Here is a 253853-nt window from a genome sequence, read left to right on the forward strand (position 1 = left end):
TTTTTGAATTGATTTAGTCCTATTCTTTAACTATGATTATTGGTTGAGATGGAGACGTAAATGCAACATAACATATTATTAATTTGTAGACCAACTGCTAATTAAGCCTTGTTCACACTGCAGGCCTTAACGCTCAAATCAGTTTTGTTTTTCAAATCCATGTAGGAATGGTTGTGGATCCACGCAGTGGTTGTGCTTTTATATGGTTGAAAGCGCAGCGATAACACATTGAAAATTCAACGAACTTCTGGCTGTCTTTGAGTGGGAGAAAAAATGGTTACAATCTCCAAGTTCAACGTCTCAACTAAATATGACCCACATTTCCACGTTGAAATGACCTGGTGTGCCCAGTGGGAAGTAGCTCTTGCAGGACGAAGCCCAAGCACAGTTTGGGTTGTCATTATTGCTGGTTTGTCAGGTACGATCCCATTCAGACGTATAATTGGATGGTTGGGGAGCAGGTGTTACAGCAACAGCCCCCAAAAGGATAGGTCATCATCAGAACCATTGAGAGTAAGCAGGAGAAAGAAAATGGGCAAAATGGGAAATCGGGCTCCAAGGTCATATGGTGGAGGGAAAATAGAAAGCAATACAACCCCCCCCCCCCCCCCCCCCCCCCCCCCCCCCCGTAACTGGCATTGTGGTTGAAAACCTTACAGGCATCTGCGGCTGTATTTCAAGTGCTCATTCACTAGAGCTTCGACCTTTATTTTTCGGCAGCAAGACTGCAATTTGGGTGTGTCGTAGAGCCGCAGATAAGTATAGGCTGGCGAATATGTAGCCTACTTACGACGTGGAGAGAAATACTTACGGCTAAATGTTTAATGTCTGTTTGTACAGCATGTCCAATTTAGGTGTCTTTTGAAGGAGCCTGACAAATAATTGTGACTTTCTGACTTTGACATCCTAGAATAAAGCTGTTTGTTAATTTCCAATTTCAAGGTGACTGGCATACTTTATCTAAAAACAACATACAGAAAAAATGTCCTTGATTTAGCTCATAGAAATAGAATACATACATCGTGTTTCAAAGCAGCATGAGATTCATCTAATTAGGACAAGCCAAACAAAATGACAACAAAAGAACAGGGTCCGAATAATGAGGAAAAACAAGCAACATTAATAAATATGAATTCTTTAACAAATGTATATTAGTCATTATGAAAACTATTACGTGTCTCAGCGAAACATACCTGGTGTCCATTGCTATGTTATTACCATTGTAATAACCATCAAATCCTGCAGGCAAGCTGCTATTGAGAGCAGCCAATTGTGACAATCTAAGTCCATAACTTACATTCTCTCTCACACAGCTGTTAAACACCCTCACCTGTAAATCGCCTGCAACTGTTTGCCCCTTTTCGTGTTGCTAAGAGAACGTCACCCTAGATGAAAGAGAAAGCCAAAAGGTCCTTTCACTACATCTACTCTTTCACTCTGCTGTAAATGGAAACTCTTTTGACGTCAGCGTTTATTTTCATTTTGTATTTAATTTTATTTTTTATTTAACCTTTATTTAACTAGGCGAGACAGTTAAGAATACATTGGTATTTACAATGACGGCCTTATCGGAGATTTCTGAAAATAACTCTTCATCCTTATTCATTTACAAGTCACAGCAAATGTTTCAATGATTTTGAAGTGCTGATATAATCTGAGGGAAACAAGCTCAAAAACACAGTGTCTTGAAGGCCATCTGCAGTGAACTTAGAGAAAAAGATCAGAACCGTAGTTGTATGGCCTATTGTATGTTCTACACAATCACAATGCAAATTGCATCTTTCAGTTAGATTGGGGAAAACATTTTCTAAAACCACATTATTAAATAGAAGACTTATATAGGATCTCTGACTAAAACAACATGATCCTATCATTTTTATATAATAGGAAAAATAAAATGGAAGTCAGAATCATAAGTAAAAATGACAGCTATTGGGTACAATATAGCTTAAGGACAACATCTCTCTGGAATGTTCATGTGACAAGGGTCTATGGGAGAAGATCCTCTGGTGTTTCTCAAAATTGGTAAGGACCTGAACTCATGTTTAGCCTAATGCGTATTGAACTACTTTATATGTAATGCTAATATTTTATAAATGCTCAGTATCGACACAGTAGGCCTATCTTCAAATGAACTTCAAGATTGAAAGCATCAAAACATCCCCAGTGAGCAGACAGCACTGCACAGCTAGCGGTACATTTGATTCTGTTCACCAGCATAAAAACTCTGCACAACTCGAAAAGTATTAGTTTAACCAAAGATATCCAGAAATGGCTTTTGATATACATTTATCCACAACAAAAAAACACAATCGCTAATCATAGCCTAAATATGAGACAATGAGTCACAGTTCTCAATGCAAGATGTATTACTTTACTTTAAAGTATGTATCATTTTAGGCCTATGTGTTTTTTAAATATAGGCATAAATAGTTGGACATGATAGCCAAACCTATAAGCACTTGTATGATGGGACCAATTCAATAAAATACATGAATTCTTAGGTTTATAGGTTACTGTAAAAGTTCAGTGCGAAAGGATAACGAATGCTTCATTTGTGTCAAATTATATCAGAATTGACTGCTGAATGAACGACAAATGAACGGTCAACTCAAATGGTCGATATAATGCAACAGTAGGTTGGCTAAATCCAGGCGAGTTGCAAGTGCGCAGTGACTCTAAGGTTTCCCAGACAGTGGATAGCACAGCCCTTGTATAAATGCCGTCCCGGGACAATGTGCTGAATTGGCAGCCTATTTATAAATCTGCCATTTGGACGTGTACGGCACTCTAATGCCACTTTACCTTATGAGGGAACTTCAACCCAGAGCACCTGCTCAAAACAAAATGCCATACGAGATCAACTTCAGCCCCGCGGTCCGTGGACGGTCCCGTCGTCAGATTGTTTTTCAAACAGACACTATTTTACAACGGGAATGTGCTTCTCAATTGGTCAACCATGCATAGAGTACAGACAATTAACCTTCGCTGAAGAGTATTGGCACCGTTAAAATCAGGATAAACAATCGAAATGTGTCCAAATGGCAACAAGGCTACTGCATTTCAATTGTAGATTATTTAGAATACAACTTGAGTGGAAGGTTGTGCCCTTTATAGCCTAACTGGTTGTCACTCCCAATGTCAACAAGTTTAAGGGACGAAAAAAATAAATCTTTCAAGCAATTATCCGGATATTGCCACAATCAACTACATGTCCTTTTTAGTGGTTTTAAACATCACTTTGCACGCGTCGTGCATTCATTTGGCGTCAGTGCATACGAGGGCTCTCTATAAAAACGTTATCACTGCGTGTGCAGCACTCTAGACGCGTTATCTGAGAACTTGAGTGCGTCTAAATTTGTGGAACACCCTAAAGTGATGACCTATCTCCCTTTTCCAGAGAGGCTACGGTGGTTATGTGCGCCTTGTCCTCCTATACCCTGACATGTAAACGTATCATTTAGTTCACCCCATGAATCCTCACCGTGACTTTCACTCTCACCAATTAGGCTGTTGTCAAGTGCAAGGCAAGATGTAGACTTATGACTTTTTGGGAAATGATGTATGGAGCGTGACTAAATTAACGCTGCTCTTTATAACATGCATAAGATATGACATTAATGAATTACATTACATTTCGTTATTTGCTACCATGTGCTTAATAGATGTTGTATTGCTAGTAGGCTAGCCTAAGTCAAAAGCAAATTTAGAGAGAAAATGAATCCAGTTTATAGGCTCCAGGCTGTTTTCAACTAAAACACGAAAAATACATTTACATGTAGGATATATAGCCTAGAGGCAATCTATTCCAATTGAAAACAACTTACTTAAATAAGTTCTCCTTTCGTCGCACCGTGTTCTCCGCTGGGACCAATGTCTTGTTTCTTCAGTATTGTCTCCCAATGGATCCGTTTTAGAAGGAAGGGTTACGTCTATTTTAATTTATGACTCACAACGCATTATTTTAGGGTCTGTTTCTGTGACCCGAGAGAGTAAACTTGTGAGAGAGTAATGGTTTACTCCGCAGACAGCATTAACAATATTTCCATTTTCCAGTTGATTAGAACTGTATCAAATTCATTCTGATTTGGACATGCCGCTGAAGCAAACCGGACTCGCGAGCGCACTGCGAATCAACTCTGAAAGGCATTTACACTTAAGGTGGTGGCAAGAAATGCGCACGTCGTTTCCAATGAATAGTACCACTATGTGGCCGAACAGGAAACTACCTCCTACTAAAGTAGACTGCAATAACTTACCAGCCATCTGCACGCCGCAGGGCACGCTCGCAAAGCTTATAGTTTAGCCAAGTAGTTCAGACTAAAACACTCAACTAACGTAGCTATATTCACAACATTGACAAAATATCGCTATATTTTGTCAATTCAATACCCAATGAAAACATTTATTTCAATGATAAAACCTGAACCTCTTAATAACCTATGATGCAGGGGGTTTCGACTGGGGAAAACAGACAGCCAATCAAAGCATCATATTAATGTAAATGTTGAGATATAACATCAACATAGCCTATGGCTATTGTTACCTTGGCTTGATGTAGGGCCCCATCCAGTCTGTGGGTATCCCGTTGTGTTATCAAAGGACAATCATATCACTGTTGTCTGTATCGGTGGAAAATGCAACAAGGTTAACTTGTGTGGCCATGGGCCACTGAATTAAATCTCCGGTGCGCAAAGTGAGTTTCGTTTGTCAGAATTGAGGCGCGTTGATAACTTAATTTATCCGTCTTCAGCTAGTCAATCTTGGCTATCAACTTGAGCGGTCATGTCATATACAGTTTAAGCATTTCCCGTCGTGCAACAATCTCTCAAAGTGAGGCGAAGTGAGTGAGTGTTCAGTGTTGTCGGAACGGACAGGACTCCCTCTCCCCGGTGGATGCAAAGAAAGGAGAAAGTAAGAATGAAGAATCAGAAGGAGAGAGACAGAGGGAGAGGGAGCTGTGTTAGAGTGCTGTGTGTGAGAGAGAATGTGTGTGTGCAACGTTTTATAAATAGGTCCATTAATGATTCATTTGTGCTTCAAAATACTATAACCACGGTGCATAACTTCATTGGCTCTTTCGCTTTATCAGTAAAACAAGTTCTCCTTTTGGTTATTTATAATAGGTGAATTATAAAATCTGGCTCTTATAATAAACGATTTGATAAGGAAATCAAACCACCGCTACTTTAGAAATGCCAATGCAACCAGACTTGCGTTGGTTGTTAAATGTCACTGTCATTCATGGTACACATTTGACAAAGTAACCATCTAAAACAAAAAAATGTTTGGCGGGTGACTTGTTTAATTCATTCGTTTGTATAAATACTTTTGGATACATTTCACTAAGAAGAGAATCATGATATGTTGAAATTTTTGCATAAAATATTTGTCGAATAATTATATTTTAATATAATGACAGCGCTAATACGTTGTGAAATGATGTTTGGCCTCTTTCTTAAATGTTGGCTAGATAAATAGCCTACTCCAATATAATAGGCACGTTTCACAAACTTTTTTAAGTCAACTCATAGCCTATGAGCAATTCAAGAATTTGAATACATGTGTTATTCATCTACATTTTTTAAATTAATTGTCAACCCGTTGAAATCAGCTGTTAAAATACGAGACGCTTCTGAAAAAGGTAAATCACGCCTATTTGGGGTCTTACACCCCACTGGTTGAAACAGCGTTGTTTCAATATATTTTCAATAAAATTACATTGAACCAACGTGGAATAGACGTTGAATTGATGTCTGTGCCCAGTGGGACTGTTCTGCAATTTCGACCCAATCACGGACGTTTTCGTTGCTAGGCCTACTACTAAACTTTTATACAGGTTACTGTTATCAGATGTTGTAAACATCACCTTCTCTAACTGATAGTCTATAGGTGGATCCATATGCAATGATAAAAATGTATTGAAAGAATAAAAATACAAAATTGGTTAGTCAAGACATGCCATTGTTTTCTAATGAGTTAAAATTATGGTTATGGCTAGTAAGGGTTCTTTTTTTCCTTCAAAGATGATGGATTACTAGACTATTATAGCGCATATGGAGTTCAAACTTGAAATATGAGTTCCGTTTGAAGATGTGCCTGGTAAAATTGTGGAACAATTCAGTTACTCTTACGCCACCCTGTGGTAAAACTGGACAGCACAGCTCAAATTTACCAGAGTGTCTATGAAATTAGGGCCCTGCGTTGTGGTTAATCATGTCACATGACCTGGATTTGAACCTTTATTTAAAGCTTTTTCATCAGCCTGTCTGCTTTTCTTTTTATGTCAGATGGTCCAGCAACATCCTCAGGCAATTGCTTGAATTTTTGGCCTAAAATAATGGTTAATGGTTAAAATCCAGGTCATGTGACACAGTTAGCCAAAACACAGGGCCCCATGACCACTGCCCAGTAGCAAGCAAACTTTTGGCCGATGTTTCAAAATGAGAATATGTAGTATGGAGAGCATTTTCGTTGGGCTGTAGGGTGGTAGGCCTGTAAGCATAGCCTCAATGGGTCAAATTGAAAGAGTCCCATTACAAGTCAGCATGTTGAATAAACTTCATTCAAACTTACTCCACCTGGGCTGTAATCATTAGTCCAAACAGCACACACGAGTTTCTATTGGACACATTCAGGTAGGGCCCTCCGTTTCACTTAAGAAAATATTTTGCCACCGTGTGAAAAATATGACCCTATTGTCCACTGATTGTCCTTATGTCATTGGACATTTTCGAAGAAAAAACAACAACATATCCACAAGAAAGTATTATTAAACCAACTTTAAATCGCAGGTCTGTGTGTGGCTCTCAAAATTTGTTTCTTCATCACCTGAGGCACACGCACAAGACGTAACTACATGATGCATGCATACTAACCGAAGTCTTGAAGGTGTTTACATGATTTTTGATACACCTCCAATTGATTCAGTGATGTCAATTATCCTATCTGAAGCTTCTGAAGCCATGACATCATTTTCTGGAATTTTCCAAGCTGTTTAAAGGCACAGTCAACTTAGTGTATGTAAACTTCTGACCCACTGGAATTGTGATACAGTGAATTATAATCTGTGAAATAATCTGTCTGTAAACAATTGTTGGAAATATTACTTGTGCACAAAGTAGATGTCCTAACCAACTTGCCAAAACTATTAGTTTGTTAACAAGAAATTTGTGGAGTGGTTGAAAAATGAGTTTTCCAACCTAAGTGTATGTAAACTTCCGAATTCAACAGTACATATTACCTCAATTACCTCGATGAACCAGTGCACCCGCACATTGACTCTGTACCGGTACCCCCCTGTATATGGTCTCGCTATTGTTATTTTACTGCTGCTCTTCAATTACTTGTTACTTTTATTTCGTATTCATTTTTTTAACTGCATTGTTGGTTAGGGGCTCGTAGGTAAGCATTTCACTGAAAGGTCTACAGCTGTTGTATTCAGCGCATGTGACTAATACAACTTGATTTGATTTGTTTTTTATTTATTTAGTAGTGTCGAGGTTAGACAGTATATGAATGGCAGCAGCTGTGGTGGAAACATGCAGAGGTTTAAGGCTACAGTGCTACTGGCACACTGGCAGATGTTACCTTGGCTTACCACAGCAGCTCTGTGTGCTTTCTTGTACGCGCGTCCATAACAGGAGCGGATGCTGATGACTGAAAGAGTCAAGATGAGGCTGGGTGGGCCGAAGAACAGTACATTTTGCTCTGGAATAAAACAAATAGACCCTTCCACAATTCGAGGTTCAAGAATAGTCCTGCAGTGGCTTTGTTAACAGAACCTTGTCCCAGGTTGATCACTACCAACACTGACACTCAAAACCCAGCTTAGCCCCAAGGCAAGCTGCAGATGCCTGGAAATTATTATGCTCAGGTAGTAGATGCTGTGGCACATAAACACATATATTTCTATTGCCATGAGGTCCAGAGTCATCTGAGAGCTCAGGAAGACAGCTGTCACACCACTGAAATGTGTTGTTCACCAACCCCCCCCCCCCCCCCCCCCCCCTCCCCCCCCCCCAAAACTCACTGTGGGGGGAACAGAAAATAGTATGACACAGGGAATAAAGCTCTAATAAAGCTTTACAAAATATTACAGATCAATAAATGACTTAACAAGGCATAGGACAGCTGTCAGAAGCGTTCTCTAAGTCTCAACAGTCCAATGGGTAGTGTGAAAGGGCTAAGTGAACTTAACAGGTAGTCTAATGCAACCTTTGTTCCTGGGGGTAGGAATTGCAGTTTCATGATGACACTACAAAGAGCTGTTCATTGCCAGAGAAAATAGAAAAAGAATGACAAGGGTCCAAAAAATTTAGGTTTCCCCGGCAACGATGTGCCAGACAAAAACAGGCAGACGGATCAAACATGCCTTGCTCCTCTTCTACCATTTTCATGTTGAGAAGGAGTGAGACGGAGAGAGAACATGCGGTTCTGTTGAGTTTTGTGGAAACCATGCTGTAGACTGACTGAACCGTAATAGTATTAGCAGTATTAGCATTAGTCGGTCCTAGGATCTTAGAGGGATAGTTCAGAGTGTCTGCTCTTTTCCACGGACTCATCAGCTCTGATACATTGCTTCTGTCTTCTACTCAATCTTCTGTCTTCTACTCAATTCTACTCAATCCCCTCCTCAGAGGAGTGTTGGATACCCCAGTGAATGGGAATTCTGAAAAGGGGTAGAGGGCTGCGCTCTCAGGAAGACATTTGAAAATGCTCACGCTCTTACTGGAATTAGCATGTTGGTTGGTCTGTTGAAAATGCATGAACTAACTGTATACTGAATGCACTTTCAAACTATCTGAAGAAGTCCTTCAGAAGCTTTAAAGCAAGTGGTTCTTTTCCTGTAAGGATACCTTATCTTGGAGAGGAAAACAGCAACTATCAGCAATTAATAACACACAGGGAGGAGCCATTTTTCCCAAAAATGTATAGGTAAGATAATGACTTATACCCACAGGGAAATGTTGTTTGCAAACACATAATCAAGCATTAGCAATGACATTTACAGAAAATAATACAGCTATAACGTTCAGGTCATGAGAGATTAAATTGTACACTATATACTATTCATATCAGTCAGGGCCACAACCAGTGTCTGTTCCGGACCTCAATAAAACTCACAGTCCTTCCTCCTGCATGCATTGAAGCCTGCCTCAGTCTCACCACTAAGCGCCACATCACTGTCTTTCTCAGTAGCCTACTCTCTGTAAAGCAAAGCTATTATAGTAGTGTATTTTTTGATCCTGTTGAGGTAGGCACCTTTTAACATTAGGTTCATCCTTCTAGCTGGTTAAGTAATACTAGCCAGAGCCCTTTGACATTACTGCAATAGAAGCTATAACCACCTGACTGACATCTGTAGCCTATAAGTGACTATTTACCAGTTGTGCACTCATTATCCGAGAGTCAGTTTTTGTTTGTTTGGGGGAAGTCTATAGACAAGGCAGTGGTCGCGAGATGGTTTAAAAATGGCCTTTTGCATCGGGCAAACACATTCATCAGAGCCGACCATGCGCTGGGGGTAGTTCATTGCATGTCTCAGGCCCTTGGCCTGTGCTGCGAGAGGGAGGAGAGGGTGGAGTTAGCCGCTTGACAGAGTGGTGAATGTGCTGCTAAAAATATCAGGAGGCAAATCCCAAACAAACCATTGCCAGCTAGGGTCAGCTAGGCTGTACCGATAGGCTAGTCTACATGATGAGATTATTATAGATTTTTATTTGTCAAACAGCAGTCAAGCATCGATCATCATGGCACCAGAATAAGACCCTCAATATTTATTGGAAAGGAGTAGGCTATCAAGATCAAAGTACACTCACTACCCTGTGAAGGTCATCATAACTTATTTTATCTGTAGCCTAATCAACTGCATGGTTTCCCAAATTGTAGTGGGAGGACCACACACCATATCATTTTGGAATATTCGCATGAACATCTGGATGGAAATTCAGCTACTGCCATTCACACTATAAAACATTATTTTGTTACTCTATTCCAGTTTAGAACTCTATCAAGTTTGCGGCGCTGTTGTCCGTTTCGGGAATTGACACCCGCTGACATACATAAAAGAAGAAGATAACACGGAAGTAAAATTGGAGGAAGGTTTGTTTTGAATTTGCAAAATGCTCGCTCCTTACGTGGATTTTAGACGCAGTTAACGGAATACCTAAGTCTCAGTCCACTGAAAATGTCTAAATTACAGTCTTTGAGTGTGTTTGTTAATACGCGTTTAACAGTGGCTACCGTAGAGATTATGGGGGCAGTAGAGAAAGTGGTAGCGGAGTACCAGGAGGAGATTTTCCGATCTAAAGTGGAGAATGACCGGCTGCGCAGACTGCTGCGGATCAGACCGGAGATGAAACGATGTAGATTAGACTCCCTCCAGTTCTCGCTTACCGTCTCTGAGGAGGAGGTTAACCCTGTGCAGCAGCAATGTGACCAGGAGGAATGGAACTCCAGTCTGGGGACGGATGACCCCGAGCCCATGCAGATTAAAGAGGAAAATGCGGAAGTCGGGACCACTCAGGTGGCAGGGCAGCTTCAAGGGCTGGAGCCTGACATTGTAGAGTTCATGTTCACTCCTTCCTGTGTGAAAAGTGATTGTGATCAGGATGACCTACTTCAGTCCTTGACTCTTTCCCAAACCACGACTGTGGAGAACAGAGAGAGTGACTCTAAAAAATTGGATCTCAAACCTTTTGGCACAGTGACCCACCTCGACAATCCTTATGACCCTCGAGATAATCAAGACAATGTCTCCAGCCACAGCTCAGCTGCAAGCAGTGATCTAGTAGGATTTGACATAAGCCCACCATTGGATCCCAACCCACCATTGAGGAAACCCAGCACCACATCTAAAACACATGACTGCGGGAAAATATTAAATTGCAAGGGGACCCTGAACAGGCATATGCAGACCTCCACAGGAGAAAAATCATTTAGCTGTAATAACTGCAGGAAAAGCTTCAGTCGCAAGGATACCCTTAACATGCATATACGGACTCACACAGGAGAGAAACCATTTGTCTGTGGTGATTGCGGGAAAAGCTTCAGACAGAAGGCTACCCTTAACAGGCATATACGGACTCACACAGGAGAAAAACCATTTAGCTGTGGTGCCTGCGGGAAAAGCTTCAACCATAAGGGAAACCTAACTGTTCATTTACTGACTCACACAGGAGAGACACCTTTTACCTGTGGGGACTGCGGGAAAAGCTTCAGACAGAAATATAGCCTTAAAAAGCATACATCGACTCACATAAGAGAGACATTTAACTGTGCTCACTGCGGGATAAGCTTCAGACACAAAGTGAACCTGGATAGTCATATACTTGCTGTCCACAAATAAACAAAACAGAATGAAAACAAAAATAAGAAAATGTAACAAAGATCTGGCAGGAGTTGGTAATACAAATGCAGGATATAGACATCACTGTTAGGAAAGCAAATAAATTCTAGATCACTCATGTTGTAGGTTTAAGGTATTTACTTTTGTAAAATGTTATATGTAAATAAAAAAACGATATTATGATCAAACAGTTAAAAGGGGCAATGGAAACACTTTAGGAAGTAAATCTAAGCAAAGATATGTAATCAATCAACTAATATCTTGCAATACTTTAACATAAAAACATCTCTGTATTTAGTATTTTGATCTTCGAGGTTAATTTGAGCTATGGTCCGGGCCATTTTTAATTGCCATAGTAACGATTGACGCCAGTGCGTCACTGGCAGGAATCAGTACATTTTCTGGTATTGAATTTTCGTGCGGAGAGTGAATCAAAGAGTACAAGGACATGATGACAACAACAATTAGTAATTCAGACATGAACTGTATAGCGCCAGGCTGTACGAATTGGCTCCAATGAAAAAATATATATATCGGGTAGGTACCATCGGCTGTCCAAGGACCTTTTGAACACGTGGCTCCATATCCTAAAGAAAGGAAGGACGTGCCAGCTCGAGCTAGCAAGGTCTGCAGGCAGCACTTCGCCGAGAAGGACTTTTCTACGAAGGGCACGTTCGATGCGGCAACCGGGAGTTTCACAATGTAAAGGAGTCCTAAACCTACGTTGATGCCCTCTACTTGCCCCTCCAGCTTCAATTTCGAGGGTTATGGTGTACAGTAGGGGTTACCGACCGACCATCGTCAACATCGCTGACTTCGGAGTCAAGCCAAACGTCGGACGTGAGTCAATGGAGCCTGGTAACGTTAACCGACCACTAGTCATGATTGTTGTTGACTAGGCTACGGTTAGACCCTGGATAACTTTGTTGTTACTCTGAGTGGCGCAACTGAAGTTGACGTAGCTAATGTTCGCTGAAAAATACATTTTCCTGTATTTGCTTTGCTGTGTGTGTGTTGACAGCATACATGACTGGTAGCTTGTTAACGCCAACTGATATATTTGGGTTCAGTTGTCTTAATCTTAAAACATTTGTTTCAGGATGATATTGTCATCCATGAAAAGGTTTTCATCCTGGAGATTGTGCAAGAGGAGGTACATGCAAATCCAAGTTATTTCTAAGGCTATTGTTTGTTTATTTCTAGACACAATCTGTCATCTCTGATGCCATTTTCAATATATAACATTGACAATATACAGTATATGCAGTGACTCTTGAAAATAACTAAAGCTTAAGATGCCTTAATATTTTTACACCAACAGAAAAGAACAGTTAGTACAGCATGCCAAACAAACCCCTGGTTGCCAGATTGTTCCTGTGCTGCGGTGGAAAAGAGCTCCACCGGGACCATAACTTAAGAACTCGAGGCCCAGCTAGACTGCTCTCACCACCATCTGTATACAACCGAGTCCTGCCCCTGTTGGCCACAGAGCTGACAGAGAGTGAGATGAGTGAAGACCAGGAGTTGATGTATGAACCTGAGAGCTCAGACACACAATCATCACAGTGCGAACCAAGAGATACAATCGAAGAGTGTGTGCAAGATCAGAAATACATAGTCTTTGATAGCAAGCTGAAGGAGTTGTTCAATGTCTGCCGTGAGCCAGGATGTCGAGCTGGTGTCATCAGTTCATCCCTGAAAATAAATGGTTTTGCCATCACCATGGAGACAGTGTTGTGGGCCACAGGAGGAAGTGGGAGTCCCAGACCAGAGTGGGGAAAGTTGTTTGCAGGTAGTGCCATCGGCAGTCTGTCTTCCTTACTGGTGGCTCTCACTCCACATTTGTGGAAACATGTCACCTCCTCAGCCTAGTGCCCATGTCGCTGCGTCAGTTTGCAAACCAACAGCGCATCTACATTGTGCGAGAGGTTAACCACATGTGGACCCACCACACGTAGGCCATTCTGGCTACAATTGGTGACAGTCCACTGATCGTATCTGGAGACACATGGTGTGATTTCTCCAGGCCACTCTGCTTCCCACCTGATCCTCCCCCATGAGGCTGTGCATGTTACCAAGGTGAAGAATATTTACTGTTTGGAGACGGAGGGATTAGAGAGATGCCTGCAACACATTGAGGTAAGCTATAGCCTAACCTATATTTTTTTTAGCTAGCCTGAGGGTTGGAAGTGTGTATTTGGTGGATGTATGAAGAGAACGTAGGTACCTTTTTTAGGATAATAATAATAAAATCATTACTAACAGGCCCATGGATGCAGTATTGAAACCTTGGCCACTGACAGGCATCCAAGTGTGAGGGTGCACTTGAGGGGCTCATATCTGGCATGAGTATGACCTCTGGCACATTGCCAAAGGTATAAGGACACAGCTGGTGGCCATCCGGAAGCCAGAGGTACTTTCATATATTTTATAGTAAAATCAGAGCTATATGATTATGATGATTCAAGTCAGTGACTCCGGGGTCTCGTTTACTCCCTGTGTCTCAGGTACTGCCATGGGTGAGGGCATTAACTCACCACTTGTGGTCACCACTTGTGGTACTGTGTCACCACTGCTGGTTGAAGTGTCCAGGTGCTAAAAAAGTGGATCACCTCATCACCAATGAACACCAGTGGGTCACTGGAGGCACACTCTCCCCCCCCTCCCCACCTGAAGAAGGAACAGGATGAACACATTGTCAGCAGCTTTTGAGGCAGTGAGGAAAAAAGTCCTCAAATCAAATGTTATTGGTCACATACACATATTTAACAGATGTTATTGGTCATATACACATATTTAACAGATGTTATTGGTCATATACACATATTTAACAGATGTTATTGGTCACATACACATATTTAACAGATGTTATTGGTCATATACACATATTTAACAGATGTTATTGGTCATATACACATATTTAACAGATGTTATTGGTCACATACACATATTTAACAGATGTTATTGGTCACATACACATATTTAACAGATGTTATTGGTCACATACACATATTTAACAGATGTTATTGGTCATATACACATATTTAACAGATGTTATTGGTCATATACACATATTTAACAGATGTTATTGGTCACATACACATATTTAACAGATGTTATTGGTCACATACACATATTTAACAGATGTTATTGGTCACATACACATATTTAACAGATGTTATTGGTCACATACACATATTTAACAGATGTTATTGGTCACATACACATATTTAACAGATGTTATTGGTCACATACACATATTTAACAGATGTTATTGGTCACATACACATATTTAACAGATGTTATTGGTCACATACACATATTTAACAGATGTTATTGGTCACATACACATATTTAACAGATGTTATTGGTCATATACACATATTTAACAGATGTTATTGGTCACATACACATATTTAACAGATGTTATTGCGGGTGTGGAGAAATGCTTGTGTTCCTAGCTCCAACAGTGCTGTAATATCTAACAATTCACAACAATACACACATCTAAAAGTAAAATAATATATATATAAAAATATATAAATATTAGGACAAGCAATGTAGGCGTGGCATTGACTAGAATACAGTAGAATACTATATTTATATATCACAGCTCTGGAAAAAATGAAGAGACCACTGCAAAATGATCAGTTTCTCTGGTTTTACTATTTACAGTGCCTTGCGAAAGTATTCGGCCCCCTTGAACTTTGCGACCTTTTGCCACATTTCAGGCTTCAAACAAAGATATAAAACTGTATTTTTTTGTGAAGAATCAACCACAAGTGGGACACAATCATGAAGTGGAACGACATTTATTGGATATTTCAAACTTTTTTAACAAATCAAAAACTGAAAAATTGGGCGTGCAAAATTATTCAGCCCCCTTAAGTTAATACTTTGTAGCGCCACCTTTTGCTGCGATTACAGCTGTAAGTCGCTTGGGGTATGTCTATCAGTTTTGCACATCTAGAGACTGAATTTTTTTCCCATTCCTCCTTGCAAAACAGCTCGAGCTCAGTGAGGTTGGATGGAGAGCATTTGTGAACAGCAGTTTTCAGTTCTTTCCACAGATTCTCGATTGGATTCAGGTCTGGACTTTGACTTGGCCATTCTAACACCTGGATATGTTTATTTTTGAACCATTCCATTGTAGATTTTGCTTTATGTTTTGGATCATTGTCTTGTTGGAAGACAAATCTCCGTCCCAGTCTCAGGTCTTTTGCAGACTCCATCAGGTTTTCTTCCAGAATGGTCCTGTATTTGGCTCCATCCATCTTCCCATCAATTTTAACCATCTTCCCTGTCCCTGCTGAAGAAAAGCAGGCCCAAACCATGATGCTGCCACAACCATGTTTGACAGTGGGGATGGTGTGTTCAGCTGTGTTGCTTTTACGCCAAACATAACGTTTTGCATTGTTGCCAAAAAGTTCAATTTTGGTTTCATCTGACCAGAGCACCTTCTTCCACATGTTTGGTGTGTCTCCCAGGTGGCTTGTGGCAAACTTTAAACAACACTTTTTATGGATATCTTTAAGAAATGGCTTTCTTCTTGCCACTCTTCCATAAAGGCCAGATTTGTGCAATATACGACTGATTGTTGTCCTATGGACAGAGTCTCCCACCTCAGCTGTAGATCTCTGCAGTTCATCCAGAGTGATCATGGGCCTCTTGGCTGCATCTCTGATCAGTCTTCTCCTTATATGAGCTGAAAGTTTAGGGGGACGGCCAGGTCTTGGTAGATTTGCAGTGGTCTGATACTCCTTCCATTTCAATATTATCGCTTGCACAGTGCTCCTTGGGATGTTTAAAGCTTGGGAAATCTTTTTGTATCCAAATCCGGCGTTAAACTTCTTCACAACAGTATCTCGGACCTGCATGGTGTGTTCCTTGTTCTTCATGATGCTCTCTGCGCTTTTAACGGACCTCTGAGACAATCACAGTGCAGGTGCATTTATACGGAGACTTGATTACACACAGGTGGATTGTATTTATCATCATTAGTCATTTAGGTCAACATTGGATCATTCAGAGATCCTCACTGAACTTCTGGAGAGAGTTTGCTGCACTGAAAGTAAAGGGGCTGAATAATTTTGCACGCCCAATTTTTCAGTTTTTGATTTGTTAAAAAAGTTTGAAATATCCAATAAATGTCGTTCCACTTCATGATTGTGTCCCACTTGTTGTTGATTCTTCACAAAAAAATACAGTTTTATATCTTTATGTTTGAAGCCTGAAATGTGGCAAAAGGTCGCAAAGTTCAAGGGGGCCGAATACTTTCGCAAGGCACTGTATAGATGTGTTTGGGTAAAATGAACATTTCTGTTTTATTCTATATACTACTGACAACATTTCTCCCAAATTCCAAATAGAAATATTGTCATTTAGAGCATTTATTTGCAGAAAATGACAACTGGCCTAAATAAGTAAAAGGATGCAGTGTTGTCAGACCTCGAATAATGCAAAGAAAGTTCATATGAATTTTTAAACAACACAATACTAATGTTTTAACTTAGGATGAGATCAGAAATCAGTATTTGGTGGAATAACCCTGATTTTCAATCACAGCTTTTATGTGCCTTGGCATGCTCTCCATCAGTCTTTCACATTGATGTTGGATGGCTTTATACCACTCCTGGCGCAAGAATTCAAGCAGCTCGGCTTGGTTTGATGGCTTGTGACCATCCATCTTCCTCTTGATCACATTCCAGAGGTTTCAATGGGGTTCTGGTCTGGAGATTGGGCTGGCCATGACAGGGTCTTGATCTATTGGTCCTCCATCCACACCTTGATTGACCTGGCTGTGTGGCATGGAGCATTGTCCGGCTGGAGAAACCAATCCTCAGAGTTGGAGAACATTGTCAGAGCAGAAGGAAGCAAGTTTTCTTCCAGGACAACCTTGTATATGGCTTGATTCATGTGTCCTTCAAAGACAAATCTACCCGATTCCAGCCTTGCTGAAGCACCCCCAGATCATCACCGATCCTCCACCAAATTTTACAAGCCACAGTGTCTCGCTGAAATTTGGTGGCGGATCAGTGATGATATGAGAGTGCTTCAGCAAGGCTGGAATCGGGCAGATTTGTCTTTGTGAAGGCCACATAAATCAAGCTACATACAATGTTGTCTATGTACATAGAGGCTGATGCACTAAGGTGCAGGATAGAGTAACCGGGTGGTAGCCAGCTAGTGACAGTGACTAAGGGCAGGGTACTGGGTGGAGGCTGGCTAGTGATGGCTATTTAACAGTCTGATGGCCTTGAGATAGAAGCTGTTTTTCAGTCTCTCAGTCCCAGCTTTGATGCACCTGTACTGACCTCGTCTTCTGGTTGATAGCAGGGTTAACAGGCTGTGGTTCAGGTGGTTGATGTCCTTGATATTTTTGGCCTTCCTGTGACAATGGGTGCTGTAGGTGTCCTGGAGGTTGTTGAAGGATCTCGAAGGTTTTTAAAAAAACGTATCAACCGTTTCTGTACATATCCTGCAACATTTTGATCAAATTAATGAGCACATTTTAACCCCTTCTTTTTTGCCTTCCTATGTGAATAACTACAACCAATTGATTTAATAAAATCAGTAATATAATAATTCTAGTAGCCTATTTATTAATCTCTAGTTAAATGAATTAGATCTTTTATTTTCTAGGTGATGAAGTGTGACTGGTGAACTCAAGTGTACATGCCCTGTGCATTAAAATACATGCCCAAGAGGAACATGTTCGGCCAGCAGGGAATGGTCGCTAAATTCCAAGTGCCTGCCTTGGACCGCAATTATTCAGTGGACAGACAGCAGGTTACAACAGAGGGAGTGCTCCCTTTAAAGCAAGAGTTCTCCAAGGCTGCCAGGGCGTTAGTGGTGAAACCCATCAAGGAGGAGAAGACATGGTGTTTCCGGTCTGAGCTCCTACACGGCATCGTTGACTGCTGTGCCAATATTATGTCAGATGTAGACAGAGAGAGGAATTACCTGTGTAACTTATATCTGTCTCTAGGACCATCCCAGCGGACTCTCCTGAGTGCCCAAAGAGAGAGTGGCGGTCACTTTGGGGGAGCGGACTAGTGTTCCGAAAATGGAGAAGGAGCTGACCATTCGACAGCAAATTCAAAGATACACCCATCCTTGGAGGGAATTGAAGTGGAATTGTTTTTTTTTACCAGTTTCAACAGACATGCAACCTTGTCCCGGACCTGCGGTTTCAACTCTCTCGGTCCCAGCTTTGATGCAACTGTACTGACCTCGCCTTCTGGATGGTAGTGGGGTGAACAGGCCGTGGCTGTGTCAAGTATATGTAGAGGGGAGGAGTATTATGTGCCAGCTGAGCCTAAATGCTGCTATTGTGGTGGTGAACATACACCTGAATTTCTGAAGTGTCCTGTTAGGGTGATGGAGGTGGTAAGAATAAGGGCTGTCCAGAATGTCACCTATCCGAAGTTGTTGAGCAGTGAAAGAAAAGCGTGAAGTTGAAGAAATAATGGTAGTAGGAGTAGGACACAAGATGATGTTCCTTGTCAACAGAGGGATCCTGACATGTATGTTAAGAACGTTGACGTTGTAGCGTTTATTGGTTTGGTTATCAACTGCACAGCACAAACAGAGAGGAAATCTAAGAAAATAGGCATTGTGAGTGTTACTGTCGCTTAATGTTCCATCCTCACAGGCACCTGTAGGAATGCAATTTGAATGTAACTGAAGGAGTGGGATGGTTGTTCGATTCATTTTTTTAATTATCCCCCTTCCTGCATTTGAATATATTATTTTTGTTTTGTTTCAAGACCCCGTACAGTAGGTGGCGGCAATATACCAATAGGTGTAGTCTGCCATAACATTTTAAAGAAAACAACGCAACCGGAAGTTGGAATCGCTAGTATCCGTTTGGGTTCACAACTGCAACTGTTTGTTGATGGTGGCATAGCTAGCCAGCTACTGCTATGTCAATATTTTTGATTTAGCTAGCTAAAACAAACGTTTTTACGAAGAAAATGAGTTCTGAAGGGAATCGACACGGGACGAAAAGACCTGGTTCTCCGAATGAAGTATGTTACCTATAGTTGCATGCATTGAACGGGACAGGCCTTGCAGTTCAGCTAACCGGTTAGCAAGGCCCGTATCTGGTTTGCTTTAGCAAAGAAGTATGCAGCCTGTAACATAATGCGTCCTAGATCAACAAAGCCATAGAGTAAAGCAGTTAACTATTTAACGCTGGTCAACAAATCACAAGTGTTATTTTTTAGCTAACTTATTCACCTTAAGGTGGCCAGTTTGACATCATGATGAAGCTTGCCAGAAAGATAGTCAGCAAGTCAATTTAATAAACATTTATTTTGATATAAATGAACTCGAGGCTGTTACTACTAGGCATGACGTGGCTAGTTAGCGTTATATTAAGATGTGACTTTAGCTAATCCAATTGGGGGGGGGGGGGGGAGTGTGTGATCTTCGAGCCGAAGGTGCAATAAAAGGCCTAGGCTACGTTCTGGTGGGATCCCATTCCTTGTGTACTGTAGGCAATTCTGTGTTGTTCTTGCAGGATGGACCTACTCCATGGGCAGCTGCAGATCTGGGGGACAACGAGAGGAAGCAGAAGTTTTTGAGGTTGATGGGCGCAGGGAAGGTTTGTTTGGTCATATTCTATGTAGACTATTTTTCCCAACCCTCTCATCAGGGACCACTAGACGTTTCACATATTTGTGGCCCTTACTGGAACACCTGATTTCAAATGTAGCTAAGTCAACAAATCACCAAGCCCCTGATTAGTTGAATCAAGTGTGCCAGTCTGGTATTGGACTATTATTACTGTAACGCAGTAACTGTTAATTCAACTTGACGGTTACCTCTATTCCAGTATTAGATTGAGCCAACATTTTATCTTAGGCTACAATTTATAATCCATATAGCATCGTCAAAGGAGGAACAGAACTTGTATTACAGAATTATGTCTACTGTATTTGGTCCTGCAGAAAGAACACACTGGACGTCTAGTCATTGGAGATCACAAATCAACATCCCATGTCCGCAGCGGTGAGTAACCCTCTTGAATTATAGAAAAAGGCTTGTCAAGGTACTGGTATCTTGGCAACCCTATTCTACACCCCTTTCAAATGCTTTACTCATAGATCTATCTCATCTAATCTAACCTTTTCCCATATCAATGCAGTACTATCTGGGACCAGATAGCACTGTATTTGGTATGATTGGTGTTTCACTAGTTTGTCCTCTGCAGGGGCGGAGGACCGGAGGATGAACTCTGAGCTGGAGTTGCAGTACCAGCAGGGGCTGGACGGGAAGCTGTCAGGCAGGAATAGGAGACACGTCGGACTGGGCTTTAGCGAGGTGAGAGATCACGGACGGACAGAATTTTTTAAATTTATTTCACCTTTATTTAACCAGGTAAGCTAGTTGAGAGCAAGTTCTCATTTACAACTGTGACCTGGCCAAGATAAAGCAAAGCTGTGTGACAAACAACACAGAGTTACACATGGAATAAACAACACAATAGAAAAAAGTCTATATACAGTGTGTGCAAATGGCTTGAGGAGGTAAGGCAATAAATAGGCCATAGTAGCGAAGTAATTACAATTTAGCCGATGATGATGTGCAAGTAGAGATACTGGTGTGCAAAAGAGCAGAAAAGTAAATACAAACAATGTGGGGATGAGGTAGGTAGATTGGGTGGGCTAAGTTGAACATCAATCCTAGCAAAGATGTCTGACAAATTGTTCCATTCTGATGAATAGGGCTTCTATGACATCAGCCAATCAATCTGCTGTTCTATTATCCATTGAATGGCTGAAGCAAGTTTGGGTACGCTTTCATTCTATTTAGCTGGGTTGTGTTCGTTAGTACCTTCCAGGCTTTGGAGATTTTTCTTGTTTAGTTCCTATCTGAATTTGTCTAATAAAAACATGTTTTCTGTTGCAATGAACACAACCCTGGCCTGTTACATGACATGATTAGACTGATGTAATACTGATTGATTGATACATTTTAAGATTTGAGTTACTGATGGTGCTTCTCATTAGACCTGTATGTTTGCATGGCTATGTAAGATTAATGACAGCACAGCACATTTAAGCGCCACAACGTGCGATTGGCTCAAATTAGAGGCATAATTTATACAGCCAAAATGTCACGTACATACCCACATGTTGCCCCAGTCTCCAGATCTTCATTTTGTGACACTTCTGTTCGCTCCACAGCCGGACCCAGCCCCACCTCCACCACCCGTAGAGGGCCAAAGCAAGGCAGAGCAACCAGCCAGTCCCAATGCCCCAGACAGCCCCTCAGAACCCCAGGGCTCACCAGACAAACCCCCCTCACCAAACCCAGAGGACAGCACGAAAGACAAGAAACACACCTTCAAAATGGCCTTTGTGAAGTCATCCTAAGACTGGGAGAAAAACAGTCACTTTTTTTCTAAAGTCAAACCACAGATTTGTACATAAGTCGTTCTTTTGTGTCTCTGCAGTACTCCCAAGCTGATACATGGTAACTTCGTGGTTTCAGATGTCTTTTATGTTTCAATGCTGAGCAGCAAACCAGTAGTGCACTACTGAAGGAGGTAACAATCATTCAGACAGATTTCCTGTGTTGTTTCCTAGTCAATTTTTGTTAGGAATTCCTGACTGAAAGAGGGCCTACGGCGTGTTATAAATGGTTCTGAGACGAAGCTCATGAGTTATAAAATGTACTTAAACATCAATAAACTGAAGTACCACACAGTAGGGATGAATATTTTCTCAAATCTACCAAGGTGGCTATTTCAAAGCATTTAAAAAATATAATCACTATACCCTGCGCTACATTGCCGGCTTGTCTGGGCCACTATGTGAAACTGATATTTAGTAATGATAGAGTAACGTTGATCAGCAATTACATTTTTGTGAATTGCGAAACAGGCCGTTCAGTGCATTACAGCAGTAGGATATCTCAACACAGTGTGAACCCCGAGTAGGCTGTAGCATCATAACTGCAACGGCAGTCAAATGACCAAAGATATACTAAGCTTGCTAGAAAACCTCCAACGAATGACATAATATCGAGTTGATAATTAGCCTATGCAGATCAGTGCATGAATAACAGATGAGGATATTGTTAAAATAAAAAATCCATATCTACTCATACAATTTGATCACACATTATCTACTGAAGGTCTCAGATGGGCAGCAATACGAGACAGCGCAGAAGCGTTATAGTGATATGCATAATGTAGAAGAGCTTTTAAAGACAGGACTGTCCAGCCAGCAATCCCAGTTATAGTTTATTCTGATGATAGACAAGGAAGCACATTAGATGGGCAGGACAACAGTATGTTGATGGCTGTAGATTTGTGATTCGTCTGTTAGCCCCTGCTAACTTATGTCCATGCTAATGCGACCATTACAATTAAATGGGGAGTCAGGATGTGGGATTGTGATAGGAAAATTTCCTAGGCTCTATATAAGGCTACTGCGTGAGTCAATAGATAACTAATACACTTGGTTTAGGCTACATTGCATGCTACATGTTTCTGATCAGTGATAGATGAGCAAACTAATAAATGAGCTACCACTTCCACCTGTCCGGCCAGAGATCAATTAACCAAATATACAGATGGAGATTCAGTGACAAGGAGTAGGACAGAATACTCACGCGAGTGAAGATCAAAATCCACTTATATACATGCTAGACACATTTTCTGATCAGCTAATATATAAGCAAACTAGAATAAAGATCAATTTACCTAACATTTCCCTCAGCCTAGTTACCAAATATCCAAACTGATTCTGTGAAAACAAAAATCTGACTGTTTGATATATCTAGACGAGTCCCCCACGCTTGTCTCAAAGCAGCGCAATGGCTCTGTCCCAATCAAAAAGGTGCTGAAATGATAATGTAGGTGACCACACAGGACTATTGCTTTACATTTGTATAACGGTTGCATATGATTTAGGGATATACAGTATAAGCAAGAATTTGATACATGCCTTCAATTGCATTAGCCTATATTTTAATCATTCAGTTGATCATAACTAAGGTGAGTTTTTCTCTCTGCGCCTTTTCTATTTCCAATGGCTATTTCCTCATCTCCTCACTGTGCTGCCACCCGCCTTGTTCTCAAAACCAATTTAAATCATTATACTTATTTTTCTAGAAATCTGGCTTTTTTTTCCAGGTTGGGGCTAATTTAATTTCTGTGATGTCAGGCCTGGGCTCGGGCTTCAAGCTTTACGGACTTGGGTCGGACCGGGATCTAATTTTCAGTTCTAATGAGAACTCAAAACTGCAAACTCAACTGCATTCGGATCTGGTGTGCAGTCGAGCAATGTCAGTTATGTGTGTTTTTAATTGATGGCCACTTTGTGTGAAGTAAATATGCCAGGCTAAAAGGATTCCATGCAACAACCTGTATGGATAATGTGCTTTTTTGTTGTTGCCAAATCTGCTGCGCATGTGTATTTTGTGGAAATGCATTAGTGAGACAATGTTGTAATTTTCCATGTCTTGTCATTACATTTTTTGGGGGAAATGTTAAGAGTGATCCCTTTAATTGTCAATTGCGCTATAAAGCCGATCTTAAGCACTATGGCTGGAATTGAGCCCAAAATAAACATGCTCGTGTTTGAATCGTCTTGCATTTACTGTTTGAAGTGAGTTGATTTATGACACATTGACCGTATACGTGTGTTCATGATTAAATATTGAGAGAGAACTGGACAGGAGGCAACATGTTTTGTTAAAACCTTTATTTCCAGAAAACATCATTATGGTTTTATTTCCCTTTTAAATTACACATAATACAATACAGTTGATTGGCAAAAGCGTTTACATGGCAGTGCTGAGCTACAAAGTTGCAATTTGGTCCAAGATTGTCTTTCATTAGTCAAAATAAAATAAATATATGATTCATGTCATAATTACATTTCCATCTCAACGACCTATAAAACATTGTTTAGAACTTTTTGTTTAGAAATATAGACCACACTTCAAAAACTATTAGTGTTGACAATTACACACAACATTAAAGTGCAAAACACAACTCCAATTCAAACTTAACATTAGGTACACGCACAGTTTCAATGCTCTCGTTGAGTTTCGAGTAACTCCAATTAAAAGTATTATAAAACATCACTCTGGCTTTAATTGCTGAAAATGATTAGTATTAGATCCTTTGCCCATCGATTATTTTCATTCACGGATGTCCTGTCGGTGTCTTGGCGTCTGTGTCAATGGTCAGTCAGTGCTCAGCTGAGCTTTGGCTGAAAGGGGGGAAAAACAGGCTCATGACATTGAAAATACAGACGGTAATGTCTTCAATCGAAAGTTCCACCAGTCTTTCCAAAGAGACTAAGTAAGCAGTGCTTGTTTGTGTGGAAACAATAAGACACAACCTTTTTACATTCTAATCATGACCCAACAATATTACCATCACCTAACCCAACAACATCACCATCACCTAACCCAACAACATTACCATCACCTAACCCAACATCACCACCATCACCTAACCCAACAACATCACCATCACCTAACCCAACAACATTACCATCACCTAACCCAACATCACCACCATCACCTAACCCAACAACATCACCATCACCTAACCCAACAACATCACCATCACCTAACCCAACAACATCACCATCACCTAACCCAACAACATCACCATCACCTAACCCAACAACATCACCATCACCGAACCCAACAACATCACCATCACCTAACCCAACAACATCACCATCACCGAACCCAACAACATCACCATCACCTAACCCAACAAAATCACCATCACCTAACCCAACAACATCACCTAACCCAACAACATCACATGACCCAACAACATCACCATCACCTAACCCAACAACATCACATGACCCAACAATATTACCATCACCTAACCCAACAACATCACCATCACCTAACCCAACAACATCACATGACCCAACAACATCACCATCACCTAAACCAACATCACATGACCCAACAATATTACCATCACCTAACCCAACAACATCACCATACCTAACATCACCATCACCTAACCCAACATCACCACCATCACCTAACCCAACAACATCACATGACCCAACAATATTACCATCACCTAACCCAACAACATCACCATACCTAACCCAACATCACCACCATCACCTAACCCAACATCACCACCATCACCTAACCCAACAACATCACCATCACCTAACCCAACAACATCACCATCACCGAACCCAACAACATCACCATCACCTAACCCAACAAAATCACCATCACCTAACCCAACAACATCACCTAACCCAACAACATCACATGACCCAACAACATCACCATCACCTAACCCAACAACATCACATGACCCAACAATATTACCATCACCTAACCCAACAACATCACCATCACCTAACCCAACAACATCACATGACCCAACAACATCACCATCACCTAAACCAACATCACATGACCCAACAATATTACCATCACCTAACCCAACAACATCACCATCACCTAACCCAACATCACCACCATCACCTAACCCAACATCACCACCATCACCTAACCCAACAACATCACCATCACCTAACCCAACAACATCACCATCACCTAACCTAACGTCACATGACCCAACAGCCTCACCATCACCTAACCCAACAACATCACCATCACCCAACAACATCACCTGACCCAACAACATCACCTGACCCAACAACATCACCTGACCCAACAACATCACCTAACCTAACAACGTCACATGACCCAACAGCCTCACCATCACCTGACCCAACAACATCACCTGACCCAACAACATCACCTGACCCAACAACATCACCATCACCTAACCCAACAACATCACCTAACCCAACAACATCACCTGACCCAACAACATCACCTGACCCAACAACATCACCTGACCCAACAACATCACCATCACCTAACCCAACAACATCACCTAACCCAACAACATCACCTGACCCAACAACATCACCTGACCCAACAACATTTAGACACCAAAAACAACCATGCTTCAGAAAAGAAGCCACCAAAGCACTCCAAGTTGTGAGAGCCGAAATGACACCTAAAGACAACAACTATCCCACTGGGCACAGACGTCAGTTCAACGTCTAGTTTAGAAGTTGTTAAAAGTTGGTTGATAAATAAATAAATCTTCTTAAGTTGTTTCAATGTCATCACATCGATTTTTGGGGGGTTGAAATGACGTGAAAACAAGGCTGATTCAACCTTGTGCCCCAGTGGGATACCAACACAAACATCACAGAGGCACCTTAAGGCCACGACACTCAAGAGAATATGCAGTGTACCATCACTAGATCTGTTATTCAGAATCTCGCTGTCTGCACAACCAGGGGCAATGAGAGAGGGTCACATTACTGTGTTGTACAGTGAAGATGCCCCTACACGCTGATCTTGGATCAGTTTTGGGCCAATTCTCTACACTAATGGTTAAGGTTATGATGAGGGAGAGGGAAAACTGATCCAAGATCTGTAGCTTCACCCCGGAGTGTGCTGCATTTGTCTCCCTTTCTCTGTTCTGATTCTCTTCTTCCAGGAGTGTGCACTGGCATACTCCCCATCATAGATTTGATTCAAGCGTTGGCTGGAGGAAGTTTCCACCATTGATAAATCCATACTTCTCACTTTGGGAGAAGAGTTGAGAATCAGGATACTAACTGGGTTGGCTTCTCTGAAGGGAGCACAATGTCCTACTAGATACTCCATCTATAGCTATATTAAAGGAGTGTTTTATGAAGGCGGGATCAAAGATACTGTAGGCAGTTCAGTGGGGAAAAGTTTGTTTGTGTGTTTGTGTGTGTACAGCATGCATAGAGTAGCCTGTGTGTATAGACTGTGTGTGTACACTGTGTAGTATATACACTGAGTGTATTAGGTACAGTGGGGCAAAAAATATTTAGTCAGCCACCAATTGTGCAAGTTCTCCCACTTAAAAAGATGAGAGAGGCCTGTAATTTTCATCAGAGGTACACTTCAACTATACCAGACAAAATGAGAAAAAAAAAACCAGAAAATCACATTGTTGGATTTTTTATGAATTTATTTGCAAATTATGGTGGAAAATAAGTATTTGGTCACCTACAAACAAGCAAGATTTCTGGCTCTCACAGACCTGTAACTTCTTCTTTAAGAGGCTCCTCTGTCCTCCACTCGTTACCTGTATTAATGGCACCTGTTTGAACTTGTTATCAGTATAAAAGAAACCTGTCCACAACCTCAAACAGTCACACTCCAAACACCACTATGGCCAAGACCAAAGAGCTGTCAAAGGACACCAGAAACAAAATTGTAGACCTGCACCAGGCTGGGAAGACTGAATCTGCAATAGGTAAGCAGCTTGGTTTGAAGAAATCAACTGTGGGAGCAATTATTAGGAAATGGAAGACGTACAAGACCACTGATAATCTCCTTCGATCTGGGGCTCCGCAAGATCTCACCCCATGGGGTCAAAATGATCACAAGAACGGTGAGCAAAAATCCCAGAACCACACGGGGGGACCTAGTGAATGACCTGCAGAGAGCTGGGACCAAAGTAACAAAGCCTACCATCAGTAACACACTACTCCGCCAGGGACTCAAATCCTGCAGTGCCAGACGTGTCCCCCTGCTTAAGCCAGTACATGTCCAGGCCCGTCTGAAGTTTGCTAGAGAGCATTTGGATGATCCAGAAGAAGATTGGGAGAATGTCATATGGTCTTTTTGGTAAAAACTCAACTCGTTGTGTTTGGAGGACAAAGAATGCTGAGTTGCATCCAAAGAACACCATACCTACTGTGAAGCATGGGGATGGAAACATCATGATTTGGGGCTGTTTTTCTGCAAACGGACCAGGACGACTGATCCATGTAAAGGAAAGAATGAATGGGGCCATGTATCGTGAGATTTTGAGTGAAAACCTCCTTCCATCAGCAAGAGCATTGAAGATGAAACGTGGCTGGGTCTTTCAGCATGACAATGATACCAAACACACCGCCCGGGCAACGAAGGAGTGGCTTCGTAAGAAGCATATCAAGGTCCTGGAGTGTCCTAGCCAGTCTCCAGATCTTAACCCCATAGAAAATCTTTGGAGGGAGTTGAAAGTCCGTGTTGCCCAGCAACAGCCCCAAAGCATCACTGCTCTAGAGGAGATCTGCATGGAGGAATGGGCCAACATACTTGCAACAGTGTGTGAAAACCTTGTGAAGACTTACAGAAAACGTTTGACCTCTGTCATTGCCAACAAAGGGTATATAACAAAGTATTGAGAAACTTTTGTTATTGACCAAATACTTATTTTCCACCATCATTTGCAAATAAATTCATAAAAAATCCTACAATGTGATTTTCTGGATTTTTTTCTCATTTTGTCTGTCATAGTTGAAGTGTACCTATGATGAAAATTACAGACCTCTCTCATCTTTTTAAGTGGGAGAACCTGCACAATTGGTGGCTGACTAAATACTTTTTGCCCCACTGTACACCCAACTAGTACTGGGTCGGACAACCCTTTGCTTCTAGAGTATGTAAACGTTGCTCAATTGGTATCAAGGGACATAACGTGTGCCAGGAAATCATTCCCCACACCATTACACCACTGCCACCAGCCTGTACAGTTGACACCAGGCAGGATGGGGCCATGGACTCATGCTGCTTATGCCAAATCCTGACTCTGCCATCAGCATGATGCAACAGAAACCGGGATTTGTCGGACCATGCAATGTTTTACCACTCCTCATTTGTCCAGTGTTGGTGATGGCGCGCCCACTAGAGCCGTTTCTGCTTGCTTTTAGCTGAAAGCAGTGGAACCCGGCCGGTATGGTCGCCTGCTGCAATAGCCCATCCGTGACAAGGATCGATGAGTTGTGCGTTCCAAGATGCCATTCTGCACACCAATGTTGTACTGTGACGTTATTTGCCTCAAAAGTCGCTTAGGTCACTCGTTTTGCCCATTCTAACGTTCCATCGAACAGTAACTGAATGCCTTGATGCCTGTCTGCCTGGCCACTGAGTGTATATGTAGTGTGTATGAGCTGACCTGTGAACTGCTTGCTCTTGATGGAGGCTTCAGAGGCCAAGGCGTGAGACACATTCATAATCCTCTTCTGCTGCTGCATGGCTAGGTCCAGATCAGTAAAGTCCAGTGGGACAGCCACACCAGACGACAGATGTGTGTTCTGAACACTGACACACAGGTGGGAAGGGAATACAAACGTGAGGAAAAAGAGGCCGAAACCCAAAGGAAGTACAGTGCTGTGTCCCAAATGGCACCTTTTTCCCTACCAATTCGTCCCTGGTCAAAAGTAACGCACTACGTAGGGAATAGGCTCTGGTCAAAAGTAATGCACTACGTAGGGAATAGGCTCTGGTCAAGAATAGTGCACTATGTAGGGAATAGGCTCTGGTCAAAAGTAGTGCACTATGTAGGGAATAGGCTCTGGTCAAAAGTAATGCACTATGTAGGGAATAGGCTCTGGTCAAGAATAGTGCACTATGTAGGGAATAGGCTCTGGTCAAGAATAGTGCACTATGTAGGGAATAGGCTCTGGTCAAGAATAGTGCACTATGTAGGGAATAGGCTCTGGTCAAGAATAGTGCACTATGTAGGGAATAGGCTCTGGTCAAGAATAGTGCACTATGTAGGGAATAGGCTCTGGTCAAAAGTAATGCACTATGTAGGGAATAGGCTCTGGTCAAGAATAGTGCACTATGTAGGGAATAGGCTCTGGTCAAGAATAGTGCACTATGTAGGGAATAGGCTCTGGTCAAGAATAGTGCACTATGTAGGGAATAGGCTCTGGTCAAGAATAGTGCACTATGTAGGGAATAGGCTCTGGTCAAGAATAGTGCACTATGTAGGGAATAGGCTCTGGTCAAGAATAGTGCACTATGTAGGGAATAGGCTCTGGTCAAGAATAGTGCACTATGTAGGGAATAGGCTCTGGTCAAAAGTAATGCACTATGTAGGGAATAGGCTCTGGTCAAGAATAGTGCACTATGTAGGGAATAGGCTCTGGTCAAAAGTAGTGCACTATGTAGGGAATAGGGTGCCATTTGGGACGTACAAAATGTTTGCGATCACTTTTTTGTGTTATGATCTAAAGTTGTTGTAGTTAGCTTAAGTTTGAAGTCACAACTGGGATTGAATCAGCCACAACCCAACAGTGGATCCAGTGGACCCAGAGACCCAGGATTAGGGACATTACGATGCTTGTGATATGTTTTCTTCTCCCAATAAGAAGTACCCAGATTTCTCACAAACAACAACTACTATTTCTTATCAAGAATCTGCCAGATCACTCTAAATTTGCCTTAGGTTTTTTTTAAACGACTGAATTTCTTTTTGTAATAAAAAGTTCTAAAATAAATAGATTTTTATGAAACTAAGTCAAGAGTACTTGGATTTGGCCAGGATGTTTATGATGCGTTCTGCTCTGCGTTGACGCTCCTCCATCTGCTCCTGGCTCAGAGGCTCCCCGGGGTCTGACTCCACATAGCGCTCTGAGATAGGCACCTTCTGGGGCTTGGACAGCTACACACACCAATCATAGACATCCAGTCAACCAACATATCCATATTAAAGTGCAATTCCAACACTTTTCAAACTCATTTTCATAATCTCCAGCACAATACCAGTGTCTACATATGTGAAAACGGCGCAATTCTACGTTTTTAGAAGAAAACATTTGAGTAAAAGAATTCTACCCGATGACATCATCAAAAGTTTCAACATTTTAAGAAACGTGATTTTCAAAAACACAGATTCGTGGTGAAGTGGGGAGCAAGATAATACCCTGCCCTGTGATGTCACAGAGAAACATTTTTTAGGGTTTTTCTTCTTCTCTTTTTAACCTCAGATCATAGAAACGTACTTCTTTCAGTTAAGTAGACACTGGTTTGGTGCTGTAGATAATGAACATGAGGTTGAAAAGTGGCGGAATTGCAATTTAAGGCTTAGAACAATATTCAGAAATCATCTGTTTACAGTGCCTTCAGAAAGTATTCATACCCCTTGACCTATTCCACATTTTGTTATTACACCCTGAATTCAAAATGGATTACATGTACTTTTCCCTCACCCATGTACACATAATACCCCATAATGACAAAGTGAAAACATATTTTTTTAAATGCTGGCAAATGGAAAGAAAATTAAATACAGAAATATCTCATTTACATAAGTATTCACACCCATGAGTCAATATATGTTAGAATCACCTTTAGCTGCGATTACAGCTGTGAGTCTTTCTGGGTAAGTCTCTCTGTACCTGTTGGAAAGCAGACTGAACCAGGATTTCCTTTAGGATATTGCCTGTGCTTAGCCCTATTCCATTTAATTTTATCCTAAAAAAACTCCTTAGTCCTTGCCGATGACAAGCATACCCATAATATGATGCAGCCACCATCATGCTTGGAAATATGAAGAGTGGTACACAGTGATGTGTTGTATTGTATTTGCCTCAAACATAATGCTTTGTATTCAGGACATAAAGCTCATTTCTTTGTCACATATTTCTTCCTTATTTTCACTCTGTCAGTTAGGTTAGTTTTGTGGAGTAACTACAATGTTATTGATCCATCCTCAACTCTCTCCTACAACAGCCATTAAACTATGTAACTGTTTTAAAGTCACCATTGGCCTCATGGTGAAATCCCTGAGCAGTTTCCTTCCTCTCCAGCAACTGAGTTAGGAAGGACGCCTTTATCTTTGCAGTGACTGGGTGTATTGACACACCATCCAAAGTGTAATTAATAACTTCACCGTGCTCAAAGGGATATTCAATGTCTGTTTTTTTCTTCTTCTACCAATAGGTGCCCTTCTTTGTGAGGCATTGGAAAACCTCCCTGGTCTTTGTGGTTGAATCTGTGCTTGAAAATCATTGCTCGACTGAGGGACCTTACATATGTGTGAGTTAGTCATTCAACAATCATGTTAAAGACTATTATTGCACACAGAGTGAGTCCATGCAACTTATTAACTCAAGACATTTCAGCTTTTCATTTTTAAATCAATTTGTAAAGATTTCCACTTTTTCCACATAATTCCACTTTGACATTATGGGGTATTGAATGTAGGCCAGTGACAACATCTACATTTGATCATTTTTTAAATTCAGACTGTAACACAACAAAATGTGGAAAAAGTCAAGGGGTGTGAATACTTTCAGTAGGCACTGTAAATGGTCATACTGTTGGGGTCAGATAAATTCAAACTTTGCGGTTCAGCATAGCGATAAGGTTCTACAAAAACAAGGTTATGTGATCGTAGTTGAAAGCATTAGTTCACTTTGCATTTTGTATCTTAATTGTGTATGTGGTGAATGGTAAGTAGTATGAGCTACAGGCTAGCCTCTAAATCAAAACCATCCACAACAGCATAGTCGTAAAGGGGATGTTCAGTATTATACAGTTTGTAGTGGCTGTTTAAAGAAGGATGGATTACAGTTTCTCCAGGCCCATAGACTACTTTTAAGGTGAGGTAAAATACTGAACTTCCCCTTTTTAACCACTTATGTGTACAGGCATAATGTTCATCAATAAGAGTGTTGATAGGAGAAAACTGATTAGCCATTCATGAACGTACCTCACGACTGAGGTTCAGGTCGTAGTCGAGGGGCTCCATGTCAGTCCCCCTCATGGGCGTGGCCATCACCGTGAGCCACTCATCTGATTGGATCCTCTCCCTTTCCCTCAGCTCTCTATGCCCCTCGTCGCTCTGGCCCTCGGCACCCAGTCGCTCCACCACCTGAGCTTTCTGCTCCTGCTGCAAATCAAAGTCCTGCTGCTCTCGCCTCCACTAGGGGGGGACAAACAACAGTTACTTTATCTGACCACTAGAGGGGGGGGGGGGTTCTGAAACGGTTTGGGGCCTGGGACCCCTTTTGTGATAGCAAATTCATCAGGGACCCCCTGCATAACACACAACTCGAGTGAGATAAAATGAAAAATAAAAAACATACAAGGAGTTTTACTATGACTTCCGCAGTGCATGGCCAGAAAAATTACGTTTCGGGGCCCTAGGAAGGAACATTTTAAAGGCCCATTGTATCTGACCACTAAACCAGGGCAAAAAAATACCATGAATAACATTATTTAAATAATTTTCACAAACTTTAATCCTTAGAATGGTCCTTTGGAGGAAGGACTGTTGACATATATACTACCTTTCAAAAGTTTGGGGTCACTTAGAAATGTCCTTGTTTTTGAAAAAAAAAGCAATTTCTTTGTCCATTTAAAATGACATCAAATTGATCAGAAATACTGAGTAGACATTGTTAATGTTGTAAACGACTATTGTAGATGGAAAAAGCTGATCTTTAATGGAATATCTACATAGGCGTACAGAGGCCCATTATCAGCAACCATCACTCCTGTGTTCCAATGGCACGTTGTGTTAGCTAATCCAAGTTTAGCATTTTAAAAGGCTAACTGATCATTAGAAAACCCTTTTGCAATTATGTTAGCACAGCTGAAAAACAGTTGTGCTGATTAAAGAAGCAATAAAACTGATCTTATTTGGACTTGTTGAGTATCAGGAGCATCAGCATTTGTGGGTTCGATTACAGGCTCAAAATGGCCAGAAACAAAGACCTTCTTCTTTTGAACGGTAGTGTATATCCAAAAGAAAAAATGGCTTTCCTGAAAATAAAAACTATCATTGTATTCTTTTGTTTTCCTGGTTTCATGAGGAAATTAGATGAATTACATCATCATCAGAAACAACCACCAAACGATATTGATTAACCTGTGACCACAAACCGACACACTCTCCTTTGCTTTTCCAAACCCATAAACACATTTGTGTTTTGAGTAAATAACTGTTTGTATGACAGTGTGTGTACTGTATGAGTGTATTTGTTTGTGCCCAAGCTCTTTAAACCCACGCATGCATAATTCCCACTGCAGTGTGTGTAGGCCTCATCAGCATGTATTCCCATGCTGTGAGGAGAAAGTGCATCACATGCGTCCTTGTGCTCGGTGGACGGAGGAAAATCACATCACAGGGAAAATGCATGCATATACATCCTCATCAAACCCCTGCCAAATGGAAAAACACAGCCAGAAGAGACTTTTCAGAAGCAACGTTACTTTATTCTTGAGTGCAGATCTCTACATTAGAATATAACAGGAGTGAAGGAGTTGGGATTTTTCGTTTTACAGATTCACTTAACATGAGCTGTCCATTATTTCCCTTCCTGTGTGCTATTTTCACATCCTTGCTGATTTAAAACACATTGGGATGGGTGAAAGAAATATGGTGGAATTTACACCTGCCTTGATGGTAGGCTTTCGGCAGCCATTTTTCTTATCCCTTCCCTGTCCTTTCATCTGCAGTGAATAAGATAAAACAGGCCAATTAAAGGTACTCAGACTGGAGTACTCGCTCACTATGACCTTGACCGTGGAAGTGGACCGTTGTAGCAGTCAACCACAGCCAAGTAGAAACGTCTTAGTTGTGGTCTTAAAAGGGCTGTGCTAATGTTGATGTAGCACCAACTAAATGGTGTGAATAAGCGGCTGTTTAATGTGGCATGGTGTGGTATAAGATGAGCAGATTCAAATGACCTAAAAGAGAGTCTAAAATGAGAAGTAGTGTAAACTCTGGCTATTATGGTGAAGAACTACAAAATAACTCCGTAACCAGCAAAAGCTGATGAAGTAAGTGTTACCAACTGTAAGTAGGAGCTGGGAACACAAAGGCTGATCAGTAATGCAGTTAGGAGTTTGAAGCTATTATTGATGAGCTCACAGCAATCTGGTTAAGATTGTGTGTTAGATAATATATTAGACTTTGTAATGTGATGTCCCTCGTCTTTTGACGATCATAGGCTCAATTAATCTGATTCTGTGGTAGCCATAGCACACCATAAGACAACCAGGGTGGAAAAAGTGAGGTTGATGGGCAATTTTGTGAGAAGAAAATGATTCATCAGCAAAAAAAGGCACTTTCATTAGATTAATTTGTGTAATGCTAAAGATTGAGGGAGCAGGTATGTTTGGTAATGATTGAGGGAGCAGGTATGTTTGGTAATGATTGAGGGAGCAGGTATGTTTGGTAATGATTGAGGGAGCAGGTATGTTTGGTAATGATTGAGGGAGCAGGTATGTTTGGTAATGATTGAGGGAGCAGGTATGTTTGGTAATGATTGAGGGAGCAGGGACGTTTGGTAATGATTTGTACCACTTCCTCATTGATTTGTTCAAACATGGTACACATTTCCCCATCCCCATTTCATCAAATCTCTATAAAATATAACTTTACAAATGTATAGGCTACTGAAAATATCCTTCAGTAAATTAATAAAAATGTATATGTACAGAAATGTAAATGTACATAGAATGGCCTTTTCTTCTCTTGTGACAGAGAGGTAGGGAAGGCAGAGATGCCCACCTCTTCTCCTTGATATACATTCAGTGTGTCAGTGAGGTAACACACAGGGGCACAAGTGATGGGGTAAACTCAACCCCTACACCTTAATATGGGGAACAGCGCTGTCTTACAGTCCATCTCTGATATCCCCTCCCCTACTCCCCAAAGCAGCCTCCACCACGCACAGTCTGACTGCTCTGCAGCCCAGCCTAGCTGGCCCCGGCTTAGCACCAGCCCCACCGACCCTTAGCATGATGCTAACTTTACTAATTTTACTGCCATTGATTACACATGGGGGAGAGCGTGGGATAATGGTGTCAGCATAAGCCGTTTAGCATGTTAGTGCTTGTGGCGGTGGCTCCTATGTGAGGGGTTCGGCAGGGGCGTGACAGTGGCAGTGGTCCCTGCTTCTGCTGCAGGGTTGGGGAGGGGGGGAACGTACTGAGCCCAGGTCAGTGGAGGAGAGAGGCCTGTTAGTGGATGAGGAACGATGGGTGGTGGAGTGACGTTCTCCCTGGCTGAGGTTCCTCTTGCGCTCGCGGACCAGGGCCCTCTGGTGTCTCTTCATACGCTCCAGCTGCTCCTCAGCACTCATGCGGCTCCGGGGGGCCTGGGCCAGAGACTGGGGCTGCTGGTCGGAAGAGTACAGCTGCTCCAAGGCACTCTTAGGTCTCTCCTGGGACAGATCGTGAGAGAGGGAGATAGTGAGATGGTGAGTGAGAGAGAGAAACATAGTGAAAGAGATATGAGATGGGTAGTGCCATAGACATGTGATATGAAGAAGGAGAAAGGAAAGGAGAGGAGGAAGACCGGTGAGGAGGAATACAGGAAAAACAAAGGAAAAAACGGACGCATCTTCAACACAAATTCAGTATTTAGTCTTAGGACAAGATAGCAGAGTTTCTCAACTCCACAATGTACAAGTACAATGAAGTTGACTGGCGACGAGTGTGTGCGGACTGCACCTTTAACTATATTGAGTCGCTGTCAATCGATACTTGTAAAAATGTCCTTGTACTTACACTAAATATAGAAAAGTCTGGACACCACTTCAAATTAGAGGATTCTGCTATTTTTGCCACGCCCGTTGCTGACAGGTGTATAAAGTCGAGCACACAGCCATGCAATCTCCATAGACAAACATTGCCAGTAGAATGGCCTTACAGAAGAGCTCAGTGACTTTCAACGTGGCACCGTCACAGGATGGCACCTTTCCAACAAGTCAGTTCATCAAATTTCTGCCCTGCCAGAGCTGCCCCTGTCCAACTGTAAGTGCTATTATTGTGAAGTGGGAACGTCTATGAGCAACAACGGCTCAGTTGCAAAGTGGTGGGACCGCCGAGTGCTGAAGCATGTAGAAATTGTCTGTCCTCGGATGCAACACTCACTCCCGAGTTCCAATTATTTTAATGATTACTTCATTGGCAAAGTAGACAAACTTAAGCAGGAAATGCCAACAACGAACAGTGAGCAATCTTATTCATGCATAAAAATAATTTTGTAAAGTTAGTGTGGGAGAGGTGGAAAAATTATTATTATCAATCAATAATGACAAGCCTCCTGGCATTGACAACTTAGATAGAAAGCTACTGAGGATGGTAGCTGACTCTATAGCCACTCCTATCTGTCATATCTTTAATTTGAGCCTAGAGGAAAGTTTGCAACAGCTAATGGAGATCCTAATAAAACACCAAAAACCAAACTGCCTCTGGAAGCAACGTCAGCATAAGAACGGTTCGTCGGGAGCTTCATCAAATGGGTTTCCATGGCCGAGCAGTCCACGTGCACAAAGCGAGGTCAATACATAAATGGTTTGTCGAGATCAGTGTGGAAGAAATTGACTGGCCTGCACAGAGCCCTGACCTCAACCCCATCAGACACCTTCTACATCGGCATTGCTTTCTGTTTGGGGATTTGGGCTGGGTTTCTGTATAGCACTTTGTGACATCAGCTGATGTAAAAAGGCCTTTATAAATACATTTGATTGTTTGGAACATAGAGCGAGCCAGGCCTAATCGCCCAACATTAGTGCCCGACTTCACTAATGCTCTTGTGGCTGAATGGAAGAAACTGCCCGCAGCAATGTTCCAACATCTAGTGGAAAGCCTCCCAGAAGAGTGGAGGCTGTTATAGCAGCAAAGGGGGGACCAACTCCATATTAATGCCCATGATTTTTGAATGAGATGTTCGACGAACAGGTGTCCACATACTTTTGGTCATGTAGTGTATGTTTGTCCTGTGTAAATGTGAGCTTTTTTTTGGTGCTGAAATCTGTAGTTTTTGATAAAATAAGAATTTAACTGTCTGTCTAACTGTGCCCTGTAATCCACTGTTTTCCAACGGAGTAGGAAGTTACGACTTCTAGCGTGCAATACCACTCACTACTTTTATAAATATCCATTCTTAAATGCTTACTGTGTACTTGTGCTTGTCCTGATTGTTAGAGATGTCAGTTGGATTTGGAATACATAGCCGTGCAATAACGGGCTCCTCCTTCCACATTAATAAACATTTATCAAAAACTACAGATTTCAGCACCAAAAGAAAAGCTTGTATTTACACAGGAAAAATATGGTTACAAGGAAACATTGAAGCAGGGGTGTCAAACTCATTCATTTTTTTCCTTTCAATTAAGACCTAGAGAACCAGGTGAGGTTAGTTCCTTACTAATTAGCGACCTTAATTCATCAATCAAGTACAAGGGTGGAGTGAAAAACTGCTGACACTCGGCCCTCTGTGGAATGAGTTTGAAACATGCATTAAAGAGGAATGAGTTTGAAACATGCATTAAAGAGGAATGAGTTTGAAACATGCATTAAAGAGGAATGAGTTTGAAACATGCATTAAAGAGGAATGAGTTTGAAACATGCATTAAAGAGGAATGAGTTTGAAACATGCATTAAAGAGGAATGAGTTTGAAACATGCATTAAAGAGGAATGAGTTTGAAACATGCATTAAAGAGGAATGAGTTTGAAACATGCATTAAAGAGGAATGAGTTTGAAACATGCATTAAAGAGGAATGAGTTTGAAACATGCATTAAAGAGGAATGAGTTTGAAACATGCATTAAAGAGGAATGAGTTTGAAACATGCATTAAAGAGGAATGAGTTTGAAACATGCATTAAAGAGGAATGAGTTTGAAACATGCATTAAAGAGGAATGAGTTTGAAACATGCATTAAAGAGGAATGAGTTTGAAACATGCATTAAAGAGGAATGAGTTTGAAACATGCATTAAAGAGGAATGAGTTTGAAACATGCATTAAAGAGGAATGAGTTTGAAACATGCATTAAAGAGGAATGAGTTTGAAACATGCATTAAAGAGGAATGAGTTTGAAACATGCATTAAAGAGGAATGAGTTTGAAACATGCATTAAAGAGGAATGAGTTTGAAACATGCATTAAAGAGGAATGAGTTTGAAACATGCATTAAAGAGGAATGAGTTTGAAACATGCATTAAAGAGGAATGAGTTTGAAACATGCATTAAAGAGGAATGAGTTTGAAACATGCATTAAAGAGGAATGAGTTTGAAACATGCATTAAAGAGGAATGAGTTTGAAACATGCATTAAAGAGGAATGAGTTTGAAACATGCATTAAAGAGGAATGAGTTTGAAACATGCATTAAAGAGGAATGAGTTTGAAACATGCATTAAAGAGGAATGAGTTTGAAACATGCATTAAAGAGGAATGAGTTTGAAACATGCATTAAAGAATGGACATTTGGACCACAGAGAGTTGTGTCAACAGTTGTGCACTATATATATATATATATATTTAAACCTTTATTTAACTAAGTCAGTTAAGAACAAAGCCTAGGAACAGTGGGTTAACTGGTCTAGGAACAGTGGGTTAACTGCCTAGGAACAGTGGGTTAACTGGTCTAGGAACAGTGGGTTAACTGCCTAGAAACAGTGGGTTAACTGCCTTGGAACAGTGGGTTAACTGCCTAGGAACAGTGGGTTAACTGCCTAGGAACAGTGGGTTAACTGCCTGTTCAGGGACAGAACGACAGATTTGTACCTTGTCAGCTCGGGGATTTGAACTTGCAACCTTCCGGTTACTAGTCCAATATAGAGAATATGTTGCCATTTGGGATGTAACTCATATCTCGTTCCATCCCCTGTGTGGTGCACTACTTTTGACCAGAGCCTATTCCCTACATAGTGCACTACTTTTGACCAGAGCCTATTCCCTACATAGTGCACTACTTTTGACCAGAGCCTATTCCCTACACAGTGCATTACTTTTGACCAGAGCCTATTCCCTAAATAGTGCACTACTTTTAGAACGCAGCCTTTGTGTGGTGACTCACCCTCCCTGCTGAGCCAGCCACTCCTCTCCTTAGGGTCACGTAGGAGGAGATATTACTGGATTGGTTCAGCTGCGACGATGAGCCTGACAGACCTGGTACGGACAGGAAACAGGAAACACTGTCACAGTATGCTTGGGAGGAAACCCACCCTGACACAGCACCGCTGCCCTGAAAATACACAAAGTGGCAAGGAGTGGAATGCAAGCCTCAACCAGGTCTGGATTCCAGGCTAGCTGATGATACCTTTGTTTGGGAGGGTCTGGTAGCCCCCCTCAGACCCTATGCTGCTCCGGCCCATCCCCGGCAGCTCTGGTTCACTGAGGTACGACCGCAGCTCCACCTGAAACGACCGCAACAGAGGTTAACGCAACAATCACACTGCAGACGTCACACTAGATCAGTGAGGTTTGAGTCAACTTAAAATGCCAGGTAGGCTCCACTGGTTGTAAAGCGGATTAATGTGCTTACTGTTAAGAATAAATATAGCAGCATGAGAAAGCTGGGATCCTCTTTTAAATTGTGGCCAGTCAAAACTCTGTTTTCACAGGCGATTGAGCAATGACAGGGTTTATAAGAACATATGTTTCACTAGGTTCTATAGGCTATGGGCTCTCCTACCCTGTTCCAGGGGTCTTGTTACACTAGGCTATGGGCTCTCCTACCCTGTTCCAGGGGTCTTGTTTCACTAGGCTCAGAGCTCTCCAACCCTGTTCCAGGGGTCTTGTTACACTAGGCTCTGTAGGCTATGGGCTCTCCTACCCTGTTCCAGGGGTCTTGTTTCACTAGGCTCTGTAAGCTATGGGCTCTCCAACCCTGTTCCAGGGGTCTTGTTACACTAGGCTCTGTAAGCTATGGGCTCTCCAACCCTGTTCCAGGGGTCTTGTTACACTAGGCTCTGGGCTCTCCAACCCTGTTCCAGGGGTCTTGTTACACTAGGCTCTGTAGGCTATGGCCTCTCCTACCCTGTTCCAGGGGTCTTGTTTCACTAGGCTCAGAGCTCTCCAACCCTGTTCCAGGGGTCTTGTTACACTAGGCTCTGGGCTCTCCAACCCTGTTCCAGGGGTCTTGTTACACTAGGCTCAGAGCTCTCCAACCCTGTTCCAGGGGTCTTGTTACACTAGGCTCTGTAGGCTATGGGCTCTCCTACCCTGTTCCAGGGGTCTTGACTCACTAGGCTCTGTAAGCTATGGGCTCTCCAACCCTGTTCCAGGGGTCTTGTTTCACTAGGCTCTGTAAGCTATGGGCTCTCCAACCCTGTTCCAGGGGTCTTGTTACACTAGGCTCAGAGCTCTCCAACCCTGTTCCAGGGGTCTTGTTATACTAGGCTCTGTAGGCTATGGGCTCTCCTACCCTGTTCCAGGGGTCTTGACTCACTAGGCTCTGTAAGCTATGGGCTCTCCAACCCTGTTCCAGGGGGCTTGTTTCACTAGGCTCTGTAAGCTATGGGCTCTCCAACCCTGTTCCAGGGGTCTTGTTACACTAGGCTCTGGGCTCTCCAACCCTGTTCCAGGGGTCTTGTTACACTAGGCTCTGTAGGCTATGGGCTCTTCTACCCTGTTCCAGGGGTCTTGTTTCACTAGGCTCAGAGCTCTCCAACCCTGTTCCAGGGGTCTTGTTACACTAGGCTCTGGGCTCTCCAACCCTGTTCCAGGGGTCTTGTTACACTAGGCTATGGGCTCTCCAACCCTGTTCCAGGGGTCTTGTTACACTAGGCTCTGTAGGCTTTGGGCTCTCCTACCCTGTTCCAGGGGTCTTGACGCACTAGGCTCTGTAAGCTATGGGCTCTCCAACCCTGTTCCAGGGGTCTTGTTTCACTAGGCTCTGTAAGCTATGGGCTCTCCAACCCTGTTCCAGGGGTCTTGTTACACTAGGCTCTGTAAGCTATGGGCCCTCCTACCCTGTTCCAGGGATCTTGTTACACTAGGCTCAGAGCTCTCCAACCCTGTTCCAGGGGTCTTGTTATACTAGGCTCTGTAGGCTGTGGGCTCTCCTACCCTGTTCCAGGGGTCTTGTTTCACTAGGCTCTGTAAGATATGGGCCCTCCTACCCTGTTCCAGGGGTCTTGTTTCACTAGGCTCTGGGCTCTCCAACCCTGTTCCAGGGGTCTTGTTACACTAGGCTCTGTAGGCTATGGCCTCTCCTACCCTGTTCCAGGGGTCTTGTTTCACTAGGCTCAGAGCTCTCCAACCCTGTTCCAGGGGTCTTGTTACACTAGGCTCTGGGCTCTCCAACCCTGTTCCAGGGGTCTTGTTACACTAGGCTCAGAGCTCTCCAACCCTGTTCCAGGGGTCTTGTTACACTAGGCTCTGTAGGCTATGGGCTCTCCTACCCTGTTCCAGGGGTCTTGACTCACTAGGCTCTGTAAGCTATGGGCTCTCCAACCCTGTTCCAGGGGTCTTGTTTCACTAGGCTCTGTAAGCTATGGGCTCTCCAACCCTGTTCCAGGGGTCTTGTTACACTAGGCTCAGAGCTCTCCAACCCTGTTCCAGGGGTCTTGTTATACTAGGCTCTGTAGGCTATGGGCTCTCCTACCCTGTTCCAGGGGTCTTGACTCACTAGGCTCTGTAAGCTATGGGCTCTCCAACCCTGTTCCAGGGGTCTTGTTACACTAGGCTCTGGGCTCTCCAACCCTGTTCCAGGGGTCTTGTTACACTAGGCTCTGTAGGCTATGGGCTCTTCTACCCTGTTCCAGGGGTCTTGTTTCACTAGGCTCAGAGCTCTCCAACCCTGTTCCAGGGGTCTTGTTTCACTAGGCTCTGTAAGCTATGGGCTCTCCAACCCTGTTCCAGGGGTCTTGTTACACTAGGCTCTGGGCTCTCCAACCCTGTTCCAGGGGTCTTGTTACACTAGGCTATGGGCTCTCCAACCCTGTTCCAGGGGTCTTGTTACACTAGGCTCTGTAGGCTTTGGGCTCTCCTACCCTGTTCCAGGGGTCTTGACGCACTAGGCTCTGTAAGCTATGGGCTCTCCAACCCTGTTCCAGGGGTCTTGTTTCACTAGGCTCTGTAAGCTATGGGCTCTCCAACCCTGTTCCAGGGGTCTTGTTACACTAGGCTCTGTAAGCTATGGGCCCTCCTACCCTGTTCCAGGGATCTTGTTACACTAGGCTCAGAGCTCTCCAACCCTGTTCCAGGGGTCTTGTTATACTAGGCTCTGTAGGCTGTGGGCTCTCCTACCCTGTTCCAGGGGTCTTGTTTCACTAGGCTCTGTAAGATATGGGCCCTCCTACCCTGTTCCAGGGGTCTTGTTTCACTAGGCTCAGAGCTCTCCAACCCTGTTCCAGGGGTCTTGTTTCACTAGGCTCTGTAGGCTATGGGCCCTCCTACCCTGTTCCAGGGGTCTTGTTTCACTAGGCTCAGAGCTCTCCAACCCTGTTCCAGGGGTCTTGTTTCACTAGGCTCTGTAAGCTATGGGCTCTCCTACCCTGTTCCAGGGGTCTTGTTTCACTAGGCTCTGTAAGCTATGGGCTCTCCAACTCTGTTCCAGGGGTCTTGGGCCTATAGAGTAGGCTTAGAGTTATTTGGCCACTTTAGTTGTGATACAAACCTTATCAAAACATATAGGCCCATGGGGTAGGCTTCATGATGCTGGCAATTATGATATGAAAAAGTCACAAAAATGCATGCACTGTATCTTGCCTTACGCCTTGATCACACAGATAGTGTGTTGTGCAAAAGTAGCATGCATTATCATTTGGATGTGTGCAACAAAAGTTCAACATTCACCTTCTGCTACCGTTTCTGTCTAGCCGTCTACACATACAGTTTGATGCATACGTTCGATAATTCCAACATATACACCACACAGAACGCTCTGCAACGCAACGCTGCAAGGCAAACGCAGCGTTCCATTGGAAACTAATGTACTTCTGGTGTCCACAACACAATGACACCATTGGTGTGATCGAGGAATTAGACTGCACACGCTGGCATCATTCACAAGTCATAATACTCTCACTCATCAGACTATTATCAATTTAATGTTGTCTTTACATATACTAAATAATATATGTGTGACATTAGTTTCGATTTAGAATGGGACATCATGCAGCTGTTGGAACAGGGGCAGGGAAAAAGACGGCATCCATATGCACTTGCATAGCGACTGGAGGACGTTTTTCCTGCGGTTCATTTTCATGCCAGCCAGGTAGGCTACTCCGGTTGCGAAGCAATGTGCTTAATATTAGGAAAGTTGAGAAATAATTATAGTAGGCCCAGCCTATAGAAAGCTAATGGGATCCTCCTCTTTTTAATAGAGGCCATCAAAACTCTGTTTTCGCACACAATTGCATAGCATATAGAAATGTTGTGCATAATGGGCATATAAGAACACTTATTTCATTCCATGCATCAACCAGCTACGAGGAGCTGGCTCTCGGTTGGCAACAGGTCAACCGCTCAAACTTCCGCTCAAACTCAATGCCAGGGCTCTCATGAAGTGTTTGATTTGATTTTTCAAATGCATTTTTTGGAGAAGCCTAGTTACCATGACTCAACGTTCACGTGGTTTTTAACTGTGGTCATGACTTGTGACTGCTGGTGTAGCAGTATTATGGTCACCATAACAGACATACTCTCAGTTTTACATTTTAGTCATTTAGCAGATGCTCTTATCCGGAGTGACATCCAGGAGCAATTGTGATTAAGTGCCTTGGTCAAGGGCACATCAACAGATTTTTCACCTAGTCTGCTCAGGGATTTGAACCGGAAAACTTTCTGTTACTGGCCCAACCCTCTTAAATTAACCGCTACCTCACAGTGAGGTAAAGGATGCATTTCATTTCAAAACATTGTCACCTTTTCCTCAACCCTCATTCCCTCTCCTTCAGGAAAGGTGTGTTGGCAACTAATTTCCACCATATTGGCTATTCAGTTCTTTCAGATGCATAGTGATTAGTGCATGATAGAAGAGGAAAGAGGACAGCTGTTTGGAATAGAATGACTGTGTGACAGTATGATAGTCACTTAGCCATGACAATATTATTGTCCTGTGAAACTGGCTTCGATGGTGACAGCTGAAAACAGCGGTGATTTGATACAGTGCCGCAATTGACTGTTCCACTTCAGAAACGGCACCCGCTGAATAACTGTTTTTATCTGCAGCATACACCTTAGAAGTACAAAAAAAGTCTAGTCTTAAAAATGAATGACCTAAAAATAAACGACTTAATTAAATACATTTAAATAATGGCTTGTCCTGACCTTACAGTCTCCGTTGACACACCCTCCGACCTCACGGTCTCTCTTCCGCTCGTCTGACTGGCGTTTGAGCCCTCGAACCGACGTGTGTCTTACGACCGCTGCTGCCTCTTTGGGGAGGGGTGGGATGGTGGGGGGCGGGTCTTCATAGTCGTAAAGGCGGGGCAGGGGTGGCCTGGGAGGAGCCTCATCTTCTGCCTGTACCAGAGCCACACCCATACAGGAAGTCAGTCACAATTAGTACTTAGCAAGAATTTCAATTGCATTTCCTTGATTCCTCGCATCCTTTCTCCTCATCTCCTCAAAACCGTTAGATGAGAGGGGAGGAACCTCTGACTTTCTCATCCAATGGGTTTTGAGGAGAGAGGATGCGAGAAATCAAGGAAATACAATTGAGATTCTACCTTATTGGAAAGTACCACAAAGTTCATTGAAGGTAGAGGCCTGCGGGCAGGAACCTTGGAGCCTCTGCTCCAATGAGCATTGAGAGGGAGGGGAGAAACTGAAGAATCAAGGAAGGGAGGAATCAAAGATTTGTCAGCTAGTAGCTTTCAGACACCACCACTGATTAGGAGGGAGTCATTCTACTAACTCAGTGCTATCTAGTTTCATAGTGAAATACATGAAACAGTGAATATGAATAACTCAGGTCTATCTAGTTTCATATTCAGATGACTGTTTCATCTACAGTGCCTTCAGAAAGTATTCACACTCCTTGACTTTTTCCACAATTTGTTGTGTTACAGCCTGAATAGAAAATGGGTTAAATTGAGATGTTTTTGTCACTGGCCTACACACAATACCCCATAACGGGGAGCTATGTTTTACAAACTAATACAAAATGAAAAGCTGAAATGTCTTGAGTCAATATCTATTCAACACCTTCGTTATGGCGAGCCTAAATAAGTTCAGGAGTAAACATTTGCTTAACAAGTAATATAATAAGTTGCATGGACTCACTGCGTGCAATAATAGTTTAACATTATTTTTTAATGACTAACTTATCTCTGTACCCCACACATACAATTATCTGTAATGTCCCTCAGTCGAGCTGTGAATTTCAAACACAGATTCAACCAATAAGGCAAGGGAGGTTTTCCAATGCCTTGCAAAGGGCACCTAAAAAAAAACAGACATTGAATATCCCTTTGAGCAGGGTGAAGTTATTAATTACACTTTGGATGGTGTATCAATACACCCAGTCACTACAATGTTACAGGCGTCCATCTTAACTCAGTTGCCGGAGAGCAAAGAAACCCATGGTGACTTTAAAACTACAGAGTTTAATGGCTGTGATAGGAGAAAGCATACCCATAACATGATGCAGCCACCACTATGCTTGAAAATATGGAGTGTGGTACTTAGTAATGTGTTGTATCGGATTTACGCCAAACATAACACTTTAAAGTAACACAAAAAGTGAATTGCTTTGACACATTTTTTGCAGTATTACTTTAGTGTCTTGTTGCATGTTTAGGAATAATTTTATTCTTTACAGGCTTCCTTCTTTCTACTCTATTAATGAGGTTAGTATTGTGGAGTAGCTACAATGCTGTTGATCAACAACTCTAACATAATGTACAAGTATACTCCCTGGACAGGACGCTAGTCCGTAGCAGGGTCTTACCCCCAATCTATCTCCTTAATACTGAAGGCCAAGCGGAGACGCATCAGGTCCCATTGTTACAGTCTCGGCCAGGGATTGAACTCAAAACCTTCCAATCTCAGGGCGGACACTCTAAGCACAAGGCCACTGAGTTGGTCATTGTACAGGTTCTAATCCCCCAGTAAACCCAGATTTACAAACGGAACTTCCACTCACCCACTTTGGCACAGGGTTGTGAGGCAGTATGTATGAGCTGAGAGGAGGGGGCCTAACCTCCCCTAGTGGGGGTGTAGGGCACTGGGAAGGCACTGCAGGGTCCAACACCGAAGGCACTAGTTTCCTCTCTGGAAAAAAAAATGCACAAGCAAATGAATAAGAGTGCATCCGTATTCACATTCATATCCACACACAGGCCAAGAATTAACTTATGACTGACCTCTGTGCTTTTCTGTCTGTCATGGTAAGTGTTAGAATATGAAGGTATCGCTGTTTTTGTAACAGAAGCACATGGTATATGGAGACTAGATTTGGCTATTTGGTATGGAAAACTACTATGGTTGTTTGTCTCCCATATAGTGTATTGTAGTTAGGAATTCCCCCAAGGGGACGAATAAAGTCGTTATATTTGAATTCAATTGAGTAAAACATAGTTGGCAGAAGTCTCTGGGCAGTTGATAATTCTCCCACCTGGGTTCTGCACTGAGTTGATGGTGATCTTGTAGTTGGCTTTGCTGGCGCTCAGCCCTGCCATCACGTCTTCCATTCTCCACAGCTCCCGCTTTATCTCAGATTTCTCCCGCTAGAATTTCAAACACACGCTTTAGCTGGTTGCTACTATGCTCTAAAACGCAACAGTATTTTCACAGTAGATACAACCATCTACGGAACACTCTTCAAGACAGTGAATAACAACACTGTGTGCGCACTGAGCTGTGATGTTGAGGTGCAGTACCCATTCTGACCTGAGAGGTGGTGCTGTAGTTCATGGTGGTCTGTAGCGCGGTCCTCAGCTGTTCCACTGAGCTCTCTAGCCTGCTGTACTCCTCCCAGGCCCGGGACATCTCCTACACAAAACACAAGGCAGCGAGGTAAGAGTTTTCATGAACACATAACGCGGAATGTGTCAGTTTGAACGACACAGAAGACCATACACTAGGATCTGCATGTACCTAACACACACACACACACACACACACACACACACGAACATGCCCGATTCACCATGTTGGGCTGATCCGAACCGTACGGTGCTGGCTCAGATAGTTTCTTTTCATATTGTCGTTTCCAGCACGGTGCCAGTAACTAAGGTGGATATGTAACCAGGCCAGTACTTATAGTGTGAATCAGGGTACACACCCATGCACACAAGAGGAGGCTGGTGGGAGGAGCTATAGGAGGACGGCTCATTGTAATGGCTGAAAGGGAATATATGGAATAGTATCAAACACATGAAACTCCGTTTGACTCTGTTCTATTAACTCCATTCCAGCCATTACAATGAGCCACCCTCCTATAGCTCCTCCCACCAGCCTCCTCTGAGTGTCCCACACACACTCACAGGTGTTTAATAATCTTACCGTGGACACTCTGGAGATCTGGGCCCTGATGTGCACCACGTCCTCCTGTAGGAGTCTCTGCTGGTAGGCTATCTTTTCCAGGTGGGCCGGCCGGTCTCTGTACTGCTCCATCTGTTGGCGGGACAGGTCCAGAACCGACTCCAGCTTGTCCTGATGGGTCAGGGGTTAGAGGTCAATATCAGAGACAGCAGGATCGAGGTAAATTCCATTTCAACTCAGTACGGGAAACTCACACAATGCGAGTATTTCTGTCAAAGTGGAAGAAAAACCATACAAAAGAATATCCTTTAACCTCAAATCCCATCCACGAGGAGATGTTTTAACAACTCATACATTGAATGGACATTGACTTCCTATAATGGCTGATTACAAATGAAAATGGACCCCAACGCTGTGAGACTTACTGTATGAGAGTATAGAGATGAAGTGTCAGTACCTTATTGTTCTTCAGAGAGCTGATCTGGACCTCCAGTTCCTTCAGGTTCTTGTCCTGCTCACATAACCCACTGAGTTTCACCTGTAGGCCAGGGAGAAAGGGCCGTTACTGTCCACAGTGGCTCTCAATCTTTCCCATAACCCCTATCACATCACCCAGGTGAAGAGTGTGTGTCATTATCCTCTGTGTATTCATCTCACCCCGACTCTCACATTTAACCTGCTTGCACATGAATGTGTGTGTGTGTGTGTGTGTGTGCGCGTGTACGTACATCCTTCTCTCCTGTCTCATTAGCTGATAATTATGCAGAGTGAATCCATTACGTAAATACGCCACATCCCACATGGCCCTTCTGTCAACATTTCCAAGAACCTCTGGGCCCTCTTAATTAATCCCCGATTAAGAGTGTGGCCCCAAATCACACCCTAATACTTATATAGTGCGCTACCATAGGGCCATGGTCAAAGTAGTGCACTATATAGGGCATAGAGTACCATGTGGGATTCACACTAAGAAACCCAAGCGTCATGACGAAGGTTCAACTCATCTTCCCCTCTCAATGTAACGACTGTCTCTCATGAGGGCAGTAAGATCAAACACAGCGCTCCGTCTGAACTACTCGTATTCAATCTTATTAAAGTCCTTGCATGAAGATGTAGCATCATAATTATTTGTAGTTTGGAAACGAGAGAAAATTGCTATATTAGGATGCATGGTTTCTGTCGCAGACCCAAACATATGTTATAGTGTTTAATCTCAATTTGCAATTCTGTTGAATACATCATTTTTTTGTTTGCAGTAAGATTGCTGTATTGATGCCATGGAATATTCATTGTGGACAGAAGAATAACAGCATCCTTATAAATGGTTAAAGTGCAACCATGACAAGCTACAAAACCACACCTCTAACTCCTTTGGTGGTAGTTACACTCTGATAGGAGAAAAACATATACATTTAACTCATACATCTTCCTCCTGAAGTTGAGGTATATATCCCCCCCCTCCAAAAAAAAGGACACATCATAGTCAACTCTTATTTTCTTATTAGACAGCTCTCTCTAAGGGTCTATGGTAGTCCCTCCTCATCTTATCTAGACTGCTCTCTAAGGGCCTATGGTAGTCCCTCCTCATCTCATCTAGACTGCTCTCTCTCAGGGTTTATGGTAGTCCCTCCTCATCTTATCTAGACTGCTCTCTCTCAGGGTCTATGGTAGTCCCTCCTCATCTTATCTAGACTGCTCTCTAAGGGCCTATGGTAGTCCCTCCTCATCTCATCTAGACTGCTCTCTCTCAGGGTTTATGGTAGTCCCTCCTCATCTCATCTAGACTGCTCTCTAAGGGTTTATGGTAGTCCCTCCTCATCTTATCTAGACTGCTCTCTAAGGGCCTATGGTAGTCCCTCCTCATCTCATCTAGACTGCTCTCTCTCAGGGTTTATGGTAGTCCCTCCTCATCTTATCTAGACTGCTCTCTCTCAGGGTCTATGGTAGTCCCTCCTCATCTTATCTAGACTGCTCTCTCTAAGGATCTATGGTAGTCCCTCCTCATCTTATCTAGACTGCTCTCTCTAAGGGTCTATGGTAGTCCCTCCTCATCTTATCTAGACTGCTCTCTCAGGGTTTATGGTAGTCCCTCCTCATCTCATCTAGACTGCTCTCTAAGGGTTTATGGTAGTCCCTCCTCATCTCATCTAGACTGCTCTCTCAGGGTCTATTGGTAGTCCCTCCTCATCTTATCTAGACTGCTCTCTCTAAGGGTTTATGGTAGTCCCTCCTCATCTTATCTAGACTGCTCTCTAAGGGCCTATGGTAGTCCCTCCTCATCTCATCTAGACTGCTCTCTAAGGGTCTATTGGTAGTCCCTCCTCATCTCATCTAGACTGCTCTCTCTAAGGGTTTATGGTAGTCCCTCCTCATCTTATCTAGACTGCTCTCTCTCAGGGTTTATGGTAGTCCCTCCTCATCTTATCTAGACTGCTCTCTAAGGGCCTATGGTAGTCCCTCCTCATCTCATCTAGACTGCTCTCTCAGGGTCTATTGGTAGTCCCTCCTCATCTCATTTAGACTGCTCTCTCTCAGGGTCTATGGTAGTCCCTCCTCATCTTATCTAGACTGCTCTCTCTCAGGGTCTATGGCAGTCCCTCATCTTATCTAGACTGCTCTCTCTCTCTAAGGGTCTATTGGTAGTCCCTCCTCATCTCATCTAGACTGCTCTCTCTAAGGGTTTATGGTAGTCCCTCCTCATCTCATCTAGACTGCTCTCTCAGGGTCTATGGTAGTCCCTCCTCATCTCATCTAGACTGCTCTCTCAGGGTCTATGGTAGTCCCTCCTCATCTTATCTAGACTGCTCTCTCTAAGGGTTTATGGTAGTCCCTCCTCATCTTATCTAGACTGCTCTCTAAGGGCCTATGGTAGTCCCTCCTCATCTCATCTAGACTGCTCTCTAAGGGTCTATTGGTAGTCCCTCCTCATCTCATCTAGACTGCTCTCTCTAAGGGTTTATGGTAGTCCCTCCTCATCTTATCTAGACTGCTCTCTCTCAGGGTTTATGGTAGTCCCTCCTCATCTTATGTAGACTGCTCTCTCAGGGTCTATGGTAGTCCCTCCTCATCTTATCTAGACTGCTCTCTCAGGGTCTATGGTAGTCCCTCCTCATCTTATCTAGACTGCTCTCTCTCTCTCTCTCAGGGTCTATGGTAGTCCCTCATCTTATCTAGACTGCTCTCTCTCAGGATCTATGGTAGTCAGTGTCTCCTCATCTCAGCTAAAGCAAAAACTCAATGTCCTTAAAGCCAAAACTCAATGTCCTTTTGCGAGAACAGTGGAAAATGTTATTGAGTGTTGCTGGTGGGAGAGAGAGAGAGAGAGAGAGAGAAAGAGAGTATGTGTGTGTGTGTGTGTGTGTGTGTGTAATGTGGAAAACTGCTCATACTTACATCAACGTCACTCTCAGCTATTTTGACAGGTTTCGTCTCTTCTTTCAACGACTGACTTCCAACCACCTTGGAACCAGAAAACAAAGACATTTTCAAATAGTGTTGCTCTGTGTTTATCGGCTGTACGGTTCCCCTGAAAGCACAACGAGGAGACCGTCAGAGTGAATGTACCACGATGACAGAGTAGGAAAAGAGCCACTGACAGGTGTACAATGTGACACAGACAGATAAAGAAGCTCTTTCCATGAACACATCATGATGACCATGACCATGGGTTTTCTTTCAGTTAACAAAATATATCTTCATATCTTTTCATGGCAATAAGATGGACAACAAACCAAACCAAAAAAAAAGACAGCTTATTCCTTAGAAAACTCTGAGCACTGGAAATACATGGATTTGTACAACCATTTAATTGAATTCCTAGAGTATATTCTGACCCAACTGGGATGTTGGTAACCATGCTGTGTTTTGCTGTAGTGGGAATACATGAAGGAGACCAACACGATGGTGCAAGCTGCTAGCTTTTCAACCACCGAACCAACCACAGCAACCACAGCACATGCACTGCAGAGCCATCCCAGAACCACCAATCACATTGCTGAGGAGTCACGGGTCAGGGGTTACAGAGGGGTCAATGCCAAGCCAGTGCCCATACACAGCCATGGACATAGACACGCAGTGTTAAGCGAAGGGATGGTCTCTCTCTTAAAAATGTATACACACACGCTCATACACTCAATCACACAATCTTGCGCTCGAGCGCACACACACACACATTTACACATTGCTATATACACACAGACACCACAACAAACACAGACGCACGCACACACACAGAGACACACACAAAACATACAGATGCACATACAGTGTGTCCACAGTGCTTACGTTCCATAGTGGCCCGAGAGGCCTGGCAGTGCAGTGCAGTAGCACACTGTGAGCCATGAGGATCAACGGCTCTAAACTTTTGATCTGTGTCAAATAGGAGATAGAGAGCCACTGTTACAAAATGGCTGCCGTTCGCTATGAGCAAGATATCAATTTGACCAATTGAATACATCAGTTTATATACCAACTGTTACGTCATATTTACAACAGTATGGAGTCAGCATTATGGTCGTCTAGTGGTTGTGAAACCCACCCGTAGCATGTTGGCTGGACTACATCAGTGACCTTCACCTTCTCTGTGATTTAAAGCCAACTGTAGTTCACAGACTATTGGTTAAGGTGGTTGTATTTGAATGGTGTGTTGTTGTGCAGAAATGTGTGCTCTGGGCAGGGAAGAATATAATGTACTCTCTGGTACAATGGTGCTGTGACCCGGGTCACATAGTAAGGCTTGGTTGGTAACACCACCAGCGTTTGTCATACATCCAGCAACTCAACCATTTGTCCTTTGGTTTGATAGAAAGGTTGTATTATCGACACCCAAGACACCAGGGCTGTGTTCATTAGGCTCTAAACTGAAGAAAACTTACTGAAAGAGGGACATTTTTGTTTTGCGTTGCAATTATTAAAAAGGAGTAGAAGGAGAAGTAGTATTAGTAGTAGCAGTAACAATATTAGAGGTAGTAGTAGTAACAGTAGTAGTAGCAGTAGCAGTAACAGTCTTAATACAAGCAGCAGTATTATTATAATAATTATAATAGCAGTAATAACATTAGTAACAGTAGTAGTAGTAGCAGTAGTAGTAGTAACAGTAGTATTAGTAGCAGTAGTAGTAGTAACAGTAGTGAAAGTAGTAACAGTAGTAGTAGTAACAGTAGTAGTAGTAACAGTAGTAGTAGTAGTAGTAGTAGTAGTAACAGTAGTAGTAGTAGTAACAGTAGTAGTAGTAACAGTAGTAACAGTAGTAGTAGTAGCAGTAGTAGTACTAACAGTAGTAACAGTAGTAACAGTAGTAGTAGTAACAGTAGTAGTAGTAGTAGTAGTAACAGTAGTAGTAGTACCAGTAGTAGTAGTAGTAGTAGTAACAGTAGCAACAGTAGTAACAGTAGGAGTAGTAACAGTAGTAGTAGTAACAGTAGTAACAGTAACAGTAGTAACAGTAGTAGTAGTAACAGTAGTAACAGTAGTAGTAGCAACAGTAGTAGCAGTAGTAGTAACAGTAGTAACAGTAGTAGTAGTAACAATAGTAACAGTAGTAGTAGTAACAGTAGTAACAGTAGTAGCAGTAACAGTAGTAACAGTAGTAGTAGTAGTAGTAACAGTAGTAACAGTAGTAGTAGTAGTAGTAACAGTAGTAGTAGTAACAGTAGTAGTAGTAACAGTAGTAGTAGTAACAGTAGTAGTAGTAGTAGTAGTAACAGTAGTAGTAACAGTAGTAACAGTAGTAGTAACAGTAGTAACAGTAGTAGTAGTAACAGTAGTAACAGTAGTAGTAGTAACAGTAGTAGTAGTAGTAGTAACAGTAGTCGTAGTAGTAGTAACAGTAGTAGTAGTAACAGTAGTAGTAGCAGTAACAGTAGTAACAGTAGTAGTAACAGTAGTAACAGTAGTAGTAGTAGTAGTAGTAACAGTAGTAGTAGTAACAGTAGTAACAGTAGTAGTAGTAACAGTAACAGTAGTAGTAGTAACAGTAGTAGTAGTAACAGTAGTGGTAGTAACAGTAGTAACAGTAGTAGTAGTAACAGTGGTAGTAGTAACAGTAACAGTAGTAACAGTAGTAGTAACAGTAGTAACTGTAGTAGTAGTAACAGTAGTAACAGTAGTAGTAGTAACAGTAGTAGTAGTAGTAACAGTAGTAGTAGTAGTAACAGTAGTAACAGTAGTAGTAGTAACAGTAGTAGTAGTAGTAACAGTAGTAACAGTAGTAGTAACAGTAGTAGTAGTAGTAACAGTAGTAACAGTAGTAGTAGTAGTAACAGTAGTAGTAGTAACAGTAGTAACAGTAGTAGTAGTAGTAACAGTAGTAACAGTAGTAGTAACAGTAGTAGTAGTAGTAGTAACAGTAGTAACAGTAGTAGTAGTAGTAACAGTAGTAGTAGTAGTAACAGTAGTAGTAGTAGTAACAGTAGTAGTAGTAGTAACAGTAGTAACAGTAGTAGTAGTAGTAACAGTAGTAGTAGTAGTAACAGTAGTAGTAGTAGTAACAGTAGTAACAGTAGTAGTAGTAGTAACAGTAGTAACAGTAGTAGTAGTAACAGTAACAGTAGTAGTAGTAACAGTAGTAACAGTAGTAGTAGTAGTAGTAGTAGTAGTAGTAACAGTAGTAGTAGTACCAGTAGTAGTAGTAGTAGTAGTAACAGTAGTAGTAGTACCAGTAGTAGTAGTAGTAGTAGTAACAGTAGCAACAGTAGTAACAGTAGGAGTAGTAACAGTAGTAGTAGTAACAGTAGTAACAGTAACAGTAGTAACAGTAGTAGTAGTAACAGTAGTAACAGTAGTAGTAGCAACAGTAGTAGCAGTAGTAGTAACAGTAGTAACAGTAGTAGTAGTAACAATAGTAACAGTAGTAGTAGTAACAGTAGTAACAGTAGTAGCAGTAACAGTAGTAACAGTAGTAGTAGTAGTAGTAACAGTAGTAACAGTAGTAGTAGTAGTAGTAACAGTAGTAGTAGTAACAGTAGTAGTAGTAACAGTAGTAGTAGTAGTAGTAGTAACAGTAGTAGTAACAGTAGTAACAGTAGTAGTAACAGTAGTAACAGTAGTAGTAGTAACAGTAGTAACAGTAGTAGTAGTAACAGTAGTAGTAGTAGTAGCAACAGTAGTCGTAGTAGTAGTAACAGTAGTAGTAGTAACAGTAGTAGTAGCAGTAACAGTAGTAACAGTAGTAGTAACAGTAGTAACAGTAGTAGTAGTAGTAGTAGTAACAGTAGTAGTAGTAACAGTAGTAACAGTAGTAGTAGTAACAGTAACAGTAGTAGTAGTAACAGTAGTAGTAGTAACAGTAGTGGTAGTAACAGTAGTAACAGTAGTAGTAGTAACAGTGGTAGTAGTAACAGTAACAGTAGTAACAGTAGTAGTAACAGTAGTAACTGTAGTAGTAGTAACAGTAGTAACAGTAGTAGTAGTAACAGTAGTAGTAGTAGTAACAGTAGTAGTAGTAGTAACAGTAGTAACAGTAGTAGTAGTAACAGTAGTAGTAGTAGTAACAGTAGTAACAGTAGTAGTAACAGTAGTAGTAGTAGTAACAGTAGTAACAGTAGTAGTAGTAGTAACAGTAGTAGTAGTAACAGTAGTAACAGTAGTAGTAACAGTAGTAACAGTAGTAGTAGTAGTAACAGTAGTAGTAGTAGTAGTAACAGTAGTAACAGTAGTAGTAGTAGTAACAGTAGTAGTAGTAGTAACAGTAGTAGTAGTAGTAACAGTAGTAACAGTAGTAGTAGTAGTAACAGTAGTAGTAGTAGTAGTAACAGTAGTAGTAGTAGTAACAGTAGTAACAGTAGTAGTAGTAGTAACCGTAGTAACAGTAGTAGTAGTAACAGTAGTAGTAGTAGTAGTAACAGTAGTAGTAGTAACAGTAGTAACATTAGTAGTAGTAACAGTAACAGTAGTAGTAGTAACAGTAGTAACAGTAGTAGTAGTAGTAGTAGTAGTAGTAGTAACAGTAGTAGTAGTAACAGTAGTAACAGTGGTAGTAGTAGTAGTAACAGTGGTAGTAGTAACAGTAACAGTAGTAACAGTAGTAGTAACAGTAGTAACTGTAGTAGTAGTAACAGTAGTAACAGTAGTAACAGTAGTAGTAGTAGTAACAGTAGTAGTAGTAGTAACAGTAGTAGAAGTAGGCCTAATAGTAGTGCCAGTTACTGTTGGTGGGTTCTACAACCCTGCCGCATTTCATTAAATTTGACAAATCGGAAATGGACATTATGGACCTCGGTGGAGCGGTCATCTTGGAACGCAATGACTATTCCTTCAGAAACTGTCTGTAGAGGTTGTTTTCTGAAATCTGTCTTCACCTACTGATTACTAAAACAACATACTGCGTACTAATCATACTACATACGATTTTCAACATACTGTTTAGTATAGATGTGCTAGGACCGGTGCTAGGACCCATAATTGAAGCTGCATCGGATTTTCGAGGTCCTAGCACAAGACCAGAGCCCACAATGTTCTGTTTAGTCTTCAAATACTTTAATGTTCTGAGAGATATGAGGAAACAAAGGTTTTATAACAAGGGAGATGTAGATTCCCACAACAGTATCTGCTAGGCTGTATTCCATGTGGTTGAAACTGGCGAGCCAGAGCAGTTTGTCGAGCTTGTGACGAAGTCACACTCCTTAATTTGTGAAGACTCGGCCACCGACAACAATGTTAACAATGCATCCCATTGTTCCTACGCAGCTAAAACTTGATTTACATGATACATCTGTAGTTTATAAGTAATGACTTAGTGGCGGCCAGCATGCAGGCTTTCAACATGATGGCAAATTCAGCACTCTGATTGGTGCGTGCCCACACCCATACAATATGCTTCTTTCCATCAGAGGCATGTGCGCAGAGAAAAAAACGTTTATATTCTGAGAGATGAGCAAACAAAGGTTTATATTTTGAGAGATGAGGAAACAAAGGTTTATATTCTGAGAGATGAGGAAACAAAGGTTTATATTCTGAGAGATGAGCAAACAAAGGTTTATATTCTGAGAGATGAGCAAACAAAGGTTTATATTCTGAGAGATGAGGAAACAAAGGTTTATATTCTGAGAGATGAGGAAACAAAAGTTTATATTCTGAGAGATGAGGAAACAAAGGTTTATATTCTGAGAGATGAGCAAACAAAGGTTTATATTCTGAGAGATGAGGAAACAAAAGTTTATATTCTGAGAGATGAGGAAACAAAGGTTTATATTCTGAGAGATGAGGAAACAAAGGTTTATATTCTGAGAGATGAGGAAACAAAGGTTTATATTCTGAGAGATGAGGAAACAAAGGTTTATATTCTGAGAGATGAGGAAACAAAGGTTTATATTCTGAGAGATGAGGAAACAAAGGTTTATATTCTGAGAGATGAGGAAACAAAGGTTTATATTCTGAGAGATGAGGAAACAAAGGTTTATATTCTGAGAGATGAGGAAACAAAGGTTTATATTCTGAGAGATGAGGAAACAAAGGTTTATATTCTGAGAGATGAGGAAACAAAGGTTTATATTCTGAGAGATGAGGAAACAAAGGTTAAATAAAAAGACAGCGCTAGATTACTAAAATATAAAGCAGCTGTATCTTCTGATTGCTGATTTGTAAAACAGAGACGTCTACGACTTCATACACTCTAAGATTGTCTAATTTAAGTGGTCAAACTTCCAGAGTTGAGAGAAAATGTTGGAAGTCTGGGAGTTTTAATAAATGGCACATTTGTTGAAGATATCCCATTAAAGTGGAAAAGGTTTTTCAAGAGGACAAAAAGCTTAATAGTTAAAATAGTTATCAAAAAGTTGTAAATAAGCACACTGGTCATGATTAGTCGACACGTTGTAAAGTTTGAATGACGTTTCTAGCTTAATTGGTGTATGAAAAATAGCCTTCCAAAGAATAAGAAAAAGTCTGAAATAATTGATACAATATTTAAGATCCACTCCGGGATGACGTTTCCCCTAGGTAAAGGTCTAGGATCAGCATCCCCTACCCCAATCCTAAAATTTGCCATTTAATGGGGAAAATGCTAAACTGACCCAAGATTAGCGTCTCGGGGCAACTTCCTCCTACACCGTGAGAAAGCAAGGTGAGTGTGATACAGAACTTTGGCCAGGTGTTAGGCCTACAGGTAAGGGGGAACGCACAGAAGAGGAGAAAGAGAGGGAAGAGGAAGAGAAAAAAAGAGGGAAGAGGAGGAGAAAGAGGGAAAAGGAGGAGAAGAAGAGGAGAGGGAGAAGGTTGAGAAAAAGAAGGAAAAGGTTGAGAAAGAGATGGAAAAGGAGGAGAAGAGGAGAGGGAGAAGGTTGAGAAAAAGAAGGAAAAGGTTGAGAAAGAGATGGAAAAGGGGGAGAAAGAGATGGAAAAGGGGGAGAAAGAGATGGAAAAGGAGGAGAAAGGAGGAGAGAGGGAAGAGGAGGAGAAAGAGGTGGAAAAGGAGGAGAAAGAGATGGAAAAGGAGGAGAAAGATGGAAAAGGAGGAGAAAGAAGAGAAGAGAGAAGGAAGAGGAGGAGAAAGAGATGGAAGAGGAGGAGAAAGAGATGGAAAAGGAGGAGAAAGGAGGAGAGAGGGAAGAGGAGGAGAAAGAGATGGAAGAGGAGGAGAAAGAGATGGAAAAGGAGGAGAAAGGAGGAGAGAGGGAAGAGGAGGAGAAAGAGGTGGAAAAGGAGGAGAAAGAGATGGAAAAGGAGGTGAAAGAGATGGAAAAGGGGGAGAAAGAGATGGAAAAGGAGGAGAAAGAGGGAAGAGGAGGAGAAAGAGATGGAAAAGGAGAAGGAAGAGGAGGAGAAAGAGATGGAAGAGGAGGAGAAAGAGATGGAAAAGGAAGAGAAAGATGGAAAAGGAGGTGAAAGAGGAAGAAAAGGGGGAGAAAGAGATGGAAGAGGAGGAGAAAGAGATGGAAAAGGAAGAGAAAGACGGAAAAGGAGGTGAAAGATGGAAAAGGAGGAGAAAGAGGGAAGAGGAGGAGAAAGAGATGGAAAAGGAGAAGGAAGAGGAGGAGAAAGAGATGGAAGAGGAGGAGAAAGAGATGGAAGAGGAGGAGAAAGAGATGGAAAAGGAGGAGAAAGAGATGGAAAAGGAGGAGAAAGAGGAGAAGAGAGAAGGAAGAGGAGGAGAAAGAGATGGAAGAGGAGGAGAAAGAGATGGAAAAGGAGGAGAAAGATGGAAAAGGAGGAGAAAGAGGAGAAGAGAGAAGGAAGAGGAGGAGAAAGAGATGGAAGAGGAGGAGAAAGAGATGGAAAAGGAGGAGAAAGATGGAAAAGGAGGAGAAAGAGGAGAAGAGAGAAGGAGAAAGAGATGGAAGAGGAGGAGAAAGAGATGGAAAAGGAGGAGAAAGGAGGAGAGAGGGAAGAGGAGGAGAAAGAGATGGAAAAGTTTGAGAAAGATGGAAAAGGAGGAGAAAGAGATGGAAAATGAGGAGAAAGAGATGGAAAAGGAGGAGAAAGGGAAGAGGAGGAGTAAAAAAGGGAACAACAGGAGGAGAGCGACTCTCCATCACCAGTTCCCACCTTCAAGTCTAGATACTCCAGGTCCTTCTTCAGTTGCATGTAAGTATCGTCAACCTTCAGGGTGGAGTGGAGAGAAAGAAGTGTCAAGCAAAGCTTTATGGCATTCCAGTATGGAAGTGTACAGAATGATGACAGCTATACGCTTCCATAATAGAGATCTAACTGTATAGTCCATAATATTTGCTCTAATGAATCATTGATAATAATACATTGGATTTACACTGAGTGTACAAAACATTAGGAACACTTGCTCTTTCCATGACAGACTGACCAGGTGAATCGAGGTGAACACTATGATCCCTTATTGAAGTCACTTGTTAAATCCACTTCAATCAGTGTAGATGAAGACATGGATAATGTGTGTGTGCCATTCAGTGGGTGAGTGGGCAAGACAAAATATTTAAGCGCCTTTGAACAGTGTATGGTAGTAGGTGTCTAAAGAACTGGAACACTGCTGGGTTTTTCCACGCTCAACAGTTTCCCGTATGTAACAAGAATGGTCCACCCAAAGTGACACAACTGTAGGAAGCATTGGAGTCAACATGGACCAGCATCCCTGTGGAATGCTTGAGACACCTTGTCGAGTCCATGCCCCAATGAATTGAGTCTGTTCTGGGGGCAAAAGGGGAAGATGTTCCTAATGTTTTGTACAGTGTATATAGCGCTACTCAATAACATCAAATCTACCATAATGGGTTATAGAATGCATAAAATGATTTGTACGTTTTTCTATAATCATTCATAGTGGGTTATAGAATGCATAATAATGATTTGTACGTTCTTCTATAATCATTCATAGTGGATTATGAATTACGGGTGAGATGATCGTAAGCCTATTTTCAAGAATAGGCTATTGGATAATCGTCAACTGTGAGGCGTGTTATAAGTAAAACATTCAATTGCGAAAAAGTCAAACAAAACCCTAATGTCATCCAACGCGCGCGCACACACACACACACACACACACTCACACTTCATCCATTAGCTTCTCTATGTTATGCCACCTGAGACGCAAGACGTGCAAATAAGAAATGGAAGCTACAAGCAGCAGCTCCAACATCACAAGCCCAAATACGTCTCCTAGCAACATCTCAGCCACACACTTCTAAAACACAAAAACATTTGCGAGAGACATCAAAGCCCAGGCAGATAAAAAAATGTTTTAACTGCACCTAAAGCCAACCAGACCAGGATGACAGTATGGAAGCTAACTAGCACAACATGCTAACACACAGTACACAGCTACATGAGAGCCTAGCTGGGAGTACAAAAACCATATGTTGCCATGGCCTTATAGAAAGACACTATGGGTGGCAGCCAACCAGGTCACACAAATAGCCATGCGCCCAAGTTGAGCTCACATCAGTGGGGTAAAGAAGGCCAGGTGTACTGGGGGCCCCCACCTGGCTGCTGCTGCCGCGGCCCATGGGGCCTGGGGGCCCTAGTAAGGACCCCAGAGAAGAAGGGCCGGAGGAGAAGAGGGGGTTGTTGTTGGTGGGGCGGAGGTGGGGGCCAGAGGGGCTGTAGTTGAAGTGCTGCATCTGGGTTACCGTGTGGTGGCGCGCGGAGGCCATCTTTGCCTGATGCCTCCGGAGCTGAATGAGCAGGAGGGTGAGTTCCTCCGGCTGCGTGTGTAATAGCAGTGTGTCCCACGGGGGTCAGAGGGAGGGAGTGGCGGAGTTAATATCCCAATGCAGATAGACTGCCCAACGCAGATTGACTGCCCAACAGTTAGCCAAGATACTCAGAGCTGTATAGACTACAGTTAGGTTCAACTGCTCGGTCCTGTTAGCACCAAACGTTCCATGATAATTACATTTAGGGTTGGCACAATTTCAGAATAATAGTGTAATCGACAATTATCGACAGTAACCGTGAACCCCCCCCCAAAAAAAGTATAGCTTTCATACATTCAGTGTAGAAAGGGTGGGAATTCAACTTCCTTTTCAAGTAGATCTAGTTTACCCAATAGCAGTTTCAAATTTTTACATGAAGAGGGTAAAGCTGTGTTGCATTCATTAGGTATTTTGTATGCATTATAATAAATTATAAGCTCAAAATATTTGTTGGCAAAAATGACAATAACTGTGGTCATTTGCATGGCAATTAATTACTACCCCAAATTCCATAATCGCCACAGCCCTAATTACATTCCAACTTTGCAATCTTACTGGAGACCTCACAGAAGTCAAACAAATTGTAGTGGAGACATCTTACCAGTTTTGCAGGCAGTGTTATGTTAGCTAGAAAAGTGATATAGCTAACTAACTAGCTAAGTTGTTTCACCCCACAGTTAGCCAAGTTTGCTAGCTAAAGTTATTAACAGTAAGTTAGCCACCGCTCCTACACTCTTCTGCTAGCTACAGTAACAATTTTGTGTCACTAACACGTCTTAAAAAAATAATAAAGTGTCTCCGGCTGTGTTTAAATTTGACCAATAAGGACGCAGTCCACTTTCCAAGTGTATTGCCTTGGAACTATTGATGCCGACACGGAGGCCATTCAAATATCTCTATCTACATCTGAAAACTGTTTGAACCAGAATGTTGCTGGTTCACGTCCCATAGCTGTCCTAGTAAAGAAGTACTGTAAGTAAGTTAACCCGATGGCAAGGTGTCCACGTTATTCAAGAAACACTCGATCCCCGACTTCATGTTATTATCTAACACAACATGTTTGGGTTGTGACTGGGTGTGTGAGGCCGTACCGTCTTCCCGTGAAGGCTGGGCGCGCTGACCGTGTGTGTGATGTAGCAGGAGGGAGGGATGGACCGTCTGTCGATGGTGGCAGCCTGGTGAACACACACACACACACACACACACACACACACTGCAGTTAAACAGTCCATTAAGCTGCCGTTATTACACCTGCATAATACTGTCAGAAAAATGACAAACCTGTCATTATACAAATTCTTACGTTGAGCAGCTGAGACTTGGCTCTCCGGGGGGACCCAGCCACAGGCACATCCAGCGCGGGCCTCTCTCCCAGGGGCATTACTACCACCCGGTCAGCAGGCGTATGGGGCCTCCGCGGGGGGGACAGGGCCCTGGAGCCCCGTGGGGGTCCCAGTGGGGGGATGTCAGAGGGATCAGGGGGTACCGACACACAGCGGGGCACCTCGGAGCTGGGCCGTGGGGCTGGGACCGTGGAGGGGGGCCGGTGCCCGAAGGGGTAGTCCGGGGAAGGTGTGTAGAGGGGGGCGGTGGGGCTGCCGTGGCGGAACTGGTGGCGCTGCTGCCACTCATACAGCTGCCATACGGTGCCAGGCCCACCGATGCCACCCCCGTCCCTGGCACCGGTACCCTGGGAGTTCGGGGGTCCGAGGCGGAAGTGGCTAAGGCGGTCCTGGGCGTATTTGTACTCCCCGTGGCGTGCAGCCGTCGGGGGACTGTGGCGTGGGGTCTTTGGTAGTGTCTGGTAGGCTTCCAGGCCGATGAACGTGGGCTGGGTCGGAGGGGTGTGGCGGGGCAGGGTGCTCCCTCTAGAGGGGGTACTAAAGGATGGAGAACAGGTCAGAGGTCAGACGGGCAAGATGGTGAACTTTGTGTCATCGTGTTGCTGATCTACATTTTTCTGGCTTAGCAGAGTCTGAGTACAGTAGTGAAACTAAGTGTTATGAAGCTTTGACTGACACGTTTGCATTATTCCCAGAGCACCACTAGAGGGAGATGTTGGCCCTGGCTGTATACACCCCATAACCTTTATGTCCATGACGCACATAAATCAACCAAACCTAAACACCCAACATTATCTAGTAAAATGATTTTGCGTGCGTGCGTGCGTGTGCCTGCATGTGTGTATGAAAGTATTTGCTTGAATGCACCACAACATTTGTGAGTGTGCTGTGTAGGGTAGGCCAATGATAAACACTCATGAGTGGTGGTGTGACGTGAACCGTGACCTTTACCCTTTGTGCTCGACCCTCTGCACCTTGACCCAGTGTTCCACCTGCTCCAGGGCACTCCGCCTCTGCACCTGCCTGTGAGTATCCATCACCTGGGGGGGCAGGGTGGCCCTCTGGTACGTCCCCGTCCCCATCCCGTTGGGCTCCAGGGTGGGTGTCCCGTTCCTCAGACAGGCCCCGGGGGGTAGGGTTGAGGCGGTGTACGAAGGGGCGCGCATTTGCGCCCTGGAGGAGGGCGCAGATGTAGTTGAGGAGGCTGAGTATGGTGGAAGGGGAGAGAGACTGCTAGGAGGGATGGCGTCCATTTCGATTTCCATGTTCCCACCACCAAGGACAATTTCTGAAGCAATGGGATTGGGAGTGTCGTTCCAGAAGCTACAGTGCTGCTCGGTTTCTCGGTGGATGTCAGCCGGTTGGAGGACCACCCCATCGCTATGGAGGTGGAGGTCGACTGGGGGATGGGGGGCGTTCTCAGTGTAGTTGTTGACGTGGTTGGTTTGTGGTACTGCCTGGCGCTCTGACACGCTGGGCATTTCCGATACCTCCGATGTTTCCGAAGGTCTAGGAAGAGAACGAGAGAGCGAAGTTTTAGTTTGGCTCTCGACTCATAGCAACAACACAATTATTGCCATTGTATCAGGACAGTGTAACTAGGGTTTGCACAACTCCAGTAACTTTCCCAAAACTCCTGGTTTGGAGGATAACTGTACAACCCTAGTAAGAACATTGATTCTATCTCCACATGTTTCATATGTTTCAACCTCTCTTTCGTGTCGTCTGAGATTCCCAAAGATTGGAAAGCAGCTGCGGTCATCCCCCTCTTCAAAGGGGGGGACACTCTTGACCCAAACTGCTACAGACCTATATCTATCCTACCATGCCTTTCTAAGGTCTTCGAAAGCCAAGTCAACAAACAGATTACCGACCATTTTGAATCTCACCATACCTTCTCTGCTATGCAATCTGGTTTCAGAGCTGGTCATGGGTGCACCTCAGCCACGCTCAAGGTCCTAAACGATATCTTAACCGCCATCGATAAGAAACATTACTGTGCAGCCGTATTCATTGATCTGGCCAAGGCTTTCGACTCTGTCAATCACCACATCCTCATCGGCAGACTCAACAGCCTTGGTTTCTCAAATGATTGCCTCGCCTGGTTCACCAACTACTTCTCTGATAGAGTTCAGTGTGTCAAATCTGAGGGTCTGTTGTCCGGACCTCTGGCAGTCTCTATGGGGGTGCCACAGGGTTCAATTCTTGGACCGACTCTCTTCTCTGTATACATCAATGAGGTCGCTCTTGCTGCTGGTGAGTCTCTGATCCACCTCTACGCAGACGACACCATTCTGTATACTTCCGGCCCTTCTTTGGACACTGTGTTAACAACCCTCCAGGCAAGCTTCAATGCCATACAACTCTCCTTCCGTGGCCTCCAACTGCTCTTAAATACAAGTAAAACTAAATGCATGCTCTTCAACCGATCACTACCTGCACCTACCCGCCTGTCCAACATCACTACTCTGGACGGCTCTGACTTAGAATACGTGGACAACTACAAATACTTAGGTGTCTGGTTAGACTGTAAACTCTCCTTCCAGACCCATATCAAACATCTCCAATCCAAAGTTACATCTAGAATTGGCTTCCTATTTCGCAACAAAGCATCCTTCACTCATGCTGCCAAACATACCCTTGTAAAACTGACCATCCTACCAATCCTCGACTTTGGCGATGTAATTTACAAAATAGCCTCCAATACCCTACTCAACAAACTGGATGCAGTCTATCACAGTGCAATCCGTTTTGTCACCAAAGCCCCATACACTACCCACCATTGCGACCTGTACGCTCTCGTTGGCTGGCCCTCGCTTCATACTCGTCGCCAAACCCACTGGCTCCATGTCATCTACAAGACCCTGCTAGGTAAAGTCCCCCCTTATCTCAGCTCGCTGGTCACCATAGCATCTCCCACCTGTAGCACACGCTCCAGCAGGTATATCTCTCTAGTCACCCCCAAAACCAATTCTTTCTTTGGCCGCCTCTCTTTCCAGTTCTCTGCTGCCAATGACTGGAACGAACTACAAAAATCTCTGAAACTGGAAACACTTATCTCCCTCACTAGCTTTAAGCACCAACTGTCAGAGCAGCTCACAGATTACTGCACCTGTACTTAGCCCACATATAATTTAGCCCTATCAACTACCTCTTTCCCAACTGTATTTAATTTATTTATTTATTTTGCTCCTTTGCACCCCATTATTTTTATTTCTACTTTGCACATTCTTCCATTGCAAAACTACCATTCCAGTGTTTTACTTGCTATATTGTATTTACCTTGCCACCAAGGCCTTTTTTTTGCCTTTACCTCCCTTCTCACCTCATTTGCTCACATTGTATATAGACTTGTTTATACTTTATTATTGACTGTATGTTTGTTTTACTCCATGTGTAACTCTGTGTTGTTGTATCTGTCGAACTGCTTTGCTTTATCTTGGCCAGGTCGCAATTGTAAATGAGAACTTGTTCTCAACTTGCCTACCTGGTTAAATAAAGGTAAAATAAAAATAAATAAATAAATAAATACCTCTCACAGGAGTTCTGTTTAGAGCCCAACTGATATATCGGTTCACCAATATTGGCCTCAATAAATAACATGAAAAAAGGCAATCTCATGCTGATCTGAATACTTGCTGTCATTATAGTCACAATGTATGAAATCAACAATTGAAGCATAGTTATTGGACAATTGCTCTTTTGGATGGCAAATCATGATTACACTTTTTCATTTCCCTGCTGTAAAACAGTATATCGGCAGATATATCAGTATTGGTAAGTTTTGTCTCCCAAAAAACGAAATTGGTATCGGACCCAAAAAAAACTATACGGTCAGGCTCAAGTTATGTTAGATCTAACTTTCAGTAGTTCACTAGAGAGTCATTATTTGATCACTTCATATCTCCAATGACAACCAAGTGCAGTGTTAACATTAGCGTAGCATTTCAAATCAAATCACATTTATTTATATAGCCCTTCGTACATCAGCTGATATCTCAAAGTGCTGTACAGAAACCCAGCCTAAAACCCCAAACAGCAAGCAATGCAGGTGTAGAAGCACGGTGGCTAGGAAAAACTCCCTAGAAAGGCCAAAACCTAGGAAGAAACCTAGAGAGGAACCAGGCTATGTGGGGTGGCCAGTCCTCTTCTGGCTGTGCCGGGTGGAGATTATAACAGAACATGGCCAAGATGTTCAAATGTTCATAGGATGGCATTTAGCCCTGATTGACACTAACATGAATGAAGGGCCCATCAAAGTAGGATACAGGGCCCTAGCCTCCCGGCTACAGGGAAAACCAGGCAAATCCCCCCATCTAGAGGAGAAAAAAAACGGGGCTACTTAGCATTAGCATATTAGTGTGGCCTAGCCTGGGTCTCTCACGCTCGCTAAACTGACAGCCACTTGTGCTAAGGCAAACAGCTCAGCGTGGCTAAAGGACTGGCGGGGAATGAGCAGTCATATTTGCGCTGATAGACACAATAATTTCCCTCCACTGACACATGAATAATAGATATGAGCCTCTCATTAATCAAATACAGCGTTCCAGGATGGCTCATCAAATACAGTGCTCCAGGATGGCTCATCAAATACAGAGCTCCAGGATGGCTCATCAAATACAGTGCTCCAGGATGGCTCATCAAATTCAGTGCTCCAGGATGGCTCATCAAATTCAGTGCTCCAGGATGGCTCATCAAATACATCGCTAGACTAGACTAGACAGAGATACCCTACCCTAGACAGAGATACTGTACCCTACCCTAGACATAGATACTCTAGCCTAGACTAGACAGTGATACCTAGCCTAGACTAGACAGAGATACTCTAGCCTAGACAGAGATACCCTACCCTAGACTAGACAGAGATACCTAGACTAGACAGAAATAGAGTGCCTTGCGAAAGTATTCGGCCCCCTTGAACTTTGCGACCTTTTGCCACATTTCAGGCTTCAAACATAAAGATATAAAACTGTATTTTTTTGTGAAGAATCAACAACAAGTGGGAAACAATCATGAAGTGGAACGACATTTATTGGATATTTCAAACTTTTTTAACAAATCAAAAACTGAAAAATTGGGCGTGCAAAATTATTCAGCCCCCTTAAATTAATACTTTGTAGCGCCACCTTTTGCTGCGATTACAGCTGTAAGTCGCTTGGGGTATGTCTCTATCAGTTTTGCACATCGAGAGACTGACATTTTTTCCCATTCCTGCTTGTAAAACAGCTCGAGCTCAGTGAGGTTGGATGGAGAGCATTTGTGAACAGCAGTTTTCAGTTCTTTCCACAGATTCTCGATTGGATTCAGGTCTGGACTTTGACTTGGCCATTCTAACACCTGGATATGTTTATTTTTGAACCATTCCATTGTAGATTTTGCTTTATGTTTTGGATCATTGTCTTTTTGGAAGACAAATATCCGTCCCAGTCTCAGGTCTTTTGCAGACTCCATCAGGTTTTCTTCCAGAATGGTCCTGTATTTGGCTCCATCCATCTTCCCATCAATTTTAACCATCTTCCCTGTCCCTGCTGAAGAAAAGCAGGCCCAAACCATGATGCTGCCACCACCATGTTTGACAGTGGGGATGGTGTGTTCAGTGTGATGGGCTGTGTTGCTTTTACGCCAAACATAACGTTTTGCATTGTTGCCAAAAAGTTCAATTTTGGTTTCATCTGATCAGAGCACCTTCTTCCACATGTTTGGTTTGTCTCCCAGGTGGCTTGTGGCAAACTTTAAACAACACTTTTTATGGATATCTTTAAGAAATGGCTTTCTTCTTGCCACTCTTCCATAAAGGCCAGATTTGTGCAATATACGACTGATTGTTGTCCTATGGACAGAGTCTCCCACCTCAGCTGTAGATCTCTGCAGTTCATCCAGAGTGATCATGGGCCTCTTGGCTGCATCTCTGATCAGTCTTCTCCTTGTATGAGCTGAAAGTTTAGAGGGACGGCCAGGTCTTGGTAGATTTGCAGTGGTCTGATACTCCTTCCATTTCAATATTATCGCTTGCACAGTGCTCCTTGGGATGTTTAAAGCTTGGGAAATCTTTTTGTATCCAAATCCGGCTTTAAACTTCTTCACAACAGTATCTCGGACCTGCCTGGTGTGTTCCTTGTTCTTCATGATGCTCTCTGCGCTTTTAACGGACCTCTGAGACTATCACAGTGCAGGTGCATTTATACTGAGACTTGATTACACACAGGTGGATTGTATTTATCATCATTAGTCATTTAGGTCAACATTGGATCATTCAGAGATCCTCACTGAACTTCTGGAGAGTTTGCTGCACTGAAAGTAAAGGGGCTGAATAATTTTGCACGCCCAATTTTTCAGTTTTTGATTTGTTAAAAAAGTTTGAAATGTCGTTCCACTTCATGATTGTGTCCCACTTGTTGTTGATTCTTCACAAAAAAATAGTTTTATATCTTTATGTTTGAAGCCTGAAATGTGGCAAAAGGTCGCAAAGTTCAAGGGGGCCGAATACTTTCGCAAGGTACTGTACCTAGACTAGACAGAGATACCATAGCCTAGACTAGACAGAGATACCCTAGCCTAGACAGAGATACCTAGCCTAGACTAGACAGAGAAACTCTAGCCTAGACTAGACAGAGATACCTAGACTAGACAGAGATACTCTAGCCTAGACTAGACAGAGATACTCTAGCCTAGACTAGACAGAGATACCTAGACTAGACAGAGATACCTAGACTAGACAGAGATACCTAGACTAGACAGAGATACCTAGACTAGACAGAGATACCTAGACTAGACAGAGATACTCTAGCCTAGACTAGACAGAGATACTCTAGCCTAGACTAGACAGAGATACTCTAGCCTAGACTAGACAGAGATACTCTAGCCTAGACTAGACAGAGGTACCCTAGCCTAGACAGAGATACCCTAGCCTAGACAGAGATACTCTAGCCTAGACTAGACAGAGAAACTCTAGCCTAGAGTAGACAGAGATACTCTAGCCTAGACTAGACAGAGATACTCTAGCCTAGACTAGACAGAGATACTCTAGCCTAGACTAGACAGAGATACTCTAGCCTAGCCTAGACAGAGATACTCTAGCCTAGCCTAGACAGAGATACTCTAGCCTAGACTAGACAGAGATACTCTAGCCTAGACTAGACAGAAATACTCTAGCCTAGACTAGACAGAGATACTCTAGCCTAGACTAGAGAGAGATACTCTAGCCTAGACTAGAGAGAGATACTCTAGCCTAGACTAGACAGAGATACTCTAGCCTAGACTAGACAGAGATACTCTAGCCTAGACTAGACAGAGATACTCTAGCCTAGACTAGACAGTGATACTCTAGCCTAGACTAGACAGTGATACCTAGACTAGACTAGACAGAGATACCTAGCCTAGACTAGACAGAGATACCTAGACTAGACTAGACAGAGACACCTAGACTAGACTAGACAGAGACACCTAGACTAGACAGAGATACCTAGACTAGACTAGACAGAGATACCTAGACTAGACAGAGACACCTAGACTAGACAGAGATACCGTACCCTAGACTAGACAGAGATACCTAGACTAGACAAGACATAAATACCTAGACTAGACAAGACAGAAATACCTAGACTAGACAAGACACAAATACCTAGACTAGACAAGACACAAATACCTAGACTAGACAGAAATACCTAGACTAGACAGAGATACCATAGCCTAGACAGAGATACTCTAGCCTAGACTAGACAGATATACTCTAGCCTAGACTAGACAGAGATACCTAGACTAGACTAGACAGAGACACTCTAGCCTAGACTAGACAGAGATACCTAGACTAGACAGAGACACCTAGACTAGACAGAGATACCGTACCCTAGACTAGACAGAGATACCTAGACTAGACAAGACAGAAATACCTAGACTAGACAAGACAGAAATACCTAGACTAGACAAGACACAAATACCTAGACTAGACAAGACACAAATACCTAGACTAGACAGAAATACCTAGACTAGACAGAGATACTCTAGCCTAGACTAGACAGAGATACCTAGACTAGACAGAGATACCTAGACTAGACAGAGATACCTAGACTAGACAGAGATACCTAGACTAGACAGAGATACCTAGACTAGACAGAGATACCTAGACTAGACAGGGATACCTAGACTAGACTAGAAAGAGATACCTAGACTAGACTAGAAAGAGATACCTAGACTAGACTAGAAAGAGATACCTAGACTAGAAAGAGATACCTAGACTAGACTAGAAAGAGATACCTATACTAGACAAGACAGAGATACCTAGACTAGACAAGACAGAGATACCTAGACTAGACAAGACAGAGATACCTAGACTAGACAGTGATACCTAGACTAGACTAGACAGAGATACCTAGACTAGACAAGACAGAGATACCTAGACTAGACAGAGATACCTAGACTAGACTAGAGATACCTAGGCTAGACGTGACACCGTAGCCTAGACGAGACAGAGATACCTAGACTAGACAGTGATACCTAGACTAGACAGAGATACCTACACTAGACGAGACAGAGATACCATAGACTAGACGAGACAAAGATACCATAGACTAGACGAGACAAAGATACCCTAGACTAGATGGAGATACCCTAGCCTAGCCTAGACAGAGATACCCTAGACTAGACAGAGATACCTAGACTAGACTAGATAGAGATACCCTAGACTAGAATTCTTTCCAATGTGTCAAGTATTTATATTTTTGTTTTCTCATTATTTGGTTGGGTCCAATTGCTGTCCTGGGGCTCTGTTTGTGGACCAGATTGCTTAGGGGACTCTTCTCAAGGTGCATCTCTTCGTGATGGCTTTGTTACGGAAAGTTTGGAAATGGCTTCTTTTTAGGCGGTTGTAGAATTTAACGTCTCTTTTCTGGATTTTGAAAATTAGCGGGTCTAGGCCTAATGCTCTGAATGCATTATATGGTGTTTTACGTTGTACACAGAGGATATTTCTGCAGAATTCAACATGCGGGGTCTCAATTTGCAGGCTGTCTGTCTGTCTGGCTCTCTCTCTCCAGCAGAGAGACAGAGCTGCAATCTCTTGGGCTCTGTGTGGGTGTTTGTTTGTGTACCAATGCAATTTGTGAGCATGGTGAATGCACTCTCTGCTGCAAAGGCATACACACGCATCGACACTCACAATCAATGAGACTGACAGACTGGCAAACAAATGTGTCTCTCTTTCCCCAGACAGACATATTCAGAGAGACACGGAGTTAAGAATTGCCACGCACGCACCAGTCTCTCACTCACTCACTCACTCATAAAAGTGCAAATTCCCAGGCAGCGTACCTCTTGGCTCCATGGTGAACTTTCCCCTAGGTACAGATCTAGAGATCAGCTTCCCTTCCCCAGATATTAACCTTAACCATTGGTGGGCATTATGCTAAACTGACCCAGGATCTAGGCCAGGGCCACTTTAACGACAACTACCTCTTGAGGCTGGCGGTGTGGTTCTGCATCAGCGCCGCCTGGTTCATGGCCTTCACCCAGCCGTTCATGTCTTCTTGTGTGTCGGCGCTGAAGAAGTAGGTCCGCATGCCGCTGTGCTCCGCCTGCGAGCCAATCACAGAGCTCCGGTTGTAAATATATGAGCGCATGCCTGTGTGGCTGGCCTGTGGGAGAGGAGAGAGGGAGGGTCAGAGTAAGGAAGAGTGATGGATGTGTGATCAGGCCAAATGGGTAGATAGCAGGGTTGGGGTCAGTTGAGTTTTGCCTACTATTTTTTCAATTCATGAACTGAATTGAGAACTGAATTGACCCCAACCCTGGTAGAGATGGATAAAAAAGTGTTGAACAATTAAAAGAGACAGGGACATTAACCAATGTCTGCCCATGGAGACACAAACACGTTCAAGTCAGCCAATAGAGAGAAAGAGAGACGTCAGCATCAGCCAATACAAACACAAACATATCCGTGTTGGCCAATATAGAAACTGAGATACTATAAGGACCAGCCAATAGACATAGAGACAAGAGGCCAGCCAATTGAGAATGGAGAAAGAGAGAGACATCCAGACTGACCAATGGACAAAGAGCAGCATGAGTGACATAACAAAATAATATCAAGGTCCAATCCAACCCACAACAGAGGACACTGTAAGCCAATCAACAAGAAGTAAGCCTAGAAAGAGCCATTGTGACATGGCCATACCAACATGCTGCTGAATTGTTTGTACTTCTGTTTATACATGCTGGTCTTTATGGCTTGTTCTGATTCTCCACACGTTTCCTAAAGTGTGCACTTGAAGACTTCCCATCATGGATTTAACAATGGTGGGGAAACCACATACAGTCAACGTTTCCACCAATCCAATGTGTTTAAAATCCATGACAGGGAGTATGCAAGTGCACACTTTAGGAGAAGGATGGCAAATCAGGACTCCAATCAGTCCACATCCCTATGGCTGAGTTCCAATTCTCTAAGCCTTCATCCAGAAGTGTGCACTTGTTCACTCCCCCTCATGTATTTACAAGCATTGGATTGGTGCAAGCATAGTTGGGAGGGAGTTTCTACCATATTCTACCAGTCTGTTCCTTTTAAATACATGAGGGGGGAGTAGACCAGTCTAGTGAGGGGAGAGTAGACCAGTCTAGTGAGGGGAGAGTAGACCAGTCTAGTGAGGGGAGAGTAGACCAGTCTAGTGAGGGGGGAGTAGACCAGTCTAGTGAGGGGGGAGTAGACCAGTCTAGTGAGGGGGGAGTAGACCAGTCTAGTGAGGGGGGAGTAGACCAGTCTAGTGAGGGGAGAGTAGACCAGTCTAGTGAGGGGAGAGTAGACCAGTCTAGTGAGGGGAGAGTAGACCAGTCTAGTGAGGGGAGAGTAGACCAGTCTAGTGAGGGGAGAGTAGACCAGTCTAGTGAGGGGAGAGTAGACCAGTCTAGTGAGGGGAGAGTAGACCAGTCTAGTGAGGGGGGAGTAGACCAGTCTAGTGAGGGGGGAGTAGACCAGTCTAGTGAGGGGGGAGTAGACTAGTCTAGTGAGGGGGGAGTAGACCAGTCTAGTGAGGGGGGAGTAGACCAGTCTAGTGAGGGGGGAGTAGACCAGTCTAGTGAGGGGGGAGTAGACCAGTCTAGTGAGGGGGGAGTAGACCAGTCTAGTGAGGGGGGAGTAGACCAGTCTAGTGAGGGGGGAGTAGACCAGTCTAGTGAGGGGGGAGTAGACCAGTCTAGTGAGGGGGGAGTAGACCAGTCTAGTGAGGGGGGAATAGACCAGTCTAGTGAGGGGAGAGTAGACCAGTCTAGTGAGGGGGGAGTAGACCAGTCTAGTGAGGGGGGAGTAGACCAGTCTAGTGAGGGGAGAGTAGACCAGCCTAGTGAGGGGAGAGTAGACCAGTCTAGTGAGGGGGGAGTAGACCAGTCTAGTGAGAGGGGAGTAGACCAGTCTAGTGAGGGGGGAGTAGACCAGTCTAGTGAGGGGGGAGTAGACCAGTCTAGTGAGGGGGGAGTAGACCAGTCTAGTGAGGGGGGAGTAGACCAGTCTAGTGAGGGGGGAGTAGACCAGTCTAGTGAGGGGGGAGTAGACCAGTCTAGTGAGGGGGGAGTAGACCAGTCTAGTGAGGGGGGAGTAGACCAGTCTAGTGAGGGGGGAGTAGACCAGTCTAGTGAGGGGAGAGTAGACCAGTCTAGTGAGGGGGGAGTAGACCAGTCTAGTGAGGGGGGAGTAGACCAGTCTAGTGAGGGGGGAGTAGACCAGTCTAGTGAGGGGGGAGTAGACCAGTCTAGTGAGGGGGGAGTAGACCAGTCTAGTGAGGGGGGAGTAGACCAGTCTAGTGAGGGGGGAGTAGACCAGTCTAGTGAGGGGGGAGTAGACCAGTCTAGTGAGGCGGGAGTAGACCAGTCTAGTGAGGGGGGAGTAGACCAGTCTAGTGAGGGGAGAGTAGACCAGTCTAGTGAGAGGGGAGTAGACCAGTCTAGTGAGGGGGGAGTAGACCAGTCTAGTGAGGGGGGAGTAGACCAGTCTAGTGAGGGGAGAGTAGACCAGTCTAGTGAGGGGAGAGTAGACCAGTCTAGTGAGGGGAGAGTAGACCAGTCTAGTGAGGGGGGAGTAGACCAGTCTAGTGAGGGGGGAGTAGACCAGTCTAGTGAGGGGGGAGTAGACCAGTCTAGTGAGGGGGGAGTAGACCAGTCTAGTGAGGGGAGAGTAGCCGAGTGCACACTTTGGAAGATAAAGCCCTTTGGGGGTCAACTCTGTCTTGTTGTCTATGGAGAAGCAAATCTTCTGAGCTGAGAGGGTTTTAGTTAGAAGATGGCCATCACTGCAAAAGGCAATTAGTGAGGCAATCACTCATGTACTCACCATTATGTAGCAAATACGAGCCAATCTATCTGGGGTGTATTCACAAGGATTCAATTGGAGGCTAATGGGCTGAAATGGGGAGGGACCAACCTACATTTGTCCAATAAGTAACACTTGTTTTTTAGTTAATCAGTTGCAAAACATTTTGCCTCGGATCCAACATTCGTCCTTTAGTCCAGGGCTCTTCAACTCTGACCCTATGAGGGCCGGAGCCTGTTGGGTTTCTGTTCTACCTGATAATTAACCCTATGAGTGCCGGAGCCTGCTGGGTTTCTGTTCTACCTGATAATTAACCCTATGAGTGCCGGAGCCTGTTGGGTTTCTGTTCTACCTGATAATTAACCCTATGAGTGCCGGAGCCTGTTGGGTTTCTGTTCTACCTGATAATTAACCCTATGAGTGCCGGAGCCTGTTGGGTTTCTGTTCTACCTGATAATTAACCCTGTGAGTGCCGGAGCCTGTTGGGTTTCTGTTCTACCTGATAATTAACCCTATGAGGGCCGGAGCCTGCTGGGTTTCTGTTCTACCTGATAATTAACCCTATGAGGGCCGGAGCCTGTTGGGTTTCTGTTCTACCTGATAATTAACCCTATGAGGGCCGGAGCCTGTTGGGTTTCTGTTCTACCTGATAATTAACCCTATGAGGGCCGGAGCCTGCAGGGTTTCTGTTCTACCTGATAATTAACCCTATGAGGGCCGGAGCCTGCTGGGTTTCTGTTCTACCTGATAATTAACCCTATGAGGGCCGGAGCCTGTTGGGTTTCTGTTCTACCTGATAATTAACCCTATGAGGGCCGGAGCCTGTTGGGTTTCTGTTCTACCTGATAATTAACCCTATGAGTGCCGGAGCCTGTTGGGTTTCTGTTCTACCTGATAATTAACCCTATGAGTGCCGGAGCCTGTTGAGTTTCTGTTCTACCTGATAATTAACCCTATGAGTGCCGGAGCCTGTTGAGTTTCTGTTCTACCTGATAATTAACCCTATGAGGGCCGGAGCCTGCTGGGTTTCTGTTCTACCTGATAATTAACCCTATGAGGGCCGGAGCCTGTTGGGTTTCTGTTCTACCTGATAATTAACCCTATGAGGGCCGGAGCCTGCTTGGTTTCTGTTCTACCTGATAATTCATTGAACACACCTGGTGTCCCAGGTCTAAGTCAGCCTCTGATTAGAGGGGAACAATGAAACTCTCTTGGAGGTCCAGAGTTGAGTTTGAGGGTCTATGCAAGGGCCGCGTTTTAAATGGCCCCCTATCCCCAATTACTGCTCTTCTTTTGATAAGGGCCCTGGTGTGATTTGGAACCAGACGGCAGCCCATGCAAATGCTTTGTAATGAACAGTAACTGAACACAAATTTCTTTCCCTCTTTGATTCATTCATTAAAAATGTATGCAGTTTAATTAACTTTGTGGAGAGGAAGTGGGAAGTGTCTCCGTAAAAGGAAGCAGAGGTGTAATGTAATTTGGGTGCCATTTCTTCATTTGAGTGTTAGTATCTTATTAATGTGTATTTTGCCTGACTCGATGATGGATAGAAACAGGGCTATTCGAGTTGAGGGTGTTGTTAGTGACACGACAATACTTACAACAGCATACACACATATATTCACACTCACACACACTCCTGCAGGTTGACAGTGTAATACTAAGGCTCTTAGCCCCAGGCAGTGGTTCTGGAAGGTCAGGCCAGAAGGCTGCCTCTCCCCCCTGGGGAGGTCTTAAATCTGCTCCCTGGCTTGGCCCGGCCTAGTCTGGGTTAAGCCTATAGTGTACACTTCCCCTCTCCTAACCATTTGTGGGGGAAATGCAAAACTGACCTGAGATTGGCGTCTAGAGGCAAAGTGCCCCTACTCCATACAGTATAGCAGCAGAAGAGATAACGTAGCTACTGGCCAGGCCACAGTGTAAACCAGCTGTCTAATCCCCTCACTCACCATCAGCATAATGCTAGCTTATGGTAGCCTCTTCAGTTCTCTGGACAAGCTTCTAGCTGTTAATTAACTAGTTCAATAGCTGGACAAGCTTCTAGCTGTTACTTAACTAGTTCAATAGCTGGACAAGCTTCTAGCTGTTACTTAACTAGTTCAATAGCTGCCCTGTTGTTCATAGGTGGATGTACAGCACATGCTCGCCTACACCCTCACTGTCTTGTACAGCTAACCTTCTGGGGACACACAATTCAGTCCCATTCAAAATCGTATTTTCCCTAAACCTAACCCATACTCTTACTTTAACCCTAAAACTAACACTAGCTCCTAACCCTTAACGTAATTCTAAACCTAACACTAATTCTAACCTTAACCATAAACCCCTTAGAAATAGCATTTGACCTCATGGAGACCAATAAAACGTCCCCAGTTGATCAAATCTTTGTTTGTTTACTATTCTTGTGTGGACTTCTGGTCCCCACAATAATATTTAAAAACACTGACACACACACAATCTTTCTATACCATCTGCTACCCTGTAACTTTCCAATAACTGCTGTGTCTTTTCAGACCAATATAACTATGTGCAGACACGGAACTACACAGGGCCTGGTTTCCAATAACAGCCCTAACCACAGCCTCTTCACTGTAGCAAGAATGCCGAGTGGGACATTCAGTGCACCGTGTGACCGTCACACCTCCGCTCACCCTGGGCAAGTCTCTCTCCCGCTCTCCCTCCTCCTCAAAAATAGCCTGTAGTCCCAGACAGGAAGGCTAAAAATATCAGCAGTCCTCTTCTTCCTCTCCCCAGCCCCTCTCAGACAAGCAGGCCTTTTTTTTGTCCCTTCTTTCTAAATCCATTATATTCCAGATCAGCATAGGGCCTGGGTCACGTCCCAAATGGGACCCTAATCCCTACATAGTGCACTACTTTTGACCAGAGCCAAATCAAAAGTAGTGGGCTATGTAGGGGCTAAGGTGCCATTGGTACGTAGCCCTGGTCTCTAAACTGAAAACAAAAACTCAGACTCTCACATAGAAATACGTTTACCTCCAATGAATACATGACTTGTTCAAATCTGTTCCGGAATCCACCATGTTGAACGGTTTCTACTCGTCTGCATAATGGAAATGAAGATTGGAACTGTATAGGATGTGAATATTGTGTTTAATAAATGTCCAAATTCGGTTTGTGTTGCCTTGACAACTACCATTGCTTGACTAGGGCCATAGGAGTCAGCTAGACAACACAAACATGTGATTCCAGAACAGCAGGCATTTGAGGAGAACAACAATCTTATTCCACTGAAATAAAAATCTATCAAATAGTCAGTCAATCCTCCTCCATGAGTGGCATGTTGGATATGAGAGCAAACAGAGGAAATATGAAGGTTTAGCCAACACACATAACGAGGTATGAGCAATGAGATCATACAAGAAGGAGAGAACAGACTAAATGGAGTAACCAAGACACATCAGTCTCCAAACAAGCATGCTCCAAACAATAAGAACCATATACACACTGTCGTGGTATATATTTCCTATTGTCTGGCAAATGACATGGCAAAAGCAGTAACTGTAGTACAAGTGGTTGAGAGGCCAGTACCTATTTATGAGTGGACAGTGAACTTGTGTTTCATTGGACGACCTCGCACACTCACAGGGGTCCCAGTGAGGCAGCCCACCAACAGGAACAAGAGAGGGAACAGAGTTCAGCGAATAGGGGACAGGGGGTCACCAGCCTCCTAGCTAGGTTGGTTGCCTCAACAGTGGAGGGGAGGGGTGGGAAAGGGAGGTTCTAACCATGGGGAAATATTTTTGGGATGAAATAGTAGTACTAACTCACGGTAGTGTTGAATGGTTGCAGCACAAACAAACTGACAGGAGAACAGAAAACAGACATCTACAACAGTTCCAGTCCAACCTCTTTCCCCCCTCCTAATCATTTCACATTGAGATATGGACCAGCTTGTATGTATTGGTAGCCTGAGAGTGACTAGCTTCATTGGTTAGTAAAGAATGATGGCCTTCATGTACAGCGCGGCTAGCCTGTTCTGCCTATAGGGTGGTCTCTAGCTGGGTAACTAGGGTTACAGGTATTAACGGGGGAGGGGGCACTACTCCTGACATTCTCCCAGCTCTTCTATGGCACCAACAGAATCTTAGAACAGAAAGTAGAAAACACATGCAAGCCATTTTCTATGGGACTCTGGCTACCTTCCTCACACACACACACACACACACACACACACACACACAGCAGTGTGACAGAATACATGAGTTCAGCAGCTCAATAAAACCTGTCTTTGATAAGGGCTTGGAGCAGATTACCGAGCCATTCCAGGGTCAATTCCAACCTGACCAGCCCAGATCTCCACTCCGCCTTCAACTGCATTTAGCCTGTTAGAGTGCAACTGCAAACTGGGTCATAAGGGTCTTTCTCACTGCAGCAGCTTGAGTCAACAGTGGCATTAGCAGTAAACAACAACCCTCAACAGTAAACAACAACCCTCAACAGTAAACAACAACCCTCAACAGTAAACAACAACAGTAAACAACCATCAACAGTAAACAACCATCAACAGTAAACAACCATCAACAGTAAACAACCATAGACAGTAAACAACAACCATAGACAGTAAACAACAACCATAGACAGTAAACAACAACCATAGACAGTAAACAACCATAAACAGTAAACAACCATCAACAGTAAACAACAACCATCAACAGTAAACAACCATCAACAGTAAACAACAATCAACAGTAAACAACAATCAACAACAATCAACAACAACAACCGTAAACAACAACCGTAAACAACAACAGTAAACAACAACAGTAAACAACAACAGTAGAAAACAACCATCGACAGTAGACAACAACCATCGACAGTAGACAACAACCATCGACAGTAAACAACAACCACAAACAGTAAACAACAACACCGCCAGATGATGAACCAACTATAACAGGACAACCGGATAACAGTGCTCCTAAGGTCCCAAAATTCCCAGATTTCTCAAAATCCTGGTGGGAAGATTCCCAGAATCAGGAGGGAATAAGCAGTAAAACTGGGAAAGTTAACAGAATTTCCCAACCCTACTGACAGCAATGTTCCTCAACTCTGGACTGTCCTTGGGTAACACCAAGACTACACAATTTTGTTCCAACCCAGCACAAGCACACCTTGTTCAAATAATGAGGGGTTAGATGATTAGGAATAAAATAGAATCAGGTGTTCCTGTGATGGGCTAGAGTTGAGGAACACTGCCTTGGGGACTCAACAGGTTTGACCTGCGAGGGTCTGGGTAGGGAGGAAACATTGACTTAACATTGAATCAATGCCAACAGCCAGAGGGGCAGGAGAGACTGGGGGACATTACTAGGAGACACTGGCCTATATTATACCTGCCGTCTGGCATACAGTCAAGAGACTGAAACTTAAACCCCCATCGACTCAGCATGACAAAAGAGGCAAGGCTGTATGTAGTGTGGAAAGAAATGTCACAGAACCACACTGGCTTCCTGTGGGAATGAAACCACTAGCAGAGCATATTAGAGAAAGATGTGCTTAATCTAGAACCAGATATACAGCTAGAAGCTCAGCCTCTGTCACTGATATAACTCTGTCATAGCGGGTAGGATGTCCTAAAATGTACACCGTGTTCTAGGTCTGTAGAGAAAACCTATGGTTAGAAACAAGGCATTTTTTTTATAAATGTAGTGTCTTCATTTAATAGACAAGCATATTACAAAGTGATCAATACAGAAAATCATCAATAGCCAATGGGTTGGGAGGATGGATGCAGTTAAATATCTGATTGGATATTATCAATCCTTGATTGAGAGAATTCTTCTTGTGAGCATAGTGACCTCACGGTGATGCACTGCCTCTAAGCCAGGGGTTGGTCAAATAGCAGTCAATATGAAGCAGAGTCCATTTGTGTCAGTCCACAAAATGCTAGTGTTAAGTAAATGCAAAAAAGTTGGCTGTATTTTTAACAGTAGGCATAAATATTAACCTGTGAAACATACAACATAAAGCAATAGAACATTTAAGTAGATATAAAATAAAGAAAAACATCATATAAAGATAAACTCTTGGCCGTACCTTGAAGGCGTACTTGCGGATGATGTGGTCTTCAGGTTCCACGGCTGAGATGACATAGCTGGGCAGAGGAATACTACCCAGGACTGACTCTTCCCTACTGTCTGTTAGCAGAGAGAGAGGGAGAGATAGAAAGAGGTGGGAAATAGAGAGATGAAGGGCAGAGGAATGTCACTTACAGCCCACTAGTAACATTTCGCTCCTCCACCACTATAGTCCCCCCCCCCCCCCCCGCACATGGCAGGAAAACCAGTCAATCACCCCTGTCCCTTTCATAGCCCTCCTCCACCACTATAGTCCCCCCCCCCCCCCCCCCCCCCGCACATGGCAGGAAAACCAGTCAATCACCCCTGTCCCTTTCATAGCCCTCCTCCACCACTAGTCGTCCCCCCCCACCCACGGCAGAAAAAACAGTCAATCACCCCTGTCCCTTTCATAGCCCTCCTCCACCACTATAGTCCCCCCCCCCACCCACCCACCCATGGCAGAAAAACTAGTCAATCACCCCTGTCCCTTTCATAGCCCTCCTCCATTCCACCAAACCTCTGAATCTCTCTGTCCATCCAGTTGGCATGGCCCGTTCATACCACTAAATATCTCTCTGCCCAGCCAGTTGGCATGGCCCGTTCATACCACTAAATATCTCTCTGCACAGCCAGTTGGCATGGCCCGTTCATACCACTAAATATCTTTCTGCCCATCCAGTTGGCATGGCCCGTTCATACCACTAAATATCTCTCTGCCCATCCAGTTGGCATGGCCCGTTCATACCACTAAATATCTCTCTGCCCAGCCAGTTGGCATGGCCCGTTCATACCACTAAATATCTCTCTGCCCAGCCAGTTGGCATGGCCCGTTCATACCACTAAATATCTCTCTGCCCAGCCATTTGGCATGGCCGGTTCTCATACCACTAAATGTCTCTCTGCCCAGCCAGTTGGCATGGCCCGTTCATACCACTAAATATCTCTCTGCCCAGCCAGTTGGCATGGCCCGTTCATACCACTAAATATCTCTCTGCCCAGCCAGTTGGCATGGCCGGTTCATACCACTAAAATATCTCTCTGCCCAGCCAGTTGTCATGGCTGGTTCCCGTCCGGCATCAGTTATTGTCATGCCACTATGTGACCATTCTGAATACAGAGCCTGGTTATATCTTAATTAACTCACACAACTCTCACGGGGGAGTGTTTCCACCGCTGTACACTAGAATTTGTGTGTGGGGGGTGTGTGTGTGTGTATGGTGGGGGGCTGTGTGTGTGCGCGCGCTGGATTAAAGAGTAATTGGTTAAAAATACATTCAAGGAGCTTTGAAGGAGACATTCCCCACATGGGGCCTCCGGACAGCACTTTTATCTGCCCCTTACACAAACACACTGCAGAGGCTTTGCAGACCAGACCTGTCTGGGACAATGAGCATAGATTACATCCTAGCAGGACACCGGGGGAGTGACACAACATCTTCATGTTTAACCCACCACACACACGCGTGTGTGTGTGTGTGTGTGTGTGTGTGTGTGTGTGTGTGTGTGTGTGTGTGTGTGTGTGTGTGTGAGAGAGAATGGAAGAAGTATGAAGAGCAAGATTAATGAAGAAGGAGACTGTAAAGAACAGAAATGGAGCTGATGGTGACTGAAAGAGATGAGATTGAGTGGGATGAAGATGGAGGGAGAGAGAGGGAATGAGAGGGAATGAGAGGGAGAGTCAAAGTGAGAGAAAGATTGAGACAGATTCCACAGAGCCCCAGGACAGCAACACAATTAGACCCAACCAAATCATGAGAAAACAGAAATAATTACTTGACACATTGGATAGAATTAACAAAAACAGAGCAAACTAGAATGCTATTTGGCCCTAAACAGTGAGTACACAGTGGCAGAATACCTGACCACATTCACAAGGCTCAGCTTATTTCCAGGCGCGTTAGGCAAATACTGTCATTCACAAGGCTCAGCTTATTTCCAGGTGCGTTAGGCAAATATTGTCATTCACAAGGCTCAGCTTATTTCCAGGCTCGTTAGGCAAATACTGTCATTCACAAAGCTCAGCCAAGATCGGCGTCTAGTCTTGAGAAAGGCATTTGCTGAAACATCGACTATAAATAGCTTATTTTATGGTAAAATTCTTGCCTTTCTATCAGAGCCAATATAACTTTAATAGGATAGTTTGATATGATGAACATTTGATGCAAAACAGATCATCGTTTTTTTGTTTATTAGGATGTCCATTAGTTTCGCAGAATCAGCAACTACTCTTCCCGGGGTCCAGAAAAAAAAGACTCTGTATAACACTGTGTTGCCGTGAACTCATTTTGGACTTGGGGACTGTGAAGAGACCCCTGGTGGCATGCCTTGTGGGGTATGTATGGGTGTCTGAAGAGACCCCTGGTGGCATGCCTTGTGGGGTATGTATGGGTGTATGAAAAGACCCCTGGTGGCATGCCTTGTGGGGTATGTATGGGTGTCTGAAGAGACCCCTGGTGGCATGCCTTGTGGGGTATATATGGGTGTCTGAAGAGACCCCTGGTGGCATGTCTTGTGGGGTATGTATGGGTGTCTGAAGAGACCCCTGGTGGCATGTATTGTGGGGTATGTATGGGTGTCTGAAGAGACCCCTGGTGACATGTCTTGTGGGGTATGTATGGGTGTCTGAAGAGACCCCTGGTGGCATGTCTTGTGGGGTATGTATGGGTGTCTGAAGAGACCCCTGGTGACATGTCTTGTGGGGTATGTATGGGTGTCTGAGCTGAATGTTATTTGATTATTCAGACATTCTGGAATTTCCATCAAATTTACATTTCTCATAAAAACTAGGAGAAGTAGTTCATCTCTCTTCAACCCTCAACCAGGAAAGACATGGCATGCATGTTGTTGATATTACTTCTGTTTGTGCACTTCAGGGCAAAACAGAGCAGCACGCCTGCTCTGTTTTGAGCCAGCTGCAGCTTTGCTAGGTCTTTCTTTGCTGCACTTGACAGTAATCAAGAACCTCCTCCGAGATCTTGAAGGTATTGTGTTTGGGAGAAAACGTGGAGTTCATGTTTGAGAACTCTGTAGGTGCTTGGTTTGTAGCTTTTGTTACAGCATTTGAGTTGTAATGTTTGGTAGGCCCAGTGTTGGTTGCCTTTGTTTGGTAAACTTGCCACTGTGGTGGATAGTTGGTTGTGTGCGGAGTTGGAGAAAGTATATTGTTTAGTTTCCAGGACCCTGCCGAGGCTGGAGACTCTTGCTCTACTAGCTGTTGGGACATCGGTCTGAGGTGAGTACAATCGGTTGTGTACCTCAGTGTGAGATTTGGGTAGGGTAGTGAAACTCGCTACTCGGCACTATAGGTTTTCTTATTCCCTTGTTAGGCTTTGCGACGTGTCACACTTTGGAATATGTTGGGCATAGTTATTTGGTTTGTTATTTTTGTGTGGTGTCTGTGGACTGAGCAGTTGTCTAGGGGGCACATCCGTGGCTTGGGGGAATCTGCCAGCGTGCTGGGTGGTTTATTTCCTTGCCAGTGGGCCCAACGTATTCTCGCGGGGCAGAAACCTCAGAGATCGACTGGTATGATTAAAAATCCTACAATGTGATTTTCTGGATTTTTTTTCTCATTTTGTCTGTCATAGTTGAAGTGTACCTATGATGACAATTACAGGCCTCTCATCTTTTTTAAGTGGGAGAACTTGCACAATTGGTGGCTGACTAAATACTTTTTTTGCCCGACTGTATGTAGCCAAATTTGATCTATGATCGTACGCTATCCATTTATGTTTTTTGTATGCTATTTTAACATGAGAATTAACCAATGATATCAGGCCACACTTGGCCATGATAAGACACCTGTGTGTCTTTTGACACTATATAAATGAGTCATCCCACACTGTTTTCATCAAGGTATAATGACAGACAGCTTGTCTGTCGAAACGTTGGACACAACATTTTTTACATCTGAGCTTCTAGAGAGTGTGCTGCTCTCCTTTTTTTAAGTAATCAAGAAGGGACATGATTAGAGCCTGAACAACTAGTACAGGTGATGTTTGTGTCAAAAACACAGAACATCTTTTTAGAACAGACATACTGTATTTCTCCCCATCTTCACAACAACTTTGTCAATATGACTTGAACATGATAATTGACGGTCCGATGTGTTACCTTGGAGTATAGCTTCCTCAACTTTCTCAATGGTCACACCCTTTATGTTCAACTTCAGTAAAGCTCCGCCTTCAGTAAAGCTCCGCCTTATCTCAGCTCACTGGTCACGATGGCAACACCCATCCGTAGCACGCGCTCCAGCAGGTGTATCTCACTGATCATCCCTAAAGCCAACACCTCATTTGGCCGCCTTTCGTTCCAGTACTCTGCTGCCTGTGACTGGAACAAATTGCAAAAATCGCTGAAGTTGGAGACTTTTATCTCCCTCACCAACTTCAAACATCAGCTATCTGAGCAGCTAACCGATTGCTGCAGCTGTACATAGTCTATTGGTATATAGCCCACCCATTTTCACCTACCTCATCCCCATACTGTTTTTATTTATTTACTTTTCTGCTCTTTTGCACACCAATATCTCTACCTGTACATGACCATCTGATCATTTATCACTCCAGTGTTAATCTGCAAAATTGTAATTATTCGCCTACCTCATGCCTTTTGCACACATTGTATATAGACTCCCCCTTTGTTTTCTACTGTGTTATTGACTTGTTAATTGTTTACTCCATGTGTAACTCTGTGTTGTCTGCTCATACTGCTATGCTTTATCTTGGCCAGGTCGCAGTTGCAAATGAGAACTTGTTCTCAACTAGCCTACCTGGTTAAATAAAGGTGAAATAAATAAATAAAAGTTGAGGTTTAGGTCTTACATAATGTTTTGAACCAAATACAATGCTTTTAGATAGAGATATATTTAAGACCTGTTTGTTATTGATCAGACATTCTGATACTGTCTGTAACTCCTTATTTAGAATTGCAGTGAGCTCACTGGCTTTGGGTGCTGACATGTACAGTGTGCAATGATCTGAATACATAGTCATTCTAGCTTTGTGTAAGACCAACGGCAAATCATTTGTAAAAAATAGAGAAGAGTAAAGGCGCAAGGCAACTGCCCTGAGGGACACAGTAGTGAACATATGTTTCTTCCTTAATGCGTTTGAGCCAACCAGTTGTGTTGTGACAAGGTAGAGGTGGTATACAGAAGATAGCCCTATTTGGTTAAAAACCAAGTCCATATTATGGCAGCTCAAATAAGCAAATAGAAACGACAGTTCATTATTTTAAACAATGAATGTCTTTCAATACGGAACATTTCCAGAACTTTGAAAGTTTCTTCAAGTGCAGGCGCAAAAACCATCAAGCGCTATGATGAAACTGGCTCTCATGAGGACCGCCACAGGACTGGAAGACCCAGAGTTACATATTTGGCAGAGGATAACTTCATTAGAGTTACCAGCCTCAGAATTTGCAGCCCAAATAAATGCTTCACAGAGTTCAAGTAACAGACACATCTCAACCTCAACTGGATCAGGCCTTCATGGTCGAATTGCTACAAAGAAACCACTACTAAAGGACACCAATAAGAAGAAGAGACTTGCTTGGGCCAAGAAACCCGAGCAATGGACATTAGACCGGTAGAAATGTGTCCTTTGGTCTGGAGTCCAAATTTTTGGTCCCAAACACTGTGTCTTTGTGAGACGCGGTGTGGGTTAAAGGATGATCTCCGAATGTGTATTTCCCACCGTGAAGCATGGAGGAAGAGGTGTGATGGTGCTTTGCTTTGCTGGTGACACTGTCTGTGATTTATTTAGAATTCAAGGCACACTTAACCAGCATGGCTTCTACAGAATTCTGCAGCAATACACCATCCCATCTGGTTTGCGCTTAGTGGGACTATCATTTATTTTTCAACAGGACAATGACGCAACACACCTCCAGGCTGTGTAAGGGCTAGTTTACCAAGAATTAGAGTGATGGACTGCTGCATCAGATGACCTGGCCTCCACGATCCCCCGACCTCAACCAAATTGAGATGGTTTGGGATGAGTTGGACTGCAGAGTGAAAGAAAAGCAGCCAACAAGTGCTCGGCATATGTGGGAACTCCTTCAAGACTGTTGGAAAAACATCCCAGGTGAAGCTGGTTGAGAGAATGCCAAAAATGTGCAATGCTGTCATCAAGGCAAAGGGTGGCTATTTGAAGAATCTCAAATATATTTTGATTTGTGTAACACAGTTTTTATGTGTTCACTATTATTCTACAATGTAGAAAATAGTAAAAATAATGAAAAACCTTTGAATGAGTAGATGTTCTAAACCTTTTGACCAGTAGTGTAAGTATTCAGACCTTTTATTCAGTACTTTGATGAACCACCTTTGGCAGCGATTACAGCTTTGAGTCTGCTTGGATATGACGCTACAAGCTTGGCACAATTGTATTTGGGGAGTTTCTCCCATTCTTCTCTGAATATTCTCTCAAGTTTTGTCAGGTTGGATGAGGAGCGTCGCGACACAGCTTTTTTCAGGTCTCTCCAGAGATGTTCGATCAGGTTCAAGTCCGGGCTCTGGCTCGGCCACTCAAGGACATTCAGAGACTTGTCCCGAAGCCACTCCTGCATTGTCTTCGCTGTGTGCTTAGGGTCGTTGTCCTGTTGGAAGGTGAATCTTCGCCCCAGTCTGAGGTACGGAGCGCTCTGGAGCAGGTTTTCATCAAGGATCTCTTGATGGACTTTGCTCCGTTAATATTTCCCTCGATCCTGACTGGTCTCCCAGTCCCTGCCGCTGAAAATCATCCCAACAGCATGATGCTGCCACCACCATGCTTCACCAAAGGGATGGTGCCAGGTTTCCTCCAGACTGAACTCTTTGGCCTTAATGCCAAGTGTCACATCTTGGTTTCATCAGACCATCAGTTCATCAGTCTGGGAGTCCTTTAGGTACCTTTTGGCAAACTCTGAGTGGGCTATCATGTGCCTTTTACTGAGGAGTGGCTTCTGTCTGGCCACTACCATAAAGGCCTGATTGGTGGAGTGCTGCAGAGATGGATGTCCTTCTGGAAGGTTCTCCCATCTTCACAGAGGAAATCTGACAACGAGTTGGCGATAGATCACTAGCAGACTGGCACACAGGCTAGTAAGTACCTGGTTAATTCAGGAACGTACAACCCATTCTGTGCTCACACCTTGGTGCCAAGTCAGTGCTACAGAAACAGAGCTATAAAGTCATCAAGTCTACACTTACATACCAGGTCAAATCCCCCCTAGAGCACGCACACAATCGTCTCACCTTTGTAGTAGAACAGGCAGTAGTCAGCCAACACAAACCACTTCCTCTTCCAAAGCCTCATCCCAGAGCTGTCCTGAAAAAGAAAGGGAAAGAGAGTTTATTGGCCTGCTACGTCTGCCATTGCTTTTTTTTAAAACACTTTTTCAAACTCTCACAGGCAGGGGAATGAGGGAAGCAGATGGAAGAGAAAACCCGCTTCAAAACAGCTCTGGTCAAAAGTAGTGCACAACATAGGGAATAGGGTGCTGTTTGGGAGGAAGACAGTGAGAACAGTCAACAAATAGACTTGAACAATACGATCCATACACCCAGCTAAGGCTGCACCATATGGGCAAAAAAAAAATAATCTAATTGCAATTTTATGACCAAATATTGAGATATTAATGAAAACACTTGGGTGACTGGAATCATAAAAATAGTTATTGTTTGTAGCAATCTGTTGACTGCATTTTACCTAACAGAACAGCATGCAAACATACAACCTTAGTGGCAAACAGAGAAGGAGGAGGAACTGTACTGCTTGAGTGACAGGGGCAGTGCTTGGTGTGTGTGGGAAGAAGCCATAAGAGAAGAGAGGGAGAATCTCTTGCGATATGGATATTGTCAATATTGCAATTTCAATGTGAATTCAATTAATTGTGCAGCCCTATACAAAGATATCGGTTTATCCAATCTCTGTTGTCTTACAAACACCCATCAGCTAATGAGCTCTATCTTATATTTCCCACTATCAGCCAATCAGTGTTGTCCTACAAACCAATATCAAACAAAGAGCTCTATCCTACATGTCCCAGTACCAACTAATCAGTGTTGCCCTACAAACATCAACCAATGAGCTCTATCCTATATCTTCCACTATCAGCCAATCAGTGCTGTCCTACGAACACCTATCAACCAATGAGCTCTATCCTGTGTGTCGATGTTTCTCAACAAATGTTTTGTACCACTTTGTGTAAACCAATGAGCTTTGTTACCTGTCTATCACCTTCACTGGCTTGATTACCTTGTATATATGTCCCACTATCAGCCAATCAGAATTGTCCTTCAGACACCTATCAACCAATGAGTTCTATTCTGCTTGTGTCAAGCAACCCAACGCATGCCCATGTGATGTGTCCATGACCCCTGTTGCCATGGCAGCCTATGATAGACAGCAACAAGTAAGTGTGTGTGTATGTACAAGAGTATATGTGTACATGTGTGTGTTTCTTACCTGTTTGTAGAGCCATCCTCTCACCACCACTGGGACGTTGGGGTTCCTCTTGATGGACTGCTCACGCTTCCCAAAATGTAGCACCCTCCCACTGGACCTGGAGCCCTATAGGACACACACATCCATAGTGGTTGGTTATCTCACCCTCCCACTGGACCTGGAGCCCTATAGGACACACACATCCATAGTGGTTGGTTATCTCACCCTCCCACTGGACCTGGAGCCCTACAGGACACAGTCTATAGGGGTAGTGATAATTAGCTGTATAACAGTCTATAGGGGTAGTGATAATTAGCTGTATAACAGTCTATAGGGGTAGTGATAATTAGCTGTGTAACAGTCTATAGGGGTAGTAATAATTAGCTGTATAACAGTCTATAGGGGTAGTGATAATTAGCTCTATAACAGTCTATAGGGGTAGTAATAATTAGCTGTATAACAGTCTATAGGGGTAGTGATAATTAGCTCTATAACAGTCTATAGGGGTAGTGATAATTAGCTGTATAACAGTCTATAGGGGTAGTGATAATTAGCTGTATAACAGTCTATAGGGGTAGTGATAATTAGCTGTATAACAGTCTATAGGGGTAGTGATAATTAGCTGTATAACAGTCTATAGGGGTCGTGATAATTAGCTGTATAACAGTCTATAGGGGTCGTGATAATTAGCTGTATAACAGTGTATAGGGGTCGTGATAATTAGCTGTATAACAGTCTATAGGGGTCGTGATAATTAGCTGTATAACAGTCTATAGGGGTAGTGATAATTAGCTGTATAACAGTGTATAGGGGTCGTGATAATTAGCTGTATAACAGTCTATAGGGGTCGTGATAATTAGCTGTATAACAGTGTATAGGGGTCGTGATAATTAGCTGTGTAATTTGGGTGATTTTATTTGGCCCCCAAGTGTTCTTTCCTCTTCTTTTTTGTCATTGTTGGACACAAAAGAACATAAAAACACCAGCAAATCAGCTGCAAGTGATTTTAATTTAAGGAAATCTGTTCCCAAGTATTCCCACGAATAATAGAGACATGATTGTATACAAATGTAAGCAAGTTTTGAAATTATGTTTTAGTCAAAACATTAGATATGTTTGGGCTTCTTGCGGTCAATTTGAAGTCTACAATTTATTTGCAATTATGTTCCTGCATTCCGACCATCCGCTAAAGAGAATAAATTGTCCAGTGGCTGAATCTAGATGATCCCTGGTCTACAGCAATAATGAACATAGTTACAGCTGAACATGTTAGATGTAGCTGTCAATAGGACAGCTGTTGATGGCTGATTGGAGCCCCTCTCGGTATGTGTGTGCGTGTGTGATCCTGTCCACAGGTGAGGATCGATCTAACAGCCATTAGTGAGACACAGCTGCGGGGTAAGGGCCATGAACCAATCACATGCACGCACAGACACACACACCGCATCGCCTGGACATGGTAGACACGACCAACCAACAGACCCAACGTATTCATGGAGACAATACCTGCAGGCAGGCCTGTACACACTCACATTCTCCTACACACAAGCTCACACACGCACCAGCCGTCATTCATACATACATACAGTACATACCAACACAGACAGACAGCAAGTCACAATTAAAGTTCCTACAATTAAGTCCGATACAGTCCAAAGTATTAATATGATGCGCTATTATCTCTCTCGGTCCACCTGTATCATCTCTATCTGGGTCCACCTGTATCATCTCTTTCTGGATCCACCTGTATCATCTCTCTCGGTCCACCTGTATCATCTCTTTCTGGGTCCACCTGTATCATCTCTTTCTGGGTCCACCTGTATCATCTCTTTCTGGGTCCACCTGTATCATCTCTTTCTGGGTCCAACTGTATCATCTCTTTCTGGGTCCAACTGTATCACCTCTCTGGGTCCAACTGTATCTTCTATCTGGGTCCAACTGTATCATCTCTCTGGGTCCAACTGTATCATCTCTCTGGGTCCAACTGTATCATCTCTCTGGGTCCACCTATATCATCTCTTTCTGGGTCCAACTGTATCTTCTATCTGGGTCCAACTGTGTCATCTCTTTCTGGGTCCACCTGTGTCATCTCTTTCTGGGTCCACCTGTGTCATCTCTTTCTGGGTCCAACTGTATCATCTCTTTCTGGGTCCACCTATATCATCTCTTTCTGGGTCCAACTGTATCATCTCTCTGGGTCCAACTGTATCATCTCTCTGGGTCCAACTGTATCATCTCTCTGGGTCCAACTGTATCATCTCTCTGGGTCCACCTGTTTATGGGGTGGACATGATTTACTTCTGTGGAGCCTACTGCCCAGTGCTGTAATGAAAGGCAACTAAAGGACTCTCAGACCATGAGAAACAAGATTCTCTGGTCTGATGAAACCAAGATTGAACTCTTTGGCATGTATGCCAGGGCGTCACATCTGGAGGAAACCTGGCACCATCACTACGGTGAAGCATGGTGGTGGCAGCACCATGCTGTGTGGATGTTTTTCAGTGGCAGGGACTGGGAGACTAGTCAGGATCGAGGGAAAGATGAATGGAGCAAAGTACAGAAAGATCCTTGATGAAAACCTGCTCCAGAGCGCTCGGGACCTCAGACTTGGGTCAAGGTTCACCTTCCAACAGGACAACGACCCTAAGCACACAGCCAAGACAGTGCAGGAGTGGCTTCAAGACAAGTCTCTGAATGTCCGTCCGCGATGCAGTGCCTTAGACCGCTTCGCCACTCGGGAGGCCGTAAGCAATTAAATGTAACAAAGTCAGATGTAATGATTGGCTATGAGGTCCCTGATGATCTTCTTGGCCTTCCTGTGACACCGGGTGCTGTAGATGTCCTGGAGGGCAGGCAGTGTGCCCCCGGTGATGTGTTGGGAAGACCGCACCAACCTCTGGAAAGCCCTGCGGTTGCAGTTGCCGTACCAGTCGGCTATAGAGCGCTGTTGCGCCTTCTTCACCACACTGTCTGTGTGGATGGATCATCTCAGATTGTCAGTGATGTGTACGCTGAGGAACTTGAAGATTTTCACCGTCACCGCAGCCTCGTCGATGTGGATGGGGGCGTGCTCCCTCGGTCTCCTGAAGTCCATGTTGAGGGAGAGGTTATTTTCCTGGCATCACTCCACCAGGGCCCTCAACTTCTCCCTTGATGGTAATCAGGCCTACCACGGTTGTCTCGTCTGCAAACTTGATGATGGTGTTGGGAGGCGTGCGTGGGCACGCAGTCATGGGTGAACAGGGAGTATAGGAGGGGGCTGAGTACGTACCCTTGTTGGGGCCGTGTTGAGGATCAGCATAGTGGAGGTGTTGTTGCCTTCCTAACTAATCCCAACACTGCCACACACACACACACAAACACACACACACCATCACTCCCATCATCTCTGTTCCAAATCGGAGTGGGGCGTTACAGCAAAGGAGCTTGGATTAACTGGCGGGGCGTGGCGGCTGCGTGTGCTTTAGCTCCGTTGTCGGTAGCTCAGGGACACCGGCACTACAGCTCTACAGCTGGCGGAAATGGAAAACAGTGGCTAATTATAAATGTAAATAACCGTGGCTGACCAAGCATGTTAGGTAGACACTACATGGCAGAAGCGCTGTCACAACAGAATCCCTTGTCTACGTGGTTTGTTGTAGTTTATTTTCAGGACGAGTAAAATATGGATTACTATTAGTGTCATCAAAAATGTTATTTAAAATTTGATGGCACTAACATCACTCCATACAGCAGGGTCTCTGATGTAAGATTCTGCTTTTGTCAGTGAAAGGCTATATAGTACACAAGATACATGCTCTACAGTGCCCAGGCTACATGCTATACAGTACACAAGATACATGCTCTACAGTGCCCAGGCTACATGCTCTACAGTACACAAGCTACATTGCTCTACAGTACACAAGCTACGTGCTATACAGTACACAAGCTACGTACTATACAGTACATAAGCTACGTGCTATACAGTACACAAGCTACGTACTATACAGTACACAAGATACATGCTCTACAGTGCCCAGGCTACATGCTATACAGTACACAAGCTACATGCTCTACAGTACACAAGCTACATTGCTCTACAGTACACAAGCTACATTGCTCTACAGTACACAAGCTACGTGCTATACAGTACACAAGCTACGTGCTATACAGTACACAAGCTACGTGCTATACAGTGCACAAGCTACGTGCTATACAGTACACAAGCTACGTGCTATACAGTACACAAGCTTCGTGCTATACAGTACACAAGCTTCGTGCTATACAGTACACAAGCTACGTGCTATACAATACACAAGCTACGTGCTATACAGTACACAAGCTTCGTGCTATACAGTACACAAGCTACGTGCTATACAGTACACAAGCTACGTGCTATACAGTACACAAGCTACGTGCTATACAATACACAAGCTTCGTGCTATACAGTACACAAGCTTTGTGCTATACAGTACACAAGCTACGTGCTATACAGTACACAAGCTACATGCTATACAGTACACAAGCTACATGCTATACAGTACACAAGCTACATGCTATACAGTACACAAGCTACATGCTATACAGTACACAAGCTACATGCTATACAGTACACAAGCTACATTGCTCTACAGTACACAAGCTACATTGCTCTACAGTACACAAGCTACGTGCTATACAGTACACAAGCTACGTGCTATACAGTACACAAGCTACGTGCTATACAGTGCACAAGCTACGTGCTATACAGTACACAAGCTACGTGCTATACAGTACACAAGCTTCGTGCTATACAGTACACAAGCTACGTGCTATACAGTACACAAGCTACGTGCTATACAATACACAAGCTACGTGCTATACAGTACACAAGCTTCGTGCTATACAGTACACAAGCTACGTGCTATACAGTACACAAGCTACGTGCTATACAGTACACAAGCTACGTGCTATACAATACACAAGCTTCGTGCTATACAGTACACAAGCTTTGTGCTATACAGTACACAAGCTACGTGCTATACAGTACACAAGCTACATGCTATACAGTACACAAGCTACATGCTATACAGTACACAAGCTACATGCTATACAGTACACAAGCTACATGCTATACAGTACACAAGCTACATGCTATACAGTACACAAGCTTCGTGCTATACAGTACACAAGCTACGTGCTATACAGTACACACGCTTCGTGCTATACAGTACACAAGCTTCGTGCTATACAGTACACAAGCTACGTGCTATACAGTACACAAGCTACGTGCTATACAGTACACAAGCTACGTGCTATACAATACACAAGCTTCGTGCTATACAGTACACAAGCTTTGTGCTATACAGTACACAAGCTACGTGCTATACAGTACACAAGCTACATGCTATACAGTACACAAGCTACATGCTATACAGTACACAAGCTTCATGCTATACAGTACACAAGCTACATGCTATACAGTACACAAGCTTCATGCTATACAGTATACAAGCTTCATGCTATACAGTACACAAGCTTCATGCTATACAGTACACAAGCTTCATGCTATACAGTACACAAGCTACATGCTATACAGTACACAAGCTTCATGCTATACAGTACACAAGCTACATGCTATACAGTACACATGCTCTTGATTCTATCATCCAGTTTCAGTATGTATTTGTCTGCTATTTACTGTGGTGACAATACTTTGAAGAGTTTGACATGCTATTGACTCATGCGTCAGTAAACTGACACAGATGTTTAGTGCTGATGTTCGTCAGTAAAGCAAAGGATACGATTTGATCTCTTATGGGCGCAGGGGAGGGAAGGAGGGAATGGGTAGGATCACCTGCCATGCGTCCCCAAATGGCACCCTATTCCCTACACAATGGGCTCTGGTCAAAAGTAGTGCCCTATAAAGGGAATAGGGTGCTATTTAGGACACCCCCCTGTGGTGTCCCATGGTTACTGATCAGTTACAGTGAGATGGATATTCCCTATCGTCCGACAGTGTGTCATCTTCAATCATTGTCGGGCCACCTGTTGATGGGGCAGACATGATTTACCTCTTTGGAGCTGTGCATGTCTCTGTGTGTGTGTGTGTGTGTGTGTGTGTGTGTGTGTGTGTGAGTGAGTGAGAAAGGAGCACTGTGTGTGAGTGTGTGTGCTCTCCTGTTCTCTGCTAAAGAGGGAGATATGGAGAGAAGGAAAGAGAGAGTGAGGAATGGAAGAGAGCTCATATCATGCTGATGATACTGCCGTTTCAATAGCACCTAATAGCCTGTTCACTAGCACCTGGTTTTAAACAATATCCTGTTCACTAGCACCTGGCTTTAAACAATAGCCTGTTCACTAGCACCTGACTTTAAACAATAGCCTGTTCACTAGCACCTGGTTTTAAACAATAGCCTGTTCACTAGCACCTGACTTTAAACAATAGCCTGTTCACTAGCACCTGGTTTTAAACAATAGCCTGTTCACTAGCACCTGGTTTTAAACAATAGCCTGTTCACTAGCACCTGGTTTTAAACAATAGCCTGTTCACTAGCACCTGGTTTTAAACAATAGCCTGTTCACTAGCACCTGGTTTTAAACAATAGCCTGTTCACTAGCACCTGGTTTTAAACAATAGCCTGTTCACTAGCACCTGGTTTTAAACAATAGCCTGTTCACTATCACCTGGCTTTGAGCAGTAGCCTTAAAGGGATATGGAGAAGTCAGAGCAGCCACTTAGAGTAGGGGGAGGGGGTGTTCTGTCGTTGTCACAGTAGAGCCTGGAGCGAAGACCCTGAGCTTGTTATGTTGAGATACGGACGCAAGCACACGCACACACCATGCACTTGACACACATACACACACACCTTGCCTGTCACACTCAGCCCCACCTGCACCATTCCATTAGACATGTGCAGTCCAAGTGTAACTATGTTAGATCCACACATCTGACTTTCCCCCTCAAGAGTCTGCAGCTTTAATTAAATAAGCCCCCTACAGGCAGACAGAAGCGCGCCCCCCCCCCCCCCCCCCCCCCCACCTCCTGTCCTCACCACTGTCTGGTAGCTTTTAATGGGGGCTTGCTGGGTGTGAGAGATCAGCCCCCCCCCCCCTTAGCCATTCATCATCACCTAATGTCAGTCAGTGAAAATTACTTTTCCCTCTCTTTTGACCAGAGCTGCTCAAAAGTAGTGCCACATGCGGGAATCATCAGTTCACCTACTCTGCACCTCACAAAGACATGGAGGTTGAAACCAAAAAATCTCAAATTTGGACCAAAAGGACAGATTTCCACCGGTGTAATATCCATTGCTTGTGTTTCTTGACCCAAGCAAGTCTCTTCTTCTTATTGGTGTCCTTTAGTAGTGGTTTCTTTGCAGCAATTCGACCATGAAGACCTGATTCACGCAGTCTCCTCTGAACAGTTGATGTTGAGATGTGTCTGTTACTTGAACTCTGTGAAGCATTTATTTGGGCAGAAGTAACTCTGGGTATTCCCTTCCTGTGGCGGTCCTCATGAGAGCCAGTTTCATCATAGTGCTTGATGGTTGTTGCGACTGCACTTGAAGAAACTTTCAAAGTTCTTTTTACATTTTCTGTATTGACTGACATTCATGTCTTAAAGTAATTATGGACTGTCGCTTCTCTTTATTATCTATGCATAGTCACTTTAACTCTACCTAAATGTACATATGACCTCAATTACCTCGACTAACCGGTTCCCCCGCACATTGATTCTGTACCGGTACCCCCTGTAATAAAGCCTCACTTGTTATTTTACTGCTGCCGTTTAATTATTTGTTACTTTTATTTAACATTTTTTACTCATATATTTTTTACTTAACACTTTTTCTTAAAACTTCTTAAAGCAATGTTGGTTAAGGGCTTGTAAGTAACCATTTCACTGTAAGGTCTACACCAGTTGAGCTGTTCTTTCCATAATATGGACTTGGTCTTTTACCAAATAGGGTTATCTTCTGTATACTACCCCTACCTTGTCACAACACAACTGATTGGCTCAAACTTTTAACAAGGCACACTTGTTAATTAAAACACATTCCAGGTGACTACCTCATAAAGCTGGTTGAGAGAATGACAAGAGTGTGCAAAGCTGTCTTTAAGGCAAAGGGTGGCTACTTTGAAGAATCTCAAATATAAAATATATTTTGATTTCTTTAACACTTTCTTTAACACTTGGTTATTAAATGATTCCATATGTGTTATTTCATAGTTTTGATGTCTTCACTATTACTCTACAATGTAGAAAATTGTGAAAATAAAGAAACCCATGAATGAGTAGGTGTGCCCAAACAAAAAAAATATACATATCCTGATTTTTTTTAAATTTATGATTTTACTGAGTTACAGTTCCTTATAAGGACATCAGGCAATTTAAATACATTCTTTAGGCCCAAATCTATGGATTTCACAACCGGGAATACAGATATGCATGTTTTGGTCACAGATACAAAAATAAAGGGCCGTGGATCAGAAAACTAGTCCGTATCTGGTTTCACCACCATTTGCCTCGTGCAGGGCGACACATCTCCTTCACATAGAGTTGATAGGGATGTTGATTGTGGCCTGTGGAATGTTGTCCAACTCCATTGCTGTGCAAAGTTGATGGATATTGGTGGGAACTGGAACACACTGTCGTACACGTTGATCCTGGAGAGGACCGGAGAACTAGAAGAACTGGAAGAACTGGGACATATTCAGCTTCCAGGAAATATGTACAGATCCTTGCGACACGGGGCTGTGCATTATCATGCTGAAACATGAGGTGATGGCAGTGGATGAGTGGCCCGACAATGGTCCTCAGCATCTCGTCAAGGTATCTCTGTGCATTCAAATTGCCATCGATAAAATGTAATTGTGTTCGTTGTCCGTAGCTTATGCTTGCCCATACCATAACACCACCGCCACCATGGGGCACTCTGTTCACAATGTTGACATCAGACGGCCACGTCTGTCATCTGCCCGGTACAGTTGAAACTGGGATTCATCTGTGAAGAGCACACTTCTTCAGCATGCCAATGGCCATCGAAGGTGAGCATTTGCCCACTGAAGTCGGTTACGACACCGAACTGCAGTCAGGTCAAGACCCTGGTGATGATGACGAGCACACACATGAGTATCCCCGAGACGGTTTCTGACAGTTTGTGCAGAAATTAGGTTGTGCAAACCCACAGTTTCATCAGCTGGGTGGCTGATCTCAGATGATCCTGCAGGTTAAGAAGCCGGATGTGTAGTCCTGGGCTGGCCGGTTGGACGAACTGCCAAATTCTATAAAACGACGTTGGAGTGTGTGTGTCTTCTCTTACAGAAGAGAAATTAAAATTACATTCTCTTGCAACAGCTCTGGTGGACATTCCTGCAGTCAGCATGCCAATTGCACACTCTCTCAAAACTTGAGACATCAGTGGCATTGTGTTGTGTGACAAAACTGCACATTTTAGAGCATTTTATTGTCAACAGCACAAGGTGCACCTGTGTAATGATCATGCTGCTTAATCAGCTTCTTGATATGCCACACCTGTCAGGTGGCTGGATTATCTTGGCAAAGGAGAATTCCTCACTGACAGGGATGTAAACACATTTGTGCACATAATTTCAGAGAAATTAGCTTTTTGTGCATATGGAACATTTCTGGGATCTTTTATTTTAGCTGAAACATGGGAACAACACTTTACATGTTGCGTTTATATTTTTGTTCAATGTCGTTTTCACCCAGCACAGAAAGTGAAACAGATATGAGGGCAGGTAGCCTTGTGGTTAATAATGTTGGGCCAGTAACTGAAAGGTCGCTGGTTCGAATCCCCAAGCCGACTAGGAAAAACCTATCGATGTGTCCCTGAGCAAGGCACAACCTAAATAGCTCTGGATAAGATGTCAAATGTTCTTCAAAAAGATAATGCAATTCACAATGTGTCAAATTGCAGAGGGCCGGGAGAAAATAAATGGATAAAGTTTTGGGACTGACCTTTGACCCCGAAGCGGTGTCCACAGTGGAAGCCTCGCTGATGGTGCTGGAAAGCCGCAAGTCGGCCTGCTGGGGGTTGGACATACGGCCACCTGGCCTGGTGAGAAAAGAGACAGCAGAGGGTCACACAGAGCAGACATGGCCGTATGTGTACGCAGAGCGTCACTGAGAGGATGCAACTATACACACGGCTCCGTAGACCACACCCTGGAGGGCAAGGACAGACTGCTGTTGTTTGGAGATCAGCCCCTTTGTCTGGAATTCCAAAGGAACTTCTCTCTTTCAAGCCTCAGGGACATATTAATCCTCTGGGATCATCACACATACTCTGAGACCCTTTGTGAATACAGGCACAGGTTAGCAGTGGAAAATATGACCCATAACAAGCATGTGTATGGCACAATCCTTGCATTCAATATCATAACACATACAGGCAAGCCTTGTATCATTATTGCTATGGTGTTATAGGTTTCAAAATACTTGAGTGCAAGGATTGGGGCACACACACACACACACACACACACACACACACACACACACACACACACACACACACACACACACCTCAAAAAAATAAAGGGAACACTTAAACAACACAATGTAACTCCAAGTCAATCACACTTCTGTGAAATCAAACTGTCCACTTAGGAAGCAACACTGATTGACAATAAATTTCACATGCTGTTGTGCAAATGGAATAGACAACAGGTGGAAATTATAGGCAATTAGCAAGACACCCCCAATAAAGGAGTGGTTCTGCAGGTGGTGACCACAGACCACTTCTCAGTTCCTATGCTTCCTGGCTGATGTTTTGGTCACTTTTGAATGCTGGTGGTGCTTTCACTCTAGTGGTAGCATGAGACGGAGTCTACAACCCACACAAGTGGCTCAGGTAGTGCAGCTCATCTAGGATGGCACATCAATGCGAGCTGTGGCAAGAAGGTTTGCTGTGTCTGTCAGCGTAGCGTCCAGAGCATGGAGGCGCTACCAGGAGACAGGCCAGTACATCAGGAGACGTGGAGGAGGCCGTAGGAGGGCAACAACCCAGCAGCAGGACCGCTACCTCCGCCTTTGTGCAAGGAGGAGCACTCCCAGAGCCCTGCAAAATGACCTCCAGCAGGCCACAAATGTGCATGTGCCTGCTCAAACGGTCAGAAACAGACTCCATGAGGGTGGTATGAGGGCCCGATGTACACAGATGGGGGTTGTGGCGCCCTGTGCTCTTCACAGATGAAAGCAGGTTCACACTGAGCACATGACAGACGTGACAGAGTCTGGAGACGCCGTGGAGAACGTTCTGCTGCCTGCAACATCCTCCAGCATGACCGGTTTGGAGGTGGGTCAGTCATGGTGTGGGGTGGCATCTCTTTGGGGGGGCCGCACAGCCCTCCATGTGCTCGCCAGAGGTAGCCTGACTGCCATTAGGTACCGAGATGAGATCCTCAGACCCCTTGTGAGTCCATATGCTAGTGCGGTTGGCCCTGGGTTCCTCCTAATGCAAGACAATGCTAGACCTCATGTGGCTGGAGTGTGTCAGCAGTTCCTGCAAGAGGAAGGCATTGATGCTATGGACTGGCCCGCCCGTTCCCCAGACCTGAATCCAATTGAGCACATCTGGGACATCATGTCTCGCTCCATCCACCAACGCCACGTTGCACCACAGACTGTCCAGGAGTTGGCGGAAGCTTTAGTCCAGGTCTGGGAGGAAATCCCTCAGGAGACCATCCGCCACCTCATCAGGAGAATGCCCAGGCGTTGTAGGGAGGTAATTCAGGCACGTGGAGGCCACACACACTACTGAGCCTCATTTTGACTTGTTTTAAGGACATTACATCAAAGTTGGATCCGCCTGTAGTGTGGTTTTCCACTTTAATTTTGAGTGTGACTCCAAATCCAGACCTCCATGGGTTGATACATTTGATTTCCATTGATCATTTTTGTGTGATTTTGTTGTCAGCACATTCAACTATGTAAAGAAAAAAGTATTTAATAAGAATATTTCATTCATTCAGATCTAGGATGTGTTGTTCCCTTTATTTTTTGTATGCACATGTCATTTTTCTTTCACCTTGTCTTTAGAGTATTTTGTGTAGATCGTTGACAAAAAAATGACAATTAAATCAATTTTAATCCCACTTTCTAACACAACAGAAAGTCAAGGGGTGTGAATACTTTCAGAAGGCAGTGTGTGTGTGTGTGTATGTGTATATATATATATATATATATATATATATATATATATATATATATATATATATATATATATATATATACACATACACATACATACATACATACATACACACACACACTTTTTTTTTTTTTACCCATCATTGGAAAACCTCCCTGGTCTTTGTGGTTGAATCTGTGTTTGAAATTCACTGCTCGACTAAGGGACCATACAGATAATTGTATGTGTGGGGTACAGGGATAAGGTCATTAAAAAAATCATGATACATATTGACTTGTTAAGCAAATCTTTACTACTGAACTTATTAGGCTTGCCATAACAACAGGGGTGAAACTTATTGACTTAAGACAATTCAGCTTTTTATTTGCAATTAATTTGTAAAAAATTCTAAAAACATGATTTGACTTTGACATTGTAGGTTATTGTGTGTAGGCCAGTGATGCAACATCTCAATTTAATCTATTTTAAATTTAGGCTGTAATACAACAAAATGTGGAAAAAAGTCAAGGGGTGTGAATACTTTCTGAAGGCATTGTATCATATAAAAATAAACAATTAAGTGTTTTTCCCCTCATCAATCTACACACAATAACCCAAAATGACAACGTGAAAACAGCTTTTTCGATTTTTTTGCAAATTTATCAAAAATAAAAAACAAAAATACATTAATTACATAAGTATTCAGACCCTTCGCTATGAGACTCGAAATTGAGTTCAGGTGCATCCTGTTTCCATTGATCATCCTTGAGATGTTTCTACAACTTGGAGTCCACCTGTGGTAAATTCAATTGATTGGACATGATTTGGAAAGGCACTCACCTGTCTATATAAAGGTCCGACAGTTGACAGTGCATGTCAGAGCAAAAACCAAGCCATGAGGTTGAAGGAATTGTCCATAGAGTTCAGAGACAGGATTGTTTCGAGGCCCAGATCTGGGGAATGGTACCAGAAAATGTCTGCAGCATTGAAGGTTCCCAAGAACACAGTGGCCTTCATCATCCTTTATTGGAAGAAGTTTGGAACCACAAAGACTCCACCTAGAGCTGGCCGCCCGGCCAAACTGAGCAATCGGGGGAGAAGGGTCTTGGTCAGGGAGGTGACCAAGAACCCGATGGTCACTCTGACAAAGCTCCAGAGTTCCTCTGTGGAGATGGGAGAACCTTTCAGAAGGACAACCATCTCTGCAGCACTCCACCAATCAGGCTTTTATGGTTAAGTGGCAAGACGGAAGCCACTCCTCAGTAACAGGCATACGACAGGCAACTTGGATTTTGCCAAAAGGCACCTAAAGGACTCTCAGACCATGAGAAACAAGATTCTCTGGTCTGATGAAACCAAGATTGAACTCTTTGGCCTTAATGCCAAGTGTCACGTCTGGAGGAAACCTAAGGGGCGGCAGGTATCCTAGTGGTTAGAGCGTTGGACTAAATAAGAATTAGTTCTTAACGGACTTGCCTAGTTAAATAAAGGTCAAATAAAGAAGCATGGTTGTGGCAGAATCATGCTGTGGGGATGTTTTCAGGGACTGGGAGACTAGTCAGGATTGAGGGAAAGATTAACTGAGCAAAGTACAGAGAGATCCTTGATGAAAACCTGCTCCAGATACAGGTGTGTCAAGCGTGTAGCATCATACCCAAGAAGACTTGAGGCTGTAATCGCTGCTAATGTGCTTCAACAAAGTAATGAGTAAAGGGTCTGAAAACTTATGTAAATGTGATATTTCAGTTTTTTTTTTCTAAGTTTGCAAAAATGTCCAAAAACCTGTTGTTGCTTTATCATTATGGGGTATTGTGTGTAGATTGATGAGGGGGAAAAACAATTTAATCCATTTAAGAATAAGGCTAACGTTGCAAAATGTAGAAAAAGTCCAGGGGTCTGAATACTTTCCGAATGCACTATATATATATACACTGTATATTGCTTGGTGACAATATGTAAGTGTTTGTCACAACAGAACAGTCAGAGCATGGAGTTCCCTTGTCAGAGTCAACCTATAGACAGGTCCTCTCTGATGGGGGTCCTCTCTGATGGGGGTCCTCTCTGATGGGGGTCCTCTCTGATGGGGGTCCTCTCTGATGGGGGTCCTCTCTGATGAGTCAGCACTTCAGATCTCTTGATGTCTGATTATTGTATGGTGTGTGTGAACTAGATTTGTAGAATTTGATGAATTGCACTGCCTGCCCTCATGGGTAGCCTCAGTGTTGGGAGGGGAAATCTATTCCTTTTGCTTCAATCAAACTTCCCCTCCTGTCTGCACAGTGTTCCGTGTGGACCTTCTATATATGCATATTTTCGTTTGAGAGGACCTAGCGGACGGCTGAGAGAGTGGAAGATGTACATTTGGTGTAAGGGGAGAAGATCCCCGTCAGAGAGTATATTATATGAACAGACATGTACTGTACACACAGACATGTACTGTACACACAGACATGTACTGTACACACAAACACTGGGGTTTCTCTCTCACAGGATATGTGTTGGGCAAACTCATCTGTCAGGAGGTGATGGGGGGTTGTGGGAGGCTAGTGAACTAGGCCATCACTTGAAAGAAATAATCATCATCTCTCCCACAATGCACTGCCCACTGTGCCCCTCTTCACAAAGTGTCTCAGAGTAGGAGTGCTGATCTAGGATATGTTCATACAATCTTATCCATTAGGAACAGCAGTCCTACTCAGACAATCTGGTCTACCCTCCCTACTATTATAGCTTAGCCTTAGATGAACTCAAAGTGAAACCTTTGAAGCTACTAAACTAGAGAACAAACATGAAAAACTAGAGGCTCAAACAATACACATAGACTGAAATGGGGGGGAAAACTGAAATCTAATAGAATGATAATACGACTACATTATCCGATGCAAAACAGAAATTTATGAAGCACTGAAACTGAACCTATAAATGTACAAGGAGATCCACATAACATTTCTTTTTTATAAGCACTAGGAACAAACAGTGAAAACTTTACATCTGCACACACGCATAATTCCTCAGCGCTTCGCTGTACAGAACTCTGGCAATGCAGATCTCGCCTCCCCATCTACGACTCTGACAATTACTCCATCATTGTGAGAGTGGAAGAAAACACTTTCAAGGACTGGCACTTGTGAAGGGCAGACTGCCAGGCAATTAAGGCTGTGACAGCCAGAAGTCAGGCTTTTCAGCACATTGGACATTATTATCGCTCTGGGTCTTCTGAGAGCTGCCACTCTGGAATAAAGGCCTTAAAGGGATAGTTCACTTTTCTACTTCGTTTCCCCCCCACAACTTCTAGCTTATTTTCAACTTCCATAAGGTGTCTTCATTTCCTCCAATCCTTTTTTTTTGTTGTTGAATTTGTTAGCTTTTTATTCAGCAACACCCAGAATCTCCTGGCTAACATTTTTGGAGAACGTAGCAATTGTTGTATGGTGTAGTATAGTATAGTGTAGTTTAGTGTTTAGTGTGGTGTGTAGTGTAGTGTGGTGTGGTGTAGTGTAATTGTATACTGGTGTCGTATGGTGTAGTGTGGTGTGGTGTGTAGTGTAGTTTACTGTAGTGTCGTGTAGTGCCTCCAAACAGTGGCCATTTTCTTCCCTTTTCCGGTGTGTTTGGGGACGTGACGTTAGGCCTAGATACTGTACATAGAGTAGTCTAGAAGGTTAGACCTAGATACTGCACATAGAATAGTCTAGAAGGTTAGACCTAGATACTGTACATAGAGTAGTCTAGAAGGTTAGACCTAGATACTGTACATAGAGTAGTCTAGAAGGTTAGACCTAGATACTGTACATAGAGTAGTCTAGAAGGTTAGACCTAGATACTGTACATAGAGTAGTCTAGAAGGTTAGACCTAGATACTGTACATAGAGTAGTCTAGAAGGTTAGACCTAGATACTGCACATAGAGTAGTCTAGAAGGTTAGACCTAGATACTGTACATAGAGTAGTCTAGAAGGTTAGACCTAGATACTGCACATAGAGTAGTCTAGAAGGTTAGACCTAGATACTGTACATAGAGTAGTCTAGAAGGTTAGACCTAGATACTGTACATAGAGTAGTCTAGAAGGTTAGACCTAGATACTGCACATAGAGTAGTCTAGAAGGTTAGACCTAGATACTGTACATAGAGTAGTCTAGAAGGTTAGACCTAGATACTGTACATAGAGTAGTCTAGAAGGTTAGACCTAGATACTGCACATAGAGTAGTCTAGAAGGTTAGACCTAGATACTGTACATAGAGTAGTCTAGAAGGTTAGACCTAGATACTGTACATAGAATAGTCTAGAAGGTTAGACCTAGATACTGTACATAGAGTAGTCTAGAAGGTTAGACCTAGATACTGCACATAGAATAGTCTAGAAGGTTAGACCTAGATACTGTACATAGAGTAGTCTAGAAGGTTAGACCTAGATACTGTACATAGAGTAGTCTAGAAGGTTAGACCTAGATACTGCACATAGAGTAGTCTAGAAGGTTAGACCTAGATACTGTACATAGAGTAGTTTATTAAAAGGTATAGAAGGAACACGGACAAGGCTTCAGAATGCAGCTTTGGTTTTAGAATATTACAATAACACAACATAAATGTCACTCATGACCCCATTCCTGATCTTTTCAGAGAGTAAGTGCATGTATAAATACTCAGGAGGAGGCCTTGTGGAGGTGGAAACATGCTCTTTGCACTCCCACCCCATTCCCCGTCTGTCTGTGGCCCAGGTGCTTAAAATCCATCCTGCCGCTGCAATGGCGATTATCAACAAAGGCATTGCCCTGCCGGCGGGTCAGTGATCCCTCAGGTGAGCAAGTCATCACATTGCTAACGTAGCTCTGCCTGTGTTCACCAGATACCACAGCAATGAGGAGACCGCCGCCGAAACAAAAGACGGTTCTGCCGAGTTATTCTGAGGAGTGATTTCAGGAAAGAAAGAGAGGAGAGCTCCACTCAATCACTTGAGTCCCTAGTTATTTACAGATGATCTAATTATTTTGTAGCTTTGTCAAATATGTGTGTGTTTTCTATACCTGTTCGCATCACTCACTGTATGCTTTACAGACGCTCCCCAACCAATGAGGAGGGGGAGAGAAAGAGAGAGGTTAAGAATCAGTGTGGGAGAAACAGACAGACGGATGGACGGATGGACAGGACAGAACAGAGAGAGAGCCAGAGAGAGCGATAATAGATAGATTGCAAGAGAAAAACAGCAGAGAGAAAAGAAGAGAAGTTGCAGACAGACAAACACAGACCAGACAGCAACGCTGGAAGTAATTCCAGCCTGCTATAAAAATAAGAGGCGGTAACGTGCAGCCTCGATGAGGTGTAGAGCCCGGACACTATAGCCACTCCTGGGACTGAGAGGCCAAGCCACACTGGCCAGTAGGCGCACCAGTCTCCCCAGGGGGCTCCCGTAGGCGCCAGTCACCCCAGGGGGCTCCCGTAGGCGCCAGTCTCCCCAGGGGGCTCCCGTAGGCGCCAGTCTCCCCGGGGGGCTCCCGTAGGCGCCAGTCTCCCCGGGGGGCTCCCGTAGGCGCCAGTCTCCCCGGGGGGCTCCCGTAGGCGCCAGTCTCCCCAGGGGGCTCCCGTAGGCGCCAGTCTCCCCAGGGGGCTCCCGTAGGCGCCAGTCTCCCCAGGGGGCTCCCGTAGGCGCCAGTCTCCCCAGGGGGCTCCCGTAGGCGCCAGTCTCCCCAGGGGGCTCCCGTAGGCGCCAGTCTCCCCAGGGGGCTCCCGTAGGCGCCAGTCTCCCCAGGGGGCTCCCGTAGGCGCCAGTCTCGCTAGGACAATAATAAAGTCTTTAGATGAGGTTTCAACTCAGCTTTAATGGTTATTTGCTAGGTGATGATGCTTTTATCAAAAGCTGTGCTGGAACTAGGATATGTGATCTATAGAATATGCCAGGGGTATCCCAATCAGAGCCTGGAAGTCCAGATCACTTACTGGTTTGCTGTTCTACCTGTTAATTTTATTGAATATTTAACTTTTATTTAATATTTAACTAGGCAAGTCAGTTAAGAACACATTCTTATTTACAATCACGGCCTAGGAACAGTGGGTTAACTGCCTTGTTCAGGGGCAGAACGACAGATTTTTACCTTGTCAGTTCGGGGATTCGATCTGAAAACATTTTGGCTACAGGTCCAACACTCTAACCACTAGGCTACCTGCCGCCCCTAATTAATAGCACCCACCAGGTGTCCCAGGTCTAGATCAGTCCCTGATTAGAGGGGACCAATGAAAATCAGCAGTGGAACTGGCTTCGAGGTCCAGATTTGAATTTGTCTTATGTAATGATGTAATTTGCAGTTCATCAGGAGTCTCCTCATATTTAAATAAGCCTAGAATGTTGTGGGTCTGTGCCATTATCTTATAGGTCGTCATGACAACACATTTCAACATGACTAGCCCTAGTATAGATCTTGCCTGTTCACAGAGCAACACGTGTGATCTATGTGGGTGTTTTACTTCCTTTAGTTGACTGCACTGATTGTAAATGGCTCTGAATAACAATAACTTGGAGCAACACCAAACCACAGTACTGTTAGGTTACATTGTATCCCACAATTGCCTTCTGAGGCACCAAAGCACAGTTTCCAATACTAGCCAGCAGCATACCACACTGCATCCCACTGTTGGCTTGGCTCTGAAACTAAGTGGTGCTGCTGGAAGTGGTGTTGAAGGGCCAGTAGGAGACACTCTTTCCTTTGGTCTAAAACAATATCCCAATGCTGCAGAGCAGTGATTGGTGACATTTCCCTGTGTAGGATGCTGTCTTTCAGATGGGATGTTAAACGGGTGTCCTGACTCTCTGTGGTCACTAAAGATCCCATGGTACTTATCGTAAGAGTAGGAGTGTTAACCCTGGTGTCCTGGCTAAATTCCCAACCTGACCATATTGACCACCTAATCATCCCCAGCTTCTAATTGGCTCATCCATCTCCCCTGTAACTATTCCCCAGGTTGTTGCTGTAAATGAGAATGTGTTCTCAGTCAACTTACCTGGTAAAATAAAGGGAAAAATACAAAATCCCCAAAACATTTTGAAGGCTGCAGCTGCATTGAGACATTACATCATTATTGTGGTCAAACTTGCTGCACCAGCTGTTTGAGAGACATTATTTAAAAGAAACTCCACGTTAGGTATACCACACACACCCCCTCTCTGGCTTGTTCCTCTGTATGCGGTAGTAGAGGTTGTGCAGGTTGAGCGGCTGAGCGGCTGTGACACATTATCTGCGTGGCTCATATACCCCTCCACGCCCACAAAGCTGTTAATGAGACGGATCCATCAGAACATGGCAGGAGAATGTGCCCTCCTGTTCTCTGCCAGACACAGGAGGAGAACGAGAGAGGGGGATCGAGAGAGTATCAGAGAGAGATTGTGGAGAGAGGTTGAGAGCTGAGCGCTAAGTTGGTGAGTCTCTGGGATCTCTTTTAAAACTGTATGCTGCTGTTGTCAGCTCCACGGCCATTTAGCTTTTTGTTCTTGGAAGGCAGTACACATGCAATGAGATATTTAATAGATAAGAAAGTTCTGTATGAACTCATACTTGTCACCGTAGTTTTATGGTGAGGTGGAATGACCCTTTGAGCTCAACCTTTAATATCTTTGTCATCTTGTGCAAAAGCGTTGGACCCTGACACAGGGCTGGGAAACTGGCGCTTTGTTCTAAAGGTAGTCGAAAATCACTCATCTCTGGTCCCCCATGTAAGGTTAGGGCACAGGAAGTGACACTCAAAAGACTTCTGATAAGGTACTACCAAATACAAGGTTCTACAAACTACAAGGTTCCACTTGTTCTGAGAACCATTTTTCCAGAATATTCTTGGACACAAATGCTGAGGGCATAACCACGAAAAGAGATGAATGAATAAGGCAAAAAGAGAGAGAAGAGAGAAATGAGAGCAATAGATAAATAGAGGTGACATTTCACAGTCTTGACAGTGAGGTCACTGTGTCGAGCAGGTTAGGTGGTAAATCCTAGTTGTACTGACACTGCCATCATTTTGGATCAAATAGTCAGGGTTAGGATGGCCTGGTAGAGGCCAGCTAAGGAGATTTGAGCAGGAATATTGCTAACGATGGAGGTACAGCCTCCCACCTTGATGATGCATAGAGAGACAAATAACATCCTATTTGGGTTTACGTATCACTCTGTACCATAATCTCAACAACATTGGCATTGCCCTTAACTTCACACCCAATGTGAAGTAAAGGTAGCCTAGTGGTTAGAGTGTTGGGCCAATAACCAAAAGTTTGCTGGATCGAATCCCTGATCCAGCAACAGAATTATATATAAATTAAAAATATTCTGAGCAAGGCAGTTAACCCACTGTTCCCTGGGCCCCGAAGACGTGGATGTCGATTAAGGCAGCCCCCTGCACTTCTCTGATTCAGAGGGGTTGGGTTAAATGACTCCAGCACCTCTCTGATTCAGAGGGGTTGGGTTAAATGCAGAAGACATGGATGTTGAGTAAGGCAGCCCCCTGCACCTCTCTGATTCAGAGGGGTCGGGTTAAATGCGGAAGACGCATTCAGTTGTACAACTGACTAGGTATCCCCCTTTCCCTTATACTCCAAATAACATCTACTGATCTAGCCAACGTTCCCACATTTCAGCTTCCCCAACAGTGTACTGGCTTTAACCACTATTCCATTACTCCAAAGCTGACTGTTTCACGGATTCATATACCTCGACATATCTGGCCATCGCCACAATTTCTAAGGCTCCCATCTACGGTCTCAAATAATATACATAGTTGGATTAACTTTGAAGACTGATATCTGTCTGAGACGCTGTATGAATACAAATTAATATAGATACTTAAGCTCGGCACAGTGTTTGAAGTTTACACACTCGTAGTCCCAAATAGATGCGTTGACAATCCTGAGAGGCCACAGGTCTGTTTCTGACCATTACCAACTAGCATACCAGCCAAATTCTGAGAACCACAAGTTTTCATCAAATAAAGGACAGATAAGAGATGAGTCACTCACTGTTCTTGGAGGATAAAATCCACGTTCTCCCGAGACACCTGTCCCGTCACGGGGTGCCGGAACGACGTGGTCCTCTGGTTATGGCTGTGAGAGGACCAGAGGATAAGAGAAGGAAGTGGGGGATGGAGGGTGGAGGAGAGGTGGGGGATGAAACAGAGTGGAACAAAATTAGCATCCCTGGCTGTCGAATCAGTCTGTGGTCATCGCGCTGGATTTTCACCCCCTTCCAACTCACAAGCTGATCATTCTCTAGGGGCGTAGCAGGTTTCAAACGCCCCCTAACCCCACCCTCCTACCCCCCCAGACTTTCCCAGGCGTGTGTAGAATGTGAAGGGGGCAGTGGCCCCCACCTTGGACTGCTCCTATGATCTCCTCCTAAAGTGTTAGGCTCAGCACGAAACACCGGACATAGGGAAAGAGAAGGCTGTCAAGCAAGGCAGGGCCTCCATCGATTCATCCCTCAGCTAGTGACACAGGGTGAGAGAGGTCAGCCAGGCAGGGCCTCCATCGATTCCCCCCTCAGCCAGTGACACAGGGAGAGGACCGTCAGGTATGGTAGCATCCCAAATGGGACCCTAATCCCTACATAGTGTACTACTTTTGACAAGCCTTGGTCAATGGTTGTGCACAATGTAGGGAATAGGGTGCAATTTGGCACACAGCCAGGTGACAGGGGCACACTTGACAGGGGCACACTTGGCAACACAGCACTCTCCCAACAGATTCCCTCCATCAGATCCCTGTACAGGAGCTGCTGCTGTCCTTGTTCCTGTCAGTTTCTGTTCCTGTAGGAGCTGATGTGAAGTGACAGCTGAGAGCTCACTTCCTGGTTTTAAGGAAGGAAAAACACCCTCTGGTCCAATACACACAGTGATGTGTGAAGAGGCTGCAGTGACACTATTTATCTTTATAGAGTTAGTATCCTATGTAGTGCACTACTTTCCACCAGAGCCCTATGTAGTGCACTACTTTCCACCAGAACCCTATAAACCATTGTCAAAAGTAGAGCACTCAATAGCAAACAGGGTTCAATTTGGGACACAACACAGGCAAATACGCACAATGCTCTAGATAGGAATATGTCTCAGAGGACATATCAAACTGAATCACAGAAAATGATCTTAGAAAAGGTTGTACTGCTGTCTAGGTGGATAGAGGACCGAGTATTAGCGATCAAGGCTGAACCGAAATGAAAGCGCTGCCCAGGCGATGGCAGTGCCACTCACCTAAGATGGTGACATGCTCACATATCCCCATCAAATTCAACAGCAAAATGGAATATTACACTGATGTCATCCAACATCATTGCTTGTAAACAACCAGTGCCAGTTCCAGGTCCTAAAGGCGTTATACAATAGAGAAAAGCACTGGGTTTTTGCCTGCTCCCAACCTCTTTTTTTTAAAACATGGATTATTTTATTTAACTAGGCAAGTCAGTTAAGAACAAATTCTTATTTACAATGACGACATACACCGGCCAAACCTCGGACGACGCTGGGACGCCCTATGTGATTCCCAATCACGACCGGTTGTGATACAGCCTAGAAGCAAACCAGGGTATCTGTAGTGACGCCTCAAGCACTAAGATGCCTTAGACCACTTTGCCACTCGGGAGTCAACCAAATCAGTCATGAAAAAGCCCATTGACAAATGGCTATTGGGAATGATATTATAGATAGGGTCTTCAGGTTCACCAGCTGTACCAGCAACACAGCACTGTCAATCACCACATCCTCATCGGCAGACTCGACAGCCTTGGTTTCTCAAATGATTGCCTCGCCTGGTTCACCAACTACTTCTCTGATAGAGTTCAGTGTGTCAAATCGGAGGGTCTGCTGTCCGGACCTCTGGCAGTCTCTATGGGGGTGCCACAGGGTTCAATTCTTGGACCGACTCTCTTCTCTGTATACATCAATGAGGTCGCTCTTGCTGCTGGTGAATCTCTGATCCACCTCTACGCAGATGACACCATTCTGTATACTTCTGGCCCTTCTTTGGACACTGTATTAACAACCCTCCAGGCAAGCTTCAATGCCATACAACTCTCCTTCCGTGGCCTCCAATTGCTCTTAAATACAAGTAAAACTAAATGCATGCTCTTCAACCGATCGCTACCTGCACCTGCCCGCCTGTCCAACATCACTACTCTGGACGGCTCTGACTTAGAATACGTGGACAACTACAAATACTTAGGTGTCTGGTTAGACTGTAAACTCTCCTTCCAGACCCATATCAAACATCTCCAATCCAAAGTTAAATCTAGAATTGGCTTCCTATTTCGCAACAAAGCATCCTTCACTCATGCTGCCAAAACATACCCTTGTAAAACTGACCATCCTACCAATCCTCGAGTTTGGCGATGTCATTTACAAAATAGCCTCCAATACCCTACTCAACAAATTGGATGCTGTCTATCACAGTGCAATCCACTTTGTCACCAAAGCCCCATATACTACCCACCATTGCGACCGTGGTTGGCCCTCGCTTCATACTCGTCGCCAAACCCACTGGCTCCATGTCATCTACAAGACCCTGCTAGGTAAAGTCCCCCCTTATCTCAGCTTGCTGGTCACCATAGCATCTCCCACCTGTAGCACATGCTCCAGCAGGTATTTCTCTCTAGTCACCCCCAAAACCAATTATTTATTTGGCCGCCTCTCCTTCCAGTTCTCTGCTGCCAATGACTGGAACGAACTACAAAAATCTCTGAAACTGGAAACACTTATCTCCCTCACTAGCTTTAAGCACCAACTGTCAGAGAAGCTCACAAATTACTGCACCTGTACATAGCCCACCTATAATTTAGCCCAGACAACTACCTCTTTCCCTACTGTATTTAAATAATTTATTTATTTTGGACACAGGTGCTGATTTATTTATTTTGCTCCTTTGCATCCCATTATTTGTATTTCTACTTTGCACATTCTTCCATTGCACATCTACCATTCCAGTGTTTTACTATATTGTATTTACTTTGCCACCATGGCCTTTTTTTTTGCCTTTACCTTTAGACTTTATTTAGGCTCCGTACACAGGTGTTGTGTTCCGTCAGAGGCTCAGTATGCAGGTGCTGTGTTCCGTCAGAGGCTCAGTATGCAGGTGTTGTGTTCTGTCAGAGGCTCAGTATGCAGGTGTTGTGTTCTGTCAGAGGCTCAGTATGCAGGTGCTGTGTTCTGTCAGAGGCTCAGTATGCAGGTGCTGTGTTCTGTCAGAGGCTCAGTATGCAGGTGTTGTGTTCCGTCAGAGGCTCCGTACACAGGTGTTGTGTTCCGTCAGAGGCTCAGTATGCAGGTGTTGTGTTCTGTCAGAGGCTCAGTATGCAGGTGTTGTGTTCCGTCAGAGGCTCCGTACACAGGTGTTGTGTTCCGTCAGAGGCTCAGTATGCAGGTGCTGTGTTCTGTCAGAGGCTCAGTATGCAGGTGTTGTGTTCCGTCAGAGGCTCAGTATGCAGGTGTTGTGTTCTGTCAGAGGCTCCGTACACAGGTGTTGTGTTCTGTCAGAGGCTCAGTATGCAGGTGTTGTGTTCTGTCAGAGGCTCAGTATGCAGGTGTTGTGTTCCGTCAGAGGCTCAGTATGCAGGTGCTGTGTTCCGTCAGAGGCTCAGTATGCAGGTGTTGTGTTCTGTCAGAGGCTCAGTATGCAGGTGCTGTGTTCTGTCAGAGGCTCAGTATGCAGGTGCTGTGTTCCGTCAGAGGCTCAGTATGCAGGTGTTGTGTTCTGTCAGAGGCTCAGTATGCAGGTGTTGTGTTCTGTCAGAGGCTCAGTATGCAGGTGTTGTGTTCTGTCAGAGGCTCAGTATGCAGGTGCTGTGTTCCGTCAGAGGCTCAGTATGCAGGTGTTGTGTTCCGTCAGAGGCTCAGTATGCAGGTGTTGTGTTCTGTCAGAGGCTCAGTATGCAGGTGCTGTGTTCCGTCAGAGGCTCAGTATGCAGGTGCTGTGTTCCGTCAGAGGCTCAGTATGCAGGTGTTGTGTTCTGTCAGAGGCTCAGTATGCAGGTGTTGTGTTCCGTCAGAGGCTCAGTATGCAGGTGTTGTGTTCTGTCAGAGGCTCAGTATGCAGGTGTTGTGTTCCGTCAGAGGCTCAGTATGCAGGTGTTGTGTTCTGTCAGAGGCTCAGTATGCAGGTGTTGTGTTCCGTCAGAGGCTCAGTATGCAGGTGTTGTGTTCTGTCAGAGGCTCAGTATGCAGGTGCTGTGTTCCGTCAGAGGCTCAGTATGCAGGTGTTGTGTTCCGTCAGAGGCTCAGTATGCAGGTGTTGTGTTCCGTCAGAGGCTCAGTATGCAGGTGTTGTGTTCTGTCAGAGGCTCAGTATGCAGGTGTTGTGTTCCGTCAGAGGCTCAGTATGCAGGTGCTGTGTTCCGTCAGAGGCTCAGTATGCAGGTGTTGTGTTCTGTCAGAGGCTCAGTATGCAGGTGTTGTGTTCTGTCAGAGGCTCAGTATGCAGGTGCTGTGTTCTGTCAGAGGCTCAGTATGCAGGTGCTGTGTTCCGTCAGAGGCTCAGTATGCAGGTGTTGTGTTCTGTCAGAGGCTCAGTATGCAGGTGTTGTGTTCCGTCAGAGGCTCAGTATGCAGGTGTTGTGTTCCGTCAGAGGCTCAGTATGCAGGTGTTGTGTTCTGTCAGAGGCTCAGTATGCAGGTGCTGTGTTCCGTCAGAGGCTCAGTATGCAGGTGTTGTGTTCTGTCAGAGGCTCAGTATGCAGGTGCTGTGTTCTGTCAGAGGCTCAGTATGCAGGTGCTGTGTTCTGTCAGAGGATCTGTACACAGGTGTTGTGTTCTGTCAGAGGCTCAGTATGCAGGTGCTGTGTTCCGTCAGAGGCTCAGTATGCAGGTGTTGTGTTCTGTCAGAGGCTCAGTATGCAGGTGCTGTGTTCTGTCAGAGGCTCAGTATGCAGGTGTTGTGTTCTGTCAGAGGATCTGTAATGAGGCCTGTCAGGACACCGTCAGCAGCTAAGGGCTGTTATTGATGCACGCACACAAACCTGTTAATGCACTGCCTCTCTGATCTCAACAGCAAACACACAACATTTCCCTTCAACAAAACCAGTCAGCGTTTGTACCACAAAGACATTGTCTGCTTCACTGTCAGGAGCGTCAGCAAAACCAAACAGACTGTTCCTATAATAGGCCTACGCCTGTCAGTCAAACTTGGCTGAAAACTCTTTTCTCCTCACCCAGTACTGTCTGTATCTCCCTATCAGAAAGCAGACCACTATCACAGAGGCTGGAAGGTCATATGTGCTCTAGTGCATGTCTGTGTCCCTAATCGCACCCTATTCAGTGCACTAATTTTGACTCTATGGGCCCTTGTCAAAAGCAGTGCACTATATAGGGAATGGGGTATATTTTGGCACGTAGCCCATGCTGCAGACTGCTCTCTGCTTCAAAAACCTACTGGTACCATGTGACCCTCCATCTGACCTCGTCATAACGTCGGCGGTATCCAGATGACATGCATGAGTGACGACCGGCAGTCGCCGGGTTACGCAAACACACCGGGTTACGCAAACACACCGGGTTACGCAAACACACCGGGTTACGCAAACACACCGTGTTACGCAAACACACCGGGTTACACATACACACCGGGTTACGCAAACACACACACACTATCAAGGCAAACACACACACACTATCAAGGCAAACACACACTATTCACCATGACAGCAGTCACATGGCCAAACAAAGACTCTTTCTACAAAGAGAAAGTGAGAGAGATAGAGACGGACGTCTGTCCATCTGTCCCCCCACCCAAACAAACACACACACACTAAAGTCCCCCTAAAGATTGACTAGACAACAGTGTGTAAATGCCTCAGAAGATTGACTAGACAAGTGTGTAAATGCCTCTGAGAAGATTGACTAGACAACAGTATGTAAAATTCTCTTGATAAAGGCTTGATCTCTGTGCATTCTCACTGTTTTCTCATGATGAAATCACACAAAAAAGAACAAAGGCCCGTATTGACAAAGCTTCTCAGAGCAGGAATGCTGATTTAGGATCAGGTCCACCCCTGTCCATATAAACTCTGAATATGGGCCCAGAATAAATTAAATCGCTGTCCATTTAGCTGTTGGTACCACTTGTTTTATGGCACCTGTTTAACTAACGTTATTGGTGCATCTCCTATACATTTCTCACCTCAGACATTGAGACACACCCTCCCAAGTCACTGATATATCAAAGGCTGAATATGTTGGCTTTGAACAGCGCCACTCTCTGGTTATGTCTCAAACTGCACCTTATTCCCTATACAGTGCACTACTTTTGACCAGGACCCATATGGACCCTGGTTAAAATGAGTGCACTAAATAGGGAATCGGGTGCGATTTGGGAAGCAGCCTCCCCTCTCTCTGACGTCTCACCCTATCCTAAGTAGAGGCATTTGTCTCCATATCTACTGACACGAGAACGCTGACAGGTTTGCGAGAGCCCCGCCCTGCGAAAGATGGATTGCTTTGAAACCTCTATTTGATGAGTGGGTGTGTGTTCAGTCAAAGTTCAGGTCAATTTAAAAGGTGTCCAGATGAAACTAGTTTGAAATGCAAGGCAGAGGACAGACGAACATGGAGGACAAACGGAGGGAGGGAGGACAGACGGATGGAGGACGGACAGAGACAGAGAGGGAGGACAGAGTGGTGTGTGTGTGTGTGTCTGTCCATGCATCCGTCTGTGTGTACATGTATAAGTATATGTGTGTATGTATGTGTATACGTTTGTGGGTATGTGTGCGGTGGCATAGACAGACATTTTAAGTAGCCCTTTGTATAGTATGTAGGCCGTCCATCATACAGCTAATAATTAGCCTTCCATCCCACACGCTGGCTTTTGTTAAATGGTCTATTTCAACTTCATTTATTTCAGTTGCGCTCAGTAAAGCCTCTCCCTCTCAATCTAAATGAGAGCTCTAAATCTCGATCTCTTTAAATCTCAATCTAATCCCAGCTAAAGTTAGTACGTGCACCGGACTGTACCATCATAACAGATTAATGGTTAGCTTTTGTAGCTGCACAACACTCTGTACAAAATACTGCACAAGACTAGACTGTATATAATATCCAAGCCTCTCACTCATTCTTTCCCTCGATTGATATAATTTAGTGTGAGCGCCATCAAAAGAAAGGTTTTTAAATAGTTAAATAAAAAGGTTAAAGCTGCAATATGTAACTTTTGGGAAACCTGACCAAATTAACAGAAATGTGAGATATAGATCTGTCATTCTCATTGAAAGCAAGTCTAAGGAGCGGTTGATCTGTTCTACTGTGTGTGTGTTACTTCAATGCTTCCCGCTCTGAAAATACAATATTTTTGGTTATTTAAAATATATTTTACAGCGGTCTAGATGGTCCAATGATTCTCTAAACTGTACTTGCTTGTTTTGTCAAAAACTGAAATAGGCAAACTATTCGAATTTTAGCAACCAGTAAATGGCAGAGCGATTTCTGCACAGTGCATCTTTAAGGGTTCAATCAAGCTGGCCTATTTTACCTGCTTCCACATGGTTACAGTTCTGTCTTTTACCCTGCTGCTCTGTAGTGGTGGTGGTGTGTCCCTGTCATAGGGAGGAATAATACCTGTTCTGTACCTCACTCTCTCATGTCCTCTCTCCAGCCAATTGGCTTCCCAGTAGGACTGCACTGCAGCCTGGGATTTCATTGGCTACAGATGACCACTGAGGACGACCACTGTCTTACGTCCCCCGACACACACACACAAGCACGCACGCACACACGCACGCACACACGCACGCACACACGCACGCACACACGCACGCACGCACACACGCACGTGGAATGCCATAAAAGGAATCAGATCTATGGGGTAAACTAAAGTCTACAGATGCTTACGAGAACGGGGATGTCAGAGAAAGCTATGGCAATGGCCCAGAGAAAGTAGGCTCATTTATCAGTGTGGGCTGGCTGTGTGTAGAATCCTATTGGTGTGTCTGGCGGCACAAATCACTTTAACGAAGGCTATTAACCACACAGGATGACCACGGGACATTAAACTGATACACAGGCGCCATTAAAAACACCCATTTGACCATTGCCTGTCCTGTATCAGAGCGTAACAAGTCCCTTCTATTTTTTTGGATGTTTGTTTTGCAGAAAACTCCAAGTCCTCTCAGTTCTCCGAGAGGCACTCTGTGTTCACCTCTAATAAATCAAATGTAATTTTGTTTCAAAAAAGGTAATAACAAAAAAAATAATCAAGGAAATAGTAACACAAAATAACGATGTGTGGGGATAGAGTAGTCTAGGTAGTGTGTGAGTTTGTGGGTAGAGTCTAGGTAGTGTGTGGGTAGAGTCTAGGTAGTGTGTGAGTTTGTGGGTAGAGTCTAGGTAGTGTGTGGATAGAGTCTAGGTAGTGTGTGAGTTTGTGGGTAGAGTCTTGGTAGTGTGTGGATAGAGTCTAGGTAGTGTGTGAGTTTGTGGGTAGAGTCTAGGTAGTGTGTGGATAGAGTCTAGGTAGTGTGTGAGTTTGTGGGTAGAGTCTTGGTAGTGTGTGGATAGAGTCTAGGTAGTGTGTGAGTTTGTGGGTAGAGTCTAGGTAGTGTGTGGGTAGAGTCTAGGTAATGTGTGAGTTTGTGGGTAGTCTAGGTAGTGTGTGGGTAGAGTCTAGGTAGTGTGTGAGTTTGTGGGTAGAGTCTTGGTAGTGTGTGGATAGAGTCTAGGTAGTGTGTGAGTTTGTGGGTAGAGTCTAGGTAATGTGTGAGTTTGTGGGTAGAGTCTAGGTAGTGTGTGGGTAGAGTCTAGGTAGTGTGTGAGTTTGTGGGTAGAGTCTAGGTAGTGTGTGAGTTTGTGGGTAGAGTCTAGGTAGTGTGTGAGTGTGTGGGTAGAGTCTAGGTAGTGTGTGAGTGTGTGGGTAGAGTCTAGGTAGTGTGTGAGTGTGTGGGTAGAGTCTAGGTAGTGTGTGAGTTTGTGGGTAGAGTCTAGGTAGTGTGTGAGTGTGTGGGTAGAGTCTAGGTTGTGGATGAGTGTGTGGGTAGAGTCTAGGTAGTGTGTGAGTTTGTGGGTAGAGTCTAGGTAGTGTGTGGGTAGAGTCTAGGTCTGTGTGAGTGTGTGGGTAGAGTCTAGGTAGTGTGTGAGTAGAGTCTAGGTAGTGTGTGAGTGTGTGGGTAGAGTCTAGGTAGTATGTGAGTGTGTGGGTAGAGTCTAGGTAGTGGGTGAGTGTGTGGGTAGAGTCTAGGTAGTGGGTGAGTGTGTGGGTAGAGTCTAGGTAGTGGGTGAGTGTGTGGGTAGAGTCTAGGTAGTGTGTGAGTAGAGTCTAGGTAGTGTGTGAGTGTGTGGGTAGAGTCTAGGTAGTGTGTGAGTGTGTGGGTAGAGTCTAGGTAGTGGGTGAGTGTGTAGGTAGAGTCTAGGTAGTGAGTGTGTGGGTAGAGTCTAGGTAGTGGGTGTGTGGGTAGAGTCTAGGTAGTGGGTGAGTGTGTGGGTAGAGTCTAGGTAGTGGGTGAGTCTATTCATAACGTACCAAATGCCTCTGTCGTGGAAATTTTCACTTTTTCGAGCATAGGCCTTGTATTTATTTCTGCAACAACACTCACTCATCGCCCGTCTAGCATCACTACTCTGGACGGTTCTGACTTAGAATATGTGGACAACTACAAATAAATGGATGTCTGGCTAGACAGTAAACTCTCCTTCCAGACTCACATTAAGCATCTCCAATCCAAAATTAAATCTAGAATCGGCTTCCTATTTCGCAACAAAGCATCCTTCATTCATGCTGCCAAACATACCCTCGTAAAACTGACTATGCTACCGATCCTTGACTTCGGGGGGTGTCATTTAAAAAATAGCCTCCAACACTCTACTCAACCAATTGGATGCAGTATATCACAGTGCCATCCGTTTTGTCACCAAAGCCCCATACACTACCCACCACTGCAACCTGTATGCTCTCGTTGGCTGGTCCTCACTTGATATTCGTCGCCAAACCCACTGGCTCCAGGTCATCTACAGTTGAAGTCAGAAGTTTACATACACTTAGGTTTAGAGGTCAACCGATTAATCGGAATGGCCGATCAATCGGAAATTGGTATTTTTGGACACCGATTTGGCCCCCAATTTTTTTTTACATCTTTATTTAACTAGGCAAGTCAGTTATGAACACATTTTTATTTTCAATGACGCCCTAGGAACGGTGGGTTAACTACTTTGTTCAGGGGCAGAACGACATATTTTTACCTTGTCAGTTCAATCTTGAAATCTTACAGTTAAATAGTCCAACGCTCTAACCACCTGCCTTACATTGCACTACACGAGGAGCCTGCCAGTTACGCGAATGCAGTAAGAAGCCAAGGTATGTTGCTAGCTAGCATTAAACTTATCTTATAAAAAACAATCAATTATAATCACTAGTTAACTACACATGGTTGATGATATTACTAGCTTATCTAGCGTGTCCTGTGTTGCATATAATCGATGCGGTGCACATTTGCAAAAAAGAACTGTCGTTGTTCCAATGTGTAACTAAGCATAAACATCAATGCCTTTCTTAAAATCAATACACAAGTATATGTTTTTAAACCTGCATATTTAGTTAATATTGCCTGCTGACATGAATTTCTTTTAACTAGGAAAATTGTGTCACTGCTCTTGCAACAGAGTCAGGGTACATGCAGCAGTTTGGGCCGCCTGGCTCGTTGCGAACTGTGTGAAGACTATTTCTTCCTAACAAAGACAGCCAACTTCGCCAAACGGGGGATGATTTAACAAAAGCGCATTTGCGAAAAAAGCACAATCATTGCACGACTGTACCTAACCATAAACATCAATACCTTTCTTAAAATCAATCCACAGAAGTATATATTTTTAAACCTGCATATGTTGCTAAACGAAATCCAGGTTAGCAATATTAGCCAGGTGAAATTGTGTCACTTCTTTTGCGTTCATTGCACGCAGAGTCAGGGTTTATGCAACAGTTTGGGCCGTCTGGCTCATTGCGAACTAATTTGCCAGAATGTTAGGTAATCATGACATAACATTGAAGATTGTGCAATGTAACAGGAATATCTAGACTTATGGATGCCACCCGTTAGATAAAATACGGAACGGTTCAGTTTTTCTCTGAAAGAATAAATGTTTTGATTTCGAGATGATGGTTTCCAGATTCCACCATATTAATGACCTAAGGCTCATATTTCTGTGTGTTATTATGTTATAATTAAGTCTATGATTTGATAGAGCAGTCTGACTGAGCGATGGTAGGCATGGGCATCACTGACACACCCGGCGTAGTGTGCCCACTGGCTATGCTGCAACAACCTGGTGCAACATTCTGTTGATGGCAAAACATGCCGGCACTGAGGCGGCCATTTTGCATTGAGAGGTTACTCCCATTGTCCAGCTGCTGTCATATGTCTGGCAACTGTCTGTTGATGCCACCAAAACAAACAAGAGATCTGAAGTCCAGGTGTCTTGTGACCCCAAAATGTTCTGGGTTACACACAGACTAACAGACCATATAAGTAGCCAGTCTGCAGGTCTAATGGCAGGATGTCAATCATTATCCACCTTCGTGAAATAGACGACACAAGAGATCCCAGACTAACATTAGGAATATGAAGTTAACTGAAGCCAGCCATCTTTAATCCCAAATATGTCTAACTGGCTCCGTGACCCCTCAGGTGTCTCGTCTCCAAAACATTGTGGACTCAGACGAAAGAAGCGGGAAGAAACTCTGCAAACCGTTTAGCGTAGAGCAGACTGAGCACACGCTCTGGATTGAGAGGTTTCAAGGACCTACAGCCCCTGGTCTGTCTCCAGGCTTGTCAGCAGCTCCACAGAAATAGACAACCATAATCTCCTCCAATGAACAGGTTGGTCTGACCCTCGGCATTGTCTCAGAACACATGAACATTCCAAATGCATCAATGGGACATGTTGACACCACACATAAAGGTACTGTATCCCGTAGAAAAGGACCATAATGGACTTCTGTATGTGTCGGAGTCTGACATAGGGGGAAACAGGTGGTTTTAAGGCCACAGTGCTAACATTAGAGGCGTGCTAAAATTGAATGATTTATAGTTTACACTATACCACTACTCCCTTCTAGTTGTCCTTTCAATTAAGCCTTATTTTAACGCTTGTCAAGTTTACTTTCACACACTGTTGTTAGACATGGTCATGGTCACTTTGAGCTGAGTGTCAAGGTGGGTCAAGTTAAAACAACACTTTTGGCAGTCATGGTGTGTTGATCTTGTTCACTCAATTGAGTTCACTTAACAAGAGAATTTCCCTTTGCCAAATGTTGGCAAGGTCTCCAAGTCAACCTTACGTGCTTGAACATGAGATTTTTCATGGGATGAAACTAACTAAAACAATCAGTGAAGCGAACATAAAATCTATCACTTAAACCAGCGTTTATCAATCAACAAAGTTAACTTCAACACCGGTAAGGAGTTTCCCCTCACACACTAAAACTTACGTTAGATAGACCACTGTGCCACTCGGGAGGCCAAGGCACTGCATCACAGTGCTAGCTGTGCCACTAGAGATCCTGGTTTGAGTCCAGGCTCTGTCACAGCCTGTCACGACGGGAGATCCATGGGGCGGCGCACAATTGGCCCAGCGTCGTCTGGGTTAGGGGAGGGTTTGGTTGGCAGGGATGTCCTTGTCCCATCGCGCACTAGCGAAAAACTAGAGAGCTGGTTGTTTGACCCTTGTCAACGCACCAATCAGTGCTGCCGTCAGCCTCTGTGCCTGATTAGCTTTCATTAAACTCACTCGGGGATAAAGGCCCGGGAACAGATTGCCTATTAAACATATATCATCGTCAAGATAATTAAAATATTTACATTAGCATAAACACTGATGGCAGAGAGACAGTGGTGTTGTGTGATTAGGATGAGTGTGGTGCGCGCCGAGCTGTATTTACATTCATTACAGAAGGGCCTGAGCCGACTCCAAAACCCGGTCTAGCCTACAAATGGCAAGTCATGCATTCACTGCAAATGAGCCTTTTTCCTCCCCCAACTGAAAGACTAGTGATGGAGAAAGGATTAGGGAAAGCTATGAGGAGTACAGTGAGTATTTGCGAGAGGATGGTTTACATCAGGGCTGCCCAACCCTCTTCCTGGAGATCTACCGTCCTGTGGGTTTTCAATCCAACCCTTATTTAACACACCTGATTCTACTAATTAGCTGCTCAAGACCTTAACTAGCTGAATAAGATGTGCTAAATTAGCATTGGACTGAAAACCTACAGGACAGTAGATCTCCAGAAAGAGGGTTGGACTGAAAACCTACAGGACTGTAGATCTCCAGGAAGAGGGTTGTGCAGCCCTGGTTTACATGAAGGACTAATCTGTTAATCTTCCTCCTGCATAGCTTGATTCAGTTCTTCTACGTCTTTTCATAGTTTCATGGTCCAGGGAAGTGACAGGGAGAAAAGGTGGGTTTGAGAAGGGAGAGAAAGGGATAGAAAGAGTGTGAGGGGAAGATGGAGAGAGGAGGTAGAGGGAGAGGAAGAAAAATAAATAAAAGATGGACTGCATGGAAGATGGGAGAGAGGGAAAAATAGAATTAGAGAGACTAAGAAACTGAAGAAAAAAAATGGATTGTGGATTATCCTTAGAATCTCTGGTACTGTAGAGGCCATTGTTTCTCTTGTACGGTAACGAGGTGTATTATCAGGAAGGGGTCAACAGCCAAAGATCCGAGGTCAGGTGGACTGAAAAGGGCAATCATGGCTGTATCTGAAGCAACACGAGGCCCTCCAGCCTCAAAACAGCCATGTATCTAACCACACCAGGCCCTTCTGTTGACAAAGAAAGCCACTTCACTTCAGTCCTCCACTGCTATACCGGACTGACACAACAACATACTGACATTGCAAATAACTGCCTCCTTCAATGGGTAGCAGTAGAGGAATTCATTGCTTCTGATTGGTCTGATCTACGAGTGTGAAAACAATGTTCGTGAATGAAAAGAACCCCCTAGTGAATGCAAGGCATGGAGTTGAATAGATGACTAGTTTATTTCTATGTGGATTTCATTGAGTGGCATTTCAGAGAGAGAGATCGAGATCATTTGACTGGTCTCAATGTCATGACGTGGCCCTCTTTGGGTATAGCATGCCTTCCCCCAGGCTGCTGTTATCTCAGGTTGTAAATTCCTGGAGGAGACTGTCTTCCTCATGGCCAGACAGTATAGAGAGAGAGAGAAGGTTTCACAGGAGAACAAAAGAACCTCTTCTCCAGCATAGAACTTGAGAACTGAACAATGTACATGTTTTGGAGAAGGTGTACACGGTCGAGGAAGAATCCAGCTACGACCGCTCCATTTCGTTTAATGTTTTTGAAACGCATGAGAGACAATATATCCACATTACCATAACTATGTTTATACAAGAGTCTCAGTTATGAGGCTTGCATCTAATTGTTGTATAAAATGAATGAGTAAAGATGAAACTATTTGTGTAATTATGTAATGTGATTTTAAACTGTTTAGTGAAAGGGAACCCAATTCCCTTTAAAGTTAATTAAGTCATTGGCCCGCCCCATGAGCACAGACATTGATCTGGTGTCATGGGACAGCCTTTTTCTGCTCTTCCGAATATAACCCCCACCTGGAGAATCATCTCCAGACCAGCGTACCTCAATTACGGGAGGGCTAAGGTTTGAGACGAGACCAGTACCTCATCACAGAGGGAGTTAAGGTTTGATTAGATTGCTGAACTCTTAAACATACCACGTGGTTAAACTCGGAGACTATCGATACCGACAGAATAAGAACAAATCTTTGATACTTAATTCTGTACCATTGAACGCGAAGACCGACAACCGCCGAAACACCTATTCTACAAGAACATTTCTGAAATGGGACTCTGAAGTATCCATTCTAACCACGAGAGACGATCAGACGAACTCTCCAACAGAAAGACGGATGATTCCAACAGAGATCAGGACGACACACTGAGTGCAAATATATATTGATTGCAGATATTCCCGAATGAGTGAACGTTCATGTGCAAACGATTAGCATTTCAATGAATATAATTATCAAGTGTGTAGTGACTCATTTGCGTAATTCCAGCCTCTCAGTCGACCCCCACTTCCCTTTTGTCCACCAAGCCGTGATACCAGTTTATCCCACTAGGGAAACTCCGCAATCATTTCCTTGTAACTATATCTACTGTTTGTTTATGCCTTTCTGTGATTATTTAGTTAGTAAATAAATGATTTAAGACAATTGATGTATGGATGATTCATAGCGAAGACTGGGTTCATGCAAATAACCAACAATTTACGACGTTTGGAATGAGACTAACGTGAGGTAAAGAATAAGTCATTAATCAGAAGACTAATTGATCAGATATTAAAATATCTGAAAGTTATATTAGGAAAATTATAACTTTGTAATCTGAATATTTTCCTTGGTGCCCCGACTTTCTAGTTAATTACATTTATATGATTAAGTTAGTTTAATCACGTAATAATAATTACAGAGAATTTAATTGATAACAAAAAGTCTTCAGTTTAATGATGCCAAAGACACGACAACACGTGTCGGGGCAACACGAAAACTCACAACTACTATTTGAAGGCCACTGTCACAATGCCAACACCGGATGACATCTTAACTTCAGACACTGTCCCTTATAATAGAACAGGACATCATAGAAATATTAAACTAATATAATAATACTGAGACTAAAACTGACCTGGGATCCACACATAGTCCTTGATGGAAGGTAAAAACATGATCAGCATCACCTAGTTCTTATCCACACGCCAATCTCTCTCCGCTCCACTGGTAGAACTCACCTCTATCAACAAACAACCTCTATTTAACAGACTTACAGTATAAGGATGTGACCCTAACAGTAGACATTGATTTACATGGCTGTCAGACAGACTGTTCTGTGTTCCAAATGACACCCTATTCCCTATATAGTGCACTACCATAGGGCCCTGGTCAAAAGTAGTGCACTATATAGGGAATATGGTGCCATTTGGGACACATGTCACCATTTCTGTTTCCTCCTCAGGCAACAGTCGTGTTGCTTTCTGTCAGCGCTATCTTCCTTGTCATCTCTTATCTGATCTGCCCCTCTGAGGTGAAGTTTCCCATGGGTACAGATCTAGGATCAGCTTCCCTTCCCCTAATCCTAACCTTAACTATGAGTGGTGAAAATGCTAAACTGAACCCAGATCAGCATTTGTCCCCGCCGGGATGGTCATGGGAAATGCCTAGTCAAAACACCAGGGTGTAAGTGAAAACAGAATAGAGCTGAGGACACCGTATTGTAATAAAGTGCAAACACCACAATAACGTGAGAAAATGTAACTGGTTAACTAACTGACTCAGGTCACAGCTCAGTGGGGAAAGGTTCAGAGTGACAATCCGATCATAGTGTTTACTCTGATTGTTTGAAAAGCTCACTAGCTGACTCCTCTTCAACATGTCAGTGATGACCTTCAGGTTAAGACATTATGTTGATAAGAAATGCTTTAGGCTACTCCTGCAGATGACAAACAATTACCAATCAGAGATCAATCAAATCGTGTATCCCAAAAACGGGGGCTCTCTTTCTCAATGGCTGTTCCTCCAGATAGACAAGGTAAACAACAAGCAGGCTGCTCCTCCAGATAGACAGGGTAAACAACAAGCAGTCTGCTCCTCCAGATAGACAGGGTAAACAACAAGCAGTCTGCTCCTCCAGATAGACAGGGTAAACAACAAGCAGTCTGCTCCTCCAGATAGACAGGGTATACAACAAGCAGTCTGCTCCTCCAGATAGACAGGGTAAACAACAAGCAGTCTGCTCCTCCAGATAGACAGGGTAAACAACAAGCAGTCTGCTCCTCCAGAAAGACAGGGTAAACAACAAGCAGTCTGCTCCTCCAGAAAGACAGGGTAAAGAACAAGCAGTCTGCTCCTCCAGATAGACAGGGTATACAACAAGCACTCTGTTCCTCCAGATAGACAGGGTAAACAACAAGCAGCCTGCTCCTCCAGATAGACAGGGTAAACAACAAGCAGTCTGCTCCTCCAGAAAGACAGGGTAAACAACAAGCAGTCTGCTCCTCCAGAAAGACAGGGTAAACAACAAGCAGTCTGCTCCTCCAGAAAGACAGGGTAAACAACAAGCAGTCTGCTCCTCCAGATAGACAGGGTAAACAACAAGCAGTCTGTTCCTCCAGATGGAGATAAGCTGTCAAAGACCACCGACTCCGACTCTCTCCCCCTTCCTCTTATGCCTTGCATTCCCTTCCCCCTTGATCTGCTCATCCCTCTATCCATTTGACTACCACTTGCTTTTCCTCTCCAACCCCTCCCTCCCCCTCTCTTCCTCTCCAACCCATCCCTCCCTCTCTCTTCCTCTCCAACCCCTCCCTCCCTCTTCCTCCTCTCCAACCCCTCCCTCCCTCTTCCTCTCCAACCCCTCCCTCCCTCCCTCTCTTCCTCTCCAACCCCTCCCTCCCTCTCTTCCTCTCCAACCCCTCCCTCTCTCTCTTCCTCTCCAACCCCTCCCTCTCTCTCTTCCTCTCCAACCCCTCCCTCTCTTCCTCTCCAACCCCTCCCTCTATTCCTCTCCAACCCCTCCCTCTCTTCCTCTCCAACCCCTCCCTCTCCTCCTCTCCAACCCCTCCCTCTCCTCCTCTCCAACCCCTCCCTCTCCTCCTCTCCAACCCCTCCCTCTCCTCCTCTCCAACCCCTCCCTCCCTCTCTAACCCCTTGATCCCTCTCTTCCTCTATCCAACCCCTCCCTCCCTCCCTCTTCAACCCCTCCCTCTCTAACCCCTCGATCCCTCTCTTCCTCTATCCAACCCCTCCCTCCCTCTTCCTCTCCAACCCCTCCAACTCTCTTCCTCTCCAACCACTCCATCCCTCTTCCTTCCTCTCCAACCCCTCCATCCCTCTTCCTCCCTCTCCAACCCTCTCTTCCTCCCTCTCCAACCCCTGCATCCCTCTCTTCCTCCCTCTCCAACCCCAACCTCTCTTCCTCTCCAACCTCTCTCTTCCTCTCCAACCCCTCCCTCTTCAACCCCTCCCTCTTCCTCTCCAACCCCTCCCTCTCTTCCTCTCCAACCCCTCCCTCTCTTCCTCTCCAACCCCTCCCTCTCTTCCTCTCCAACCCCTCCCCCTCTTCCTCTCCAACCCCTCCCCCTCTTCCTCTCCAACCCCTCCCCCTCTTCCTCTCCAACCCCTCCCCCTCTTCCTCTCCAACCCCTCCCCCTCTTCCTCTCCAACCCCTCCCCCTCTTCCTCTCCAACCCCTCCCCCTCTTCCTCTCCAACCCCTCCCTCTTCCTCTCCAACCCCTCCCCCTTCCTCTCCAACCCCTCCCCCTCTTCCTCTCCAACCCCTCCCCCTCTTCCTCTCCAACCCCTCCCTCTCTTCCTCTCCAACCCCTCCCTCTCTTCCTCTCCAACCCCTCCCTCTCTTCCTCTCCAACACCTCCCTCTCCTCCTCCAACCCCTCCCTCTCCTCCTCTCCAACCCCTCCCTACCTCTCTAACCCCTCGATCCCTCTCTCTTCCTCTATCCAACCCCTCCCTCCCTCTACCTCTCAAACCCCTCCCTCCCTCCCTCGCCAACCCCTCCATCTCTCTTCCTCTCCAACCCCTCCATCCCTCTTCCTTCCTCGCCAACCCCTCCATCCTTCTTCCTTCCTCGCCAACCCCTCCATCCCTCTTCCTTCCTCTCCAACCCCTCCATCCCTCTCTTCCTCCCTCTCCAACCCCTCCATCCCTCTCTTCCTCCCACTCCAACCCCTCCCTCTTCCTCTTCAACCCCTCCCTCCCTCTCTCTCTTCCTCCCACTCCAACCCCTCCCTCTTCCTCTTCAACCCCTCCCTCTTCCTCTTCAACCCCTCCCTCTTCCACCCCTCCCTCTTCCTCTTCAACCAATCCCTCTTCCTCTCCAACCCCTCCGTCTCTTCCTCTCCAACCCCTCCCTCTCTTCCTCTCCAACCCCTCCCTCTCTTCCTCTCCAACCCCTCCCTCTCTTCCTCTCCAACCCCTCCCTCTCTTCCTCTCCAACCCCTCCCTCCCTCTCTTCCTCCCTCTCCAACCCCTCCCTCCCTCTCTTCCTCCCTCTCCAACCCCTCCATCCCTCTCTTCCTCCCTCTCCAACCCCTCCATCCCTCTCTTCCTCCCTCTCCAACCCCTCCATCCCTCTCTTCCTCTCCAACCCCTCCCTCCCTCTCTTCCTCTCCAACCCCTCCCTCTCTTCCTCTCCAACCCCTCCCTCTCTTCCTCTCCAACCCCTCCCTCTCTTCCTCTCCAACCCCTCCCTCTCTTCCTCTCCAACCCCTCCCTCTCTTCCTCTCCAACCCCTCCCTCTCTTCCTCTCCAACCCATCCATCCCTCTTCCTTCCTCTCCAACCCCTCCATCCCTCTCTTCCTCCCTCTCCAACCCCTCCATCCCTCTCTTCCTCCCTCTCCAACCCCTCCATCCCTCTCTTCCTCCCTCTCCAACCCCTCCCTCCCTCTTCCTCTTCAACCCCTCCCTCTTCCTCTTCAACCCCTCCCTCTTCCTCTCCAACCCCTCCCTCTTCCTCTCCAACCCCTCCCTCTTCCTCTCCAACCCCTACCTCTTCCTCTCCAACCCCTACCTCTTCCTCTCCAACCCCTCCCTCTCTTCCTCTCCAACCCCTCCCTCTCTTCCTCTCCAACCCCTCCCTCTCTTCCTCTCCAACCCCTCCCTCTCTTCCTCTCAAACCCCTCCCTCCCTCTTCCTCTCAAACCCCTCCCTCCCTCCCTCGCCAACCCCTCCATCTCTCTTCCTCTCCAACCCCTCCATCCCTCTTCCTTCCTCGCCAACCCCTCCATCCTTCTTCCTTCCTCGACAACCCCTCCATCCCTCTTCCTTCCTCTCCAACCCCTCCATCCCTCTCTTCCTCCCTCTCCAACCCCTCCATCCCTCTCTTCCTCCCACTCCAACCCCTCCCTCTTCCTCTTCAACCCCTCCCTCTTCCTCTTCAACCAATCCCTCTTCCTCTTCAACCAATCCCTCTTCCTCTCCAAGCCCTCCCTCTCTTCCTCTCCAACCCCTCCATCTCTTCCTCCCTCTCCAACCCCTCCATCTCTTCCTCCCTCTCCAACCCCTCCCTCTCCAACCCCTCCATCCCTCTCTTCCTTCCTCTCCAACCCCTCCATCCCTCTCTTCCTCCCTCTCCAACCCCTCCATCCCTCTCTTCCTCCCTCTCCAACCCCTCCATCCCTCTCTTCCTCTTCAACCCCTCCCTCTCTTCCTCTCCAACCCCTCCCTCTCTTCCTCTCCAACCCCTCCCTCTCTTCCTCTCCAACCCCTCCCTCTCTTCCTCTCCAACCCCTCCCTCTCTTCCTCTCCAACCCCTCCATCCCTCTTCCTTCCTCTCCAACCCCTCCATCCCTCTTCCTTCCTCTCCAACCCATCCATCCCTCTCTTCCTCCCTCTCCAACCCCTCCATCCCTCTCTTCCTCACTCTCCAACCCCTCCCTCCCTCTTCCTCTTCAACCCCTCCCTCTTCCTCTCCAACCTCTCCCTCTTCCTCTCCAACCCCTCCCTCTTCCTCTCCAACCCCTCCCTCTTCCTCTCCAACCCCTCCCTCTTCCTCTCCAACCCCTCCCTCTCTTCCTCTCCAACCCCTCCCTCTCTTCCTCTCCAACCCCTCCCTCTCTTCCTCTCCAACCCCTCCCTCTCTTCCTCTCCAACCCCTCCCTCTCTTCCTCTCCAACCCCTCCCTCTCCTCCTCTCCAACCCCTCCCTCTCCTCCTCTCCAACCCCTCCCTCTCCAACCCCTCCCTCTCCTCCTCTCCAACCCCTCGATCCCTCTCTCTTCCTCTATCCAACCCCTCCCTCCCTCTTCCTCTCCAACCCCTCCCTCCCTCTTCCTCTCCAACCCCTCCCTCCCTCTTCCTCTACAACCCCTCCCTCCCTCTTCAACCCCTCCATCTCTCTTCCTCTATCCAACCCCTCCCTCCCTCTTCAACCCCTGCATCTCTCTTCCTCTCCAACCCCTCCATCCCTCTTCGCCAACCCCTCCATCCTTCCTCGCCAACCCCTCCATCCCTCTTCCTTCCTCTCCAACCCCTCCATCCCTCTCTTCCTCCCTCTCCAACCCCTCCCTCTTCCTCTTCAACCCCTCCCTCTTCCTCTTCAACCCCTCCCTCTTCCTCTCCAACCCCTCCCCAACCCCTCCCTCTTCCTCTCCAACCCCTCCCTTTCTTCCTCTAACCCCTCCCTCTCTTCCTCTCCAACCCCTCCCTCTCTTCCTCTCCAACCCCTCCCTCTCTCCAACCCCATTAATCCCTCTCTCTTCCACTCCAACCCCTCAATCCCTCTCTCTTCCGCTCCAACCCCTCAATCCCTCTCTCTTCCGCCCCAACCCCTCAATCCCTCTTCCTTCCTCTCCAACCCCTCAATCCCTCCTCTCCAACCCCTCAATCCCTCTCTTCCTTCCTCTCCAACCCCTCAATCCCTCTCTTCCTTCCTCTCCAACCCCTCAATCCCTCTCTTCCTTCCTCTCCAACCCCTCTCTTCCTTCCTCTCCAACCCCTCAATCCCTCTCTCTTCCGCTCCAACCCCTCAATCCCTCTCTCTTCCGCCCCAACCCCTCAATCCCTCTTCCTTCCTCTCCAACCCCTCAATCCCTCCTCTCCAACCCCTCAATCCCTCTCTTCCTTCCTCTCCAACCCCTCAATCCCTCTCTTCCTTCCTCTCCAACCCCTCAATCCCTCTCTTCCTTCCTCTCCAACCCCTCTCTTCCTTCCTCTCCAACCCCTCTCTTCCTTCCTCTCCAACCCCTCAATCCCTCTCTTCCTTCCTCTCCAACCCCATCAATCCCTCTCTCTTCCTCTCCAACCCCTCAATCCCTCTCTCTTCCTCTCCAACCCCTCAATCCCTCTCTCTTCCGCTCCAACCCCTCAATCCCTCTCTCTTCCGCCCCAACCCCTCAATCCCTCTTCCTTCCTCTCCAACCCCTCAATCCCTCTCTTCCTTCCTCTCCAACCCCTCAATCCCTCTCTTCCTTCCTCTCCAACCCCTCAATCCCTCTCTTCCTTCCTCTCCAACCCCTCAATCCCTCTCTTCCTTCCTCTCCAACCCCTCAATCCCTCTCTTCCTTCCTCTCCAACCCCTCTCTTCCTTCCTCTCCAACCCCTCTCTTCCTTCCTCTCCAACCCCTCTCTTCCTTCCTCTCCAACCCCTCAATCCCTCTCTTCCTTCGTCTCCAACCCCTCTTCCTTCCTCTCCAACCCCTCAATCCCCCTCTTCCTTCCTCTCCAACCCCTCAATCCCTCTCTTCCTTCCTCTCCAACCCCTCCATCCCTCTCCAACAGACAGGGTTATGAGGCAGTGTTCAGAATTCATTGCTGCTGTGCAGAGAGGCTGGTGGATTGTGATACTCTAGCCCTGATGAGATGCTCAATCTGCGTCTCAAATAGCATCCTATTACCTATATAGTGTAGTGCTTTTGACCAGGGACCATAGGGCTCTGGTTAAAAGAAGTGCACTATATAGGGAATATGATGCCATTTGGGATGTAATCTCTTTCTTTACTGGGACTCGTTAAGGTGACATCAGGAAAAATATGCTACAGCCGCTACCGCAAATAAAACCACAACGCCTTTTTATCAATCCCCCTATATACAACAACTGAACTGCCAATCAGCGACGCCACTGGGCCAGCTGTGGCTTTTTGTTTTCCTCCTCTCCAAAAGCTGCTCTGTGACATTTGTTGCCATGGCGATCGTCGATGTGGCCGTACATACAGATGGTCCACTTTTTTACGTGACATAATTGATGTCTTCAATTACAATAAACAAGAGTCTTGGGGAGCAGTGAAAAGTGACATTTTAGTGAACAAGGGGGTAGAAGTGTTTACTACTACATATACTCTGCTTCCTCCAAACAGGTCTAAGTCACAGTATAAACACGGTATAAACATCCGACCGGCTGGGCCCGGCCTCCCGCTGACTGGAGAGCAGGGTTTCAGTCTGGAGACAGAGCATGCTAATCACTGACAACTTTACCATCCCTTTCACATTCTCATAAGCTCTTCAGGTCCCCTGTTGGGCCCTGGAGTGTGCGTGCGCCACTAGAATCATGTGTGCCTGTGAGAATCTGACTAGCGGAGGTCCCCAGTGTCCGGTCTGGAGCGTGAAGTGACAACCTCTGTCAAATCAAATCAAAGTTTATTTGTCACATGCGCCGAATACAACAACTTTACAGTGAAATGCTTACTTATAGGCTCTAACCAATGGTGCAAAAAATGTATTAGGTGAACAATAGGTAAGTAAAGAAATAAAACAACAGTAAAAAGACAGGCTTTTCACCTTGTCAGCTCGGGGGATTCAATCTTGCAACCTTACAGTTAACTAGTCCAACGCAATAACGACCTGCCTCTCTCTCGTTGCACTCCACAAGGAGACAGCCTGTTACGCAAATGCAGTAAGCCAAGGTAAGTTGCTAGCTAGCATTAAACTTACCTTATAAAAAACAATCAATCATAATCAGTAGTTAACTACACATGGTTGATGATATTACTATATATTATCCTGCGTGTCCTGCGTTGCATAAAATCTGACTGAGCATACAAGTATCTAAGTATCTGACTGAGCGATGGTAGGCAGAAGCAGGCGCGTAAACATTCATTCAAACAGCACTCTCGTGCGTTTTGCCAGCAGCTCTTCGTTGTGCGTCAAGCATTGCGCTGTTTATGACTTCAAGCCTATCAACTCCTGAGATGAGGCTGGTGTAACCAAGTGAAATTGCTGGCTAGTTAGCGCGTGCTAATAGCGTTTCAAACTTCACTCGCTCTGAGCCTTGGTGGTTGTTTCCCTTGCTCTGCATGGGTAACCCTGCTTTGATGTGGTGGCTGTTGTCGTTGTGTTCCTGGTTCGAGCCCAGAGAGCAGCGAGGAGAGGGATGGAAGCTATAATGTTACACTGGCAATACTAAAGTGCCTATAAGAACATCCAATAGTCAACGGTTAATTAAATACAAATGGTATAGAGGGAAATAGTCCTATAATTCCTATAATAACTACAACCTAAAACTTCTTACCTGGGAATATTGAAGACTCATGTTAAAAGGAACCACCAGCTTTCATATGTTCTCATGTTCTGAGCAAGGAACTGAAACGTTAGCTTTCTTACATGGCACATGTTGCACTTTTACTTTCTTCTCCAACACTTTGTTTTTGCATTATTTAAACCAAATTGAACATGTTTCATTATCTATTTGAGGCTAAATTGATTTTATTGATGTATTATATTAAGTTAAAATAAGTGTTCATTCAGTATTGTTGTAATTGTCATCATTACAACAACAAAAATACAAAAAGAAAAAAAAAAAAACAGCTGATTAATCCATCTGCCTTTTTTGGTCCTACAATGAATCGGTATCGGCGTTGAAAAATCATAATCAGTCGATCTCTACGTTCAACCCTTCATTCACACAGCCCAACCAGGCAGTGCACACAGCTCCCCAGCCAGGCAGTGCACACAGCTCCCCAGCCAGGCAGTGCACACAGCTCCCCAGCCAGGCAGTGCACACAGCTCCCCAGCCAGGCAGTGCACACAGCTCCCCAGCCAGGCAGTGCACACAGCTCCCCAGCCAGGCAGTGCACACAGCTCCCCAGCCAGGCAGTGCACACAGCTCCCCAGCCAGGCAGTGCACACAGCTCCCCAGCCAGGCAGTGCACACAGCTCCCCAGCCAGGCAGTGCACACAGCTCCCCAGCCAGGCAGTGCACACAGCTCCCCAGCCAGGCAGTGCACACAGCTCCCCAGCCAGGCAGTGCACACAGCTCCCCAGCCAGGCAGTGCACACAGCTCCCCAGCCAGGCAGTGCACACAGCTCCCCAGCCAGGCAGTGTTGACGTGAGAGGTGGGATAGCTATAATGTTAGGATACTTATTTGTTTTATTATTTTATTTAACTCGGCAAGTCAGTTAAGAACTGAAGGATCGAAACCCCGTCTGTAGTGACACCTCTAGTGCCTTAGTTCCCCTATTTATTTATGCATTACCAGATATGAAGCAAAATGTCAGAAATACCTAAAAAAAAAACAGCTAGTGCAACATTTATTTTGCTATAAATTACTCCTCACACATGCCCATACATACTTGATTTTTTTCTATTTTTATGAAATGAAAATCTAAAAGTATTTGGTTTTAAAATATACTTAAGTATCAAAGTAAAAAAGTATAAATCTTTTCACATTCCTTATATTAAGCAAACTGTTGACTGTCAGACATAATTTACAAACACAGCATGTGTGTTTAGTGAGTCCGCCAGATCAGAGGCAGTAAGGATGTGTGAGAATTGGACTATTTTCTTGTCCTGCTAAGCATTCAAAATGTAAGTACTTTTGGGTGTCAGGGAAAATGGAGTAAAAAGTACATTATTTTCATTAGGAATGTAGTGAAGTAAAAGTAGTCAAAAATATGAATAGTAAAGTACAAACACCCAAAAAAACTACTTTAGTAGTACTTTACATCACTGCATGAATCAGTACACACAGAGCCATTCAGTCCTTGCTGGTTGTTTAACTAACTAACTTAGTTGAACCCTTAGGTGGAGCTGGGGGAGACGTCAGGTGGCAAGGCATCTAAACTGACCCAGGACCAGCCAGTGGAGTTTGAACTGCCCTGAGCCAAGTGGAAAAGCATTAGTGATCAGCTCAGCAGAAGAGCACTTAGACTGACCTAGGATCTGTTATCGAAAAAGGCCTAGTGGAACATTGACTGTCCCAGGCCAGTACAAGCTAGAGTGAAAGTGTATAGCAAGATTTATAGCTACCTCTCCACTAGAGACTGAGGAAACAGAAGTAGGAAATAAAACGCTGCATTGTGTAACGCGTGTCCAGCAGGGTCATGAACCCTACCTTGAATAGAACAACACACCATATGCCATTGGCTATTAAAAAGATAGCTATACTCAGCAATACCAGGCAGAGAGAATCTGGAGGGAGAGAGAGAGAGGTGTGTGTGTGTGTGTGTGTGTGATACAGATATAAAAACGTCTGACATCCTCTTTGCACAGTGACCCAAACTGCCCCCATGAGACTAAAACTGAGCTGTTGTCATGGTTGTAGACGTGGCAGAGGTGGGGATTTGTGGCAGGGAGTGGATGTGCACTGGGAGGGAGACACAGGCAGGCAGGCAGGCAGGCAGGCAGGCAGGCGATGTCAGGGAGAATCAACAGTGGAGAGAGCTTGGACATGGGTCAGCAACAGGCCAAAACTGAACTCCAACATTTTTAGTAAAAATTTTTTTTTTTTTAATACTGTAAAATGACCAGGAATTCAGAAACAAATGTGTTTAAATTATGAAATCTGTTCAGAAGTATTACAATAAATAAGAGAGACATGATCGTGTGTCAATGTAATGAAGGTATGAAATTATTGTTATTTTTCCAATACAATCTCTTTTTGGGCTTAGTTGTGGTCAATTTTCAGTATACAAATTGCTATATTTATATTCCGGTCCCCTGACCATTCACGCAGACAAACATCGGACCCCGGCTGAATCTATATATAGTTGCTCACCCCTGGCTTATAATGAGAAACAGCAGTCTCCTAAGGAGATGTGTGTGTGATCTATCTGTTAAGATGTACGCAGGTCACAAACACTGGTCACGTCACCTGGCAACACAACTGAGCTTGTGACTTCATCTCCAAAAAGGACAAACACACACACACACACACACTCGCATACTAGATATCGACTGATAACGGCGTAGCCAGTTACACACACACACACACACACACATAGCTGCACACTCACAAACATGCACACCAGGTGTCCATTAATCACAGTCTTGCTATTCTTTTAATGTAAAAAGCCCATTTAAAATGTCACCCTGTTAATAATCAAACCATGATCTACATTGTAGTCATTGAGCAGATGCTCTTATCCAGAACAACTTACAGGAGCAATAAGGGTTAAGTGCCTTGCTCAAGGGCACATCAACAGATGTTTCACCTAGCCGGCTCAGGGATTGGAACCAGCGATCTTTCGGGTTACTGGCCCAACGCTCCTAACCGCTAGGCTACCTAGTCGGGCTGTGAAATATCTGAACAGAGACGAGCTGTTGTCATTGCAGCACCACCCATGGAGTATCAGAATGTGTGGATACAAAGACGCATTATGCCCAAAAATGCAAGAGGGGGAGCACTGGAGTCCGGGCTACCCACAGAGACCGTGAGGACAATTGGTTTAGTTGCTGTTCCAGCCTACTCCTGATTCACTGTGTCTACTGGGTTGAGATAGAGAGAGTTTGCCTCGTCTCTAGTGGGTTGGGATAGAGAGAGTTTGCCTCGTCTCTAGTGGGTTGGGATAGAGAGAGTTTGCCTCGTCTCCACTGGGTTGGGAAAGAGGGAGTTTGCCTCGTCTTTAGTGGGTTGGGATAGAGAGAGTTTGCCTCGTCTCCACTGGGTTGGGATAGAGGGAGTTTGCCTCGTCTCTAGTGGGTTGGGATAGAGAGAGTTTGCCTCGTCTCCACTGGGTTGGGATAGAGGGAGTTTGCCTCGTCTCTAGTGGGTTGGGATAGAGAGTTTGCCTCGTCTCCACTGGGTTGGGATAGAGAGAGTTTGCCTCGTCTCCACTGGGTTGGGATAGAGGGAGTTTGCCTCGTCTCTAGTGGGTTGGGATAGAGAGAGTTTGCCTCGTCTCCACTGGGTTGGGATAGAGAGAGTTTGCCTCGTCTCCACTGGGTTGGGATAGAGGGAGTTTGCCTCGTCTCTAGTGGGTTGGGATAGAGAGGAGTTTGTCTCGTCTCCACTGGGTTGGGATAGAGGGAGTTTGCCTCGTCTCTAGTGGGTTGGGATAGAGAGAGTTTGCCTCGTCTCTAGTGGGTTGGGATAGAGAGAGTTTGCCTCATCTCCACTGGGTTGAGATAGAGAGAGTTTGCTGGGATAGAGAGAGTTTGCCTCGTCTCCACTGGGTTGGGATAGAGGGAGTTTGCCTCGTCTCCACTGGGTTGGGATAGAGGGAGTTTGCCTCGTCTCTACTGGGTTGAGATAGAGAGAGTTTGCCTCGTTTCCACTGGGTTGGGATAGAGGGAGTTTGGTGTAAAGAAGCATTGAAGGGATTTGTTTAGGCCATCTCGTTTGAAAAACAAGTTAGAACGGCAATGTCGAACAGCACCATAGCCTGGGTGCCAGTGTTTCTGCTGCATTCAACAACAGTCATGTTGAAGCGGTCTGGCTCCCTCCCATCAGATCACATTGGTTTGTCCCACTCCTATTGACAAATACCAGTGTGCCCGGTCTATTTCCCAGTAGAGGGATTGGATTGAGTGGCGTTGGATTTCACCTCTTAGAGATCCTATTGTGGATTCTTTGATTGCACACAAAGCCGTTACAGATTAGGCTGAGATTACAGAGGCGGTGCCCACGCGGTCCACGGACAGCGTCTGAAGTAATGTGAGACCCACAGCATTCCCTTACACAGAACTAAAGTCTTCACACACACACACACACACACACACACAGATACAATGCCTGCAGAACTGCCTCAAAGACCCAGGCAACTTCCAAAAGTCACAGGAATGCTCAGAATTACTTCGTAAAGGGCAGCAACCCTTTCTGCTTTAGACATAGTGAGTGTGCTGCTATCCTACATGCAATAGATTGACAGCTTGCTCAGGTGTGAAAAGACCACACACACAAGTCTTCTACACACTTTCACTGCTCAGCTTTCCATTTACAGACCTACCCACAAAGTTTCTAAACCCAAAAGTGTACCATCGTGAGACTTGATTTCCGCAAGCAGACCAGGCCGTGGTTTGGGATTTGAAAAGTGAACAATTCTTCCTTCGTTTTTAATGTTCTCAAAATCTAAAAAGGCACATCCTATAGTAGTTGAGCCAGTGTCTTAAGTATTTGAACATGTTATCACGCCAACCTCGTGAAAGGGACATTTTAATTTGTCAAAAACAACTTTATATGTACTGAACAAAAATTTGAACGCAACACGCAAAGTGTTGGTCCCATGTTTCATGAGTTGAAATAAAAGATCCCAGAAATGTTCTATATGGACAAAATTCTTATTTCGCTCAAATTCTGTTATAACCTTGTTAGTGAGCATTTCTCCTTTGCCAAGATAATCCATCCACCTGACAATTGTGGCCTATCAAGAAGCTGATTAAACAGCATGATCATTATTACACAGGTGCACCTTGTGCTGGGGACAAAAGGTCACTCTAAAATGTGCAGCTTTGTCACACAACAAAATGCCACGTCTCACGTTTTGAGGGAGTGTGCAATTGGCATGCTGTATGCAGGAATGTCCAACAGAGCTGTTGCCAGAGAATGTAATGTTAATTTCTCTACCATAAGCTGCCTCCAACATCATTTTAGAGAATTTGGCAGTATGTCCAACTGGCCTCACAACCGCAGACCACGTGTATCCATGCCAGCCCAGAACCTCTCCATCCGGCTTCTACACCTGCGGGATTGTCTGAAACCAGCCACCCGGACAGCTGATGAAACTGTGTTTGAACAACCAAAGAATGTCTACACAAACCGTCTCAGGGAAGCTCATCTGTGTGCTCGTCGTCCTCACCTGGTCTTGACCTGACTGCAGTTTGGCCCATAGTGGTGGTAGGGTTATGGTATGGGCAGGCATAAGCTACGGACAACAAACTCAATTGCATTTTATCGATGGCAAATTGAATGCACAGAGATACTGTGACGAGATTCTGAGGCCTATTGTGGTGCTATTCATCCACCGCCATCACCATGTCGCAAGGATTTGTACATAATTCCTGGAAGCTGAAAATATCCAAGTTCTTCCATGGCCTGCATACTCACCAGACATATCATCCATTGAGCATGTTTGGGATGCTCTGGATTGACGTGTACGACAGCAAGTTCCAGTTCCCGCCAATATCCTGCAATTGCGCACAACCACTGAAGAGGAGTAGGACAACATTCCACAAGCCACAATCAACAGCCTGATCAAGTATATGCAAAGGAGATGGGTCGTGCTGCATGAGGCAAATGGTGGTCACACCAGATACTAAACAGGTTTTCTATTGGAGTAGCAGTTTCTGCCTATCTTGATACTGTACCATCTTTGGATCTGTTGTCCAGTTCAAACTTTGGCAGGGAATGGCAGTATGATCTCACTGTCTGTTTCATGGCACACTATTGATTGAGCATGCCAAAAATAATACTACATGTAAGCCTACATGCATTAGCTACACATAGCTCTCCCCACCCCCCAAAAAAAGGATGTTCGGTTGTCACATACACCAGATAGGTGCAGTGAAATGTGTGGTTTTACAGGGTCAGGCATAGTAGTACGGCGCCCCTGGAGCAAATTAGGGTTAAGTGCCTTGATCAAGGGCACGTCGAAAGGTTTTTCACCTTGTTGGCTCAGGTATTTAAACCAACAATCTTTCAGTTATGGGCCCAACTCTCTAACCGCTAGGCTGCCTACTGCCCTGGAAGCCTCGAGAAAGCTCACAACAAATCTCTCACTGACAGTGCAACTGGCCACACCTCACACCACAGCAACTAGTATTTGACTCAAACAACCAGTATGAAAAGCTACATGGGCCATTCTTTGGTAGTTCCTACCTGCTGAGACGTACACAGGAGCACATACTCTGCACACAGTTGGTTAGCATCTTAAATCCTCTCCTTTCGTAGCTACTGGAACAGATAACGGACTTCGGTCCTTTTTATACCAACGTTGTTTCTTCAACAGGTTTGCTGGTGCAGTAAAGTCCAAGCGAGAAGATACGGAGAAAGAAAATCCAGAAACTAGGGGATGATGTGGGCGTCCAAGAGCATAATGTCTAGAGAACATTGAGTCGAAGGAAGAGGAACCTGTCCAAACAGACCGAGATGGGAAGGAAAAGAGGGGACGGGGGGAGGAGAGAAGAGTCCACAGCTGGGTTAATGTAGTAGATCCTCTCTGATCATCGCTGATCCTCTCAATCCCAATGTAGCACGGCACAGAGTAATGAAACTGAAGTCTGGTACCAAAAATTACATTCATAGGTCAGTCACAACAGCTTTTTGTGAACTCGGGAGTCTCACAGAGTTTCTTCTTCCTCTGCAAATTGAACAACCGCAGTTAAGATGTAGGAGATTGAAATGCTAGTGGTGCCACACAGAATATGGTTGTTTGGTAGAAATGCCTTCAGCATTGTTTAGGATGACTATAACAAGACACCTAAGGTCTCAAGGCTAGGATTTCTATACACTAGTTGATGTCAAATGAAGATTGTGTAGGTTACCACACAAATATTTGATTTTGTACCAGATGTTTCCAGACAAGGAAAGAACAATGTGTTTTTTAAATCTGTATTAAGTATCTTCAATTATTGCAATATTGAGTCACAATTAAATATATTTTCCTAACTAATGATCAGAGTCAGGAAAATATTTAGGCAATGGCAACATGTCAAGTCAAAATAGTTAAGGCTATCACAGTTCAGGTGGAGCAACGAGGCAAGGTTAGCAGGCTATCACAGTTCAGGTGGAGCAACGAGGCAAGGTTAGCAGGCTATCACAGTTCAGGTGGAGCAACAAGGAAAGGTTAGCAGGCTATCACAGTTCAGGTGGAGCAACGAGGCAAGGTTAGCAGGCTATCACAGTTCAGGTGGAGCAACGAGGCAAGGTTAGCAGGCTATCACAGTTCAGGAGGAGCAACGAGGCAAGGTTCAGACATGAGATAGTGAATGGATAGGGTGATCCCCTGGCTTTCTGGTTAATCGTGTTTTGCATCTGCATGGACAGCAGGTCAGGAATATGCCATTGTTATTAAGGTGTGTGTGTGTGTGTGTCAGAAGGATGAGCAGAGGCTCCCAGACAATCTGCTCCCTCCACATTCCTGATGTGCTGTGACACCTAGCCCAATCCGTTTACAGTGCTGAGACCATGGGCTGCTGACAGAGCGCACGCACACACACACACACACACAACTAAAGAACACACACACACACACAATTAAACACACACACACACACACACACACACACACACACACACACACACACACACAATTAAAGAACACACACACAATTAAAGAACACACACACAATTAAAGAACACACACACACACACACACACACAATTAAAAGAACACACACACACACACAATTAAAAGAACACACACACACACACAATTAAAACACACACACACACACACACACACAACTAAAGAATACAAGACACACACACGCAACTAAAGAATACAAGACACATACACGCATTGAAACCAAATTATATGCTATGCCACTGTATCTTAGTCCAATGCCACTCTAACATGTATATATATTCTTAATTCATTCCTTACTAAGATTTAAGTGTATTTTGGGTATATGTTGTGAAACTGTTAGATATTACTTGTTAGATATTACTGCAGTCAGAACTAGAAACACAAGCATTTCGCAACACCCGCAATAACATCTGCAAAACACATGTGACCAATAAATTTGATTTGATTTTCAACACACAATCTACATACAAATAAATGTGTACATAAAATACACTCACCTCATCTCCATGCGACTGGACTACCCTCCCAAACAACTGAGACGTTTCCTCAAACAGCAAGTAACACTCTGTCATTTGAATGTAAACGGAGAGAGTGAGAAGGGGCGGAGTCTATCGGTGTCACCGTCCGCTTTATTGACAGGTGAGGAAATGATTAACCCGAGTCAGCCAGGTCCCGGCTCACATTACTTTCACTGAATACACAAAAGTGAACCAGAGGTTTCTTCCGCCTGCATATCCCCATGAGATCATCTATAGTATAGTGTTCAAGATGTGAGTCAGATTTCTACCAATGGGACCGTAACCATAGGCTTTGTCCCAAATCGCACCCTATTCCCTACATAGGGCACTACTTGACAAAGCTAGGTGGTTGGATGGTGCTGTACTATTCATCCCAGCAATCTCAAGAGGTGAAATGACCTGGTAGTCTAGTTCACAAACAATATATTCACTACACTTAAAGATACAGGGGCTACTGGGCAGGTTTTTTTAAAGATTGAATTGAAACACATAAATTGTATCACTAAATTTCTCTCGGAGCCAGACGGAATCTGGAGGACAAAAACTCCTTAAACTTCCAGACATTATTTGAGATTATTAATGCCGGTGGCATTAATTAAAATATAATTAAATACTGTTATTAGCTAGTTGTATTAAATATGGAAACAACAGCTGCGATTGTAATGAATTAAAAGAAAAGTCCCTGCTATTACATAAATATAACGGTGGTGATATGAAATTCTCATCTGTCTACAGAGAATAAAGATTGAGATCTGACCAAACAGGTGTGTGTTTCCAGTTACAAGTTTCAATGTCACGTGAACAAGTACAGTGAAATGCCTTTCTTGCAAACTTAAATCCCAACAATGCAGTAATCAATAACAATGTAATACTAAAAATAACAAGGTAGAACAAAAACACAATAAATAAAAATAAGAAGCACACGAAACGTAAGCATGCATACTATATACAGGGTCAGTTCCAGTACCATATTTACAATGTGTAGGGATACTGGAGTGATGGAGGTAGATATGTATAGGAAGGAGTAAGGTGACAGGGATACTGGAGTGATGGAGGTAGATACAGTGGCTTGTAATTATAATTGATTTTTAGGGGGGGGGGGGGGGGGGGGGGGGGTGTATCATTTGATTTACACAACATGCCTACCACTTTGAAGATGCAAAATATGTTTTATTGTGACACAAACAAGAAATAAGACCCAAAAAACCAGAACATTTGAGTTTATTTTATTTCACCTTTATTTAACCAGGTAGGCCAGTTGAGAATAAGTTATCATTTAAAACTGCGAACTGGCCAAGATAAAGCATTGAGTGTGCATAACTATTCACACCCCCAAAGTCAAAACTTTGTAGAGCCACCTTTGCAGCAATTACAGCTGCAAGTCTCTTGGGGTATGTCTCTATAAGCTTGGCACATCTAGCCACTGGGATTCTTCAAGGCAAAAACTGCTCCAGCTCCTTCAAGTTGGATAGGTTCCGCTGGTGTATAGCAATCTTTAAGTCATTCCACAGATTCTCAATTGGATTGAGGTCTGGGCTTTGACTGGGCCATTCCAAGACATTTACCTGTTTCCCCTTAAACCACTCAAGTGTTGCTTTAGCAGTATGCTTAGGGTCATTGTCCTGCTGGAAGCTGAACCTCCGTCCCAGTCTGAAATCTCTGGAAGACTGTAACAGGTTTCCCTCAAGAATTTCTCTGTATTTAGTGCCATCCATCATTCCTTCTATTCTGACCAGTTTCCCAGTCCCTGCCAATGGAAAAACATCCTCACAGCATGATGCTGCCACCCATGCTTCACTGTGGGGATGTTGCTCTCAGGGTGATGAGAGGTGTTGGGTTTGCGCCTGGCATTTTCCTTGATGGCCAAAAAGCTCATCTGACCAGAGTACCTTCTTCCATTAGTTTGGGGAGTCTCCCACATACCTTTTGGCAAACACCAAACATGTTTGCTTATTTAAGCACATATGCAAGTAAAATAGTCGCACTGTCGGGACCTGATCCACTGGTACAGCTTGCCATGTGGAAACAGGGAGAACATTCTATGGCTTGAGTGGCTGGAGTCTAACAATTGTTTGGGCCTTCCTTTCACACCGCATGACAGAGGTCCTGGATGGCAGGGAGCTTGGCCCCAGTGATGCATTAGGCTGTCCGCACCATCCTGTGTAGCGCCATGCGATCGAGCAGTGATGTAGCCAGTCAAGATGCTCTCAGCTGTAGAATGTGAGGATTTGAGGGCCGATGCCAAGCATTTTCAACCTTCTGAGGGGAGGTTTTGTGTGTGTGTGTGTGTGTGTGTGTGTCTTTTGATGGTGTTCATTTGAGAGCAGGGCACATCTGCAACAGTGTGATAAATGTAATCATGTCATTACTGCTGGAGAGGGATGGAGCTAGTGAAGACATCTCAGTATCTTTCACTGATACTTCTATTGGAACAATAGAATATTTCACTAATACGAGGAGGAGACGTTCTCATTACCTCAAAAAGATTCCAATCTCTCCATCAAACCTGGGAATGGGTTTGTGCAGTTATTCAGATCCTCTGTGGAGTGAAACTGTGCTAAAATGAGGAGGCAACAGTAACGCTATAAGAAAGCATTACATGTCATTTAGAGTACTAGACATTCTGAACCACCAGCCTTAAGCCAAAGAGCAAGCGTCTGTAACACTACCCTCAACCAGGATTCATTAGCACATCATGGCATTTCCATGGGAATTCCAAATCAAGTGGGTGACAAATATAACAAATATTAACACATTACGTTAAACACTTACAAATTGTCCCAGCCCACTATTTGAAAGACATCCCAGAGTCAACATGTAATTTGACCTACGGTCAGTTCAATAACTAATTCCACAGCATTGAGACATTGACCAAACTAACCAGCCTGTTCACCTTGGGTGTATTCCTTATGCAGATTCTGTTGGAAAACGTTTTACAACGGAAACCGTTTACTCCAAAAGCTCTCTGTTGGAAAACGTTTTACAACGGAAACCATTTACTCCAAACGCTCTTTAACGCTCTTTAACTGTTGGGTTCTTAAACAGAAGTTGTAGTTTATTTGAATTGTATGCTTTCCACGCATTGCCACTCCGATCTGAAAAGTCTGCCATGTTTGGCACAAGCTGCACATCTAAATTATACATTTTTCAGTGCTCTAAAGTCGAGAGAAAGGTTTTGCAACTGAAACCGTTTACTTCAAATGACGTTGAGTTCTGTTTTGTTCTAAAACGTTCAGTCTCATCTCTCTCTTCAAAACAAATAACCGACTGGATGAGTTGGAAGGAACCCCGGGGACTTCACTCAACTTTAGAGCATGGAAGAATTTATAATTTACATTTGCAGCTGAATACAGCCCTGGTTCTCTTCCACGACATACGCAAAACCTCCGAAACTTCAGTTAGCCAGGAACCTAATGTGCAATCTCAACCAGAGTGTTGTATCTCAACCGGAGTGTTGTATTAGCATCATTGTTTCTTCCAAATGTTTTTAACCCTTGGGGGGAAAAAAACATTCAGAATTGTTTTGCAAAAGCTAAACCACTCTGGTAAACTATAATTACACTGCTCAAAAAAATAAAGGGAACACTTAAACAACACAATGTAACTCCAAGTCAATCACACTTCTGTGAAATCAAACTGTCTACTTAGGAAGCAACACTGATTGACAATACATTTCACATGCTTTTTTGAAATTATAGGCAATTAGCAAGACACCCCCAATAAAGGAGTGGTTCTGCAGGTGGGGACCACAGACCACTTCTCAGTTCCTATGCTTCCTGGCTGATGTTTTGGTCACTTTTGAATGCTGGCGGGGCTTTCACTCTAGTGATAGCATGAGACGGAGTCTACAACCCACACAAGTGGCTCAGGTAGTGCAGCTCATCCAGGATGGCACATCAATGCGAGCTGTGGCAAGAAGGTTTGCTGTGTCTGTCAGCGTAGTGTCCAGAGCATGGAGGCGCTACCAGGAGACAGGCCAGTACATCAGGAGACGTGGAGGAGGCCGTAGGAGGGCAACAACCCAGCAGCAGGACCGCTACCTCCGCCTTTGTGCAAGGAGGAACACTGCAAATGTGCATGACGTCCACAGGTGGGAGTTGTGCTTACAGCCCAACACCGTGCAGGACGTTTGGCATTTGCCAGAAAACACCAAGATTGGCAAATTCGCCACTGGCGCCCTGTGCTCTTCACAGATGAAAGCAGGCTCACACTGAGCACGTGACATAGTCTGGAGACGCCATGGAGAACATTCTGCTGCCTGCAACATCCTTCAGCATGACCGGTTTGGCGGTGGGTCAGTCATGGTGTGGGGTGGCATTTCTTTGGGGGACCGCACAGCCCTCCATGTGCTCACCAGAGGTAGCCTGACTGCCATTAGGTACCGAGATGAGATCCTCAGACCCCTTGTGAGATCATATGCTGGTGCGGTTGGCCCTGGGTTCCTCCTAATGCAAGACAATGCTAGACCTCATGTGGCTGGAGTGTGTCAGCAGTTCCTGCAAGAGGAAGGCATTGATGCTATGGACTGGCCCGCCCGTTCCCCAGACCTGAATCCAATTAAGCACATCTGGGACATCATGTCTCGCTCCATCCACCAACGCCACGTTTCACCACAGACTGTCCAGGATTTGGCGGATGCTTTAGTCCAGGTCTGGGAGGAGATCCCTCAGGAGACCATCCGCCACCTCATCAGGAGCATGCCCAGGTGTTGTAGGGAGGTCATTCAGGCACGTGGAGGCCACACACACTACTGAGCCTCATTTTGACTTGTTTTAAGGACATTACATCAAAGTTGGATCAGCCTGTAGTGTGGTTTTCCACTTTAATTTTGAGTGTGACTCCAAATCCAGACCTCCATGGGTTAATAAATTTGATTTCCATTGATCATTTTTGTGTGATTTTGTTGTCAGCACATTCAATTATGTAAAGAAAAAAGTATTTAATAAGAATATTTCATTCATTCAGATCTAGGATGTGTTATTTTAGTGTTCCCTTTATTTTTTTGAGCAGTGTACATTGAGATTGCCTGGCGGCCATGTCAGATCCCATAATGCAGCAGCGACAGTTCCGTCCAAATGTACATCATCGGCATTAACACACTTCCCTGATGAACACCTCTACTGTATTTCCAGGCCATAAACAGCATATCAATAGGAAGAGAGCAGGATGTAGTAGAGTAGTAGTAGTAACAGTAGTAGTAGTAACAGTAGTAGCAGTAGTAGTAGTAGTAGTTGTAGTAACAGTAGTAACAGTAGTAGCAGTAACAGTAGTAGCAGTAACAGTAGTAGCAGTAACAGTAGTAGCAGTAACAGTAGTAGCAGTAACAGTAGTAGTAGTAACAGTAGTAGTAGTAACAGTAGTAACAGTAGTAGTAGTAGTAGTAGTAACAGTAGTAGTAACAGTAGTAGCAGTAACAGTAGTAGCAGTAGTAACAGTAGTAGTAGTAGTAGCAGTAACAGTAGTAGCAGTAACAGTAGTAACAGTAATTGTAGTAACAGTAGTAGTAGTAGTAACAGTAGTAACAGTAGTAACAGTAGTAGTAGTAGTAGTAGTAGTAACAGTAGTAGTAGTAGTAACAGTAGTAGTAGTAGTAGTAACAGTAGTAGTAGTAGTAACAGTAGTAGTTGTAGTAACAGTAGTAGTTGTAGTAACAGTAGTAGTTGTAGTAACAGTAGTAGTTGTAGTAACAGTAGTAGCAGTAACAGTAGTAGCAGTAACAGTAGTAGCAGTAACAGTAGTAGCAGTAACAGTAGTAGCAGTGACAGTAGTTGTAGTAACAGTAGTTGTAGTAACAGTAGTAGCAGTAACAGTAGTAGCAGTGACAGTAGTTGTAGTAACAGTAGTTGTAGTAACAGTAGTAGCAGTAACAGTAGTAGCAGTGACAGTAGTTGTAGTAACAGTAGTTGTAGTAACAGTAGTAGCAGTAACAGTAGTAGCAGTGACAGTAGTTGTAGTAACAGTAGTTGTAGTAACAGTAGTAGCAGTAACAGTAGTAGCAGTGACAGTAGTTGTAGTAACAGTAGTTGTAGTAACAGTAGTAGTAGTAGTAACAGTAGTAGTAGTAGTAGTAGTAGTAGTAGTAACAGTAGTTGTAGTAACAGTAGTAGTAGTAGTAACAGTAGTAGTTGTAGTAACAGTAGTAGTTGTAGTAACAGTAGTAGCAGTAACAGTAGTAGCAGTAACAGTAGTAGCAGTAACAGTAGTAGCAGTGATAGTAGTTGTAGTAACAGTAGTTGTAGTAACAGTAGTACAGTGCCTTCAGAAAGTATTCACACCCCTTGACTTTTTCCTAAAAAAATTGCATTACAGGCTGAATTTAAAGAGGATTACATTTAGATGTTGTGTCACTGGCCTACACACAACACCACATAATGTACATTTTTACAAATAAAAAGCTGAAATGTCTTGATATCTATTCAACCCCTTTGTTATGGCGAGCCTAAATAAGTTCAGGAGTAAACATTTGCTTACATAATAAGTTGCATGGACTCACTGCGTGCAATAATAGTTTAACATTATTTTTTAATGACTAACTTATCTCTGTACCCCACACATACAATTATCTGTAATGTCCCTCAGTCGAGCTGTGAATTTCAAACACAGATTCAGGGAGGTTTTCCAATGCCTCGCAAAGAAGGGCACCTATTGGTAGAAGGGTAAAAAAATCAGACATATAAAAATGTCTTTGAGCATGGTGAAGTTATTAATTACACTTTGAATGGTGTATCAATACACCCAGTCACTACAAACATACAGGTGTCCTTCCTAATTCAGTTGCTGGGGAAGAAGTAAACCGCTCAGGGATTTCACCATGAGGCAAATGGTGACTTTAAAACAGTTACCGTATTTAATGGCTGTGATAGGAGAACTGAGGACGGATCAACAACATTGTAGTTACTCCACAATACTAACCTAACTGACAGAGTGAAAAGAAGGAAGCCTGTACGGAATAAAAATATTCCTAAACAATGCATCCTGTTTGCAATGCACTAAAGCAAAACACAATACATCACTGAGTACCACTATTCATATTTTCAAGCATGGTGGTGGCTGCATCATGTTATGGGTATGTTCGTCATCGGCAAGGACTAAGGAGCTTTGTGGGATGAAAATAAACTGAATAGAGCTAAGCACAGGCTAAATCCTAGAGGGAAACCTTGTTCAGTCTGCTTTTCAACAGACACTGGGAGACAAATTCACCATTCAGCAGGACAATAACCTAAAACACAAGGCCAAATACATTGCTTACCGGGACGATATTGAATGTTCTTGAGTGGCCTAGTTACAGTTTTGACTTAAATCGTCTTGAAAATCTATGGCAAGACTTGAAAATGGCTATCTAGCAATGATCAACAAACAACTTGACAGAGCTTGAATAATTTTTAAGAATAATGTGTAAATAGTGTACAATCCAGGTGTGCAAAGCTCTCGGAGACTTACAGCTGTAATTGCTGCCAAAGGCAATTCTAACATGTATTGACTCAGGGGGCTGAATACCTATCTCATCTAGATATATTTGTGATTTATTGTTCATATTAGAATTTTTCTTCCACTTTGACAGAGTATTTTGTGTAGATCGTTGACAATTTCAAAAAATGTAATCAATTTTAATCGCACCTTGTAAGAACAAAATGTGGAAAAAGTCAAGGGGTGTGAATACTTCTTGAAGGCACTGTAGTAGTACACACCTGCAGGAGGGCGCATGGTAGAAGGGATGTCCGGGGAAGTGATGGCAGTATCCTGACTGGGTCCACATGATGCGTCTGGTAATCCACTCAGTTTCTAAGCTTACTGGCTGTTGGCTCAGTTTCTATAGCTGCAGCAGTCCTACAGTCAGACTAATTGCGGTGGCTTTACTTTAAAACGGTGCTTCTGCTTTCGTTCTCTTTATTAACTTTCCCATGGGGGGGAAGAGAGAGAAAGAGAGAGGAGAGAGGAGAGAGGAGGAGAGAGAAAAAGAGAGAAAAAGAGAGAAAGAGAGAAAAACAGAGAAAAACAGAGGAGAGAAAAAGAGAGAGAAAAAGAGAGAAAGAGAGAGAAAAAGAGAGAAAAAGAGAGAGAAAAAGAGAGAAAGAGAGAAAGAGAGAGAGAGAAAAAGAGAGAGAGAGAAAGAGAGAGAAAGAGAGAGAGAAAGAGAGAAAAAGAGAGAGAAAAAGAGAGAGAAAAAGAGAGATCGAAAAAGAGAGAGACAGACAGGGGGAGCGACAGAGACGGAGTAGATAAGCTGGAGCGAGAGCAAAGCACTGGTGTGGTTAACACAATTGTGCTGTCATCCAAACAACCCAAAATCCTAGCCCCTTCCTCAGACCCACTACACTTTTTAGCAGGGAAGGACAGGGGTGTGTCTGACCCCACCTGAAATCACTGGGGTGACGCCTTTATATCCAAGCATCTAACCCAAATATTCTGTATAGTCCCGAGTCTCTAATTAACATCCCCATGCAGTGTCTCCAACTGGTCTCCCCAACAAGCTGATTATGTCTGAGGTCTTCAGCTTGTATCTCCAAATCTCTTCAACGCATATCTCAGCGCAAGCAATATCCCCACGGTCTCTGAAAGGAATTGCCAAAGTCCCCCAGTCTCTAGCCTGTCTCTCTACAGCGGATCGTCAAAGACCCCCAGTCTCTAGCCTGTCTCTCTACAGCGGATCGACAAAGACCCCCAGTCTCTAGCCTGTCTCTCTACAGCGCATCGACAAAGACCCCCAGTCTCTAGCCTGTCTCTCTACAGCGCATCGCCAAAGACCCCCAGTCTCTCCACAGCGGATCTTCAGCTGTATCGCTTCCGTCTTCAATGCGTTTCTCCTCAGGCTGTGGTGGGTACCGGTAGTCCACTCTCTCTCTATCCTGTATCTCCACTGTCTCTTATGTGTAGGTCCGAAGGGTTTTGGCAAATCTCTCTGGTGCCGTCTCTAATGCATCTCTGAGGTAGTCACTACCCCCTAGCACCAGCACTCCATGGGCTCCCAAGCCTCATGACACAACAGAGCTGCGCGGCATTGAATGACTGAGCACACACAGACCAGGAGAGGCGAGAGAGAGAGAGAGAGAGAAAGTGAACAAAAGGGAAAGAGAGGAGAGAGAGAGAGAGCAGTAGATAGAGCGAAGCTGCTCTCCTTTTCCCACCTCATGCTCATTGGCAGGAGAGAGAGAGAGAAAGAATGAGAAAAACAATGAGAGCACAAAACAAGGAGGGGGACCGACAGTATCAGTCTGTATCTATCCCCAACAGAAACACAACACAACTCTACCTTATCTTGGCAGCAGTGTTGGTGGTATGTCAGTAGCCTTCAGCAAATGAAGTCTGCAGGTGAGAGGTCACCTCAGTGTGCCTAAACAAAGAGCTGCTGTCCCCAGGGAGAGAGACAGAGAGAGCAGTCTACTCTGGTGTCCTACTGAACAGAGATATTTTACTGCAAGAAGCAAGAGACTCTACTTTACCTGAGGTGTTACTTTACCTGAAGTGTCACTACTGCAATGACAACTACACTTCACCTAGGGCCACCACAGCCCAAATCTGCTAACTGTCACAGTAAAAGTCCCAACTTCTAACATGTACAATCTAGATTTGTTTTCACTTAGAGGACTTATATATTTCGTGGTAAAAGTGGAACACGTAATTTTATTTATACAATAGTCATTTATGTCCAAGAGTTTAAGCCCAACTATGGAGACATTGCAAGTCATTCTGCTAGTCCAGCTGTGACATTTTTAGCACCATCGTTCAGTAAGTCAAATGCTTTAGATGAGTAATGAACTTCAACTGGGTGGTACAGTGGACCTCTGACTCCAAGTCCTAATGACTGTTTTGTCTGTACAAAATGGCAGGGAAGGGGCCTGTTCAGGAGGATGCAGCGTTACAGAACAGATCAGATAGAAATGTATTGTGTGTCAGATATAATAGGGACTTGTGTCAGCTCTATTCATTCTATTTCTATCGGCAACGTTCAGTGCCAAGAGCAAGAGAGGACATGAGCAAGAGGAAGTTATGTCCAGTAAAAGGACTTCCCATGATCTAACAGGGTAGTTATGGTGAACGTCCACTGGGGGCAGTAGGACCTCAAACTGAACAGAAACATGAATCCAAGGGTGTATTCATTAGTAGGTAAAATGAATGAAAGGGGGAATGACTAACCTTACTGTAACTCATCCAATAAGAAATGTTTGTTTTTTCATTGTGAAAAGTTTTACTTGTGGTTTTCTACGGGGTGCACTAATGAATACATGCCAGGGGTCTCGTTGGGTTAACTTAGCACTACTACATAGTTCCTTTAATGACCCAACAGCCATCTTTGTCTAAGTCAGTGTTTCCAAAACCCGGTCCTTGTGTCATACATGATAGTGTAGGTCTAACACAATATGGCAGACAGATTGATATATACAGGTTATTTGTGTAGAGCAGAGAGCAGCACTCTCCCACGGCGGCAGTGTGATCCCTGGTGTAATTGTGTGGTTACGTCATGCTCCGGAGCTGTCGAGACTAGGGGGAGACAGGGAGGGAGGGAAGAGAGGAGACAGGAGGGAGGTGGGTTTTGCGGTCTCCTGCTGTTTGTTTTTAGGAAACTAAATTCCAGCCCAATTTCATCAGGGAGAAGAAACAGTGCCAACTCACTCCCTCCGCTTTTCCTCTCCCCCCGCTCTCTCTCCCCCCCGCTCTCTCCCCCTCGCTCTTTCCCCCTCGCTCCGTGTTAGAAGCAGATGGACAGTCTTCACCTGTGCTCTTGCTCTGCCCACGCAAAGAAATAAGAGGGAAAAAAATACATGCAGGCACATGCACGGTTTCTCTCGCACAAAAATAAATGTCCACAGGCGCACACACACCCACCCACACACACTGGGGGCTGGATTGAATCATCATGTCAGTGGGTGTGATGGGCCAGTGTGACGAGGCCTCTGACTCTGCTTATCAGTCTCCCACAGCTGCCCTTCTCCCCTCCCCTCACCTTCTCCCCTCCCCTCACCTTCTCCCCTCCCCTATTCTCCCCTACACTACCCTATTCTCCCATCACCTTATCCCCTCACATTATCCCCTACCCTATTCTCCCCTACACTACCCTATTCTCCCCTCACCTTAACCCCTCGCCAGGATTTTTGGTGTAGCTGACACCTTTTAGTAACATGACATCCTCTCCGGTCCCATTCCTACTCACAACAGTGCAATAGTAACTGTTTTTATTTATATTTTGTGAAACCAAGAGTCATCTTCCCTTGCTGGTAGTAGCTAACTGTCAGCCTGGCTAAAAACATATCAAGCTAGCCTTTAGCTTCCCACATCTCCATGGGAAATAATCCGATTTATAATATTTTTTGAAATATGCCCTGGCAAATATTATTCTACTTGCCGGTGAAAACTCAAACATTATCCCAGTTTGATATGCTGCTTATGTATTCATTCCCCTATCAGCTAAAAATTGTACGTCATCATGTTTTGGTCATGACGAGGAAAAGCACCCGGCTAGCTAGTTGGCTACAGCAGGTTCCATTTCACAATAGCCTGTAATAACTAGTTATTACTTCTAAATCAAAATACCTATTTAGGTGGATTCTTGTTTGTTTTCCTGTTTGAACAGTCGCTGAGATTATATCTGATTATCAATGCAAAATAGGCTACTTGATGAATAGCCTATATATCAGATCAAGTAACCAAGCGACAACACTGCCTCCACGGCTGCGGGAGGAATAATACGGCGTGTCAATTTTCAGGTAGTAAAAAATATGGCGATGGCCGCCGCTAATTACAAGGAGTCCCCTGTTGTGTGAGGAAAAATGTCATTGCAACACTCCAAATGTTGCGTCTGCGTAGAGCTTGTAGTAAGCTTCAGGTGCCCTTCCTCTCTCTCCTTCACAATCTCCTGTTCCTCTCGCCATGCCATTCCTTCTCCAACTCTCCTGAGACTAGGACTTCAACACGCACCTTTTCCAGACTCACGTGATGTGTTACACAGGATACAGGGCAAACAAATAGCACAGTGACTGATAAAAGGTACAATAAGATGGATGTCATTGAGTACAATATCTTATTTTAGTTTGGTAAAAAGTATTCCGTGTGACCTTCAATTAGTTACTTCACTATGTTCATGGCTGAAAGTGTGTGTGTGCACACAGTAATGTCACGATGCCAGTGTCGTGATACAACAATACCAGATTTTCCTTGGCCAAAAGGAAAACACAAAGCAGACTAAACTTTGGTCCTAAAACCTACTTCTGTTGAAGATGATGTGCTATTGCTTGAAAAATAAACACGTGGTTCTGGGTGACAACATTAGGCTGTTTTTTTCCAACATTAGGACTGTTTTCCTCAAGACATTTAGGCCGCTTCATGTTTTGTTTCATTTGCTTCCTTACCTCCTGGTATCGTGATACTGGTATTGTGACAACACGAGTGCACAGACATACTCTCTTCTCCCCAAGGGTCTACTGATCCAGACACTTCTTCAGACCACACACACACACACACAGCTCTACTATTAATACACCTCAGCTGCATCTTGTCTTTCTGCAGCGGTGCCCTGAGGCCCAGCACCCATCCATCTCTCATGTCCGTTGCAACTTGAGTACAGCAGGATGACATGACAATAAAAAAATCCCCCAAAACTCTCTGGCGGTAAGTTTCCACTAGTAGATAGACATCTAAGATCAGCTCCCCATGCCCCAATCTCAACCTTAACCAGAGTGGGGGAAATGTAAAATGAGACTTGGCACAAAACTACACACATAAATTGCCCTTATCATAATCAGAATGCTTTAAAGTGTCAAGCCACAATGCAATGTTGACATTACAATGTAGGGATTGTCAGCGCACTTGCTGTGGGAGAGTTTGAAATTAGTTTCCTTCCATTGTCTCTGGGCCAATTGCCTCTGGTTGTGGTTCAGCCAATGAATGATGAAACTGAGATTGCATCATTCAGATTGGTTGACTGAATTCTGACTCAAATCAGTTTTTGACAATAAAGTTCTCAATTGGCCACTTACCAAAGCAACCGTGTTCAATTAATTCAGTAGTCACGGTGCTACTATTAAAAAACCAAGCCGTTATACAGGTCTGGCTAGCTAACTAGCTAGCAGGCTAATGCTACCTAGCTAAATTATAATGCGGTCCTTGGCTAACGATAACATGTTATTGCTAGCGAGCTAACTAGTTAGCTAAGCTAGCTAGCTGTATTTTAGAACTGGATCGCTAGCTATTCAATCCAGGCCAAGGTGTGGAGTCAAATCCAGCGTGTCAGGCAATTGCAAGGAAGTCAAAAGTTCCTACAGCGTATTCTGAACCGAACCAATCAGCCGAGGAGCAGCATTGGATCAGAAAGGAAACGGACACATGAAATCTGCCTACTTCCTAGATCTCCATAATTAAGAGAATACTATTGCTCTCTCTAGCCTTCCAGGTTTTCATTGGATGTGTCCAAAATGGCCCTATATTCTTTACATAGTGCACTACCAGAGCCCTATTGGCGCTGGCCATAAATAGTGCACTATGAAGGGAATATGGTGCCATTTGGGACTCAGACATTGAAACCTAGACAATGAAAATATTTACTTATCACCACTATCGATTCCTCCCTCAATACACTGGTCAGATGGTTATCATTTGAACTTAATGAATATCATTTGTCAGGGAGAGTTTATCATAATGTCGGATGAAGGACAGAAATAAATCTAATCCAAAAGCATTCTTCATGTAATATTCTTATAATTCTGTACATTTTTGTGAAACAGCACAGTTCAAAATATACAGCAAATAAAAATAAATACAAAATATCTGGGGGATTGGAAAAGATCTAGACAACTACATTGATGGAAGCTACAATCTATCTGCAATATTAAAGATGATCTACCTCCGTGAATAAATAAATAAATAAATAAATAAATAAATAAATACATACATACATACATAACCTGGCTGCATCCCAAATGGCACCCTATCCACTATATAGAGCAATACTTCTGACCAGGGCCTATTATCCACTATACAGAGCAATACTTCTGACCAGGGCCTATTATCCACTATACAGAGCAATACTTCTGACCAGGGCCTATTATCCACTATACAGAGCAATACATCTGACCAGAGCCTATTATCCACTATACAGAGCAATACTTCTGACCAGGGCCTATTATCCACTATACAGAGCAATACTTCTGACCAGGGCCTATTATCCACTATACAGAGCAATACTTCTGACCAGGGCCTATTATCCACTATACAGAGCAATACTTCCGACCAGGGCCTATTATCCACTATATAGAGCAATACTTCTGACCAGGGTCTATTATCCACTATACAGAGCAATACTTCCGACCAGGGCCTATTATCCACTATATAGAGCAATACTTCTGACCAGGGTCTATTATCCACTATATAGAGCAATACTTCTGACCTGCGCCCATAGGCTGGTATACTGCGTTACATTGTCTCCTCTAGTCCTTTAGGGAGCATGGGTTATCCTGGATTCTGTTTTAGTCCCGGAATTGGATTCAAAGTAATGGCCTGACTGTTTGAATCAAATTTATATGGGGCTGAATTCAGGGGCCTTTTTAAGATTTAATATTAAAATAACCATAATCTCTGCTAAGCTACTGAGCAGTTGGCTAACCCTAACCCATGAGCTGTTTATACAGTCCTCCTAGTGCTGGGATAAGAGTGAATAATGGCTACCAGAAAAAGTAACCAATTGATGGTGGTGATGATTAATATTATAATACAAGAGGGAATTGAGTCATTCCAAGTCAGGGTCATTCCATGTGAAATGGTAATAAAATTCACCATCTCAAAAGTAATAAGTCACAAATGCCAAATATAACACAACAATCCTTGTGTGCTAAATCTGAATAAATAACTTACCTGTTAGCTGGTTGGCTGACATAGTTGGCTAAGTAACTTGGCTTGCATACTGAAGTATGTTACAATGTATGACTGCTGGGACGTGAATGATACAAACATATTGTAACCCTTAATTCTTGTTGTAGATATTTAACACTACCTCCACCGGAGGACTTGTGGGTTTGGCACTAACAACAAAACAGAAAACTATTACTTGTAGTTGAATGTCTCTGGACCAGGAGATCCAGCCAAGCAGTCACCAACATCTTTTTCTCCACATTCTCCTGACATGCGTAGATACCTCTGAAAATACTATTGTTTTCAAAATAAAAGTCCCCTGGGTACAAACAATAACAGTGCCTCAATACATTACGCCAAAATAAAAGTAATAACAAACGTCAGGTTTGTTTCTGAATATGCTTATGGGAATGTCCCAAAAAGATGGATGTTTTGATCAAAGGTTCAAGTGAAGTGATCAAACCATTGCCACCTCCAATCAAGTCAGGAGTTTGAAGCTATTGATGAGTCAAAGGAGGTCGCTGAACTCAACAATGAATGACATTCTCATGCATGTCAATGGTGCATGTCAATTAGAGATCTTTGTTGAACAGACAAGAGCAGCCACTTGGTTACATGAGCAAATGAGAGAAAAGTATTATCCTCCCATGAAAGAGAGAAAAATAGCGAGAGGGAGAGAAATATCAATTCTAAATGTTCAGTCAAGTTCCATCATTTCCCCTATTGCAGAAACTAAACCACACTAACAGCAATCAAATACTCATAAATAAGTACAAGTATAAGCATTTGGGGCAGCAGGTAGTCTAGTGGTTAAAGCATTGGGCCAGTAACCGAAAGGTTGCTGGATCGAATCCCCAAGCTGACAAGGTAAAAATCAGTCGTCATTGTAAATAAGAATGTGTTGTTAACTGACTTGCCTAGTTAAATAAAAGGTTATATATATTTTGTAGATAAAAACGTTTTTTAAGTTTAAAAAAAATAATCGCTGCACCTGCGATAACGTCTGCAAATATGTACGCGACCAATAAAATTCTACTTGATTTTATTTGACAAGCCCTCTGCGACGCCCAGAAGATATAATCTCCCTTCTCAACAGTCAAGCTGTGCTACAGCACAATTAGCCTATTTTGGGTTGCTATTGTAACATGGCTTTCGAAACCACAGTATCCCAAATCCAAGAGCATCAACTTGAGAATTTGGAGGGGGATTTGGACTAAACTTTAATTTGCATTGCTGTGGTTTCACAAATTCTCTACATCCTGATCTTTTTGTCAGAGCCTCCCTTTGTTCTAAATGTCACCACGTTTACAGTGAAAGGGCAATAGTTGCCTTTTAATCAGGTAATTTGTGTGAGCAGAACTGCTGAGTGAAGAAGTCTCGGTTGGCTGCTTCAAATTTCTCCTCGTACAGCCAAATTACCCACTTGGCAGGATCAAAGTCACATGTGATCTCCTCTAAAAGGACATAGAAAGGATACATTCATAAATAGCCTAATTTACATGTTCACAACTCTGACATATGAGAGGTCTGCACACTATTCTTCTGCATTGCATCTATAGACAAACCTTACAAAATAAATGCAGTAGCCATTATTCCGTTTTTGTTTACCACACTAAAATATCCCCTTACCTGGCCTCAGGACTAAGAGCAACAACAGACAACAACAATGGATGAATGGGCAAAATGCACTGGGTATAGTTTTACCTCACACGACTGCTCTCTCTGTCTAACAATACACCCTGAGGACGAGGACAAACGTGGGCCCTTTGCTAATGGACTGATTTTTTCTCTCCCTCTAACCTAATTTAGCCCAACACACAGAGCATAGCTGTTACTGCACAGTCCCACTGTATGTCTGGCTGACAGACTGGCCGATCGACAGAGGGACAGACAGACTGGCCGATCGACAGAGGGACAGAGACTGGCCGATCGACAGAGGGACAGACAGACTGGCCGATCGACAGAGGGACAGACAGACTGGCCGATCGACAGAGGGACAGACAGACTGGCCGATCGACAGAGGGACAGACAGACTGGCCGATCGACAGAGGGACAGACAGACTGGCCGATCGACAGACAGACTGGCCGATAGACAGAGACAGACAGACTGATATAGCAGTAACTATAGTACTACAGTAGCTAACTAGCAAACTATCCTCTGTAGCTAGCCAGCAAGCAACGCTAAAGGGATTGCAAACGGGTTAGAATAACTCTAGCTAAACAAAAACACTTTTTTCTAAATATTAGAAAACTGCATCCTAATTTCAGAGTTTTATCTTGTAGAATTCCCTCTTCTTTTCCGACTCATGTTTGACAACAGCTGATAAGAGAAATTGACACGCTGTACCAAAATGAACGAATGGTGGGAGTCAACGCAATCACGCATTAGATGATGGTTTTGGTGTACTATTTTCAAAAAGTTGACATACTATAAAGCATTATTTTTTGCATACTATTCAGTAAGCTAGTATGGGTATTGGAACACGACCACTCTCTTGATGACTTAACTCCTCTCTACACCACAACTCCCAGGCACCATGTCACTCTCTTCTGTGCCAGATGCCAGTGGCCATGAAGAACATTGGAAAACAGCCAATCAGATCCCACACATGAGACAACAGCGGATTACAGTGAGAGATTCATATTGAGATACAAAGGAAACTGATGAACTAATGTGACATGTAACCAGTTTAAAGCCTGTCTGGGAATAAACTGAAAAACATTTCCTGTGACAAACTCAATGTTACATCTGGCAATCCAGGCAGACATGTGGGGGGTCATGAATGAATTACAAGTCTTTCATGGTTAGTCTTCACAGTCATCTTTACAGTATAGCGTGAGCTAGGGGACCACTAACTCAATCCCCTCCTCTGAATTATTCACTGTTTCCAAATATATAAACTCTCCCATAGCCGATACAGATCTAAAGTGACAGAGAGAGGTGCCTCAAGAAAACCTGCCACGGGAGAAACACGTAGCGGGACGAAAGTGTTCTTACTTTAACAACAAGAAAAAGAACAAGGTTATTCTTGGGGAAGTGTTTGGTTTTAAGAATCAATCCAATGTGTAGTGTTAAGATAAGACATTCAATCCAATGTGTAGTGTTAAGATAAGACATTCAATCCAATGTGTAGTGTTAAGATAAGACATTCAACCCAATGTGTAGTGTTAAGATAAGACATTCAACCCAATGTGTAGTGTTAAGATAAGACATTCAACCCAATGTGTAGTGTTAAGATAAGACATTGAATCCAATGTGTAGTGTTAAGATAAGACATTCAACCCAATGTGTAGTGTTCAGATAAGACATTCAACCCAATGTGTAGTGTTCAGATAAGACATTCAACCCAATGTGTAGTGTTAAGATAAGACATTCAACCCAATGTGTAGTGTTAAGATAAGACATTCAACCCAATGTGTAGTGTTAAGATAAGACATTCAACCCAATGTGTAGTGTTAAGATAAGACATTCAATCCAATGTGTAGTGTTAAGATAAGACATTCAATCCAATGTGTAGTGTTAAGATAAGACATTCAATCCAATGTGTAGTGTTAAGATAAGACATTCAACCCAATGTGTAGTGTTAAGATAAGACATTCAATCCAATGTGTAGTGTTAAGATAAGACATTCAATCCAATGTGTAGTGTTAAGATAAGACATTCAACCCAATGTGTAGTGTTCAGATAAGACATTCAACCCAATGTGTAGTGTTAAGATAAGACATTCAACCCAATGTGTAGTGTTCAGATAAGACATTCAACCCAATGTGTAGTGTTCAGATAAGACATTCAACCCAATGTGTAGTGTTCAGATAAGACATTCAACCCAATGCTGTGGTACTTTTGATTTGTATTATTTATTTACCAGGTAAGTTGACTGAGAACACATTCTCATTTACATCAACGACCTCAGGAATAGTAAGAGGGGAGAGAAGGGAGATGAATCAGCCAATTACAAGCTGGGGATGATTCGGCAGCCATGATGCTATAAGGGTCAAATTGGGAATTTAGCCAGGACACCAGGGTTAACACCCTTACTCTTATGATAAGTGACACGGGATCTTTAGTGACCAGAGAGTCAGTACACCCGTACACCCATCTGAAAGAAAGCACCCTACACAGGGCAATGTCCCCAATCACTGCTCTGGGGAATTGGGATATATTTGTTTTTACCAGAGGAAAGAATGCCTCCGCCTGGCCCTCCAACACCCCTTCCATCAGCATCTGGTCTCCCTTCCTGGGACAGACCAAGGACCAACCCCGCTTAGCTTCAGAGGCAAGCCAGCAGTGGGATGCAGAGTGGTATGCTGCTGGAAGTGGTGTTGGAGGGCCAGTAGGAGGCACTGTTTCCCTCAGTGTAGTGTTAAGACATTCAACCCAATGCTGTAGTACTCAGTGTGTTGTTTCTCATCGAGAAGGCCCAGATTGATCTTACAAATGTTTTTAAAAAATGAATATTTAACCTTTATTTAACTAGGCAAGTCTGTTAAGAACAAATTCTTATTTACAATAACGGCTTACCCCGGACGACACTGGGCCAATTGTACTCCACCCTATGGGACTCCCAATTCGAACCAGGGACTGCAGTGCCTTAGACCCCTGCGCCACTCGGGAGCCTGAAGACTAATGTTTCTCCTACATGTTGCTGTAAAGCAGCAATGTCAACAGCAGCTCCAGGTGGTGAGTCTGTGTGCAGCAGAGCACAACAGATACAGGGGCACAAACTGGTGAGGGCCTAAAAAAGGAGACACTTTTTTTTGCACTGAAACATGCAAAACAAATCCCTGATGGGGGAAAATGCAGGTTTTAACTAATTAAACAAAGAATATGATCTACATGATCAGTCTCTGTGTGTAAAATAAAAAGTGGATAATGTGAACATAACTCACAGCTAAAAAAAAATGTAAGAAAGCAACCCAATGTCATTTGTTGCCTAGACATTACTACAAATGACACTCAAGTCTTGAGAAAAAACCAATACACTAATATTGCAGTTAGCCATGATAATATAATAAAAGAACACTTGTGACCACACACATCTAAATATTACAGTTGGGAAAAAAACATCTTAAAGTAGAAATAGAATGAAACAAACAGGCATTCTATTTTTGCTCTATTATAGTGGCCATTATAGCAGACATCGATCAAGTGCACAAGGCTACATGTGTGCAAAAAATAACATTCACTGAGTAAAACATGTCTAATCCCCCCTCACTAACACAAGTGTTACTGTCAAGTTCAACACAACAAAAACAATATATTTGGGCTACACTGCACATTATTACATTGTACACTTTCTGCCTGTGGACATCTGCTCGACAATGTGCCAGCAGAGCATGATACCCTTTGTTGTCATAATGGATCTCTTCCAGGCAGAGTAACACCTGATATACCCCTTTTCATCCACTGTATTGAAAAAGTGAGAAAGAGGGAAAGTGTTTGGTGTTCCTTTCACCTCTACAGTGGCATCCAGCGTAAGCCAGGCCCAGCTCCAGCGTAAGCCAGGCCCAGCTCCAGCGTAAGCCAGGCCCAGCTCCAGCGTAAGCCAGGCCCAGCTCCAGCGTAAGCCAGGCCCAGCTCCAGCGTAAGCCAGGCCCAGCTCCAGCTACACTTGATCCCTGAATCCACTTGTTTAACAAGCAACTCCTCATTTTCACCTAATTCTCTCATTCTGAAAATTAACCACATACTGAAAGGGGAAAACATTACTTAACAGATAGTAGTTAGTTCATTAGTATTTCACAGATGACCAGGGTCCAGTAAGCAGCTAACGCGTTAGAACTTGAGGAACGGCAAGGAGTCGTATACCAGTTATACCAGTGAATTGGTTAAGTTACTAAAGTTAACTCATCTGATGTACTTTATTAGGAAGCTCATTTTCATAAACTCCATTATTTGATCAGTTAGGTGGGCTAATGTTGCTCAACATTTCTCTGGCTAGTTAATGGAGAATTTGATCCAGCTAGCAAGATACCTTGTGATAACAATACTTGTTCCACCCCACTTTCTCCCTCACCTCAAACTTTCCAAATGCCAGTTGTTTTTCGGTTACAGCTCATGAAGTACGCTTCATCACCTTCTCACCCAGTCACCGTGGTCAGGCTTCTCACCTACTTGACCTCTTCATTACCGTTCAGAGGACACACTGCTGTAAATTAACTGGCAAACTGCCATTCCCCTCTTTCCAGAGGGGATCTACATGAATCACGTAGGTCATTTATTGTGGATTCAAAACGGCAAATATTCTCAGAAAGGTGACTAGTTTGCATCCCTGCAGATAACATTGGGTTATGGTTCCTTAGTTATTACATTAAGGACGTACAGTGGGTATGTGACTTGGCACACTAATACATAGCTATTTCACATCTGCTAGGCTATAGCTCAGAATTTCTCTGGTGCTGGAGCCAGCTCAGGCACCAGGGATGTTGCTGACCAGTCCCTCAGAGAGTTGTCTATCTGGCACCTATTTTTCTTTGTACGCTAAGCTGTCCTCCAAGGAGAACCATAGATTGGTCTGGTAGAAATAAGGTTTGTAAACACCATTTTTTTCAGACAGCATTCCACACAGACAGCAGTCATAGCACGTGATGCATGCCCAGAGAAAACCTGAGGCAATACAGCCAGGCACATCCAGTTCTTACATGGCTGACCCCACCACTTCATTGATCTGTGCCATCCGCAAGAAACACGGTAGACAACTTCAATGACTAAACACTGATGACAGTTCTGTCCTAATGACCTACGTTCTGTGCTCCCTCGCTACACAAGTATTTTTTATTAATTTGACCTTTATTTAACTAGACAAGTCAGTTAAGAACAAATTCTTATTTTCAATGACGGCCTAGGAACAGTGGGTTAACTGCCTGTTCAGGGGCAGAACGACAGATTTGTACCTTGTCAGCTCGGGGATTTGAACTTGCAACCTTCCGATTACTAGCCCAACGCTCTAACCACTAGGTTAGAGCGAATTAGCAGGAAAGTATTCAACCTCAGATACCTTGCATAATCTTCCTTGGAGGTATCTTCCTATTAAAAACTGCCATAAGACCTTGGAGGTATCTTCCTATTAAAACTGCCATAACACACAGGAAAGTATTCAACCTCAGATACCTTGGATAATCTTCCTATTAAAACTGCCATAAGACCTTGGATAATCTTCCTATTAAAAACTGCCATAATACACAGGAAAGTATTCAACCTCAGATACCTTGGATAATCTTCCTCTTGTTGAATAGCCACTTCGATTCCCATCTCTTATATCCAAATTAAAAATGCAACATTTCCTCCTCCTGTTTAATGCTGAATAAATAACAGTACGTGGAAGCGAAGTTTAAAAATTAGCGCAAACATCAGAATTTAGCTTGGTCGCCACTAGGGGCTGGCCGATCTACAGTGACGTGTTTGCCACTAGCTTGGCAGTGATGGGTTGTCTCTGTTAAGTAACAGCATTTTGGTTTTCTTGTGAATATCATATTTTGAATTGAAAATGCTTTCTGATGTTTTACAGGAATCTGGTCCTTGTCATCATCACTGATTTGCATGTTCAAGTTTTTGGTCAACACAAATATATGTCTATGGCCTGTCAGACTCCTACAGTGAGAGGCTATCCACCTGTTGCATGGGCTGGCTTTGGTAAGAGGGACTGGGTAATTGATAACCGTGCTAGTAATGCTGTCATATTCCTCCAGTCAATCCAAATGAATCCAATGTTTGCTTTCTGAGGGTGCCGTTAGGGTGTGTATGTGTGTAAGTATATGTGCGCGGTTGACTGTATGTAGACGTGCGTGTGTGTGGTTGACTGCGTGTGTGTGTGTGTGTTCGTGTGGGCATGTGTATATGAGCGGTTAAAACAGTGTGATGCAGATGCCACACGCACTGCTGTCCTGAATAGGGTGATGTACAACACGGGACACGTCTTCACCAAAAAACAAATGTAACAAGCTGTAATGCAGCAGTTTATAAGCCTCGCTGCTGCTGATCAATATCAATACCACAAAAAGGTACTTATCTAACACAACTCCTGGGTTGTGTTCATTAGGGCATGCAACGTAAAAATGTGTAAGAACATTTTTGCAACGGAAAACAAAAACCAGCGTTTCTCTTCCTGTGATTCAGTCCGTTTTCTTCTATTTGGTAATGAAAAAAAGTGTTGTCAGGATTTGGCAAGAATGAATTAGGTGCCAACATAAGGAACGTATAAAAAAAGGTTAAGTAGGTATTAAGTATTCAATGTTTACCTGGGGTTGTAGGTCAGATCCCATGTTGTGGAGATGTAACTTCCTACGCTAGCGACAGCCTTGGTTCGTCTGGGCCATGTGGCGAGATGCTTGATGGGAACCAGTTGGTGACCTGAGTCTCTTGCGGGGTCAGAGCTAAAGCAGGTCCCCATCCTCAGAGGACTAACTGTAGCTAGTCTGTATATTTCTCCCTCTAGCTCAGGTAGTGTTTTGGCTTGTCACTATGTCCCATCTCTTTTTCCCCTCCTCCTCTCTTAGTCCCATGCAGTGTTAGTCTTCCCTCCTTTTGTTTCGCTCTCTCCTTCTGTCCTCTATTTCTGTATTCTCTGTTTCTTCCTCTCGGTCTCCTTCCTCTCCAGTGTTGCGCACATGACACCCTTTCTCTCTCTCTCCACTCCAACTCAGAATGCTAATGTTTTTGCACCCGAGCACTATTGACAGAATGCCTACTGTCTCCCACGGTGCAACGTGGACACTGGACAGATGTTTTGGCCACAACACAATGTATCTACCAACTCTCGCCATCTCTTCCTCAATTCCTCCTTTGTGTGTGTCCTCCTCCACTCCCCATCTGTGTTCTGTATGGTCGGGCCCCCATACTGCAAAGACGAGCCCCTCTTGTTTGTCTATTAGAATCAATCATGTTGAGCAGAAGTCATATCCCTATGGGCCCTGGTAAAAAGTAGTGCACTAAATAGGGAGTAGGGTACCATTGGGGAAATAACCATTGAAATCCTTAGGCCCTCTATTATTATTATTTTATCTAATTATACACATTTTCGGGATGGTAAAACATTTTCAGTGTAAACTTAAACTACTAAAACCAGATATAAAGTATGTAGAAAAGATAAAGGAACTATATATTTTTTTAATATACACTACCGTTCAAAAGTTTGGGGTCACTTCGAAAAATCCTTGTTTTTGAAAGAAAAGCACATTTGTCCATTAAAATAACATCAAATTGATCAGAAATACAGTGTAGACATTGTTAATGTTGTAAATGACTAGCTGGAAACGGCAGATGAAAAAGCCAGCATCCCGGAGTCGCCTCTTCACTGCTGACATTTAGATTAGTGTTTTGCCGGTACTATTTAATGAAGCTGCCAGTGGAGGACTTGTGACACTTGACACTCTAATGTACTTGTCCTCATGCCCAGTTGTGCACCGGGGCCTCCCACTCCTCTTTCTATTCTGGTTAGAACCAGTGTGCGCTGTTCTGTGAAGGGAGTAGTACACAGCGCTGTACGAGATCTTCAGTTTCTTGCCAATTTCTCACATGGAATAGCCTTCATTTCTCAGAGCAAGAATAGAGTGACAAGTTTCAGAAGAAAGTTCTTTGTTTCTGGCCATTTTGAGCCTGTAATCGAACCCACAAAATGCTGATGCTCCAGATACAACAAGTCTAAAGAAGGCCAGTTTTATTGCTTCTTTAAAAGAACAACAGTTTTCAGCTGTGCTAGCATAATTGCAAAATGGTTTTCTGATGATCAATTAGCCTTTTAAAATGATAAACTTGGATTAGGTAACAACGTGCCATTGGAACACAGGAGTGATGGTTTCTGATAATAAAAAATCTGCCGTTTCCAGCTACAATAGTCATTTAGAACATTAACAATGTCTACACTGTATAATCTGATCAATTCAATGTTATTTTAATGGACAAAAAAAAAGTGCCTTCCTTTCAAAAATAAGGACATTTAAGTAACCCCAAACTTTTGAATGGTAGTGTAGGTCCATTAGTCAGGGATAATTGCTAAATTCCAAAAACAATGAATTTAGAGTGATATATTTTGTTTTTATGTTTGAGCAAAATAATACAGAATTAGTAATGCTAATTATGCCTAGAATGGCAATATTTTCTCTCAGCACCATGGCAGAATATGTAGAATTGCAGCCCCTTTTGGAATTACTAGAATAGGTATTTAGAGTAGGTATTTCCATTCAAGTGGTGTGAGTGAGGGGCTTTGTCCACTCTAGTAATTATATGCTTTCTCCCCTCGGTCAGGCTTGTGGCCAACAACAATCCCACACTGCACAACAGAGGTCCAAGCTGGTGGAAACTAGATTACCACTCAGAGAGCCCAAAACAGTGGGTGGGTATTATCCTTTCTTTTCAAGTGATGTCTTCATTTAATATACCCTTCAAGGTTTGTTTGCGTACATCTTTCTCCACTAGAGAGAAAGAATGAGAGAAAAATAAAAAAAGAGCGAGAGAGAGATTCCATCCTCGGAGGCCTGGACGTCACCTATAGCCCTCGTTTGACGTCCATCAACCTGTTCTGTCAGTATTCGTCCTTGGGAGTTTGTGCTCTTTGCATCCCTTTTGTCTGGCTGTACGAGTGGGAACCTTGTGTAGAAATAACAAGCTGAAGTAATAACATCCTCACAATCCAATCTCCTATTCTAATAGGGAGGAGTTCTTCCAAAGGTTGTGTTTATAGAACATCTCTAGAGATGTCTGCTCTGGCCAGCACTGCTACTGACTGAGCATGTTTTCATGTTTTTTTTACAATAGCAAAGAGAAGCTGGAGGGTGCGCAATTCAAATAAATAACCATAAAAAGTATGGTTATTAAACATTTAGGTACATATAAAAGTGTCTTATATCGGTTGAAAGCTTAAATTTGTGTTAATCTAACTGCACTGTCCGATTTACAGTAGCTATTTCAGCGTAAACATGCCATGTGAATGTTTGAGGACGGCTCCCCACATCAAAATATTTTTCCACCGGCACAGGTTTCATGAATTCACAAATATCGATTAAATATTCACTTTTTGAAAATCTTCCTCTGATTTGTCATCCAAAGGGTCCCAGTTATAACATGTAGTGTAGTTTTGTTTGATAAAATCACTCTTTTTTTTTAGGATATAGTCGGTTTAGTTGGCGCCATCGATTTGAGTAATCCACGCAGAGAAAGGAATCTGAAAATCTACCCCTAAACTTTGTTTCAACAAGTCAAAATACGTTTCTATTCACTTCTCAGATACCCGAAAATGTAATCAAACTATAATATTTCTTACGGAAAGAAGTATGTTCAATAGGAATCCGATTTTAAACAGGTGCGTCCTGTCTTCATGGCGCACGCAAACACGAATTTCCAAGACTGTGTCCCTGTACTAAAACTGATATTTCTTATTTGTTTTGGAAGTTACAACCCTGAAAACTTGAACATAGACTGCTGACACCCTGTGGAAGCCATACGAATTGCACCACGGGCGCTAATTTTAAGTATGCCCTATACTTGCCGTTGTAAGAACGTTGTCTCAAAAAAAATAATTCTGGTTCGTTTTTCTTTGGATTTTATCCTACCATATCTATTGTGTTATATTCTCCTACATTATATTAACATTTCTACAGACTTCAACATTTCTTCTTTCCAATGGTACCAATTATATGCGTATCCTGGCTTCAGGGCCTGAGCAACAGGCAGTTTACTTTGGACAAGTCATTCAGGCGGAAATTGAGAAAAAAGGGTCCTAGCCCTAATTAAGAGACATGAATACCACAGACAACGTGGGAGAGTTCTGGTGAAATGCCCTCACAATGTTTCTCTCTCAGTAGTGTGGTCTTGCCTGGTCCCAGATCTGTTTTTGCGGTCTTACCAACTCCTACGATCATTGTCACGCCATTTGGAGAGAAAAAAACTGAGCTGGTGGTAACTACATTCCACTCAGAGAGCCCAAAACAGTGGGCGGGTATTATCCTTTCTTTTCAAGTGATGTCTTCATTTCATATACCCTTCAAGGTATGTTTGCGTACATCTTTCTTTACTAGAGAAAGAAAAAGAGACAGAGATAAACAGAGACAGAAGGGTAGAGTAGCCGAGAGGGTGAGAGCAGTCTACAGACAGTGTGTACGCCTCAGGGCACTAAACACAAATATAAAAGATTTGACTGAGTTACAGTTCATATAAGGAAATCAGTCTATTGAAATAAATTAATGAGGCCCAAATCTATGGAGTTCACATGACAGGGAATACAGATATACATCAATCGGTATAGGCTTTTTTTGGTCCTCCAATAATCGGTATCGGAAAATCATAATCGGTCGACCTCTAGAAGTTATCAACATTTTAAAATGAATAGATTTGGTAGATCATTATTTCAACCTCCCCACATTATAACTGAAAGAGGAAGTGTAAACTTTAACATAGCCTATTAGCTAGAAAGGTAACTCCAGACCCATTTTCACTAAGACCAGCTGTTTAGCTGGTTAAACAAAGGTTAGCCGTGTGTTGGCAAAAATGTATGTCCAATTCAAGAAAGCTCACCAGCAGCTAGCGGTACTCTCCTCATGGTAGCCTATTTCCTATTTCAAAGCCTGTCAGATTCTCCAGTGAGTGCAATTGTCTGCAATGAGAGTTGTTCTCAATTTTAGTAGTGGAGAAATCATTTGAAAGAAGATATTCTTCTATTTTCTACTGTAGGTATGTAATTCAAAAATCAGTTTATTCTGTTGTTGCAAGCAAACATTTTTTATATATATTTGAGGACCCCCGGGTTGAATACCCCTGCACTACACAGTATATGCCATTGTAACAGAGTGCATAGGTTTATCTTATCATGACCCTCAAGTTCTACACACATAAAAACACACAAATAATGTGAAAGCACATTTTAATTCACACTACAAATAGCAGCTCTGCTGGTTATTAAAATATTGATGGACCATCTGTGGATATGAGTTGAGATATAGGCTACAATCTACTAATAGATAAGAAATCTAAGAGACAGCACCGGTTGAGGGTAGTGAGAGGTTTTTTCAATTTTCGCCCAAAATGACATACCCAAATCTAACTGCCTGCAGCCCAGGACCTGAAGCAAGAATATGCATATTCTTGATACCATTTGAAAGGAAACACTTTGTAGTTTGTGAAATTAATGTTGGAGAATATAACACATTAGATCTGATAAAAGATCATTCAAACAAAAAAAACTTGCATTTTCTATTATACATTTTTTCCCCCATCAAAAAAGAAAAAGGCCATCATATAATATTGCCGTTTCGGCACAATTTAGATTTTGGCCACTAGATGGAAGCAGTGTGTGTGCAAATTTTCAGATTGATCCAGTGAAGCATTACAATACTGGACAATATTTCGTATCAAGTCTGCCCAAATGTGCCGAATTGGTCAATTGAAACATTTTCAATTTTCAACAAGTACATAACTATATGAGAACATACAAAAATAATATGGTAATACAAAACGTAAGTTTACACACTCCCAGGAATGTCATACATGATGGATCATTAGCTTATACACCAACTTTCATACATCTAGATGGCCCGTGCGGGGTGGTGTGGAGCCAGAGACAGCAGGGGTTCAAACTGTAGAACCCAGTTCCAACATTTGAATATAAAAATTGATTTTATCAAACAAAACTATGCTACATTTAATCTCTGGGACCCTCAGGATAACAAATCAGAGAAAGATTACTTAATGTACTTACATTATTTACCTTCAAAGGTGAATGTATCAAACCAGTTGCATGATAAAAGTGTTTTGTTGTTGTGTACTCTCCTCAAACAATAGCATTGTAGCTTTTCACTGTAATAGCTACTGTAAATTGGACAGTGTAGTTAGCTTAAATTCTTGTTAATCTTTCTACCCATATAAGGCATCTTGAGAAATGTTCTTGTTACTTACAGCATCATGCTAATCACATAAGCGCACGTTAGCTAAACCATCCTGGTATAGGGACACCGATCCCATAGAGGTTAAGGAAAAGATCGTTCCTAAGTGCAATTCCTCAAAGTGTTCCTAGATAATTCATAGTTTTCTTAAAACTTAATAAATATCTTCTTATGTGTCATTGCCATTAGTGACAGGCTTATTTATTGGTTTCAAGCACATGTGACAGGGATGATAGGATTTAGTCCACTATAACAAAGTGTTGATATTTCCATTTTATTCAATTTATCTGATTTATGTCTCGGGAATTTTAAAAAATGTAGTTAGCTCTCGAACCCTTTATACACAAAAACAAACGTTATTTTTCACACATTATAGCAGAACAGCTATATCAAAATCAAAAATGGATAACCAAGAAAAGTGCAATATAAACTTCAGCAAAGACCTTGAAGTGATGGTGGAGGAAATATGTTGCTGTTGGGGAAACTTCATAACTGCGGGGTCACTGCAGAGATCAGAAAGAGAGGATGGGTGAGAGGTCGAGTCTGTCTCTGCTGTTGGGGAAACTTCATAACTGCAGGGTCACTGCAGAGACCAGAAAGAGAGGATGGGTGAGAGAGGTCGAGTCTGTCTCTGCTGTTGGGGAAACTTCATAACTGCGGGGTCACTGCAGAGACCAGAAAGAGAGGATGGGTGAGAGAGGTCGAGTCTGTCTCTGCTGTTGGGGAAACTTCATAACTGCGGGGTCACTGCAGAGACCAGAAAGAGAGGATGGGTGAGAGAGGTCGAGTCTGTCTCTGCTGTTGGGGGAACTTCATAACTGCGGGGTCACTGCAGAGATCAGAAAGAGAGGATGGGTGAGAGGTCGAGTCTGTCTCTGCTGTTGGGGAAACTTCATAACTGCGGGGTCACTGCAGAGACCAGAAAGAGAGGATGGGTGAGAGAGGTCGAGTCTGTCTCTGCTGTTGGGGGAACTTCATAACTGCGGGGTCACTGCAGAGATCAGAAAGAGAGGATGGGTGAGAGGTCGAGTCTGTCTCTGCTGTTGGGGAAACTTCATAACTGCGGGGTCACTGCAGAGACCAGAAAGAGAGGATGGGTGAGAGAGGTCGAGTCTGTCTCTGCTGTTGGGGAAACTTCATAACTGCGGGGTCACTGCAGAGACCAGAAAGAGAGGATGGGTGAGAGAGGTCGAGTCTGTCTCTGCTGTTGGGGAAACTTCATAACTGCGGGGTCACTGCAGAGACCAGAAAGAGAGGATGGGTGAGCGAGGTCGAGTCTGTCTCTGCTGTTGGGGGAATGGCAAGGGACAGTGACGCCCTAAAAAAGAACCAAGTTCTTCTTTGCAAATTGACGAGCTAAAGCTAGCTATTTAACACTTACAGAATATTGTAATATATTGTTAATTTCTAGCTAGCTAGATAGTTTTGTTGCTTTATTTAAATGTCCGGTTGCCAACTGTGTCTGTGGCAGTGGCGCAAGAAAACTTTCATGGTATCCATTCGTCACAAGACAAGGGTTTAGCTGTCCTTCTATTTTATTTTTACCTTTATTTAACTAGGCAAGTCAGTTAAGAACACATGTTTATTTTCAATGACGGCCTAGGAACAGTGGGTTAACTGCCTGTTCAGGGGCAGAACGACAGCTCGGGGGTTTGAACTTGCAACCAACTTGCAACCTTGCAACCTTCCGGTTACTAGTCCAACGCTCTAACCACTAGGCTACATTTCCAAGATGAAATCCTAAAATATTTTAGAATCCCATTTCTTCTTAACTTTTTTTTTAGGAAGAAACATAGGGAAAAAATTAAGAACATTTCCAATAACTTTATTGAGGAATAGCAACTTTGCTTAACTTTCTTCATTTAAATTTTTTTATTTAACCATTATTTAACTAGGCAAGTCAGTTTAAAACAAATTCTTGTTTACAATGACAGCCTACACCGGCCAAACCCAGACGACGCTGGGCCAATTGTGCGCCGTCCTATGGGACTCCCAATCACGGCCGGTTGTGATAAAGCCTGGATTCGAACTAGGGTGTCTGTAGTGACGCCTCAAGCACTGCGATGCAGTACCTTAGACCGCTGTGCCACCCGGGAGCCCCACCTGGGAACCCATAAGTCTATAGTTTAGTAAAAAAATAGCAGTTAAGAAGAAATTTCTTCTTAAAGAAGGTTTTGTGAATCTGGGCCCAGATGTGTTCATTTTAGTCAATCACTGAACTGACCAACTGAGCAAGTTGATCAATTCAGTGATTGAATAAATTCAACACCTGGTCTTCCAGGTGGGAAAACTTCATAACTTCAGGGTCACTGCAGAGACCAGAAAGAGAGGAGGGGTGAGAGGTCGAGTCTGTCTCTGCTGGGTATGGTAAGGGACAGTGACGCCCTAATCCCGGCCGGTTGATTAGGGTGTCAAATGTTTTGACTGATTCCGTTTAGTTATTTTCAGCTAATTCCGTTTTCTGCTTTTGTTTTCCAGGTTTCCGTTTCCACAATTTTGTTTTTATTGAAAAATGTCTGAATTGGATGTTCTAAGTCTACAACAATGCTTAAACCACATCAGGTGACCACTTTTAAGGTCTGGGAAAATGTTGGTGTGTAGCTACCCTTTAAATCCAGGGCACCCCCAACAAGAGGCTGTTGTTTGGTGTTGTTTTTGTAGCACACATGTGTTGGTAGAGTTTGATAAACACTGGATTGAGGAAAATAATCATGATATCATTGGCTACTTTGTAGTTAACATTTAATTGAGAAGGTTTTTGGGAAAGCCTTTCCATCTACCAGAAGATTTGTCATTAGCATCATCGCTAACGGCTACACAAAGTGGTAGCTGTGCACATCCCGCAGATACACTGACAGGGAATACACTTTGCCTCTTCAAGAAATACAAATCACTGATGCATTCTGTTCATGTCCTATGATAAATCTGGGAAAATTAATTAATTTAATACATTTTGGAATATTGTTGAATTCTGTTTTGTCTGGAGTCCGGGATTCTGTCTGCATTTTCCGTATTGCAGATTTTATAGTGCACTACATACCCTCTCCAGGAACAGGGTTGCCTACCCCTGGTCTAGATTGTTAGTTCTCAAATATGATCTTATTCAAAAAATGTATAGTTCCATTATCTTTTCTACATATTTTATATATGGTTTTAGTTGTTTAAGTTTACACTGAAAATGTTTTCCCATTCTGAAAATTATAGAAGTGGGCCGACGCTGCTAAATCATTACCGACACTCCCGAAAATATGATACTTTTTAAAATCATTTTCGGAATGGTAAAACGTTTTGACACACACACACACACAGTGGTGGGATCAGTGACTATGCAGGGCCTCATAACTGGCCATGCCCCCAACATGGCAAACATCAAAAGTACCCAGCATGGAAACAATGTGCAAAGATCCCACACTAAGATCATGAGACAGGTGTAACCATGGCGATCTGATATGCAGCGTGACAAGCACAGACAGGAGGGTGAACTGGAGAAATAAAGCTAATTCTACTCTGACATCTGGGTTTTGTTTAGTGTGAGTCACATACAAAAACACACACGCTTGCTTACAGACACACACACACAATCGATTTCTGTATTCCCCTATCAAGCTCTGAAAGGCCTTAATACATACATACATGCAAAATGCACAAGGAAGGCTTATCTTTAGGTGCCATTCTCCAACTCAATGTGGACAGGAACAAAGAAAGTGGTTTTGACGTTACATTTAGATTTGAGGCTTTTAGTCTTTTCTCTCTGCCCACCCAAGACATTGTCAGTCAGTCAGTCAGTCAGTCAGAGAACTGGAATAACACAGTCATTCGAATGTGACTCCCAAAAGGCACCCTTATTCCCTACATAGTGCATTACATTTGACCAGAACCCTATGGGTCCGGGTCAAAAGTTGTGCACTATATATGGAATAGGGGTGCCATTTGGGACACAGTTTAAAATACTCCCATCCTAACATGAAGCCTACAATGCTGACAAGAGACAAGGTACAGTACTAAAAACAGTCTTTGCCTTTACCATAGAAAATATAATGTTATACAGAGTATGCCTGAAGTGAAGAAAACACACACACACACACACACACACACACACACACACACACACACACACACACACACACACACACACACGTGCTCTTTGGAGTGCTTATGAATTATTAGGAGATAAAAATCAAAGGTTGTGGGAAGATAAACCTGGCAGGCTTTTATTGTTATATACAACAGACAAATAGGGATTTTCATTTCAGTATAGACTTCATTTCATATTCACAAAAACACTCAAAAGCCCCTAGCCTGGTCTATCAAACAATAACATGTCTATTAGCAAACAGATGTGAATGCACACCCAAACACCTGACACCCAAACACCTGACACCCAAACACCTGTCACCCAAACACCTGACACCCAAACACCTGACACCCAAACACCTGTCACCCAAACACCTGTCACCCAAACACCTGTCACCCAAACACCTGTCATTCAAACACCTGTCACCCAAACACCTGACATAAATGTAGAAATCAGGCATTCTTCTGGCTCTCACCAGCTACCAGAGTCCCCAGCCTCAACATGAACGTGTCCACCCCCACCGGAGTCCCCAGCCTCAACATGAACGTGTCCACCACCACCGGAGTCCCCAGCCTCAACATGAACGTGTCCACCACCACCGGAGCTACCAGAGACCCCAGCCTCAACATGAACATGTCCACCACCACCGGAGCTACCAGAGACCCCAGCCTCAACATGAACGTGTCCACCACCACCGGAGCTACCAGATACCCCAGCCTCAACATGAACGTGTCCAGCAACACCGGAGCTACCAGATACCCCAGCCTCAACATGAACGTGTCCAGCAACACCGGAGCTACCAGATACCCCAGCCTCAACATGAACGTGTCCACCACCACCGGAGCTACCAGAGCCCCCAGCCTCAACATGAACGTGTCCACCACCACCGGAGCTACCAGATACCCCAGCCTCAACATGAACATGTCCACCACCACCGGAGCTACCAGAGACCCCAGCCTCAACATGAACGTGTCCACCCCCACCGGAGTCCCCAGCCTCAACATGAACGTGTCCACCCCCACCGGAGCTACCAGATACCCCGGCCTCAACATGAACATGTCCACCACCACCAGAGCTACCAGATACCCCAGCCTCAACATGAACGTGTCCACCACCACCGGAGCTACCAGATACCCCAGCCTCAACATGAACATGTCCACCACCATCGGAGCTACCAGATACCCCAGCCTCAACATGAACGTGTCCACCACCACCGGAGCTACCAGAGACCCCAGCCTCAACATGAACGTGTCCACCACCACCGGAGCTACCAGATACCCCAGCCTCAACATGAACGTGTCCAGCACCACCGGAGCTACCAGAGACCCCAGCCTCAACATGAACGTGTCCAGCACCACCGGAGACCCCAGCCTCAACATGAACGTGTCCACCACCACCGGAGACCCCAGCCTCAACATGAACGTGTCCAGCACCACCGGAGCTACCAGATACCCCAGCCTCAACATGAACGTGTCCAGCACCACCGGAGCTACCAGATACCCCAGCCTCAACATGAACGTGTCCACCACCACCGGAGCTACCAGATACCCCAGCCTCAACATGAACGTGTCCACCACCACCGGAGCTACCAGATACCCCAGCCTCAACATGAACGTGTCCACCCCCACCGGAGACCCCAGCCTCAACATGAACGTGTCCAGCACCACCGGAGCTACCAGATACCCCAGCCTCAACATGAACGTGTCCACCCCCACCGGAGCTACCAGAGCCCCCAGCCTCAACATGAACGTGTCCACCACCACCGGAGCTACTAGATACCCCAGCCTCAACATGAACATGTCCACCCCCACCGGAGTCCCCAGCCTCAACATGAACGTGTCCACCACCACCAGAGCTACCAGATACCCCAGCCTCAACATGAACGTGTCCACCACCACCGGAGCTACCAGATACCCCAGCCTCAACATGAACGTGTCCACCCCCACCGGAGACCCCAGCCTCAACATGAACGTGTCCAGCACCACCGGAGCTACCAGATACCCCAGCCTCAACATGAACGTGTCCAGCACCACCGGAGCTACCAGAGCCCCCAGCCTCAACATGAACGTGTCCACCACCACCAGAGCTACTAGATACCCCGGCCTCAACATGAACCCCAGCAGACAACAAGCTGGCCTCTCACTACAACAGAGACACGAGGGATCCAGGGCAGTTGTCACAACAGCACACCTGGCTAGGTATATACAGAGAGCAGTACAAACACACACATACAGTGTCACGTACGCACACTGAGACAAACAGCTTGAGCACATACACACACGTTAATGCTCATATAGGAAAGAACTGTCGACCATAGCTATTCTAGAATTCACGGTCACTGTAGTGTGTGTGTGTGTGTGTGTGTGTGTGGAAACCTTGACCCATGCCTACGCACTGATTCAAACATGACGAACTTACACAAAATGACAGTCCAGCGCTCTTCATCTGAAACGAGAGAAAATCCCTCAGCAGATCAACAAGTGTTAATATTAGTGAATGCTAGGATATAGACGTATCATTATCCATGACATACTGGAGTCAAGTTTTGGCCCTGTTCCCTGTATAGTGCATAGGGTCCCTTTAGGGATATAACCCATCATACAACTATTGGGACATTAGAAGAATAGGCTTCTATGACAACATGAGAGGAGCATGATTCAATTGGCTCATTGATATGAATGGAATCACAGCCTGAAATACATCGCCAAACTGCGAGGCAGCAAGGCTTTCTGGAAATATTTCAGTACATAGTATGGTAGTCCACTTGAAACACATAACACTCTTTTGAATGACAGTAGCAGTATTTGGCTTTACATGCTCCACATGCCTTTAGGGTCAGCCACAGCCCTGACCCAACACACACAAACAGTTGATCAATAATTAGCCAGCAGCTGAATAACTCCCTGAGCTCAGCACTAGAGTGCAAATCCGGTGAGTCAGGCAGCACAGTGAGTCATTCCCCCCTCCTCTCTTTTCATCTATCCTCTCCTATTTTCTCACTACCTCCCCAGGTCCTCATATGCAACTCTCCTCCCCAACTCACCTATCCTATCCTCTCATCTACGATCCTCCACAATGTCTCCTCTCTTTCACTTTTCAAATATCCTCTCTATTCTCTACCAAGACAATATAAGACCAGTGATGACCAGTAATCAATGTCTCAACCTCTGGAAGAATACTAGTAACGATCCCAAAACGTTTTTGGTTCAAGATACGTTATGGAATGGACAGCACTAGTGTCATGCTCTAGCTAAATGCACTGGACTGAATGAATCATCTCCGCAAATACGCACTTCTGTCCCAAATGGCATTCTATTCCCTATGGAGTGCACTACTTTTGAACAGAACCCTGGTTTAAAGTAGTGCACTACAAAGGGAATAGGGTGCCATTTGGAGCAGAACCTTTGTAATGACTTGAATATTAGAAACAGATACTCCACTGGTTATTGTTCCTCTACTAATACCCTCTAATATAAAGATCAACCATTAAGTATTTTTATTTGTCAGAGAGCAGAGGCTGTGTAGAGGGTATGACCAAGACTCCTCTCCACAGGGTTGCTATTAGCTCAGCTGTCCCTCTCTCCTCTCCTCCTGACTCTGGAAACACCTGGCTAAACCCCAGCAGAAACTCCCTGCATCCGTTATTTACTGACAGAAAAATGGAGGGAGAGAGAGAGAGAGAGACAGGATGGAGGAAGGAGAGAGCGGTGTGCATGCGTGTGTATGACTGTATAGGAATGTGTGTGTGAGACAGTGTTTTGGGGTGAGAGCAAGCAGCATCAACAGAACTACCCAACTGGGAAGCGCTGATTCAGAGACATCCAAGGACATCCAACCCCTTCCTCCCTCCCCCTGCCCCTCCCTCTCTCCTTCTGAACAGAACATAAAATATTCAAGTTGGCTCTAGTCTGTTCCAATCCAGACAGTCCTGTGGTGCGTGCCGATTCTTTTTGCTGAATGCACTGCAGTCAGCCACTGAATATAAAATCATTCCTTCCAAAAATACAGCACATCACACTGAACAATGAGAGTCTTTTACAGGCTCCAAGGTCATGTTTCATTTATAGAGCAATGTGGAGCTGTTAGTGTGGGGGGAGGGGGGGGAATGATTTACCTGTAACTCCTCTATGGGTTAATCATTCTCACACCAGCAGAGATTAACTTCCTCTCCCCGAGCTAACAGACAGGCAGATAGACGGTACACCACAGATAATATACAAAATGGCTGGTGCATAGGTTGCAGCGAAAAGTTGATCGTTATCAAAAGAAAGATCCACTTCAACAATTCCACAACCGTGCATGGAGATTATCCTTGCATGTACATTCCCAAAGAACTAATAATGGTGCCGCGAGCAAACACAAACTCCGTTGGGCTGTTTTGAGCTGCCAGAAAACTGTTGCTCTATGAAATAGCCATGGTATTATTTATCCCAAATGGCACCTATCCCTATAGAGTACACTACTTTTGACCAGAGCCCTATGGGCCTTGGTCCAATGTAATGCACTACATAGGGAATAGGGTGCCATTTGGGACCCTACCTATGGTCTCCGAGACTCCTTTGTATCCTTGTCGTGACAAAGAAAGCCAGAGCAAGCTGACCCTATACTCTGACTTTCCACAGGCCTACTAAATTAATCTTAGTTATCACTTACTGAAGTTAAACCCTCCATTATTAGACCCACATATACACCATAATAATGATATAACATGTCACAGGCCTACATTATAAGCCCATATGGCCTGGGCACCGAAAAAAAAATATGACACTGAAATAAAACAGGACAATCAATCACACTCAAATTAGGCTACGCCTGTCATCACAACAGCTTAAAATCTCAATTAAGTGTTACCACATGGTTTTAGCCTGTTTAATATCACAAGGCTTCTACAATAGTTGACCTGTCCTAGTCGTAAAAAGCCATAGCACCGATACAGAAGGTCAAACTCAACGGGGGCAGTCAGGTGTCATACTAATGCACTGTGGCTTTCTCCCTAGTCAAGGTGCCATAAAAAAGGACGCTTTTTCTTTAGGAGGAGTCATTTACAGAGGAAGTCCAAGATATACAACTACTTATGTGAAGACAATACTGCAAAGTACAATGTTTCACGTAGACTTTATCTGTCAACGGCAGCCATCCAAGTGTGATGTTTTTCAAGCTAGGGTTGTTTCAAGCCGTGGAGGCTGGTGGGAGGAGCTATAGGAGGCTGGGCTCTGTTTGGAACAGAGTTAAACATGTGGGTTCCATTGATTCCATTCCAGCCATTACAATGAGCCTGTCCTCCTATCGCTCCTACCACCAGCCTCCACTGGCTTCAAGCTCGGTTGTTTCTTTGGAACAAAGACAGGCAGTAACTGACTGAAAAATACCCTGCTGAGCTTTCATTAACGTTGTGTGGTCTGATTTAATGTCATTTATTCAAGTCCATTACGCACAGATTCTGTTTTACCAAGATGAACCAGTTGTGTAGAGCATGATGCCCACTATCACGAACATTGTGGATTAATACCTGCAAGAGCCATAATACTGACTGTGTTTTTGTTCCTTGTAAGCAGCTTTAGGCTAAGCCCATCTGTGACATGGCCATGATATTATTACCATTATGCTTCCATTGGCAAGCACACACACACACTATATGTATTACTACAATAGGGACCCATGGCCTCGAGCCCAAAAGCAACAATTGGGTATGTGTTACAGCCTCTGCTGTAGAAAAGATAATCTAGCTGTATATTCATAAATAATCTTTGAGAACTAAACTACCAATACAAAAAACTAAAACCAGCCAACCATTTCATGTGGATGAATTACCTGACGAATGAAACAAAAAGTCACAACCAGGCTGATGGAAACACTAAATGCGATACAATTTTATAAATGCTTAGACAATTTGTTAGTTTGCCGGTGGGATCTTTTTGTGTCTGTAAAATTATGCGCAAATGTGAAAATGTAGATATAGTAAACTTGTAGTCAACCGATGGATGATATGTTGTGTGGTTTATTAGGCTACAGATGAAATAAATGATGATGAACTTCACAAGGTGATGAGCTTGATGCTCCTTTCCAATAAATTATTCTGGTGACATTATGATTGATGCTTGGCTGCAGTTTGACAAATATTGTTCTTATCCATAATAATCTCATCATGTAGGTAGCCTACCTGCACTGTATCTGCTAGCTGTTGGCTAGAGCGCATGTGCCAAGACAAGAGTGGGCACATTTGCTATATAATGCAACAGTTATGACAAAACCATCAGTAGAGTTGAAAAAGCGATAAAAACCCATTGAACTTGTATTTTTAATTCGGGACACAGGAATTTAACGGTAAAATAAATGTTTGTGTGCGCTGTCATCACTCACAGCCTTTAACTCGCAAAAAGTCTGTTTGATGGAAATATCTCTGGTGGGAAAATGTGCATACCGTTTTATGCAGATTTTAGAATATTTGCTGCTGTTACCGATATTTGTTATGCAAAGGGTTGTAGTTATAGTAGGAAAGGAACAGTTGTACAAAGTTCTGAAGCAAAAAAGTTATATAAGTATCTTGCCTGCACATTAACATCATATAACCTTCCTTGAGACATTGAGACCAGGGCCATGTTCAATAGACATGAAACTGAAGAAAGTGGTGCGACACGGATGGTTCAATCTGAACTGGTCAAATAAAACGCTCATCTTATTTTTTGTTGCGAAACATTTTGGTACAGTATGACCTAACGAACACGACCCTGAAGTTGTTTCTGAACAGTAGAAGCTGAGCAGTGCTGCAGGTGGGAGCAGCACGCTATTGAATCCCAGTGCAGATGCAACATGAGGTAATATGTTATTTGCATAACATCTGTATAACATATTGAATTCTGAGTGTCCATATGCTAACGAGGGCGCTGGCTCGAGTGAGTTAGATCTGGAGAGCATCAGTCTCTCGTATGCTGCTTGTAATGTGAAGCCACACACCATTAGCAATAAATACATGAAATTTAAGTTACACCATTCTTAGTTATTAAACTAATATAGGCAAACATACACTGAACAAAAATATAAACCCAACATGTGAAGTGTTGGTCCCATGTTTCATGAGCTGAAATAAAAGATCCCAGAAATGTTCCATACGCACAAAAAGCATATTTCTCTCTAAATTGAGCACAAATGTGTTTACATCCCTGTTATTGAGCATTTCTCCTTTGCCAAGATAATCCATCCACCTGACTGGGTGTGGCATTTCAAGAAGCTGATTAAACAGCATGATCATTACACAGGTGAACCTTGGGCTATGGACACTAAAAGGCCACTGCCATTAAAATGTGCAGTTCTTCACACAACACAATGCTACAGATGTCTGAAGATTGAGGCAGCGTGTGATTGGCATGCTGACTGCAGGAATGTCCGACAGAGCTATTGCCAGAGAATTTAATGTTAATGTCTCTACCATAAGCAAGCCTCCAACATAGTTTTTAAATCATTTGTCAGTACGTCCAATCGGGCTCACAACCGCAGACCACATGTATGGCGTCATGTGGGCGAGCGGTTTGCTCATGTCAACATTGTGAACAGAGTGCCACATGGTGGCGGTGGGGTTATAGTATGGGCAGGCATGAGCTACTGACAATGAACCCAATTGCATTTTATTGATGGCAATTTGAATGATGAGATCCTGAGACACATTGTTGTGCCATTCATCCGCCATCATTACCTGATGTTTCAGCATGATAATGCACGGAACCATGTCACAAGGAACTGTACACAATTCCTGGAAGCTAAAAAGGTCCCAGTTCTTCCGTGGCCTGCATACTCACCAAACATGTCACCAATAAGCATGTTTGGGATGCACTAGAATAGATTGATGTGTACGACAGCGTCTTCCAGTTCCCGCCAACATCCAGCAACTTCGTACAGCCATTGAAGAGGAGTGGGACAACATTCCACAGGCCACAATCAACAGCCTGATCAACTGTATGTGAAGGAGATGTGTCACGCTGCCTGAGGCAAATGGTGTTCACACCAGATACTGACTGGTTTTCTGATCCACACCCCTACCTTTTTTCAAGGTATCTGTGACCAACCAATGCATATCTGTATTCCCAGTCATGTGAAATCCATAAATTAGAGCCTAATGAATTTATTTCAATTGACTGATTTCCTTATATGAACCGTAACTCAGTAACATTTTAGAAATTGTTAGATGCGTTTATATTTTTGTTCAGTATAGATCACATGACACACAGCTGAAGCTCTCCAATGAAGGTCTAAGCCAAGCCATTACCACTCTGCTCCCATGTACCCAGTCCCTTCAGAGCTGCTCCCATGTACCATTGTCCCTTCAGAGCTGCTAACAAGCCAAATGAGGAGGTTAGGAGGAGGGGGCTAAAAGTGTCATCCTACATTAGAGATTGGCCCTAACAGCCGCCAGTCACTCCTGATTGGCCCTGACAGCCGCCAGTCACTCCTGATTGGCGCTGACATCCACCACCCACTCCTGGCTGTGCGATCTGCAGCACTCCAGTCCCTCCATACCAACCGTCCCTCTTCCTCTTCTCGTCACAGCCTTAATAACAGTGAATTTGGAAAGTATTCAGACCCCTTGACTTTTTCCACATTGTTACCTTACAGCCTTATTCTAAAAAACATTTTTATTGTTTTTTTCCCTAATTAATCTACACACAATACCCCATAATGAAAAAGCAAAAACTGTTTTCTAGAAAGTCATGGAAATTAATAAATGATAAAAAGCTGAAATTTCAGACCCTTTTCTCAGTGCTTGCTTTTTTGAAGCACCTTTGGCAGCAATTACAGCCTCGAGTCTTCTTGGGTATGACGCTACAAGCATAGCACACCTGAATTTCCCCGTTGGGATAATAAAGTTGATCTGAATCTGAGTATTTTGGGGAGTTTCTCCCATACTTCTCTGCAGATCCTCTCCAGCTCTGTCAGGTTGGATGGGGAGCATAGCTGCATAGATACTTTCAGGTCTCTCCAGAGATGTTCAATCAGGTTCAAGTCATGGCTCTGGATGGAACACCCAAGGACATTCAGAGAATTGTCCCGAAGCCACTCCTGCATTGTCTTCGCTGTGTGCTTAGGGTTGTTGTCCTGTTGGAAGGTGAACCTTCACCCCAGTCTGAGGTCCTGAGTGCTCTGCAGCAGGTTTTCATCAAGTATCTCTGTACGCACATTTGGCCTAGTGTCGTCCAGGTTAGGGAGGGCTTGGCCGGTCTCATCGCGCACCAGCGACTCCTGTGGCGGACCGGGCGCAGTGCACGCTAACCAAGGGATGGTGCCAGGTCCCGACGTGACGCTTGGCATTCAGGCCACAGAGTTCAATCTTGGTTTCATCACATCAGAGAATCTTGGTTCTCATAGTCAGAGTCCTTTAGGTGCCTTTTACTGAAGAGTGGCTTTTGTCTGGCCACTCTACCAAGACCTGATTGGTAGAGTGCTGCAGAGACGGTTGTCCTTCTGGAAGGTTCTCCCATCTCCACAGAGAAATTCTAGTGCTCTGACAGAGTGACCATCGGGTTATTGGCTCTTCACCCCAGATTGCTCAGTTTGGCCGGGCGGTCTGCTCTGGGAAGAGTCTTCGTGGTTCCACTGTGTTCTCAGGGACTTTCAATGCTGCATAAATGTTTTGGTACCCTTCCCCAGATCTGTGCTTCGACACAATCCTATCTCGGAGCTCGACAGACAGTTCCTTCGACCTCATGGCTTGGTTTTTGCTCTGACATGCACTGTCAACTGTGAGACCTTATATAGACAGGTGTGTGGCTTTCCAAATCATGTAACAATCAATTGAATTTACCATAGGTGGACTCCAATCAAGTTGTAGAAACATCTCAAGGATGATCCATAGAAACAGGATGCACCTGAGCTCAATTTCAATTCACCTAGCAATGGGTCTGAATACTTAAGGTATATGACTTTTATTTTTCATAAACTTTGGCAAAAATGTCTAAAAACCTGTCATTATGGGCTATTGTGCGTAGATTGGAGAGGAAAAACAATAATTTAATCCATTTTAGAACAAGGCTTTAATAAAACAAACTATTGAAAAAGTCAAGGGGTCTGCATACTTTCCGAATGCACTGTAAGATTCCTCTGACACTCCTGCAAGAAATGTATCCCCTGATTTTCATCCATCCCTGGGATTTGATATTTTTTATTTCACCTTTATTTAACCAGGTAGGCTAGTTGAGAACAAGTTCTCGTTTACAACTGCGACCTGGCCAAGATAAAGCAAAGCAGTGCAACAGAAACAAAGTAATTACAATTCATCAGATTAACTCTGGAGTGATAGATGAGCAGATGGTGTGTAAGTAATGATACTGATGTGCAAAAGAGCAGCAAAGTAAATAAAAACAATATGGGGATGAGGTAGGTAGATTGGGTGGGTTATTTACAGATGGACATGTACAGCTGCAGTGATCGGTTAGCTGCTCAGATAGCTGATGTTTAAAATTAGTGAGAGAAATGTAAGTCTCCAGCTTCAGCGATTTTTGAAATTCGTTCCAGTCACTGGCAGCAGAGAACTGGAAGGAATGGCGGCCAAATGAGGTGTTGGCTTTGGGGATGACCAGTGAGATATATCTGCTGGAGCGTGTGCTACGGATGGATGTTGCTATCGTGAACAGTGAGCTGAGATAAGTCTGTTAGTGTAACAGTATAGACTTTACGTCCGTCCCCTCGCCCCGACCTGGGCGCGAACCAGGGACACTCTGCACACGTCAACAGTCAACACGTCAAAGCAACGTTACCCATCGCTCCACAAAAGCTGCGGCTCTTGCAGAGCAAGGGGAACCACTACTTCAAGGTCTCAGAGCAAGTGACGTCACCGATTGAAATGCCACTAGCGCGCACCACCACTAACTAGCTAGCCATTTCACATCGGCTACACTAGGTAAAGCTCCGCCTTATAGATGACCTGGGGTCAGTAGGTCTGGCGATGAATATGTAGCGAGGGCCAGCCGACTAAAGCATACAGGTCGCAGTGGTGGGTGGTATAAGGCGATTTGGTAACAAAACAGATGGCACTGTGATAGACTACATACAATTTGCTGAGTAGAGTGTTGGAAGCTATTTTGTAGATGACGTCGCCGAAGTCGAGGATCGGTAGGATAGTCAGTTTTACTAGGGTAAGTTTGGCGGCGTGAGTGAAGGAGGCTTTGTTGTGAAATAGAAAGACGATTCTAGATTTGATTGGAGATGTATAATATGAGTCAGGAAGAAGAGTTTACAGTCTAGCCAGACACCTAGGTATTTGTAGTTGTCCACGTATTCTAGGTCAGGACCGTCCAGAGTAGTGATGCTAGTCGGGCGGGCGGGTGCGAGCAGCGAACGGTTGAAAAGCATGCATTTGGTTTTACTAGCATTTAAGGGCAGTTGGAGGCCACGGAAGGAATGTTGTAAGGCATTGAACCTCGTTTGGAGGTTAGTTAACACTGTGTCCAAAGAAGGGCCAGATGTATACAGAATGGTGTCGTCTGCGTAGAGGTGGATAAGGGAATCACCCGCAGCAAGAGCGACATCGTTGATATATACAGAGAAAAGAGTCGGTCCGAGAATTGAACCCTGTGATACCGCCATAGAGACTGCCAGAGGTCCGGACAACAGGCCCTCCGATTTGACACACTGACATCATCTGCTCTGCGAAGTAGTTGGTGAACCAGACGAGGCAGTCATTAGAAAAACCAAGGCTATTGAGTCTGCTGATAAGAATATGGTGATTGACAGAGTCGTAAGCCTTGGCCAGGTCGATGAAGACGGCTGCACAGTACTGTCTCTTATCAATGGCGGTTATGATATCGTTTAGTACCTTGAGCTTGGCTGAGGTGCACCCATGTCCAGCTCGGAAACCGGATTGCACAGCGGAGAAGGTACGGTGGGATTTGAAATGGTCAGTGATCTGTTTATTAACATGGCTTTCGAAGACTTTAGAAAGGCAGGGTAGGATGGATATAGGTCTATAACAGTTTGGGTCTAGTGTGTCATCCCCTTTGAAGAGAGGGATGACCGCGGCAGCTTTCCAATCTTTAGGGATCTCAGACGATACGAAAGAGAGGTTGAAAAGACTGGTAATAGGGATTGCAACAATGGCGGCGGATAATTTTAGAAAGAGGCTCCACATTGTCAAGCCCAGCTGATTTGTACAGGTCCAGGTTTTGCAGCTCTTTCAGAACATCTGTGATATGGATTTGGGTGAAGCTGGGGAGGCTCAGGCAAGTAGCTGCGGGGGGTGAGGAGCTGTTGGCCGGGGTTGGGGTAGCCAGCGCCCGCTAGTGGCACAGGGGACTCCTGGAGGAGCTACCCAAGCATGTAACTCCCTCACTGACATCCAAAGGGAGGAGGGGGTGTGTGTGTAATGTCATATACACAAGTGTAAGGGTGTGTGTGTGTGCATGTGTGCCCTCCCCTGGAGCGTAAAGGGGATTATTCGCCACAAGGCCAGGCAAATACGAGTCTGGAGGAAAAACAGCGAAGACATGAATGTGGTCCAATGCAAACAGCCAAAGACATAGATAAGAACCAATCTGGCCTTCCCATCCCCGCAATGAGCTCATCCTCAACTATGTGCTCAGTCCATGTTCTGTTGATCTATAAGTAAGTAAAAGAATGGGGTTTGGGATGGATGTGTTTTGGTGGTACAGAGGTGGGTACATGCTGTTTTCTTTTGGTGGGTTTGGGAGATGCGTTTTGATGGTCTAAAAGTGGGTACACTTGCAGTAGCCAGCTCCACTTAAAAGGGCAACTCAAGCCATTTATACTGAACAAAAATATTTCAACGAGTTTACTAAGTCACAGTTAATAGAAGGAAATCAGTCAATTGAAATGAATTCATGAGGCCCTAATCTATGGATTTAACATGACTGGGCAGGGGCTCAATCAGAATACATTTTTCCCCACAAAAGGGCTTTATTACAGACAGAAACACTCTTCCGTTTCATCAGCCGTCTGGCTGGCTGGTCTCAGACAATCCCGCAGGTGAAGAAGCCGGATGGGGAGGTCCTGGGCTGGCGTGGTTACACATGGTCTGCAGTTGTGAGGCCGGTTGGACGTACTGACAAATTCTCTAAAGCTACGTTGGAGGCGGCTTATAATAGAGAAATAAACAAAATTATCTGGCAACAGCTCTGGTGGACATTCCTGTAGTCAGCATGCCAATTGTACGCTCCCTCGAGACATCTGTGGCATTGTGTTGTGTGACAAAACTGCACATTTTAGAGCGGCCTTTCATTGTCCCCAGCACAAGGTGTACCTGTGTAATGATCAGCTTCTTGATATGCCACACATGTCAGGGTGAGGGATTATCTTGGCAAAGGAAAAATGCTCACTAATCGGGATGTAACCAAATTTGTGCACAAAATCTGAGAGAAATAAGCGTTTTGTGCGTGTGAAACTTTTCTGGGATGTTTTATTTCAGCTCATGAAACATGCGACCAACACTTATATTGATAAAAATATAAGTAGTTGACTTACAAACAGGGAGTTGACAGACAAACAGAGCTGGCTTGACAAACTGGAAAGGCCATACCGGGTACCTGGTGAAGGTACAGTAGATATACTCTGGGCTGTGTTCATTTGGGCATGCAACAGAAAACGTTTTAAAATGAAAATGAGCAAGTCCAAGTAACTGTTTCAGTCCCTTTTCTTCCAGTTGGTGCCTAATGAACACAACCCTGGATTATATCGGCAAATGTCTATGCCAATCCCACATTTAGAGCTGGTGTGGGCACCCTGAGGGAGATTATGGTGGCATTTAATCAAGCTACCAACATGCTATCAGATTGAAAAAGTTTGTGGTTTATTGGTCTGTAAATTATTAATCTTACACAAACTCTGTTGCGCGAGCAAAACTCATGTGACCACTTGACGCGATGTTATCGTTCTGGCTCATTTTTCAAAATAAAAGCCTGAAACTATGTCTGAAGACTGTTGACACCTTGAGGAAGCGATAGGAAAAGGAATCTGGTTCATATCCCTTTAAATCCAGCAACGGGAGGCTATGGAACATGGAGTTTTCAAAATAGAAGCCACTTCCTGTTTTGATTTTCCTCAGGGTTTTGCCTGCAATATCAGTTCTGTTATACTCACAGATAATATTTTGACAGTTTTGGAAACTTTAGAGTGTTTTCTATCCAATACTAATAATAATATGCATATATTAGCAACTGAGACTGAGGAGCTGGCCGTTTACAATGGGGACCTTTTCATCCAAGCTACTCAATACTGCCCCTGCAGCCATAAAAAGTTAAGGTATACACACACATACAATAAAAACAGACTGCACTGTTCTAAGGGCATAACTTAACTTCAAGTGGACAGTCAGACCACAGGGGGAGAAGATCATCATTTAGACAACTGAGAGAGCATCCAAAGACAATGAAAAACACATTATATTGGAGAGCGCTCTATGCTATTGTAAAAAACATGAAAACATGCTCAGTCAGTCAGTAGCAGTGCTGGCCAGAGCAAACATCTCTAGAGATGTTCTATAAACACAACCTTTGGAAGAAGTCCTCCCTATTAGAATAGGAGATTGGATTGTGAGGATGTTATTACTTCAGCTTGTTATTTCTACACAAGGTTCCCACTCGTACAGCCAGACAAAAGGGATGCAAAGAGCACAAACTCCCAAGGACGAATACTGACAGAACAGGTTGATGGACGTCAAACGAGGGCTATAGATGAGTTCCAGGCCTCCAAGGATGGAATCTCGCTCTCAAAAAGGACAACTATACTGAAGTCACTCACTATCATTAATTTCACCACAGGATCCCCAGAGTATTGATTCTGCAGTATCCCTGAGTTGCATAATAACATTATGTCACCCACAGCAGACACTATGTCACAGTAGGGCTATTTGGCATCCTAGCATAGCATTATATAATGGTAAGGAGCTGCAGGTGCCTGGTGGATAAGAGTGGAGACCAACACTGGAAAAGGAAGTGCAAAGTCACAGTCAAAATAGAATTCAACTGTACACAGACATTAGCAAATAATATGCCTTAGTATGCAATGAATTATTTGGTACATGGGAATTTAACCTGAAATGTTATTTTTACGTGCACTACATCAACATGCCCAGCCTTTAATCTGCAACAAGGGAATTTGATTGTAAACATCTTTTGGGAAATGCACATACTGTTTTTAATGCGGATTTGAGAATAATCACATTAAAATCTGTCGCCAATTGGATGGAAACCTAGCTACAGACAGCACAAGACAAGCTTGCTGGGGTAAATCAATGTGAAATCTCAAAATAGTGTGTAGATCTATAATGGACAGTAGCCTAAAACACCTGATTGAAACTAATAACATTGAGGTACACAAATCAAGCCTCACATCAAGATTCAAGATCAGAAAGTGTCAGAAAACATTCTGAAACAGATTCTCTCACACAAACTTTTGCGTGATATTGAACAACCAATTTTTTAAGTAGTCAAACAATAGCCTCAACTGGGTTCAATGAACAACCTAGTCAACAAGAGATGGGGATGTTGTAAAACGACTGCAACTGGAGACTTTGATCCTATGAACACACCTCTGTCAGCAGTACCACAGAGGCATGGCCTGCAATCCAATAAAGACAAAACGTAGTAGGCCTGTTATCCAACAAGTAGGCTAGGCTACCAATACAGCCCCTGGTGGGGTCATTAGCTGGTTATGGGGAAAGCCCCATACCGGCGTTTTGTGCACGTTTTGGTTTTTATCCTAGCACTACACAACAGCTGATTCAAATAATCAAATATTGATTATGATTTCGTTATTTTAAAATCAGCTGTGTAGTACTAGGCTAAAAAAACAAAACGTGCACCCCTTGAGATCCACTGGACCGAGTTTGGAAACGTTGCCCTATACCTTTAAATTCACAAACACTACTAGAGTTAAGAAGTCTCCTATGTTGACGAATTGGTAGACATAAGTAGGTATCCTAAACGGCAGTGCTACACTCAGGTAATTCGCCCCTCACTCGGCGAATCACGACAACCGCCCAACAGAATAAAGTCGACTTCAATTGCTTTCACTTACTTTATGAAGTAGCCGGCCCCTTCGTCCGTGAAACCCTCTTCCCATCCTCGAGGTAAATCTGCAATGGGCGAGTAGAAATAAGGTGCGTTACCTTGGAGAGTAGGCGCCTTCTGTGAAAGTTTTCTGCTTCATTGGGCTATATCAACAACGCACAAAATTCAAACCGTTTTATTCTGCAATGTAAACAGCACCAATAGTCTGCTGGTCAAATGCATTAGAGACGAATACATGCATACCTGACCGTATCATATGTCCGGAATTGACAGGTTCGCCCGTTCGCGGATGGAGCCAAGTAGTGGTGCTCGTTTCATCGCTGCCAGAAAGACAAAAACACCTGTTAGAGGCAAGAAACACTCGACAAGCGAACTCTCATTAAAGATGCAGAAAGAACGACCACATTTGTATTTCGCCGACTCACTGAACGAAAAACACTCTGCCATCTCCGCAGACACCGAAAGACCATTGCTCAGGTAAGGTGTCGCGCCCAAACGGCGCCGCCATGATCCCGTTCTGAAGTCCTATTTCGTTCACTCTCCACTACATAGTCTCCAAGGAGATCGAGCCCAATGTTTACCGCTAGGGCGAAGAGACTATTAAAGGGGAGGCCTTTCGGCCAGTCAGTTGACGGATAAATGAGTACTTTCCTCCGCCGATATAAAATAGAATGATGCATGAATTAAAGTTATTCAATTGGAAACAAAGTTACAGCGGCTTTGCATAATCTAAGGTTTTGTAAGTATGGTCTACACGTGTAGTGCAAATATGTCAATGATTTAACAGGAATTGCGACTGTAGTATTAGGGTCTACTTCCATAATATTATTTAGACATGGCAGAATTTGCTCAAAGTATTTTTAGATGCGTTTCTTAATTTACGATTGTCCCCATAATAATCTGTGCATTGGAATCTATGCAATTAGACATCAAAGCCAGAACCAGTGCCAAACAAAAATGTAATAAATACAACCGGTTAAAATGAGGCTAAAACAAGGATTAAAAGTACAAAAATTTAACTCAACCAAATGCTCTCCTCTGTCCTTGCTTCCAACTAGCAACTAACTACTGCTGCTTCCTCTATTCAATTTAATGGAGGTTGGCATCCAATAAATGTTGCATTACCGCCACCTAGACTGGTGTATACTTTGCTTGAAAATAAAACAAATACCCTACCATCTAACCCTACACACTAAAAACCTGGGGCACAACTTTGGTTTTAGAAGTGGAGGAGACAGAACCAGGTGGGTGTCTGAGGGTTCTCCCTCAGAATTTCTTTGGGCACATAAAGCTCATTTCCTACATTTCTACACAATTTACTATGACCCCTTTGTGGTCACTTTTATAGAAAAAATAATATATGTTTCAAAACATTTCACCATGAATGTGGATGCTACCATGATTATGGATAATCCTGAATTAATTGTGAATAATGAGGTGACCAAGAACCTGATGGTCACTCTGACAGAGCTCTAGAGTTCCTCTGTGGAGATGGGAGAAGCTTCCAGAAGGACAACCATCTCTGCAGCACTATACCAATCAGGCCTTTATGGTTAAGTGGCAAGACAAAAGCCACTCTTCAGTAAAAGACACGTGACAGCCCGCTTGGAGTTTGCCAAAAGGCACCTAAAGGACTCTCAGATCATGAAAAACAAGATTCTCTGGTCGGATAAAACCAAGATTGAACTCTTTGGCCTGAATGCCAAGCATCACGTCTAGAGAACCTGGCAGCATCATGCTGTGTGGATGTTTTTCAGCGGTAGAGACTAGGAGGCTAGTCAGGATCGAGGCAAAGATGAACGGAGCAAAGTACAGACCGATCCTTGATGAAAACCTGCTGCAAAGCACTCAGGACCCCAGACTGGGATGAAGGTTCACCTTCCATCAGGACAACGACCCGACGCACACAGCCAAGACAACGCAGGAGTGGCTTCAGGACAAGTCCTTGAGTGGCACAGCCAGAGCCCGGACCTGAACCCAATCTTACATCTCTGGAGATACCTGAAAATAACTGTGAGACAACACTCTCCTCATCCAACCTGACAGTGCTTGAGAGGATCTGCAGAGAAGAATAGGATAAACTTCCCAAATACAGGTGTGCCAAGCTTGTAGCATCATATCCAAGAAGACTCAAGGCTGTAATCGAAGCCAAAGGTGCTCAAAGTACTGAGTAAAGGGTCTGAATACATGTAAATATGATATTTCAGTTTTATTTTTAGCAAACATTTCTAAAAACCTGTTTTTGCTTTGTCATTATGGGGTATTGTGTGTAGATTGAGGGGGGGGGGCTATTTAATACATTTTATAATAAGGCTGTAACCTCACAATGTGGAAAAAGTCAAGGGGTCTGAATACTTTCCGAAGGCCTTGTGTATACTGAATAAAAATATAAATGGAAAGTGTTGGTTTCATGAGCTGAAATAAAATAACCAAGAAATGCCTCATCTTTTGTGCACACATTTGTTTACATCCTTGTTAGTGAGAATTTCTCCTTTGCCAAAATAATCCATCCACCTGACAGGTGTGTCATTTCAAGAAGATGATTTAAACAGCATGATCATTACACATGATGCACCTTATGCTGGGTACAATAAAAGGCCACTCTAAAATGTGGACAACAAAATGTTGTCACAGATGTGTCAAGTTTTGAGGGAGTGTGCAATTGGCATGCTAACCGCAGGAATGTTCATCAGAGCTCTTGCCAGAGAACTGAATGTTAATTTCTCTACCATAAGCTGCCTCCAAAGTCACTTTAGAGAATTTGACAGTACTTTAACAACCGTAGAACATTTGTAACAGCCCAGGACCTCCACATCTGGCTTCTTCCCCTGTAGGATCATCTGAGACCAGCCACCGGACAGCTGAAGAAACTGTGGATTTGCACAACCTAATTCTTGCACAAACTTTCAAACCGTCTCGGGGAAGCTTGTGTGTGCTCGTCGTCCTCAACAGGATCTTGACCTGACTGCAGTTCAGCGTTGTAACCAAATTAAGTGGGAAAATGCTCACCTTTGATGGCCACTGGCACGCTGGAGAAATGTGCTCTTCATGGATGAATCCCGGTTTCAACTGTACCAGACCGATGTCAGACAGTGTTGTGTAGGGGCAAGCGATTTGCTGATGTCAATGTTGTGAACAGAGTGCTCCATGGTGGGGTTATGGTATGGGCAGGCATAAGCTGCATACACAATTGCATTCTATCGATGGAAATATGAATGCACAGGGATACCGTGAGGAGATCCTGAGGCCCATTGTTGCGCCATTCATCCGCCGCCATCACATCATGTTTCAGCATGATCATGCTCCATGTCGCATGGATCTATCTGTACACATTTCCTGGAAGCTGAAAATGTCCCAGTTCCTCCATAGCCTGCATACTCACCAGACATGTCATCCACTGAGCATGTTTGGGATGCTCTGGATCGACATGTTCAAGTTCCCACCAATATTCAGTACCTTCGCACAGCCATTGAAGACAAGTGAGACAACATTCCACAGGCCACAATCAATAAGCTGCTCAACTATTGCTGGGCGGTATACCGTAATCTGGTATTGATGCATTGACCAGTTTGGGTTTTTACTTTACCTTCTATAACAGTATTTGAAAGTTTGGTTTATTAAATGTGATATGCTGTGTTTAACGTCCATGTTATAGTTACTTTGCTACTTGAGTCATCTCTCTCTCTCTCCATGCCGCTTTCCATCTAGCCCCATCCCCTCAAATACAAGACACTTGCGTTCAGCCTGCATGATGAATGCAACAATGTTGATGACACTTTGCTTCTCAATATAAATTCACAAACGTTCTATAATTACACTCAGTTTGTGTTTCTTACATCCACAAACAGAAAGTTTCTTTTTTTTAGCAAGTTGGGCCCAAATCTTGTTAGCCGCTAATCCTAATCGCTAACTAGCTAATAAATGTACTGAGTCAGAGCAAACCTAATTAGCGATACAGCCTGATAATACCAGTGATGGTGTAGACTGAAATCAGCATGTTTGTGCAACAATATATTCTAAATCAGAGGAATACGCAAAGCAAGAATGTTAGCTACATGAAGTAGCTAAGAACATTCAATGTCACCAAAGATTATAGGGTCCCCTAGGAAACACTTATCAACACTTTGGCACCAAAGTACGTTCATCTCTAGGAAACAGAACGCGTCTCCTTCCTGAGTGGTATAACGGCTGCATGGTCCCATGGTGTTTATACTTGCGTACTATTGTTTGTACAGATGAACGTGGTACCTTCAGGTGTTTGGAAATTTCTCCCAAGGATGAACCAGATTTGTGGAGGTCTACAATTTTATTTCTGAGGTCTTGGCCATCATGTCAAGCAAATAGGCACAGAGTTTGAAGGTAGACCTTGAAATACATCCACAGGTACATCTCCAATTGACTCAAATGATGTCAATTACCCTATCAGAAGCTTCTAAAGCCATGACATAATTTTCTGGAATTTCAAAGCTGTTTAAAGGCACAGTCAATTTAGTTTGTGAACTTCTGACCCATTAGAATTGTGATACAGTCAAATAATCCGTCTGTAAACAATTGTTGGAAAAATTACTTGTCATGCAAATCAAATCATCAAATCAAATTTTATTTGTCACATACACATGGTTAGCAGATGTTAATGCGAGTGTAGCGAAATGCTTGTGCTTCTAGTTCCGACAATGCAGTAATAACAAGTAATCTAACTAACAATTCCAAAACTACTGTCTTGTACACAGTGTAAGGGGATAAAGAATATGTACATAAGGATATATGAATGAGTGATGGTACAGAGCAGCATAGGCAAGATACAGTAGATGGTATCGAGTACAGTATGTACAAATGAAATGAGTATGTAAACAAAGTGGCATAGTATAGTATAAAGTGGCTAGTGATACATGTATTACATAAGGATACCGTCGATGATATAGAGTACAGTATATACGTATGCATATGAGATGAATAATGTGGGGTAAGTAACATTTATATAAGGTAGCATTGTTTAAAGTGGCTAGTGATATATTTACATCATTTCCCATCAATTCCCATTATTAAAGTGGCTGGAGTTGAGTCAGTGTCAGTGTGTTGGCAGCAGCCACTCAGTGTTAATGCACAAAGTAGATGTCCTAACCGACTTGCCAAAACTATAGTTTGTTAACAAGAAATTTGTGGAGTGGTTGAAAAATGAGTTTTAATGACTCCAACCTAAGTGTATGTAAACTTCTGACTTCAACTGTATGTGTTGCCACCTTAGCGTCACGCACTACTCAAAAAGCAAATTCTGGTATTTTATGATTAAAAAAAATACCATCCATAACGTCCTCATTTATTAAAAAAAAAATATTATAAAAATTTCAAAATAGGATATGATATTTTGGCCATATCGCACAGCAATATGGTAAATATATAGTATTTCACATCGTTTTAGATGGTACAATAATTCTCCACACAATACAAACTGAAATTAGACCAACTATTAGAATTTTTGTAACCAAGAAATGGCAGTGATTTCTGCACAGTCCCCCTTTTTTAAATGTGTGCTTATGTTCACATTTAAGTAGTGTCCATAGCACACTCTCTCACATTTTACACACAATGGGGAATGTTTTAGTGAGAATGTGCCATGCTCCTCAATTTTATTATCATCCAATGGCACACTGGTTACTATTAGTTTTCACACATCTCAAGCACAATGAAAGGGTACTGAATTAGCCAACTGCATAGCTCGCACTGCAACATGAAGAGCTGCACAAAGATATTTCGGAGTCTCTTGAGAGGATCTTTGGAAAAATGGAATGAGACCTTTTTAAAGCCCTGGGTCGTTGGTTACACACTAGACACCCACCAGCTCCTCTGTGCATGAACTTTCAGAGTGGTTGTGTCTGAATACCCATACTGGCATCCTAAATAGTCGGCTGTTTGAGTATGCAAAAAAGTTTAATAGTACTGTATGTGACATTTCAAAAATCAAGTATTTAACTAGACAAGTCCATTAAGAACAAATTCTTGCCTCCCGGGTGGCGCAGTGGTTAAGGGCGCTGTACTGCAGCGCCAGCTGTACCACCAGAGACTCTGGGTTCGCTCCCAGGCTCGTAACCGGCCGCGACCGGGAGGTCCGTGGGGCGACGCACAATTGGCCTAGCGTCGTCCGGGTTAGGGAGGGTTTGGCCGGTAGGGATATCCTTGTCTCATTGCGCACCAGCGACTCCTGTGGCGGGCCAGGCGCAGTGCGCGCTAACCACTTTCAACCTTCGTCTCTCCCGAGCCCGTACGGGAGTTGTAGCGATGAGACAAGACAATTGGATACCATGAAAAAGGGGTTTATTTCATACCTTCAATTGGCCATTTACAGAACATAAAGCCACCAGAACACAGACAAACAAAGACAAACATGTTTTGAGCCATGTCAGGAAACATGCAGCATATGACGAGTGAGAGATGTGAGGGCCTTTGTCAGCTAGTATTAGGGTCTACTTCCATAATATTATTTAGACATGGCAGAATTTGCTCAAAGTATTTTTAGATGCGTTTCTTAATTTACGATTGTCCCCATAATAATCTGTGCATTGGAATCTATGCAATTAGACATCAAAGCCAGAACCAGTGCCAAACAAAAATGTAATAAATACAACCGGTTAAAATGAGGCTAAAACAAGGATTAAAAGTACAAAAATTTAACTCAACCAAATGCTCTCCTCTGTCCTTGCTTCCAACTAGCAACTAACTACTGCTGCTTCCTCTATTCAATTTAAAGGAGGTTGGCATCCAATAAATGTTGCATTACCGCCACCTAGACTGGTGTATACTTTGCTTGAAAATAAAACAAATACCCTACCATCTAACCCTACACACTAAAAACCTGGGGCACAACTTTGGTTTTAGAAGTGGAGGAGACAGAACCAGGTGGGTGTCTGAGGGTTCTCCCTCAGAATTTCTTTGGGCACATAAAGCTCATTTCCTACATTTCTACACAATTTACTATGACCCCTTTGTGGTCACTTTTATAGAAAAAATAATATATGTTTCAAAACATTTCACCATGAATGTGGATGCTACCATGATTATGGATAATCCTGAATTAATTGTGAATAATGAGGTGACCAAGAACCTGATGGTCACTCTGACAGAGCTCTAGAGTTCCTCTGTGGAGATGGGAGAAGCTTCCAGAAGGACAACCATCTCTGCAGCACTATACCAATCAGGCCTTTATGGTTAAGTGGCAAGACAAAAGCCACTCTTCAGTAAAATACACGTGACAGCCCGCTTGGAGTTTGCCAAAAGGCACCTAAAGGACTCTCAGATCATGAAAAACAAGATTCTCTGGTCGGATAAAACCAAGATTGAACTCTTTGGCCTGAATGCCAAGCATCACGTCTAGAGAACCTGGCAGCATCATGCTGTGTGGATGTTTTTCAGCAGTAGAGACTAGGAGGCTAGTCAGGATCGAGGCAAAGATGAACGGAGCAAAGTACAGACCGATCCTTGATGAAAACCTGCTGCAAAGCACTCAGGACCCCAGACTGGGATGAAGGTTCACCTTCCATCAGGACAACGACCCGACGCACACAGCCAAGACAACGCAGGAGTGGCTTCAGGACAAGTCCTTGAGTGGCACAGCCAGAGCCCGGACCTGAACCCAATCTTACATCTCTGGAGATACCTGAAAATAACTGTGAGACAACACTCTCCTCATCCAACCTGACAGTGTTTGAGAGGATCTGCAGAGAAGAATAGGATAAACTTCCCAAATACAGGTGTGCCAAGCTTGTAGCATCATATCCAAGAAGACTCAAGGCTGTAATCGAAGCCAAAGGTGCTCAAAGTACTGAGTAAAGGGTCTGAATACATGTAAATATGATATTTCAGTTTTATTTTTAGCAAACATTTCTAAAAACCTGTTTTTGCTTTGTCATTATGGGGTATTGTGTGTAGATTGAGGGGGGGGGACTATTTAATACATTTTATAATAAGGCTGTAACCTCACAATGTGGAAAAAGTCAAGGGGTCTGAATACTTTCCGAAGGCCTTGTGTATACTGAATAAAAATATAAATGGAAAGTGTTGGTTTCATGAGCTGAAATAAAATAACCAAGAAATGCCTCATCTTTTGTGCACACATTTGTTTACATCCTTGTTAGTGAGAATTTCTCCTTTGCCAAAATAATCCATCCACCTGACAGGTGTGTCATTTCAAGAAGATGATTTAAACAGCATGATCATTACACATGATGCACCTTATGCTGGGTACAATAAAAGGCCACTCTAAAATGTGGACAACAAAATGTTGTCACAGATGTGTCAAGTTTTGAGGGAGTGTGCAATTGGCATGCTAACCGCAGGAATGTTCATCAGAGCTCTTGCCAGAGAACTGAATGTTAATTTCTCTACCATAAGCTGCCTCCAAAGTCACTTTAGAGAATTTGACAGTACTTTAACAACCGTAGAACATTTGTAACAGCCCAGGACCTCCACATCTGGCTTCTTCCCCTGTAGGATCATCTGAGACCAGCCACCGGACAGCTGAAGAAACTGTGGATTTGCACAACCTAATTCTTGCACAAACTTTCAAACCGTCTCGGGGAAGCTTGTGTGTGCTCGTCGTCCTCAACAGGATCTTGACCTGACTGCAGTTCAGCGTTGTAACCAAATTAAGTGGGAAAATGCTCACCTTTGATGGCCACTGGCACGCTGGAGAAATGTGCTCTTCATGGATGAATCCCGGTTTCAACTGTACCAGACCGATGTCAGACAGTGTTGTGTAGGGGCAAGCGATTTGCTGATGTCAATGTTGTGAACAGAGTGCTCCATGGTGGGGTTATGGTATGGGCAGGCATAAGCTGCATACACAATTGCATTCTATCGATGGAAATATGAATGCACAGGGATACCGTGAGGAGATCCTGAGGCCCATTGTTGCGCCATTCATCCGCCGCCATCACATCATGTTTCAGCATGATCATGCTCCATGTCGCATGGATCTATCTGTACACATTTCCTGGAAGCTGAAAATGTCCCAGTTCCTCCATAGCCTGCATACTCACCAGACATGTCATCCACTGAGCATGTTTGGGATGCTCTGGATCGACATGTTCAAGTTCCCACCAATATTCAGTACCTTCGCACAGCCATTGAAGACAAGTGAGACAACATTCCACAGGCCACAATCAATAAGCTGCTCAACTATTGCTGGGCGGTATACCGTAATCTGGTATTGATGCATTGACCAGTTTGGGTTTTTACTTTACCTTCTATAACAGTATTTGAAAGTTTGGTTTATTAAATGTGATATGCTGTGTTTAACGTCCATGTTATAGTTACTTTGCTACTTGAGTCATCTCTCTCTCTCTCCATGCCGCTTTCCATCTAGCCCCATCCCCTCAAATACAAGACACTTGCGTTCAGCCTGCATGATGAATGCAACAATGTTGATGACACTTTGCTTCTCAATATAAATTCACAAACGTTCTATAATTACACTCAGTTTGTGTTTCTTACATCCACAAACAGAAAGTTTCTTTTTTTTAGCAAGTTGGGCCCAAATCTTGTTAGCCGCTAATCCTAATCGCTAACTAGCTAATAAATGTACTGAGTCAGAGCAAACCTAATTAGCGATACAGCCTGATAATACCAGTGATGGTGTAGACTGAAATCAGCATGTTTGTGCAACAATATATTCTAAATCAGAGGAATACGCAAAGCAAGAATGTTAGCTACATGAAGTAGCTAAGAACATTCAATGTCACCAAAGATTATAGGGTCCCCTAGGAAACACTTATCAACACTTTGGCACCAAAGTACGTTCATCTCTAGGAAACAGAACGCGTCTCCTTCCTGAGTGGTATAACGGCTGCATGGTCCCATGGTGTTTATACTTGCGTACTATTGTTTGTACAGATGAACGTGGTACCTTCAGGTGTTTGGAAATTTCTCCCAAGGATGAACCAGATTTGTGGAGGTCTACAATTTTATTTCTGAGGTCTTGGCCATCATGTCAAGCAAATAGGCACAGAGTTTGAAGGTAGACCTTGAAATACATCCACAGGTACATCTCCAATTGACTCAAATGATGTCAATTACCCTATCAGAAGCTTCTAAAGCCATGACATAATTTTCTGGAATTTCAAAGCTGTTTAAAGGCACAGTCAATTTAGTTTGTGAACTTCTGACCCATTAGAATTGTGATACAGTCAAATAATCCGTCTGTAAACAATTGTTGGAAAAATTACTTGTCATGCAAATCAAATCATCAAATCAAATTTTATTTGTCACATACACATGGTTAGCAGATGTTAATGCGAGTGTAGCGAAATGCTTGTGCTTCTAGTTCCGACAATGCAGTAATAACAAGTAATCTAACTAACAATTCCAAAACTACTGTCTTGTACACAGTGTAAGGGGATAAAGAATATGTACATAAGGATATATGAATGAGTGATGGTACAGAGCAGCATAGGCAAGATACAGTAGATGGTATCGAGTACAGTATGTACAAATGAAATGAGTATGTAAACAAAGTGGCATAGTATAGTATAAAGTGGCTAGTGATACATGTATTACATAAGGATACCGTCGATGATATAGAGTACAGTATATACGTATGCATATGAGATGAATAATGTGGGGTAAGTAACATTTATATAAGGTAGCATTGTTTAAAGTGGCTAGTGATATATTTACATCATTTCCCATCAATTCCCATTATTAAAGTGGCTGGAGTTGAGTCAGTGTCAGTGTGTTGGCAGCAGCCACTCAGTGTTAATGCACAAAGTAGATGTCCTAACCGACTTGCCAAAACTATAGTTTGTTAACAAGAAATTTGTGGAGTGGTTGAAAAATGAGTTTTAATGACTCCAACCTAAGTGTATGTAAACTTCTGACTTCAACTGTATGTGTTGCCACCTTAGCGTCACGCACTACTCAAAAAGCAAATTCTGGTATTTTATGATTAAAAAAAATACCATCCATAACGTCCTCATTTATTAAAAAAAAAATATTATAAAAATTTCAAAATAGGATATGATATTTTGGCCATATCGCACAGCAATATGGTAAATATATAGTATTTCACATCGTTTTAGATGGTACAATAATTCTCCACACAATACAAACTGAAATTAGACCAACTATTAGAATTTTTGTAACCAAGAAATGGCAGTGATTTCTGCACAGTCCCCCTTTTTTAAATGTGTGCTTATGTTCACATTTAAGTAGTGTCCATAGCACACTCTCTCACATTTTACACACAATGGGGAATGTTTTAGTGAGAATGTGCCATGCTCCTCAATTTTATTATCATCCAATGGCACACTGGTTACTATTAGTTTTCACACATCTCAAGCACAATGAAAGGGTACTGAATTAGCCAACTGCATAGCTCGCACTGCAACATGAAGAGCTGCACAAAGATATTTCGGAGTCTCTTGAGAGGATCTTTGGAAAAATGGAATGAGACCTTTTTAAAGCCCTGGGTCGTTGGTTACACACTAGACACCCACCAGCTCCTCTGTGCATGAACTTTCAGAGTGGTTGTGTCTGAATACCCATACTGGCATCCTAAATAGTCGGCTGTTTGAGTATGCAAAAAAGTTTAATAGTACTGTATGTGACATTTCAAAAATCAAGTATTTAACTAGACAAGTCCATTAAGAACAAATTCTTGCCGGGTGGCGCAGTGGTTAAGGGCGCTGTACTGCAGCGCCAGCTGTACCACCAGAGACTCTGGGTTCGCTCCCAGGCTCGTAACCGGCCGCGACCGGGAGGTCCGTGGGGCGACGCACAATTGGCCTAGCGTCGTCCGGGTTAGGGAGGGTTTGGCCGGTAGGGATATCCTTGTCTCATTGCGCACCAGCGACTCCTGTGCGCGCTAACCACTTTCAACCTTCGTCTCTCCCGAGCCCGTACGGGAGTTGTAGCGATGAGACAAGACAATTGGATACCATGAAAAAGGGGTTTATTTCATCATTGGCCATTTACAGAACATAAAGCCACCAGGTGAATTAAAGGCCTTATGTTGTGGTTTGTGTGAGTGAGTGAAGACATTCAGTGGCTTTGATTTCCTCTCCCCTATTGGGTTGCAGTGTTCACACAGGCACCTCAACAACAACAACAACAACAAAAGAAACGCCTGACACGGCAAGATGGGATCAAGGGCAGAGAAGGGTTATGGGAGCTGCAGAACGCATAGTCTTATAAAGTGTGTGTTCTACATCGTTGTTGTTGTGGCTCAACTAAGGGACAGAGGATCCTCTCATCCATGACACCGTACAGTGCACATTAGAACACTTAGCTCAACAGTGACGGCTCTAACCCTCAAAGTCACATGAGTCACACACGCCGAATTCAGGTAAAGAGCGGTTCGTATTTACCCTCGTCGCCACATCCTATCATCTGGGACAATAAAGCATTTGGCTAAACTCATGACTTTTTTAGTCCATGGCCTATTTTGATGCAACATGCAGCAATTTCTGATTGGGAAATTAGCATGCAGTTAAAGTGCACCACAAATGCAGATGGTTCAGTTTGGCATGATGGTGTTTGCAGGACACATTGTATATAATGTCTCGTACTACTTTGGAGTTGTTCCATCCAGTCTAGTTTGACGCCTTATCTTTGGAAAACGAACAACTCTGAGGTGAATACAAAGTTTGTTGCATATTATCCGGTTCCATTCCAATAGCCTACTGCTGAAATTCCATGGTATTTCAAGGTGAGTCCCTGCTGTTCCGAGGTAGAGCAGCAGCAGTATTAGTGTTGCCTCGGGATCTCTCATTCTGGGAGAGGTCAGGTGCTGAAAGACAACATCGTGAAGGCAAAGGTTTCTCTGAGGGTAAACACACATGCCACCTGACAAGGAACATGATCAGGAAACAAGATTAACTAAGAGCTTTGTTTACCCCCTTACTGAACAGACAAATATCATGAAGGAGTGATTTGTAAACTAGTGCAACTCTAGGGACAAGGTTTTTGTAGATATCCTTAGAAATAAATCCTAAAAGAGGGGGAAAATACAGTATGTGCAGCATGTATTTTTACAGTATAAAATACAATATTTATTGTACAGTATGCATTTTTACAGTATAAAATACAACATGTGATGAGTCCCAGTTGTTATTGTCATGCCATAGGAGTTGGCAAGAGAGCACAACCAGATCAGGGATTCAGGTGAGGGATCATAGATAAAAATCCCTGTGGTAGGGATAAGCTAGGATTGCTAAGAAACAGAGCAATCTATCGTTTAGCTCCTTAGGAATGGTATTCCAGGACATTATTGATTCTTGTAAATCCCTTCAAGCTTTGTAACAAAAGACAGGTGAGTATTGTCTGGCTTCTGCCTGGATTCCATTACAGGGTGTCCATCAATTAGAAAGAAAGTGTGTGTGTGTGTGTGTGTGTGTGTGTGTGTGTGTGTGTGTGTGTGTGTGTGTGTGTGTGTGTGTGTGAGAGAGAGAGGGTGAAAATAGTCATTTAATTAGACTAAAAGCAGCACTTGTAGAGTGAGGCTGTGCCTCCAGAACATCACACATCCAAGACAATTTAAAGCCAAGTCCATTTGTGGGCTTCATCAAATGGACCGGTCACAGTAGATAGAGTGCGCCCTTGTACCTTCTAATCACTCATTGTACTGTCTTTTACCATGTCTGTCTGGAACTTGTTTATCGATTTAGATGGGGCAGTTGGCGTGCAGTCCTTTGTTTGAAACAGTCAGTCGATTGGTTGGGCCAGAGGTCTATCACTTAAAGTATATGGAAGTACTGTACATTTGTCAGGCAAGTATTTATCAATAGAGCACTAATGATTTGCATAGTTATCGCCTGCTACATGATATGATGCCCAATAAAATCTGATCAAATCAGTAGGGAAAGTATGATACAAGTCTTGTGAGGCAACTTTCCAAACCAGCAGTGTTGGGGAGTAGTGAACTACATGTAGTTCAACTAGTAATTGAATTACATTTTGCAGTCAAGAGACCAGAGGTGGTGGAATGAAGTGCTCTGGTTCGGGTGTAAATTTCAGTATAACCTGAAGGTAGGGAGGGGCAGTTCTCTTTAGGCTCCGTAGGCAAGCACTATGGTCTTGTAGTGGATGTGAGCTTCGACTAGAAACCAATTGAGTGTACGGAGGAGCGGGGAGACATGGGAGAACTTGGGAAGGTTGAACACCAGATGGGCTGCGGTGTTGTGGATAAGTTGCAGGGGTTCGATGGCAGAAGCACGGAACCCAGCCAACAGAGTTGCGGTAGTCCAGACGGAATATGACGAGTGCCTGGATTAGGGCCTGCGCAGCTTCCTGTGTGAGAAAAGTTTGTTGTAGAGCATGAACCTGCAGGAACGAGTCACTGTTTTGATGTTTGCAGAGAACGACAGGATGTTGTCCAGGGTCAAGCAAGGATTCTTTGCACTCTGGGAGGGGGAGACCGTGATGGAGAGGTCTTTTCAGAATGTAATAACTTTTTTTGCTATGAAGTGGTGTAGCTAACTACTCAAACTACACACTACTGTTTTTGCAAAAAAAAAGTAAGCAATTGCCTCATTCTCCCTTGAAACAACATACTTTTTGTGTTTATTAGGCTAAATTACACATTCTGTTAACATCTGACTCCAGAGTGACCTGTTCTTGCAATGTGTAGTGTGATGTTTCAGATGCAGAAATTATAATGTATGTATCACAAAGTAGTTATCTAAAGTTACTTTGAAAAAGTAGTTAAGTAAACTATATTTTTCTGAAGGGTAGCTTTAGTTTAGCTTAACATGTAGTGTATAGTAGTAATTGGTAAACTATATTTTCAGAGTAGCTTCCCCAACACTTCAATCCAGTGCATTCAGGAAAATTTAAAGGATATGAAGCATGAGTTTTTACTCACCAAAGTAGCACACTGTGGTCAAAGACTTTAACTGAGTTGTCACATTCTGATTACCTATAACTACAAACATGATTTTTATTTTATATCAATTAACTTCTGGATATCTTCTAAACTACCCACAATGCACTATTTCTCAATGTCATATGGAGAATTTACTCTGCGTTAGCTAGCTCGAGCTGACTAATGTTAGCCACTGCCCATGCATACGAGTGTTGGCAGTGGTGAGCTACAATCCTTCAATCGTGAGGTGTGACGTATACAACCAATCAGATTCCCCACATGTGGGGCAGTGTGATTCTGCTCGGCTGCTCCAGTCTAGGCAGCTCTGACCTCTCCTGCATCACCAGCAGGCTTGCCTCTGGCTCAAAAGGAAAGTGGAAAATCATTCCTGCTCTAATTGTTTAGTACCTTGTGTCTTCTTTGTATCTTCCATTCTCCAATTTGTTTGGTCAACTTTTTTGACCAGTTCTCCGCAAAGTAGGTTACCAGAGGTTATCAAACTTGGCTTAGTACTAGTGTGCTACAGTAGCTGACTCACTGGTATTGTGATAATTTCTATCTGCTGGAGCCTTACTCCGATCGCAGTCTTATTGTTGATTCTTCCACTCGTCTCCTTTGCCCAATGCCGCCTCTGGAATCTATCTACATTGGATTTACCTCAGTATATCGCTATTGGATTAGCGGACTCTCCCTAGGCTGGTGAAACAGCCTCTCACTCTGAAATGCCTTTTCTTGGCTCTTCTTTGGTAGCTAACTCGGCCGTCAATCGGCAAGACTCTGCTCTCTCTATTTTTTATCCGCTGGCTTTTTATTGTGTTCTATGGGTTCCTGTCTGTGCTAGGCTAGTTTTGTGTTCTCTGACTTACTACTTAGCAATGTCCACTGTGATAGTTGGCATATATTGGTAACATTATTTTGATAACCGCTTAGATTATGTATTTGAAAAACCTTGGTTTACTTTAATGTAGCTGCAAGCTACGTGTTGCTAGCAACTGGCTGACTCATGCAGTAACGTTAGCAGGCTGGCAGTGGTGTAAAGCACTTAAGTCATGGGGTATCTGTACTTTACTATTTATATTTTTAACTACTTTTACTCCACTACATTCCTAAAGAAAATAATGTACTTTCTACTCAATACATTTTCCCTGACACCCAAAAGTGTTTGCGTTCTTAGGAAACTATGCAGTATTTTTGTTTTTTTATTGTATTTTTTCATGCACTGTTACCCCCGGAAATCTTAAGTCTTAATACATACAGCCGGAAAGAATTATTGGATATAAGAGCAACGTCAACTTACCAACATTACGACCAGGAATACAATTTTCCCGAAGCGGATCCTCTATTTGGACCACCACCCAGGACAATGGATCGAATCCCAGTAGGTGACCCAAATCAATGGCGCCGCAGAAGGAGGCAGACCTAACGTTCTTTGTTTCACAGAAACATGGCTCACTCGAGACACGCTGTCGGAGTTGGTACAGCCACCTGGTTTCTTCCTGCATCGCGCCGACAGAAACAAATATCTCTCTGGTAAGAAGGGAAGGGGGGGTATGCCTTATGATTAACGAGTCGTGGTGTGATCATGACAACATACAGGAACTCAGTTATTTTGTTCACCTGACCTAGAATTCCTTACAATCAAATGCCGACCGCATTATCTACCAAGAGAATTCTCTTTGATTATAATCACAGCCGTGTATATACCCCCTCAAGCAGACACCTCGATGGCCCTGAAAGAACTTCATTGGACTCTATGTAAACTGGAAACCACATCCTGAGGCTGCATTTATTGTAGCTGGGGATTTTAACAAGGCTAATCTGAAAACAAGGCTCCCTAAATTTTATCAGCATATCGAATGCGCGACCCGGGCTGGCAAAAGTCTGGATCATTGCTACTCTAACTTCCTGCGACGTATGCAAAGCCCTCCCTCGCCCTCCTTTCGGCAAATCTGACCATGACTCCATTTTGTTGCTCCCAGCCTATAGACAGAAACTAAAACAGGAAATGCTCAGGTCTGTTCAACACTGGTCCGACCAATCTGATTCCACACTTCAAGATTGCTTTGATCTTGTGGACTGGGATATGTTCCGGATAGCCTCAGACAACAACATTGATGTATATGCTGATTCGGTGAGCGAGTTTATTAGCAAGTGCATCGGTGATGTTGTACCCATGGTGACTAAAACATTCCCCAACCAGAAACCGTGGATTGATGGCAGCATTCGCGCAAAACTGAAAGCGCGAACCACTGCTTTTAATCAGGGCAAGGCGACCGGAAACATGACCGAATACAAACAGGCAAGCAAACAAGCTAAGCATCAGTATATCAGACTCAGTAGCCTCAGTTTTTCTGATGACTGCCTTGCCTGGTTCACCAACTACTTTGCAGACAGAGTTCAGTGTGTCAAATCGGAGGGCATGCTGTCCAGTCCTCTGGCAGTCTCTATGGGGGTGCCACAGGGTTCAATTCTCGGGCCGACTCTTTTCTCTGTATATATCAATGATGTTGCTCTTGCTGCGGGCGATTCCCTGATCCTCCTCTACGCAGATGACACCATTCTGTATACTTCCGGCCCGTCCTTGGACACTGTGCTATCTAACCTCCAAACGAGCTTCAATGCCATACAACACTCCTTCCGTGGCCTCCAACTGCTCTTAAACGCTAGTAAAACCAAATGCATGCTTTTCAACCGTTTGCTGCCTGCACCCGCACGCCCGACTAGCATCACCACCCTGGATGGTTCCGACCTAGAATATGTGGACATCTATAAGTACCTAGGTGTCTGGCTAGACTGTAAACTCTCCTTCCAGACTCATATCAAACATCTCCAATCGAAAATCAAATCTAGAGTCGGCTTTCTATTCCGCAACAAAGCCTCCTTCACTCACGCCGCCAAACTTACCCTAGTAAAACTGACTATCCTACCGATCCTCGACTTCGGCGATGTCATCTACAAAATAGCTTCCAACACTCTACTCAGCAAACTGGATGCAGTTTATCACAGTGCCATCCGTTTTGTTACTAAAGCACCTTATACCACCCACCACTGCGACCTGTATGCTCTAGTCGGCTGGCCCTCGCTACATATTCGTCGCCAGACCCACTGGCTCCAGGTCATCTACAAGTCCATGCTAAGTAAAGCTCCGCCTTATCTCAGTTCACTGGTCACGATGGCAACACCCACCCGTAGCACGCGCTCCAGCAGGTGTATCTCACTGATCATCCCTAAAGCCAACACCTCATTTGGCCGCCTTTCGTTCCAGTTCTCTGCTGCCTGTGACTGGAACGAATTGCAAAAATCGCTGAAGTTGGAGACTTTTAACCACAATAGTTACACTACCGTTCTCTTAGTCTGAGGTCACTTAGAAATGTCCTTGTTTTCCATGAAAACATAGATGAAATTAGTTGCAAAAATTAATAGGAAATATAGTCAAGATATTTACAAGGTTATAAATAATGATTTCTTAATTGAAATAATAATTGTGTCCTTCAAACTTTTATTTTGTCAAATAATCCTCCATTTGCAGCAATTACAGCCTTGCAGACCTTTGGCATTGCAAAATGGAGTGATAGCCTTCCTTACGAATGTTCTTCTTTGTGATCAGAACACCTCAAACTTAGATTTGTCTGTCTATAACACTTTTTTCCAATCTTCCTCTGTCCAGTGTTTGTTCTTTTGCCCATTTTAATCTTTTATTTTTATTGGCCAGTCTGAGATATGGCTTTTTCTTTGCAACTCTGCCTAGAAGGCCAGCATCCCGGAGTCGCCTCCTCACTGTTGATGTTGAGACTGGTGTTTTGCGGGTACTATTTAATGAAGCTGCCAGTTGAGGACTTGTGAGGTGACTGTTTTTCAAACTTGACACTCTAATGTACTTGTCCTCTTGCTCATTTGTGCACCGAGGCCTCCCGCTCCTCTTTCTATTCTGGTTAGAACCAGTTTGCGCTGTTCTGTGAAGGGAGTAGTACACAGCGTTGCACGAGATCTTTAGTTTCTTGCCAATTTCTTGCATGGAATAGCCTTCTTTTCTCAGAACAAGAATAGAGTGACAAGTTTCAGAAGAAAGTTCTTTGTTTCTGGCCATTTTGAGTCTAATCGAACCCACAAAAATGCTGATGCTCCAGATACTCATCTAGTCTAAAGAAGGCTAGTTTTATTGCTTCTTTATTCAGAACAACAGTTTTCAGCTGTGCTAACAATTGCAAAACGGTTTATAATGATCAATTAGCCCTTTAAAATGATAAACTTGGATTAGCTAACACAACGGCCTCTGTACGCATATGTAGATTTTCCATAAAATCAGTCGTTTCCAGCTTCAATAGTCATTTACAAGATTAACAATATCTACACTGTATTTCTGATCAATTAAATATTTTAATGGACAAAAAATTAGCTTTTCACAAACAAGGACATTTCTAAGTGACCCCAAACTTTTGAACGGTAGTGTATATAGGATGAGCAATGACTAGAATATGTTATATACATATAAAGTGGGTAAAACGGTATGTTAACAGAGCCTCCCGAGTACTGCAGCGGTCTAAGGAACTGCATCGCAGTGTTGCGGCGTCACTACAACCTGGGGTTTGATCCCAGGCTGTGTCACAACCGGCCGTCACGAGATTCCCATAGAGCGGTGCTCAATTGGCCCAACGTCGTCCGGGTTAGGGGAGGGTTTGGCTGGGAGGACTTTTTAATAGTCTGATGGCCTAGAGATGGAAGCCGTTTCAGTCTCTCGGCCCCAGCTTTGATGGACCTGTACTCTTCCTTCTAGATGCTAGCGGGGTGAATAAGCCACGGCTCAGGTGGCTGAGATCCTTGATGATATTTTAGGCCTTCCTGTGATACCGCGTGCTGTAGATGTCCTGGAGGGCAGGCAGTGTGCTTTGATGCTTTGGGCGCACCACCCTCTAGAAAGCCCTGCTGTTGCAGACGGTGCAGTTTCCATACCAGGCGGTGATACAGCCCGACGCTCTCAGGGGAAGCTTGTTACCTGCTAAAGTAATCCAGAACTAATCCGCTACTAATCCAGCCACTGTTTGTTTAATGAAACTTCAGTCTGCCATTGCTTGGACAAGCTTCAACATGGACCTCCCTTAGAGACAGGATCCAAATAGTGTGTGTGTGTGTGTGTGTGTGTGTGTGTGTGTGTGTGTGTGTGACCAAAAAATGGAAGAAAATGTGAGCATGCGAGAAAGAGACGAGCAGAATAAATAATGTGATGGAGACAGACTGACCCGTTTGGTATACATGGATTCTCTATTGTTTAATCCTTTATTCCCCCCCATCTTGGTAGGAGACAGTGATGTCTGGGGGCATTTGCCCACCTCCACAACTTCGCATCAACAAAACCGTTGGCAGTATTTATTTCGAGATGCTCGGAAGGTAAAGCATTTCAGAGAATTTAACAGCCATACAAACATGCTCGCGCACACACTTTCGGGACAAATTTCCCTATTGTCTCTTATGTAAATGTAGTGTGAATAATGCATGCACTTGCAACTTACGTAACAGTGAAATCTCCAAGCAGCCCTGAAGGAACCTTTTCCTGTCTTGTGCATCACAATACATATATACAGTGCGTACCACATTACTAACTTACTAACACATAGTTTGATGCTAAACGTTATCTCTAGAAAACAACACCATCTCGCCAATTGTTTTAAATAAAAACTCTTACGTTCTGGCTCTTTATTAGCCATTAGCAAAGACCTAGGGGACATTACTGCTATGTACTTCTTTATCGCTTCACTTGTTGGATTGAAAGTGAAGCAACGCCTTTGTGTTACTCGGGCCCCCTCTGCTGGCTGTTATGTCATGCCAGTCACTCTGTACATGATGTACAGTAAATGCTGGGTTACGGTGTAAGGTGAAGTTGCCCCTAACATTTTCAGCCAACTTACAAGCAAATACTTTTATGAATTGGTTACAAATCAACTTGCAAGGTTGCTAGCCAACTAACGGTAGCCCTACCAGCCTGCTAACGTTATGTTAGCACTGCATGAGTCAGCCAGTTGCTATCAACACCTAGCTTACAGCTACTTTAAACTAAACCAAAGCCTTGGAAATACAGAACGCCATCTAACCAGTTATCAAAGATTGTTGTTTGTCAACTGGAGACTAGCTAGAAAACTAACACAACTAAAACAACCGCAGATCAAAGCAAAGAAAGAGCAGAGACTTACAAATTGATGGCTGGGGCCCATCTGATGATAAAACGTATAAGTTAATAGGAATATGACATTTAGACATTTAGATTGAAAAACATCTATCGTACATGTAAGATTTCCATACTGGTTGATGGCATAACTCGGTCTTCTCTCGAATGATCCATTGATCATACTAGACCCTTTTCGTAGGGTCTAGCACATTTTTCCTATTTGTCTGCCTCTTTAGTCCAGGGTGCATTGCATGGTGATGTGGCCAGAGATATTATAGAAAGGAGATGGGAATCCAATGACAAAGTGGGTCCGGCGCCGACAGATCGCAGCCTCGCTTCGCGTTCTTAGGAAACTATGCAGTATTTTTGTATTTTTTTTATGTGTTATTTCTTACATTGTTACCCCAGGAAATCTTAGGTTTTATTACATACAGTCGGGAGGAACTATTGGATATAAGAGCAACATCAACTTACCAACATTACGACCAGGAATACGACTTTCCCGAAGCGGATCTTCTGTTTGGCCCACCACCCAGGACAATGGATTGGATCGGGGCCGGCGACCCCAATGGTGCCGCAGAAGGGGCAGACGGAGAGGTCTTCTGGTCAGGCTCCGTAGACGGGCACATCGCGCAACGCTCCCGCGCATACTACTCGCCAATGTCCAGTCTCTTGACAACCAGGTAGATGAAATTCGAGCAAGGGTTGCCTTACAGAGAGACATCAGAGACTGTAATATTCTTTGTTTCACAGAAACATGGCTCACTCGAGATGCTATCGGAGTCGGTACAGCCACCTGGTTTCTTCAAGCATCGTGCCGACAAACCAGCATATCTCTGGTAAGAAGAAGGGCGGGGGTGTATGCCTTATGATTAACGAGACGTGGCGTGATCCTAACAACATACAGGAACTCAAGTCCTTTTCTTCACCTGACTTAGAATTCATCACAATCAAATGCCGACCGCATTATCTACCAAGAGAATTCTCTTAATCATAATCACAGTCGTGTATATTCCCCCCAAGCAGACACCTCGATGGCCCTGAATGAACTTCATTGGACTCTATGTAAACTGGAAACCATATCCTGAGGCTGCATTTTTTGTAGCTGGGGATTTTAACAAGGCTAATCTGAAAACAAGGCTCCCTAAATTTTATCAGCATATCGAATGCGCGACCCGGGCTGGCAAAAGTCTGGATCATTGCTACTCTAACTTCCGCAATGCATATAAGGCCCTCCCCCGCCCTCCTTTTGGAAAATCTGACCATGACTCCATTTTGTTGCTCCCAGCAGAAACTAAAGCAGGAAGCACCCATGTTCAGGTCTGTTCAACGCTGGTCCGACCAATCTGATTCCACGCTTCAAGATTGCTTTGGTCACGTGGACTGGGATATGTTCCGCATAGCGTCGAACAACAACATTGATGTATACGCTGATTCGGTGAGTGCTACGGGGCGGTAGTCGTTTAGCTCCGTTACCTTAGCTATCTTGGGAACAGGAACAATGGTGGTCCTCTTGAAGCATGTGGGAACAGCAGACTGGGATAGGGATTGATTTGAATATGTCCGTAAACACGCCGGGCAGCTGGTCTGCGCATGCTCCGAGGACGAGGCTAGGGATGCCATCTGGGCCTGCAGCCTTGCGAGGGTTAACATGTTTAAATGTTTTACTCACGTCGGCTGCGGTGAAGGAGAGTCCGCAGGTTTTGGTAGCGGGCCGTGTCAGTGGCACTGTATTGTCCTCAAAGCGAGCAAAGAAGTTATTTAGTCTGTCTGGGAGCAAGATATCCTGGTCCGCGACGGGGCTGGTTTTCTTTTTGTAATCCGTTATTGAATGTAGACCCTGCCACATTCCTCAGTTCCTTGCCTTTGTTCAACCATTTGACCTGGTTTATCAACCCTTACATCAAAGTATTTATTTTAGAAATGTGGGTAAAGCTATCCCTTAATATCCCCCCTAGCAGTTAAGAGCGTTGGACCAGTAACTGATAGGTTGCTGGTTCGAATCCCTGAGCCATCAAGGTGGAATCTGCCATTCTGCCTTTGAGCAAGGCAGTTAACCCCTAACAACTGCTCCCTGGGCAGCAAAGCTGTGGCTGGTAAAAAAAATAGACATCTTACCCGCCAATGCCAGAATCTTACCGCATTTGGTGGGTGGCAGATGTTAATTTTAAGCCCTCCATAGGACTGTGGACACACCAAGCGACACGACAAAGCTTGAGCAGTAGCCGGGTCTTGCCAGGCACATGAAGGAGACTGTGATCCAGAGGGCTCAGTGGTCCAGACAGAATGGGGCCAAGACAGTCGATAGTCCAAGAGTATCTATGTCTGCGGGATACTTCAGTCATGGTGGGTAAATGTATTTATTTTTTATAAAACATTAGATTTCAAATGTATTAGATTTTCTGTGATTTCCTAGCCTGGCTGACAGGACCCACGTGACTCACAGTGCAGGGAGAGCTGTGACCACACTGGTCTGGAAAGGAGGCTGATTGTGAATGCAATATTCGCTAATAAAATTGTTGCGACAGGGTTTGATTGGTTCTCACAAATGTTTTTGAGACATTGTTTGGATTTGAAAATCCAACCATTGTAATAGAAAGGGGCGGCGCTGTAGGTGTTCGAGTGTGAAAGACACCGAGGAGAGCCAACCAGTTAAAGCATAGCCCACTTCATTAGCAACACATTGTGCTGACAACATCGAAGAGCCGTTCCAGATTGAGGGCAGAAAGGCTTTGAGAGTTAGGTGTTAAACTGTTAGCCAGATTAATGATTAACTGCAATGGAAAAGATGTTTGTCTGGATACAACATAACAGAATCTTAAGTCATTTGCGGCAGTCTCACAATGCTTAGAAACAGCATTGGCTGTGGATACGGGGGGAAGATGTGGATCTTAGCAAGTGGAATACATTTTTGTGGATATGTATGTAAATGTTGTCATTTTATGTCAATGTATGCTTTTGTTTGTACAAGCAAAATATTACAAAGAAAGTAATTGTCTGCTTTACTATGGATTGTTCAGGACTTCTACATTTTAAACCCGGACTGCTCTGGGAAACTTGGTCTTCAAGGACAAACTTTGTTTTGCAGGCCTTGCAAGGTCTTCTCTTGGAAGTGCAGGTAAAGTTAGAAATGACCCTGCTGGTGGTACCTCAGATACTCATTCAGTTTTAACCTGAAACAATCAAGTTATTCTTCTCTCCAGATACACAAGGTGACATCTTTTTAACATTTCTACCAATGGGCCTCCCAACACAGGATAGGCAGGTAGACATTCCGTCCCAGCTTCAATGAGACCAGAAAGTCCTTCATTGACTTGCAGCCTGTACATTTACAGTGGATTGGCATTGGGAGATTGATGGGGAAATTAGATGATGGCATTTTGTAAACCTTGAATGAAGGGAACAGCATTCCAAAATCTGTTACACGTAACTGCACACTCCAAGACATTAGGTAGGTTTCCAACAACATATTTTCATGTGAATATTAAAAAATCTGCTTAACACTATGAGCATTTTCCCGCCAGAGATGTTTCCAACAAACTGACTTTTTGCGGATTAAAGGCTGTGCGTGATGACGTAGTGCACATAAACATAACTTTTGCAGTGAAATTCCCATGTGCCAAATAAGAAAATGGGTTTCAATCGCATTTTCAATTCTGCTGATGGTTTTGTCATAACTTGCATTATATAGAAAATGTGCCCACTCTGGTCTTGTCACATGCACTCTAGCCAATAGCTAGCTGTTACACCCTGACCTTATCTTTGTTTTCTTTATTATTTTGGTTAGGTCAGGGTGTGACACGGGTGGTTTGTTTAGTTTTTGTATTGTCTCTGGGTTTTGTATGTCTAGGGGTTTATCTAGTCTAGGTGTTTATATGTCTATGGTTGCCTAGATTGGTTCTCAATCAGAGGCAGCTGTTTATCGTTGTCTCTAATTGGGGACCATATTTAGGTAGCCATATTCCTTGGGTATTTTGTGGGTTGTTATTCTGTGTTTAGTTTCCCGTTCTGCACTAGCCATATAGCTTCACGGTTAATTTTGTATAGTTTTGTTCAGTGTTCTCTCTTTCATTAAAGAGTTATGTACGCTTACCACGCTGTGCCTTGGTCTCCTCTATACGACGAACGTGACACTAGCAGATACAGTGCAGGTAGGCTACCTACATTATGAGATTATTATGGATAAGAACAATATTTGTCAAACTGCAGCCAAGCATCAATCATAATGTCACCAGAATAATTTATTGGAAAGGAGCATCAAGCTCATCACCTTGAAGTTCATCATAATTGATTTAATCTGTAGTCTAATAAACTGCACGCTTTCCCGAGTCGTAGTGGGAAGACCACACAACATGTGATCACATGACTCCCAAGTTTACTTCGATATGATGGTTATTATATAAATATTTGCACAAAGGAGTTTCCACCTCACATTTCTCCACCTCCACAAAAAGATCCCACCATGCCGATCGAACAAATTGTAAGCATTTATAAAATTGTACCGGCATTTAGTGTTACCATCAGCCTGGTCGTGATTTCATGCGTCAGGTAATTCATCCACATGAAATGGTTGGATGGAAACGTGGTTAGTGTTGTGTAAATGAACCTATGAGCCCCAGCCCCAAATAAATGGAAGATGTAAGCATCAAACAGGGATTGGGTGTTGATTCATGTAAATGGCTATAAAATATACAAAATAAATTGTATGTGATGGCATTGTCAGTGTGCCTCCAGGCTTTGCATAAGTCCTCATATTCTACAATCAAATGATTTATCTTAACAGGTTGGGACCAACATGGATGAGTACCTGCACCAGGCGGAGGTGACGAGACACCACCCATTTGTGTTGGCTCTTGGAGAATGCTGACATTTTGTTTACAGTAATTAGTGGACAGGCATTGGAGCAAGGTACACTGCTTGGGGCACTGGATGTGTGATTCAAGTCCTATTATGTGTTTTGATATCAACTTTCCCACTGTGCCCCAGCATGGGAACTCCTAAAGACCACATTGTATCAGCTGCCAGGAATATAATTTTTCACTGAACAATAGTGGATAAGTATCTGCTCTTGTATGTACTGTGAGAAGTGACCGGAGGAAGCCCCCCCCCCCCCCCCCTCCCGGCTGATGTCTTCCTGTGAATTAATAGATCAATCGATGGATGAGCCATAAGTGTCTCATTCCAAAGCTAATATGCTCTTAAGGCACTTTGTATCTCTGTTAAATTGACTTTTAGTTTGTTTTTTAATGCATTTGTGTCATCTTTTTGCTACAGTATGGTATGTGGCTTGTTTGCCTTTAGTTCAACTACTGAAGTGTGTTCTGGTACACTTTTATTCTATCTCAACAATTGATTTGAAAAACAAATGTTACATTATGGGGGTTGTAAAAGTGCATTTATGAATGAAATACAGTTATTAAGTAATGAGTCATTAGTCCATGTCTTTAGTAGAGTGACCTTCAAATGTTTTGTGTAACAATGTTTTAACTCGACCCAAATGTAGACCATTATTGTATGGCAAAACAGCATGGTGTGTGCTCTCACCTAAGATGGCCGACGTGTGTCAGTGAATGTGAATATCTATTGATTGGCACTGTCTGAGACAGACCTGTGTTAGTACCATTTTGAGACTGTGTCACACACACGCTTTGTTTTCTCAGATTGCAATCAATTTCAACAATGTGAAATGTCAGAATAATAGTAGAGAATTTGTATTTCATCTTTCATTTCTTTCATCACATTCCCTGTGGGTCAGAAGTTTACATATACTCAATTAGTATTTGGTAGCATTGCCTTTCAATTGTTTAACTTGGGTCAAACATTTCGGGTAGCCGTCCACAAGCTTCCCACAATAAGTTGGGTGAATTTTGGCCCATTCCTCCTGACAGAGCTGGTGTAACTGAGTCAGGTTTGTAGGCCTCCTTGCTCGCACACGCTTTTTCAGTTCTGCCCACACATTTTCTATAGGATTGAGGTCAGGGCTTTGTAATGGCCACTCCATTACCTTGACTTTGTTGTCCTTAAGCCATTTTGCCACAACTTTGGAAGTATGCTTGGGGTCATTGTCCATTTGGAAGACCCATTTGCTACCAAGCTATAACTGATGTCTTAAGATGTTGCTTCAATATATCCACAAAATTTTCCGTCCTCATGATGCCATCTATTTTGTGAAGTTCACCAGTCCCTCCTGCAGCAAAGCACCCCCACAACATGATGCTGCCACCCCCGTGCTTCACAGTTGGGATGGTGTTCTTTGGCTTGTAAGCCTCTCCCCTTTTCCTCCAAACATAACAATGGTCATTATGGCCAAACAGTTTGATTTTTGTTTCATCAGACCAGAGGACATTTCTCCAAAAAGTATGATCTTTGTCCCCATGTGCAGTTCCAAACCGTAGTCTGGCTTTTTATGGCGGTTTTGGAGCAGTGGCTTCTTCCTTGCTGAGCGGCCTTTCAGGTTATGTCGATATAGGACTTGTTTTACTGTGGATATAGATACTTTTGTACCTGTTTCCTCCAGCATCTTCACAAGGTCCTTTGCTGCTGTTCTGGGATTGATTTGCTCTTTTTGCACCAAAATACGTTAATCTCTAGGAGACATAATGCATCTCCTTCCTGAGCGGAATGAAGGCTGCATGGTCCCATGGTGTTTATACTTGCGTACTATTGTTTGTACAGATGAACGTGGTACCTTCAGGTGTTTGGAAATTTCTCCCAAGGATGAACCAGACTTGTGGAGGTCTACAATTTTATTTTCTGAGGTCTTTGCTGATTTATTTTTATTTTTCCCATGATGTCAAGCAAAGAGGCACTGAGTTTGAAGGTAGGCCTTGAAATACTTCCACAGGTACACATCCAATTGACTCAAATGAAGCCATGACATAATTTTCTGACATTTTCCAAGCTGTTTAAAGGCACAGTCAACTCAGTGTATGTAAACTTCTGACTCACTGGAATTGTGATACAGTGAATAAGTGAAATAATCTGCCTGTAAACAATTGTTGGAAAAATGACTTGTGTCATGCACAAAGTAGATGTCCTAACCGACTTTCCAAAACTATAGTTTGTTAACAAGAAATGTGTTGAGTGGTTGAAAAACATGTAAACTTCCGACTTCAACTGTATTTAGACAATATTTGTTCAATGTGCTATTTTAAATGTTTTATATATTCATGTACATTCTCTGACGTGATGTATGTTCTGAAATGCAGTCAATAAAAATATATCTTTTAAATTCAACATTGTGTGTGGGCGGGATGGTAGTGAAGGCAAGAAAATGTTAAATTAGGACGACACTGAAAATAAGCCAAGGATTACATAACCCAGTAATATAGTATAATTTACCCAGCAGTTGGGTCAAGCACACAACCCAAGATGCTGGATAAGAATCAAAACCCAACCTCACTGGGTTCAATTAACCCAATGCTGTTTGTCCAACAGAGACCCAGTGCTGGGTTGTCGAAATGACCCAAATTGGGTTATTTTTAACCCAGCATTTTTTTTGAGTAACAAATCATTTTTGAAAAATAATATTATTAGGCATAACTCAAAATAGATTTTTTCAGTTTGTGAATGCATTCAATAAGCTTTGGACGAAGGACTTCCACAGGGCTGCCATTTCCAAAGTTCCTTCAAAAAGGCAATAGTTCTGAACTGGGTTTGATTTGTTTTTTGTTGTTTGAATTATTACAGTTGTTTTAATGACCTTTTCAAACCTCCATTGGTTAGTCTATTTCTCAGTTATCACTTGGCTCATGTAAATAATGATGTAGATGTCCCGTTAAACATCCTAAGGTCAACATGCCCATACTGTTCACATTTCTCATGTAAATGCTGTAGCTACATAAAAATATTTAAATAATTTATTTGGGAAATATCTAAACTCCTTTGCAAGTGAAAATATGAGCTAGCGGCAAATTGGCCAAAGGTTTGTCACAACTGTTTGCCAGAAACCTGTTTTTGTCGGTAAGGGACGTATAGCGCCCCAACCAGAAACCTGTTTTTGTCGGTAAGGGACGTATAGCGCCCCATCCAGAAACCTGTTTTTGTCGGTAAGGGACGTATAGCGCCCCAACCAGAAACCTGTTTTTGCTTTGTCATTATGGGGTATTTTGTGTAGATTTTTTAAATGTAAGCCATTTTAGAATAAGGCTGTAACGTAACAAAATGTGTAAAAAAGTCAAGGGGTCTGAATACTTTCCGAATGGACTGTATGTGTCCAAAATCAAACCTTGTGGAATGCCACATGTGATGTGTATTTTCTCTGAGTTACGTTCACCAAGGGTGACAAGCTCTCGGCTGGTTAAATACTGGACCGGAGAGGCCAACCCACCCCTCCAGACTGTTCAGAAGAACATCATTATTAACAGTGTCGAATGCAGCACTTAAATACAAAAGTACATGGACAGAGAGCTGTTTGGTATCTGTGTTGGCTTTAATACAGTTGGCACTTAATCATTTATATGTTTTAAAAACCAATTTCTCCAGAATTTTACTTAAGAATGGAAAGTTGGAGATTGTCCAAACCATTTTTAATATTTGAAGAATTTTGATCACTTTTCTTCAGAAGGGGTTTCACCATAGAAGTTGTTAGTGCAGTGGGGTAAGTGCCTGTGAACAGGGAGTGATTAACAATAACTTGCACTTCAGATATTTAACTAAAAACTCTCTTGAAGAAGGTGGTTGGGATAGGATCGAGAAGGCAGGTAGAAGGCTTAAGTTGTGATATCACTTTCCTGAGCATGTCTGTGTCAACCAAGTCAAATAAATCCATAGTGCCTTTGCATGGTAGGCTAGAGCACATATCATCCAACTTCTCATCAGGTCTTGCTAGACTGATACCCAGCCTAATGTTTTATCTCTGAAATTTTCCGCAAACTCATCACATTTAGATGTGGAGGAAAGTTCACATAGGTTTGCCGGGGTAGGATTTATCAGGCCATCATTGGTCGAGAATAATTATTTGGATTATTAGTGATCAAGTTACAAAAATGAGCCCATCTGGCATTTCTAATTGCCTTGTTATATATGCCAAGTTGCTCTCTCAGAATATCATAATGGACCCTGCAACTGACTTTCTCCCCTTCCTCTCTGCCTCTCTGCAATTTCTCTTTAATTGATTAGTTTACTCACTCATCCGCATCCTCACTCTGTTTGGATGTGGCCTTTTTCAACTTTACTGGAGCTATGGCATCAATGGTTGCCCTTAATTTGCTATTAAAAGTTAACTCGACTAAATCATCACAAGAGGAAGGCAGATAAGGTGATGGAGTACTGTTCATACACTCAATAAAATCTGTAGCAACTTCAGAGGTCAGATATCATTTCTTAATAATGTGTTCAGTATTACACAGTGCTATGGGCAACAAGGTAGTGAAGAATACACAGTGCTATGGGCAACAAGGTAGTGACAAATACACAGTGGTGTTCAAATAACGCAACATCAACAATAGAGAAAATGCCAATAGAAAACCCCTTGGTAATAATCAGGACCAGAGTATGGCTGCGGTTATGGGTGGGCCCAGCAACATGTTGGATAAAGTCCATAGAGCTCAAAAGATACAGAAATTCTATGACCTCTTTGTCCACATGAATATTAAAATCACCCAGCACAATGATTTTTTATCATTATTCTCAAGGACAATAGTTCAGAGAAATCAGTATATAAAGTGGTGGCTGACATTTAAACAGTATAGCATGATGCTCAAAAGATCCAAAGTTGCCAAATTACAGCTGAGAGCATTAGTAAAAATAGAGGCCTTTCCCCCCACCCTTTTCCCCTTCTCTAACAGAGTATGAAAAGCTGTAGTCGGGGGGGAGACTTCAATAAGAGCGACGCTACAGTCTAAAGACCGTGAGAAACATGCAATCAACTTTGCGATCAGTAATGAGGTCATTCACGAAAAAGGTTTTTACAAGTGATTGCTCTAACATTTAAAAGTGCCATATTCAATAAGTGTGGGCACTCTGGTATCTGCCTAGAGGTAAACAATGGAATAACAACCAAATTATTAACATTACAACCACGTTTTCTGACAGTCTCCAATTGATCAGAATGGTAGGATGACAGTTTGTATATACTCACTAGAAGGCAGAGTTAAAGGAACATAAATTAGGTTATGCACAATAACCATAGTGCAATTTCTATAGGAGTTCATGTGGTTTCCAAGTCCTCTGTTGCTTATTCTTACAGGGAGAACTGGAGCACTATAAGACCCTGTCTGTCAGTCTCTAAAACAGTTTGCGATGTTACTGGAAATAATCCTGGAACCCCTGCGATTAGGGTGAATCCCATCTCTTTTAAAAGGTGCTGTTTGCTCCCACAGCAAACCAAAGACATTCCTGTCCTTGCAAAGTTTCTTCAGGTATTCATTTAGGGTAAAGAGTCGTCTGAAACGTTCTGAACCCCTTCGGTAGCATGGGAAGGGGCCAGAGCTAATTATCATATTCCCTGTGCAAGTGAGAGTTTTAAAAAAATGTTGTAGTCCTCCCTCAGTTCTGGAAGGTCGCCTAAAACGAAGGTTGTTAAAATCTACGTGAGTGACGAACCGTAGGCAGGAGAAAGTTGATGTCATGGACACAGGCTCCTGAGTGACAGTGGACCTTATTCGGCAGGCCAAAATCTCTCACCATCGAGCTGCCCACAATGATGGTGCTAGTGATGGAATCTGATGGGGGGGGAACCTGGTGGCTGAGGAGGAGGGTGCCACTGGTTGGCCGCGGGTGTTGGTATACACCCAGGATCCGTGCAGACTCCCGGGGATGGTAGGTCCATCTCAAGCGGGGCAAAGCTGTTTGATAGCTGGGTCAGATCTTCTCGGATAGATGGGTGGTCAGACTGCCTTCCCGACCTCCTTCACCTTGCGAGTGTCCAGTCTCCCATGGGCCGCGGAGCTGAGCTTAACATCTGTCCGTTGGATTGGGACAGATCAACGCTGCCCAACTCATCAACAGCTTTGCTTTAGGAGGCCTTTAAAACTCAGATTTGGTTTGCCTGGGTTACAGCAAGGTCAAAACATGATTTTTGAATCATGAATCTCTGATTCAGAGGGGTTGAGTTAAATGCGTAAGACACATTTCAGTTGAATGCATTCAGTTGTACAACTGACTCGGTATCCCCTTTCCTTTACACATTTTCAAGCATAGTGGTGGCTGCATCATGTTATAGGTATGCTTGTGATTGTTAAGGACTGGGGAGATTTTCAGGATAAAAAAATAAACATAATGGAGCTACGCACAGGCAAAATCCTAGAGCACCAACTGGTTCAGTCTGTTTTCCACACTTTCAGCTTTTCCACCTTTCAGCAGAACAATAAAATAAAACGAAGCCAAATCTACACTGGAGTTGCTTAGCAAGAAAACAGTGAATGTTCCTGAGTGACTGAGTTACAGTTTTTACTTAAATCTGCTTGGAATTCTATGGCAAGACCTGAAAATGGTTGCCTAGCAATGATCAACAACCAATTTTACAGAGTTTAAGAATTGTGAAAACAATAAGGGGCAAATGTTGCACAATCCAGTGGTGGGAGGCTGTTTGAGACTTACCCATAAAGACTTCCAAAGGTGCTTCTACAAAGTATTGACTCAGGGCTGTGAATACTTACAGTACCAGTTAAAAGTTTGGACACACCTACTCATTCAAGGGTTTGTCTTTATTTTGACAATTTTCTACAATATAGAATAACAGTGAAGACATCAGAACTATGAAATAACACATATGGGATCATGTAGCAAACCAAAAAGTGTTAAATCAAAATATATTTCAGATTCTTCACAGTAACCACCCTTTGCCTTGATGACAGCTTTGCACACTCTTGGCATTGTCTCAATCAGCTTCACCTGGAATGCTTTCCACCAGTCTTGAAGGAGTTCCAACATATGCTGAGTACTTGGCTACTTTTCCTTTACTCTGCATTCCAACTCATCTCAAAGCATCTCAATTGGGTTGAGGTCAGGTGATTGTGGAGGCAAGGTCATCTGATGCAGCACTCCATCACTCTCCATCTTTGTCAACTATTTCATTGTTTTGATGTCTTCACTATTACTCTACAATGTAGAAAATAGTCTAAATAAAGAAAACCCCCTTGAATGAGTAGGTGTGTCCAAACTTTTGACTGGCACTGTATGTCAATTAGATAATCCTGTACTTCATTTTCAATAAATTTGCAAACATTTCTAAACATGTTTTCAATTTGTTATTATGGGGTGTTGTGTGTCCATTCTTGGGCTATCTTCCACCTAGCCGGGTTCTGTTAGGAACAAACGGATCCAAGCCTGCGGACACCTTTATTGAATTGGCACATCACAAGCCCAAATACATCCTAAAAATCTGTTTTCTTTCCCCCTATAAAAACCTTGTATCAAATAAAACATTATATAAATTATTAATATAATTATTCACCCTTTAGAATGCTTTACAAATATTGTTTCAAACAGAGGGTTCATGACATGAAGGATTATTTGTCTCTTACTGTTCTAATGTATTGGGAAGCTATGCGTAATTGTAAAAAATTATACATCTCATTCCCATAAATTGTCATAACACTAGCGTTGGCTCCCTCTGACCGACACGGACAAACAATATACCATACAACTCACAAGGCCCAGGCGCTTCTCTTGGTACAACTTGTGTCCATATGATATTTATTGCAAATGTTCTTGTATTTTAGATTTTAAGACGTCTAGGTGGCGGATGTCAAGTCCTACGGAGACGATCCCCACCTGCTTATAGATGTCCACAATCTTCCCCGTGCCAAGAAACGGAAAGTAACTGAACTGAATGACTACCGACCCGTAGTACTCACGTCCATCATCATGAAGTGATTCGAGAGGCTAGTCAAATACTACATCACCTCCTCCCTGACACACTCAACCCTCTCCAATTTGCCTACCGCCCTGACAGATCCACGGATGATGCAGTCGCCATTGCACTACACACTGCCCTCACCCACCTGGACAAAGGGAATGCATATGTGAGGATGCTGTTCATCAACTACAGCTTGGACTTCAATACCATAGTGCCCTCTAAGCTCACCACAAAGCTCACGGCCCTGGGACTGAACTCCTCCCTATGCAACTGGATCCTGGACTTTCTGAAGGGCCGCCCCCAGGGGATGAAGGTAGACAACATTACCTCCTCAACACTGATTCTCAACACGGGGAGGTAGGCAGCCAGGTAAACAACTTCTCCCTCTACGTCAGCAAAACAAAGGTGCTGATTGTGGACTTCAGGAGGATCCAGGCTGGGCACGCCCCCATCCTCATCAACGGGGCTGCTTTGGAGATGGTCAAAAACGTGAAGTTCCTCTGTGTACACATCTCCGAGGAGCTGAAATGGTTTATCATTGCCAGAGTTGTTAATATGTATCTTATTATTTTTTTATTATAAATGTTTTTATTTTACTGCATTGTTGGAGCTCAGAGCTCTATAATTTCACTGTACCCTGTAATTACATCTGCAACCTTTTACATATGACTATTAAACTCATTTATATTTATTTATTTTACCTTTATTTAACTAGTCAGTTAAGAACAAATTCTTATTTTCAATGACGGCCTAGTGGGTTAACTGCCTGTTCAGGGGCAGAACGACAGATTTGTACCTTGTCAGCTCAGGGGTTTGAACTTGCAACCTTCCGGTTACCAGTCCAACACTCTAACCACTAGGCTATATATATATATAATAAAAACAACATGTTTTTGGATTGCCCCGGTCGAGACGCATTTAATGGTACCAGTTCAATTTACTTCTTCTTCTGTGGATTTTTTATGGCGGTTGGCAACCAACTTTAATGTGCATTACTTCCACCAAATGGACTGGAGTGTGGACCAGATACAGGGAAGGTCTAAATCCTACCCAATATTCTCATCTCCCTAAGGAAACTAAATACATAATTAAATACTACATCCCCTGAAGATTTCCCCAGCAGGTCACTTAATCTTGGCTCTTCAACCACATGACTCCTCAAATCTAATAACAATCGCTCCCTTTCTCTTACATATGTCTGCTACTGAAATAGAACATGTTCCACTGTCTCCATCTCCTCCTGACACTGATCACACCTCCCAGTCAGATGGTTCACACCAATTTCAATGTACTATTGAGCCTTGTGTGTCCCAGTCTCAGCCTTGTGATTACAATTTCCTCCCTTCCTCCCTTCTCTCTCGGCCTGTCGACCTCCCTGCCCCCACCTTTCCCCGAATCTTATACAGGTGTCTTCCCTTTCCCACAACTCTTGCCATTTGTTTTTAACCACTGTTTTTATAAACCCCTTGGCTTCTGCTTTGCTGATGGACAATTCCATCTCAACATTAGGATGTTTAAGAGCCTGCTCGGCGATGACATCCACCTCCTCATTCCCCTCTACTCCCACATGAGCTGATATTCATCACAAATACCCCATCTATCACCAAATACAAACACTGCAAAACCTCATACAATACATCCTGTCTGCTCCAAAACACAAAATAATTTTAAGCACATCAGTGCTGCACAGGAGTCAGAGCAGATAACTACTCTGTCTGGCCTCACCTCCTCCACCCACTCTGCAGCCAAGAGTTTGACCATCAACGCCATTGTGTAAACAGATGAATGATCTGTTGCTCTTTTTGCCACTACCACCTTAAACTCAGCAACACTAAAAGCTGCTCCTGTCCTTCCTGTTTTAGGGTCCTTAGATCCATCTGTGAATACTCAAGAAAGCATAGTATTATTGTGTTCTTAAAGTTCACTTACAACTGAATCTAGGCCTTCCTCAACAGCTCGTACCCTCTCAAGTACCCTAGATATATTACTGGCTGAGGGAGCAACCAAGGTGGAATAACAGAAAGCAGTTCACCTTATCTCGCACGAAAGTTTGTAACTGTCGACATCACATGAGCCTCTCTGAGCCAATGGCAATTTAGCAGGCACGCTTCTGAAACTAGGCAGTGTAGTACCACTTAGATCCACTGGATGGCAGTATAATGCACCCCATTGGAAGAACAGCAGCGAGCTGAAACCAGCCATATGTCAAATCTATGGTTTCTATTAATAAATAAAATAAATAAAAGTACGCCTTTGTGATGTTCTGTGTTTTCATTTCAACAAACTCACCAGTGTTTTTTTATATAACATTTTTCTATATAAATTAGCATATCTATTTATGGTCAAAGATGATCTACTTGATATGTTGGCATATCGATGTTATTATATTATTTTATTTTTTTGTCCAAGTCTTTATCCACATCTTCCCACCCCCCCTAGCAACAAGGGTTGCTTGTCAGTCCCCTTTTTTTGCGTCAGTAATCGTCTGATTTATAAATAGATTCAAGGAGCTGTCATCATTAAGTAACATAGTAGATGGGAAGCATTGAATATTTTACATTCATGACCTTCTAAATGAATTTTGTAACTTAGTCCCAGAAGCATTCACCTGCAGGGCACTCCCACATCATATGAAGGAATGTGCTTATCTGATTTGGAGGACACAGTCTGTGAACAAATGTCCAATGTATAACTTGATGGTTCAGATTATGGGATGTCAAGGTAATGTTTTTTTTTTACCTTGGTATCCCATAATTGTTCATATTCGCTTAGATTTGTGGACCATACTATTTTAATGTCTAGCTCAGATTATGAGCTTTCCAATAGTTGTTTACATATTATAGAGATCAGTCCTGTTGGGAGCCCAGATAAGTTATTTATAAATCCCATAATTGGATGGTTCTGTAGTTGGGGTTCCCAGCATAGATACATTTTAAATATATAAAAAGGAGTTGCCTGGTAATGTGTGTCTTTCAAATCTTGGAATATTCTAAAACCATTAGTCCATGACATCGTCAAGGTTACGGATTCCACATTTGGACCATTTGAGGGATGCAAAAGGCTGCCCTTCAGATCACAAGACATTATTGGTAAATATTGGAGTACGGACATGTCGTTTTGATTCCCAGTTACATTGTTTATCAATTTATCACCAAATAGAGATTGTGTCAACAATAATTGAACCACAGCATAGTGAGCAATAAGAGGACCAATGCATAATGTACATTGTTTAAGGGATATATCAGTGAAGACCACCTCATCCAGGGCAATAGGAGACACCATATTTCTCTCTATACTCCGCCAGTGGGGCGGAAGAATCACGTCTAAACCAGTTTAGGACGGGACTCCTACGTCTTTCCCTCTTTATAAGTTTGTTCATTTTATTCAGAATCGCTCATTTGCCATATTCATTTTGAAACACTGTATTTCACCCAAATAGCCAGAAGAGGGAGACAAGGGAGGCATTGAACTACAGAAATTCAGTCGTGGCATTATATTAATTGACAATAGATAAACTACCAGTTAAATACTAACTGGGACAGAAGAGCAGCACAAAAATGTTCCCTCTACAGGTGGCTAAGGATTTGGCCACCTCCATGTAGATGCAATTTGTCTTTTTCCCCTACCCCGCTACAAAGTTTCTCCCTGCAGGCGATCACTGAGTCCAAGGTGCTAAAGGAACTCCTGAAACTTGACCCCAAAAACCATCTGGATCAGATGGTTTAGACTCTTTTTTCTTTAAGGTTGCTGCCCCCATCATCGCCAAGCGTATTCTCTGACCTTTTTAACCTCTCTCCTCTCTGGGGTGGTTCCGATTGCATGGAAGGCAGCCACGGTCTGTCCTTTATTTAATGGGGGAGATCAAGCTGATCCTAACTGTTATTGGCCTATTTCTATTTTACCCTGTTTATCAAAAGTGTTGGAAAAACTTGTCAACAATCAACTGACTGGCTTTCTTGATGTCTCTAGTATTTTCTCTGGTATGCAATCTGGTTTCCGCTCAGGTTATGGATGTGTCACTGCAACCTTAAAGGTCCTCAATGATGTCACCATTGCCCTTAATAGTAGCACAATGTTGTGCTGCTATTTTTATTGACTTGGCCAAAGCTTTTGATACGGTTGACCATTCCATTCTTGTGGGTCGGCTAAGGAGTATTGGTGTCTCTGACGGGTCTTTGGCCTGGTTTGCTAACTACCTCTCTCAAATAGTGCAGTGTGTAAAGTCAGAACATCTGCTGTCTCAGCCACTGCCTGTCACCAAGGGAGTACCCCAAGGCTCAATCCTAGGCCCCACACTTCTCAATTTACATCAACAACAACAGCTCAGGCAGTAGGAAGCTCGCTCATCCATTTATATGCAGATGATACAGTCTTATACTCAGCTGGCCCCTCCCCGGATTTTGTGTCAAACGCACTACAACAAAGCTTTCTTAGTGTCCAACAAGCTTTCTCCACCCTAAACCTTATTCTGAACACCTCCAAAACAAAGGTCATATGGTTTGGCAAGAAGAATGCCCCTCTCCACACAGGTGTGATTACTACCTCTGAGGGTTTAGAGCTTGAGGTAGTCACCTCATACAAGTACGTGGGAGTATGGCTAGACGGTACACTATCCTTCTCTCAGCACATATCAAAGCTGCAGTCTAAAGTTAAATCTAGACTTGGTTTCCTCCATCATAATTGCTCCTCTTTCACCCCAGCTGCCAAACTAACCTTGATTCAGATGACCATCCTACCCATGCTAGATTTCGGAGACGTTATTTATAGATCGGCAGGTAAGGGTGGTCTCGGGTGGCTAGATGTTCTTTACCATTCGGCCATCAGATTTGCCACCAATGCTCCTTATAGGACACATCACTGCACTCTATACTCCTCTGTAAACTGGTCATCTCTGTATACCTGTCGCAAAACCAACTGGTTGATGCTTATTTATAAAACCCTCTTAGACCTCCCTCCCCCCTATCTGAGATATCTACAGCAGCCCTCACCCTCCACATACAACACCCGTTCTGCCAGTCACATTCTGTTAAAGGTCCCCAAAGCACACATATCCCTGGGTCGCTCCTCTTATCAGTTCGCTGGAGCTAGCGACTGGAACGAGCTGCAACAAACACTCAACAAACACCCATGTTGTGTTGCTACCATGCTGTCATGTGTTGTTGCCTTGCTCTCTTGTCTTGGGTCTCTCTTTATGTACTGTAATGTTGTGTTGTCTCTCTTGTTGTGATGTGTGTTTTGTCCTATACTTTTTATATATTTTTATATTCAATCCCTGCCCCTGTCCCCGTAGGAGGCCTTTTGGTAGGCCGTCATTGGAAATAAGAATGTACTTAACCGACTTGCCTAGTTAAATAAAGGTTAAATATTTTTTTCATAATATTATTATATCAAAGTGGCAATAAATACACATTCTAAAGGCTTTACATCATAGCATCATCTAACAATAGATTTCAGTGAAATTAAAATCTGTCAGATGAGGAAATCAAATGCATCTTATCAAACGTTTCATTTATAAAGTCAACATTTGCCAGAAAACATGTGCTGTGTGACTCCCAATGTAAATCTGAGCCTGAATTGTTGTGATGGAACTGTGTGAGAACAAGGTTGATGTCTGTAAGAAACTCAAAGTGATTGAGACACAAGAAACAGTTTTGAGATATGGACTGACTCTGTACTGTCAATGTAAAAACAACCTATTTAGAACATACATTTAATCTTATAATAAAGGTTATGTCTCTTGATGTACAGTACCAGTCAAAAGTTTGAACACACCTACTCATTCCATTCTGGAATCAAATCTTCAAAGTAGCTACCTTGACGACAGCTTTGCACACTCTTGGCATTCTCTCAACCAGCTTTGTGAGGTAGTCACCTGGAATGCATTTCAGTTAGCAGGTGTGCCTTGTTAAAAGTTCATTTGTGTAATTTCATTCCTTCTTAATGTGTTTGAGCCAAGCAGTTGTGTTGTGACAAGGTAGGGGGGTGGTATACAGAAGATAGCCCTATTTGGTAAAATACCAAGTCCATATTATGGCAAGAACAGCTCAAATAATCAAAGAGAAACGACAGTCCATCATTACTTTAAGACATGAAGGTCAGTCAATCCGGAAAATTTCAAGAACTTTGAAAGTTTCAACAAGTGCAGTCGCACAAACCATCATGAGTTATGATGAAACTGGCTCTCATGAGGACCGCCACAGGAAAGGAAGACCCAGAGTTACCTCTGCCACAGAGGATAAGCTCATTAGAGTTACCAGCCTCAGAAATGGTCAATTAACTGCCCCTCAGATTGCACCTCACAGAGTTCAAGTAACAAACACATCTCAACATCAACTGTTCAGAGGAGGCTGCGTGAATCAGACCTTCATGGTCAAATCGCTTCAAAGAAACCACTACTAAAGGACAGCAATAAGAAGAAGATACTTGCTTGGGCCAAGAAACACTAGCAATGGACATTAGACCTGTGGAAATCTGTTCTTTGATCTAGTCTAAATTTGAGATTTTTGGTTTCCAACCGCCGTGCCATCTGTTCATGCAGAGTAGGTCAACGGATGATCTCTGCATGTGTGGCTCCCAGCATGAAGCATGGAGGAGGAGGTGTGATGGTGCTTTGATGGTGACACTGTCAGTGATTTATTTTGAATTCAAGGCACACTTAACCAGCATGGCTACCACAGGATTCTGCAGCGATACGCCATCCCATCTGGGTTGTGCTTAGTGGGACTATCATTTATTTTTCAACAGGACAATGACACAAAACACACCTCCAGGCTGTGTAAGGGCTATTTGACCAAGAAGGAGAGTGATGGGATGCTGCATCAGATGACCTGGCCTCCACGATCACCCGACCTCAGCCAATTGAGATGGTTTGCGATGAGTTGGACTGCAGAGTGCAGGAAAAGCAGCCAACAAGTGCTCAGCATGTGTGAGAACACCTTCAAGACTGTTTGAAAAGCATTCCAGGTGACTACCTCATGAAGCTGGTTGAGATAATGCAAAGCTGTCATCAAGGCATGGCTACTTCGAAGAATCTAAAATATTAAATATATTTTCTATTTTATAATAAATACACTTTTTTGGTTACTACATGATTCCATGTGTTATTTCATAGTTTTGATGTCTTCACTATTATTCTACATAATAGTACAAATTAAGACAAATCTTGAATGAGTAGTGTCCAAACTTTTGACTGGTACTGTATCTAAAGGTCAACTGACTGGTACTGTATCTAAAGGTCAACTGACTGGTATTTAGGGTCGCTATGAGATGATTGTAAAACATTATGATGGTTCATAACTATATGCTCATAACTGCGTCATAATTTATCAAAACAATGATTAACTTCGTAAAAAATGAAAGGTGCATGTCAGTCACTGAGCTAAAACAGACACCTCATGTAACACTGTAACAACATACATGGATGTTTATTACATTAAAACACCATGAGGCTCACCTGCCCATGCCTCTGTCTGTGTATCTGTCTGTATCAGACACAATAGCTTCTGCTATGTTGCGTCAGGCATGGGAGGTAGGAGGATAATTAGGACCCCAGAGATGCCACTCTACCACGCAAGAAGCAATAGCAGCAGACATGCTGCAATCCCCTGCAATCCTTTCACCACTCCGTAATGCGCCCCCGTTGCCTGCCGTTGCCTAGAAACAGGGGTCAAAGACCACCATGGCTACAGATACCCTGAAAGAGTGATGCATGGGAGGTAGGAGGATAAGAGCGAGAGATGCTGAGGAAGAGAGAGAGAGTGGTGCTGATTGAGAAACAACAAGAGAGAGAATGAAAGAGGGACAATGTCATTATCTATCCTCTCTGTCATTATCTATCCTCTCTGTCAATCTCTCTCCCACTCTTGTTGTTTCTCACTCAGCACCACTCTCTCTTTTCCTCAGCATCACTCACATGAGAATGACAGCGGGAGACTACATATCTTCATCACGATCTGCTACCCAAAACAACACCTCACTGCAACAGTAGATAAAAGGTTCATTTAAGTGACTAGTTGACGTAAGGTAGGATAGAGTAGAATTGAGCATTCATTAGTGACATACAAGGAAGCCTATCCTCTAATCTGATGGATCTGTAGCTCCTTATAAGCTTCTCAGCAGAACTGCGTCTAAGAGCAACGGGGGATACATTAGGCAGTACGACTGGGTTTGGTGTGGTGCTGACTGAGTGCAACACATCAAAACACTCAACAAGAAAACATTTCACCGAAGCATCGGTCACATGAGTCACCTGCTGGGAAGCATTGCAAAGTCATGTCAGCAATTGCACACCTTTACACCATCCTGCTGGTGGCTTCATGTAGTGTGAGTGTGTGTGTCAAGGGGACATGCTAACTGATTTCTTCTCCAGGGAAGTAATTTCATCATACTTTTGTTTTTAACTCTTGTCTTACACAATGCTTGCAGTACCCTCTCTCTGAGCATGGATGCCGTCTCGAAGGGATCTTCCCTGGAAATGAGAGTGAGTAAATCTAGGAGTGAGCTCAGCTGCGAAGTGGTAGGCCACAAAAGCTCAGAGAACAGGACCACCGAGTGCTGAAGTGGGTAGCGAGTAAAAATCGTCTGTCCTCGGTTGCAACACTCACTACCGAGTTTCAACTGCCTCTGGAAGCAACGTCAGCACAATTACTGTTTGTTGGGACCTTCACAAAATGGGTTTCCATGGCTGAGCAGCCATACATAAGACTAAGATCACCATGCGCATTGCCAAGCGTCGGCTGAAGTGGTGTAAAGCTAGCCGCCAGTGGAAATGCGTTCTCTGGAGTGATGAATCACACTTGACCATCTGGCAGTCTAACGGACAAATCTGTGTTTGGCGGATGCCAGGAGAACGCTACCTGGCCGAATGCATAGTGCCAACTGTAAAGTTTGGTGGAGGTGGAATAATGTTCTGGGGCTGTTTTTCATGGTTCGGGCTAGGCCCCTTAGTTCCAGTGAACGGAAATCTTAACGCTACAGCATACAATGACATTCTAGATGATTCTGTGCTTCTAACTTTGTGGCAACAGTTTGGGGAAGGCCCTTTCCTGTTTCAGCATGACAATGCCCCAGTGCACAAAGCCAGGTCCATACAGAAATGGTTTGTCGAGATTGGTGTGGAACAAACTTGACTGGCCTGCACAGAGCCCTGCGCTCAACCCTATCGAACACCTTTGGGATGAATTGGAATGCCGATTGCGAGCCAGGCCTAATTGCCAAACATCAGTGTCCGACCCCACTAATGCTCGAGGCTGAATGGAAGCAAGTCCCCGCAGCAATGTTCCAACATCGTGTGGAAAGCCTTCCCAGAAGAGTGGAGGCTGTTATAGCAGAAAAGGGGGGACCAACTCCATATTAATGCACATGATTTTGGAATGAGATGTTTGACAAGCATGTGTCCACATACTTTTGATCATGTAGTGTAGATAGGTGACTAGGTTTATGATGTGAATTGTGGAGAATTTTTAAGGGAGTACAGTGAGTTATTCAGGAAGGTGCAACATTATACAGAAAATACAGACATGCTGGTATGGTGTAGGTTAAAACTGACATGTTTCTCTGTCACTGACTCATGCGAGTTCTATAAATTACATTTTTATCTCCAGCGTTGTGAACTTTCACTCCACTGAACACACCCCAGGTGACCACACAGTGCCTGCTTTGTAAGCACTTCACAATGCTAAGGCGGAGACAAAAAGCCTAATGGTTTTACATGTAATGGCTGTGCCAACAAAAGGCATTGAATCTAAATGTGACAAAGGGCTGGACTCAATCTGTATCACTGAAGCGTTATATATTGCATGATCGAAATTTAAAAGTAATTTCTGATTGAGCCGACATATGCAGCATTTACCGTGAACGCAGTCTCCGCTAACAGAGGAACGTTGCCTTTAAATTTCAATCACGCTTTAACGCTGAACTTCAGCGATACAGATTGAATCCAACCCAAAGTCCATATCATTAGTCATTGAAGTTATTGACATGAATTGACTTCTGTGTAATACAATGACAGACATATAGGTTTGGTTGACCCCACACAAGAGAGTCAAAGTATATACTCCTAATATTGTAGCTACACAGCAAATTGGCCAGTGTTACCTAGTGTTGATTTTCAGTGTTACATTTATAGTGTTGATTCAGGTGTTAAATTAACACAGTGGTAAATTAACCAGAGTTGAACCAAAACCACTTTCATCAACATGTTTCCCAGCATGCTCTATTGTAGATTGATTTTTAGAGATGTTTGTTTCAATATCTATGTTTTTGGATGTACATTGTTTGATGAATTAATCTTGTACCATTCAAATATAAATAACATACATTTTTCTAAACTAATCCAATCTGTTACTTGGGCTTATTGCACCCCTTATTGAAATGGTTGTACCAGTTTAGATGCTTTAGGTAGTCATAACATATTCTTCCCAAAAGTTTAGTGATGTGCATTTTAAAAGTATTTTGGATGAGTTGCATCATTTGACTCGGCTCATCATTAACCACCTAGAACACATAAAACAGTAATAGGATCTAACTCGTAATTCTATGACAAGATCCATGACAACATTGAAAAGCTCTAATGTAATGCCCAAAAAGAAAAGCTACAATTGTGTCAGATCATGACATGCACGATCAAATACATTTTTACATTGTCAAATGATTAGATAGCCTGCAAAAAAGTGTTTTTTTACATACTGCAAAAATAAGCGTGGACCAGAATGAAGCGCTCTCCCCTCTATTTACCGTTTCTGCAGTGAACAAATTCACAATCTTCAAATAATTAATTTGTAACTTTTTTGCAGAATGTGTTTAGATGAATATAGACAGTCCATTATGATTATGGTGTGAAACAAGGTTTTATTTATTAACTACGGTATGATCACAAATACCATCTGCTAATAATAGAGTTCTAAATACACCACATACCTGAATAAAGACGAACATTTCAAAACTGATACAATTCAAACACTTAAAACATTCACAATAAAAACAAGCTCCATAGGGCATGAATAAATTACATAGCTGGATCAATGAGTAAGGCATACAAAAGTACATTACATACAAGATTAAAAACTATAATAAATATAAAATCAGTGCAACAGTCACTTGAGTGTTTTGAGGTACAGTGCAGGTAACATTTGATGCCAAATCCTATTGGCCTAGGACCACCTTTGTTCTAATGGACCTAAAAACATGTGTTGCATTGCAACCAGTCAAAAGTCTAATAGAAAATGATGGAAAAACATTTATGTTCGGAGCTCTTGGACCAGAGGTGTGGCTGATGTTGAAATGCTAAGCAGATTGGCCCAGATCTTCTCTCTGTGAGACTGACTGAAGCAGTAGTCAATGGTCTGCTCTGCTTCCTGGATCCTCCTTCGGAACCGGCCTCGGTCTCGGGCTAGCTCCTCCCAGGGTCCTTTGCGAGACACATGCCTAGCGAAGGGCCAAGTACGCATCACGTGGACCTGAACAAGTGGTGAGAACCGCACCTAAAACATACAAAACAGGTGTCAGAGTCAGATAAGGTCTTCTTCAATCGCACATTATTGTAGTTAAGAATATAACAGAATGGGCAGTTTTAGTTCCATTTAAATATTCTAATCCAGTTGTGTTAAAAAGAGCATTTGACTGGAGTGTCAGACTGACTCGCACAACACCAATTAACTGGAAATGAACTCTCTGCTGACTCGTATCACATGACAGGGTTAGTCATGACAACCTCTTGTTGCTAACCAACCATAAACAAGGGCTTGGGTGAGTGCTTATGAGGCAGAAGTGTCATATTGACTGACCTCACCATAAACAATACTATAAGTGACATGACCTATTTATAATCACATACATTGGTTGTTAATACCAAGTTTTTCTGAGTAAATTAGTGGTTCTACCATCCTAACATTCAGTTCCTAATATTCAAGTAGTGTGAACTGGATTTCTTGTGTGTTCATTGTTTAGCTAATATGTCAAGTTTGAGCTATAAATAGCCCATGTTTAGTTGTGTATGTTTATATGGAGGATGTGATAGTGGTACATCATGTTTAAGGTGGTAACGCTAGAACTAGGACTATAGACTGACGGATGTAGAACACGGAGAACTATAATAACCTTTTTTAGAGGATGGATGTCCTTGTCTTCCTGTGTTACTTTAGCTTCAGGTCTCCTCCAGGGCACCAGTGTAGTAGCTGGGTGGCAATGCTGCTTCCGCGGTCTCTTGGGTAGACAAGGCTTTGTGGGCCTGGTTGTTTGGGGGTTTTTGGTCCCCCTCTGCTTAGCCTGGCCGAGTGGTGTCTCTGTGGGGCAGCTATGTGGAGTAAGTGGGTCTTTAGTGCTGAAGGCAGGTGGTTCTGTGGTTTTCGGGGATCTCTGGAAGCAGGCACGGAAGTTCAGAGGGTGGTAAAGGTTGTCGTTTTGGGAGAGGGACATCCATAGATGCTGCTCCTCATCATCCTCAGAAGAGGAATGGCCCACACTCTCCCTCTCTGTGTCAGAAGAACATGAGGTCATGACGGAGGCCCCTTCAGCCTCCTGGAAGTGTGTAAGTGTTTTGTCTGTGTGAGGGACTGAGCTGACTACAGATGCCGTGAAGCACAGGGGGTTATATGGGTCGGTGGGGCTGGTGAAGAGCTCCCAGAGCCTCTCACTCTCCTCTTTGTCCAGGTCTGCGCACGAACCTTCAGAACTGCCCCAGCTGCTTTCACTATCTGAACGGCTGCTCCAGAAGTTCACGCCACTGCAGGCCTCTTGAAGATCTTCGCCGGGCCTGCTGGATAAGTTACATTCGAGGCGGCTCCCAACACAATCTTCATTTTTTCTTTCCCCCATATTGGAGCAGCTTGAAATGCAGGCGGAGAAAGATAGAGGGTTGTAGGGGTCGCTGGAGATGGACAAGGACTCCCAAAGTGCTTTACTGTCCTCGCTGTCAAACTCACCCATGTTTCGGTCAGCCTCCTTTCCCCAGTTAAGATCCATATCATCTTCAGTGGTGTCATGTTTGGGTTTGAAGCCAAACACTTTCTCCTTGTTCTTGCAACACATTTCATCTGAGCTGGAGCTGCTGTCAGTGCTGCTCATAAACAGGTTCCAGTCACCTGGAAAGCCCAGTTTCCAGCTGGGGTGGAGTCCAAGGCAAAGTCCATCTTCGCTATCCATTGTGGCGCGGGACACAAAGTCGTCCACCAATCCGCAGCACAGCTCCTCAGCCCGTAGGCTGGACAGAAGGGACCCTGCGTGGGGATTCCCAGAGAAAGAATCACCCACGTCCCCACAGAAATTCGATAGGGGGTTAGAGCCAGCAAGCATGACACTTTCTTCACTGTCAAACAATGAGGAGAAGAGGAAGGAGTCGGCTGGATTTGATGCCGTGGTCATGTGCTGGACGTGTTGACCAGTTTCATCCGTGATTCTCAGGTGAACTTCAAACCTGAACATTTGGAAAACTGTTAAAAAGAACAAAACAAAAAGATTAGGCTCACAATAAATTCACAAAAAATGTGCCCTCTTTTTGCCCTATTAAACCAGACTATGGATTTAACAATTAACAAAAATATGACAATATTATGGCAACAGTAGTTCCAAATCCGGCATGTTACTTTGTAACGTCACTAGTACATTCGTTCTAAAACGTAAGCCACCGATATATGTTACTAAAGATAGTACAGCAGGGTTTACAAACTGGGTCTGTTGTACTGTAACAAAACTCAAGTTAGCAGTCTGACCAGGGTCACATTTACCACACATACAAAATAAACACTGAGGTTTCTGTTGCATCAAATTACCTGCCAAGAAGCTGTAGTAAATGACATGGACCAACACCCGTAGTTGTTCCCACAGTACGGTCAGTACGTGCTTGGTCCACGGTAGAAGCGCCATACCCCCGTCGCCAAACCTCTCCATCGCAGTTCGATGAGAACCCTTCCTAAAATCAACACTTGATGCCATTTTTTCTTGAGCGATGTCCATGATCCTCACGTATTCTGATATTCCTCGTCCAAAACAAATAGATTATTCTCCGTCGTCAGTTGTCGTACAATACGAAAAGGCTTCATTTTCACCAGAATGTATTTCTTTCCACCTATATAAAATCTCAAATGTTGATTAGTGGCGCCATATTTCCAGTCGTTCTTGTTGTAGCTAGTAGAGTGAATGTCAAACGATTGCGACACTGCCCTACTATAAACAAGTCGTGTCGTCATAACATGATGTGATTGGACAAACAAGTCGTGTCGTAAAAACATGTGATTGGACCAAGTAAGTGTCAGTTACACCCAAGTACCCCATTGTAGAAACTGCCTCTTTTAGTGACGCACTGAAAGTGCCCGTAAATTCCCGTTTACCCCTTTCGGTCAGTGTGAATTTAAATTGAAGACAGCACAATAACAAAGACAGACGCTTTCACTATCCATTTCATGCCGAAGTGTTATTCAATGGTGGGCTTCATAAAGCCAAACAAACTATTCTCAAACATTTCCTCTTCAAATAAAGACAAATTAATATTTGAATCCAAATTCTTTATTTCTCCAAAACGTGATGATTATGCCACCAGAGCAGAAGCTGTTGACGACTCACTGTAGAACAGAAACAGATGGAAATGATTAGAAATAGGAAAACACAAGTCTACTTTTATAAACCAAAAGTTTAACACAAAACCACCATGAGGAAAATACATAACTGCTTTGCATTTCAATACCCAACATTAATCCAGGAAACCACACTTTAATTTCAAGGCTTTACTTTAAAATGTGAATTGTGCAGGATGAATGGCATAGACAGTGGCTTGATACAGTAATATAATGTGATTTATCAGGGGTAAAACATTTCCCTGGCAGAGGTTTTGGGTACATACTACTTCCAGTTGGGAGCAACTACTCTCCTGGTCTTATAGTAACGGGCCAGCCTGTGGATCCTGCTCTCGGTGAGGATCAGGCGGAACTTGGCATCCTTGTCCTGCAAAGAACACCGGTACAGATATTAGCATATCTAGAAACAAAAATCTTGACAATCGATTCTTGAAGAGTGTGAACATGACTCCTCCCCACATGCAGTACAAAAACACCCGGCCAAGAAGGGAGTGTGCAGTCCATGATATGGCTCAAAATATGCTTTAATCAACATAGATAGAGTGTATACACACACACACAAAAGTATGTGGACACCCTTTCATATTAGTGGATTCAGCCACAACCGTTGCTGACAGGTGTATAAAATTAAGCACACAGCCATGCAATCTCCACAGACAAACATTGGCCTTACTGGAGAGCTCAGTGACTTTCAACGTGGCACCATCATAGGATACCACCTTTCCAACAAGTTAGTTCATTACATTTTTGCCCTGTTCGAGCTACCCGGTCGACTGTAAGCTCAGAAAAATCGTCTGTCCTCAGTTGCAACACTCACTAAACTGCCTCTGGAATCAACATCAGCGCTATAACGGTTCATCGGGAGCTTCGTATAATGGGTTTCCATGGTCAAGCAGCCGCACACAAGCCTACGATCATGCGCAATGCCAAGAGTTGGCTGCAGTGGTGTAAAGCTTGCCGCCATTGGACACTGGAAAAGCGTTGCCTGGAGTGATGAATCACGCGTCACCATCTGGAAGTTTGATGGTTGAATCTGGGTTTGGAGGATGCCAGGAGAAACCTACCTGCTCAAAAGTATAGTGCCAACTGTAAAGTTTGGTGGAGGAGGAATAATGCTCTGGGGCTGTTTTTCCATGGTTCGGGCTAGGCCCCTTAGTTCCAGTGTAGGGTAATCTTAACGCCACAGCACACAATGACATTCTAGATGATTCTGTGCTTCTAACTTTGTGGCAACAGTTTGGGGAAGGCCCTTACCTGTATCAGCATGACAATGCACAAAGCGAGGTCCATACAGAAATGGTTTGTCAAGATTGGTGTGGAAGAACTTTACTGGCCTGCACAGAGTCCTGACCTCAATACCATCAAACACCTTTGGGATGAATTGGAACGCCCCATCGACCAACATCAGTGCCCAACCTTACTAATGCTAGAGGCTGAATGGAAGCAAGTCCCCGCAGTGACGTTCCAATATCCAGGGCAGAATGTTCTAGTGACCAACTTCATATTAATGCTCATGATTTTGGAATTAGATATTTGACAAGCAAGTGTCCACATACTTTTGTTTATGTAGTGTATCTTGTGACAGAAAAACATGTTTACATCGGTTGGCCTACTTTGCCGATTGTGAGATGGGGGGTCACGACTATCGGACTATCGGATGTTAGAGTAGCTAGTGCAGCACACAATATTTGGTTCAGAGAAATAATAATGTATACAATACATTACATTAACCTGGGTATTGTTTGTTAGACTCAAAATGGGGGAAATCATTTGGAACAGAAAATGAAAAAGCTTCAGTAGTACCCGTTTCGTTTCAAAATCTATGCTTGTGTGTGCAATGAATGCAACACATGCATTCTGGTTCTTTCAAAAAAACCTGCTTGACATCTGGATACATGTCTTGTGTAGCTCATTCCCAAAAATGTGTCCCTTTTCTCTTCCATAGACGTAGGCAAGAGCACCATCTAGTAGTTTCTACCCCATAACGTTCACTTCTATCAGATCGATAGAGTGACTTGAAGGGACAGCTATCTGAATACAATGCAACATAAGTAAAAACAAACCTACAAACCCTTGTAGTAAAAACTGATCGGTCATGACTAGATTTCACCCATCAATTCAAACGTTTTCAAATACAACAAGTATGTTCACCTTACTGTGAAATCAAGCCATATTTGATCAGCCATTAGCCTACAAGGAAGGACACTTTAATGTTATGTGAGCCTGCTCACCTTTCTGTTCCTCTCCAGATGCTTCCTGACAGCCACAGCCTTCTTGATGAGGTGATACAGGTCCTCTGGGAGGTCTGGGGCCAGGCCCTTGGTCTTGAGGATCCTCAAAATCTTGTTGCCGGTGACAAAGCGCACCTGGGCCACACCGTGGGAGTCCCTTAGAATGACACCTGGACACAGAGGGGGAGGAAGGAAAGGTCAGTCAACTGGACAGTCAAGAGAAATGACCTATATCAAGGCTGGATGCCTGTCTGGCATAACAATGGCGTCTGCCTATGAAGAAACAGACAGGCACCGGAGCTAGACAAAATCCAGCTTAACAAATAGATATTAATCGCTCTCATTCATGGACTGTCTGCTAGAGGAACATTTTTGCTGTTACTAACATGAATACTTAGTATTGATAGATTTTATATTGAACAAAAATATAAAAACGCAACATGCATGTTTCATGAGATGCCATTATTTTTTAATTTAAAAAAAATCAGCATAAAAAGGTGTGGCATATCAAGAAACTGATTAAACAGCACGATCATTACACAGGTGCACCTTGTGCTGGGGACAATAAAAGGCCACTAAAATGTGCAATTTTGACACAACACAATGCCACAGATGTCTCAAGTTTTGATGTAGTGTGCAATTGGCAAGCTGACTGAAGAGCTGCTGCCAGAGAATTGAATAATAATGTCTCTACCATAAGCTGCCTACAACATCATTTTAGAGAATTTGGCAGTACATCCAACCGGAGACTACGTGTAACCATGCCAGCTAAAGACCTTCACATCCAGCTTCTTCACTTGTGGGATCATGAGACCAGCCACCCGGACAGCTAATGAAATTGTGGCTTTGCACAACTGAATAATTTAGTTACAAATCATCAGGAACTGACTCAAGGGAGCTTATCTGTGTGCTCGTCATCCACACTGACTGCAGTTTGGCGTCGTAACAGACTTCAGTGGACAAATGCTCACCTTCGATGGCCACTGGCACTCGGGAGAAGTGTGCTCTTCATGGACGAATCCCGGTTTCAACTGTACCAGGAAGATGGCAGACTGCGTGTATGGAGTCATGTGGGCGAGTGGTTTGCAGATGTCAATGATTGAACAGAGTGCCCCATGGTGGTGGTGGGGTTATGGTATGGGCAAGCATAAGCTATGGACAACGAACATAATTGTATTTTATCGACGGCAATTTGAATGCAGCGACACCGTGATGAGATCCTGAGGCCCATTGACGCGCCATTCATCCCCCACCACCACTTCAGTTCAGCATGATAATACATGGCCTCATGTCGCAAGGATCTGTACACAATTCCTGGAAGTTGAAAATGTCCCATTCCTGCATACTCACCTGACATGTCACACATTGAGCATGTGGGGGATGCCCTGGATCGACATGTACCATGGCATGTTGCAGTTCCCGCCAATATGCAGCAACTTCGTACAGCCATTGAAGAGGAGTGCTACAACATTCCACAGGCCAGAATCAACATCCCGATCAACTCTATGTGAAGGAGACTGGTTTTCTGATCCAGGCATCTGTGACCAACAGATGCATATCTGTATATTCCCAGTCATGTGAAATCCATATAAAAGGCCCTAATGAATTTATTTAAATTGACTGTAATATGAATTGTAAGCTGTTGCGTTTATATTTTTTTGTTCAGTGTATTTGCTAGTAAAAAAAATTATATTTTAAAAACATGACAGGGATATCACAAAAAAGTCTGACGTATTACCAGTGTGGTCCCAGAACTGGATTAGATTAGTTTTTCTTTTAATGAGTCCCATAGCGCGGTGCACGTTGGCCCAGCGTCGCCCGGGTTTGGCCGTCATTGTAAATAAGAATTTGTTCTTAACTGACTTGCCTAGTTAAATACAGGTTAAAATATAAATATATTTCTATATTTGTAACTACATTATGATCAACATGGGCTTTGAGTTGATGTGATCATTTGTTCCACAACAGCGCCGGTATATAAAAAGGGTTTTTAGATACTCTTGAATATATTAAGAGTCTCTGGTGCTGTATTGGTAGACATCTCTAATATAAGTAAAATAATAATAGTACCTGGGGGCTGAGTCTATAGATAATAACTCTATAGAACAGACAAAGCTGAGTTAATATGACAATTCTCTACAGATAACCAGCCCAGCTGATATTCAGTTAAAGACCCACTATGCAGAAATCGCTCCTCCATTTCCTGGTTGCTAAAATTAAAATAGTTTGCGACAAAATAAGCAAGTATAGTGTTGAGAATCATTGTACCATCGAAATCGCTGGGAAATATATATTTTCCATTACGAAAAAGATTGTATTTTCAGCTATTTGAAGCCAACGTACAAAACCAAAGGACGCTGAATAGAAATTGCGCACTTGGAACCAATCTACTGCTTCTTAAGACTTGCTTTCAATGACAGATCTGTAACTCATTTCTATATGAATTTGGTCATGTCCCCCAAAAAGTTACACACTGCAGCTTTAAGAGTGATTAACACAATGCTTAGCATATTTATACATTTCCCCTTTCTGTATGCATGATTTCCAGTGTTCTTACTGTAAGAGTTGCTCTGGATAAGAGCGTCTGCTAAATGACTTGAACGTAAATGTTTGTACAAAATGTTCTCTAACCTAATTAGAATATAAAGCACCTGTCTCCAAGAGCCCAGTTAGACATTTTATGTAATTCTGTGCTGGAGGTGTTCTCCTTGAATTAAACCAGATTGATAATATCAATACAAAAATCAATGACAGCTCTACTTCTGTTAATTCCTATTACACTGTGGAGTACTTAACCTTACCAATCTGAGAGGGGGTCAATCCCTTTTTGGCCAGCTTGAAGATCTGTTCCTTGACATCATCAGAGGCCAGCTTCAGCCACTGTAAGAGAAGACCATAAGAGTATTACGGCCGATGATCACCTCACACAACCCAAACTCAAAACGGATATGAAAATGTTCCTCAATCCAGGACTTGAGTCAGAAAAGGCTATTCCCGATTATTATTTTAAATAAAATGTAGCAAAACACATTTAGTTTATTCATAAAAAACAGCTTTCCATCTCCAAGCTAATGCTAAAGCAGGCCAATGGAATCCAAAGTGTGACACATATTGTTGGGATGAAAAGCTGCCGTAGGAGTCTTGGAATACAATGGGCAGGCTGCTTTAGCTACCTAGCTTGCAGTTGGAATGCAGCGTAAAAAAAAAAGAAAAAGAACTAGGCATATTTTTTATAATTTATTTGCCGCTTTTTGTTGCACTGTTCTAAAGCATTTTGCAACAATGCACGACTATTGAATAACCCCCGGGACTGAGGAACCTTTTCATATCCATTTGGAGTCAGTGTCCAGCGAGCAGATCAGGAAATGACGACAGTAACACCTAGCCACACTAACCAGGTATGTGGTGTTCGCACACACAGTTACATATTGCTATTGGCTACATACTCACCAAATACAGATGCATTTCAACCAAACTTAACTTGTCGATACTTCATTCTAGTTTTGGAAAGTGGCTTAAACTCCTGTGGCTAGCTGCCCATGATAACCAGGCAATCAGAAGATCCTCTGAGTCATTTCATGATTTTTTTTTGCACCATGCACAAATTACATTTTAGTAATTTAGAAGATGGGCTTATCCAGAGTGACATACAAAAGCAATTAGAGTTCTGCGCCTTGCTCAAGGGCACAATGACAGATCTTTCACCTTCTCGGGTCTGAGATTCCAACAAGAAACCTTTCGGTTTCTTGCCTAACACTCTTAACCGCTAGACTACCTGCTGCCCCCCCAAAAAACACTGCCATCGTCTTTCCCAAATATCATCTCGTTGATCAAGAGGAGCAGGTAACGACTCATAATCCAAGTAGCACTGTGACATGCAGTACTTTGGGTTGGGCTCATTTGTGGCTCACCATAACGAAACGTTGTCACAGAAAACACTCTGCAACTTGACATAAAAGCGGTTGAGTTCCGTTATGTTCTTAAACAGTAGTTGTAGTTAATCGGCATCGCTCTGCTGCCCTGCTTCAAAATAATTAACTGCCACGAAACTAAAACTGCCACGAAACTAGAACTAAAACCTTTTTACGTCATGTTTCAAAGCAAATGGAGTAAACGGTTTCCATTGTAAAACGTTATGCTACGGTGTGCCACGAATGAATACACCAACCTTGATCTATGAGAAGAGATGGCGAGAATTCAGAAAGTATCGCAAAGTTCAAATCTGATTAAATTGGACTGCAACAGGTAGGTGTCACCTTCTTACTTACCCGTCTTATGTAGATAGTAGACACTAGTTGCCTACATCCACTGGTATAGTAAACAGCAGACCAATATTGACCCAACAATATTGATGAACCGTTATACTTACAGTGGGGACACTTCGCCTGTAAGGCAACGCCGACTGGGACAAGCCCTTTCTGCAACAACAATTATGTTAAATGTATAAGTAAACTGTGACTGTAAAAAAAAAAGTTGCAAAGAAGTTGAGTGCGGTGCAATTCATTGGCTACAAAATAAATGAACCAACTGACGTGGCAATAGCGAGATAGCTAAATCTGTCAAATACTAACTAACCAATGGATCTATTTTAGACAATACGACAAAAAAAAATGTAACCAGGGCGTAGGCCTGACTAACTCATTAATAAACCAGTGATACAAATTGCGTTGTGGATAATTTAGCTTGTCAACTTTACATCCGACATGATTATGAAAGCAGTGAAGTTTGTTGGCTAACTAACATAAGCTAGTTGCCGCTAGCCTATTGCTGGGTAGCTTGTTCAAACCAATTAATTGGAACTGGGGATATTTCGACGTTTCAATGTGGATGTCATGTGTACACAATACTTTCCCATTGTATAAATGGTAAATACATGTAATTTAGACACTTTAGTACCTAGAAAATAAAGCTTACCCTGGAGCGTGCATGCGACCCATAATGGCGGTAGAGGAAGAGAGCCGACTGAAAGGACTACTTTGTGTCTGTGTGGGGAAATGACGTCAGATGTTCTTGAGTAGATAGCCACAATCCTGAATTTCATAATAGATATTGGATTTCAAGTAAAAATATGTTGCATTTAGGGACAGATTTCAAATATTTATTTTTGTCAATAACGACAACCAAAAACACTGTATTCTTACAACTCTTCCATAAGTTTATACAACTGTAACCCCTGGCTTTTTATCCTTGTTTAACATTTTCTTTTAGGAACTTTAACTTTTTAAAGTCAATTATTGTGATTTAAATTGTTTGTTTTTTAAACTTTAAATGCTATTTTATGTTTTTTTCATAAAAATATACATGTCTTACGTTAAAAAAAAAATATATAATTTAAAAAAAAACTTTACATTTTTTCATTCCTGCATTTCTTTCTCAGCTAAATGAACCGCAGCACCGCAACTTGTTTAGCTGTAAAGCTGAGGGATGGAGCTGGAGGTAGATCCACTCTCAAATCAACCCTATTTTTGGTCAGATGAGTAGTATAATTTTATTTTTGGGCTGTAATATGGAAAGAATGCTTGTCTATCTATACTCAACAAAAATATAAACATGTTTCATGAGCTGAAATAAAAGATCCCAGACATTTCCCATAAGCCAAAAAAGCTTACTTCTCTCAAATGTTGTGCACAAATTTGTTTTATATCCCTGTTATTGAGCATTTCACCTTTCCCAAGATATTGCATCCCCCTGACAGGTGTGGCACATCAAGAAGCTGATTAAACAGCATGAGTATTACACATGTGCACCTTGTGCTGGGGACAATAAAAGGCCACTCTAAAATGCACAGTTTTGCCACACAACACAATGCCACAGATGTCTCGAGGGAGCGTGCGATTGACATGCTGACTGCAGGAATGTCCAGCAGAACAGTTGCCAGAGAATGTTAATTTCACTACCATAAGCCGCCTCCAACGTCGTTTTAGAGAATTTGTCAGTACGTCCAACCGGCCTCACAACCGCAGATCACGTGTAACCACGCCAGTCCAGGAATTCCACATCCAGCTTCTTCACATCCGGGATTGTCTGAGACCAGCCACCGGACAGCTGATCAAACTGTGTTCGCACAAACTGTCAGAAACCAGCTCAGGGAAGCTCATCAGATTTCTGCACACAATTCCTGGAAGCTGAAAATGTCCCAGTTCTTCCATGGCCTGCATACTCACCAGACATGTTGCCACCCATTGAGCATGTTTGGGATACTCTGGAATGAAGGGTACAACAGCGTGTTTCAGTTCCCTCCAATATCCAGCAACTTTGCACAGCCATTGAAGGAGTGGGACAACATTCCACAGGCCACAATCAACATCCGGGTCAACTCTATGTGAAGGAGATGTATCACGCTGCATGATGCAAATGGTGGTCACAGCAGATACTGGATTTCTTAACCACGCCGCTACTTTAAAAAAAAGAAGGTATCTGTGACTAACAGATGCATATCTTTATTCCCCGTCATGTGAAATCCATAGCTTTGGACCTAAGGAATTTATTTCAATTGACTTTCCTTATAAATCTTAAATGGTTGCATATTGCATTTATATTTTTGTTCAGTTTAATAAAATGTTTTAGGCCAGTGGGCCTGTCTAATTTAGGTTTTTACTGCAAAATGAGAATTGTCTGGCTAATAATGGGGGCAGAGGAAAGAAAATGGTCCGATGTGTTAAATGCCAGGGCCGATTTCTGATCCCAGTCTGCCCGACTCCAATGCATTACATTGATTGATTGGAGTCATTGAATCCCTCTTGGATTACCCGAGGGGAATTGATCAAAGCTTTAAACAATTGACTGGAGTAAATTGTATCCAAAAACAATTGATCCTGGATTGCAATACAGTTTTGAAAACCTTGAACACTCAACTTAAATATAATTTAAAGAAATTGACAAATACAAAAAGGTACACTTACTGTTAGCTGTTTTAGCACCGATTTCCACTGAGGTTTTGTGGAACAGCTTCGAGCCAACATTTTTTCTGAGTTCCCTCCCAAGTTTCCATAGTTCAGGTAAATGTGCCATGCAAAAAAATACCTCTGTGGGAATCTGTTAAAAACGACACACATTAAGGCTGCAATTAGACAGGCAGGACTATAGTGCGCTGTGGTTAACGCTTCGAATGAGAACCCAAGGGTTGCCTGGCCCTTTAAATCCCCAAGAGATAATCAGGTGCATTGAAATACTAGCCCAACATTGCAGGCGTTAAAGAAATGGCTGAAAATACAGGGGGTGCAGATCAGGGTGCCTATATGAGAATTCATCGAGTGGGTAACCCTACCATCCGTTCTATTGGCCAATGTGCAATCACTGGAGAATAAACTGGATGAGCTCCGTTCAAGACTATCCTACGCGTCACACAGTTGTGGCTGAACGACAACACGGATAATATACATCACCAGGACAGAACAGCTACGTCCGGTAAGACGAAGGGTAGGGGTGTTTGTCTACTTGCGAATAACAGGTGTCTAATATTAAATTAGTCTTGGTGCATTGCACGCCTGAGGTAGAGTACCTCAAGATAAGCTGTAGATCACACTGTATATTTTTCGTAGACATCTATTTACCACCACAAACCGACGGTGGCACTAAGACGGCACCGAAGAAGCAGTATAAGCAAACAAGAAAATGCTCATCAACCAACAAGATAATTGAAAAAAAAAAGTTTTAAAAAAATGCTTATTTTATTTCATAATATACACCATTTAAAACAGCCAAACTTTCTTCACAACAGTATTCAGTTGGTAAGAGACAGACATTCAGTAAATACTAGGATTAGTTTGTGCACCATCTATATATTATCCAGACAGAAAAGAGAAATAGGCAAAATAACATTTAGATTTAGAGCAATAAAGAAATTGAATAATTTATCTGAGCAAACCAGAAACCTTTCAATATATAAATTCAAATAAATACATAGGAAAGTTGTGCTGGACTATGGTAGATAAAGAATCAATCTATCTTTTTAGACTGTTAAGAGTATTTATCTGGTCAATATGCCCGTGTATTATGTCTGTTTGTAACAGTGTATTATGTCTGTTTGTAACAGTGTGTTATGTGAAAATGTGATTGTACTATAAATTGTATTTTAATGTTTGAAGGTCTCTGGAAGATTAGTCCAAATGAGGACTAAAAAGCGATCCTAATAAAAATAAATTCAAGTAGCGATGCTCCTAGTGGCCAGGGACTTTAATGCAGGCAAACTTAAATCAGTTTGACCTCATTTCTACCAGCATGTCACAAAACTCTTGACCACCTTTACTCGGCACACAGAGATGGGTACAAAGCTCTCCCTCGCCCCCCATTTTTCAAATTTAGCCATAATTGTATTCTCAAAAACTAAAGCAGGAAGTACCAGTGACTCGCTCAATACGGAAGTGGTGAGATGATGCGGATGCCACGCTTAAGGACTGTTTTGCTAGCACAGACTGGAATATGTTTTGGGATTCATCCAAGGGCATGAGGAGTATACCACCTCAGTCATCGGCTTCATCAATAAGTGCATCGATGACGTAATACCCCAACCAGAAGCCATGGATTACAGGCAACATCCACACCAAGCTAAAAGGCTAGAGCTGCCGCTTTCAAGGAGCGGGACACTAATCCAGACGCTTATAAGAAACCCTGCTATGTACTCAGATGAACAATCAAACATCAATACAGGACTAAGATTGAATCCTACTACACTGGCTCTGACACTCGTCAGATGTGGCAGGGCTTGCAAACTATTACAGACTACAAAGGGAAACCCAGCCGTGAGCTGCCCAGTGATTCGAGCCTATCAGATTGGCAAAATGACTTATGCTCGCTTTGAGGCAAGCAGCACTGAAGCATGCATGAGAACACCAGCTGTTCCGGACAACTTTGTGATCGTGCTCTCCGTAGCTGATGTGAGCAAGACCTTTAAACAGGTCAACATTCACAAGGCCGCAGGGCCAGAAGGATTACCAGGATGTGTACCCAGAGCATGTGTGGCACAACCGGCAAGTGTCTTCATTGACATTTTCAACCTCTTCCTGACCGAGTCTAATTCCTACCACCATAGTCCCTGTGCCCAAGAAAGCAAAGGTAGCCAGACCCACTCCAATTAGCATACCGCACCAACAGATTCAGAGGATGCAATCTCAATCACACTCCCCTTTCCCAAATGGACAAAAGGAACACCTACGTGAGAATGCTGTTCCTTGAGTACAGCTCAGCATTCAATACCATAGTGCCCACAAAGCTCATCACTAAGCTAAGGACCCTGGGACTAAACACCTCCCTCTACAACTGGATCCTGGACTTCCTGATAGGCCGCCCCCAGGTGCTAAGTGTAGGCAACAACACATCTGCCACGCTGATTCTTAACACGGGGGCCCCTCAGGGGTGCGTGCTTGGTCCTGCCCTGTACTCCCTGTTCACCCACGACTGCGTGGCCAAGCACGACTCAAACACTATCATTAAGTTTGCTGACCAACACAACTGTGGTAGGCCTGATCACCGACAACGATGAGACAGCCCATAGGGAGGAGGTCAGAGACCTGGCAGTGTGGTGCCAGGACAACCTCTCCTTCAATGTGAGCAAGACAAAGGAGATGATCGTGGACTACAGGAAAAGGAGGGACGAACACGTCCACGACTCCAGTCACCCAAGTCATAGACTGTTCTCTCTGCTACCGCATGGCAAGCAGTACCGGAGTGCCAAGTCTAGGTCCAAAAGTTTCCTTACCTTCTACCCCCAAGCCATAAGACTTAACAATTAATCAAATGGCCACCCGGACTATTTGCATTGACCCCCCACCCCCTTTGTTTTTACACTGCTGCTACTCACTGTTTTATCTATGCATAGTCATTTTACCCTTACCTACAGTCGGAAGTTTACATACACTTAGGTTGGAATCATTAAAACTCATTTTTCAACCACTCCACAAATTTCTTGTTAACAAACTAAAGTTTTGGCAAGTTGGTTAGGACATCTATTTTGTGCATGACAAGTAATTTTTCCAACAATCGTTTACAGACGGATTATTTCACTTATAATTCACTGTGTCACAATCCCAGTGGGTCAGAAGTTTACATACAGTAAGTTGACTGTGCCTTTTAAACAGCTTGGAAAATTCCAGAAAATTATGCAATGGCTTTAGAAGCTTCTGGTAGGCTAATTGACATACAGTGCCTTGCGAAAGTATTCGGCCCCCTTGAACTTTGCGACCTTTTGCCACATTTCAGGCTTCAAACATAAAGATATAAAACTGTATTTTTTTGTGAAGAATCAACAACAAGTGGGACACAATCATGAAGTGGAACGACATTTATTGGATATTTCAAACTTTTTTAACAAATCAAAAACTGAAAAATTGGGCGTGCAACATTATTCAGCCCCCTTAAGTTAATACTTTGTAGCGCCACCTTTTGCTGCGATTACAGCTGTAAGTCGCTTGGGGTATGTCTCTATCAGTTTTGCACATCGAGAGACTGACATTTTTTCCCATTCCTCCTTGCAAAACAGCTCGAGCTCAGTGAGGTTGGATGGAGAGCATTTGTGAACAGCAGTTTTCAGTTCTTTCCACAGATTCTCGATTGGATTCAGGTCTGGACTTTGACTTGGCCATTCTAACACCTGGATATGTTTATTTTTGAACCATTCCATTGTAGATTTTGCTTTATGTTTTGGATCATTGTCTTGTTGGAAGACAACTCTCCGTCCCAGTCTCAGGTCTTTTGCAGACTCCATCAGGTTTTCTTCCAGAATGGTCCTGTATTTGGCTCCATCCATCTTCCCATCAATTTTAAACATCTTCCCTGTCCCTGCTGAAGAAAAGCAGGCCCAAACCATGATGCTGCCACCACCATGTTTGACAGTGGGGATGGTGTGTTCAGCTGTGTTGCTTTTACGCCAAACATAACGTTTTGCATTGTTGCCAAAAAGTTCAATTTTGGTTTCATCTGACCAGAGCACCTTCTTCCACATGTTTGGTGTGGCAAACTTTAAACAACACTTTTTATGGATATCTTTAAGAAATGGCTTTCTTCTTGCCACTCTTCAATAAAGGCCCGATTTGTGCAATATACGACTGATTGTTGTCCTATGGACAGAGTCTCCCACCTCAGCTGTAGATCTCTGCAGTTCATCCAGAGTGATCATGGGCCTCTTGGCTGCATCTCTGATCAGTCTTCTCCTTGTATGAGCTGAAAGTTTAGAGGGACAGCCAGGTCTTGGTAGATTTGCAGTGGTCTGATACTCCTTCCATTTTAATATTATCGCTTGCACAGTGCTCCTTGGGATGTT

General features: G+C 43.5%; 6 protein-coding genes and 1 long non-coding RNA gene across 25 annotated transcripts in view; 3 read left to right on the top strand and 4 right to left on the bottom strand.

Annotated features, from left to right (window-relative positions):
• The window catches only part of LOC110521284 (transcription factor SOX-6), a 200384-nt gene extending 195485 nt beyond the window's left edge, over positions 1–4899 (bottom strand). For 2 of the 9 annotated variants that reach the window (XM_036969428.1, XM_036969420.1), the window contains exon 1: positions 3828–4239. The gene's annotated coding sequence lies outside the window, so the exon portion shown is untranslated. Of the gene's footprint in view, positions 1–1193; positions 1302–1330; positions 1386–3827; positions 4249–4546 lie in introns of those variants that run through there. The other 7 variants (XM_036969421.1, XM_036969424.1, XM_036969427.1 and 4 more) reach the window with 7 other exon arrangements.
• A 5180-nt stretch (positions 4900–10079) lies between these two features.
• On the top strand, positions 10080–14187 carry LOC110521286 (zinc finger protein 180). Of its 3 annotated transcripts, XM_036969447.1 has the most exons (5): positions 10080–12190; positions 12450–12503; positions 12672–13489; positions 13616–13763; positions 13858–14187. In XM_036969447.1, exon 1 carries the CDS (start codon positions 10190–10192, stop codon positions 11348–11350), a length of 1161 nt encoding a protein of 386 aa, XP_036825342.1. In that variant the 5' UTR covers positions 10080–10189; the 3' UTR covers positions 11351–12190; positions 12450–12503; positions 12672–13489; positions 13616–13763; positions 13858–14187. The 3 variants fall into 3 exon arrangements, with proteins under 3 accessions (XP_036825342.1, XP_036825341.1, XP_036825340.1); XM_036969446.1 differs by having other exon boundaries at positions 10080–12503; XM_036969445.1 differs by having other exon boundaries at positions 10080–13489.
• Positions 14188–19178: 4991 nt separating this feature from the next.
• Positions 19179–22065, top strand: LOC110521288 (small acidic protein). The gene is made up of 5 exons (XM_021598749.2): positions 19179–19380; positions 19875–19958; positions 20305–20365; positions 20568–20677; positions 21544–22065. Exons 1-5 carry the CDS (start codon positions 19327–19329, stop codon positions 21730–21732), a joined length of 498 nt encoding a protein of 165 aa, XP_021454424.1. The 5' UTR covers positions 19179–19326; the 3' UTR covers positions 21733–22065.
• Positions 22066–23281: 1216 nt separating this feature from the next.
• LOC118945822 (glycine-rich cell wall structural protein 1-like) lies at positions 23282–27232 on the bottom strand. Its single transcript, XM_036969448.1, has 5 exons — positions 26094–27232; positions 25613–26051; positions 25523–25570; positions 25134–25241; positions 23282–25091 (listed from the first exon to the last, which is right to left on the bottom strand). Exons 1-5 carry the CDS (start codon positions 26148–26150, stop codon positions 24730–24732), a joined length of 1014 nt encoding a protein of 337 aa, XP_036825343.1. The 5' UTR covers positions 26151–27232; the 3' UTR covers positions 23282–24729.
• LOC110521287 (pleckstrin homology domain-containing family A member 7) lies at positions 23282–193035 on the bottom strand. Of its 8 annotated transcripts, none has more exons than XM_021598743.2 (28): positions 192411–193034; positions 192229–192305; positions 191993–192050; positions 110724–110807; positions 99562–99658; positions 89640–89744; positions 88427–88499; positions 81167–81267; positions 72262–72443; positions 63766–64323; positions 62775–63351; positions 62563–62646; positions 59856–59909; positions 52659–52742; positions 51768–51833; positions 48832–48912; positions 48396–48545; positions 47781–47882; positions 47506–47617; positions 47035–47162; positions 45216–45410; positions 40258–40354; positions 40015–40106; positions 36139–36372; positions 32910–33122; positions 30724–30857; positions 29364–29509; positions 23282–24582 (listed from the first exon to the last, which is right to left on the bottom strand). In XM_021598743.2, the coding sequence occupies exons 1-28, from the start codon at positions 192491–192493 to the stop codon at positions 24557–24559; spliced, it is 3993 nt and encodes a 1330-aa protein (XP_021454418.2). In that variant the 5' UTR covers positions 192494–193034; the 3' UTR covers positions 23282–24556. The 8 variants fall into 8 exon arrangements, with proteins under 8 accessions (XP_021454418.2, XP_036825312.1, XP_036825309.1 ...); XM_036969417.1 differs by having other exon boundaries at positions 191993–192128; positions 192411–192428; XM_036969414.1 differs by lacking the exon at positions 110724–110807 and having other exon boundaries at positions 192411–193035.
• Positions 191821–218795, top strand: LOC118945823. The gene is made up of 3 exons (XR_005040983.1): positions 191821–192044; positions 192259–192462; positions 217780–218795. It is a non-coding gene; the product is annotated as an uncharacterized LOC118945823 (long non-coding RNA).
• A 17831-nt stretch (positions 218796–236626) lies between these two features.
• Positions 236627–247584, bottom strand: rs13 (40S ribosomal protein S13). 2 transcript variants are annotated; one of them, XM_036968399.1, is made up of 8 exons: positions 247511–247584; positions 246966–247014; positions 245398–245476; positions 242597–242766; positions 240632–240732; positions 239565–240353; positions 237895–239225; positions 236627–237278 (listed from the first exon to the last, which is right to left on the bottom strand). In XM_036968399.1, exons 6-8 carry the CDS (start codon positions 239746–239748, stop codon positions 237036–237038), a joined length of 1758 nt encoding a protein of 585 aa, XP_036824294.1. In that variant the 5' UTR covers positions 239749–240353; positions 240632–240732; positions 242597–242766; positions 245398–245476; positions 246966–247014; positions 247511–247584; the 3' UTR covers positions 236627–237035.
• Positions 247585–253853: the final 6269 nt, after the last annotated feature.

This window comes from Oncorhynchus mykiss, chromosome 30, assembly GCF_013265735.2.
Source record: "Oncorhynchus mykiss isolate Arlee chromosome 30, USDA_OmykA_1.1, whole genome shotgun sequence".
Lineage (NCBI taxonomy): Eukaryota > Metazoa > Chordata > Actinopteri > Salmoniformes > Salmonidae > Oncorhynchus > Oncorhynchus mykiss.

Excerpts from the sequence above, each read along its gene's own strand:
- LOC110521286 (XM_036969445.1), top strand. The coding sequence starts at position 10,190 with ATGTCTAAATTACAGTCTTTGAGTGTGTTTGTTAATACGCGTTTAACA.
- LOC110521288 (XM_021598749.2), top strand. The coding sequence starts at position 19,327 with ATGAGTTCTGAAGGGAATCGACACGGGACGAAAAGACCTGGTTCTCCG. Across the intron at positions 19,959-20,304 it reads GGTTGATGGGCGCAGGGAAG|AAAGAACACACTGGACGTCT; the intron begins GTTTGTTTGGTC and ends TTGGTCCTGCAG. Across the intron at positions 20,678-21,543 it reads TCGGACTGGGCTTTAGCGAG|CCGGACCCAGCCCCACCTCC; the intron begins GTGAGAGATCAC and ends TTCGCTCCACAG.
- LOC118945822 (XM_036969448.1), bottom strand. The coding sequence starts at position 26,150 with ATGGTGATGTTGTTGGGTCAGGTGATGTTGTTGGGTCAGGTGATGTTG. Across the intron at positions 26,052-26,093 it reads AGGTGATGTTGTTGGGTCAG|GTGATGTTGTTGGGTCAGGT; the intron begins GTGATGGTGAGG and ends TTGTTAGGTTAG. Across the intron at positions 25,571-25,612 it reads ATGTGATGTTGTTGGGTTAG|GTGATGGTGATGTTGTTGGG; the intron begins GTGATGTTGTTG and ends TTGTTGGGTTAG.
- LOC110521287 (XM_021598743.2), bottom strand. The coding sequence starts at position 192,493 with ATGGCGGCGCCGTTTGGGCGCGACACCTTACCTGAGCAATGGTCTTTC. Across the intron at positions 45,411-47,034 it reads ACAACCCTGTGCCAAAGTGG|GCAGAAGATGAGGCTCCTCC; the intron begins GTGAGTGGAAGT and ends GCTCTGGTACAG. Across the intron at positions 40,355-45,215 it reads GTGTCAACGGAGACTGTAAG|GTGGAGCTGCGGTCGTACCT; the intron begins GTCAGGACAAGC and ends CGGTCGTTTCAG.
- rs13 (XM_036968399.1), bottom strand. The coding sequence starts at position 239,748 with ATGGACATCGCTCAAGAAAAAATGGCATCAAGTGTTGATTTTAGGAAG. Across the intron at positions 239,226-239,564 it reads TTACTACAGCTTCTTGGCAG|TTTTCCAAATGTTCAGGTTT; the intron begins GTAATTTGATGC and ends TCTTTTTAACAG. Across the intron at positions 237,279-237,894 it reads ACATCCATCCTCTAAAAAAG|GTGCGGTTCTCACCACTTGT; the intron begins GTTATTATAGTT and ends TGTATGTTTTAG.